The 288,358-nt window shown below is 40.9% G+C and overlaps 3 protein-coding genes and 1 non-coding gene across 11 annotated transcripts; 1 reads left to right on the plus strand and 3 right to left on the minus strand.

Annotated features, from left to right (window-relative positions):
- Positions 1 to 8,090: 8,090 nt before the first annotated feature.
- Positions 8,091 to 111,366, minus strand: ankmy1 (ankyrin repeat and MYND domain containing 1). Of its 2 annotated transcripts, XM_041263088.1 has the most exons (20): positions 111,238 to 111,366; positions 110,749 to 110,976; positions 103,605 to 103,751; positions 101,913 to 102,382; positions 96,812 to 97,028; positions 95,862 to 96,026; positions 93,593 to 94,008; positions 75,777 to 75,948; positions 74,738 to 74,878; positions 71,083 to 71,235; positions 68,143 to 68,250; positions 65,540 to 65,671; positions 59,477 to 59,590; positions 59,081 to 59,246; positions 50,906 to 50,978; positions 41,020 to 41,058; positions 40,459 to 40,613; positions 10,490 to 10,540; positions 9,072 to 9,122; positions 8,091 to 8,260 (listed from the first exon to the last, which is right to left on the minus strand). In XM_041263088.1, exons 1-20 carry the CDS (start codon positions 111,262 to 111,264, stop codon positions 8,190 to 8,192), a joined length of 3,096 nt encoding a protein of 1,031 aa, XP_041119022.1. In that variant the 5' UTR covers positions 111,265 to 111,366; the 3' UTR covers positions 8,091 to 8,189. The 2 variants fall into 2 exon arrangements, 1 of the variants encoding a protein (XP_041119022.1); XR_005951093.1 differs by lacking the exons at positions 40,459 to 40,613; positions 41,020 to 41,058 and having other exon boundaries at positions 8,222 to 8,260.
- Positions 111,367 to 117,521: 6,155 nt separating this feature from the next.
- Positions 117,522 to 236,879, plus strand: gigyf2 (GRB10 interacting GYF protein 2). Of its 7 annotated transcripts, none has more exons than XM_041263860.1 (31): positions 117,522 to 117,625; positions 119,548 to 119,610; positions 139,023 to 139,087; positions 139,445 to 139,574; positions 142,915 to 143,010; positions 152,950 to 153,058; positions 153,804 to 153,912; positions 155,089 to 155,129; positions 158,170 to 158,202; positions 176,184 to 176,303; positions 177,392 to 177,648; positions 181,744 to 181,894; positions 182,008 to 182,193; positions 182,589 to 182,758; positions 188,823 to 188,982; positions 190,134 to 190,300; positions 190,872 to 190,966; positions 204,563 to 204,673; positions 208,787 to 208,887; positions 209,448 to 209,548; positions 209,738 to 209,887; positions 212,444 to 212,617; positions 212,738 to 212,980; positions 213,080 to 213,205; positions 213,874 to 214,098; positions 215,266 to 215,322; positions 215,648 to 215,841; positions 231,208 to 231,362; positions 231,602 to 231,780; positions 235,933 to 236,080; positions 236,164 to 236,879. In XM_041263860.1, exons 3-31 carry the CDS (start codon positions 139,047 to 139,049, stop codon positions 236,229 to 236,231), a joined length of 3,897 nt encoding a protein of 1,298 aa, XP_041119794.1. In that variant the 5' UTR covers positions 117,522 to 117,625; positions 119,548 to 119,610; positions 139,023 to 139,046; the 3' UTR covers positions 236,232 to 236,879. The 7 variants fall into 7 exon arrangements, with proteins under 7 accessions (XP_041119794.1, XP_041119796.1, XP_041119797.1 ...); XM_041263862.1 differs by having other exon boundaries at positions 212,741 to 212,980; XM_041263863.1 differs by having other exon boundaries at positions 177,392 to 177,609.
- On the minus strand, positions 166,874 to 171,999 carry kcnj13 (potassium inwardly rectifying channel subfamily J member 13). Its single transcript, XM_041263867.1, has 3 exons — positions 170,265 to 171,999; positions 169,141 to 169,638; positions 166,874 to 168,619 (listed from the first exon to the last, which is right to left on the minus strand). The coding sequence occupies exons 1-3, from the start codon at positions 170,284 to 170,286 to the stop codon at positions 168,021 to 168,023; spliced, it is 1,119 nt and encodes a 372-aa protein (XP_041119801.1). The 5' UTR covers positions 170,287 to 171,999; the 3' UTR covers positions 166,874 to 168,020.
- A 22,709-nt stretch (positions 236,880 to 259,588) lies between the features above and the next one.
- On the minus strand, positions 259,589 to 259,673 carry trnal-uaa. The gene has a single exon. It is a non-coding gene; the product is annotated as a tRNA-Leu (tRNA).
- Positions 259,674 to 288,358: the final 28,685 nt, after the last annotated feature.

Raw genomic sequence — 288,358 nt, forward strand, 5'->3', positions numbered from 1 at the left:
TCTGTCAATGTTCCAATCTGGCTCATACAACTGATATCGTGTAGCTTTCGAAACTGGGCTTACAAGAAGTTTGTGTTGAAGAACTGCAAGTACAGTCTGCTTCATTTGGCCACCAAAAATATATAATAAAAAAACCCAGACAAGCTTTAAACAAAAATATATATATAATGCTTTTCTTTTTTCCCCTAATATCAAACAGAAAAAAAGTGGATTGGTTTTACATCAGGGTGCACTGTTGACATATTGACACATCAGACCAGTTCAGAAATGAAATGGAATATTAACTATCATGAGGTTTCCATGCGGGTCAATTTAAATATGAAATGGCGACGAGCGTGCACATTTACGAGAATTACTTGTGTTAATCAGGTTTGTGGCCGAAAAAAACGGCCAACGCGAGGGCATAAATTATAAAACACACGGGAAAATCCCCGGCCAGTTTTACATGGAATCCCGCATTTCATGTGTAAATGTTAATGAGCATGTTGTTCTTAACTATAAATATTGCAAGGGAGCAGGTGTTACTGTGGATTCCAAGACGCCAGAAAGTAGTGGCTGATGGGTGATTTTATGGTTAGCAGTGGTGCAGTTCACCTTAATGATAACGCAGGCGGCTTTTTTTTTTTATTATTGTTTTTGCTGTGTCTGGTCTGTCTTGTGGGTTTGCAATTCTGTAGAAAACAACTTACCACGAACTGCGTTATGCCAGTGTTATAGTATTAAAGCAGCTGTTTGAGAATACCCTTGCTGCAAATGAACGTATTAACTGTGTTTTATTTGTTTGCATCATTAATATTAACACAACTTAAAAGACAGCACGAGACTCCTCAGATCGCTGCTGTCCAATTGAAACTGGCGGCTGAGGTAACCGTCGCCGTTGTTAGTTTTTTGAGAGTCGCTGGTTGGAACTTGCATAAACACTGATTCTCCAACATGGGTTTGCTTGTTTTGAAAGGCTTTTTCACTTTTTTTTGTCTCTCATGAGACTTGGCAACACTGATAACCTTCCCTGTCTGTCTCACAGGCAGCTACTGATTCCTGAACATATTTTGCTCTTGACAAGAGTTTGTGCAAAATACAGCTGTCAGTGGCAATTTTGGCAAAAAACTAATGCAGCACTTGTCTGTTTCATCAGTATCCGCCACCTCCCTTTCAAGTGCCCACTACCTGTATTTGCCCAAGCATGGTATTGGATGCTTCCTCAGCAGCGGTCAGCCGTCCGGATGGTAGGGTTTCAAAATCAAAGCCTGGGTAGGCCAAGTAGCATCACCAGTTCCTCTGCTGTATTGCCATTTTTAGCTATGGTGATCAGTTTCATTTCATACCACCAAGTTCATTTTTAATTTATGAGTTGTAAGATAAATTTGTTGAAACAGTATTCACTACTAACGACATGACACCTCACTAATGACATTTGAAAAACAACAGCAGTAAAACATATTATTAGCCAACCAGGTACGAGGTATTTTGCTTTATTACAGCAGCTTAGATTCACTTGTGTGCCAGTTCTCTGTGCATGGAAACCACATTTTCACAAAATTTCACAGTAATCTTCAAAATCAGCATGAATACTTTACGCATAGCTAATTCAACCCCCACCTTTCCCATTCATTTGCATGACGTCGGGTGAAAAGCACGGTTTATCGAGTAAAATAAACTGAGCAAATGGAAACCCAAAAAAGCATTTTACACAAGCCCTTTCTCATGTAAATGTCTCGACTTTAAAAAAAGAAAGAACTTGCATGGAAACTCCACGAATGCAACACATCAGACCAGTTCAGTAATGAAATGATGAATACTGACACACAACCCTATTGCAAAGCTTTCTTTCTTGTTTTCAAGCTCATCAGTGTTGTCTAATATGTACATACACCAATGCACGAGGTATGCATTTTACCTACATCATAAAAGAATAATGAGAAACTTAACTGCAATTACAAATTACATAATAGTCATTCAAATAAAATACATTATTGTATTAAAAATGAATGAAAATGATCATGAAAACATTTGAAATATATTTGTGTGTGTGTGTGTGTGTATATATATATATATATATATATATATATATATATATATATAAACACACACACAGTGCCTATAGAAAGTCTACACCCCCTTGAATTTTGTTGTATCAGTGTCTCAGAGTTTCATAAATTTAAATGAGGATTTTTTCCACTTATCTACACACCATACTCCACACTGTTAAAGGGAAAAATGGTTTTATTGAGAAAAAAATTATATATTAAAAACTGAAAGATCACAATGGGAGCCTCCACTCCCCTGAGTTAATACTTGGTGGAAGCACCTTAGGCAGCAATTACAGCTGTGAGTCTGTTGGGATAGGTCTCTACCAACTTTGCACACCTAGATTTGGCAATACTTGACCATTCTTTACAAAACTGTTCAAGCTCTGTCAAGTTCCTCGGGGAGCGTTGATGGACAGCAATCTTCAAGCATTCAAGGACATTTACCTTTTTGTTCCTTAGCCACTCCAGTGTAGCTTTGGCTGTGTGCTTTGGGTCGTCGTCATGCTGAAAGGTGAACTTCCATCCCAGTTTCAGCTTTCTTGCAGAGGGCAGCAGATTTTCCTCAAGGACTTCTCTGTACTTTGCTCCATTCATTTTCCCTTCTATCCTGATAAGTGCCCCAGTCCCTGCCGATGAGAAACATCCCCATACATGATGCTGTCACCACTATGCTTCAAAGTAAGGATGGTGTTCTTTGAGTGATGTGCTGTGTTGGATTTGCGCCAAACATAACGCTTTGCATTTAGGCCAAAAGTTCAATTTTAGTTTCGTCAGACCACCAAACTTTTTGCCACATGGCTGCAGAATCTTCCAAGTGTTTTTTTTGCATACTTTAGACGGGATTCAAGGTGGAAGTAATGGCTTCCTTCTTGCCACCCTACCATATAGGCCAGATTTGTGGAGTGCTTGGGGATATTGTTGTCACGTGCACACTTTGACCAGTCTTGGCCATAAAAGCTTGTAGCTCTTGGAAAGTTGCCTTTGGCCTCTTGGTAGCCTCTCTGATCAGAGTCCTTCTTGCTCGGTCATCCAGTTTGGAGGGACGGCCTGATCTAGGCAGGGTCTTCGTGGTGCTGTACACCTTCCACTTCATAATAATAGTGTTGACCATGCTCCAAGGGATATTCAAGGCCTTTGATATTTTTTATACCCATCCCCTGATCTGTGCCTTTCAACAACTTTGTCCCGGAGTTCTTTTGAAAGTGCCTTGGTGCTCATGGTTGAATCGTTAATTTGAAATGCACTACCCAGCAGAGGGAACCTACAGGAATTGCTGAATTTATCCTGAAATCATGTGAATCACTACAATTTAACACAGGTGGAGGATACTTAACTTGGTGTGTGATTTTGAAGGTGATTGGTTACACCTGAGCTACTTTAGGATTGCTATTACAAGGGGGTTGGACACTTATCCAACCAAGCTATTTCAGTTTTCATTTTTAATTAATTTTCTGCAAATTTCTAGAATATTTTTTCACTTGGAAGTTGTTGGGTAGGATGTGTAGATAAATGAAAAAAAAAAACTATTTTAATGCATTTTAATTTCAGGCTATAAGGCAACCAAAGGTGAAAATTTTGAAAGGGGGATGTAGACTTTCTATAAGCAATGTATATATAATTAGTCAAAAGTTTACATACCCCAATGGAAATGTATAATTTCTAGATTTTTTTTTTTTTGACAAACTCCAAAAATGTAATTCAAAAGTATTTATATCCTGACAAGGAAAATGAAATTAATAACTAGCTGATAACCTCTTTTAAACGATGATAGTTGTCAATGAGCTTTTAGCATGATTCTTTAGGTGATTTTTGATCATTCTTAAATGCATAATTGTTCCAATTCATTCAAATTCCGAGGACTTCTTTGTACACATGCTTCGTCAACTCATACCAAAGATTCTCAATCGGATTTAGATCAGGACTTTGACTAGGTTATTTCAGAACCTTGATTTTATTCTTTTTAACCATTCTGAAGTAGATTTTGATGTATGCTTTGGATCGTTGTTGTGTTAAAACATAGAACTTAAGAAAGTTTACAAACGAGAGGAGGCCATTCAGCCCATCTTGCTCGTTTTGTTGTTAGTAGCTTATTGATTCAAGAAGCTTCTTGAGGGATCCCAGGGTGTCAGCTTCAAACAACATTACTGGGGAGTTGGTTCCAGTGCTGGAACATTCAGTTGCGCTTTAAATCAAGTTTTGTAGCGAAGGGTTTCAGGTGCCACTATCTTTTGGTATGCTATTGAATTTGTATTGGAACTAGATTTCCTGTGCCATTAGAGGAAAAACAGCCACATAGAAGGATATTACCACCTCCATGCTAGACAGTAGGAATGGTGTTCTTTTCTTTATATGCCCCACCAGACTTTCTCTAACTATCAGCTGGATTTTGGTTTCATCACTCCAAAAAACCTTTGACCAGAACTCATACCCATCATTCAAGTGTCGTTTTGCACACTTTAAGAGACTGTCTTTGTGAAGTATTCCTAAGAGTGGCTTTTTTCTTGGAATGCAATCATTGAGACCTTCACCATGCAATAAGAACATAAGAACATAAGAAAGTTTACAAACGAGAGGAGGCCATTTGGCCCATCTTGCTCGTTTGGTTGTTAGTAGCTTATTGATCCCAAAATCTCATCAAGCAGCTTCTGAAGGATCCCAGGGTGTCAGCTTCAACAACATTACTGGGGAGTTGATTCCAGACCCTCACAATTCTCTGTGTAAAAAAGTGCCTCCTATTTTCTGTTCTGAATGCCCCTTTGTCTAAGCTCCATTTCTGACCCCTGGTCCTTGTTTCTTTTTTCAGGCTGAAAAAGTCCCTTGGATCGACACTGTCAATACCTTTTAGAATTTTGAATGCTTGAATTAGGTCGCCACGTAGTCTTCTTTGTTCAAGACTGAACAGATTCAATTCTTTTAGCCTGTCTGCATATGACATGCCTTTTAAGCCCGGAATAATTCTGGTCGCTCTTCTTTGCACTCTTTCTAGAGCAGCAATATCTTTTTTATAGCGAGGTGACCAGAACTGAACACAATATTCAAGATGAGGTCTTACTAGTGCATTGTACAGTTTTAACATTACTTCCCTTGATTTAAATTCAACACTTTTCACAATGTATCCGAGCATCTTGTTAGCCTTTTTTATAGCTTCCCCACATTGTCTAGATGAAGACATTTCTGAGTCAACAAAAACTCCTAGGTCTTTTTCATAGATTCCTTCTCCAATTTCAGTATCTCCCATATGATATTTATAATGTACATTTTTATTTCCTGCGTGCAGTACCTTACACTTTTCTCTATTAAATGTCATTTGCCATGTGTCTGCCCAGTTCTGAATCTTGTCTAGATCATTTTGAATGACCTTTGCTGCTGCAACAGTGTTTGCCACTCCTCCTACTTTTGTGTCGTCTGCAAATTTAACAAGTTTGCTTACTATACCAGAATCTAAATCATTAATGTAGATTAGGAATAGCAGAGGACCTAATACTGATCCCTGTGGTACACCACTGGTTACCACATTCCATTCTGAGGTTTTTCTTCTAATCAGTACTTTCTGTTTTCTACATGTTAACCACTCCCTAATCCATGTACATGTGTTTCCTTGAATCCCAACTGCGTTCAGTTTGAGAATTAATCTTTTGTGCGGGACTTTGTCAAAAGCTTTCTGGAAATCTAAATAAACCATGTCATATGCTTTGCAATTATCCATTATCGATGTTGCATCCTCAAAAAAATCAAGCAAGTTAGTTAGACACGATCTCCCTTTCCTAAAACCATGTTGACTGTCTCCCAGGACCCTGTTACCATATAGGTAATTTTCCATTTTGGATCTTATTATAGTTCCATAAGTTTGCATATAATAGAAGTCAGGCTTACTGGTCTGTAGTTACCTGGTTCAGTTTTGTTTCCCTTTTTGTGGATCGGTATTACGTTTGCAATTTTCCAGTCTGTCGGTAACACCCCTGTGTCCAGAGACTGCTGCATGATCTTGGTTAGCGGTTTGTAAATTACTTCTTTCATTTCTTTGAGTACTACTGGGAAGATCTCATCCGGCCCAGGGGATTTGTTTATTTTAAGAGCTCCTAGTCCCTTTAACACTTCTGCCTCAGTTATGCTAAAGTTATTTAAAACTGGACAGGAACTGGATGACTCAGCCTGTGGTTGAAATGGAAACCCCAATCCACTTGCAGCCAATTCACTTTGAATATCTTTGGCAGTCAAATCTCGGATTTTCCACGAATCTTCCTCACATTCTTCTACTTGTTCTCGATGAAAGAACCTTCTTTCTTCCAGACCAAAGGAGCGTTGTGACAGTACCTATTCCTGATAATAGAAACAATAGTTGAAATTGGGATAATCAAATGCCTTTAAATCTTCTTGTTTCCTTCTCCAGCCTTATGACAATAAATCTTTTTTTGCCAAAGGTCTTTAGATAGCTCTTTACTTGTTCCCATATTGACGTATTGGTAATGCAGCAATCATCCTATGTCTAACCTTTTTATACTCTCTAAGAATGTTCACCAATAATCCAGCATTCTCTAGACTTCTCTAGAATTTAGCTTCTCTAGAATATTGAAATTTCTTGCACCTTGTGGGTAATACTATCATAGCATCAAGGGTATGAATATTTTTTAATTAGCATTTTTGGAGTCTTGCAAAAAAATTGCTGAAATAAACCGTAGACATCTATTTTGCTACAAAAGATTTTTCCAAAAATTCTTTTTTTCAAGACATTTCTAGAAATTATAAATTTATATATAATATATAATGTAACCTTTTGACAACAACTCTGTGTGTGTGAGTGTGTGTGTGTGTATATAAATATATATACAGTGCCGTGAAAAAGTATTTGCCCCCTGTCTGATTTTCTGCATTTTTGCACATTGAATTTGGTCAGATCTTTTTGTTGGTTGTAGTAGTATGTAGAGGGAGTCTGAGAGAAAAAATGACACCAAAGTTTGGTGCTTCTTTCATTTGTTTGGTGTGCAAGGTAATCAAACATGCAATATTCAGGAGTGGAAAAAGTTATTACCCCCCTAGTTAACTCTAACCAATAAAGAGATAATTAGGGTCAGCTGTTTGAATACTTTGATTAACAATCAGGCCTGATTTGGGCCAGCCCTGCCCAATATAAATCTGACTAACTTTGGCCCTTACCATCAGAGTGAAGTTGTCAGCACACAGGTTCTAGAGGCACACCATACCATGAACAAAAGAAATTCCTGAAGACCTCTGGAAAAAAGTTGTTGATACCTATCAGTATCAAAAGCCATTTTGGTTACAAAGCCATTTCTAAGGCTCTGGGGCTCCACCAAACCACAGACAGAACCATATTGTCCAAATAGAGAAAGTTTGGGACAATAGTGAATCTTCCAAGGAGTGTCCATCCTGCCAAAATCTCTCCAAGAACAAGGCATAAAATCGTCCAGAATGTCACAAAGAACGCTAGAACAACATCCAAGGATCTGCAGGCCTCTCTCACCTCAGCTATGGCCAGTGTTCATGACTCCACCATCAGAAAGACCTCTCTCCAGACCCGTTTTTTACCCAAGTAGCAAGGCAGAAAACCTTTGCCCACCTGGAGCCCAGCCTGGAAACCTTTATTTTTGTAAGTTTTGCTTTTGTGTTTTGTTATTTGTGTTTAAATATCTTTGTTTTTGCCCTTGTGCCCTTTTATTTTGTGTTTATTTATAATTAAAAGTGTATTTTTTTGAACTGCAGTCTGTTTCTGGGCCTCTATCCACTCGCCAGCCTGTCACAGGGGGCAATTACTTTTTCACACTGGGGCATTGGGTGTTGCATAACTTTAATAAATAAATGAAATCAAAATGTTATGTTGTTTGTTCACTCAGGGTCCTTTTTATCTAATATTAGATTTTGGTTGAAGATCTGATAACATTTAATGTCAAAAATATGCAAAAATGCAGAAAATCAGACAGGGGCAAATACTTTTTCAGGGGTACTATATATATATATATATATATATATATATATATATATCTATGGCAATATACATGTCCATATATTTAACATGTTATACTAAATATATTTGTTCAAAACACAAATTGAAATACAATTTAACTGTGTGTTCTCATGTTTTTAGGCCATGTGTATTCTTGCCTATGATTATTTTAACCTCCCTGTTGAAAGTGCATCGTTGGTTCAGTTGAAGCTGTAATTCTCAGAGATCTCTGCAGCCTCCATCTCGGCATGCCTGCCTCCCTGTGCCTTCCCTACAAACACAAACAAGGAGATACTGCTGACTCACACAGCCAAACAAAATGGAAAGCTCTCTGAAGTTTCAGACAGGAACCCTGAATCCCTCGCAAGTACCAGCATTACATTGACAGGACAATCTCTGAAAACATGAAGTCAAGCAGACATTGGATGAGAAGGTGACTCCCCCATTTATAGCAACCTTCAATCAGTGCCAGCTACCAATAGTAATAAAGCCAGGTCTATGTAACCCCACGTCCCTTTACAGTCTATTATTACTGCTTCTGCCCTGCTGGATGTCTGGCATGTAATAAAGTCACTGGCATGTTTATCAAATTCTTAATTTTTGATGTGACACTGCCCAAGTACGCTTACAACGTTGTTACAAATTAATGCTTATCACACACAGTATCCAGAGCAAAAGAATACCTTATTTTACCTGTTTTGAAAACTGTAAAAAAGTTTTTGGAACAAGCTATGAGGAATATTCTCAGGATGTAAACTGGAGCAGAGACATAGGGAACCGTGGATGTCTCATATTCTACCATTGCAGAATCTCTGAGACTCATATATAAAAAATGCTGTTGTGACTAAGTCAAGCTGTCAAATAACCATGGCATAATAAATATATATACAAATGTATATCTGATGCACATTTCAGAGGATCTTTACTGGCTAAATGGCAAAGCTGTCTGGAATGCAATTTCAATTACGATGTGCAGTTGATTCTATTAACCAGTGATTCTATGCATTGATCATTCCCTATCCATACAGTATGTAACACATCAAGTCTAAGGGGTACAACATGAATTGAAGTCTTGTTCTTACCCTCTTCTTGTCTCTGTTCATTTCCTTTAATACGAGTTGTCCCAGTCTTCCCTAAAGATAATACAAGAATATAAGAACATAAGAAAGTTTAAAATCAACAGGTCATTTGCTCATCAGTGCTCGTCTGATTCCCAGTAGATGGTTGATCTCAAAAGATCTCTTGATCTTTGTCAAGTCGGGTCTAAAGGATCCCAATGATTCAGCATCAACAATGTGGCTTGGTAGTGCATTCCATATCCTCACCACTTGCTATGTAAAGAAGCATCTCCAGAGGTCACGTGATATCCAGCTAAGGAGAAGCAGCATTGAAGAGGAGTTCCTGCTCTCAACACAGCTTTTAACAGTTTTTACACAATTCTTCGACAAAAAAATAATAAGCAGACTGAATCCTTATCTAAAGTCCCAACAAAGGGCTAAAAGCAAAAGTAGAAAATAAATAGTTTCCTCTACAACACGTGAACCTGGATCAGCATCCTCTACAACACGTGAACCTGAATCAGCATCCTCTACAACACGTGAACCCGGATCAGCATCCTCTACAACACGTGAACCCGGATCAGCATCCTCTACAACACGTGAACCTGAATCAGCATCTTCTACAACATGTGAACCTGAATCAGCATCCTTTACAACACGTGAACCTGAATCAGCATTCTCTTCAACATGTGAACCTGGATCAGAATTCTCTACAACATGTGAACCCGGATTAGCATTCTCTACAAGTGAACCCAGATCAGCATTCTCTACAATACGTGAACCCGGATCAACTTCCTCTACAACATGTGAATGCAGATCAGCTTCCTCCACAATACATGAACCGGATCAGCTTTCTCTACAACAAGTGAACTGGATCAGCTTCCTCTACAACACATGAACCCAGATCAACTTCCTCTACAACACATGAACCAGGATCAGCTTCCTCTACAGCAAGTGAACCCAGATCAGCTTCCTCTACAACACATAAACCCGGTTCAGTTTCCTCTACAACTTGTGAACTGGATCAGCTTCCTCTACAACACGTGAACCGTATCAGCTTTCTCTACAACAAGTGAACCCGGATCAGCTTCCTCTACAACACATAAACCCGGATCAGCTTCCTCTACAACAAGTGAACTGGATCAGCTTCCTCTACAACACGTGAACTCGGATCAGCTTCCTCTACAACATGTGAACCCAAATCAGCTTCCTCTACAACATGTGAACCTGGATCAGCTTCCTCTACAACACATGAACCTGGATAACTGGACACTTAAGTGTATCAACAACTGGGTTTTGTACTGGTTAAATGGTAAAGCTGTCTGGAATGCAAATTCAATTACAATGTGCAGTTGATTGTATGCATTGATTATTCCCTATCCATACAGTATATAACACCTCAAGTCTAAGGGGTACAACATGAATTGAAGTCTTGTTCTTACCCGTTTCCCGTCTCTGTTCATTTCCTTTAGTATGAGTTGTCCCAGTCTTCCCTAAAGATAATACAAGAATATCAGAACATAAGAAAGTTTACGATCAACAGGGGGTCATTTGCTCATCAGTGCTCGTCTGATTCCTAGTAGATGGTTGATCTCAAAAGATCTCTTGATCTTTGTCAAGTCAGGTCTAAAGGATCCCAGTGATTCAGCATCAACAATGTGGCTTGGTAGTGCATTCCATATCCTCAACACTTGCTGTGTAAAGAAGCATCTCCATGAGGTCACATGATATCCAGCTAAAGAGAAACAGCATTGAAGAGGAGTTCCTGCTCACAACACAGCTTTTAACAGTTTTTACACAATTCTTCGACAAAAAATAATAAGCAGACTGAATCCTTATCTAATGTCCCAACAAAGGGCTAAAAGCAAAAGTAGAAAAGCAATAGTTTCCTCTACAACACGTGAACCCGAATCAGCATCCTCTACAACACGTGAACCCGGATCAGCATTCTATACAACACGTGAACCCGGATCAGCATCCTCTACAACACGTGAACTGGATCAGCTTCCTCTACAACACGTGAACCCGGATCAGCTTCCTCTACAACACGTGAACCCGGATCAGCATCCTCTACAACACGTGAACTGGATCAGCTTCCTCTGCAACACGTGAACCCGGATCAGCTTCCTCTACAACAAGTGAACCGTATCAGCATTCTCTGCAACATGTGAACCGGATTAGCATTCTCTACAACACGTGAACCAGATCAGCTTCCTGTACAACACATGAACCCGGATCAGCTTCCTCTACAACATGTAAACCCGGACCAGCATTCTCTACAACACATGAACCAGATCAGCTTTCTCTACAACACGTGAACCCGGATCAGCTTCCTCTGTAACACATGAACCCAGATCAGCTTCCTCTACAACACGTGAACCCGGATCAGCTTCCTCTGCAACACGTGAACCCGGATCAGCTTCCTCTACAACACGTGAACCCGGATCAGCATCCTCTACAACACGTGAACCCGGATCAGCATCCTCTACAACACGTGAACCCGGATCAGCATCCTCTACAACACGTGAACCAGATCAGCTTCCTGTACAACACGTGAACCCGGATCAGCTTCCTCTACAACAAGTGAACCGTATCAGCATTCTCTGCAACATGTGAACCGGATTAGCATTCTCTACAACACGTGAACCAGATCAGCTTCCTGTACAACACATGAACCCGGATCAGCTTCTTCTACAACATGTAAACCCGGATCAGCTTCCTCTACAACACGTGAACCCAAATCAGCATCCTCTACAACACATGAACCCGGATCAGCATCCTCTACAACACGTGAACCCAGATCAGCTTCCTCTACAACACGTGAACCCGGATCAGCTTCCTCTACAACAAGTGAACCCGGATCAGCTTCCTCTACAAGTGTGCGTAAAGTGCCGCGCGATCCAGGATTTGCATAAACTAGTAAGTATGCTAGAAATGGAGCTGGAAGAAGTGAGACAGCAACAGGATCTTGAGGAAATGGCACACCCACAATTCATGGAAGTCTGCATCACCCCTAACAGACTGAAAGCCACCAGGGAGATAGAAGGTCAGAACAGCTGGGTTCAGGTAGGCAGAAGCAGGGAAAAAAAGAAACTTCCTCAAACACAACCACCAGAAATCGAAACAACCAACAGATTTGAGTCACTTCAGAATTTTGATGAGCAGAACCAACAACAAGAGAATGAAAGGAACAACATCCAGGATCCCATTGACAGTGGTGACCAGACAGCAAAAAGAAGGGAGGTCATGATTGTTGGGGACTCCATATTGAGAAATACAGCAAGTTCAATTCGAAGTTTGGACCCCCTTACTACAACAGTGTGCTGCCTTCTGGGAGCCTCGGTTAAGCACATCACTGAGAACGTTGACAGGCTCCTAGAACGAACAGGAGACGACCCAGTAGTAGTCGTCCACATCGGTACAAACAACACTGGAAGAGACAGACCAAAATCCCTGCAAAACAAATTCAGAGAGCTAGGAAGGAAATTAAAAGAGAAAACCAAAACTGTGGTATTTTCTGGTATACTACCCGCACCTTGCAAAGGACCATATGGACAGCTGGAAATAATTAATCAAAACGCATGGCTGAAGACGTGGTGCACACAGGAAGGCTTCACCTATCTTGATCATTGGACCACATTCTACAACGAGGACTATCTGTATAGACGGGATGGACTGCATTTAAACAACAAGGGAACTAGTCTACTTGGAGAAAAGATCCTCAAGCAGGTTCAGAAGCATTTAAACTAGAAAGGAAGGGGGAAGAAATCAACAAAAAAACAGAAGGGAGACCACATCAAAACAAGGACAACAACTCAGGTAAGACAACCATTAAATGTATTTATCTAAATGCTAGAAGTATCAGAAACAAAATTCTAGAACTTGAAGCTACTGCACTAACAGGTAACTATTCCTGATCTACATTAATGATTTAGATTCTGGTATAGTAAGCAAACTTGTTAAATTTGCAGACAACACAAAAGTAGGAGGAGTGGCAAACACTGTTGCAGCAGCAAAGGTCATTCAAAATGATCTAGACAAGATTCAGAACTGGGCAGACACATGGCAAATGACATTTAATAGAAAAAAGTGTAAGGTGCTGCACGCAGGAAATAAAAATGTACATTATAAATATCAAATGGGAGATACTGAAATTGGAGAAGGAATCTATGAAAAAGACCTAAGAGTTTTTGTTGACTCAGAAATGTCTTCATCTAGACAATGTGGGGAAGCTATAAAAAAGGCTAACAAGATGCTCGGATACATTGTGAAAAGTGTTGAATTTAAATCAAGGGAAGTAATGTTAAAACTGTACAATGCACTAGTAAGACCTCATCTTGAATATTGTGTGCAGTTCTGGTCATCTCGCTATAAAAAAGATATTGCTGCTCTAGAAAGAGTGCAAAGAAGAGCGACCAGAATTATTCCGGGCTTAAAAGGCATGTCATATACAGACAGGCTAAAAGAATTGAATCTGTTCAGTCTTGAACAAAGAAGACTACGTGGCGACCTAATTCAAACATTCAAAATTCTAAAAGGTATTGACAGTGTCGACCCAAGGGACTTTTTCAGCCTGAAAAAAGAAACAAGGACCAGGGGTCACAAATGGAGTTTAAACAAAGGGGCATTCAGAACAGAAAATAGGAGACACTTTTTTACACAGAGAATTGTGAGGGTCTGGAATCAACTCCCCAGTAATGTTGTTGAAGTTGACACCCTGGGATCCTTCAAGAAGCTGCTTGATGAGATTTTGGGATCAATAAGCTACTAACAACCAAACGAGCAAGATGGGCCGAATGGCCTCCTCTCGTTTGTAAACTTCCTTATGTTCTTATGTTCTTACAACAAGTGAACCCGGATCAGCTTCCTCTACAACAAGTGAACCCGGATCAGCTTCCTCTACAACAAGTGAACCATATCAGCATTCTCTGCAACACGTGAACCGGATCAGCTTCCTCTACAACACGTGAACCTGGATCAGCTTCCTCTACAACATGTAAACCCGGATCAGCTTTCTCTACAACACGTGAACACGGATCAGCTTCCTCTAGAACAAATTAACCAGATCAGCTTCCTCTGCAACAAGTGAACTGGATCAGCTTCCTCTACAACACGTGAACCGGATCAGCTTCCTCTACAACACGTGAACCCGGATCTGCTTCCTCTACAATACGTGAACCGGATCAATGTTCTTCTACAAGAAGTTAACCTGGCAACACTTTTAACTGCGCTCCAGAACCAGTGCAAGTACGTAAAAAATGGTCGATCAGGCAGGGAAAGGATTCAGTACAGCAGAATTAATGGAAGCAATAAATAACGGTTATTTTATTGAGTTATTCTCCTGACATTTCTGTTGCGCTACAGGAAAAACAAAGGCTTTCTGAAGAAAAAAAAATCTGTGAAGCAAAAACATCAGATATGCAATGCTCTATCCCGCTCGTCTCTGGATCAGCCATGTTCTATGTTATACAAACCAGGTAAATATTTGCTAATGGTATATATTAATCCTCACAGCCTAAAATGGGCAGATATAGATTATGCACAGTATTATTTCCTAACACTACCCATTGAGTTACCCAGCGCTTTGAACCCCTTTTACAGGTCTATTGATATAGTCACATATATATGGCCTTGTAAGTTTAAATCATGAGTACGCCTATCTGATACTTATCTTGGAATGTAAATTGACTAAATCATCCAATTAAGAGGAAGAAGGTTCACGCCGTCGAAATCCCATCTCTTTGTCGCCTCCTCCACATTGTTCTCCACCACCCTCCTCGACCTTTTACTCACTTTCTTGATAAGTTTATTTCCTCCTCTCCTCCCTCCCTCCTCTCTGCCTCCACCCCTGTTGTTCTATTAGGTGGCTTTAACATCCACCCCTCCAACCTCACTCACTCTGCTGGATTTCTTCCCCTTCTTCACTCCTTTACCACTTTATGTCCTGGCATGGCTCACTCTTGCTCTCTTTCTACAGGCATTCCTTAAGTCTCAGTCTTGCGACCCCTCCTGTTTTTTCTGTACACCTACTCCCTGGGTCCCCTCATCTCCTCCCATTCTCATATCATCTCTATGCTGATGATGCCCAGATCTTCCTCCTCTTTTACCCCTCTGACTCCTACGCCTCCTCCCGTATCTTTATCCTGTCTCTTGGCCACCTCCTCCTGGATGCACTTTCATCATCTTAAACTCAACCTCTCCAATCAGACCTCCTTTTCTTCCCCCACTACTGATCCCTCTATCTTTGATCTTCAATCCATCACCCTCTCCATCCTCATCCACAAAGAACGGTGTCACCCTCAACCACTCACTCTCCAACTCTCAGCACATCTCTGCTCTGACGTGCTCCTGTCGCCTCTTCCTCCGCAACATACACAAAATTCATCCATTTCTCACCAACTACTCAAAGCAGCTCCTAGTTCAAGCCCTGGTACTGTCCCACCTTGACTACTGCAACTCCCTCCTGGCCAGCCTCCCTGCTTCTGCTATCCGTCCGGTTCAGCTCATCCAAAACTCTGCTGCTCGCCTTGTCTTTTCACAATCTCATTTCAGGTACTGTGTGAAACCTTTTGTGTGTTGTGAAAAATAGTGTTTTGAAACAGCTTAGCCGTCCGATTTAGTTAGAACATGTAGTTTAGTACTCCAAGTGGGAGTTAGGTTTTTGTTTTGTTTACTTTGTTTTGTGTAAATAAAAGTGCTCGCAACTGCTAAAGGGCAGTTGTGTCTGGGTCGGATGTGTTTTAAGGGAGAAAAAGTACCTCAGCCGTAAGGCTGTTACACAAGTTATACAATTCAACAGGGGGAGATACAACTGATAAGATTGATAATTTTCTTAACTCTCTGAAGTTCCCTGTGCTATCATCTGAGAACAAAGAGATACTGGAACAACCTATAACCAAGGGGGAATGTTAGCCATCCTAATGACATTATAGTCTAGTAAAGCAGCCTGCTTAGATGGATATACAAGTACATTTTTAAAAAACTTTCTATGAAGAGCTTGGTGACCCCCTATTAAATTGTATGAATATGTTCTAGATAATGGTATCTTACCCACAATGCTTCAAGAAGCATTAATTTCTGTAATATGTAAGCCAGATAAGGACCCCTCTACATATGAATCATACACCTCTAAATCGCTAATTAATGTAGATCTAAAAATTCTAGCCAAAACAAAAGCTCTCATATTTGAAAAAAATCTGCCTTCTTTGAATAACACAGACCAAACTGACTTTGTTAGGGATTCATTAGGGGTAGAATGGCAAGTACTAATTTAAGGTGTTTTTTGGTCTTTTAGGGGTTTTTTTTGCCTTCTTTGATTGACACAGATCAAATTGGCTTTGTTAGGGATAGAATGGCGAGTACTAATTCAACCCTTTGCGGTTGTTGAACCAGGTCCTACATTACAATTTTCCCTTTCCTGTCTAATGTCGGACCCTGTCTGACATCATCAAAAAGACGTAAAGCACATGTCTCTAGTCGTTTTTTCACCGGAAAAAGAGTCGAATGAAGCTGAAAGAATGGTTGAATCTGATAGCCCCATACACAGAGATAACACGGACATAAACAATTGAGATAGCTGCTTCTGCATGCAGCTCTCAAAGAATATCATGGACATGTGCAGAGCTTTTTGAGATGTTATAGTAATAAAATAATGACTTGGACCACATTATTGAGGAGTTTGGTGATAAAACGAGTGATCAGGAGAGGATTTATGGAGATTATAATAATAATAATAATAATAATAATAATAATAGTTAAAATATCAGTTCACCGTGTTTGTCTGTGCAGTCCGTTTTGTTTGTCTCTTTATCTTGGCGAAAGTGCCGAGTCCTGTGTTTGTTGTTTGTTACAACCTTTTTATTTACTGTTCTGTTCATTCAATAAATGTTGAGCAAAACCAATCGCTCAGCTCCACCCAACTCTACCTCTCTGTTGTTTATTTCTTGGTTCCTGTTTCTGGTCTGACGTCACCCACTACAACCATCTTTGTGACAACACTATAAAGAGGTATGTGAAAAATACAGCGAACAAGGGGTGGGGCTTGGCTGGAGATGCAGTACTGAGTGTCCTTTTGTGATTCAGTGCCTTTTAAACCTGTTTTACTCTGAAAAAAAAAAATTTAAACAGCGCATGTAAAATAAACAGTGTGCCTGTGTGATACGTGATTTATATACTGGAGGATGCAGCACCATGGTGTTATTAACAGCGTGCCTGTGTGATACGTGATCTATATACTGGAGGATGCAGAACCATGGTGTTATTAACAGTGTGCCTGTGTGATATGTGATTTATATACTGGAGGATGCAGAACCATGGTGTTATTAACAGCGTGCCTGTGTGATACGTGATCTATATACTGGAGGATGCAGCACCATGGTGTTATGAACAGCGTGCCTGTGTGATACGTGATCTATATACTGGAGGATGCAGCACCATGGTGTTATGAACAGCGTGGCTGTGTGATACGTGATCTATATCAAGCCAGTAATCTGTGACACCTGCTTGATGTGGGAAATCCGAGAAAACCCAGCGGAGCTAAACCAAGTGTGCGTAAAGTGCCGCGCGATCCAGGATTTGCATAAACTAGTAGGTATGCTAGAAATGGAGCTGGAAGAAGTGAGACAGCAACAGGATCTTGAGGAACTGGCACACCCACAATTCATGGAAGTCTGCATCACCCCTAACAGACTGAAAGCCACCAGGGAGATAGAAGGTCAGAACAGCTGGGTTCAGGTAGGCAGAAGCAGGGAAAAAAAGAAATCTACATTAATGATTTAGATTCTGGTATAGTAAGCAAACTTGTTAAATTTGCAGACGACACAAAAGTAGGAGGAGTGGCAAACACTGTTGCAGCAGCAAAGGGCATTCAAAATGATCTAGACAAGATTCAGAACTGGGCAGACACATGGCAAATGACATTTAATAGAGAAAAGTGTAAGGTACTGCACGCAGGAAATAAAAATGTACATTATAAATATCATATGGGAGATATTGAAATTGGAGAAGGAATCTATGAAAAAGACCTAGGAGTTTTTGTTGACTCAGAAATGTCTTCATCTAGACAATGTGGGGAAGCTATAAAAAAGGCTAACAAGATGCTCGGATACATTGTGAAAAGTGTTGAATTTAAATCAAGGGAAGTAATGTTAAAACTGTACAATGCACTTGTAAGACCTCATCTTGAATATTGTGTGCAGTTCTGGTCACCTCGCTATAAAAAAGATATTGCTGCTCTAGAAAGAGTGCAAAGAAGAGCGACCAGAATTATTCCGGGCTTAAAAGGCATGTCATATGCAGACAGGCTAAAAGAATTGAATCTGTTCAGTCTTGAACAAAGAAGACTACGTGGCGACCTAATTCAAGCATTCACAATTCTAAAAGGTATTGACAGTGTCGACCCAAGGGACTTTTTCAGCCTGAAAAAAGAAACAAGGACCAGGGGTCACAAATGGAGTTTAGAAAAAGGGGCATTCAGAACAGAAAATAGGAGACACTTTTTTACACAGAGAATTGTGAGGGTCTGGAATCAACTCCCCAGTAATGTTGTTGAAGCTGACACCCTGGGATCCTTCAAGAAGCTGCTTGATGAGATTTGGGGATCAATAAGCTACTAACAACCAAACGAGCAAGATGGGCCGAATGGCCTCCTCTCGTTTGTAAACTTTCTTATGTTCTTATATACTGGAGGATGCAGCACCATGGTGTTATGAACAGCGTGCCTGTGTGATACGTGATCTATATACTGGAGGATGCAGCACCATGGTGTTATGAACAGCGTGCCTGTGTGATACGTGAATTATATACTGGAGGATGCGATCATGTTCAGGATATTTAAATTACCTTAACAATTGTTAACGTTCCTTTCCTCTGCAGGACATACACAATTGATGAAAATGAAAAATACCTTTAAATCAATTATTTCAATTATTATTTCAGCTAACACACATACAGCATTACTATTAAATATTAGACAGCGTTAATCACGGGGGCATCAACTTTTATACGAACACAGTTTAATAAAAAAAAAAGCTGTAGCAATTTTTGTCTTTTTTATTGTTTCACTATTTACTAATTAATTAATTGGGGGGGTTGTTAAATACGGTCAGATAACTTTTTATAACAATGTCATTTTGATGTTAGGTTAGACTCCAGTAACTCCTGGTTATCGGCAGCATTTTGCTGTCGTTCACTCTTATGAATAGCAGCATGAGGCTCAGGACTGATGAAAACTTTATGCTAATGAGGCAATCATTAAGCTTTATCTCAATTCATTTAAAACACGCCTTCATAGACGAAAATCGCTGGGACTTTAACGACGCATCTCACTTATCTTTTATGAATAGCAATTGCTGTTAAATAGGCGGCTATGGACGAAATCCGATCACGTACTCATGTTTTATTATTTCAACAGGTGTTAACCCTTTATGAACAGACCCCCTAGTGAGACAGTCAACTTACCTCCCTCATTGACAGGTAGACTCAATGTGATAAAATCATACTACCTTGAATTCATTGTTATTTGAGTCTATTCCTATGCCAATCCCCAAAATATTACTTAAAAATTATAATACTGAAACTGGAAATTTTTTGTGCAACAATAAGACTCCAGGAATCTAAAAATGACTACCCTAATCCTAGAATCCGGGGACAAACCACCCCTGAGCTACAACTCATTTCTCAGAACTATACGTCAACAGGCTTGATGGGAACAGCCCCCTGTATGGACACATTGAAAAACCACTCTTAATTACCAAACCACCCCTGCTAACTCATTCAGAACTATACAACCGACTTCTGAAACTCACCACCACTAATACAAACCACCCCTGCTAACTCATTCAGAACTATACAACCGACTTCTGAAACTCACCACCACTAATACAAACCACCCCTGCTAACTCATTCAGAACTATACAACCGACTTCTGAAACTCACCACTCACAGAACTATACAACCGACAAACCACCCCAAACCACCCCTGCTAACTCATTCAGAACTATACAACCGACTTCTGAAACTCACCACCACTAATACAAACCACCCCTGCTAAATCATTCAGAACTATACAACCGACTTCTGAAACTCACCACCATTAATACAAACCACCCCTGCTAACTCATTCAGAACTATACAACCGACTTCTGAAACTCACCACCACCAATACAAACCACCCCTGCTAACTCATTCAGAACTATACAACCGACTTCTGAAACTCACCACCACTAATACAAACCACCCCTGCTAACTCATTCAGAACTATACAACCGACTTCTGAAACTCACCACCACTAATACAAACCACCCCTGCTAACTCATTCAGAACTATACAACCGACTTCTGAAACTCACCACCTCCAATACAAACCACCCCTGCTAACTCATTCAGAACTATACAACCGACTTCTGAAACTCACCACCACTAATACAAACCACCCCTGCTAACTCATTCAGAACTATACAACCGACTTCTGAAACTCACCACCACCAATACAAACCACCCCTGCTAACTCATTCAGAACTATACAACCGACTTCTGAAACTCACCACCACTAATACAAACCAACCCCTGCTAACTCATTCAGAACTATACAACCGACTTCTGAAACTCACCACCACCAATACAAACCACCCCTGCTAACTCATTCAGAACTATACAACCGACTTCTGAAACTCACCACCACTAATACAAACCACCCCTGCTAACTCATTCAGAACTATACAACCGACTTCTGAAACTCACCACCACTAATACAAACCACCCCTGCTAACTCATTCAGAACTATACAACCGACTTCTGAAACTCACCACCACTAATACAAACCACCCCTGCTAACTCATTCAGAACTATACAACCGACTTCTGAAACTCACCACCACTAATACAAACCACCCCTGCTAACTCATTCAGAACTATACAACCGACTTCTGAAACTCACCACCACTAATACAAACCACCCCTGCTAACTCATTCAGAACTATACAACCGACTTCTGAAACTCACCACCACCAATACAAACCACCCCTGCTAACTCATTCAGAACTATACAACCGACTTCTGAAACTCACCACCACCAATACAAACCACCCCTGCTAACTCATTCAGAACTATACAACCGACTTCTGAAACTCACCACCACCTAATACAAACCACCCCTGCTAACTCATTCAGAACTATACAACCGACTTCTGAAACTCACCACCACTAATACAAACCACCCCTGCTAACTCATTCAGAACTATACAACCGACTTCTGAAACTCACCACCACCAATACAAACCACCCCTGCTAACTCATTCAGAACTATACAACCGACTTCTGAAACTCACCACCACTAATACAAACCACCCCTGCTAACTCATTCAGAACTATACAACCGACTTCTGAAACTCACCACCACTAATACAAACCACCCCTGCTAATTCATTCAGAACTATACAAACAACTTCTGCAACTCACCATCTCTAATACAAACCACCCCTGCTTCTGAAACTCACCACCACTAATACAAACCACCCCTAACTCATTCAGAACTATACAACCGACTTCTGAAACTCACCACCACTAATACAAACCACCCCTGCTAACTCATTCAGAACTATACAACCGACTTCTGAAACTCACCACCACTAATACAAACCACCCCTGCTAACTCATTCAGAACTATACAACCGACTTCTGAAACTCACCACCACTAATACAAACCACCCCTGCTAACTCATTCAGAACTATACAACCGACTTCTGAAACTCACCACCTCCAATACAAACCACCCCTGCTAACTCATTCAGAACTATACAACCGACTTCTGAAACTCACCACCACTAATACAAACCACCCCTGCTAACTCATTCAGAACTATACAACCGACTTCTGAAACTCACCACCACTAATACAAACCACCCCTGCTAACTCATTCAGAACTATACAACCGACTTCTGAAACTCACCACCTCTAATACAAACCACCCCTGCTAACTCATTCAGAACTATACAACCGACTTCTGAAACTCACCACCACTAATACAAACCACCCCTGCTAACTCATTCAGAACTATACAACCGACTTCTGAAACTCACCATCACTAATACAAACCACCCCTGCTAACTCATTCAGAAACTATACAACCGACTTCTGAAACTCACCACCACTAATACAAACCACCCCTGCTAACTCATTCAGAACTATACAACCGACTTCTGAAACTCACCACCACTAATACAAACCACCCCTGCTAACTCATTCAGAACTATACAACCGACTTCTGAAACTCACCACCACTAATACAAACCACCCCTGCTAACTCATTCAGAACTATACAACCGACTTCTGAAACTCACCACCACCAATACAAACCACCCCTGCTAACTCATTCAGAACTATACAACCGACTTCTGAAACTCACCACCACTAATACAAACCACCCCTGCTAACTCATTCAGAACTATACAACCGACTTCTGAAACTCACCACCACTAATACAAACCACCCCTGCTAACTCATTCAGAACTATACAACCGACTTCTGAAACTCACCACCACTAATACAAACCACCCCTGCTAACTCATTCAGAACTATACAACCGACTTCTGAAACTCACCACCACCAATACAAACCACCCCTGCTAACTCATTCAGAACTATACAACCGACTTCTGAAACTCACCACTCATTCAGAACTATACAACCGACTTCTGAAACTCACCTAATACAAACCACCCCTGCTAACTCATTCAGAACTATCACTTCTGAACTAATACAAACCCTGCTAACTCATTCAGAACTATACAACCGACTTCTGAAACTCACCACCACTAATACAAACCACCCCTGCTAAATCATTCAGAACTATACAACCGACTTCTGAAACTCACCACCACCAATACAAACCACCCCTGCTAACTCATTCAGAACTATACAACCGACTTCTGAAACTCACCACCACTAATACAAACCACCCCTGCTAACTCATTCAGAACTATACAACCGACTTCTGAAACTCACCACCACTAATACAAACCACCCCTGCTAACTCATTCAGAACTATACAACCGACTTCTGAAACTCACCACCACCAATACAAACCACCCCTGCTAACTCATTCAGAACTATACAACCGACTTCTGAAACTCACCACCACTAATACAAACCACCCCTGCTAACTCATTCAGAACTATACAACCGACTTCTGAAACTCACCACCACCAATACAAACCACCCCTGCTAACTCATTCAGAACTATACAACCGACTTCTGAAACTCACCACCACTAATACAAACCACCCCTGCTAACTCATTCAGAACTATACAACCGACTTCTGAAACTCACCACCACTAATACAAACCACCCCTGCTAACTCATTCAGAACTATACAACCGACTTCTGAAACTCACCACCACCAATACAAACCACCCCTGCTAACTCATTCAGAACTATACAACCGACTTCTGAAACTCACCACCTCTAATACAAACCACCCCTGCTAACTCATTCAGAACTATACAACCGACTTCTGAAACTCACCACCACCAATACAAACCACCCCTGCTAACTCATTCAGAACTATACAACCGACTTCTGAAACTCACCACCACTAATACAAACCACCCCTGCTAACTCTCATTCAGAACTATACAACCGACTTCTGAAACTCACCACCACTAATACAAACCACCCCTGCTAACTCATTCAGAACTATACAACCGACTTCTGAAACTCACCACCACTAATACAAACCACCCCTGCTAACTCATTCAGAACTATACAACCGACTTCTGAAACTCACCACCACTAATACAAACCACCCCTGCTAACTCATTCAGAACTATACAACCGACTTCTGAAACTCACCACCACTAATACAAACCACCCCTGCTAACTCATTCAGAACTATACAACCGACTTCTGAAACTCACCACCACTAATACAAACCACCCCTGCTAACTCATTCAGAACTATACAACCGACTTCTGAAACTCACCACCTCTAATACAAACCACCCCTGCTAACTCATTCAGAACTATACAACCGACTTCTGAAACTCACCACCACTAATACAAACCACCCCTGCTAACTCATTCAGAACTATACAACCGACTTCTGAAACTCACCACCACTAATACAAACCGCCCCTGCTAACTCATTCAGAACTATACAACCGACTTCTGAAACTCACCACCACCATCACAAACCACCCCTGCTAACTCATTCAGAACTATACAACCGACTTCTGAAACTCACCACCACTAATACAAACCACCCCTGCTAACTCATTCAGAACTATACAACCGACTTCTGAAACTTCTGAAACTCACCACCTCCAATACAAACCACCTGCTAACTCATTCAGAACTATACAACCGACTTCTGAAATATACAAACCACCCCTGCTAACTCATTCAGAACTATACAACCGACTTCTGAAACTCACCACCACTAATACAAACCGCCCCTGCTAACTCATTCAGAACTATACAACCGACTTCTGAAACTCACCACCACCAATACAAACCACCCCTGCTAACTCATTCAGAACTATACAACCGACTTCTGAAACTCACCACCACTAATACAAACCACCCCTGCTAACTCATTCAGAACTATACAACCGACTTCTGAAACTCACCACCACTAATACAAACCACCCCTGCTAACTCATTCAGAACTATACAACCGACTTCTGAAACTCACCACCACTAATACAAACCACCCCTGCTAACTCATTCAGAACTATACAACCGACTTCTGAAACTCACCACCACCAATACAAACCACCCCTGCTAACTCATTCAGAACTATACAACCGACTTCTGAAACTCACCACCACTAATACAAACCACCCCTGCTAACTCATTCAGAACTATACAACCGACTTCTGAAACTCACCACCACTAATACAAACCACCCCTGCTAACTCATTCAGAACTATACAACCGACTTCTGAAACTCACCACCACTAATACAAACCACCCCTGCTAACTCATTCAGAACTATACAACCGACTTCTGAAACTCACCACCACTAATACAAACCACCCCTGCTAACTCATTCAGAACTATACAACCGACTTCTGAAACTCACCACCACTAATACAAACCACCCCTGCTAACTCATTCAGAACTATACAACCGACTTCTGAAACTCACCACCAGAACTATACAATACAAACCACCCCTGCTAACTCATTCAGAACTATACAACCGACTTCTGAAACTCACCACCACTAATACAAACCACCCCTGCTAACTCATTCAGAACTATACAACCGACTTCTGAAACTCACCACCACCAATACAAACCACCCCTGCTAACTCATTCAGAACTATACAACCGACTTCTGAAACTCACCACCACTAATACAAACCACCCCTGCTAACTCATTCAGAACTATACAACCGACTTCTGAAACTCACCACCACTAATACAAACCACCCCTGCTAACTCATTCAGAACTATACAACTTCTGACTTCTCAGAAACTCACCACCACTAATACAAACCACCCCTGCTAACTCATTCAGAACTATACAACCGACTTCTGAAACTCACCACCAGAACCAACCGACATTCAGAACTAACAACCACCTTCTGAAACTCACCACCACCAATACAAACCACCCCTGCTAACTCATTCAGAACTATACAACCGACTTCTGAAACTCACCACCACTAATACAAACCACCCCTGCTAACTCATTCAGAACTATACAACCGACTTCTGAAACTCACCACCACCAATACAAACCACCCCTGCTAACTCATTCAGAACTATACAACCGACTTCTGAAACTCACCACCACCAATACAAACCACCCCTGCTAACTCATTCAGAACTATACAACCGACTTCTGAAACTCACCACCACTAATACAAACCACCCCTGCTAACTCATTCAGAACTATACAACCGACTTCTGAAACTCACCACCACTAATACAAACCACCCCTGCTAACTCATTCAGAACTATACAACCGACTTCTGAAACTCACCACCACTAATACAAACCACCCCTGCTAACTCATTCAGAACTATACAACCGACTTCTGAAACTCACCACCACCAATACAAACCACCCCTGCTAACTCATTCAGAACTATACAACCGACTTCTGAAACTCACCACCACCAATACAAACCACCCCTGCTAACTCATTCAGAACTATACAACCGACTTCTGAAACTCACCACCACTAATACAAACCACCCCTGCTAACTCATTCAGAACTATACAACCGACTTCTGAAACTCACCACCACTAATACAAACCACCCCTGCTAACTCATTCAGAACTATACAACCGACTTCTGAAACTCACCACCACCAATACAAACCACCCCTGCTAACTCATTCAGAACTATACAACCGACTTCTGAAACTCACCACCACTAATACAAACCACCCCTGCTAACTCATTCAGAACTATACAACCGACTTCTGAAACTCACCACCACTAATACAAACCACCCCTGCTAACTCATTCAGAACTATACAACCGACTTCTGAAACTCACCACCACCAATACAAACCTCACTGCTAACTCATTCAGAACTATACAATACTTCTGAAACTCAACAATACAAACCACCCCTGCTAACTCATTCAGAACTATACAACCGACTTCTGAAACTCACCACCACCAATACAAACCACCCCTGCTAACTCATTCAGAACTATACAACCGACTTCTGAAACTCACCACCACTAATACAAACCACCCCTGCTAACTCATTCAGAACTATACAACCGACTTCTTAAACTCACCACCACTAATACAAACCGCCCCTGCTAACTCAATCAGAACTATACTAACCGACTTCTGAAACTCACCACCACCAATACAAACCACCCCTGCTAACTCATTCAGAACTATACAACCGACTTCTGAAACTCACCACCACCAATACAAACCACCCCTGCTAACTCATTCAGAACTATACAACCGACTTCTGAAACTCACCACCACTAATACAAACCACCCCTGCTAACTCATTCAGAACTATACAACCGACTTCTGAAACTCACCACCACCAATACAAACCACCCCTGCTAACTCATTCAGAACTATACAACCGACTTCTGAAACTCACCACCAACCGACTTCTGAAACTCACCAATACAAACCACCCCTGCTAACTCATTCAGAACTATACAACCGACTTCTGAAACTCACCACCTCTAATACAAACCACCCCTGCTAACTCTAACTCAGAACTATACAACCGACTTCTGAAACTCACCACCACTAATACAAACCACCCCTGCTAACTCATTCAGAACTATACAACCGACTTCTGAAACTCACCACCACTAATACAAACCACCCCTGCTAACTCATTCAGAACTATACAACCGACTTCTGAAACTCACCACCACCAATACAAACCACCCCTGCTAACTCATTCAGAACTATACAACCGACTTCTGAAACTCACCACCACTAATACAAACCACCCCTGCTAACTCATTCAGAACTATACAACCGACTTCTGAAACTCACCACCACTAATACAAACCACCCCTGCTAACTCATTCAGAACTATACAACCGACTTCTGAAACTCACCACCACCAACACAAACCACCCCTGCTAACTCATTCAGAACTATACAACCGACTTCTGAAACTCACCACCACTAATACAAACCACCCCTGCTAACTCATTCAGAACTATACAACCGACTTCTGAAACTTCACCACCACCAATACAAAACCCCTGCTAACTCATTCAGAACTATACAACCGACTTCTGAAACTCACCACCACTAATACAAACCACCCCTGCTAACTCATTCAGAACTATACAACCGACTTCTGAAACTCACCACCACTAATACAAACCACCCCTGCTAACTCATTCAGAACTATACAACCGACTTCTGAAACTCACCACCACTTCCAATACAAACCACCCCTGCTAACTCATTCAGAACTATACAACCGACTTCTGAAACTCACCACCGACCAATACAAACCAAACCACCCTGCTAACTCATTCAGAACTATACAACCGACTTCTGAAACTCACCACCACTAATACAAACCACCCCTGCTAACTCATTCAGAACTATACAACCGACTTCTGAAACTCACCACCACTAATACAAACCACCCCTGCTAACTCATTCAGAACTATACAACCGACTTCTGAAACTCACCACCACTAATACAAACCACCCCTGCTAACTCATTCAGAACTATACAACCGACTTCTGAAACTCACCACCACTAATACAAACCACCCCTGCTAACTCATTCAGAACTATACAACCGACTTCTGAAACTCACCACCACTAATACAAACCACCCCTGCTAACTCATTCAGAACTATACAACCGACTTCTGAAACTCACCACCACTAATACAAACCACCCCTGCTAACTCATTCAGAACTATACAACCGACTTCTGAAACTCACCACCACTAATACAAACCACCCCTGCTAACTCATTCAGAACTATACAACCGACTTCTGAAACTCACCACCACTAATACAAACCACCCCTGCTAACTCATTCAGAACTATACAACCGACTTCTGAAACTCACCACCACTAATACAAACCACCCCTGCTAACTCATTCAGAACTATACAACCGACTTCTGAAACTCACCACCACCAATACAAACCACCCCTGCTAACTCATTCAGAACTATACAACCGACTTCTGAAACTCACCACCACTAATACAAACCACCCCTGCTAACTCATTCAGAACTATACAACCGACTTCTGAAACTCACCACCACTAATACAAACCACCCCTGCTAACTCATTCAGAACTATACAACCGACTTCTGAAACTCACCACCACCAATACAAACCACCCCTGCTAACTCATTCAGAACTATACAACCGACTTCTGAAACTCACCACCACTAATACAAACCACCCCTGCTAACTCATTCAGAACTATACAACCGACTTCTGAAACTCACCACCACCAATACAAACCACCCCTGCTAACTCATTCAGAACTATACAACCGACTTCTGAAACTCACCACCACTAATACAAACCACCCCTGCTAACTCATTCAGAACTATACAACCGACTTCTGAAACTCACCACCACCAATACAAACCACCCCTGCTAACTCATTCAGAACTATACAACCGACTTCTGAAACTCACCACCACTAATACAAACCACCCCTGCTAACTCATTCAGAACTATACAACCGACTTCTGAAACTCACCACCACCAATACAAACCACCCCTGCTAACTCATTCAGAACTATACAACCGACTTCTGAAACTCACCACCACTAATACAAACCACCCCTGCTAACTCATTCAGAACTATACAACCGACTTCTGAAACTCACCACCACCAATACAAACCACCCCTGCTAACTCATTCAGAACTATACAACCGACTTCTGAAACTCACCACCACTAATACAAACCACCCCTGCTAACTCATTCAGAACTATACAACCGACTTCTGAAACTCACCACCACCAATACAAACCACCCCTGCTAACTCATTCAGAACTATACAACCGACTTCTGAAACTCACCACCACTAATACAAACCACCCCTGCTAACTCATTCAGAACTATACAACCGACTTCTGAAACTCACCACCACTAATACAAACCACCCCTGCTAACTCATTCAGAACTATACAACCGACTTCTGAAACTCACCACCACCAATACAAACCACCCCTGCTAACTCATTCAGAACTATACAACCGACTTCTGAAACTCACCACCACCAATACAAACCACCCCTGCTAACTCATTCAGAACTATACAACCGACTTCTGAAACTCACCACCACTAATACAAACCACCCCTGCTAACTCATTCAGAACTATACAACCGACTTCTGAAACTCACCACCACTAATACAAACCACCCCTGCTAACTCATTCAGAACTATACAACCGACTTCTGAAACTCACCACCACTAATACAAACCACCCCTGCTAACTCATTCAGAACTATACAACCGACTTCTGAAACTCACCACCACTAATACAAACCACCCCTGCTAACTCATTCAGAACTATACAACCGACTTCTGAAACTCACCACCACCAATACAAACCACTAATACAAACCAACCGACCCTGCTAACTCATTCAGAACTATACAACCGACTTCTGAAACTCACCACCACCAATACAAACCACCCCTGCTAACTCATTCAGAACTATACAACCGACTTCTGAAACTCACCACCACTAATACAAACCACCCCTGCTAACTCATTCAGAACTATACAACCGACTTCTGAAACTCACCACCACTAATACAAACCACCCCTGCTAACTCATTCAGAACTATACAACCGACTTCTGAAACTCACCACCACCAATACAAACCACCCCTGCTAACTCATTCAGAACTATACAACCGACTTCTGAAACTCACCACCACCAATACAAACCACCCCTGCTAACTCATTCAGAACTATACAACCGACTTCTGAAACTCACCACCACCTAATACAAACCACCCCTGCTAACTCATTCAGAACTATACAACCGACTTCTGAAACTCACCACCACTAATACAAACCACCCCTGCTAACTCATTCAGAACTATACAACCGACTTCTGAAACTCACCACCACTAATACAAACCACCCCTGCTAACTCATTCAGAACTATACAACCGACTTCTGAAACTCACCACCACTAATACAAACCACCCCTGCTAACTCATTCAGAACTATACAACCGACTTCTGAAACTCACCACCACCAATACAAACCACCCCTGCTAACTCATTCAGAACTATACAACCGACTTCTGAAACTCACCACCACTAATACAAACCACCCCTGCTAACTCATTCAGAACTATACAACCGACTTCTGAAACTCACCACCACTAATACAAACCACCCCTGCTAACTCATTCAGAACTATACAACCGACTTCTGAAACTCACCACCACTAATACAAACCACCCCTGCTAACTCATTCAGAACTATACAACCGACTTCTGAAACTCACCACCACTAATACAAACCACCCCTGCTAACTCATTCAGAACTATACAACCGACTTCTGAAACTCACCACCACTAATACAAACCACCCCTGCTAACTCATTCAGAACTATACAACCGACTTCTGAAACTCACCACCACTAATACAAACCACCCCTGCTAACTCATTCAGAACTATACAACCGACTTCTGAAACTCACCACCACTAATACAAACCACCCCTGCTAACTCATTCAGAACTATACAACCGACTTCTGAAACTCACCACCACTAATACAAACCGCCCCTGCTAACTCATTCAGAACTATACAACCGACTTCTGAAACTCACCACCACTAATACAAACCACCCCTGCTAACTCATTCAGAACTATACAACCGACTTCTGAAACTCACCACCACTAATACAAACCACCCCTGCTAACTCATTCAGAACTATACAACCGACTTCTGAAACTCACCACCACTAATACAAACCACCCCTGCTAACTCATTCAGAACTATACAACCGACTTCTGAAACTCACCACCACTAATACAAACCACCCCTGCTAACTCATTCAGAACTATACAACCGACTTCTGAAACTCACCACCACTAATACAAACCACCCCTGCTAACTCATTCAGAACTATACAACCGACTTCTGAAACTCACCACCACTAATACAAACCACCCCTGCTAACTCATTCAGAACTATACAACCGACTTCTGAAACTCACCACCACTAATACAAACCACCCCTGCTAACTCATTCAGAACTATACAACCGACTTCTGAAACTCACCACCACCAATACAAACCACCCCTGCTAACTCATTCAGAACTATACAACCGACTTCTGAAACTCACCACCACCAATACAAACCACCCCTGCTAACTCATTCAGAACTATACAACCGACTTCTGAAACTCACCACCACCAATACAAACCACCCCTGCTAACTCATTCAGAACTATACAACCGACTTCTGAAACTCACCACCACTAATACAAACCACCCCTGCTAACTCATTCAGAACTATACAACCGACTTCTGAAACTCACCACCACTAATACAAACCACCCCTGCTAACTCATTCAGAACTATACAACCGACTTCTGAAACTCACCACCACTAATACAAACCACCCCTGCTAACTCATTCAGAACTATACAACCGACTTCTGAAACTCACCACCACTAATACAAACCACCCCTGCTAACTCATTCAGAACTATACAACCGACTTCTGAAACTCACCACCACTAATACAAACCACCCCTGCTAACTCATTCAGAACTATACATCCGACTTCAGAAACTCACCACCTCCAACACAAACCACCCCTGCTAACTCATTCAGAACTATACAACCGACTTCTGAAACTCACCACCACCAATACAAACCACCCCTGCTAACTCATTCAGAACTATACAACCGACTTCTGAAACTCACCACCACTAATACAAACCACCCCTGCTAACTCATTCAGAACTATACAACCGACTTCTGAAACTCACCACCACTAATACAAACCACCCCTGCTAACTCATTCAGAACTATACAACCGACTTCTGAAACTCACCACCACTAATACAAACCACCCCTGCTAACTCATTCAGAACTATACAACCGACTTCTGAAACTCACCACCACTAATACAAACCACCCCTGCTAACTCATTCAGAACTATACAACCGACTTCTGAAACTCACCACCTCCAATACAAACCACCCCTGCTAACTCATTCAGAACTATACAACCGACTTCTGAAACTCACCACCACCAATACAAACCACCCCCCCTAACTCTAACTCATTCTAAGAAACTATACAACTGTCAGAACTATACAACTTCTGAAACTCACCACCACTAATACAAACCCAAGCTTCCTACCTTCCCTGCTAAATCTTCAGAAGCTGATACAAACAGGCTTTCCGAACTCACACATCTCCGTAGGAGCCTGATAAGAAATGGCCCTTCCTCTCATACTATTGTATTCACCCTTGGAATAACCAGGCACCCTGCATCCTGAGATCTAAGATTCCTCTTAGGAATGTATGGAATCAGCAGCTCTTGTAAATAACTGGGTGCTAATCCATTACGGGCTTTATAAGTTAAAAATAAAGCCTTAAAATCAATTCAAAACTGCACAGGAAGCCAGTATGAGGAGGCCAAGACAGGAGTGATATGTTCACCATTTCTGGTTTTAGTTAGAATTCTTGCAGCAGCATTCTGAATAAGCTTCAAGCGAGACACCAAATACTTTGGAATCCCAGAAAAGCAGTGCATTACAATAGCCGACTCTCGATGAAACAAAGGCATGCATTAACCTCTCAGCTTCAGACACAGAAATAATAGATCGAAGTTTAGCTCTATTTCTCAATGATGAAAAGATGCTTTGGTAATTTTCCTAATATGGGACTTGAATGATAGAACAGGATTTAGTTCTGAGGAATGGCTGCTAAGTTCTATTTTATATAAATCAATATTTTTTAATTGGTGCTGTTTTTAACTGGGGGCTGATGTGGCCACAGTGAACATGCCTAGTCTTGTTTTGCTTGTTCTCACATTCTACTGCATCTATTCCTTCCTGGTACCAAATCCTTTCCTGAGCTGTAGATCTACTTCACTCTAATGGAAGGCTTCCCAAAGGTTTGTTCAATGAGGGCCACTTAACAGGTGGAACACTGGACACCTATATTAAACACCAATTTGTGCACCAAGTAAGTGTTGGTGCAGCATAAAGAAACAACCACAAACCAATTAAAGGGGAAAATAAATACTTCTTGGCCAAGAAAAAAATGTCACCCCTTTATGAATTTATAGTTCTTTTACTAACAGTCATCTGTTCTGTGCTTTGCTGGTTCCATGGTGACTGATTGTAATGTTTCTGAACCTGTTTTTTTCTGTTTTTCTTCTGTTAAAAAGCCTAAAGCCAGTGGAGTAGCGACCTAGCTTGAAACCGGTTTAAAATAGGCTTAAAATAAAGAATCCTTTGAAGGATTAGTCAAGGAAGCATTAATCTATAACCACATATAGCTTTTTTTTCTGGACTGCTGTGTTTTTTATTGTAACAAAGGATTGTTTTCTGGATTTTAAAAGGACGTTTTTCTACCATTTTCTCTTTTGGAATATTTTTTTTCATTGGACTTCTGCTTTTGGCCCACTAACTGGATTTTTGCTGGTTGATCTTGGCAAGATTCCCTTAAATTTTTCTAACTCATTGCAACTTGACTATATGTTGGTAGATTTGGAAACATTCTATATTCATTGAGTGTTGTTCCCTTACAAAAATGCAGTTTTAAACTGTTTGTTTTCATGTATTTCTGTAATAAGGGATAGGCCATTTATTTGTATCACGCTTGTGTGTTATTTAACTTCTTTATTGTACACGTTTAATTTAGTTTTATTATTAATGTAATAATTGATGTACAGCATTATCAACAGATTAAAGCAAGGCAAACTGCCCAATAATGCCATTATCGTGCTGAATAAATCAGTATTTTTGGTATTTAGGAGGTTGTGTGGTCCAGTGGTTAAAGAAACAGCTTATAACCAGGAAGTCTCTAGTTCAAATCCCAGCTCACCCACTAACTCAATGTGTGACACTGAGCAAGTCACTTGACCTCCTTGTGTTGCTGTTTTGGTGAGACATTGTTGTAAGTGACTCTGCAGCTGATGCACAGTTCACACACCCTAGTCTTGTAAAGCACTTTGTGATGGTAGTCCACTACGAAAGGTGCCATATAAAACATTTTATGAAAGCTAATTTTATTTTTGCAAGGGACTGTGAATTGTTGCAAATCACTTTTGTGAAATGGGCCCCAGGATAGGGGTCTGGCCCAATGTGTTACTTGCAGGAACGAGGGGCTCAGGATACAGAAAGCTGAAGTTTAAGCGCAGGTGCACACATTTATTAAACAAAGAAAAGTAAAACAAGGGCACGGGGGCCAAAATAAAAGGGTCAAACAAAATAACACTGAACATAAAGACTGTTGTCAGGCTGGGCATTCCCTTTCACTGAACAGAAAAAAGGTTTTCTCCCAGTTAGAACTCAATTACCTAACTGGGGAATAACCACATCTGTGATTGTTGGCAGGGGCAGACTCATCCATGCCAACCTTACATTCCCCCACACACTATAAGTTTTCATTCAAAATCCACCCGCAAGTGCAGTGGTACCACAAATAATATAACTGTGCTTCCATTGAAGAATGGCCATGTGGACAATTACTCTTCACTGCACCCTGCACAGTCCTTCAGCAGTAATTAAGTCATATTTGGGTACCACTGTACCTGTTTTTTATTAGGAATTCATGAATAAATGTGTACTTAAATATGTTGTTACAGAATATGTACTACATTTCAATTATATTTGAAAATTATATCACAATGCATACTTAAATCTATTTTTCCAGGGGATGTAATATATGTATATGTGTACTATACTACACAATGTATACTTAAATATGTTGTTATAAAACTAAATGATAAATAAAGTGCCTATAGAAAGGCTACACCCCCTTTCAAAATATTCACCTTTGGTTGCATTATAGCCTGGAAATAAAATGCATTAAAATAGTTTTTATTTCATTTATCACACATCCTATCCCACAACTTGCAAGTGAAAAAAATATTCTAGAAATTTGTAGAACATTAATTAAAAATAAAAACTGAAATAGCTTGGTTGGATAAGTGTCCACCCCCCTTGTAATAGCAATCCTAAATTAACTCAGGTGTAACCAATCACCTTCAAAATCACAAACATTGCAAGAGCTACAGGCTTTTATGGCCAAGAATGGTCAAAGTGGGCATGTGACAACAATATCCCAAGCACTCCACAACTCTGGCCTGTATGAAGGGTGGCAAGATGGAAGCCATTACTCAAGAAAGCCCACCTTGAATCCCGTCTAAAGTATACAAAAAAAACACTCAGGAGATTCTGTAGTCATGTGGCGAAAAGTTTTCTGGTCTGATGAAACTAAAATGGAACTCCTGGCCTAAATGCAAAGCGTTATGTTTGGCGCAAACCCAACACAGCGCACCACCCAAAGAACACCATCTCTGCTTCCCAGCGACAGCGAGTGGGAGAAGTACAGGTGTGGAAAAGTACAGAGCGGTTTAGAAGCAGTTTGAAAGCAGGTAGACAGCTGCAGAAGAAACTAAACTTCAAAAAAAAAAAACCCTCAACATGGTCTTCAAGCCAGTAATCTGTGACACCTGCTTGATGTGGGAAATCCGAGAAAACCCAGCGGAGCTAAACCAAGTGTGCGTAAAGTGCAGCGCGATCCAGGACTTGCATAAACTAGTAAGTATGCTAGAAATGGAGCTGGAAGAAGTGCGACAGCAACAGGATCTTGAGGAACTGGCACACCCACAATTCATGGAAGTCTGCATCACCCCTAACAGACTGAAAGCCACCAGGGAGATAGAAGGTCAGAACAGCTGGGTTCAGGTAGGCAGAAGCAGGGAAAAAAAGAAACTTCCTCAAACACAACCACCAGAAATCAAAACAACCAACAGATTTGAGTCACTTCAGAATTTTGATGAGCAGAACCAACAACAAGAGAATGAAAGGAACAACATCCAGGACCCTATTGACAGTGGTGACCAGACAGCAAAAAGAAGGGAGGTCATGATTGTTGGGGACTCCATATTGAGAAACACAGCAAGTTCAATTCGCAGTTTGGACCCCCTTACTACAACAGTGTGCTGCCATCCGGGAGCCTCGGTCAAGCACATCACTGAGAACATGGACAGGCTCCCAGAACGAACAGGAGACGACCCAGTAGTAGTCGTCCAGATCAATACAAACAACATTTGCAAAACAAATTCAGAGAGCTAGGAAGGAAATTAAAAGAGAAAACCAAAACTGTGGTATTTTCTGGTATACTACCGGCACCTTGCAAAGGACCATATGGACAGCTGGAAATAATTAATCAAAACGCATGGCTGAAGACGTGGTGCACACGGGAAGGCTTCACCTATCTTGATCATTGGACCACATTCTACAACGAGGGCTATCTGTATAGACGGGACGGACTGCATTTAAACAACAAGGGAACCAGTCTACTTGGAGAAAAGATCCTCGAGCAGGTTCAGAAGCATTTAAACAAGAAAGGAAGGGGGGAGAAATCAACAAAAAAACAGAAGGGAGACCGCATCAAAACAAGAACAACAACTCAGGTAAGACAACCATTAAATGTATTTATCTAAATGCTAGAAGTATCAGAAACAAAATTCTAGAACTTGAAGCTACTGCACTAACAAGTAACTATGATGCGACAGGTGTTACAGAAACTTGGTTGTCTGAGAGTGATGGGGACGAATATAATATTTGTGGGTATACACTGTATAGGAAAGACAGGCAGGACAGAAGAGGAGGAGGGGTAGCGCTATACATAAAAACAGTCTTGAAGCCCAGGTGTTAAACCTGGACAAAGAAAATAAAGCCGAATCAATATGGGTCAGAATAACGGACAAAAATTCAAAGGGCATAATAATAGGAGCATGCTATAGACCGCCAGATTCAGACAGTGAGCAAAATAATCTGTTATACAATGACATTAGAAATGCGTGTAGCAAAGGAGAAGCCATACTAATGGGGGATTTCAACTTCCCCCATATAAAATGGGAAAACCCGGTGGGTAGCACGAAGGATGAAATTGAAATGGTGGAAATGACAAATGACTGCTTCCTAATACAATTTGTCAAGGCACCGACTAGAGGGGAGGCATGCCTTGATTTAGTCTTTTCAAATAACGAAGACAGAATAACTAAAACAGAGGTCAGAGAACCACTGGCAAACTCAGACCACAACATGGTCTCATTTGAAGTGTTTTTTAAAACCCCAAAAGTAATGACTAAAGCTAAGGTTTACAATTTTAGAAAAGCAAACTATGAAGGTATGAAACAGAGACTAACAGAAGTAGATTGGAGTAAAATAGAGAAAACACCCACAGAAGAAGGATGGTTGTTCTTCAAAAATGTAGTACTAGAGGCGCAAAACAATTACATCCCTAAAGTAGACAAATCTAAATGTAAAACTAAATTGCCAAAATGGTTTAATAGAGCAATTAAAAAAAATATTCAGCGAAAAAAGGCACTTTACAGAGCACTAAAAAAGGACCAAAAAGAAAGTACGCAGAAAGAGTACACGGAACTGCAAACGCAAGTCAAAAAGGAAGTTAGAAAGGCCAAGAGAGAAATAGAAATGAACATTGCTAAGGGAGCTAAAACCAATTCCAAAATGTCTTTCCAATATTACAACAGCAAAAGAACATTCAAACAAGAGATTACATGTTTAAGAGATACAAATGGCAAAATCGTAGATGAAGAAAAAAAAATAGCAAATATATTAAATGATTACTTTTCACAAGTTTTTACAAAGGAAGATACTGACAACATGCCCCACATGTCATCCAGTTCCTATCCAGTTTTAAATAACTTTAGCATAACTGAGGCAGAGGTGTTAAAGGGACTAGGAGCTCTTAAAATAAACAAATCCCCTGGGCCGGATGAGATCCTCCCAGTAGTACTCAAAGAAATGAAAGAAGTAATTTACAAACCGCTAACCAAGATCATGCAGCAGTCTCTTGACACAGGGGTGGTACCGACAGACTGGAAAATTGCAAACGTAATACCGATCCACAAAAAGGGAAACAAAACTGAACCAGGTAACTACAGACCAGTAAGCCTGACTTCTATTATATGCAAACTTATGGAAACTATAATAAGAGCCAAAATGGAAAATTACCTATATGGTAACAGAGTACTGGGAGACAGTCAACATGGTTTTAGGAAAGGGAGATCGTGTCTAACTAACTTGCTTGATTTTTTTGAGGATGCAACATCGATAATGCATAATTGCAAAGCATATGACATGGTTTATTTAGATTTCCAGAAAGCTTTTGACAAAGTCCCGCACAAAAGATTAATTCTCAAACTGAACGCAGTTGGGATTCAAGGAAACACATGTACATGGATTAGGGAGTGGTTAACATGTAGAAAACAGAAAGTACTGATTAGAGGAAAAACCTCAGAATGGAGTGTGGTAACCAGCGGTGTACCACAGGGATCAGTATTAGGTCCTCTGCTATTCCTAATCTACATTAATGATTTAGATTCTGGTATAGTAAGCAAACTTGTTAAATTTGCAGACAACACAAAAGTAGGAGGAGTGGCAAACACTGTTGCAGCAGCAAAGGTCATTCAAAATGATCTAGACAAGATTCAGAACTGGGCTGACACATGGCAAATGACATTTAATAGAGAAAAGTGTAAGGTACTGCAAGCAGGAAATAAAAATGTACATTATAAATATCATATGGGAGATACTGAAATTGGAGAAGGAATCTATGAAAGAGAATAAAAAAGTGCAAAGAAGAGCGACCAGAATTATTCCGGGCTTAAAAGGCATGTCATATGCAGACAGGCTAAAGAATTGAATCTGTTCAGTCTTGAACAAAGAAGACTACGTGGCGACCTAATTCAAGCATTCACAATTCTAAAAGGTATTGACAGTGTCGACCCAAGGGACTTTTTCAGCCTGAAAAAAGAAACAAGGACCAGGGGTCACAAATGGAGATTAGACAAAGGGGCATTCAGAACAGAAAATAGGAGGCACTTTTTTACACAGAGAATCGTGAGGGTCTGGAATCAACTCTCCAGTAATGTTGTTGAAGCTGACGCCCTGGGATCCTTCAAGTAGCTGCTTGATGAGATTCTGGGATCAAAAAGCTACTAACAACCAAACGAGCAAGATGGGCCGAATGGCCTCCTCTCGTTTGTAAACTTTCTTATGTTCTTATGTCTTACTGTGAAGCATGCTGGTGGCAGCATCATGTTATGGGGATGTTTCTCATCAGCAGGGACTGGGGCACTTATCAGGATAGAAAGGAAAATGAATGGAGCAAAGTACAGAGAAGTCCTTGAGGAAAACTACTGCCCTCTGCAAGAAAGCTGAAACTGGGACGGAAGTTCACCTTTCAGCATGACAACGACCCAAAGCACACAGCCAAAGCTACACTGGAGTGGCTAAGGAACTAAAAGGTAAATGGGCTTGAGTGGCCCAGTCAGAGCACTGACCTAAATCCAATCAAAAATCTGTGGCATGACTTGAATGCTCCCCAAGGAGCTTGACAGAGCTTGAACAGTTTTGTAAAGAAGAATGGTCAAATGTTGCTAAATCTAGTTGTGCAAAATTGGTAGAGGCCGATCCCAGCAGGCTCACAGCTGCAATTGCTGCTAACTGCGATGTGGGAAAAGGTTTTGTGGTCAGATGAAACCAAGATAGAGCTTTTTGGCCAAAACTCAAAGCACTATGTGTGGCGCAAACCATATTTGTAGTCATTAAAGTATATAAATTATGTATTAAAATAAAAATGCATATGAGGCAAGCTCAGAATGTATTTCAAATATATTCGAATGTGTGAGTGATACATTTTTTTTGGCAATGAGTTAAGGTAACATTACCTCCGACGTGGATACACTCTTCCTTGTGCCAGCCGTTCCAGGCCTTGAGCTTGCAGGACTTGCTGCAGTAATACACCTCTCGGCAGCGGCTGCATGGCACCAGATGCACCCCCACTGAGCGCCCACACAGGTAACAGTACCTGAAGAGAGGCCTCCTGAGGAGAAGCAGATGGAGTCAGGGACAGGCGCTCTGCGCAGTACCATAGAGTGCAGGAGAGGCACACAGAGTCAGCGACAGCACCTTTGCACAGTACCATAGAGTGCAGGAGAGTCACACAGAGTCACTGGTGAAGCATCTCTGCACTGTATCATAGAGTGCAGGAGAAGCACATAGAGTCAGAGACAGCAGCTCTGCATAGTGCCAAAGAGTGCAGGTGAGGCACACGGAGCCACTGATCAAGCAGCTCTGCACAGTACCTGCATGGGAGGAAAGGGGTAATATTTGGGGTCTACTGCACTTCACACAAATTGCTCATCAAAACCTTTTGCATGTCTTTACACTTATGAAAGTCTAGTTAACTGTGTTGACTTTGCATTCAGTTCTATTGGATATCGCCTCACCTTATCAATGGAGCCCTGGCCCTGGTTTGACCTTGGATGCTGGTGGGGAAAATAAAATGTCAGTCAGTACCATATATGTGTCTGTTGTGAAAGAGTACAAACACCCTGACCTCACCCCACAAAAAAAATTAAATATCGACTTTAATTTGTACATATATCTAGAACCCCGATTCCTCCGTATACACGACTCTAATACTCTCAAAACCTTCTCACTAGAGCCCAGATTCCTCTGTATATCCGACTCTAATACTCTCAACAACTTGTCTCAACAGGAATGTCCTGAAAGTTTCAACACAACTGGATAAGTGGTGGATTTCGATTAGTAATTGTTTATGTTATGCAAAAAGACCTCAGTCTGTCTAATTTGTTTGTTACTAGTTTTATATCCTGAACCGTTTTTAAAAAGGATTCTGATACTCTCAAAAGCATTTTGTAAATATTGAATAATAATAATACAAAAATGAATAATTATGTATCTTTAAGGGTTTCAAAATGGTTATGTTTTATTGGACCACAACAATAAATCAAACAAGCAGAGAGAATCATAGAATGCAGCTGTGTACCAAATCTGAAGACCTCAAAGGGGTTAAAACCATCGACACCTGGAATTAAACATGATAGATATAATCAAAGAAACTGTCACATGACCCTAAAACCCTTCCTCCCTTGTACAAGGTGCAAGCACCTTTTTGAGTGAAAGGTGTATGTGGCAGAGATGCGTGGCTCTGATACAACCAGCTTAGTGTCTTTGAGGTTTCCACACTGATGATGGGAATGAGAATGTAGAGGTGGGAGCCCAGCTAACAAGGGTTACGTTTTTTGCAGGTATCACACCCTAAGACTGTCAAACACACACACACACAGACACACACACACACACACACACACACACACCTGTGATGTGCAGAATGGATAAAATATCCTGTGACCCAGTGAGAGCAAAGCCTGACCAAGACTGTCACTCCTGCTGGAAGCATGACAATTTTTGGGATACAAATTGAACATTTGTGAAACTGCATTAATGTTAAAATATTATAATAACTGTACTGTGTTTTAAAGGCTATAGAGTCAGCAGAAAAATGAATGCAGAAATAGGAAAGCAGGCAATTATTTAGTGTTCGAGGAAAGCATGTCTGTGTGCCTTTGTTATATGCGGCTTTGCTTATTAGTTCTTGAAAACTGGCCAGACTTAAGACATGGGCCTCCCTTACCTAAGAGCTACTAGTGCAGACGCCTGCATTAAGCTTGGGAGGAGAGAACTAATATGTTTGGTTAAATTGAAATAGAACATTTGAACTAACATAACATAAACACTTACTTTTTTAAGGTTCTGATTCAGGCTAAGGTTTAAGGTTTTGATGTAGGTTATGACTTCATTTAACAACCTGGAGCTGGTGCATGGACCTGTGAGCCCTTCTTGGTAGATTTACTGAGACGGGCCCCTTGTCTCTGCCAGTCTAAAGCAAAGCAGCACTATGATTTCCATTACAAGAGAGTAGGTGTTAAAAACTTCATGCTGATATTGGCCTCAGTTCTCGCCAAAATAAGCGCCAACTAAGACATAGTTTCTTTTACTGTAAACTAATGTGATCAATCCGAGTTTCCTTTCATCCAATGATGTAGATATCCTTCTGCCTGTGTTGATGGCTGAAGTCTAATGCTGGCTCCAGTGATCAGCCTGTTTTGCCTCCCTGGTGCATCAGCACACACAATGGCTGCAATGCTGGCTCCAGGGATCAACCACAGTGCGGCCTCCTTAGCGCATCAGCATGACAACCGTCTGGACTGAGCTGAGTAGGGTACTTCTCTCCGGGGTCTTCAAGTGGGCACCTTCCATACTTGGTGTTTTGCTGACTGCACCTTAAGAGGGCTTGGCAGTGATTCTGGCATCTTAGGATCACCCCCCTCTGTCCCCCACTCAGCTAAGCCGAGCTTACTTACCTTCTTAAATCAAGGTTGCTTTCTTTCTACAATGCTTTAGCTCCCCAACCAGAATATTTTCGTCTAAACCAGAGCCAGTTGCTGCTCCTCTCTGCTGCTTCAGATAAGTTCTTCACTCTTGTAATGGAAATCACAATGCTGCTTTGCTTTAGACTGACAGAGACAAGGGACCCATCTCAATAAATCTACTAAGAAGGGCTCGCAGGTCCATGCACCAGCTCCAGGTTGTTAAATGAAGTCATAACCTACATCAACTCTCGACCACTGAATCCAATACCTCTGAGAAACCGGGTTGTGGAGTGTGCCACAAATCCTGGACAACCCACCTCCACTGGGTAAACCTGGACTCTCCATCCGCACTGTTCCACTTCAGCAGTCAGTTGAGCGTACTAAAGTTTCTTCCTTTCAGACACCTCATCCACAGCATTCTCTCTTGGCACTGTTAACTCTACCAGGTGAACAAGGTGTGCTGATCCAGACCACACGGCAATATCAGGTCGAAGGTTAGTGGTGGCAATCTCAGGTGGGAAAACAAGCCGTTGTCCAACATCTGCCCTCATTTCCCAGTCTCTAGCAGCTTCCAGTCTCTAGCAGCTTCCAGTTGTCTTAGACAAGTTTTGTTTTTAATACATTTTCTTGGTGGTTGCTTCTCTGGGCGGAGGAATGTTGTTCTTCGTGTGTCATATATTGCTGCAATTGGTGGCAACACACTGGTCTTCAAAATGCTAAGGCCAAACATTGCAGCACATGGTCATGATGTGGAGTTGGTTCCAGACCCTCACAATTCTCTGTGTAAAAAAGTGCCTCCTATTTTCTGTTTGAATGCCCCTTTGTCTAATCTCCATTTGTGACCCCTGGTCCTTGTTTCTTTTTTCAGGTCGGAAAAGTCCCTTGGGTCGACATTGTCAATACCTTTTAGAATTTTAAATGCTTCAATCAGGTCACTGCGTAGTCTTCTTTGTTCAAGACTGAATAGATTCTTTTAGCCTGTCTGCATATGACATGCCTTTCAAACCAGGAATAATTCTGGTGCCTCTTCTTTGTACTCTTTATAGAGCAGCAATATCCTTAGGCCCAGGAGATGACGCCTTTTTCACAGCTTGCTCTACTTCTTTCCACTTAGGTGTGCAGTCCTCCATTTGGTATTTTGGTGCATTAATAGGTGGGATGTCTGAAGGAATCGACATAGGCTCCTGCCTTTTTGAATCTGTGTGCATTTCCTCGAGATATCTCTCCAGCTCAGACCTAGTTGCTTTAGGTGTGCCATTTTCTCCCTCGTGAATAACTTCTTTGCAAATTTGAAAGGTCTTTATAAAAGTTAGTTCTCGCACGCTCTTTCTTTTTGCAGTGTTTCTGTAGGCGCTCAGCTCTGTGCAATGTTGCAAGCTCGCTTCCATATGGGTAAATGGTATCCCCAAATTTATCCAGCTTCTTTTCAACTTTTCCACCTAACCTTTCAATGCAAAACAAAGATCTGTGTTCACTGTGTCCCACACTGTTTTCTCACAAGCTCTTGGCCATTTAACTCCAGCCTTCTGCCCATTGAGGTTCTTTTCTCTCTTACGCTGGTTCATCTGACCGGGATCACAAGGATCATTAGGTTCATCACTAGTTGTTTTTATGCAAGCCCCCCTCTCATCTATGACAGGGGTGCTAATGTCCTGCGAACTGTGGTTTGCTTCCTGTCACTGGATTTCATTCAACTGACTTGACTGACTTTGTAAAAGGTACTGATCAATGCGAGGCCCTTGTCCCTTCTCCCTCAAGCATTTCATTCTCCCTTGATGATTCTTCAAACCCCTAGCAGTTGTCACTTTTCTCCAGCCGCAGACACAAACCTGGAGCTCCATGTCTTTGCTAACTGCACATCTCGAGCTAGTCCTTTGCAAATTACCCTCCGTTCTCATATCCATTTCCTTTCCTAAGTCGTTAACCATGTTGTCAAACCTTGAATCATCTTCCACCCCAGCTCTCGCAGAGTATTTTTCTCTTTAATTTCTTAGAAGCCTTGGTTGTATGTCTCCAGCATCCTGTTTCATTTGCAGATAAATTAATCTTGGCATCCAAAGCTGGATTTACTAGTCAGCTGCTGTCTTCAATTCAAAGTTGTTACTCTGTATAATCCTGTATATTCAGGAACGAAAGGTACCTTATGGTACAAGAAAAACAGAGTTAATGGTCTGATGTCCATTACCTCATAATGTTAGCTATAAAATTAATAAGAGCTTGGTAGTGAGAATTAGGATGCAGGCTTCTCCTTATCAGTAGAGATAGCGTTCTGAGTAGTCTCTTGAATCTAGCGATGGTATGACTTTATGCACTGAATTTGGAAAAGTGCTTACGGTCGAGTGTCTTATTATTGTAATGCACTTTTTTCTGGTGTCCCAAACCGTGTGTTATTCTGCTTGCAGCTTTTTCAGAATCCTGCCACTAGAATTCTGACTAAAACCAGGAAAAGTTATCATATTACCCTTGTTTGGCCTCTTTACACTGGCTCCCTGTGCAGTATAGAATTGATTTTAAGATTTTGCTGTTAATTTACAAGGCTAATGGATTAGCACCTAATTATTTGCAGGGGTTACTGACCCTGTATTTTCTAAACCACAGTAATGCGATCCAAGTCATCTCAAAAAGCTCTGCAAATGTCCGTGATATTCTCTGAGCGCTGGATGCAGAAGCAGCTATCTTCTTTGTTTATGTCCGTGTTATCTCTGTGGTGCATGGAGCTTTCAGATACACCCTTTTTTCGGCTTCATTCGGCTCCTATAGGTTTTATTCCACCATTGACAGGTTATCTCAACTTTTTCCAGATAAAAAACCACTAGAGACCTGTGCTTTATGTCTTTTTGATGATGTCAGACAGGGTCCGACATTGGACTGGAAAGGGAAAATTGCCCTGGTCTGACATAGGACCACAAAAGGTTAAAATACCTTGTGTGAATGCGTGACTGTCAGTTAGTAATTGCTGAATTAGTTGGCAGTCACGCATAATAAATGGCACCGCAGCTTCTTTTGCCCTGCAGTGCTGTCTCTGTGTTGGTTTTCCTTCCTGTATTCTGGCTTGATGTCACCACTCAGCTACCTTGTCACAAGAACACACTGAACAGTACGTTTTTACTGTTATATTTTAGACCAAGGCTGGAACAATTAGAGAGAGATGGAGTTATCTATTAAAACATCTCTCTATACTTCTATCTCAATAAGTGAACATTGCTAAGGGAGCTAAAACCAATTCCAAAATGTTTTTCCAATATTACAACAGCAAGAGAACATTCAAAGAGGAGATTAAATGTTTAAGAGATACAAATGGCAAAATCGTAGAGGAAGAAAAAAAAATAGCAAATATGTTAAATGATTACTTTTCACAAGTTTTTACAAAGGAAGATACTGACAACATGCCCCACATGTCATCCAGTTCCTATCCAGTTTTAAATAACTTTAGCATAACTGAGGCAGAAGTGTTAAAGGGACTAGGAGCTCTTAAAATAAACAAATCCCCTGGGCCGGATGAGATCCTCCCAGTAGTACTCAAAGAAATGAAAGAAGTAATTTACAAACCGCTAACCAAGATCATGCAGCAGTCTCTTGACACAGGGGTGGTACCGACAGACTGGAAAATTGCAAACGTAATACCGATCCACAAAAAGGGAAACAAAACTGAACCAGGTAACTACAGACCAGTAAGCCTGACTTCTATTATATGCAAACTTATGGAAACTATAATAAGATCCAAAATGGAAAATTACCTATATGGTAACAGGGTACTGGGAGACAGTCAACATGGTTTTAGGAAAGGGAGATCGTGCCTAACTAACTTGCTTGATTTTTTTGAGGATGCAACATCGATAATGGATAATTGCAAAGCATATGACATGGTTTATTTAGATTTCCAGAAAGCTTTTGACAAAGTCCCGCACAAAAGATTAATTCTCAAACTGAACGCAGTTGGGATTCAAGGAAACGCATGTACATGGATTAGGGAGTGGTTAACATGTAGAAAACAGAAAGTACTGATTAGAGGAAAAACCTCAGAATGTTGTGTGGTAACCAGCGGTGTACCACAGGGATCCTCGATGCTCGGATACATTGTGAAAAGTGTTGAATTTAAATCAAGGGAAGTAATGTTAAAACTGTACAATGCACTTGTAAGACCTCATCTTGAATATTGTGTGCAGTTCTGGTCACCTTGCTATAAAAAAGATATTGCTGCTCTAGAAAGAGTGCAAAGAAGAGCGACCAGAATTATTCCGGGCTTAAAAGGCATGTCATATGCAGACAGGCTAAAAGAATTGAATCTGTTCAGTCTTGAACAAAGAAGACTACGTGGCGACCTAATTCAAGCATTCAAAATTCTAAAAGGTATTGACAGTGTCGACCCAAGGGACTTTTTCAGCCTGAAAAAAGAAACAAGGACCAGGGGTCACAAATGGAGTTTAGAAAAAGGGGCATTCAGAACAGAAAATAGGAGACACTTTTTTACACAGAGAATTGTGAGGGTCTGGAATCAACTCCCCAGTAATGTTGTTGAAGCTGACACCCTGGGATCCTTCAAGAAGCTGCTTGATGAGATTTTGGGATCAATAAGCTACTAACAACCAAACGAGCAAGATGGGCCGAATGGCCTCCTCTCGTTTGTAAACTTTCTTATGTTCTTAAGTAATAAGAACTCTGTGGTACCGGAAAATATGTTATCAGTTTGAGGATTATCTCACATATATTTTAGAGATTAGAAAGGTAGAGGACATGAGATAATAATTTTAAATATGATTTCCATTACATGAGAGTAGATGTTAAAACTTCATGCTGATTTGAGCTCGGCTCTCGCCAAGATAAGCACCAACTAAGACGTAGCTTTACAGTAAACTAATGTGATCCATCTGACTCCATCCATCTGGGTTTCCTTCCATCTGATGATGTAGATATCCTTCTGTCAGGTGTTGATGGCTGAAGTGTAATGCTGACTCCAGGGATCAGATTATTATGCCCCCTCAGCGCATCAGCACACGCAACGGCTGCGATGCTGGCTCCCGTGATCAACCACAGTGCGGTCTCCCCAGCGCATCAGCATGACAACCATCTGGATTGAGTTAAATAGGATACATCTCTGGGGTCTTCAAGTGGGCACCTTCCAACCTCAGTGTTTCGTCGACTAGTCCACACCACGTCAAAAAGGCTTTACGGTGATTCTTGCGTCCCAGCATCACCCCCCTCCTCCCCCATTTAACTCAACCCTGCTTACTTACCCGTACATCAGCGTTTCTTTCTTTCTATTGTGCTTTAGATCCCCAACCAGAATCTTTCTGTCTCAACCACAGCCAGTTGTTGTGCCTCTCTCCGGAGGAAAAATTCTATAAAAGTCAAGGCAAGACCAGTAAATCATCATTCAGCTTGGTAACACAAGCTGTTTGGTCCATTCTCTGAATATCCAGGAAAAAGTTGGTTGCTGTTGGGTCGTATTCAGAAGCCTCTGCCTTTGAACTCTTGTCTTTACTTATATTCTACACAATGCTTCCATATATTGGGAGGTAAGCATAATCTTGATTTTATATCTCACTTATATTGAAGCGTGGCTATAGGGTTATATTTTAGCTTTAGAGAGTGACATATTGGGTACTTTAGGATTTAGTGGTGGGCATTTATTAGCATTTCAAATGTCTAGCCCAAGGGCAAATTAAGTTATAACCATAACTGTTTGAAGTATTAATGCTGCTAAGTTTGTACAGGGTACTGGATTGCCCAGATTGCCTATTAGCTGGGATCAAACGTGGTGTAATCACTCAATCAATTTTTAAACATTTACTAAACCAAAGGAGTACTAATACTGCTCTAATTCCTTAAAGCTTCTGTGACAGGCTGGTGAGAGGTGACGTCAGGCCAGATGCAAAACACATAGGCAGTACTACAGTTCAAAGATGCGGCGCGTGTCGTTTATTAAAAGACAAAAAAAAAACCTAAATATTTAAACAGAAACTCTGCTCACAGAGCAAAACAAAAAGATGAACAAACAAATCACGAACACAAAATAAACTACACACACAGGTCAGGCTGGGCAGATTGCTGTCACTGATCCTGTATTATCTGATATTTCTCTCTCCTCTCGCGCCGCCTCTCGATCACCCCACCCAGAGTGCAGAAAGCTGCAGGTTTATTTAGCAACAAATTAATCAATTAATTCGGGAGATGGCCACCTTCAGCACAAGGTTTTTAATCATTCCTGGCAGAGGACGAGTTTTCTGGATATAATAATGTCTGTAAGTCAATGCACAAACCATCCACTTACAGGAGTCCTTAAATGTCTCCCCTGACTTTAACATTACAATTGCTGGGTTTATGTTACTACCTAGAACCACTGGCAATAGTCATTTTGATGGGTACATTTTAAATAGCTTCGACATGAAAATGAAATGCAAATCTCAAAAGTTTTATTTACGAACATCATATATAACATTTGCATAGCTGAAACATCGTATTTAAATGAAAAAATAAACATAAAAGGTTTTATTTTTCAAATTAGCGCATATAATACATGATCTAAAAAAATGAAAAACGAAATATTTCAAAATAAAATATTGTGTAACCAGCTGTAAGCTGGTTATATGTAGGACTACATACAGAACTGTAAAATCCAAATAATTATTTATAAAAAAGAACATAAAAGAAAACAACTCAGTTTCGGGAATGCGCATTCAGGGAAACATACTTCAAAGTTGCTCCCATATTAGCACAATCCACACAACATCCGCACAGATATCAGACGTTTCATTTTGATTGCATTTAGTTACTTGTCATTGTTTTCTGTTGCGTGTGTCACTTGATGCGCACTGTATCCAGGTTGAGATGCGTTTCTCTGCAGCTTTGCAGCTTTCTGATCGAAATGTTTCTGCCAAAGCTCCGTGGCTAGCATCATAAGAGATCTCTCCTACTGATGTTTTCCCAGTGCATTCCTTGTACAAAACGAAGGAATTGGTGGCTGTCATGTCCAGTGATTGCTTTCACTGAGCACTACGTTTTGCACAGATGGTGGAAACTCTCTTCTTGCTCTACTGTTCCAACCAGGGTGTTTTTTTTTTTTTCAACTGTTTTGCTAATTACAGTGAAATAAAAAAAAAAATTGTCATTGGTAACATTAATCCCTTTTCTTAAGCACGGTTACATCAGCCTAAGTACTACATTGTCACGTAGTCTCTGAACAGCTGAACGAGTTTCATCTTTGCACAGATAGGGGTAGGGTCCGCTGCCAGCCAAAACTTGATCCCATATGTATTGTGTGCAGCAACACCATGCTTTTGTCGGAAACAGCTGCTTGTCGTTCCAAATTTCTGTAAATATATCTGTAGTCGCTCTCAAATCAAAACTCAAAAATCTCAAGATTTCTCAAAAAATTCTTGTAATGGTAATATTATAAGAGAGCAAACTATATATGCTCACATAGCCAGCCAGACGGCAGCTCTCCAAGGAATTGATAGGATTACAATAAAGATTTGGATAACACATATCTAGACTTCAAGAGCAACATTCTATTAAAATACACACTGCTGTAAACTCAGCGGAGGCAGAGATAACAAACTGGCCTGTACACATATAAAAAATAACGTATTGTAGGTTATATTGACAATTAAAGCATGTATTGTAACAAGTTGTCAAAATGACTACTTTTGGCAGTTCTAGGTAGAAGTGCTTATAACTTTTATTTTCACGATTCTGACTTTCAAATGGTGTTAGGGTATTTAATATATGTAGTTAGGAAAAGTCAAGCACAGACAACCGCAGATCGTTAACATCATTTTTATATTTTTTTACATAATTTAAATTTAAAAAATGAAAACAGTCAAAATGACTACAGTGGCGGTTCTAGTGTTAAGAGTGTGCTCAGAGCATAAAAGAAGTTCATGGAATCTGACAAAACTGTGGATTAAATGTGAAGAAATGTTCAAAGAGCACAAACCTGTTGGAGTGTTCAGGTGAGAGAGCAGAGGCTCCAGCCCCCGTGTACACAAACTTAGTGCTAGGACTGCGACCTGCCAGGACAAACAAGACTCCTTATGACCCACAGATACCCTCACCAAACAGTACAATACTGCAGCAACAACACACAGAGACACTCAGCACACAGTACAACACTGCAGCAACGACACACAGAGACCCTCACTACACAGTACAACACTGCAGCAACAACACACAGAGACCCTCAGCACACTGTACAACACTGCAGCAACAACACAAAGAGACATTCTCACAGTATAACACTGCAGCAAGAGCACACAGAGACCCTCACCACACAGTACAACCCTGCAGCAACAACACACAGAGACCCTCAGCACACAGTACAACACTGCAGGAAGAGCAAACAGAGACACTCAGCCCACTGTACAACACTGCAGCAATGACACACAGAGACACTCACCACACTGTACAACACTGCAACAACGACACACAGAGACACTCAGCCCACTGTACAACACTGCAGCAATGACACACAGAGACACTCACCACACTGTACAACACTGCAACAACGACATACAGAGACACTCAGCACACCGTACAACACTGCAGCAAGAACACACAGAGACATTCTCACAGTATAACACTGCAGCAAGAGCACACAGAGACCCTCACCACACAGTACAACCCTGCAGCAACAACACACAGAGACACTCACCACACAGTACAACACTGCAGCAACGACACACAGAGACACTCAGCACACAGTACAACACTGCAACAACGACACACAGAGACACTCAGCCCACTGTACAACACTGCAGCAATGACACACAGAGACACTCACCACACTGTACAACACTGCAACAACGACACACAGAGACACTCAGCCCACTGTACAACACTGCAGCAATGACACACAGAGACACTCACCACACTGTACAACACTGCAACAACGACACACAGAGACACTCACCACACTGTACAACACTGCAGCAATGACACACAGAGACCCTCACCACACAGTACAACACTGCAGCAATGACATACAGAGACACTCAGCACACCGTACAACACTGCAGCAACAACACACAGAGACACTCAGCACACAGTACAACACTGCAGCAACGACACACATATACTCTCACCACATTGTACAACACTGCAGCAACAACACACAGAGACATTCACCACACTGTACAACACTGCAGCAAGAGCACAGAGACATTCACACAGTATAACACTGCAGCAAGAGCACACAGAGACCCTCACCACACAGTACAACACTGCAGCAACAACACACAGAGACACTCACCACACAGTACAACACTGCAGCAACGACACACAGAGACACTCACCACACAGTACAACACTGCAGCAACAACACACAGAGACACTCAGCACACAGTACAACACTGCAGCAACGACACACAGAGACCCTCACCACACAGTACAACACTGCAGGAAGAGCAAACAGAGACACTCACCACACAGTACAACACTGCAACAACGACACACAGAGACACTTCACACAGTACAACACTGCAGCAACGACACACAGAGACACTCACCACACAGTACAACACTGCAACAACGACACACAGAGACACTCACCACACAGTACAACACTGCAACAACGACACACAGAGACACTCACCACACAGTACAACACTGCAGCAACGACACACAGAGACACTCACCACACTGTACAACACTGCAACAACGACACACAGAGACACTCAGCCCACTGTACAACACTGCAGCAATGACACACAGAGACACTCACCACACTGTACAACACTGCAACAACGACACACAGAGACACTCAGCACACTGTACAACACTGCAGCAATGACACACAGAGACACTCACCACACCGTACAACACTGCAGCAACGACACACAGAGACACTCAGCACACAGTACAACACTGCAGCAATGACACACAGAGACACTCACCACACTGTACAACACTGCAACAACGACACACAGAGACACTCACCACACTGTACAACACTGCAACAACGACACACAGAGACACTCAGCACACTGTACAACACTGCAGCAATGACACACAGAGACCCTCACCACACAGTACAAAACTGCAGCAATGACATACAGAGACACTCAGCACACAGTACAACACTGCAGCGAATACACACAGAGACCTTCACCACAGAGTACGTTAGGTTACTATCATAACCCTGGTTCCTTATAATAGAAATGTAGCTATTACCTCATGGTTATTAATCATAGGTATTAATCCTTTAATACCATCTAACCTGAATAAATATATCAAACCTGCATGCAGTATCAGTGATGCAGTCGCGCCCGCCCCTGAGGATATAAACGACTGCTGACACAAACATCGTCCTCATTTTCCCTTCAAGACTGCTGCAATCATGGAGGCAACAACCTTGAAGGTTAATGGTTACATTTGTATTCCAGGGACCAAGGTTATGACAATAACCTAACGTTCTCTATCAAGTACGAAATGTAACCATTACCTCATAGGTATGAATACCAAAGCTGTCGCAAGGCAATACTGCAGACAAAATGGAATCCCAGAAGGCAAAGCCAAGGCCACCTTGTGCGTTAGCATGAGGAACGCCAGTACAAGTAGCTAGAGCTAAAAAACTAAGGGAGAACTCAGATCTGTTAATGATATGAGGCACGACCCCGAGGTCACCCTTAACACTCTCTTTCCAAAACCATGGTTTTGTGGCTCGAGGACACTGTCAATAGAACCGTGTAAAAGTATAAGGAGTAGCCTGTACCCCTGCATCGCAAATGCCCCTGACAGATGCGCCCTAGAACAAAGAGCACCAGGTTGCCATCCCCATAGAATTCTGTATCGCCTTATATTTGACACCTGCATATATCAAGATCGCTATACGTGAACGCTTGATTTTTCTGAACAGTATTTACATGTAATAAAATGAAAATGTGTGTTTAATCAAGGGTTATGTGTATTGAGCAATGCAGGAGGCTGAGCGTACTGTAGAAAATCAGTGGTGTTAAATGTGCTGTTTTATTTAGTTACAGAATTTGTTTGGTCTTGTTTTCAATATTTCTTGAAAACTGCAGCAGAACTCAATGGCAGTGCTTGAGAACACAGCGGGACTAGGGCACAGGAATATTGCGCATCCACACTTTGAAAAACTGCATCTACATAGGCATGAAATCATGCAGGGATACAGAATTCTGCGTAACACCGGGAATGTCTTGCTTTGAGGCGGTCAAAGCGGTGAAACAGAAACTAATTAACTGAAAACAAATATGTGCTTGTTCACCTTTATCCCCTCTGGTTCATTTTGAAGGTACTCCTGTACTGAAACATTGGCTCAATATAAATGTGTTTCTTTTAAAGGGATTGCAAGTGTGTGGTTTCTTTCTTTTTTTTTTCTTTTAAGAAACTTTAACCTTCCAGCTGCTTATCCAGTGATTTCGACGTGCTGCACAGGCTAGTCACAATTTGTGCAGTACGCACTGTTGTCTTTTCCATGACAAAAATGCTAATGTTTTCAGGCCCAAAATAATTCACTGTAATTCATGTGTTAAAAGAGCACAACTGTCTCCGTTTCGGCAGTACAACGTCATAATGAAAAAATACAGTACATCATGGGGTTTTATACAGCACTCTCTATTCCTACAAGGCACCTTGATTGAGAAAGCAACAAGTTTGGAATCGGAATAAAGAAATGATTATGTAACACAGTTCACGTGCAGTCATCTTTTGGTGAGTTGCATTTTCTGAATCATATCATTATGTACAGTATTACAACACCGTATGTTAAAATATTGCCCTTAATCCACAAATCCAATGAAATACATCCTATGTAGCCTATATTTTGCATTTTATTTGTAGAGTTCTGCAGAATCGTTTATCCTGGAAAAAATTTAATGAAGTTCCTCCGTCGCGGTATTAGGAGAGAGAATTTGAATACATTTCCATGGATTACCATTATTAATTGTATGTAAATGACTCGCATGCGATATAGTTTTTCACGCTATTCATTTTGTGTGCAAAGTTATTTGCCGCTGGTTAGTGAATATAGCAGGTGTACAAAGTACGCAGTAACAGGCTTACTGCATGATAAACTGGTTACTGCTGTTTAGTGCATGAGGCCTTAAGCCTCCAGCGAGGGACAATGTCTTTCCATAGGCGGCCAGAGCTGCCAAGCTCCTTGTTCAAATTCCCCCCGCTAGGAAATGTGCTCCTGGACAGACTGAATCAATCTTAATATGACAAGCCAAAATGGCTGCCAAGTAGACCTTTAATGTAGAGAGGGATTTCCCCTCATCAAAAAGGTCTTGTAAAAATGACAGTGTAACTGCCATGGGACAGGTTGTGGGGTCAAAACCACGTTTGAACCACACCCCACTTGTACCCATAGTGGGAATGCATGGACGCCACTCTGGCAGTCTGTAAGGTGTCGTTCAGGGGCCACACTCAGAGCTGAAGGCTCAATGGGTTGGGATGCCACAATGTCCCCCTGCACCTGACTGAGCAGTTCGCAGTGTTTTGGCAAGCTTCAGCCACTCGAGCTGTATTACCACAGTCTCCTGGGCCAATAAGGGGCTACTAATAGCACCCTGGCCTGGTCCTGCCTGATATTTTCTAAGCATAGAGGAAGCATGGCAAGTGGCGGAAAGGCACACAGAAGCTGCCTCGGCCACTGGTGTACCAAGGCAGCTATTGCTAATGGGTCCCCGGCTCCTGTTATGGAGAACCAGAGGGGACAATGGGTTGATTCTAGGGAGGCAAAAAGGTCCACCTGTGCTCTCCTGAATCATTGCCAAGCAAGGCCAAGAGAAGATCACATGTGCAGAAGACCTAAAGGAAGGGTCTGGGAGGCTGCTGGCATCAAGCCCACAAGCCTCTGAAACGTCACTATTGTGAGCTTTTTGTTGATCCTCCAACAGAGTGGACAGCATGGACCTGGAATTGGACAGCATGGACCTGGAATTGGACAGCATGGACCTGGAATTGGACAGCATGGACCTGGGAGCATCCAGCAATGGCACCTTGTCCCCATCTGCTATATGCGCTTGGGACAGCCCACTTCTTGCCAGTTAAACTTTGATATAGGTTGAATAGGTTCTTATTTACTAACTGCAGTTACTCGAGCTGCTGTGGTGTGGGTCTGTGGTTCTATGAAAGAGACTTTAACAAACAGCTCTGGTAAGCTACCAAGACACTGTTGTAGTTGCCCAGCACTGCGGCAAACGTACCGGCTGAGTAAGCCTTCTTGAGAATAGTCTCCGAAACCCTGCATTATTTATTCGGGCAGGTAGTGTCTTTGTTCAAAAACTCTAACTTTGGACTTGAAAAAGATAGCCCAGGTGTAGTGCAGGAGACACCTGTGAAGGAGCGGGATCATCCTCAAAAATAGAGTGCTTCTGTTTGTCATCTACAGACCATGGAACCCGTCAGCCTCTTAATCAGCAGCATAAGCTCTGCTGACAAAGATATATGTGCTACAGAGGTTGCACTATCTGAGTCTCCCTCCTCAGAGGGGAACTCTGGATCAGCCATCTCCTCTGAGTAAACAATATAGCAGGTCTTCTTGCTGCCATATTATGTTGCTCTATACATGTTGCTCTACTGGCACAGAGAGGAGGGAGAGCAGTGCGCTCACGTAATAGCTCAGCCAACACGTTGCCCTGTTAGGAGACAGAGCTTATCCAGCTGCTCAGAGCTCTTCAATCCATGAGACCGGTGACACTTTCTCCTCCTCTTCTTAGGAGGATAAGCCAGAGGAGGTGAGGGGGAAGTTCTCCTGCTCTCCGTAGACACAGAGCTCTCAGGGGAGGATAAAACCCTCCCTTTCTGAGTTGAAGATGGAGAGGAGTCTTGTCCAGGTGGAATGGACAAGGATCGCTCTATAGAGTTGCAAGGCACTCATTCTTCAGTGTGTGCTTTGTAAAAGACGCACAAAACTCACAGGAGTTGGCAAGTGCCTCCACAGCATGCTACGGACCCAAACAGGCAGTGCATCTGCCGTGCCTATCCTCCACATATTTATTTATTTTATTTTTTTCTCAATAATTTTTTTTTCCCCTTAACAGTGTGGAGTATGGTGTGTAGAGAAGTGGAAAAAAATCCTCATTTAAATGCATGAAACTCTGAGGCACTAACACAACAAAATGTGAAAAAAAAGCTCAAGGGGGTGTAGACTTTCTATAGGCACTGTATCTAACCAAGACATTTTTTTTCATTAACTGTTGTTTCATAATAAAATTCTCTTGCCTCTTCAAGTGTTGAGTAGGTGGTGTAAATCAAAGGAAAAAAAATCCCATTTAAATGCATCAAGATTTCAGGTTGTAACACAACAAACTGTGAAAACATCCAAGGGGGGTGAATACTTCCTATAGGCACTATATGTAATTTTTTATTTTGGATCTTATTATAGTTTACATATTAAGGCTTACTTAATGGTACAGTATGGTGTACAATGTACGTTACACAGTACTGTGTAATAGTATGGTATGATGCAAATGGTATGGTACTGTGCAGAGCACAGGCCACTACCGTTACAGTAACCTTGTTCACTAAGAACGGTAGTAGATTAGTGACCTACAGTTACCGAAGAAGCAATATGCGGGGATGCACACCTGTATAGCTTCTGTATAGACTGGAGGAAGCCTGCTGTCACCATGACAGCCCTCGCAATGGTACTGCAAGAAGAAACCACAGTGGCAGTGAAACACAATGAGGAGGACTGCATGCAGCCAGACACGAAGCAGAGCTGAGCTCAGCAACTGCTTAGTGAATCGGCAGGGTAACCTCGTTTGTTGTACAATGTGGAACAGATCTGAGACCTACAGTTACCACGGCAGCGGAATAGGGATGCCCACCTATAACACTCTTGGCTAACTAACAGCTTGAAAAACTGAAGAAAGCCTACTGCTAGAGCGTGAACAGTCTTCAGACTAATTCTGCAAGCAGATATTAATGTGGCAACAAGACACTGTGGAAAACACTGCAAGCAGTTTGACCCAAGCGTGCCTTGGTCTAACGCTGAACAACTGAGCCCGGCAGCCGAGTTAGTTTCTGAAAAAAAAAAAACTGAACACACACACAGATTCTAAAAAAGAACAAAATGCTCACACAATACAGTAATGAAACAATTACAATTATTTGAATATAGATTTTATAACAAAAACAAATGTTTTATTTTTACGCTTCAACCGAAGCTAGAAGCTTAAGAGAGAGCACAAGTAGCTGAATTAAGGTGTTCGATCCCGGGGAAGGGGCGGCAGAGCTGGTGGCTTCGTATGGAGACTAAACGAAAACCCACAGCTGAGTGCACAATACGTGTAAGTGGTAAATTAATTAATGTAATTAATCGCACTAAGTGATTTAAAACACAAGCAATAAAGTCAGATATAACTATGATACTTATCTGTTTGTAGATCTCTCTAAGGTCAGTGAAAGGAAGAATTATGATGTTTGTGTCAGCAGTTTTTTGCCCTTGGGAGCGGACGCGACTACGTCACAGACAGTGCTATATCTATTCAGGTTAGACGGTATCAAAGGATTAATACCCATGAGGTAATGGTTACATTTCGTACTTGATAAGACACAGAGTGACCCTCACAACACTACAACAATGCAGCAGCAACACACAGAGAGACCCTCACAACACAGTACAACACTGCAGCAACAGATTGAAAAGCCTTCTAAACAGGGGCAGTGAATGTTGTTTGTGCTAATTAGAGATATGTGAAGCACTGTAAAGCCTTGGCTGAGGGTTCTACTGCTGGAATAGGGTTCTAATGCTGGTATGGGGTTCTCGTACTGAAATGGCGCTCTAGTGCTAAAGGGGTTATTGTGCTTGAATGGGGTTCTCGTGCTGGAATGGGGTTCTAGTGCTGGTATGGGGTTCTAGTGATATAGGGATTCTAGTGCTGGAATGGGGTTCTCGTGCTGGATTGGGGTTGTAGTGCTATAGGGGTTCTAGTGCTGGAATGGGGTTCTCGTGCTGGATTGGGGTTGTAGTGCTATAGGGGTTCTAGTGCTGGAATGGGGTTCTCGTGCTGGATTGGGGTTGTAGTGCTATAGGGGTTCTAGTGCTGGAATGGGGTTCTCGTGCTGGAATGGGGTTGTAGTGTTATAAGGGTAATTGTGCTGGCATGGGGTTCTCGTGCTGGAATGGGGAGGTATTGTTGCTCACTGTGGATGCACTGCTGCTTCTCCTTATCTAGACGCTCCCTCTCCTTTTGCACGGCAGCACTGCGCAGTAGCCCCCCCATGAGGTTCAGCATATTCCTGCGTGAGTTGTACACCTCCCTCTCCCGGGAGGTCAGGGCATGGTAGGGAGTGTGAGCGATACGCCAGTCCTGAAACAGACAAGAGAAATAGAGGCAGTCAAGATTCAGACAGAGGCTCAACGAGGATTCACACCCTGTACTGAGACTCAAATGCTGAGCAATGTTGTTCCAGTTACTGACAATTTCTACTTATTTCAGAGACTTCCTTGGAGGCACATTCTTACTGTGGGCAGGATTCTACACATTATAAAGATACAGCAGCCTTTGCCATGCTTTCACTGTAGTACACTGTTACATACCTGAGAAAACACATAGTATCCATAGTCCACTGCGGTGCCCACAGCTGTTCTGAACTCGTCCCCTAATGTAATGGGCATCAAGATGTTGGCACCAGCACTGACCAGCCTCTCCAGCTAAAGACACAAAGGACACAATAGGATTTTGAATGAACGCAGAAGAGTGAGAAAAACAAGCCTGTAGCGCTGAATATGAAACAATTTCATTTTCTTTAGATAATAAGCTTTGTTGCCTATTACCAACCAAACTTTCTAAAAAAAATGACATGTTCCTGGGTTATCTAGTTTTCCCACCACACAGTTTTTTAACAGTAATATTAAGCAAAATGAAACGTTGGGAAGTTTTGCCAGGACACACCTCCTTTATTCAACACTACAGGGTTACCAGCCCACTAGTGCCTGTGTCTGGGTTATATCAACACCTGTAACACGTACACATTCACATGTACTTGCAGCAATGCTCCATCATACAGACACACTTTGTATTACATTTAAAAAAGGACTATTGTTTAGGGTTGTGGCAGGAAATGGCTGAGCAGTGACGTCAGACCAGAGAAGGAAGCACACAACAAAGGTACCTGCAGTTCAAAAAGATGCGCTTTGGTGCAGTATATCACAGAACACAAAAATAAACACTTGCTCACAGAGCACAGAAAATAAATTATGTGTTTAACTGTTTCTCCTGCCGCGAAAGTGCGGCTGAGGGAGCTGGTGTCCTGACCCCCCCCCCCCCCCCCCCCCTCATGGTCGGCGGCTCCCCTTTGTGGGGCTCCGACTACCGTGAAAACAAAATGCTTGAATATATAGTCAAAAGTGTTGAATTTAAATCAAGGGAAGTGAACAGAATACTGTGTTCAGTTCTGGTCATCTCACTACAAGAAGGATATTGCTGCTCTAAAAAGAGTGCAAAGAAGAGCAACCAGAATGCATGTCATTTGCTGTGGCAATGCAATTGCCATGCACAGGTGGGGAATTAGTGTTAGTATAATTTGGATGTGGAAATGGGTTTATTGCATGTCTTTTTGGAGTTGATTTGTGTGATTAAATTACTATTTACAGACAGGCGCTCAATTAAGACTTTCTGCCTGCTAGGTTAAGGGGAAGGGCAGTAAGTGATTGGCTGTGCTGGTCCTCAATCAGCAGGTGGGCGGGTCTTGACCGAGTGTTCGTCAGTTTAAAAACATCCGGTGGAGATGGCTCTGGGCGACTGCAACGCCATGGTACAGAGGAGAGCTGTGTATAGTCAGGAGGAGAACGTCCGCTCTGCAGGAATGACAGCTACACAAACCCTGAAACTGCAAGCGGTGCTTGTGAAGGCAATGCCCAGCCGAGGTCGTGTGAAGCAGCAGTCTTTGTATGAATACCAGCTCATCAGTAGGTTAGTTTAGGGTATAGTGATCCCATGTAATGTATATCGAGGGTTACGTAGTGTAGCTGGTTCCCGGAGCGGGACGCCTCGTTTATAAGGCTAGCGCTCTCCCTGTGTGGAACCTTTTATTTGCAGTTTTTGTACTGTGTTTTATTTTGCCTTTTGTACAGCTTGCTGTATGTGTCATCTGTGTGATACCATCACAATAAAGTCACATGACCCCTTTTGTTATTAATAAACACTGCACTTTCAACTCCACCTCCACTGTCTCTCTGTATTGTTTAAACAGCCATTACCCACACACGTGACACAAGCACCCTGTCACATAAGCAGATAGGCTAAAAGAATTGAATCTATTCAGTCTTGAACAAAGAAGACTATGCAGCGATCTGATTCAAGCATTCAACATTATAAAAGGTACTGACAATGTCGACCTGAAAAAAGGCATAAGGACCAGGTGTCAAAAATAGAGATTAGATAAAGGGGCATTCAGAACAGAAAATAGGAGGCACTTTTTTACACAGAGAATTGCGAGGGTTTGGAACGAACTCCCCAGTAATGTTGTTGAAGCTGACACCCTGGGATTCTTCAAGAAGCTGCTTGATGAGATTCTGGGATCAATAAGCTACTAACAACCAAACGAGCAAGATGGGCCAAATGGCCTCCTCTCGTTTGTAACCTTTCTTATATTGTATTTTTTCTTATAATGTATTCAAATGAAGAAAAGGGCATGGAATTGGGCGGCTATCTGGAATACTAAGCGGTCGCAAACATTATAATGAGATGTCAGGATTTTGCCCTTAGACAATTTCTGACCTCCAACAATTTAGCACCTCCTCTTACAAGGTGCAAACCATTGTAAAATTGAGTAATTAAGAGCTGTATAAAAGCACACACCTGCAGAGACCTGTCATCGGCCTTAGGATGGCTGCTGTGATACACTTCCTGATGCGGCGACGCTTGGCTCTTGTTTAGGAGAGGACACGTTCGGAGGAGAACGGCAAGACTGAGAAGACACTGCCACCATCGAAGACCATATGGCATATAATTGATGTTGGCTGAGGCTTTTACAAATAACTTAAATTCATGCTAGACCTCAGCCGTAAGGACTCTCAGCTCCTCCTCAATACACTTTTCTTTTCTGTGTGCCAAGAGGACTTTGCTGCTCTTTCTCTGAGATATTTTTTTGTTTGGTTTGATTTTCATGCTCCACGAATCTCGTACAGCGCCGACTGCTCTCTGTACTCCCAACTCGCCTCACCTTTGGGCTGTAAGTGGGGCTGCTAAATAGCCTGATGCACAGACAGCCCTCATTGAAACCCTTATTATCATGATTGTAGCTCATTATTTGTGAGTGTTGAGTAGTTTGCATTGCTCTTAAGCTTACATAGGCAAAATAATTGCCTGGCCGCTGGCTATTTGGATTTTGCAGCTGCAATTGTTTACATTGCACATATCCTTACATCAGCCCCAATTGCCTCTTTTTCTGGCTATTAACTATATAATGCAGCTTAATTACTGTGTAATGGTTTTCAATCAATGAATAGATTTTAAAATTAGTTCTATTAACCTTTTACAGACTTTTATTGTAAAGGTGCCAATACTTTTGTCATGAACAAATATTTGAAATTCCTTAAGTGTGTTTGTTTTTTTATGAAGATTGTTTACTGAACTATTAGAAATTGTGTATTTATCAGTGGCTAATGTTCATTAAATGCTTGTATTTAAAATGTTTTCTTGAATTACCTTGTATTAGGTCAGTGGTCCTCAAAGTGGTGCCCGCGGGCAAATTTGTGCCCGCGAAGCCAGGCCATCGTGCCTGCGTCAGCTGTTCTTAAATTATGTGTCCTGAATACATTTCTGGTGGGTGGTAGAGTGGGGAAAATAAATAAATCTTTAAACAAGTTTTCCAACAAAAGCGTCACAGCAGTCTGTTGACAGTGCTGTTCACTTATGCTGTGCTTGTACGTACTCTGCAATACGATCAACCAATTGAATATCTGCATTATCTCTGCAGTAGCCCAGTAATAACTTAGCTGGGTGGGACATAAACTGTTTCAGTTGCAGGTACTGACAGTAAGTTTAACCAATAGGAGAGTCAAATATCTGCCAAGTTAGGAAAGTGAAAGAATTGACAGCTGTTCAATCATTCGTGAGCGGAGGCGGGCTGACTTATTATGAAAAATAATACATTTCAGTAGTTAGAATATAATTTTCTCTATATATATTTTTTAATTTCACCAGACAGGGGAAACACCATAGTCGATTTAATTATGAATTCACTTTCTCTGAATAATTTTACTACAAATGAGCAATCTTTAAAACAGATTAGTGGTGACAAATTTGCTAAATTGAAACAAAGTGAGATGCTAGCTATCCTCTTATTTTAGTTTATTCATGGTTATCTGTGTAAACATGCTATTTCAAAAATATTTGCATTGCGTATTTTATATAAATTATTTTAATAATAAGTGCACCACGCACAATTACTACTGCCTGAGACTTGGCCTTATCAGAGTAAGCTAAGAATAACTGCCACTAAAACGCTTAATAAAATATATATTATATATATATATATATATATATATATATTATATATATATATATATATATATATATATATATATATATATATATATATTGTAAACGATCCTCGCACTCACGGAGTTCGTTGCCCCTTTAAGATAGACCCAGGACACAAAAATTGATCTTTTACGGCGCTGACGCGCACTTTTTAATAAACACAGAAATGAAAACAAAACAAATGCCTAGCTCCCTCTTGGAGCTCTGACTAAACATAGACTGGTTCCTCACTAAACCACAGGACGGCTAAGCCGTTTACCTGACAAACACCAAAACGGGCTTCTCTCAGCACTCTCTTCAATACGACTGGACACACACGCAGTCGGGCTCTTCACTCAGCAGCCCCGATCAGTCTGGCTGCCTCTTTTAAATACCCTGCACCTGTCTCTAATTTATAATTACGATCAGGTGCCGAGGAATAACTAAACAATTAAAACAATTACAATTAAACCCCATAACACCCAAATGTGCATTCTCACAAGGTTTTTAGCAGGGAAGGATTTTACCCCCCTCCCTGGTACCTTACACATCCTCCCCCTCAAGTGTGAAACACTGATCGGCCATACCAAGGCCACCCCCTCCCCTAAAACACAACCACCCACACTCAAGTCCCGAAATGTCCATTTCCGCCCTCTTCCACGGGCGGACTTGAGGGTGGGTCGAACCTTCCGGCACTTCCGGGAAGGGACCATGAACCGGCGACAAGGGACCCCACCGGGATGACAGGGCCGACCGAAGTGACGACCGGGGAACAGGAGGATGCAGCAGTGGACAGAGATCTTCCACTGGGGACCGGCGCAGCGATGTCCGATCACCCAGGGGGAGCGAAGCAGCGAACAGGGGGAGCAACAGCGACGTCTGGCAGCAGCCCAGCGACGTCTGGGTGCTCGGGAAGAGCGGAGCAGGGAACCAGGGGAAAAGCTGTGGCCAATGTTGCAGACTCCTGGGCTCCAGGTCCAGCGCAGGAAGGTCTAGGAAGACCGGCAGGGTGTCCAGGAGCAAGGGGCAAGGGACCGCAACTGGCAGTGCCGGACTGGTTCGCTGGGGTGATGGAGGTGGGCACCTCACCTCCTCCTCTTTGTTCATCGCTTCTCCCTCTCTGGGCTCTGGGAGCGGTGGCTCCTCTTCTCTGGGCTCTGGGAGCGGCGGCTCCTCTTCTCTGGGCTCTGGGAGCGGCGGCTCCTCTTCTCTGGGCTCTGGGAGCGGCGGCTGGGCTTGTCTTGCCTGCTCCCATTTTTGGAGCAGCAGATCTAGCTCCGTCGGCTCTGGCTCTGGCAATCCAAGTTCCAATCTCCATCTCTTATTCTGCTCAATCTGAGCAGCAGTGTTTCTCTTCATCAAAGCGACCAAATCCTCTAGGGTTTCCATTTTACTGGGTCATAGGGGCGCCCACACACACTTCTGGTACCATATGTAAACGATCCTCGCACTCACGGAGTTCGTTGCCCCTTTAAGATAGACCCAGGACACAAAAATTGATCTTTTACGGCGCTGACGCGCACTTTTTAATAAACACAGAAATGAAAACAAAACAAATGCCTAGCTCCCTCTTGGAGCTCTGACTAAACATAGACTGGTTCCTCACTAAACCACAGGACGGCTAAGCCGTTTACCTGACAAACACCAAAACGGGCTTCTCTCAGCACTCTCTTCAATACGACTGGACACACACGCAGTCGGGCTCTTCACTCAGCAGCCCCGATCAGTCTGGCTGCCTCTTTTAAATACCCTGCACCTGTCTCTAATTTATAATTACGATCAGGTGCCGAGGAATAACTAAATCATTAAAACAATTACAATTAAACCCCATAACACCCAAATATGCATTCTCACAAGGTTTTTAGCAGGGAAGGATTTTACCCCCCTCCCTGGTACCTTACAATATATATATATATACACACATATACATACACACACACACACACTGTATATGTCGCGGGAAGGCAGTGTTTAAGTCAGCCAAGTAAGATCAATTTATGTCCGTGCCCAAATTACTTTGAGGACCAATGTATTAGGTATTAAATATACTCTTGTATGCGATTGTATAATTTTGCAGAAATTGTTTTAAACTGCTGCAGTCCTGGCCTGGTGCAGTAGGTGGCAGTGTTGTTTACCAGAGTGGTTTTCTGTTGCGAGTTTCTTTTGCCATCGTAGGTGATGTTGACAGCAGCACAGAGCACACTCCCCACTCGGCTGGACAGCGGCAGGTTTGGGTCAGCGCCTCCTGCCAGGAGCTCCTCTATAGCCTGCAGACACAAAAGAGACACAATGAATTAAAGAGACACTGACCTTCACTGACCCAATGAGACACTGACCCTCACTGACCCTCACTGATCCAATGAGATACTGACCCTCACTGATCCAATGAGATACTGACCCTCACTGACCCAATGAGATACTGACCTTCACTGACCCAATGAGATACTGACCCTCACTGACCCAATGAGACACTGACCCACACTGACCCAATGAGACACTGACCCAATGAGACACTGACCCTCACTGACCCAATGAGACATTGACCCTCACTGACCCAATGAGACACTGACCCTCACTGACCCAATGAGACACTGAGCCTCACTGACCCAATGAGATAATGACCTTCACTCACCCAATGAGATACTGACCCTCACTGCACAGAGCAGTTTTTTTTTTTACAACGCACTAAAATCACATGACAAATCAACCAATCACCATTAAGAATCCAGCACTCTGTGTATAGATGTTATCCTGAGCAGTGAACACTTTAGTACGTTGTGTCTATTTTTGTTATAAGAAATGTTAAACTGCACAACCATAATATAACAGTTAGACACACCCTACACCAGTTGTTTTCAACCTTTTCATCTCGAGTACCAGTGTTTCTAGCAGGGACCACCAGGTGTACCAGTAACTTTGTGCAATCTTAAACAGCTGTTGTAAAACTGAGACCTACCCAATTACAACCAGGTTTGTTGTGTCTGTACTGATGACTGCAATGAACTCTGCATGTTTGTTTTAAATGTTTGTATGGAATTGGTGACCACACCTTTACTTGTGTCCAGTTGTAATATGGAAGTAGCATGCTGCAGCTCCCGTGCTCGGTGTTAGTGAAGTCCTGATCTGACAGCATGTTCCACACTCAGAGCTTATGATTTCATGTTACCATTTATTTTTTCAGTAAAAACATTTAAATTGCAGTGAGTTTGTTCTGCTATATTTATTATACTAAATGCCACAGCAAGTACATTGTCCAATGTTTTAGATATTTTTATTAGCACAATCTGAGAGCTAAATTTAGTGAAAGGCATTTTATTTAAAATTTTTACTGCAATCAAGTAAGCTGCAGTATATTTAATTTTTAATCCCATTCATTTTTTTTCTCAGCAGTACACTTCCTTTACAGTACTAAGTCTGTGCGTTCTGCTTTCACATTTCTTAAAATGGTCAGATTGACAGCTGACAGCTGACCCTGCTTTAGTATACAGCTCCCATTCATCTTTCACTGGGGACTATGCTGTGCAATTAAACTATGAGATACAAGATGCAACAAATGAAAAAAAAATCAATTTGTGTTGACTCAAAACTTTGACTGGCGAAAGATAACATTGCTTTATTGGAGTTCACAAATAAAAAATATTTTTCAGCTTGGTATGATAACTTTTCACTTCATTGTTTGTTCAATTACTGAGCTTTTTGCCACATTGCAGCCCTTCATTAATTAGTTTCATTAGTTTAAGTTTCCATGGCATTTTGTTAATGGCACGTGCAACACACAAACCTTAAGTGTAGTTAAATTTTTGTTTTTCGCTGTTCTTGTTCTACATTTCTTAAATGCAACTGTTCATTTTAAGCTACATTTTTAAACAACAGTACTCACACAGGTTTGATCACCATCACAACTGTTGCAAAAAGCTGGGGTTCCCATATTCTGCTGTGTTAATACAGCACCTCTCTGCACTTACAAGCAATTGTATTTGATCAAATTGTTACATGCTTTTAGAGGGAGAGGTAGCATTTTTGTGTCTAACCCCGATAAAACAGCTGTCAATACTTTTTTGATGTTGTATTTACAACCATTTTAGTCGCAGTCAGGAGCCCAGCATCATAATTTCTCATTCTCTGTGATTCAGTGGTACAAACAGATTGATATATTACGATGGTGCGACTGGGGGAGTATTGTGGTTGAGAAATCATCTCATTATAAAGGTCAACTGCTGGTGCATACCATTGCAAGCCTGTCACACACCAGTACTGGTACTCATACCACAGGCTGAAAACCACTGCACTACACGACACAATGCTCAAAATTAAACACTGCTAGCAGATTGATCTAAGGGATTCTCCAAATTCACCTCTTCAAATTTAGGTTGAAACATACTTTCTTTTCTGTACATTCAACTTATGGGGGCTCATCCAGGTTATTCAGCCTCATCCTCATTTGTGACATAACAAAAGTACTCTTTGAATGTTCATGGTGTATCTTCTATTAATCCTGTTACAAACTTCATTAACTATGTATGTACTGTGAAAGCCACCATTACAGCTGCACTGAGGGGTCTGGGGGTGGAACAGTAATGCACTCAAACCCCCTTGATTACTAAATATCTTGATACCCCTGAATATACAATCTTCTCCTCTTCAAAGAAATATTTTAATAAGAAATACTTCCCTGAAGTGGTATCCTAAAATGTCATATGTTATCTGTTGTAAATGAATTACAGATATGAATGCTTACCAAATCATTGCCGCTGGCGACAGCTAATGAGAGTGGGGAGTGGCCGCTCCACAGTGTGTTGGGGTTGGCCTTGTGCTTCAGCAACAGTGCGACTACGTCCCGGGCATTCTAGAATGAGAAGCTCATTATATAGCAGCTGAGAGTGGGCTCTGTCAACTCTCTCTCAAACTGAGCCCCCAGCCTGCTAACAACATGCCCTGCATCTCTATACAGGCAGAGTGAGGAGGTGAAGTGGAGAGAAGCACAGTCTGATCAAGTGGTGAGGTGGTGAGTGCAGTAGAGTGCAGTGAATGGAGGTGGTGAGTGCAGTAGAGTGCAGTGAATGGAGGTGGTGAGCACAGTGAATGGAGGTGGCGAGTGCAGTAGAGTGCAGTGAATGGAGGTGGTGAGTGCAGTAGAGTGCAGTGAATGGAGGTGGTGAGTGCAGTGAATGGAGGTGGTGAGTGCAGTAGAGTGCAGTGAATGGAGGTGGTGAGCGCAGCAAATGGAGGTGGCAAGTGCAGTAGAGTGCAGTGAATGGAGGTGGTGAGTGCAGTAGAGTGCAGTGAATGGAGGTGGTGAGTGCAGTGAATGGAGGTGGTGAGTGCAGTAGAGTGCAGTGAATGGAGGCGGTGAGTGCAGTACAGTGCAGTGAATGGAGGCGGTGCGCGCAGTAGAGAGCAGTGAATGGAGGTGGTGAGTGCAGTGAATGGAGGTGGTGAGTGCAGTAGAGTGCAGTGAATGGAGGTGGTGAATGCAGTGAATGGAGGTGGTGAGTGCAGTAGAGTGCAGTGAATGGAGGCGGTGAGTGCAGTACAGTGCAGTGAATGGAGGCAGTGAGCGCAGTAGAGAGCAGTGAATGGAGGTGGTGAGTGCAGTAGAGTGCAGTGAATGGAGGTGGTGGGTGCAGTAGAGTGCAGTGAATGGAGGTGGTGGGTGCAGTAGAGTGCAGTGAATGGAGGTGGTGAGTGCAGCAGAGTGCAGTGAATGGAGGTGGTGGGTGCAGTAGAGTGCAGTGAATGGAGGTGGTGAGTGCAGCAGAGTGCAGTGAATAGAGGTGGTGAGTGCAGTAGAGAGCAGTGAATGGAGGTCGTGAGCGCAGTGAATGGAGGTGGTGAGTGCAGCAGAGTGCAGTGAATGGAGGTGGTGAGTGCAGTGAATGGAGCTGGCGAGTGCAGTAAAGTGCAGTGAATGGAGGTGGTCAGTGCAGTAGAGTGCAGTGAATGGAGGTGGCGAGTGCAGCAGAGTGCAATGAATGGAGGTGGTGAGTGCAGTGAATGGAGGTGGTGAGTGCAGTAGAGTGCAGTGAATGGAGGTGGTGAGCGCAGTGAATGGAGGTGGTGAGCGCAGTAGAGTGCAGTGAATGGAGGTGGTGAGTGCAGTAGAGTGCAGTGAATGGAGGTGGTGAGTGCAGTAGAGCGCAGTGAATGGAGGTGGTGAGTGCAGTAGAGCGCAGTGAATGGAGGTGGTGAGCGCAGTAGAGTGCAGTGAATGGAGGTGGTGGGTGCAGTAGAGTGCAGTGAATGGAGATGGTGAGTGCAGTAGAGTGCAGTGAATGGAGGTGGTGAGTGCAGTAGAGCGCAGTGAATGGAGGTGGTGAGTGCAGTAGAGCGCAGTGAATGGCGGTGGTCAGTGCAGTAGAGTGCAGTGAATGGAGGTGGCGAGTGCAGCAGAGTGCAGTGAATGGAGGTGGTGAGTGCAGTGAATGGAGGTGGTGAGTGCAGTAGAGTGCAGTGAATGGAGGTGGTGATGAAAGAAAGAATGCACTAGTAAGACCTCATCTTGAATATTGTGTTCAGTTCTGGTCACCTCGCTATAAAAAAGATATTGCTGCTCTAGAAAGAGTGCAAAGAAGAGCGACCAGAATTATTCCGGGCTTAAAAGGCATGTCATATGCAGACAGGCTAAAAGAATTGAATCTGTTCAGTCTTGAACAAAGAAGACTACGTGGCGACCTAATTCAAACATTCAAAATTCTAAAAGGTATTGACAGTGTCGACCCAAGGGACTTTTTCAGCCTGAAAAAAGAAACAAGGACCAGGGGTCACAAATGGAGTTTAGAAAAAGGGGCATTCAGAACAGAAAATAGGAGACACTTTTTTACACAGAGAATTGTGAGGGTCTGGAATCAACTCCCCAGTAATGTTGTTGAAGCTGACACCCTGGGATCCTTCAAGAAGCTGCTTGATGAGATTTTGGGATCAATAAGCTACTAACAACCAAACGAGCAAGATGGGCCGAATAGCCTCCTCTCGTTTGTAAACTTTCTTATGTTCTTCTTATGTTCTAATGGAGGTGGTGAGCGCAGTAGAGTGCAGTGAATGGAGGTGGTGAGTGCAGTAGAGTGCAGTGAATGGAGGTGGTGAGTGCAGTAGAGCGCAGTGAATGGAGGTGGTGAGTGCAGTAGAGCGCAGTGAATGGAGGTGGTGAGCGCAGTAGAGTGCAGTAAATGGAGGTGGTGGGTGCAGTAGAGTGCAGTGAATGGAGATGGTGAGTGCAGTAGAGTGCAGTGAATGGAGGTGGTGAGTGCAGTAGAGTGCAGTGAATGGAGATGGTGAGTGCAGCAGAGTGCAGTGAATGGAGGCGGTGAGTGCAGTGAATGGAGGTGGTGAGTGCAGTAGAGTGCAGTGAATGGAGGTGGTGAGTGCAGTAGAGCGCAGTGAATGGAGGTGGTGAGTGCAGTAGAGTGCAGTGAATGGAGGTGGTGAGTGCAGTAGAGTACAGTAAATGGAGGCAGCGAGTGCAGTGAATGGAGGTGGCGAGTGCAGTAGAGTGCAGTGAATGGAGGTGGTGAGTGCAGTGAATGGAGGTGGTGAGTGCAGTGGAGTGCAGTGAATGGAGGTGGTGAGTGCAGTAGCGTGCAGTGAATGGAGGCGGTGAGTGCAGCAGAGTGCAGTGAATGGAGGTGGTGAGTGCAGTGAATGGAGGTGGTGAGTGTAGTGCAGTGGAAGGCTCTGTCACCTGGTAGTCACTGTCCCTCATGCAGGCCACGTGAAGTGGTGTCCTCCCTCCTTCCTCTGGCAGGCCGGCAGGGGCTTGGTAGTACTGTGGCGGTGGGCCACTGGGGCTGGAGGACTTCAAACTGAACCCTGGAGGGGGTTCCGTGCTGGCTTTCTGAGAGAGACAGAGACGCTGTTACACAAGGACACAGGCAGCGGAGAGAGCGTTCTAACTCCTAACCGGATCTCTATTAGCAAACATGCAAGTATGATTGTAGCTGGGGGAGATCTGTGCTGACTCTTCTGGTGCATTCATAGTGCTGCAGGAAGAGGGCAGCAGCTTTACAATATCCGCCTGCCGGTCATGGCAGTGACACGGAGAGGTGGGAGAGAGGGTGTGTGGGTTCTGTCTGAGAGGCGAGCCTTGGGGGGATTGCTGGCCCTATAGAATAACGCCCTGCGGTTCCCTCAGCTCTGCCCCTGAAAGACAAAACCACGAGCTAGTGGAAGCTCTGCTCCAGGACCGAGAACAGTCGGAAAAGAAAGAAACCATAATAAAATATAGAATAAAATATTACTAGCAGGGAAACCTTGGGCAGACCCCACATAGCAGGCTGCGGGAGTGAGCATAGGACAGAGATCCAGGCCGTGCGGATAGCGATGGTCGGGGTAACGCTGCCGAGTGCAGCACCTTTATTTTGTAGTTTTATTACTGTGTTTTATTTTCCCTTTTTCCTTCACCTTTTGTCTTTGATTATTCTTTTGAGCATCTGCGAGTGCGTCTGCACTTTGTTTACCAGCATTGGTATTCCCATGATCCTGCGCCCTCTGCGGGTTAAAATAAATCATTGAACAGAGAAACAAAAGAAAGTGCATTAATAAAACTGGGCACCTGTGCGGTGTTTCAAGTACACCTTTCTGTCTCCCATGTGTCAGTGAACTACCCACCACCCTTCCACAACAATATACAGATGGACGGATATACCGACAACCCCCTATATCACAAGAGTCTGATTCACTCAATAACTTCTGCTAAATAATGTTCAATCCAAGTTTTATGACAAGTAGATAGACACATTAAACACAACGTACTAACAAAGGGATGAGATGTTACGGCACTGCTGCTAACAGGTGCTGTTAAAATATACACTTTGCTTGTTCGGTTTGAGAAAGCCCTCCAGAGGGCCAGCGTATACTGGAATGTGAGCTTGTGTGACAGGGTAGCATCACAGCCAAGGCTGGTAACAGGCAGGAAGGAGAGCCAGAGACAATAGAGCTGCAGTTAGAGCACTATCATGCACATTTATTTACAACACTACACAGTACAGACAAAAACACATTAACAAAACAAATGGCACAAGGGCCTAAACAAAAGGTCTATATAAAACTCACAGAAAATACAGGACAGCACACCAACACACCTTTACCTTTTAACAACAGCATTAACTCTAATATTAACACCCGTGATCACCCTTTTTATACACCTGTGACTGGAGCCTAATTAATCATCATATATTCCATTCACAGCTCCAGCCACATTACCACGTGGTTAGTGGCAGGGAGGAATGAACTCCCTCCCTGCTAACCCAATATTCCGGCATTCCGGGGTTGTCTATTGATAGACGAGGAAAGACATGGAAGAGTAGTTGAAACTCCACACCAGCGCACATTTCCAATGACAGAAAACCATGTGATGGTGTCACAGGAAATAAGTTAGCATGAAATAAGTTAGCCTTTGCCTTTTTGAGCCTTTCTGCACATGTGCAAATTTTAGAAGTTAAAGGCAAGGTTCTGTGGAGATTTATCCAAGATTTTACAGATGCTATTTGTATTTTTTTAAGAAACAAAAACAGGTATTGCACACCGTATTTTTTTTGTTTAAAAATGTGACGTTTGGCATTTTTATCGAAGTGTATTGCAGACATTATTTTTCTGTTTAAAAAAATGTGTCGTCTTATTTATCAAAGTGTAAATGTACATTTAAGTTTTTCGATAAACATTTTATTTAAAGTACAGCGCTCGCTGTGTTTGGATGTGCAGTTGTGGTTTTTAGCAAAAATAAATATTTTAAAAAACATTATTTTGTCAGTATAATTTATGTTTATGCAGAGTTAAAATCACTACTTGCCAAATGTTTATTTCCTTTCAAAAATGTTGTGTCATCATACTGTGGCGTAAACAAATATAAGCGTTTAATCTGTGTAGGCTCGAGTTTAACCAAGTTATTATTTTCACAGTAAAATGCCTGGTTGTTTTGTATTTGTTTTAATAAATGTTATGGGGAAGTGGGTACAAACACATATTGATACAGAGAATACTGTTTTTGAAGTTTTAATCAAGTCTACATTTTAATATATACAGAAAACATACGTCTTTAGTGAAAGATGGTGTTTTAAGAGATATATAGATAGATCGTTTGAGAAACACACAAAACAATTGGCTTCCGATACATACTTTCATACGATCATACGAAGAAACACACGCAGACTTCATATATATGGACGTGTATATACACACACCTGTATTATGAATGATAAATCAGAGTGCAGTGCTTACAGATCGATGCTTGTGCTGCGGGCTGGTTTTGTTTTTTGTATATTTTTATAAAAAATAAATTGTTTTAGATTTTGCGCTTTTTTGGGGGTGGGCCTGGGCAGTATACATTATAGAGGGGCGGGGTTTGTGACTTGACAGCTGTAATAATCTAATTGCACATAAAAATAAATCTTAATGCTTAATTGTTTCTGATATGTCGTAACCAATATATAGAATGTCGTATTTATTTCTCTTTCGGTAATATTTGTACAAAGAAAACCTATATCCGGTGATTACAAACTTAAAATGACAACTCTGATGATGTTTAAACTGGGAATGTTAAATACTAGATACTGTCATATTATTTAAAAAGTGTTGTTATAACGATTTAACACAAATCTAATTGCACATAAAAATAAATCGTCTTTGTAGCTTAATGTTAACCACTATTATTAAATAAAATACAACATGATACAATAGAACGTGTTATTAATATTATAACAATGTGTTTTCGATTTTAACCACATATAATGTAGCTTTAATAAAGATCCTGACAACATTTTTAAAAGTAAAACAATTTTCTAAATTAAAGTTTACTGACAGAAAATAGAGACGGCTTAACTTTGCCTTTAAATTCTCCAATTAGCGAGTGCGTAGAAAGGCTCAAAAAGGCAAACGCTAACTTATTTCACGGCTAACTTATTTCCCATGACACTGGTACCAGCAATGGTAGCATACGGGGGACAAGCTGCAAATGTACAAAAAAGGCAAAATAAAACACAATTAGAAAACAAAAGGTGCCGTGACTATATCACTATCACAGGTTCCACTCACACACCTTGTTATACTTTGTGTGATTTATAATCCCTAAACGAATCCCTACTCCATGTAGGTTTAAAACCCCCAGCCCAGTTCCACACATGGTGGTCACAGTGTTGGTTTCTTTCATAAAAGACAAGTTTGTTGTCTGGAGTATTGTGGATGGTCCTGGATCTTTTATCATGAGACGTTCCTCTGGGACACACTTACTAGCCAGTCAAAGAACTGCAGCCGTCCAATCAACTGCTGCCCTTGTCTGTAAATTAACTCAGCAGGTAAACAGAAAAACCCACATGGGTGTGCAGGGCCTGAGCTTCACTCACCTTGTCAGGCTCGTAGATTTCTTCGGCATCCTGAGCTCGCACGTCTGGGTCTGCCAGAGCGTTCAGCAGCAGCTCTGTGATCCTGACCCCTTCCTTCCCAGACAGGCCAGCCGCCATGTGCAGGGGGTACAGACCTTTTTGCTGAGAGAAGAGGGGAATAAAATGATCAATAAGAGGGTAAAATGAAGGGGAGATCATGACAAACAAGCTACAGGCATCCTGTTTAATGCATTTCAAAGAAGATAATCACTTATTTAGCTACAAGACAAAAATGCTGAAAAATGTTTCCATTAAATTGTCCCTGAAAACTGAACCAAGTGTCATTTTCAATTTGTTTTTCAATTAAATTTTTTAAACAAAATAGAGAGAGGGACTGTGGCAGAGCTAAGCTCTGCCCTTTTTAAATTGGCAGGGATGGGTTTAATTTCTCCTACCTGCCTGGGTTTATTATGTTCAGGTGAGTGGGGTTGATTAGTTGATTAGGTTAATTAACGATTAATCAGCGCCCAGCCACCTGACATAAAAGGAGGCCTCTGCTTCTCATTTGGAGGAGGGAGCTGAGGAAGCAGGTTGGTGTTGGTGTTGGTGTTGGTGTTGGTGTTGGTGTTGGTGTTGGTGTTGGTGTTGGTGTTGGTGTTGGTGTTGGTGTTGGTGTTGGTGTTGGTGTTGGTGTTGGTGTTGGTGTTGGTGTTGGTGTTGGTGTTGGTGTTGGTGTTGGTGTTGGTGTTGGTGAATCCAGTGAAGGCATTGCCCAGCCTGGAAACCTTGTTTTTGGAAGTTTGTTTTTGTATTGTTGTTGTTGTGTTTAAATCCTTTTATTTTGCCATTGTGCACTTTTATTTTGTGTTATTTATAATAAAATCAGTATTTTTCTTGAACTGCAGACTGTCTCTGGGCCTCTATCCACTCACCAGCCTGCCACAGGGACAGAGAGAGGTAAGGGTGAAGGGGAGGGTGGGAGTGGGAGAGTTAAGAAAAGGAGGGGGAGAGCACTGGACAGAGAAGGAAGGGGAAGGGGAGGACAGGAGGGTGGATGTACCTTTTTGGGCAGTGGCATGTCTGTTCTGGCCTGACACTCAAGTAGGTGACGCACTGCTTTTGTGTCTTTGGCTTGGATTGCCAGGAAGAGCACTGGCATGGGCACCTGTGACGCGCTGGGGTCTGCCCCCCTGCACAACAGCAGCTGGATGGTACCCCACCTCCTCCTGTGCCTGTAAACACAATGCAACATTGTCACAAAGACAGCTGGAATGGGGCACGTCAGACCAGAAACAGGAACCCAGAAATAAACAGAGAGAAAGGTGGAGTTTGGTGAGCTGAGTGAATGGTTTCGCTCAGTATTTAATGAATGAACAGACAGTAAATAAAAGGTTTATAACAGAACAAAAACACAGGACACGGCACTTATCACCAAAACAAAAAAGACAAACAAAATGGACTATACAGACAAAACACGGTGAGCAGATATTTATCTGCTATTATTATTATCATTATTACAATTATTAAGAACATAAGAACATAAGAAAGTTTACAAACGAGAGGAGGCCATTCGGCCCATCTTGCTCATTTGGTTGTTAGTAGCTTATTGATCCCAAAATCTCATCAAGCAGCTTCTTGAAGGATCCCAGGGTGTCAGCTTCAACAACATTACTGGGGAGTTGATTCCAGACCCTCACAATTCTCTGTGTAAAAAAGTGTCTCCTATTTTCTGTTCTGAATGCCCCTTTTTCTAAACTCCATTTGTGACCCCTGGTCCTTGTTTCTTTTTTCAGGCTGAAAAAGTCCCTTGGGTCGACACTGTCAATACCTTTTAGAATTTTGAATGCTTGAATTAGGTCGCCACGTAGTCTTCTTTGTTCAAGACTGAACAGATTCAATTCTTTTAGCCTGTCTGCATATGACATGCCTTTTAAGCCTGGAATAATTCTGGTCGCTCTTCTTTGCACTCTTTCTAGAGCAGCAATATCTTTTTTATAGCGAGGTGACCAGAACTGCACACAATATTCAAGATGAGGTCTTACAAGTGCATTGTACAGTTTTAACATTACTTCCCTTGATTTAAATTCAACACTTTTCACAATGTATCCGAGCATCTTGTTAGCCTTTTTTATAGCTTCCCCACATTGCCTAGATGAAGACATTTCTGAGTCAACAAAAACTCCTAGGTCTTTTTCATAGATTCCTTCTCCAATTTCAATATCTCCCATATGATATTTATAATGTACATTTTTATTTCCTGCGTGCAGTACCTTACACTTTTCTCTATTAAATGTCATTTGCCATGTGTCTGCCCAGTTCTGAATCTTGTCTAGATCATTTTGAATGACCTTTGCTGCTGCAACAGTGTTTGCCACTCCTCCTACTTTTGTGTCGTCTGCAAATTTAACAAGTTTGCTTACTATACCAGAATCTAAATCATTAATGTAGATTAGGAATAGCAGAGGACCTAATACTGATCCCTGTGGTACACCGCTGGTTACCACACTCCATTCTGAGGTTTTTCCTCTAATCAGTACTTTCTGTTTTCTACATGTTAACCACTCCCTAATCCATGTACATGTGTTTCCTTGAATCCCAACTGCGTTCAGTTTGAGAATTAATCTTTTGTGCGGGACTTTGTCAAAAGCTTTCTGGAAATCTAAATAAACCATGTCATATGCTTTGCAATTATCCATTATCGATGTTGCATCCTCAAAAAAATCAAGCAAGTTAGTTAGGCACGATCTCCCTTTCCTAAAACCATGTTGACTGTCTCCCAGGACCCTGTTACCATATAGGTAATTTTCCATTTTGGATCTTATTATAGTTTCCATAAGTTTGCATATAATAGAAGTCAGGCTTACTGGTCTGTAGTTACCTGGTTCAGTTTTGTTTCCCTTTTTGTGGATCGGTATTACGTTTGCAATTTTCCAGTCTGTTGGTACCACCCCTGTGTCAAGAGACTGCTGCATGATCTTGGTTAGCGGTTTGTAAATTACTTCTTTCATTTCTTTGAGTACTACTGGGAGGATCTCATCCGGCCCAGGGGATTTGTTTATTTTAAGAGCTCCTAGTCCCTTTAACACTTCTGCCTCAGTTATGCTAAAGTTATTTAAAACTGGATAGGAACTGGATGACATGTGGGGCATGTTGTCAGTATCTTCCTTTGTAAAAACTTGTGAAAAGTAATCATTTAACATATTTGCTATTTTTTTTTCTTCCTCTACGATTTTGCCATTTGTATCTCTTAAACATTTAATCTCCTCTTTGAATGTTCTCTTGCTGTTGTAATATTGGAAAAACATTTTGGAATTGGTTTTAGCTCCCTTAGCAATGTTCATTTCTATTTCTCTCTTGGCCTTTCTAACTTCCTTTTTGACTTGCATTTGCAGTTCCGTGTACTCTTTCTGCGTACTTTCTTTTTGGTCCTTTTTTAATGCTCTGTAAAGTGCCTTTTTTCGCTGAATATTTTTTTTAATTGATCTATTAAACCATTTTGGCAATTTAGTTTTACATTTAGATTTGTCTACTTTAGGGATGTAATTGTTTTGCGCCTCTAGTACTACATTTTTGAAGAACAACCATCCTTCTTCTGTGGGTGTTTTCTCTATTTTACTCCAATCTACTTCTGTTAGTCTCTGTTTCATGCCTTCATAGTTTGTTTTTCTAAAATTGTAAACCTTAACTTTAGTTTTTACTTTTGGGGATTTAAAAAACACTTCAAATGAGACCATGTTATGGTCTGAGTTTGCCAGTGGTTCTCTGACCTCTGTTTTAGTTATTCTATCTTCGTTATTTGAAAAGACTAAATCAAGGCATGCCTCCCCTCTAGTGGGTGCCTTCACAAATTGTGTTAGGAAGCAGTCATTTGTCATTTCCACCATTTCTATTTCATCCTTCGCGCTACCCACCGGGTTTTCCCATTTTATTTGGGGGAAGTTGAAATCCCCCATTAGTATGGCTTCTCCTTTGCTACACACATTTCTAATGTCATTGTATAATGACATTAGAATTATACAATAATATTACCTCCGTCTCCAATCCCGTTCACAACTCACTGAACACAGTGAGTGAAAACATGCTGCTTTTATGCAGCTGTACCGATTGATTGCTAATCAACCATTCAATTGGAATCTCAGTACAACTGCACGTGAATTAATAAAGTGCAATTCCCTGTGCTCACATATTATTACTTTTTACTTGCACGTGAAGTGCTGTGCAATCCTTGTGCCTAAATAAATATACATTTCAAACACTCGTGTTACACAGACCTGTTTTATATCCCATGTCCCAATGACTACACACCAACATTAACACACAACATATAACACAAAATACACACAGGGGTGGGCACTTTACCACAAACATACATTCACATCACATGACACTGCACAGCACAGAGCATTCACATCGCAGGACACTGCACAGCACAGAGCATTCACATCACAGGACACTGCACAGCACACAGCATTCACATCACAGGACACTGCACAGCACACAGCATTCACATCACAGGACACTACACAGCACAGAGCATTCACATCACAGGACACTACACAGCACAGAGCATTCACATCACAGGACACTACACAGCACAGAGCATTCACATCACAGGACACTGCACAGCACACAGCATTCACATCGCAGGACACTGCACAGCACAGAGCATTCACATCACAGGACACTGCACAGCACACAGCATTCACATCACAGGACACTGCACAGCACACAGCATTCACATCACAGGACACTGCACAGCACACAGCATTCACATCACAGAACACTACACAGCATATAAATCCGCTATATATCGAGGGCCGTGATATAGCGAGAGACCCATAGAAACAGGCTAACAAATAAATACTGTACAACCACTCTCTTGTTTTATCGGGTGTGTCACGGTCCAATATAAATCCTCTACACAAATGTTTTTTTTCTAAATTTCCTATAAAAAGCATTACAGCATTTTAATTTGTAAAGCAGAAGGAAATTGCTTCTCATCAACTCCAGTCTCCAATTCATTTCATGAGTCTTCCTCTCCTTTCTCAAATGCACAACCCCGCTGCAATGAAATAATCCATTCCCAACAATAACAGAGGAGGCTTGGTGCGAGTGCATTGCTGCCACAGGTGAACACCTCATTGGCTAAAATAAAAACTCCTTCAGCAAGTAGACATTTCATTTGCTTTGTGTTATTGTGCAATACGTGTGTATATGATAACAGTACAATATTAATGCTTTCTATTTAATTGTTTTGTATATTGTTTGTGATGTGCAGTACGAAATAAAACAAACAGTAATTCTAAGTGCCTGTATATTGCAGTTGAGGCATACGCAGAGACAGTAAAATGAGGAGCCAACTGCAGGACTGCAATATATCAGAATCCGTAGAACAGCGAGGGGCGATATAAAGAGGGGTGGGTGTAAATATATACAGTATATCTACAGTGTGTGTATATATATATATAATATATATATATATATATATATATATATATACAGTGCCTTGAAAAAGTATTCAGACCCCTGACCAATTCTCTCATATTATCAAATTACAAATGGTACATTGAAATTTCGTTCTGTTTGATATTTTATTTTTAAACACTGAAACTCAGAATCAATTATTGTAAGGTGACATTGGTTTTATGTTGGGAAATATTTTTAAGAAAAATAAAAAACTGAAATATCTTGCTTGCATAAGTATCCAACCCGTGTGCTGTGGAAGCTCCCAGTTTGCACCGCTAAAAGAAATTGCCCTAACGAGGACACAATTACCTTACCATTGGCCTCCACCTGATGAACCACTGAAGTTGCTGTCACATTTTCTGGATAAAAACCCCACTGTTGAAGGATCATTGGTAAGGCTGTGAATCTGAAGGAAAATGAAGACCAAAGAGCATTCTACAGAAGTTAGCAATAAAGTAATACAAATGCATAGATTAGGGAAAGGGCACAGTATAATATCCAGGTGTTTGGATATCCCAGTGAGCACAGTTGAATCAGTAAACAGGAAGTGGAAGCTGCATCACACCACAACAGGCACTATCAAGATATAAAACGCCGTCCCTCAAAACTCAGTGCTCAAACAAGAAGGAGACTTGTGAGAGAAGCCACAGAGAGGCCAACAATCACTTTGAAGGAGTTACGGAGTTCAGTGGCTGGGAGTGGAGTAATGGTGCACCAGTCAACCATATCAAGAGCTCTGCATAACACTGGCTTGTATGGGAGGGTGGCAAGAAAGAAGCCGTTACTCAAAAAGTACCATCTGAAAGCACGTCTGGAGTTTGCCAGAAAGCATGAGAGTGACCCAGCTGCGATGTGGGAAAAGGTTTTGTGGTCAGATGAGACCAAGATAGAGCTTTTTGGCCAAAACTCAAAGCGCTATGTGTGGCGCAAACCTAACACTTCCCATGCCTCAAGACACACCATCCCTATAGTGAAGTATGGTGGTGGCAGCATCATGCTGTGGGGATGCTTCTCATCAGCAGGGACTGGGCATCTTGTTACAATTGATGGAAGAATGGATGGAGCAAAATACAGGAAAATACTGCAAGAGAATCTGCTTCAGTCCGCTAAAAAGCTGAAGCTTGGAAGGAAATTCACCTTTCGGCAGGACAATGATCCCAAGCACAAGGCCAAAGCAACATTGGAGTGGCTCAATCCCATTGAGAATCTGCGGCACTATTTGAAAATTGCAGTCCACAAGCGTCGTCCAACGTCCAACCAACCTGAACAACCTGGAGCAAATCTGCCAAGAAGAATGGGCCAACATCACTCCGACACTGTGTGCAGAGCTGGCACATACTTACACCAAAAGACTTAAAGCTGTTATTGCAGTGAAAGGTGTCTCTACCAAATATTAATGTGTGGGGGTTGAATACTTATGCAAGCGAGATATTTCAGTTTTTTATTTTTCTTAAAAATATTTCCCAACATAAAACCAATGTCACCTTACAATAATTGATTTTGAGTTTAAGTGTTTAAAAATAAAATATCAAACAGAACGAAATTTCAATGTACCATTTGTAATTCGGTAATATGAGAGAATTGGTCAGGGGTCTGAAATTTGCAAGGGACTGATTATATATATATATATGTGTGTGTGTGTATGTATGTATGTATGTGTGTGTATATATATATATATATATATATATATATATATATATATATATATATATATATATATATATATATATATACAGTGCCTATAGTAAGTATTCACCCCCCTTGGACGTTTTCACAGTTTGTTGCGTTACAACCTGAAATCTTGATGCACTTAAATGGGATTTTTTTCCCCTTTGATTTACACAACCTACTCAACACTTAAAAATAAATCAATTACAAATAAAACCACAAAAAGTCTTCATTAGATAAGTGTTCACCCCCTTTGCTATGACACTCCTAAATAAGCTCAGATGCAATCAAATGCCTTCAGAATTCACACAATGAGTTAAATGGAGTCCATCTGTGTGCAATAAAAGTGATTCACATGATTTCAGATTAAATACACCTGTCTCTGTAAGCTCCCACAGTTGGGTAGTCAATTCAAAGCAAAGATAGAACCATGAAGACCAAAGAGCTTTCAAAACAACTCTGGGATAAAGTTGTGGAAGGGCACAGATCAGGGGAGGGGTATAAAAAGATTTCAAAGGCACTGACTATCTTTTGGAGCACAGTCAAGTCGATCATTAAAAAGTGGAAGGTATACGGCACCACCCAGAATCTGCTTAGAGCAGGCCGTCCTCCCAAACTGAGCTGCCGCGTAAGAAGGGCTTTGGTCAGAGAAGCCACCAAGAGGCCAATGACAACTCTGAAAGACCTACAGCGTTCTATGGCTGAGATGGGAGAAACTGTCCATGTGTCAACAATAGCTCAGGTACTCCACAAATCTGGCTTTTATGGAAGAGTGGCAAGAAGGAAGCCATTTTTGAAAAACCCATGTAAAATCCTGCTTGGCATTTCCAAAAAGGCATGTGGGAGATGTGGCAAAAGATTTGTGGTCCGATGAAACAAAAATGGAACTATCTGGCCTAAATGCAAAGCATTATGGCTGGCGCAAACCCAACACAGCACATCCCCCAGGTAACACCATCCCTACTGTGAAGCATGGTGGTGGCAGCATGCTATGGGATGCTTTTCATCGGCAGAGACTGGGAAGCTTGTCAGGATAGAGGGCAAAATGGATGGAGCTAAATACAGGAAAATCCTTGAGGAAAACCTGCCTTTCAGAAGGACAATGACCCCAAGCACACAGCCAAAACGACACTGGAGTGGCTTAAAAACAAGAAAGTGAATGTCCTAGAGTGCCCCAGTCAAAGTCCGGACTTGAATCAGATTGAGAATCTGTGACCAGACTTGAAGATTGTTGTCCACCAACAATCCCCATTAAACTTGACAGAGCTTGAACAATATTGCCAAGAAGAATGCGTAAATATTGCACGATCCAGACAAGCAAACCTGGTAGAGACTTACCCCAAAAGACTCTCAGCTGTAATTGCTGCCAAATGTGGTTCTATCAAGTATTGACTCAAGGGGGTAAATACTTATCTAACCAATAAGTTTTTTTTTATTTTTCATTAACTGTTGTTTCACAATAAAAATTCTCCTGCCTCTATAAAAGTGTTGAGTAGGTTGTGTAAATCAATGGGGAAAAAAATCACATTAAATGCATTAAGATTTCAGGTTGTAGCACAACAAACTGTGAAAACACCCAAGGGGGGTGAATACTTACTATAGGCACTATATATATATATATATATATATATATATATATATATATATATATATTAGTGCCTTGAAAAAGTATTCAGCCCCCATCCCTTTTTTCACATTTAAGAGTCTCAGATTCAGAATTTGAAATAGATTAAATTAAGATTTTTTTTCCCACTGATCTACAAAGCCTTGAGCACCATGTCAAATCAAAAGAAAAATTCCAAAAGCTTTCAACAATTTACTAAAATATTAAAAAAATATATTAGCTCAACAAGTCACACAATTTGTTGATGGACTCCACCTGTGTAAGAAATGAGTGGATCACCTGCTTTAAATGAATCTGTGTGGATAAATACCGCTCTCTCTGTAAGGTCCCACAGTATGGTAGAGACTTTCAAAAGAAAGAATCAAAATGAAGACGAAAAAGCATTCTAAGCAAGTCAGGGATGTGATTATGGAAAAGCACAAATCTGGAGAAGGGTACAAAACTATTTCAAAGGCACTGAACATTCCTCAAAGTTCCTTGCAGTCCATCGTACAGAAGTGGGAAAAATAAGAAACTACCACCACACTGTCTAGATCAGGCTGCTCCTCTAAACTTAGTTGCCGGACAAGAAGTGCACTTCTTAGGGAAGCTACTGTGAGGCCAACTGTGACTCTGAATGAGTTACAGAAGTCAGTGGCTGCGACGGGCAATGATGTTCATGTATCAACAATCTCCAAGACATTCCACAAAAAGGGCCTTTATAGGAGAGTGGCAAGGAAGAAGCCCTGGCTGAAAAAAACCCATATCCTTGCCCACAAAGAGTTTGCAAAACGTCACCTAGAAGATACTACAGTTATGTGGCAGAATGTCTTGTGGTCTGATGAGACTAAAGTGGAACTTTTTGGCCTGAACGCTAAGCGGTATGTGTGTCACAAATCAAACACTGCACAGCAGCCAGGTAACATCGTCCCCACTGTAAAGAATGGCAGTGGTAGTATCATGCTATGGGGATGCTTTTCAGCAGCAGGGACTGGCAATATTGTCAGAATTGATGGGAGGATGAAAGGTGCACATAACAGAGAAATCCTGGATAAAAACCTGTGCCCCTCTGCCAAAAAACTCAAACTGCGGAAGAAGTTTGTCTTTCAACAGGACAATGATTCAAAGCACACTGCCAGAGCAACACTGAAGTGGCTTAAAATGAAGAAAATAGATCAAAATAGATAGTCCTTGAGTGGCCCAGTCAGAGTCCTGACCATAATCCCATCGCAAATCTGTGGCAAGACCTCAAAGTTGCTGTCTATCACCGTTCCCCAACTAACCTGACACAGCTTGAGCAATTTTGCAAGGACAAATGGGCAAATATTGCTCCATCACGGTGTGCAAAGTTAATAGAGACTTATCCGAAAAGACTACTGGCTGTAATAGCTGCCAGAGGTGGTTCAACCAAGTATTGACCCAGAGGGGATGAATACTTAAAAAATGATGACATTTCAGTTTTTTTTAATTTTTATGATTTTATTGCTTACTATTTTCTTTCTTTTTGAGGGGGAAGAAGAAGAAGAATGTGTGACTCACAAATAACAATTCCCAATGTAATGCAGCAAAATCCCAGGCTGTGAGACTAATAATAATAATTTTTCAAGGCATTGTGTGTGTGTGTGTGTGTGTGTGTGTGTGTGTGTGTATATATATATATAGCCTATAGAAAGTCTACACCCTCTCGAACTTTTACACATCATACTCCACACTGTTAATGGGAAAAAAGTTTTTCTTGAGAAAAAAATTATATATTAAAAATACAAACGGAAAGATCATAATTGGATAAGTCTCCACTCCCTTGAGTTAACACTTTAGTTTCATCAGACCACCAAACTTTTTGCCACATGTCTACAGAATCTCCTGAGTGTTTTTTTGCATACTTCAAACGGGATTTAAGGTGGGCTTTCTTGAGTAATGGCTTCCTTCTTGCCACGCTACCATACAGGCCAGATTTGTAGAGTGTTGGGATATTGTTGTCTCCTTCTTGCTTGGTCATCTAGTTTGGAAGGACGGCCTGATCTAGGCAGGGTCTTGGTGGTGCCATACACCTTCCACTTCTTAATAATCATCTTGACCGTGCTCCAAGGGATATTCAAGACCTTTGATATTTTTTATACCCCTCCCCTGATCTCTGCCTTTCAATAACTTTATCCGGAGTTCTTTTGAAAGTGCCTTTGTGCTCATGGTTGAGTCTTTGATATGAAATGCACTACCCAGCAGAGGGAACCTACAGGAACTCCTGAATTTATCCTGAAACCATGTGAATCGCTACAATTTAACACAGGTGGAGGCCACTTAACTTGATGTGTGATTTTGAAGGCAACTGGTTACACCTGAGCTAATTTAGGATTGCTATTAAAGGGGGGTGGACACTTATCCAAACAAGCTATTTCAGTTTTTATTTTTAATTCTTTTTTAACACATTTCTAGAATACTTTTTTCACTTGGAAGATGTGGGGTAGGATGTGTAGATAAATGAAAAAATAAAAAAAATTAATGCATTTAAATCCCAGGCTATAAGGCAACAAAAGGTGAACATTTTGAAAGGGGGTGTAGACTTTCTATAGGCACTGTGTGTGTGTGTGTGTGTGTCTATATATATATATATATATATATATATATATATATATATATATATATATATAAGATGTGTAGCATTATAATACAATAATGTAGACTCAGAGTCTCCATGATAAACTCCTATCTGCTATGAACCACAGGAGAGTAGTCTCCAGCTAGGAGTAAACCCCCAGGAAGCAAGCAAAGCAAAGTTTTCTAATAGCCGAATTGTTCTTTAAGACAGTTAGCCATTGGACGCAATATGAATCAATACAGTGACAGGGTATCGTGTCACGACAGACATGGGATTTGGAGTTGAAACGCCACTCAGGAGCACACAGGATTTATTCACACACAACAGAAAGTAAACAAACTAGTCATGTGACGCTACCAGCAATGGTAATGCACAAAGGACACATACAGTAGACTGTACAAAAGGCAAAATAAAACATAGTACAAAAACTACAAATAAAAGGTGCCACATACGGTGAGCGCTAGCCTTATAAATGAGGTGTCCTGCTCCAGGAACCGGCTACACTACGTAACCCTCGCTGTACATTACATGGGATCACTATACCCTAAACTAACCTACTTATGAACCGGTATTCACACGACGACTGCTGCTGCTTCATACGGCCTCGGCTGGACATTGCCTTCACAAGTACAGTGTTGCAGTTTAAGTGTTGTGTAGCTGTAGTTCCTGCAGAGCGCCCCTCTGTGTAGCATGGCGGTGCAGTAATCCAGAACGATCCCCACTGGATGTTTTTATGCCAACGGACACTCAGTCGAGACCCGCCCATCTCTTGATTGAGGACCGGCACAGCCAATTACTTGCTGACCTTCCTCTCAACCAAACCTAGAAGGCAGCAAGTCTCAATCGAGCGCACGTCTGTAAGCAATCATTTAATCAAACATAACTCCAAAAAGCAACTAAACAAACCAATTTCCACATATACGTTACACCAACACTAATGTTTCCATGTGCAGGGCAATCGCCCTGCTACAGAGCCCAGAGAGTTTTTCTCATCAGAGGAGGCAAGCCTCTTACAAACGCTTATCGTCTACAACACCGTGTAACAATTTTTTTTTTTTTTTGTTCCTGGGTAGTAAGTGTTATTTCCTAATTGCTTATGCCTCAAAAGTATAGAAAATGGCTATTATTCCCCACAAACTTTGCTTTTGTGACCAAAACGGTGATATTTTGAAATGTACTATTTCCAACGAGAAAACGGGCAAATGTGTGTCCGTTCACATAAAGTCAGAAAAAAACAACATATGAATCCAAATTAACATGTATTTATACAAAAATAATACAAAAATGACTACAAAAGATTTAGAAGTGAGTAGTTTTTCGAGATTTACGATTATACTGTAAATACGAAAAGATACAAATTTGCCCGTTTTCTCATTGGAAATAGGTAAATTTCAAAATATCACTGTCCTGGTCACAAAAGCAAAGTTTGTGGGGAATAATAGCCATTTTCTATACTTTTGAGGCATAAGAAATTTGGAAATAACACTTACTACCCAGGAACAAAAATTGTGTTACATAGTGTAATCACACACAGTACTAGCAATGGTAGATGATGTAGTCTGATCCCTACTTTTAATTGGAGGAACAACTCAAATGCTGAATCATTGTTTTACTGAGGATGTAAAGTGAGTGGTGGAAAGAGATTTTGACTTGAAGAAGAAATCCATTATAAACGGTAGGAACATTTTAAAAACATATGATACAGTGGACAAAAAATAAACTGCGTTAGCGATGGAAAATCCTATGACGGTTTAGTCCCCTTTAAACCAGCATGTTGTTGACTTCATTACTTCTGATTAGAAACACCTTTCAGTGTGTACCAGATAAGCTACTATTCCCAAAAGACACTGCGTGCCTCTATGTTCGTTGCATTGTGCAACGCTAGCGTCAAGAAAGTGAGATACATTTCCAAAGTTTTATATTATGATACCACTTACTTTCTCTGGGAACAAATCTAGTTGTTGGTTTTGTTTGTTCTCTGTTAGTGTTTGTTTGAAGTTGTATTTATATTATTTTAGCTCTTCCCAGCAGTATTTGTTCACTATCTTTTCGCCTGTACGGTATATCATTATTTCTCTCAAAAACAAGCCTAATTCTGCTATAAGCGGACTTGGCATCTATGAAGGTTACCTCAGCCGCCAGTTTCAATTGGACAGGAGTCATCTGAGGAGTCTAATCTAATGCTGCCTTTCTTTTAAGTTGTGTTGGATTTACTGTTGTGTCAAATATTAATGATGCAAACAAATAAAACACAATCAATACGTTTATTTGCAGTTTTATTTGGTCAGTTCTGAGGTGAGGGCATCAACAACTTGTTGGATGTTGTTGTGCTGTTTTGGGTGATCGAGCTGGCTCATGACATCCAGTTCACAAACTATATTTACTAACTTGGAGGGCAGACACACGTTATCTTTGGACATAGCTGGGATAAAAAAAAAAAAGGATGGGAATTAATAAAATAGACATTTAAGCAGCAAGAGTATTCTCAAGCAGCTGCATTAATATTATAACACGGGCATAACGCAGTGGTTTTATACAGAACTGTAAACACACAAGAGATATACAATATGACAGACCAGACACAGCAAAAAACAGTAATAAAAAGAAAGCTGCCTGCATTATTATTAAGGTGAACTACACCACTGCTAACCATAAACTCGCCCTTCAGCCACTACTTTCTGCCACCTTGAAACCCACAGTAACAACTGACCTGCTCACTTGCAATATTTATAGTTAAGAATAAACACACTCATTCACAATTACCTGTGAAATGTGGGTTTCCATGTGAAACTGGGCTTTCCTGTGTGTTTACACGAGTAAATGAAATTTACCCTATCCCTCTCTTTGGCCTTTTTTTTTGGCCACAAACCTGGTTTACCCGAGTATTTCTCTCAAACATGTACACGCATCGCCATTTCATGTAGTAAATTGACCCGCATGGAAACCCCATGATTGTAGATATAACTTGTTGCATCCTAGCTCATATTCTATTTTAATAGTATTAGTTGCACTAATTGTAAACTATACTGTATTTAAATATTAATCATGTGTTTTAACCCTGTGCAGTACTGCCCTGTAACACCTGTAAGTCACCTTGGATAAGGGCGCCTGCCAAATTTAATTAATTAATTAATAATAATAATAATAATAATAGCTGCAAGCAGCAATGACCGGGCACCAAGTGTCAGACCATGTGACCTATGACTGTATTTCCCCTGTGGCATAGCACCCCATTGCCCTCTACTAGTCTTTCAGCTTTGAAGACTGTACTATATTCTCTATAGCTTAATAGTACAATATATGCTGAAATTTGATCTGTTCATGGCCTGCATGTTTTTTGATGCAGCAAATTTAATTTTAACAAACTTTACAGGTCAAAGGTCAAGGTTAAGGTAATTTCTGGATAGAGCCCATATGGTTTCCTATATGTGTTCCAGAGTAACCAATTATTAGCCAGTTTTGCATTTGACCTTAAGATGAGGTAAAAGGTCACGGTCAAGGATCTTTTTGGATAAATATATGGGTTACTACCTGTGTTCCATTTTAAACATGACCCTATTTAAACTCTGTAAGGAGTTATAAACTAGTTTTACATTTGATCTTAAGGAGAGCTCAAAGGTCACAGGGAAGGTCATTGTTTAATAGAGCATATATGGGTTCATATATGTTCTCTATGGTAACTATGACACTGTCTGCACTCTTAAAAGAGTTATAAGCAAGTTTTCCATTTGACCTTTAGCAACGTAGTATGTGCAAATTGACCATAGCTCAAATTTGATTGGTTTGCACCAGCCATGTTTTTTATATGTAGCAACTTGCTTTAACCCTTTGCAGTCATATGTCTGACCAGGTCTGACATTACAATTTTCCGTTTCCAGTCTAATGTCAGACAATGTCCGACATCATCAAAAAGACGTAAAGCACAGGTCTCTAGTCTTTTCTCCGGAAAAATTAGAGAAAACCTTTTAATGACAGAGTGAGACCGATAGGAGCCGAATGAAGCTGGAAAAAGGGTGTATCTGATAGCCCCATGCACCACAGAGATAACACGGACATATACAAAGGAGAGAGCTGCTTCTGCATCCAGCGCTCAAAGAATATCATGGACAGCTTTTTGAGATATTATAGTAATGAAATAATGACTTGGATCGCATTATTGAGGAGTCGGGTGATAAAACGAGTGATCAGGAGTAGTATGCACTATACAGAGGTATGTGAAAAATACAGCAAACAAGGGGTGGGGCTTGGCTGGAGATGCAGTACTGAGTGTACTTTTGTGATTCAGTGCCTTTTAAACCTGTTTTACTATGAATATTTTAAACAGCACGTGTAAAATAAACAGCACGTGTGAAAATAAATTGGACCTGACATGCCAGACAAGCGCTGAATAAATGAACCGCTAAGTGTTAAACAAACTTGATAGAAAACCTTGCCAAAGCTATGTGTGCAAAGTTTTGCTTCAATCAGCATAACGGTTTCAGAGAAGAAGACGTCTGAATATTGCCGCCAAACCATGTGACCAATCGACTTCTCTTGAACAAATCTAAATATAGGGCAAGGGTAGCCTGTGCCCCAAGTGTCACATCTCTACCATAAGCGATTTCGGAAAAGATTTTTTTAAACTGTCCAAAATTCTTGAAAAATCCAATATGGCTACCAAACCATGTGGCCAATCAATCTCATTCTCTCGTTGACATTAATTCCCATAAGCCTCACTACCCAATCAATTTCTCTTGAACAAATCTAAATATAGGGCATAAGGGTAGTCTGTACCTCAAGTTTCACATTTCTACCATAAGTGGTTTCTGAGAAGATTTTTTTAAATTGGCCAAAATCTGCGAAAAATCCACCATGACCCCACCTGCATTCTCTAAGCAAGTAGACAAATCTAAATTAAAAAGCAAAATTGCCAAAATGGTCAGATCAATTAAAAAAAAAAAAACAGCGAAAAAAGGCACTTTACAGAGAGTTTAAAAGGGACCAACAACAAAATACACAGAAGGAGTAGTCAAAACTACAAATGCAAGTCAAAAAGGAAGTTAGAAAGGCAAGATAGAGAGATAGAATTGAACATTGCTAAGGGGACCAAAACCAACTCCAAAAAGTTTTTCCAATATTATAACAGTAAGAGAACATTCAAAGAGGAGGTTAAATGTTTAAGAGATACAAATGGCAAAATCATAGATGAAGAGAAAAAAATAGAATATATGAAATTATTACTTTACACAAGTTTTTACAAAGAAAAACACGGACAACATGCCCCACATGTCAAGCTGTTCCTATCCTGTTTTAAATAAACAAATCCCCTGGGACGGATGAGATCCTTCCAATAGCACTCAAAGAAATGAAAGAAGTTATTTACAATCCGCTAACCAAGATCATACAACAGTCTCTTGACATGTAATACTGATCCACAAAAAGGGAAACAAAACTGAACCAGGTAACTACAGACCAATAAGTCTGATTTCTATTATATGTAAACTTATGCAAACTATAAAAAGATTCAAAATGGAAAATTATCTATATGTTAACAGTATCATGGGAGACAGTCAGCATGGTTTTAGGAAAGGGAGATCATGTCTAACTAACCTGCTTGATTTTTTTGAGAATGCAACATCAACAATGGATAATTGCAAAGCAGATGACACGGATTTAGATTTACAGAAAGCTTTTGACAAAGTCCCGCATAAAAGATTAATTCTCAAACTGAACGCAGTTGGGATTCAAGGAAATGCATCCATATGTATTAGGCATTGGTTAACATGTAGAAAACAGAAAGTACTGATTAGAGGAGAAACCTCAAAATGGAGCGAAGTAACAAGTGGTGTACCACAGGGATCAGTATTAGGTCCTCTGCTATTCCTAATCTACATTAGTGACTTAGATTCTGGCATAGTAAGCAAACTTGTTAAATTTGCAGATGATACAAAAATAGGAGGAGTGGCAAACACTGATGTAGCAGCAAAGGTCATTCAAAATGATCTAGACAAGATTCAGAACTGGGCAGACACATGGCAAATGACATTTAATAGAGAAAAGTGTAAGGTACTGCATGCAGGCAATAAAAATGCACATTATAAATACCATATGGGAGATACTGAAATTGAAGAAGGAACCTATGAAAAAGACCTAGAAGCTTATGTTGACTCAAAAATGTCTTCATCTAGATATGTGGGGAAGCTATGAAAAAGGCCAGCAAAGGCTGAATATATAGTGAAAATTGTTCAATTTAAATCAAGGGAAGTAATGTTAAAACTGTACAATGCATTAGTAAGACCTCATCTAGAATACTGTGTTCAGTTCTGGTCACCTCACTACAAAAAGGATATTCCTGCTCTAGAAAGAGTGCAAAGAAGAGCGACCACAATTATTCCGGGTTTAAAAGGCATGCCATATGCAGACAGGATAAAAGAATTTAATCTATTCAGTCTTGAACAAAGAAGACTACACAGCGATCTGATTCAAGCATTTAAAATCCTAAAAGGTATTGAAAATGTCGACCCAACAGACTTTTTAGACATGAAAAAAGAAACAAGGACCACGGGTCACAAATGGAGATTAGATAAAGGGGCATTCAGAACAGAAAATAGAAGGCACTTTTCTACACAGAGAATCGTGAGGGTCTGGAACCAACTTCCCAATAATGTTGTTGAAGCCGACACCCTGGGATCCTTCAAGAAGCTGCTTGATGAGATTCTGAGATCAATAAGCTACTAACAACTAAATGAGCAAGATGGGCTGAATGGCCTTCTTTCGTTTGTAAACTTTCTTATGTTCTTATAAGCTAGTTCTTTATTTGACCTTTACAAAAGGTCAGAGGTCACGGGCAAGGACATTTCTTGATAGAGCACATATGGGTTCATATATGTTTTCTATAGTACCCATTACCCTATCTACACTCTGGAAGGAGTTAAAAGCTAGTTCTCATTTGACCTTAATGAGAGGTCAGAGGTCAAGATCAAGGTAGTTTTTTAAATAGAGCATACATTAATTCCCATAGGCTTCCATTACTGTGTGAAGATTCATGAGTCTACAACATTGTACCTTAGATAAATACTACAATATATGGCCACGTTTTTCTTAAGGGGACCCCAAGCCCACTGCCTTTTTTCTGCCTCCCCACTAGCCGCCGCCACTGGTGTACATTATACATTTGTAAAAATACATATTCTGGGGTACCTTGAACTTGTGAGATGGCTTGATCATTAACTGGGATACAAAGTTATTTAGGAAGTAAGGGATCTTATTGGGATAAAAGGAGAAAAAAATGTCCCACCTCCCAGTCGTTCTGTTTTGTATACACTCAAAAGTCACACTGTTACATGATATTATTGGAATGAGAACGTTTGTTGAGTGCTGTCAGTTGAGATTCTCCAGACCAGCTCAAGGCCAGGTAAGAACAGATTAAATAAAATCAAAATCATCAAAAAATAGAGCAAGAACCCTAAACCAATCACTGCAAACTTTCGAAAACTTGAACAAAACCTTTCACAAATGAAAAATGAATGCAATACAATTGGAAGGTATGAGTGTGTGGACTCACTCTGCCTTGAGCTGGGCTATCCTGTGCACAGTCTCCTGGGATGAGCTGGGTCGGAGCTGTGTGTTGTTACTCAGTGTTTCTCCGGTGCTTTGCAGGGCTCTCTCAGAAGCTTCCACAGTGTAGGAGTGCATACTGCAGGCTGAGTCAAACTCCTCTCTGTCTCTCTTCACCTGCTCCTGCCCCTGCTCCCCTACCAGCCCTCCTGTCTGCAGCTCCCTCTTTGTCTCCTTCAGCCAATCCTTCTCCTCACTCTCGCTGTCCTCATCGGCCCAGCGGGGGGAGTCTTGCAACATGATGTTGCCGAGCTTGACACGCCCGTCCCGCACAATGATGCTACGCTGGGTGCTCCCTCCTGACTGTCTCTCAGATGGTGCTGGCTCAGCCACCTCTTCTGCTTTGGTTATGGACTGCAACATCTTAAAAATGGGAGATAATAAAAAAAAAATAATATTTTTTACTCCAAAGATTTCAGATGCTTTTGTAACAGGTTGCGTTTGCAGATACAATCCAAATCAAAAGTGCACTACATATTATACACCTCGCCAAGTTCGTCAGTTTGGAAATAGTTATGCAGTTACTTTCTGCCAAACATACTTCATGGTGCAATTTAGCTTTTTCTGGGGGGAACATGATAAATTTATCAAACATGGGATCGCAAAAACTTCAGTATCAGTATTACTGTTTATACAACAAGTGCTGTTGAGTGATTTTTATTTACTGGATCTAATTTTGGAATCTTGCATTCGTTCAAATCCAACGACAATCGCACTATTCCTAAGCCTGGTTGTTAAGCATCATCTGATGAAGTTAATTCAGACTTTCTTTCCTAAGCCTGGTTTTTAAGCTTGATCTGATGAAGTTAATTCAGACTTTCTTTCCTAAGCCTGGTTTTTAAGCTTGATCTGATGAAGTTAATTCAGACTTTCTTTCATAAGCCTGGTTTTTAAGCTTGATCTGATGAAGTTAATTCAGACTTTCTTTTCCATGCTTTATACTTGTTATGAGCTTTCATAGAGCCCTGTGGTCATTTCACTTGCTACAGCCTTTTTTTGTTCAATCTGGAGAAATGTTATCATGAAAAACATGTCTTGTTGGTTTTAATAATGCAGTTTTGTCAACACATGTATTAGGTGTTGTAACAGGGAGAGATCTGTGCTGACTCTGCTGGCGTGTTCACGGGCTGCAGGAAGAGGGCGGCAGTCGCCCAACAACCGCCTGTGAGTCATGGCAGTGACACGGGGAGGTGGGAAAGTGTGAGTGTGGACTTTCCCCCTCTCTGAATGGCCGAGAGGCGGGTCTTGGGTGATTGTTGGTCCTATAAAATAACGCTCTGTTGTTTCCTCAGGTCTGCCCACTTAGACGCGCTAAGGGTGCGGACACTTTGATTCGGGACCGGGAATCAGCGAGACAGAGAGAGAGAGCGGGGAACCCTTGGGCAGACCCCGGCGTATTGTGAAAGAGCAGACGAGATAGCCGAGAGAGTAGGACGGTGATCCGGGTCGTGCGGGTAGCGGCGACCGGGATAACGCTGCCGAGTGCAGCACCTTTTATTTGTAGTTTTATTACTGTTTTATTTTCCCTTGTTCTTTTCGCCTTCTGTTTTCATTATTATTTCTTTGAGCACCTGCGAGTGCATTTGCAGTTCGTGTACCAGCTGTGGTATTTCCGTGGTGCTGTCTATCATCGTTGATAGGCAGCCCACGGTCAACAGTGCCCTCTACCGGAGAGAAAAATACAAAAAAAAAAAAAAAGAGCCGGTCTAAAATAAAACTGGGCACCTGTGTGGTGTTTCCCAAATACACCTGTCTGTCTCCTGGTCAGTGAATTACCCACACCCTTTCCACAGGTGTCAATATCAATAGCAATGTGCACATGCATGCTTTCAGCTGGATTTGAATGCTTTCCTGAAGTTGTTTTGCCTCTTGAATAATAGAAAGTGTTCTCAAAGTGTGTTAATCTATTTAAATGTCCAGTCCAGTGTTACGCGTTAAGAATTTTGATCTCCCGATATAGTAGTTAGCCTTAGGGTCTGCCTAGCAGTAAGGGTACAGTGGAGCCTGGTTGTTTTTCATACTCTGTGTCGTTATCTATTCAATTAAATGCTTTACACGGTCAGCCTTGCAGACAGACAGGAAGTGCTTCACGTGATGTGTTTTCTGATTGGTTCCAAGCATTCCCCCGTTCATGAAGGCAAGCAGAAATAAACCCATCCTCTCACTCCTAAATGAAGGCCCTGCTGTGTTTGGATAGACTGGCCTGCCCGACTCACTTGTGCTGTGCCCTGGGTCCCTTTGACCATGTTGCCATGAAAACTCTGCGGCGTGTAGTATAGGACGAAGCAGGCAGACAGCGCAGACATGCCCTCGTCGTTCAGCTTATCCACATCAGCACCATTGTCTAGAAGGATGTTAATCACATCATTATGGCCATGGACCTGGAAGAGACACGGCGCTGTGAGTGGAACAGGCTTCCTACAGAACCACAAGAACCACACTGCTCCACACAATGTAGGGACATACATTAGAGTCAATCCCAAATCCTGTATTGAAACAACGTCCCTCTAGAGTCAGTATAAAGTAAGTACAGCTAACAAGCAATTCCACTTTTTTACACAGAGAACTGTGAGGGTCTGGAATCAACTCCCCAGTAATGTTGTTGAAGCTGACACCCTGGGATCCTTCAAGAAGCTGCTTGATGAGATTCTGGGATCAATAAGCTGCTAACAACCAAACGAACAAGAAGGGCTGAATGGCCTCCTCTCATTTGTAAACTTTCTTTTGTTCTTATAAATCTCAGCAATGTTGCATTTCATTGGCTACACAGGTCTCAAATATGCAGTTTTTAAAGAAATACGTGTTTCATTTTAAAACAGACTTCTAGTGCTACACTGAGTTCTCACATTGCTTCCTTCTCTTTCCTCCTGTGGTGTGTGGGTGTGTGTGTGTGTGTGTGTGTGTGTGTGTGTGTGTGTGTGTGTGTTCCTCCTCTCTTGGCTCCCTCTTTTACCATGGCAGTGATGACGATCGTGTCCTGATCTGTTGGTGTGGTCTGTTGTGTGTGTGTGTGTGTGTGTGTGTGTGTGTGTGTGTTCCTCCTCTCTTGGCTCCCTCTTTTACCATGGCAGTGATGACAATCGTGTCCTGATCTGTTGGTGTGGTCGGTTGTGTGTGTGTGTGTGTGTGCGTATGTCTGTGCTCCTCTCTTGGCTCCCTCTCTTACCGCAGCGGTGATGAGAGTAGAGTTCCCTGATGCGTCTGAGAGGTCGGGATGTACCAGCCCATCCCGCAGGCTCCTGTAGATGCTCTGGTAGTTCCCCTGCCTCGCATCTTCAATCATCTGCTGAGCGTGGAGCTCCAGGGGGCCGGGGGGTCCAAACACAGAGCGATCTGCTGACAGAATAGAGTCCACATCCCAGCCCAGCCCCTCCGCCCCCTTTCTGGAGAGAAGAACACAGCACAGGCAGTCTGTCAGTGACATGCACCCTGCTACCAATGCAAAAGAAAACCAGAGCCACAGTAGCAGGTAACAGGCAAACACACAGCCTCCATATACTCCCACTTCCTGGTACACTTGATAACTTGTGTTAAAGCATGTCCTTAGCAAGGTTCATCACACTTGTAAATCCTATGACAAACCTTTTGACTAGAAGTCTTCTTACAGCATTTTAAAGACAGCCTGCTTTGAATACTTTATCATCAGCAAGCTGTGATGATTTTATGAATCATTTTAACAAGAAAATCATTGTTAGAAGAAATCAGACATCAAACAATACATTCAGTTTCAATATGCCATCTAATAACATTGACAAAACTCCCACCTTGGGTCTTGCTACAGCAAAACAAACCTTTGGATCTTTTTCCTTGATTAATCAGCTAGCTATAACTAATATAGTTATGAAGATGAAATCCACTACATGTGCTTTAGACCCTATTCCTACTAAACTGTTAATAGACTTATTCTCTAGGATTCATGTTAAAGTTTTAAGTATTAGCAATAGTACCCTTCCATCTAGTATTTTTCCCGACTCCTTTAAGGTTGCTGTAGTAAAACCATTGCTTGGACCATTACTATGGATCCAAAAGTTCTTAACAATTTTAGGCCCATTTTTAATCTCCCCTTTTTATCTAAAGTTTTAGACAGAATAGTCGCTAATCAACTTAATACATTGCTGGCCGTACATAATATATAGGAGAAATCTGAGTCAGGCTCCTGCCCTGATCATAGTACTAATTTACGTGCTGTTATCTTCCGATATGGATCCACCCTCAGTTCTTATACTTGTAGATCTCATTGCAGCATTCAACTCTATTGATCATCCTATTGTGATTCACCGTCTTGGAAATCAAGTGGGGTTGTCAGGTTGTGTCCTGTCTTGGTTTGAATCCTATCTGTCAAATAGGTTTCAATTTGCTACAGTTGAATAAGAACCCTCTTTTTTATCTGAAGTTACATGTGGTGTCCCACAGGGTTCCGTTCTTGGGCCAATTTTGTTTTCTTTGTTTACGCTACCCTTGGGCGATATTGTCCGTAGACATGGGGTAATATTTAATGGTTATGCTAATGATATTAAATGATATACCCTTCAAAAAAAGAAACACATAGCAGATATTTTTTCTAAAATCTTAAAAATTGCAACAATACTTGATCAAAAGAATTGTATTTTATTTAAACATGTTTTGCTGAGTGTCACATTGTCAGGATCGAAAACGCATGACGTACGACAAAATAACAACAAGTGAATATTCCCAAAATGAACACCATTTGCTTCAGATTTGCAATATTCCTGTGCATTCACTGCTTGTGCAACATGCCGACATGTGGCTATAAAAGTGGAGGGTTCTCAGCTTGCATGTCTTATTGGTATTCGCTATAGACATATTTGAAGTTATGCCTTACCGATGCTCAACGGAATAATGCTATTGGATATTAGGAAGCCGGTGAATCTCAGTCTGCCATGGCACAGCATCTGAATGTTTCCCAGAGCACTATAGGACAACTGTGGCACCAATACCACCAACGTGAAACAACACTTGACCGCCCAAGATCCAGTAGACCACGTGTGGCGACGGCAGCCCAGGACAGATTTCTACGCCTACGTCATTTACGTGACAGGTTCACCACTGCAACCTCTACAACACCTGCAGTACCAGGAATGCATACAATTTCCAACCAGACTGCCAGAAACCGCCTACGGGAGGCAGATATCCAAGCAAGAAAGCCAGTTAGAGGAGTGATTCTTAAGCCGCAACATCGACAACTACGACTTCAGTAGTGCCATACAAAGATGGAGAAACGTGGTGTTCAGCGATGAATCTAGATTTCTGCTTCAACATGCTGATGGAACAGCCCGGGTACCCAGGCGACATCATGAATATTTTGTGGCCAACTGTGTGCAACAGGTTGACAGATTTGGTGGTGTGGTGTCATGGTGTGGGCGGCAATCTCAGACAGTAGCAGAACCAGCCTTGTGCACGTTCAAGGCAACCTGACAGCTCAGTGCTATTGTCATGAGGTCATACGGCCTCATGTGATCCCATTCATGAACCATAGTAACGTGATTTTCCAGCATGATAATGCATGACTGCACACAGCCCGAGCCACCACAGCTTCCTCACTCAGAACAATGTTCAAGTGCTTCCCTGGCCATCTCGATCACAAGATCTGAACCCCACTGAGCATTTGTGCGACAAGCTTGACCAACGTGTGCGACGACATCACCCTGAGCCACAGACATTACAAGGACTTATCCAGGCTCTTGCAATCCCCTGGCATGTTATCAAGGCTCTGATTCGATCACGGACAGGAGATGTCAGACCATCATCGATGCCAATTCTGGACATACCTGTTACTGATTTCTGTTGATCTTGAACTTTGTTTGACCTTTGAAAGTGACTTTATTGAATGTCTTAATGATTTCTGTACAGGTTAAGGTTCTTTGGCGCTGTCTATTTTACTATGCAAACTGCCTTACTAATGCTATAAAAAGTACATTCAAAACACCTATGGGCTGCTTTTTTTGAAGAGCATATTTATCTCTAAAACCAGGTGACACCTCAGCTGAAAATATTCTGACTACATGTCTTGCTGCCATTAAGCAATGGATGTAAAAAAAAAAAATGTTAAACTCAGAATAAACAGAGATGAGGCTTTTGGGATCATAGAATCAACTCAATAATATAAATTAGGGGTGCATACCGCATGTGTACATGAGTACTTTAATTATTGTAGGTAGTAGGGGTGCACCGATAAAGACTTTCTTGGCCGATGCAGATAACCGATAGTTAACTACCCATATCGGCTGATACTGATAAGATACCGATAATAAATAAACAGTGCAGGTAAACTACCAGAACAGGTAGTCAGAATAAATGTTGATTTATATAAAATAGATCTTAGCAGCCTTTCCTAAGAACTAAATAAAACTTGAAGCAAGAAATTTGGGGGTCATTTTTGATACTATGATTACTAAAGCATCTTTTTATCATTTGAGAAACAGAGCTAAACTTAGATCTATTACTTCTGTATCTGATGTTGAGAGGCTAATGCATACCTTTGTTTCATCGTAAATCGACTATTGTAATGCACTGAGATTCTGAGATTCCGCTGCAAGAATTCTAACTAAAACCAGAAATGGTGAACACATCACTCCTGTCTTGGCCTCCTTACACTGGCTTCCTGTGCAGTTTCAAATTGATTTTAACATTTTATTTTTGACTTATAAAGCCCTTAATGGATTAGCACCCAGTTATTTACAAGAGCTGCTGATCCCATACATTCCTAAGAGGAATCTTAGGTCTCAGAATGCAGGTCTCTTTGTTATTTCAATGGTAAATACTAATAGTATGGGAGGAAGGGCCTTTTCTTATAAGGCTCCTACATTATGGAACACTCTGCCTTTTTTTGTCAGAGAAGCTAGGAGTCTTGCTGTTTTTTAAGTCAAGATTGAAGACTTATTTATATACATAAGCCTTTCTATTATTGATATCCATTTTTTACTATTTTATTATTCAATATACATTATTGGAAATGTATTTACTTATTTAAAATAGTCTTATGCTATTATAATTATTTTTAATGTTTTATTATGCTGTGTATATTATGTTTTTGATGTTTTTTGTTTTTTTAGTTTCTCTAAAGCATCTTGGGGTCTATGACATAAGGTGGTGTATAAATTAAAGAAATAATATAAATAAATAAATAAAAATATGACATAGGGCCTTGTCACAGGTTGGCTTGAGCGGTGATGTCAGACCCGGCAGAAACACACAGCACTGTGGGTGAAATGGTGAAGGCGCGCTTGCACCGGTTTATTGCAAATAAAAGGTTTCAACAAAAATCTGAACCAAAAAACTAAAGCTAACAGACAGACAAACAAACGGTGGAAGAACACTACACAGACAAGTATTGTGCTGGCCCTGCAGCACAACAGCAATTGTTATTTGTAATTAATTATTATTCTCTCTCTCCCCCGTTCCCCACCCTTGAACACACAACCCTGAGTGAACTGTGCACCTATATATAGTTTTGCCAGGATTCAACGACTAATTCATTATTCACTTGAATCTCAGCACGTGAACTAATTTGTGCATTCCCCGTGCTCACATACTAATACACATTTTATCAGCACGTTAAGTGACTGTGCAATCCCTGTGCCTAAGTATATATTACAAATATACATTTTAAATCACCCATGCACCACTATATCCACGTATAACTGACAACACAGAACACACCACATACAACAGAAAACACAAAATAGACACAGGGGCGGGGCATACTGCCACAGGCTTATGTTTAAACTGCATTATAATTATAAATGTCAAACCATTAATATAATTTTAAAAATTGAAATGTACATTATATAATGTGACATTAACTTTTATAGCAACTTAATGTTAAACATTGCGTATTATAACTTCGACCTATACTGTACAGTACAACATTATTTTTGCCTGTGCAATGTCAACTACAACAACCTTTGTTAAATTCTTATTTTAAGCATACACTGCTTAAAAATGCAGCCCAACTTAAATTGTTCAATTAATCAAAAACAAAAAGGTGTCATGAAAATATCCAGTTACAAAATATAACAAAATATTTGTTACACTGCTTTTTAAAGTAAGAATTAAAATGGCCTTTTTATTATTTTAATGTATATAATGTAAATGCATTACATCATCTTATCTTTCACTATTTCTATAAATTGTTTTGTATATTATACTTTTATGTTATTTTTACCTGTAAAGCATTTTTAGGCGATTTATCACAAAAGGCTCTAAATAAGAAAAACAGATTGTTTGATTGATGGACTAATCCCCACCTGTGTTTGTGGATGTGTGCCTGTATCCTGGCCATCAGAGTGCAGGAGCCAGTCCTGGGCAGCCCCTGCTGATCCGCCTGGCCAGCACCCCCGCTCCCCCTCCCCCTCTCCTCCCCCCCGGAGAAGCGGGAGTCCAGCTGGGTCCTGAGTGAGGGGGTCTGGGGAAGGTGGTCTGCATCTGTGGAGTACATTGCGATACCAGGGGGCAGGACAAAGTGGTCGTGTTCCTGGAGCAGCTGCTTGTAGCGGTAGTAGAAGGGGTCCTCGTCTTGCTCTGCTGGTGCAGTAGCCTCCTCTCTCTCCTCTCCTAGGCCCAGGCAGTGCTCAGGGTAGTCTCTCAGGGTGAAAGCTCCAGGGAAATGGGTGCACAGCTTTACAAGCAGCTCCCTGTGCCACAGCCCCACATCCTGCCGCCCGTCTGGGTATCTCATCATGCCAGGGCCAAAGCGCTCGTCAGCTCTGTACAGCCCCTGCAGGTCACAGACACACAGTTACTAGACTGCCATTAACTGTTTTTAACATTCAAAAAGCACTTCAACAACAACTGGGTCTGCTGTCATTGCTATGATGTAAATCTTTACCTTGTAATTCACTGCAACCCACTGATTATTCTTAGTGTTCCGCGTTTTCGGTTTTTATCTTTTATCCCTGGCATGTATGCTGAATCAAAATCTGTGTAAAATCGAAGCCACATTTTCTCAAGTTAGCTGGTACTTTGCGAACGTTTGGGCAATCGCTGTGCTGACAGAAATAGTATCTACAGATGGAATGAACATGATATCGGCACAAAACAAGACAGGTTTATTCGCCTTGAAATCATAAAAAGAAAAGAAAATTGACAGAACTGGGTGGTGCAAGCCATCGGGAGACAGGTCGAAAATCACACTGGACATTTTCATCAATGCATACAAGTTTACCAACTAAAGCATCACCATTTTCTGTGAAATATTTACAATTAAGATTGGCGGCTTAGGCGGTGTTTAACTGATGGACAGACAGTACTGTCGCACAGTCACCAATACATACCTCTCCGCAATAAACAGTGGCTGTCCAGCAAAGACCTACTTCTGCTATTTTTTATTTTTGTATACTTTTCTTTTGAATATTCATAAACTGATTAGTTATTACTATGTCCAGCAATTGCCACAATAATCCGACTTTGATTGACCAACATAATCAGGTGATAATGTGTCTGTGAAGTGACAGGGAACCACATTTGAACATTATTTAATCCTCTGACACCTGAATGTCTGCTGTTTCCTAGGATACAGTGTAGGGCTACTTACACTTACACTAGTCAAAATAAAACAGCATTTTTTTCAAAATATTGTCAACGTCATAGAAAATAGTACTGCAAAAATATTGAATAATAGACAAAAAAACAATTAAAAAAAAAAAAAAATCCTGCAATTTTTCAGTGAAATTCAGAATAAACTAGAAACGCGGAACACTAATTATTCTAGAGTGTACATGTACAATGTATTGTAGAATAATGTGCAATATCAGATTTCATATAGGTTAAGTAAGTGGAGAAAAACTTATTGTGAATTCTCGTCCCCTAATATTATCCTGTTAGTGTAGCCAAGCCTATAACCAGTACACACACACAGAAAATTATCTGTATACAAGTGCAAGTCTGACACAGCATGCCCAGGGGGTGTGGATCCTGCAGAGGGTGAGAAGATGACTTGCCAGGAAAGTGGTTCTATCTGGCAGCTGCAGGGTCCCATAGCCCTCCTTGCGGTTCAAGTAAAACTTCCCTGTGAACTGAGTGCCCCCTGGCCAGCTGTAAGTGCCTTTCCCATGGCGATAGTCTTTGAAAAACTCTCCTCTGTACTCCTGGAAAATGCACATTTTATTCATTTCAGATTAAAAACAATTCAAAGATATTTTCAAACAATATGGTTAAATGGGTGACACTTTACTACATTCTTCTGCAGCCATCCTCAATACAACAAAAAACAAGACCTTGATGAGTTTCCAGTTTGTTTGCTGTTTTACTCAGGCATGCTCATACTAAAATACAGAGTACCTGTAGCTCTGATGTAGCTAGTGTTGTCATACTGACAATGTTTATTTAAGTTATACTTTCCACACACACATTTTATAGACACACAAACAGCCAACTTCCCAACACTTTGGTATGTTTAACATACCTTTGTCAAGGGAAAATGTGTTTGAAAACAAACATTGGAGGTATTTATAGGCTTTTTGATGCCACGGTAACCACACACTTATTTCTCTTAAAGCTAATGTCTTTGTGATGTCATAGCTAATGATATAACAATCTACTGTTCCTTTCTATTTAAACCTGGTATCTAGTTTATTTATCAATTTTTTTTTCTTTGTACATTATCTAATGTAATTTGTTCTAAACCTACAAACTTTAGGTCATCCATGGTGTGTCTGTTTCTTGTAAAGTCCTGAACTATTGGCTAATTTACTCTTTTATTTCTTATATTTGATAGGTGGTTCTGTATTCTTTTATATAATGATGTTCCTGTCTCTCTTACAGATTTTATTTGATTACATTTTATACTAAATATATCATATACAAGGTTGCTATCCTTCCATGACAGACTTTTTTAAAAACTGAATATTTATTTTCTTTATTTGCGATTTCACTTTCATCTTTACCAATATATTTGCACACTTTACATGTGCTTTAACAGGTTTAAATGTCCCTTAACATATGTAGGATCCCTTTATGTTTACGGTGGACTAAAATGTCAGTAAATTTGCATCCCTTCTAAAAGCTACGATCGACAATGTCGGAAATATTTTTTTTTTTCATTTTTTCTGAATTATGAAATATATGTAAATGCTTCCAAACAATTTTTGAAATATTTGGTAATATTTTAGAATATGTAATTCTTAATGGTACTCTCTTAACCCTCTCTTCCCTTTTCTGATAATCATGTATTTAATTCCTACTGAGTGTCAGCAGTGTCTCAATTCTCTCTCAATAATGTGTTCTTTATATCCTCTTTTCTAAGATTTATTTTTAATTCCTTTCTCGGTTTTTTTGTAGTCATTTTCTTCAGAACAGATTCTTTTTACCCTATGCCCAGTCCTTTAGTAATTGCTCTTTTAGTACAGATAGGATGTGGAGATGACATACAATATGCAGGTACTGATGCATATCAGTAGGTTTCGAGTAAAGATCTCTTTTAATATATCCTTGATCAAGTTTAACCGTGGTGTCTAAGAATTCAATGTCAGATTTTGTCTATCTTAGCGTGTGTGTCAAAGTTCATAACTGTAATTGAAAATGACCCCCGTCTAGTGGTCAGTTATTTTTGAGCTTCACAGTCAAACATTACGATGATGCTGGCGCTTGCAATTTTGAGACAATTCTGCTTTCAGACTGGGCAGACAACTGGAACTCTAGAGCAGATTCTGAACTCAAGTAAAAGCTCCTTAACAAGGATTCCCTTTCAATTCGAATGACAACCATTACCGAATGGGAAGAGCCCCTCTGACCGTCAATCTCAGCAAATACACAAAAGCTGTCCTATCAGGAAGTCCCGCTCACCTCTTGCTGAAGAGGGACTTCCTCACAGTAGCACATCACCATTTTCTCTCTCATCTCTCTGAGACAGGTCATACATTGCTTTTGCTTTTACGTACCAAATTTGGCTAATTTGTTGGATTTATCTGCAAATTAAAGATTAATTCACGGTAAAAATTGTGCTCAAGCATGTCTAAAGGGTGCCCTTGCTTTATTCTTGCGTCACTTTTCTGGCTAGAGCTGGTTTCGACCCCTCTGAAGAGATTAGCGAGTGGCCATTGCTCTTTTCACTACACAAGGCCTTGTGAGAGCTGTTGTGGTGCTGTAAGGAGACCCCGCGGGCACACGACATCATCCTCTATGCTGATTTCATCGGCCACAGCAACCAAAAAAAAAAAAAACAGCTCGGGACTAGCCCCTCTCAATCTTCGAGCTTTCCTAGCGCGGCTGCGCTTGCCCTCGCCGACTACGCCGATTGAATCGGCTGCATACCCCGGCATCGACCGTGGTTTTTCCCGCCGATCGCGAGGTTGAGAAAACAGCACCTACCCAGTCCCAATTGACTCGGCACCGGTGTAAACATCTTTGGCGCCACCTACAGCTCGGCCCCGACAGTGCCTACCATCGGCACCAACCTTGGAACAGGTCCACTCGGCACCAACTGTCTCGGCATCGACAGTGCTTTTCTCTGCGCCGTTTCCGGCTCCGATTGATACGGCACCTGGGAATAGCTTCGAGGCCGTCTACAGCCCGGCTCCAACCGCGCTACATGTCAACATCCACCTCGGTGCTGATCGACTCGGCTCCGACAGCGCGCGTCTCGATGCCGATCTAGGCAACGACCGATCGTTTAAAAAAAAAAAAAAAAAAAAAAAAACCCGCATCTGCAGGCTGCTCATTGAGAACATCAGTTTAAAACAAACAAAAAAAAAAAACAACTGCAAACATGTCAGTGCAGTCGACTGGATCTTCAACTGGCTTCCGCCAGTGTGACCGGACGAACATCGATCCTGCGCCAGGTGCCTACTGCAAGAACACGCGGCCAAGGAACTGGCAGGTGAGCTGGACTGCTCTCCATGTCGGAAGTTCTCGAGGAGAACTAAGCAACGGAGAGCAGCCCTATCCCCAGCAGAGGGGAGAATGAGATCAGCAGTCCAAGAGCCTCCGCAGAGGTCATCCAGGACCCCCTGCTACAGAGACCAGGGAGCTCTCACGCTCATCTGGGTGACCCTCCCCTACCACACCACTGGTACAGAAGCGCAGGCACCTCTCAAAGGAGGCGAGATGGTCACCGCCGAGGTGGTACCACTCGAGGAGATGCTCACCAGGGGACAGGCAGTCGCCGTGCAGACACGGCTCCCCTTCTCCAATGGACAGATGGTCGCGGCTCTGACACTGCTCCCGTTCTCCACGCAGACGCAGACATGCGCTGTCACAGTCGCCTCCGAGGCGCCCAACTCGGCCATGCGGCACTTCGTGGAGCTGGCAGAAACTGTACGGGCTCAGCAGACTATGCTGGAGACCCTATTGAAATCTCAGGGCAGGCTGCCCCCTACCACCGGGCAGCTCCAGCCCCAACAGTCCCGTTCCCCATCCCCTCTGCCTAGACCCCCTAGCCCAGGCAAGCTATCCTTGTCCACATCCAGATGTCTCGGGCTGGCCATGGTGGGAGGCTCCGTAACACCCTTGCCACAGGTGTTACAGAGGGAAGAGTTCCAGGCCCTAGTGCAGCGTGCAGCTGCAGCCATGGACATTCCCTGGCCGGCAGAACAAGAGGGAAAGGGGAACCACTTCTGCCAGCAGAAAGAGCACACACAGCAGGCACTCCCCCTACGCCAGGACTTCCAGGAGCTGGTGCACTCCTCCTGGAGCAACCCAGCGTCTGCACCCTCAGCCTCCAGAACAGCAGAGTCTCTGCTTCTTACTGCAGGAGCCCAAGAAGCGGGCCTAGGCAAATTCCCTACTATCAGGGACACGGTCACGGTTTTGGTGCAAGGTTCCACCTTCACCAAGGGGGATAAAGACCCAATCTGTCCGTCCAAGTTTTGCAGATCGACAGATGCGATGCTCAAAAAAGCTTATGCATCGGCAGCGCTGTCAGTCCGAGCAGCAAATGCCATGGCCATACTGGTGCTCTACCAGAATCAGTTGGCAGAGAGGCTGCAGGTGAGGGCTACATAGGCAGACACGGGGGTGCTCCCGGCGTTGGCTAAGGCCAGGCATCAGGGAGGTCGCTGGCTGCTCTGGTGGCCGCCCGCCGGCATGTGTGGCTGACACAAGCCAAGGTCATAGAGACCAAGAAGGTGCCGCTACTGGATGCCCCCATTACACCGGGGCAGACTTTTGGGGCGGCCATTGATGTAAGCCTTGAGAGGTCTCACAAGGCCACGGAGGTCGCATCCAAGTTTTCGTGCCTTCCGTCTTACCGTCAGCGCCCAAGGTGGCATGGGCTGCCTGCCAGGGTGAAAGGGTCTGAACATCGCCCTCCACCCCAGAATAGACAAGCAGGCAGAGGCAGAGGCAGGACCAGCGGCAGGGGACCACCGCAGGCTAGGGGTAACCGGTTCGCCGGCTGGAGACCGAGACCAGGGCCTAAGAAAGACCCACCCCCTCTCAAGCCCAAGAGAGTCCACCCCAGAGGGGCCCCGGCTGCCACCAAACCGCCCCACAACCAGACTGACCAACGGCAACGACCCATGGCAAGGCTGCACCCAGGAATCTTAGGTGCTATCGACTATGAGTCACGGATACGCTTTACAATTCTGCATAGGTCCGTCACCCTTCAAGGGTGTGCTCCTCACCGTTGTCAAACCAGCGAGGGCGATACTCCTTCAACAAGAGATCGTCAATCTTTGAGAGAAGAACGCTGTATGCTTGGTAAGTCCCTCAGCGGCTTTTACTCCAGGTACTTCCTGGTGCCCAAAATGGACAGCGGTTTCAGACCAATTATGGACCTCAAGGTCCTCAACTTGTTCCTCAAACAGAGAAGGTTCAACGTGTTGACAGCACAGCGTATCCTCCACTTCGCCAACCGGGCAACTGGTTCACATCGATCGACCTGAAAGAAGCCATCTTTCACGTCCTAATCTGTCCCGCACACAGAAAATATCTGCGCTTCGTCTTTCAAGGCAACGTGTATGAATTCTGCGTGCTGACATTTGCCTTCTCGCTAGCGCCGCACACATTTTCAAAGTGCATAGATGCAGCACTGGCTCCACTCAGGCTGTGGAGTATTCGGAACCTAAACTATCCGGACGATTGGTTGTTTTGCGCGCAGTCAAAAGCACGCGCAGAGGCGCACACAAAACAGGTCATAGATCATGAACATCAACAGATGAGCAACTTTGTACCGTCTCAGTCCACAGTGTTCCTGAGGATCAAACTGAACTCTGTGAGCATGCTTGCCTCACTGTCAGAAGACAGGATTTGGTCATTGGAGACCACCCTCTCCCTATTCAGAGATGACGCTCTCCTACAGGTCAATCTATATCAAAGGTTGTTGGGGCTGATGGCAGCCGCCACGAGAATCCTTCCACTAGGGCTGCTGAGAATGCGCATTTCAAGCCTGGGTGAATACGCTCAAGGTGCACCCGGTCCGAGATCGGTACCGGCTGGTGCGAGTGCCCAGACAATGCCGGAAGACACTGGAGTGGTTGCTCCGTCCCAGCAATCTGCGCCTCGGATCTCCCCTCTGATCCCCTCACAGAAGGGAACTGATCACTACAGACGCCTCCAGTCTGGGCTGGGGAGCAGTCTGGAACGGGAGAGGAATAAGAGGTCAGTGGAAGGGACATTGGCAGCAAGCGCACATAAATGCGCAACAGCTGCAAGCAGTGAGTCTGGCATGATTACATTTTCACCAGCAGTTAGTGCACAAACATGTGCTGGTCCGGATGGACAACACCTCAGTGGTAGCCTACATAAACCACCAAGGTGGCCTGCGCTCAATGGGCCTTCACCACTCAGCGCACAGTCTCCTGTCCTAGACGCACAGAAACTTGCATGCTATCAGGGCAGTGACTTGCCCGATTCAGACAATATTAACCTTCTTACAACACCTGTTTGACGCAGGAAATCAGCGTCCACTTTGAAGGTATACCTGGCAGTAATATCACTGTGCATGACAAAATTGACTCGGTGTCCCCAGGGACACATTTCATGGCAGTGCAATTTCTTAAAGGGGCTTGGAGGCTTCGTCCTCCCATGAAAAGTATGGTCCCCAAGTGGGATCTAGAACTGGTATTGCGGGCCCTTATGGGTCCCCCATTTGAACCCATGGCATCAGCAGAACTGAGCCCTGTTTCATTGAAAGTGACATTTTTAATAGCCACTACGTCTGCCAGACGAGTAAGTGAGCTTCATGCGTTGTCCATCGATGACACATGTATGGCTTTCACTGGAAGTGACTCGCGGGTAACATTAAGAACAAATCCATCCTTTTTGCCAAAGGTGGTATCCTCATTCCATATTAACCAATCGCTGGTTTTGGAACCTTTCAGACCCCCCCCGCATGGGTCAGAGGAGGACCGTAGACAACACATGCTATGCCCAGTTCAGTTTGTCTGCTATGGGTCCCGCTCTAGAGGTCAGGCTCTATCGAAGCAACGTCTAGCGCACTGGGCGACAGATGCGATATGCTTGGCGTATGAACTGGGGGACATTATGGCCCATTCTACCAGGGGTCAGGCAACTTCGTGGGCTTTCCTTCATGGCGCATCCTTAGATGAGTTATGCAATGCTGCCACATGGCCAGGTAGACATTTATGCGTTTTTACTGCCTTAATGTGACAAACCGAACGAGATCCTCTCTGGGCTCTAGAGTTTTGCAGAAGGCATGCCCTTAGGCGTCATGTGGGCTCTGTTGCTATCGCCGTGGGGCTGTACTGTCAGTAATCTGGAGCCACGACAGCTTTGATACAGCTTTCCCATTTGGTAATAGCTGTCATTCGAATTGAAAGGGAACGTTAGGTTATTACCATAACCCTGGTTCCCTGAAAGAGAATGACAACAATTACCCTTCGGGGTCGTGTCCCCAGCTGACCTCTGATTTCAGAAGAAAATGGCCATGTGCTACTGTGAGGACGTCCCTCTTCAGCAGGAGGCGGGCGGGACTTCCCCCTCACAGCAGGGCCCTCATAGGGCAGCTTTTGTATATTTGATCAGAGATTGACGGTCAGAAAGGCTCTTCCCATTCGGTAATGGTTGTCATTCTCTTTCAGGGAACCAGGATTATATAACCTAACGTTATGTATATATATAATGCTGAAAACTGTACTGCACCTGTAACACAATATTATTAAAACAAACAAACAAACAAACAAGCACCTCCCCGTTAGCCCAGGTGAACACCCCGAAATCGTGCTTCAGGTCGTCCACAAATTCTCCCTCGTATCTGCATCCGTCTGCCCAAGCCTGGACACCAGAGCCGTGCTTCTTGTGGGCTGCCCTGTCTCCCATGTACATGCACTTTGCCCGCTCGGAACAGGGGGACTGAGCGGCGGGGAATCGCGGAATCTTTGCAACTGCGGCAGAGCCTGTAGGCGCAGGCATTGCCTAAGTAAATAAAGAAAAACAATAACAATGATCAGGGGACGCTCAGAACATTTTCTAATAGCTCTGTAGGGATCGTCATACTCTGTTTGTATTATTTTATATACAGCTAGACTTTTTTTTCTTAACCAAACACTGTTAACGTACAATGCAGTTGATGTTTTTGATTTGTTTGTACTAGTGTGTATCCTATTCTTTGCCGCATGTTTGGTTTCAACAGCGAGTTCTGATGTAAATTACATTAAGATTAAACCATGAACTCACTGTGAAAGAGTCGCTCCTCAGTGTCATGCGCTTGAGAGGTCCAATTAAACAGACACCGGCCAGAACCACAGCGATTTCAGAGCTAATGTTTCTCAATCACTGCTGGGCTGCACACGAACAGTGTTTGTTGTAAAGATTCTCCCGATGTGTTTCCAAGACAGCGAGTTCAAAACAGAATGCCACAGCCACTGATGACAACAGCCCTACTTACAGCCAATCAGTGTACTTGCTGCATATATCTGTGGTCGTGTTATTCAATGTGTTGCTTTCCAAATGCTCGCACCGAGTTTGCAAACTACTTTGAAATCCACAAAGGTTATGTGAATCCTACTACCACACATGAAGTTATAAAAGTACAGGTCTGGAGTATACCAATTTGTCCGAGGGGAGATTTAATACTGGATTGTTAATTATATGTGAAATGTAATACTTTAATACTTTAAAAACTTACTTTTTTAAACCACATTTGAGTGGAATAAAAAATACAGGGTGTATCTGTTACTTGAAATGTATAATAACCTGTTTTAACGTGTGCCCTCAGTAAAATGTATGGATCTGCCCGCAGCGTCTGGCTAGTTGCTATGGTTACCGAAAGCGCTCGGCTTCCTCTAGTCGCCTTTTCGATGTTGCATAGTGGCATTGTTGTGTGGATTTATTGCAGGGGCGACCGCGGACACTTCCTTATATTTATATTTATATTGTTATATTTAAATTGATTTAAAACCGAGTCATATATATTGTTTAAAATATCCCCCCAAAAAGGTAATAATGATAGGAGAAAGGCAAGCACTCGTGAAACACCTGCCCCTGCCATCGTCAAAGACGGGTCTCAGAGGCAACCGCAAGCCTGTGTCTACATTTCTTGTATTGCTGGTATGAGCATGAAACGTAAAGGAATATCCGCTAGAAAGTGTCCCCAGGGCATCAGATGATTCTCGGGCATTTGTCATTTACTCCCACCTTTGACTTCCAGAGCTTGGCAACTGTCCCAAATCAATCCATCCTGTCCCTAACTCAACCCCTACCTACCTTAACAACTGCCCTAAAACCTAACCTCAAACCCAATACCTAACCATTAAGAATCATCTGATACCCTCAGGACACTGTCTATGGGATATTCCTGTGCGCTGCTGAGCACAGCTGCCTGCAGGGAACAGGTGTCCTAACCAGTAGTCCCTGCACGTATGAGTGTGTTTGCTAACTTCGCAAGCACAGAATGACATGCGCACAGCGGGAGATTAGAGAGGCAGTATTGTGGTTTCTCGGGGTGGGGGGGAGATAGATTTAGATATGTGCTGATTTTGCATCTTTTAAAAATGTACATTAAGTTGGAAGGGTATTTTTACTTTTAAAAATAAATAAATAAATAAAAACGGAATATCTCCAGTTTTGTCCGAGAGACCATTTCCCTGCCCTCTGAAACCAAAACACATTAAACAGTGCTCAGAGTACTTTTAACTAGTTAAACACGACGAAAACACAGAAAACCAGACGCCCTCAATATATATTATTCAGTGCTAACTAGCAATTTGAAGCCTGTTCAGATTACATTTTGAAATGAAAACAACAGATTTTGAAGCGTTTTGCTAGTTAAGACTAAGAAAGTAGCTATTTTAGAACTAGAAAACTAACGTAGCATCATGAAGGTGGGTTTATAGTGCAAATATATATTTAACGGCGGCACTATATACGGGGAGGCAGTATCGGTGGGTTTATTATTGTTTTTACTCGGTTTCTTTATTTTTCTTATTTCATGTTTCTGACCCATTTTTGGAACCTATCTCCTCTTACAGCGTTGAACTGATCAACTCGAAACTTGGCACAACTATTGCACTCTGTCTGATTTGAGTTGCTGCTACTTTTGGTGCCGATCAGACTTTCGGATTTGGGGGTCACAAGTCATGACCCTCAAAAATTAAACAGCTTATAAGTCCTTACGGAGACAAGATAGGGTCATAGTTACCATTGAACATGTATAGGAACCATTTTCTTCTCTAGAAGACTAATGTTTTTGCCGTTGACCTATGACCTTCCTAGACCAAGATAATGGACATTTGGCTAATTAAAAAGTGATCGCTAAAACTGGACAGCTCATAACTCCCGAAAGAGGGCAGATAAGTCCAAAATGTATATTGAACACATATAGGAACCATTGTATGCTCTAGAAAAATATGACCGTGACCTATGACCTTTGACCTCTATTTCATGGTCAAACTGGACAATAGACCGTTTTAAGAGCTTCTATCTCCATAAATACTGCAGATAGGCTGATATGTACTGTTGGGCACTTATAGGAAACCAAAAAAAGCAATCTAAAATGTCTTGCATGTTGACCTTTGACCTCTTGTTCACGGTCAAACTTGACAATAGTTTGTTTAAGAGCTCATATCACCTTACAGATTGCAGATACTCATATTTACTATTGAATTGATTTCCACATGGCGTGCAAGTGTGTCCAAATTTGTCACTCCCATCCGAATAGCAAGCAGGCGCTTATGTATGCATCTACAAAGTTTAACAAGTCTTTAACACGCTTCAGTTAATAAGTTGACAGAGTAAAGTTGCCTGCAAGTCTCATTTTGACTGTGAGATGGCAGCATTTCCCAAGAAACATGCTAGCCGGTCCAAGTCAATACATAAATTTATGACATGAATTTGTCAACACATCTCCTCCTACACTTTATAACCAATCAATGTGAAACTTTGAACAGCTATTGTCCTATATCTGTATTTAGTTGTTATTACGTTTGGTGGCGATTGAATTTATGGATTTGGGGGTCTCAGGTTGCGACTGTAATGAGAGACAAAACTGTATGGCTATAACTCAGGAACCATGTTGTGTAGTATGTAATGGGTGTGCTATGTGATTTATTTATTTATTTGGTGTAATTTTTGTTATTTATGTATGTTTAACTGATAATGTGGTACGTCCCCTTTAAATATCCCGATAACTTGTTGGTCTCCATAGTAATTTCAGTGCTAATTCCTTATTGGGACAGGTGTATAAAAACACGTCAGGTCAACCAAACAAGAGCGCTACAGGTGAGACGCTGGTTTTTGTACCCCGTGGAATTCTGTATCCCTTGTGATTTTACGCCTGCGCAGATGCGTTTTTTCTCTTGTTTGCGAAAGATGGCTGAATTGGAATGTCAAATATATCTGTGTGTACGCGCCACACTGTTAGTTACCGTGACGTACGCAGGGTTAGTATTTTACGTAGTTTGAGGCACGAAAGCGTCACATTATATTTATTTTTAGCAATTCTATATATTGTTTTTGACGTGAAATTCTGTATCTGAAATGTAAATTAATTAATGAGGCATCATTGCCCAGAAAGACTTCGATAATATTTAATAAACAATTAATAGAAGTCAGACCAAGCAAAACATACACAAATACTGGGCAGCGTGTCTTTTTTTTTTTTAAGTATCTACCTACGTGTTCGTTTTCATAACTCTGCGACAATCTTTTGGCGGAATAATAATAATAATAATAATAAAATAATAATAATAATAATAATAATAATAATAAACAGAGCAATAACAATAGGCTTCCCCAGCCTTTGGCTTGGAAGCCTAATTAAGCATCAACAGTAATTATCAAGCATGGAAATCAACTTCATTATAATTTTAGGTTGTACACTCAATATGTTCTCATGGGTTTTACTTGATTAAAGAAAATGAATTATTGATCGTATCAGCGTTATTCCGCAATTAAAATAAAAAAGGCTAAAATTGAGTGCCCCCACGTCATCTATAAGATACGCAAACAGTACTATTGAATAACAGATAGTGTTTTTTTTTTTTTTTTTTTTTTTTTTTTTTTACAGAAGCATGAATTGGTACACTTTCAAATTCTAAGGATGTTCCACAAACTCACCAGAGTGCCATCAATCAATAATAAACAAACGTAGACCTACCGTTTTACTTTACACGTAATAATTACGCCTGAGTACTAATAATAAAAAGCAAACAATAGTATTTACATTAGTTTATCTCGAATTAGTCTTTATCACCTGGATGTATATTAACAAACTCACTGACCCGATATTTCTATAGTTTTCGGCATCTTTAAACAGCTTGCTGAGTAGTAATAACGCACTGGAGCATGACTGTGGCACTGACAGTGTGCCCCGTTCACCAGAAGCAGTTTTATTGAACAGGTCTGCTTATTAAATTTAAAGCAAAATTGCCTATGTCGATTACTATATGCAAGTGTATTGATTTAGTAACCAACAAGCAAAAAAAGCTTTACATTGTTTTTGCAAGTGGAAAAAATAAAAAATTATCCGACAGCATAGAAAATCCGTGTTTTTTCCTCGTTATTCCGCAGCAAATGGATTCCTAGGATCCGTGGTAATTAAGCACATAAAACACAAAAAGTTGCAATTGAAAATAGTGTGGTTGATTTGATACAATGGGGAACATCAGATGTGATTGAGTGTCACAATTTACGCTGCTGATTGGGCGGGCTTTTGTAAAAACCCTGGTCACGTTCTTCGTGCAGCTTTGGAATACCGGCTGCGTTCATGTACGCATCTCTTCCTAGCGCTGCGGAGATTCTGCGCAGTTTCTTCGCAGATTTTGTGCAAAACCTGTCGAAGTTCGCCATCTGCGTGGACTCATCCGGAAAAGACGTCCCCAGGTCACGCATCTTCCGAGCCCAGATCGCGCATCTCCTGACAGGTACTGCGCTGTATCTGCCACGGCTTAACGAAAGAGCAGCGGTAGCTGACAAAAAAGTGTGTGCAAGCAAACCCGATCCTTACTACTGCCGGTGCTACTGCCACCTAGGTAGGAGGTGTGAATAACACAGAAAAAGAAGCTTGTTAAGTTACCACTATTATATAACTCAGTGGTTTTGAACCCTGGTCTTGGAGTACCCAATATACCCCGTGCCTCTGCTGGGTTTTGTTCTAACCGAGCTGCTCTCAATTACTTCATTCAACACTTAACTAATAATCTTCCTAATCAGAGCCTTGAAATCATTTTAAACAGTTGGGATTTCAAGTTAAGTATAACATTGTATAAGGAACTTGAATCCTCCAACATTGTATAAGCTCAACTATTCAAAAAGTCAAATTAAGCAAATTATTAGTTAACTTAAGGGTTCAATTAAGCAACTGAGAGGTCGGTTGGAACGAAAACCAGCAAGGAACAGAAAATGATATACCACTGATACAACTTATACTGTCATTAAACAGCTTTTGTGGAAATAGAAACACCTGATACCATGTGATAGTTGTGATGTAAATGTTATGTAATGAAAGCAGAAATGTAAAGTTATGATTTTCTAAAAGTGGAAAGTCTAAGGAGTGTATGTTAGAATGCTCTACAAGTGTTTATAACATGCTCTTGTCCCTTGGGAACTGGTGTTCCTGTTGTGAATTCACTTAGTGCAATACAATACTTCTGCAATACAAATCACAACTAAATCGCTTTGCAGCTAACCTCAAAATCGTGTCCAACCTCCTGCTACACAGAGCGTGACGTCAGAAGCAGACTCTCGTCTGCAATCTAGTCGTCAAAAAAGTATCGTGAACGCAGCCACAGATTCAGGTTAGACGGTAATAATAATAATAATAATAATAATAATAATGTATTTATATATCGCAATTCACGTGCAATACAGCTCAAAGAACTTTACAAGCAGAATAAAACACAGAAACAAAAAAGTACGATTATTAAAAGCAGAAATAACACATGTTAATATTAAGAAAAAGCAATATTATAAAAAAAGTTTTTAATCGAGATTTAAAAATAACAATTGAGGGTGCATCTCTAATAAAAGATGGTATAGAGTTCCCGAGTGTGGGAGCACACAGGAGGCCGCCATCAGCAGCTCATCAACAGGTATCAGGGATTAATACCCATTAGGTAATGGTTACATTTTGTACTTGAAAGGGGGCCAGTTTGGTTCTGCTCCTGTTCTACTGGTGCACACAACAGCACAATACACAGCTGGCATTGTATAATCGAAAGTTTTGTTAAATTGTCTTTGCCCGCCATTGCTTTGTGACCGCCAGTATGGCCGCGCCGTGGTGTGATGACGTCACATGAAACCCCTCAGAGCAATAAACAAATTAACATATTGTTCCAACGATAGCTTTAATATTGTACATTGTTTGCGGTGGATGTGGGGGTAAATTATGTTTTCCTACGCAGTTGGCGTTCAGATGGGAGGGGTGGTAAAACACTACTAGTAATAAGAAGAGCAGTATAGTAAACACGCTAACGCTCGGGTCTCCGGTGCGGATTATCCACGGGCTTCCGGTCTGCGCCCCGGTGGCTTATATGCGGTCATGTGACCTGGACTCAGCCATCTTGTTGTGGATACGAAGAGAGACCGAGAGCTCGCGTAGCAATCTTGCCCTGTCAGAAACGCAGAGGTAAGACAGCGGGTGGAAATTGTTGCTTTTGATGTGAAATAAGCCTAAGTGCGTGCAGTGTCCATTCCCCGTGGTGTGTGCGCTTCCTCTTCGTGGAGGAGACGCGCACAGCTCCGGCTTTTGGACCCGCGTGGTCGAGTGGCCGTGCAGCGGCGGGCTCGAGTAGAGAGACAGCCCCGTGTCGATGATTCGTTAAGCTGGAACAGAAACATAAACCTGGCTCGGCATGGAGGCAGCGCAGGCCGCTGAAGTGCTCAAGAGGGGAGGGCTTGCCAGACTCGGGGACTCGTGCTGAAACATTGTGTGTTTGGCACTTTTTGTATTTTGTTAAAAGTAGTTTCTTGGATTGTTTCAGTAAAAGAAAAAAAAAGACTTTAAGGTCTTCTGATTGAGGGATGCTGTTCAGCAAGGGCAGTGTTTTGGAATGGACTGGACTCCGTGTTGGTTTTTGTATATGCTAAAAGTATTTTCAGTTTATCTCGTAGTTCAGCCATTTTTTTTTTTTTAAACGTTTCGTGCCTTTCCCAAAACACACGTATCGGAGCTTTTGGTCTGACGAGTCGAATGCGTTAATAACTAGTTTTTCCACACCAATACCGATACCGTATTCACTTATTTAAATATAAAAGTTTTATACTTCAGGTAAGCGACAGAGTATGTAGTTTTCCCATGTGGATACAGAGTGCTGAATAGCTGGCTAGCTCTGTCATGTCTTGTTGTTTTCAGCTGGTTTACGTGGATTAAATTGTGACGGTGTTTTAACAGTGGTTCCCTACACGGGTCTTTGGGACCCTTGTGTCTGCTGGTTTTCATTCCAACAGGACCTTAATTGAACTGAATTTGCTTGGACCTTTTTAATTAAATTCATCTTAAACAGTTGCAGACTTTAAGTTACTTACGTTACAGCTAACTTGAAGTATGCAACTGTTAAGTGCTGAAAACAATAAAAAGGTCTAGCAAATTCAGTTCAATTAAGGGTCTAGTTATATAATTGAGAGCGCAGCTGGAATGAAAACCAGCAGTCACAGGGGGTCTTCGGGACCGATTTGGGAACCACTGTGTTAGTACATTTCAGATATTTGTATGGTTACCAATTTATGAACTTTTTAAAGGTTGTTATTACTTGCATATCTGCAAGGGCAAGCAGTTTGATCTATTTAAGTAACTTATATGAGCTGTACAGTCAAGGGCCAGTATGGTGAATGCTGACCTTTCTTGTGCTTATAAAAACAGGAAACACGTTGTACTCCTAGAGTAATTGTGGAGAGCACCAAGGCATATCCTGTGCTACAGTGTCACTAAAAACTGCTGCATTGGAATTTGTTGGTCAGGCCTCTACTAGTCAAGAGATGAGGTTGAAATGTGCTGGCGTGTACAAATTCATGCAAAACTAATTTGAATGTGTTTCTTTCACCCCGTTAGGTGTGTCTTGTATTGAAAAATACGCGCTATATGGCAAAAACTGCAGTAGCTTACATACACTTAACTTGCTGTCAAATATGGTAGACCGCCTAATTAAATTGCTGTGCTGGACACCGTGACATGAGATGAAGTGTGTATCCACCAGTTTGTTTTTATACAGTGTTTACTGTAGGAGGGGCACACAAATTGCACCCTTCCACATTCACTGACTAAAATAGAATGCCATTTCTACCATTTCAATTGAATAACAAATATAATTGCAAGTAATAAATGTGACTTGGGATTCCATAGTTACCACCAGCTTTTTGAAGTCTGAGTAGCTCAGCAGAGAGCTTGCCATCAGTCAGTCCTTTGCTAATTTTCTCTTATTTATTCCACTGCCCTAAAAGCAGCTGTTGTTTGACTCTGACTCCGTTTCCACTTGCTCTTGTCACAAATGTACCAATTTTAAACTCTTTGCTATCGCTAACTAAAACCTTCCCTTCCCAATTTCTCTGCAGTGTCACACAAATTCAGCTGACTAACAACAACCATCTCCTAGCAACGCGGCAGTCATAATCACGGTGAGACTATTAAACTTGCACAGATTTAAAGATAATCAATGTTTTTCTAAAAATACAGTATCACTAAGGTTTTAACCTTCTTAGTCATTGCTTTTTAGTTTAATTAACAAGTAATAAATATTTACAAAATACAGTGAAAATGTTTGTGATAGTTAGAAATGCCTGGTAAGGGAGTGGGTAAAGGAAAGACCCTGCTTTGTATGATGCTATTATTTAATCTGACTGGGATTTGCACTGATTGATGATAAAGCACAATATCGTCACTTAATCTGCTGCATACATTCTACTGGGACATGGGCAGAAACACCTGAATGGGAAAATCTTTGATCCACTGAAAGATTAGTGTTTTAGGGATGTGTTTTTGGTAAATTTCTATGAACATTTGAAACTCTTTGCAGTGTCGGTGTTTAAACTGTATCTACGTGCATACACAAGTGCATACATACACACACACACACACACACACACACACACACACACACATACATGCATACACACTCTTTATATTACATCCTGATACTGACAGCCCTGGTTAGTATTTTCTATGCAAACAAACCCTAAATAATCAACTAACGTTTTTGCATCACAAAGACTTAACTACAAAGTTTAAAAAAAAACAAACAAAAAAATAACAAACAAAAAAGGGTCAGGGTTCTCCCTAGGCCTTTTCAGCCGGACGGGGCGCCAGGCAAAGTGGCTGTTGTTGCCCAGCTGAAAAAACCTGATCCGCCCGTATTGCTGATGCTGCTGTGCCTTTAACAATAACCGTTGATTGCGCCTCGAGCAGACTAGATCAGTTGCGCGTTGCTGGGTGGAGGGAAAAAAAAAATCTTGGAACCACATGACAGCTGTCTTATGTTGTGACACAACATTTAACCAATCAGAGTGGAAGGGACGGGTTTTCTGTTTAAGCACTTATAGAGGTGAAAACGTTAAATGACTGCTAAAAAAAATCAATTATTTTCAAAGTAAAAAGTGACAATGAATGCAGGGGGTCAAAATAAGGCGAAGATCGGCGCAGTCCACCACCTAATACTAGATTTGTGCCGGCTACTTTATTAAAAACATATTGACTATTTTTGGGTATTGTCCATTTTTTGTTGTAATATTGTACTGTAAGGTGATATAATGTTTATTTACGGTTGTAATTAAAGTTGCTAGTTTGATAGTAAAATGTTTTTAGAATAGTGTTTTCTTAAAGGTTCTTAACAACAACAAAACAGAAACGTATATTGGGTCAATTGCAATGAACTGAAAGCAGCGTACTAACTGGTGATGATCCCGCGGTTAGTACGCAGCTCCGTACTATACTAGTACTCAAGTTAAATACCAATTACAATGAACTCGGCGGATGAAGTTAGACCCCAGCTGTGTACTAAAAAAAGGTCTCAATTGCAACGAAGCCAAAAATAACTGCTGCTGCTCTCTAGAGCAGGGGTGGCCAACCTTTCACAGACCAATAGCCAAGGAAATAAAATGCACAGTGACAAAGAGCCACAAACTTTAAAAAGAGCTTAATTTAGCATTTCACTAATTTTTTTTTTACAATTACGCACACACACTTTTAAATGAAGCTGAACTTTTATTTTTTCCAGTACGTATGTAATATTGATATCCAAAGAAATACCTTTTCACTATATATATAAAAGCATAGTTTTGTTTCTTATTTTGGCGAGTAGTTAACTATCGTATATTTTCTTATACCACATACAGGCAGGATTTGTACTCTGTGGCTTTTGGCATGCTTTACTACACACATTGTTCTGAATGCAGCTGTAGTTCAGTGGCACTATTTAGATCTGAGATGGATACGTTCTATTGTGTGATGTGAGAGCTGCAGGTCTGAAATTTGCTTTTGCATTTTGATTGTTTGAACATAGGATAGCAATAACATCCCTAAGGCAAGTTTTCACAAACTTGGGGTTTTTTTGCGCGGGCAATGTTCCAGGCCACTTGTTAGGAGTAGGCTAGAGTCGCGGTCTCAGATTGTTTGGCAAATTTGGTCAACATTTGCGTCTGTTTATCCATTTGCTTTTTACCGACCCAGCAGTCATTTTGACAGGTATATTTGAATCAGCTCCAATATGAAAATGAAATACAAACTTTCAGATACAACTCAAAAGATGTATTCATGAACATAATATCTAACATTTGCATAGCAGACGCACCATATTTAAATGGAAATTAGCACATATAACGCATGACTAGCATGGCGGTTCTAGTGTTAACGTTTAAAAACAGAAGTTCAGAATCTTTTGGAAATTCTTTGACAATGCGGGCATAGTTTGTTGTGAAGATTTGAACTGCGACCTAAAGGCAAGTGTCCGGCTGCATAACGGCTTAAGTGAAATCCCCCCTCAGTTTTCCCAAATCTTCTACTCAAGTAGTATTTGTATTTAAATATTGCCCTTAAGTTAGTTAACCGTTGCACAAAATGTCTTTAGGGGATAACTAAGTGAAAATGGTTAAATGTCCTATTGAGGCCCCTTAAACCTAAAAAACGGTATGGCAGCATTTTTGGAAATTGAAGAGGACAGAGCCACACTTAGCAGAAGGGTTTGCAGACAGAAAATCCTTTGGATATAATGGATGACGAGCAATTAATAACAAACTTGATTTGACCGGAATCCTGTCTTTTAAATGTCTGTAATGCTGGAAGCAGATTAACAAACCCAAACAAGAACTCGCGCATTGCTCCCTGTTCTTCAAATACAGCGGCAGCGCTTCACTTTTCACAACTGGTGGCTTTTTATTACTATAAAAATGTTTGCTTAAACACATTTGCTGGTTTCATAACATCTTAAGTGAGATTAATAGTTAATTCTGCTAAATACAAGATACTGCACTCGCTTGTGCAAACACAGCCATACAAATTGTTTAAACAAATACCATATTACTTCGATTTGGCCTGCAGCGTTCATTTGAAATTAATCAAAACGACTGCGGCCCTTAAACGAGGGCGGCCTTTATTAATACTGTGCTTTATTTTATTACATTTTATTACATTCGATTACATGATTAGAAGCGGCGGCATGTCCGAGGCTCCGATCTGCAGTGCGTGTTTGGGGATTGAATGTAGTGCGTTTACTGACAGTTACCGAGAGCCTATTAAGTGGGAGTTAGGAGGTCAGGGAGTACTGAACCAGCAAATCAGGAGTGTGTATTGGTTGTTAAGGGGCGGGACAATGCTGGTGTGGCAGTTCAGTCCAAGAATGTGACGTAGTTGTTTTTCTGCAGTAAAAATTACCTCCGAATATCAGCTTGATTTCTGTAAACTCAACATATCCTACTCGGTAATTTTTTTCTCACTGTAACTTGCTTGTTTGTAATTTCTCTGCAAGAGAAATTGAAATTTAATCTTATCATAGATAGTAAGCACATTGTTTTTATTTGTAGGGGTTTGACTACAGGAATTACAGTTTAACTGAAAACAAAACAACAAGGACAATGTAAACATCTTAACTTAAAGGACAGCTGTTCTGTATGAAGTTTGTCTTTGCTTTTCTTTCAGAACTGTACCATAAAATAAAATGTGAAACCAAAAAAACCTCAAACTTATTGTAAAAATAATACACGTAATAAATAACTTATTCATTGTGTAATGAAATATATGGGAAGTTCGAAGAGCCGCATTTTGACCACAAAAGAGCCACATGCAGTTCGAGAGATGCCAGTTGGCCACCCCTGCTCTAGAGGATACCAAGTACGAGACTAAGTTAGTCTAACCCTTTTTATAGACTAACGATTTATAGTACCATACTAAGTGGAACAAATGTGAATACCCTCAATGTACTGACAAGTTCTGTAACTGAACAATTCATAATCACAAATCCATGTACCTATTTTACATGAGACATATTTACTTGTGTACATTTTTATATATAACAGATGTCATTGCTGGAATTGCAATATATTCGTGCAACGTTGGAATGAGTTTTGTGACATTATAACAATACGGAAAATAGCCCCACACTGATCAACTCTCTTCTGCAACGAAAAAAATGATCTAACGGCAAAATATTACAATTACGGTTGAAAGGATTTATTACAAGTATTTAAATAATTGAATATATTTAAAGCCGTACAGTAATTATGTATTACCTACATGGAACATAATTGCAATATTTTATGAGTGATATTTAAATTATATATAACAGGCTATATTTAGACTTGTGTCAAAGTATACATTTAGTAGCCAATGCTACATATTAGTAGGCTGTAGCATGCATGGGGTAGGGGTCAGGACTGGTAGGTGTCGCGGCTCTCTTGTATAGTGGATCGGCACTGTGCTGGAGGTGCCGGGTTCAATCTCTGTCTGTGCAACGCATATACATTTTTTTTCTTTAAAAAAAAAGTGTAAAGTGTATATATATATATATATATATATATATATATATATATATATATATATATATATATATATATATATATATATATATATATATATATATATATATATATATATATATATATATATATATATATATATATATATATATATAGTTACAAATCTAATGTATTTTGTTTTCAATGTTTAGACTACATAAAACAAAAAAAACGCAGGGGGCGATTCCGTCTTTGTGCGTAAATATACCCTTTCAAGTTTAAAACTTAATTTTATTTATTTATGTTTAAGATGTTTAGGTTTCGGTAAAACAAAAAAAAATAAATGCATAAAAAAATGAAAAACCACCTTTTTAAAATATTTGTACCAATCGCTCAGATTTTGAGCCCTGGCTCTCTTCAGTTCCTGTTTGGAAGCACACCAAAACAAACCACAATCCTTAGTACCGCACTAAAGCTGGGGATCAGCTAGTCCCCAACTTCGTTCCACTTCTTTTTTTTCTGTTGCAATTGGTATGAAGTTAGTACGCAGCTGGGGATGATCCTGAGATAGTACTGTACCAGCTGGTATGCAAATTATTACGCAGCTCTGTACTAACACTGCAAGTTTGTTGCAATTTCAACAATAATTTGCCTCGTTAATACTATTTTCTTACGAATAATAAATACACCTATATTTATTAGTTTTGTCAGCCTGAAACCAACTACTAAGCATTACTTATGGTGTATGTTATTCTGGTAACTGTATAGGCTACATGTAATCCTAAACTAAGACTAACAACAATTAAAACTTTCAGTGTTTTTTAGGATTCAGTCCATTTTATTTATTAAGCATCAAAATAATAATCTACTTGCAGTTAATTGTTGGATTTAATGTAGCATCAAGTCTGTTCTGCACATATGCCATTTTCATTGATTTCAATAACCAGGGCATCATTCATACTGTGTTAAACAGGGCGTGTATTTCAGGCAAACCCAGCTGTTTGGATCTTGTTATGTGTCATTGTGACAAAGCTTGCAGTGGTGACGTGAGACCCGGAAGAGAATACACACAGGCAGTACTGGTGGGTCAAAACTGAAACGCTACAGCGTTCAGCTTTTTCTATTAAATATTAAAAGAAAAAAGTGCATGTTGGCCAAGCAAACAATAAAACACTAACGAGTATCGTACTGGTTTAATACACCAGCTCGTCTCGCAGTTGTTATTTCTGTGTTTTAGACTCGCGTCTCGCCTCTGACGCTCCCCTCCCATGCAGCCCAAACTGCAGGCTCTTATAGTGTGACCGAGGGATTAACTGTCTAACAATGATCTTCTCATCCCTTGGTCACATTCTGCACGAGTTTAATAAGGATGCGTGACTGTCCGCTACTTAAACAATCAGTAGCTGATCAGTCACACATCCTCGCAAGGTTTTTAAAATTAAACGATAACAAATGTTGGATTTTGCCATCTATACATATAAATCATAATATAAAATAATTAATAAACAAAGGGACGGGACATTCCGGGAAATTTGGGAATGTGCTACCGCTCAGTAGTGTGGGGGGGGTTTAAATATTCAGAACGAATCAGTGATAGATACTAGGGATGGGAATTTTAAACTTGTAAACTCTAAAGAAGTTGAATAATATGCTAACTGTATAATTGGTTACGTGATAAATTTCACCAAACACACATTTATGTATTCATCTTAGTAATTTATGATATGCAGCCAGTCTGTGGCGTATCCACCTGCTGTATTGCTACAATAAGGGTGATTATTATAAAAAGTAAGGGGTTTGACAATTACCTGAGTAGCTTTTCTAATTGGTGTAAAACGCGATTTTAAAAGGATGTGTGTTTTTTTTTTTTCCTGGGACTCGCATCTGTATGTATGTTTGTCTGCATCCTCGGGACTCGCAGCTGTATGTACGTTTGTCTGCGTCCCTGGGACTCATTTGTCTGACACGGGCATCCCCACCGTGGATTATTATTTTATTCCTTTTAAACACAGCTGCGTTGTGTGAGGTGCAAGCTTCACAATGTTAGCGGGCTCTACGTTGGAGTTGCAGGGAACTTCTTGGAGAGGACTGAACACTGTACTGAGTTGCATCCCTTTCACGTGACCGACTGTGTACGGTTGTTTGTTTTGTCCATTTCGAGCTTTCTCGCTGACTGCTTCCTAAGCATAAGCAACTGTTTGAAAGACTTTGGCAGCTGAAAAATGTTTTTTTTCTGTATTTGGCTACACTGCAGAAATAGTGGAAGTTCTGATGTTGTATCGGTGTAGTGTCAGAGGTGGTAGTTGTACAAGAACATGATCTGTGTAATGTCAGAAAATGGTACACTCAGATTTTGGTACAAGTGCAGTCATCAGGTTTGTAGAAAACTAAAAGCAAATGCTAAAAGTTAATTGTATTTTTTTTTTTTTTGTCAAACTTAAACTAAACAGGCAACTAGTGTCTTGTTAATAGTAAAATAATTTTTATGACAAGACAAAATGAGTTTAAAAAAACAAAAAAATTACAAAACCCCAGAATTGCATACGATAAATATTTGAATACTATTTGCTTAATAATGGGAAAATATGCTAAATTATATAAATGATGTAAAAGACCTAAAGCTTTCTAGCAGTGCGCTGTGACCACTTTAGCATTTAACACCAAATTACCGTAGCTATATTGAGAAAGAAATGCTGCCATTTAAATCTCTGTACTACTAGCCGTATGAGACAGTATTAAATGTTAAAATAAAAAAAAAAACTCTTTGTTAACTTTGGTATTAAGTGTGTTGAATACAGTCTTAAAAGTAACGAAAGCAGGACTTCGGTTTTCTGGCACGAAGAGCAGAGCATGCATAGTCTGCAGTATTGAATAAGCAAGTTGGTTAGTTGGGTGAACTTGGTAGAAAAATATTGGCAGTCTTAATTGAGACCAAAAAATACATTGTTTTTTTCATTATTCATAAAATCATAAAATCTTGAGCAAACTGTTCTGGAGCATTTTGTCTCTTATTCCATGTCTGACAGGGCTCTACATTTATGTTTTACTACTGGCCCCTTGGGCCACCGAGGTAGTGTTTTTACTGGCCCAGATACAATTTTACAAAACTCTGTCACCCTGCTCGGCAAGTTAGCAGCAGAGTAATGCATTCGATTATGTGTTAGCATCATTCAGTAATAAAATGAACAGTCTTATGGATTATTTGTTTAACCATTCTGATTATATGTATACCATATGTTTAAATGGTAATAGCTGATCTGTTTTTTTTTTGTTTTACATTTAATGTTTTGACTAGATGACACTATAAAAATAGTGAGTTATCTGCAGTATGTTTCATTTTTAAACTAGTGTTATTTTATATACTGTTTTTGGATTCTAAGTTGCTACGGTGTCAGTAAATTAAAGGAAAAAAAAAAAGAAACCTCTGTGAAGATCTCTGGTAGAGATTTTGTCCAGGCACCAAAATCTTGACGAACTTGACAAAAACTCACAAAATAGTGAAATATATTCACTCTTTTCTCAAATTACTTTTTTTAATGCCGACATTAGGCGAGCCGTGCAGAACTGTGTAAACTGCATTATCCTGCTCCTGTAGGCATTCAAGAAATGTATTGATTAAATTAGCGAAGTGCTCCCCAGTGCTTTCTTCCACAGCAGTGTGTAAGAATGTAAGACATGCTATCTTAAAAACTGGAACAATACATCAGTAGCTGCCGTAAACATCCGGTTCACTCACTATATAAACGAGCAGAGTGCACTTGCAAACTGCATTGTGAACACAAACTGACTCAGTCCTGAAGGACAAAAAAAACCAAAAACTTTAGCTTGCATGCATATTCTTTCATGATTGTTTTTAATTTCTGTGTTTTTGGTAATGTGTGTGGTGAGAGCCCACGTCTCAAGTAAAAAGATGGCTAAGCCTTTCAATATACAGTGCCGTGAAAGTATTTGCCCCCTGTCTGATTTTCTGCATTTTTTTTGCGTGTTTGACACTGAATGTTAACAGATCTTCAACCAAAATATAATATTAGGTAAAAGGGACCCTGAGTGAACAAATAACACAAGATTTTGATACTTATTTCATTTATTTATTAAGGAAGGTTATGTAACACCCAATGCCCCCATGTGAAAAAGTATTCACCCCCAGCACCGTGGAGGAATTTTGGCCCACTCCATGCAGAACTGCATCAACTTCGTGACAGTTGTGGGCTTTCAAGTATAAACTGCTGGTTTCAGGTCCTGCCACAACATCTCAATGGGGTTTAGGTCTGGACATTGACTAGGCCATTCCAAAACTTTCAATTTCTTGTTCTTCAACCATTCTGGTGTAGACTTGCTTGTGTGTTTCGGATCATTGTCTTGCTACATGACCCAGCTGCGCTTCAGCTTCAGCTCAAGGACGGATGGCCTGACGTTCCTCTGTAGAATTCTCTGATACAGAGCAGAATTCATGGTTCCTTCAATGATGGCAAGTTGTCCAGGTCCTGATGCAGCAAAGCATCCCCAAATCATGACACTACCACCATCATGCTTGACCATTGGTATGAGGTTCTTACTGTGGAACGCAGTGTTTGGTTTTCACCAGCCATGTTCGCCAAAAAGTTCCACTTTTGACTTGTCTCTCCATAGAATATTGTTCCTGAACTCTTGAGGATCATCCCAGGGGCTTTTTGTCCAAACTTTCTCCATTTGGACAATATATGGCTCTGACTGTGCGTTTCTGGAGCCCCAGAGCCTGAAAAATGGCTTTGTCACCCTTTCCAGACTGATGGGCAGAAACAACATTTTTCCAGAGGTCTTCAGGAATTTCTTTTGATCGTGGCGTGATGTGTGATTTAACATGCACACATTGGGGTTCTTTTCAGAAAATATAAATGCTGTATTCAAGATTTGAAAATGTATGTGTACAAATGACTTTTTTTTAACAAGCAAATCCGCAAACAAACTTTTACCATGGTAACAGCAACTCTAAAAGCTCAACGGATTTACACTAATCCTAGTAATAAACACTACTGAAACAATAATCATAATACAAATAATCGTTCTCGGATCGTTGTCGCTTGTCGCCTCTCCCAAGTCTGCACCAATCTTCCTGCTGATACGAACTTGTCCTGTAAAGATTGTGAATGGCATTTCTGCCCTGAACACATTGTACCCCAAATCAAAACATTAGACAATTCGACCCCGTTGTGCAGCTTCCATGTGGCATATGTGGGTATTCATTGGTGCATCTTTTTTCGCTGCAGTCACCGCAGCAGAAAAACACCTGCTATCTTGCAAACTATTATATCCAGTCTCGCAGTGAGGGCAACTAAATGTTGTTTTATTTGCAATTTGTTTCACGGTCATCATGAAACTAGATTAAAGGTTTGTTCATACTGGGCATACGATTCAGATGGACTCAACGAACGCACCAACTTGTGTTCAAATCATAGACACTGCGGGAGAATTGGTAGATTTCGGCTTCCCAGTGTCAAGTTGGTGACGTCACTCTCGTTCAAGCAATCGCTTGCCTTTCTCTTTCCTTTAGAATTTTACAAGCAAAATAATCTACTGTTTTATTTGAAATGAATTATACTTCTATAGATGTAGCGGAACATGTCCTAATAATAATTAAGCACGTACGGTACCATAAATAAACAGATAATCAGAAGGAAAACTAACAACTCAGAAATTTGAAACAGTGTTTGTGTCTCTCAGCAGCCTATGTACAGTGTTAACTCTAAGCGGGGTGGTTAAACTGAGCGGGTCACCTCAACAAAGTCTAATAGAATGTCAGTGATTTTACCATGAAAATGAATGGTGGCATTTGCTGTCAATCACACTATACAGTATTATACAGTATAAAAAGTTAAATGCAGCTGTGTGCGCCACTCCCCTGAGCCTCCAGAAGTGTTGTCTTTTTTTAAACTAATCAGAATGAACTAACGCAGGGAGAAGATCGCTGTGTGAACTACAGCCTGTGTCCGTCTGAATTGTATGCCTGAGTGTGAACCAGCCTTAACACTTTCGTCCACACTGTTTTCGTCTTGTTTTTTTTTATAATTTCTTATCATTATTGACACTTTACTTTTGGCTTATTGTTACAATTGGTTGCTTAGTTGTAAAAAACAAAACAAAAAAAAAACAGAAAAAAAAACATTTGTAAAAAAAATGGCCTTGTCCAGGTAAGTATTTAGAACTGCACTTCAGTACATAGTCTCAGATGCTGACTGTACAACACAGAAGACGTGTGTGGCAGGAAAGTTCAGACAATTTAAATTACGCTGTTATTGGGGGGTGGGAGGTTTTAAAAATGGGTTTGTATTTTTTTTTTAAGCTTTTTTGCTCACTGACCACTTTTCCTGCATTCATGAAAAGGAAGCCATGTTTGCTATATACATTATACAGTTAATGTTGCCGGTCCAGTTCGGCCTGTGGTGCTTCATAACTACCGGCCAAACTGCGCTCTATAGCGGCCATGGTTAATGTTGAACCCTGCTGCTTGAATAGAATTGTTCGCTGTTCTTTTGGTCTTTATGGAATTTAATTTTTGTGGATTCTATTCTTACCCTTTTTATTCTTGTTGTAGATAGAAAAAAAACAATCTTTGTGGCTTTTTTTCTCAAAAGTCCTGGACCCTCAATGGGGGAAGGTTTTGGAGAGCCCTGATTCTGCACAATTTCCAAGTTCTTGTATTTTGAGTTATTATTTTAGCACATATGTCCTTTTAAAGTCGCTGCTAGTAAGGATCTGTTTGGTATGACTAAACTTGTGCCTTGGCTTGGGATCTCTCTTGATAACATGTTGGTCATCATTTTTCTAGGTAGTTAAGCTGACACTGGTGTGATGAACACTGAATAACTCAATTTCAGTAATGTTAGATCTTTAGTGAAAGGTGGGGGAGGATTCCATTCTGTTTGTTCTTTTACAGAGAGTCGGACTGGAGACTTTATATACACTGTACATGGGTCCATAGTGGAGCAATGTGTGAAACTCCTAATTGTACAAAGAATGCCCACACGGGAAGGTTAGGCGAGAGCTTGACTGGGGAACACCCCCTCAATCTGAATTAATTCCGGGGTACTGTTGAGATTGATCACGTGCTGGGTCTGCATTCCTTCCTCATTGCATCAGAATTCTGAAGTTATGAATGACTCTGACGTTTAATACCTCTTGATACCACACTTTTTTTTAGGTAGTTTCGAAGGGTGTGGGTCAGATATAATTTGACATCCTCTTGCTGGCCTTCCAAGGATATGCCAGCAGTTGGTCGAAAACAAAGAATATGTTGACGTATCAAAGCCCCTGCCACCTCCTGCACAATGAACATGCTTCATGGTGTTTCAGTGAAATACCCAAGTTGGTGCAACACAATGTAGGCCTGCCTCAGAAAGACGAGTGGGTCGAACAAACATAAAAACATAGAAATTGGAAAATCCAAGGTATTTTCTTTTATTGGTGTTTGGTCATTTACTAACACGAAAAAAATCAATGCAAGAAAATGAGGGCTTTCTCCTTACTGGCCACCACCATTTGTTCCAGGGCATTGACAGTCTGCTTCCTTTATTGTTCCCTCTAGTCTTAATGTTGCTCTATTTAGTATGTTTAAACCAGAAGGGTCCACTTGATGTGTCTAACTAATGGATTAAGCAGGTCTAGTACACTTGATTGGACTAAAATTAGTACACCTTCTAATCCCGATTGCAGCGTGCCAGAAGTGAATCATCACAGGTAGATCATTTACTAAATCGGACTAAACAACATTCCGATTCCAGCAGTGTACCAAATCAGATTCGGGATGATCCTGTTCAAGTGGATTAACTTAGTACTGTGAAGAATAAGATTAGCTTGGTACACTTGCTTGTACTAAGTATTTACTTTTTTTTTTTGAAGGGGGAGGTGTATTTTTCCTCGGAAATGACGAGTACATCTGAAAACTGTATTCGTACATTCATTGTCCATTACATTCGAGCAGTCAGATCCATGAAATAAAGTCTCGCGCAATGTATATAGGCCTTATATTTAATAAACTCTTTAATCCTGTACCTTTTGATATTTTCAGTTTAATGCAATACAATTTCAGTTAATATGCTTTAACTATAAACAATTAATGGTCCATTTATAATAATAAACAACTATTTATATAGCACTATTCATGTACAATACAATTCAAAGTGCTTTACAAACAAATACAAAAACACAATAAACAGTAAGAGAACAGTTATTAAAAACAGAAGTAACAGTAAAACTTAGAATAAAACATAAATGTTATGGAAAAGCAATGAAATTTGAAATTGAATTTGAGGCTGTATTGAAATGATCTGATAATGCAGGGTCGATAGTTGGAAACATGATGATTTCTAGTCCTCGAGATATGACTAAATCTAAAGTATGACTGTGGTTTTGTGTAGGCCCTGTTACACGCTGAGTAAACTCATAAGAATTGAATAGACTTAAAGTCCATAGCTGTCAAATCAGATATAATATCAGTGTGCAAATTAAAATCTCCAAGTATAAGAATCCTATCGTATTTAGTGAATTTATAGACTGGAATTCTTAAAATTCTGATAAGAAAGATTGTCTTGGTTTAAGGTGGGCAATAGATATTTACTGTAAGTACAGGGAGTTGACTATCAAGTATGAAGGATAAAGATTCAAAGGATAAAAAGTCAGCCAAACTATTCTGTTTACATTTGTAGATAACAAGGAAAATGCTGGCTAGTCCACCTCCCTGCTAGCTAGTATAGCTGGAGGGTGAGGCTGCAATTAAAGTAGTATTATCATCCACACTATGCCAGGTCTCAGTCAGAAATAAAAATCCAAGTTTATAGCAAGTGATGAGATCACTAATTAAAGAGCTTGTTAGATAGGGGCCACACGGAGCTGCATGTATTTTATTGCACAGAGATAAAGGAGTGGCTGTATTTAAAGAAACTTTAATAAGATTATTGGAAATCAGACCCTGAGTGCGGATAGATCTACCAGAACAGCCCTACAACTTGCAATAAGGATTTCAATATTGTTATTACCCTCATCAACAGCTACCTCACTATGATCAGGGTGCTGAAATAAAGGGTTTTGTGTAATACTCTTCAGTGTACTCCCTGCTTGTGTTTCAATACTAATTGCATTTTCAGTACATGCACCCCGGGTAAAAGAGAACACATTTTATAACTGGGGACAGATACTGTTTTTATAGGGTACACTGATTGTTTAATCTGCTGTGGTAACTGAGACCCAGACAATGGTCCACTAAGTCACAGATTGGTACAGTAATGGCCTGTTTTCTGTTAATCTTAGTAGTCCTTTCCAATTTGGGTGGAGACCATCTTTTTTTGAAGAACCCCGGCCTCTGTTTGAACTACTGTACTTGTATGACAATGCGCTAGGCTACTCAAGGAGTGAAGTATACATTGCTTTGTGAAAAATCAATACAGTATTGAATTGGTCATGGAGGAAGATAGTTTCTGAAGACAAAAGTTTAAATGACCAGTACAGTAAACATATTGAAATCATCATACGCTTTTTTGTATTTAAAAGACATTTGTTCGGTTGATTTGACACTAAATTAGTGTTTGTTGCTTGTTAGACTACTGTACTAGTACTACCACTGTAAAAATATTTCTGTACTACAGCAGTTTTGAAAAAAAAATGTATTAAGGTTGGAATTTATTGCAAACAATGCATCGTTTTTTTTTTACCCTCGCTATAATGCCACCCTCGCTTATTGCCCCGTTTTGCAAATTGTTTTTACCTGGCAGTATAAAAAAGGTTGACATGTAATTTACAAACCAATCCCCCACCATCTCCGATAACTAACTACGTAGTTGAACTAATACAAATTTTCCCGCTGCACGTCATGTTTGTACCGTCAGAATCCGAGACTACTTACCAAGTGCTGTGTTGGTAAGAATCGCTCCCGCTACAGACAATCTTTACAAATCTGGTTTTCAACAACCAATAAGCCAAAAGGGAAAAGGAAAGGTCTGAAATCAATAAATCATAAAGTAATTATGAAAAAAAATAAAATTAACATTGAGTGGAGACTTCGTCTGGTTTCATTATGACAGTTAAAAAAAAAAAAAAAAAATTCTGCTTTGTTTGCCAGACTTGCAGATGCTTGCAGCTTTATTTGTTGTTGTGAGGCATTTCAGAATGACTTGATTGCTTTTATCTGTCCCATAACATTCTGGCTTTCTCTAAAGCAGCACAACGTGTTTTTGTACCAGATGGCATTCTTTAGAAATCACTATGCGTGCGTGTGCATATTCCAATGTGTGATATATATATATATATATATATATATATATATATATATATATATATATATATATATATATATATACACACACACATATACACACACACACACCCACCCACAGTACCAGTCAAAAGTTTGAGTACACCTGCTTGAAACCAGGTTTTTCATGGTTATCTATGCTTTAGCTGTATAGACTTGTCTATAAACTCTTAATATTTAATTGTGATACATGTACTTATATAAGCTGATAATAAGTGAATTGGATTCAAAAATTTAATTTTCAAATGAAAATGTAAATCTTGTCAATTTCAATGAAATGGTCACCCAAAGCAAGGGGATTATAGTCTGAAGCCCAAATCGGTTAAAGGTCTGAAATGTGTATAACATGGTGTTAGAACACTGGCCTAAGTATAAAAGTGTCTTTGTTAGATGTTCCCTGAGTTAACTAGCATGTTACCTAATTAACCTTTTGTCACCAATTATTGTTAACAGGTGAGGGTCCATGATTACTATAAATATAGGTAGCATAGGCACAAGTTTGTCATTCCTGAATGTAAGGGAACAGAAATGGCAAAATACGCTCAGTTAAGCAAAGAGAAAAGACAGTCTAATTACTTCAAGAAATGAAGGTCAATCTTTAAGAAAAATGGCAAGAACTTTGCAAGTGTCTGTAACTGCTGTGGCCAAGACCATCAAACTATTTGAAGAAACTGGCACTCATGAGGACCGAACAAGGGCAGGCAGGTCAAGGGTGACCTCAGAATCAGAGAACAAGTTCATTCGAGTCACAAGTCTGCGAAATCGGCGATTTAACTGCCACGAGCTCAGTTAAATGCTACTAGAAGTATAGATGTTTCAGCATCAACTGTTCAGAGGAGATTGTGTGAAGCTGGCCTAACTGGAAAAATTGCTGCAAAAAAAGTTGTTAAGATTGCAGAATAAGAGAAAGAGACTTGCCTGTGCCAAAAAACACAAACTGGACATTTGAGGAGTGGAAGTCGGTCTTATGGACCGAGGAGGCAAAATGTGAAATATTTTGGTCCGACCGCCGAGTATTTGTAAGACACAGAGAGGGCACATGAGTTCTGCATGTGTGGTTCCCACTGTCAAGTATGGAGGAGGCAGTGTCATGGTCTGGGGTTGCTTTGCTGGTGACAGAGTTGGTGATCTTTACCAAGTCATGGCATAGCTCAATCAGCATGGCTATTGTAGCATACTTCAGAGGCATGCCATTTCATCAGGGTTCCGGCTAGTTGGGCAGTCTTTCATTCTTCAGCAAGCTAAGGAAAGTGAAGGAGAACTCAATCTAATGACCTGGCCTGCCCAGTCTCCAGACCTCGATCCCACAGAACTCGTATGGGACGAAGTGTCAAAGCAAAGCTACACACAAGTGCCCTCCTTCTCTAGGAATTGCTGCAGAAGAGCTGGGAAGACATGTCGGGTGATTTCCTGCTGAAACTTGTTAACTGAATGCCTCATGTTTGTGAATCCAAGATTTAGAGACAATTTTCAATTTTCTTGAACATCGCTTTGATACTCCTTACACACTGAACAAAAATAAATGCAACATGCAACAATTTCAAAGCTTTTACTGAGTTACAGTTCAAGGAAATAAATTGAAATAAATTCATTAGGCCCTAATCTATGGACTTCACATGACTGAGAATACAGCTATGCATCTATTGGTCACAGAACTGGTTGTTGTAGCTTCTTGAGAACCAGAATCTCAAAGCGGCTTCTTGAAGGACCCCAGGGTGTCCGCTTCAATCACATTACTGGGGAGTTGGTTCCAGACCCTCAAAATTCTCTGTGTAATGTGTCTCCTGTATTCTGTTCTGAATGCCCCTTTGTCAAATCTCCATTTGTGACCCCTGGTCCTTGTTTCTTTTTTCAGGTTGAAAAAGTCCCTTGGGTCGACATCGTCAGTACCTTGTAGAATTTTGAATACTTTAATCGGATCGCATCATGGTCGTCTGTTCAAGACTGAATATAATTCTTTTAGCCTGTCTGCATATGACTTTTAAACCCAGAATTATTCTGGTTGCTCTTCTTTGCACTCTTTCTAGAGCAGCAATATTCATTTTGTAGGGAGGTGACCAGAACTGAACACAGTATTCAAAATGAGGTCTTTCTAATGCATTGTACAGTTTTAAAATTACTTACCTTGATTTGAAATTCAACACTTGAATCCCAACTGCGTTCAGTTTGAGAATTAATCTTTTGTGCGGGACTTTGTCAAAAGCTTTCTGGAAATCTAAATAAACCATGTCATATGCTTTGCAATTATCCATTATGGATGTTGCATCCTCAAAAAAATCAAGCAAGTTAGTTAGGCACGATCTCCCTTTCCTAAAACCATGTTGACTGTCTCCCAGTACCCTGTTACCATGTAGGTAATTTTCCATTTTGGATCTTATTATAGTTTCCATAAGTTTGCATATAATAGAAGTCAGGCTTACTGGTCTGTAGTTACCTGGTTCAGTTTTGTTTCCCTTTTTGTGGATCGGTATTACGTTTGCAATTTTCCAGTCTGTCGGTACCACCCCTGTGTCAAGAGACTGCTGCATGATCTTGGTTAGCGGTTTGTAAATTACTTCTTTCATTTCTTTGAGTACTACTGGGAGGATCTCATCCGGCCCAGGGGATTTGTTTATTTTAAGAGCTCCTAGTCCCTTTAACACTTCTGCCTCAGTTATGCTAAAGTTATTTAAAACTGGACAGGAACTGGATGACATGTGGGGCATGTTGTCAGTATCTTCCTTTGTAAAAACTTGTGAAAAGTAATCATTTAATATATTTGCTATTTTTTTTTCTTCATCTACGATTTTGCCATTTGTATCTCTTAAACATTTAATCTCCTCTTTGAATGTTCTCTTGCTGTTGTAATATTGGAAAAACATTTTGGAATTGGTTTTAGCTCCCTTAGCAATGTATTTCTATTTCTCTCTTGGCCTTTCTAACTTCCTTTTTGACTTGCGTTTGCAGTTCTGTGTACTCTTTCTGCGTACTTTCTTTTTGGTCCTTTTTTAATGCTCTGTAAAGTGCCTTTTTTCGCTGAATATTTTTTGCCTTGGTTGCATGCTGCACATCTTTGTTCCACCAATAGGTCTGTTTGTCGTTAAAGCGCCGGTTTGGTTTTGTGGTTCCCAGGGTGGTTGCGGCGCATGTCTTGACGCGTTCTGCCAGGTCATTCCAATCTTCGCCAACTGTTGATCTTGGGTTGGGCACCAATGGTCCTAGTGCTGCCTTCACGACAGCTCGATGTTCTGGTAATCTCCACCATTTGATGCGTTCAATCTTGGTGGTTGGTCGCGCCGGGGTTCGGACTAGGCGGACTTTGGCGTCGAACAGCAGTAGCCGATGTTGTGGGGCGATGCTGTTGTACGGGATCCACTTTGGTGTCGGTGACCATCCAATAGTCGATCTGAGATGTTCGACCGCCGCTATAGTAGGTGATGAGGTGTGATTCTCACTTCTTGAAAAAGGTGTTGGTGATGGCCAGATCCCAGGATTCTGTGTGCTGTAGGATCCGGTTGCTGCCTTCATTACGGTTGCCGTGTCCTTGTCCACCATGGTTACAATCAGAATTCTCCTTTGCTCGGCCAACATGCCCATTGAGGTCTCCGCCAGTGAAAAGAATTTCGCTGTCATTGATGGCTTGGACGTGCGTTTCAAGGTCGTGCCAAAATTTCTCTTTCTCCTCATCTGGGCAGCCAGCCTGCGGTGCATAGCATGACACAACACGCAGTTTGCTGGTTCCCTTGCTGATTTTGGTGGACATGAGGTGGTCGGTGATTCGGGCTACTTCGGTGACACTGTCGCGGATCCACTGGCTTAGACCACACCGACACCATTTTGTGCTGTCTTCTTGCCGTGGTAGATCAGCTTATAGCCTTCTCCGATTTCTCTTGATTTTGCGCCGGCCCATTTGGTCTCTTGAACGCAGGCAATGTCCGCTTCTCGCTCCTTCAGGGAATTAGCCAGTTCTCGGCTTCGGCCCGTCATTGTTCCAATGTTGATGGTCGCTAGTTGGATCCTTTTTGGCTGTTGTTGTTGATGATTATGGTGACGGACTAGCTTCTTTAACAGTCTCTGTCCTTGATAGATATATATATATATATCTCGCACAGCACTCGGTCTGACTACAACAAAGATGACGTGCGGCAGGAAAGTTAGGAGTAGTTTGTTTGGGGGGAAAAAAAAGGTTTTTGAATTAATTTTTAGCTTTTTGGCACACTGCCCCATTTTCCTCGATTCCATGTGCTCTATATATATTATACCGTTTAAATGTAACCAGCCCAGTTGGATCTGTGGTGTTTGTGTTGAGGTGAGCAGCTCGGGAGCTTGCAGAGCCTGTTTTTCTAAAGCAAACCTGAAAACTTCACATGTGCAATAATTAATTTGTATGCATCTGGACCTGCAGAATGGTAGAGGCACCACTGCTGTCACATGATGGGAGGTTGCCTTTCAGGCAATCGTAGCCCCGGTGTCTGATGTGAGATGAGAGGTTTACCTTCATGCGATCGTAGCCCCGGTGTTAGATACAATAGTTCCTAGCCTACAAAAATCCCAGTATTTGCCAGCTTTCGTTTTTACTTCTGATGGAAAAAGGAAGCGATGGAACTGGAAGCCACATTTGAACTATTGTATTTCACACCAGCTAGGAGTACCGCTTGCAAACAGGGAATATGTCCTTGGAAAGCTTCAGGTCTGTACTTTTAAACAAGAACCTGAACCACACGCCTGAGTAATATGCATGTAAACGAATGGGCCTGGGTTTGTAGGAAAAAATGAAATGCTTTAAGTTGTATGACCGCCAATTCTTTTTTTATTTCACTTTCAGATATTCAAGAAATAAAGAAAAAAAATGGCAGCAGAAACACAGACACTTAACTTCGGCCCTGAATGGTGAGTATATTTGTGTTTGATTCAGTTTAGCTTGTTAGTTTTACTGGCGGCGTGCAGCATTCTAGCACGTTTTGATTTTCCTTTTTGCCCCTAGTTCAACAGGTTTGTATGTCATTGGACAATTTTAGTCAAGCATCATCAATATCCAGTTCTCCCTACTAGTGTATTGAGACCACCTGTAGTTTAATTATGATGAGAACTAGGGTGTAAAGCATTTACATTTCTTTTATTGTCTGCTTAATTTAAAAAAAAAAAAGAAGAAAAAAAGGCAGTGTAATGGAGCTGTTCAGATGATGGGGGGGTATATTGATCTCAGCAGCCTGTCTTGTGTTGCTCACAGAGTTATCTCACTTGCAGGCTCCGGGCTCTGTCTAGTGGAGGCAGTGTCACCTCCCCTCCGCTCTCGCCAGCATTGCCAAAGTATAAGTTAGCAGATTACCGCTATGGGAGAGAAGAAATGTTAGCACTTTACATAAAGGATAATAAGGTAAGTCTCTGTTTTGCCTTATATCCCTTGCTCCCACACTTTAGATTTTGAGAGTATCAGAATCTCAGCAGGAACCTATTTGTCTTGAGGTATGTCACACTGTAATTTTACATGTACATGTGGTGGATGTACAGTAATTTACAAATTGTTTCTGTAATAAACTGTACTGCAAACGCCTCCATCTTGTAGGACTGGCCAGAGTAACAGTTCTAATTGTAGTCCATCGTTAAGATGTAACATACAGACGTGGATGCAAATATTAGCACCCTGCACTACTTATACCAGAATTCAAAGTAAGATTAAGGATTTAGTAAACTTTAATAAAAGCAAAATACACAATTGAGTAATTTACAAGTAATCTGTATCAATAAACAAACCATTTCATTTAACCTTTTGCAGTCCATTTATTTTCACTTGCTCTGTTTAAAATATTTGAGTAAACCAGATTTAAAAGGCATTGAATCGCAAAAGGACACTCAGTACTATATCTCCAGCCAAGCCCCACCCCTTGTTTTTGCTGTATTTCACATACCTCTTTATAGACATGCATACTGATAAATCCTCTCCTGATCTCTCTCTATCATCAAACTCCTCAATAATGTGATCCAAGTCATTATTTTATTACTATAACATTGCAAAAAGCTCTGCAAATGTCCATGATATTTTTTGAGCGCTGGATGCGGAAGCAGCTATTTCCTTTGTCCGTGCTACCTCTGTAGTGCAGGGGGCTCTTGGATACGGATGCTTTTTTTTTTTCTTTGGTTTATTCGGCTCCTATCGGTCTCACTTGGCCGTTGAAAGGTTTTCTCAGCTTTTTCCGGACAAAAAAGACTTACGTCTTTTTCGGACAGGGTCCGACATCGGACTGGAAAGGGAGAATTGTAATGTCGGACCTGGTCTGATATAGGACCGCAAAGGGTTAAAGTATCCATTCGTGGATACAGCTTTTTTCAGATCAGTCTAAAGCATTTCTATAGGATTGAGATCTGGTGATTTGCGAAGGCCATTTCGTAACTTTTGAATTGTTGAAAACAAAATATAAGAGTTGACCCAGCCATATGCTTTGGGTTGTTGTTGGAAGATAAAGATTGATGTACTTTGTATAATGTTTTGATACATGGCTGCAGTCACTCGATCTTCAAGCACATAAATGTGTCCAGTCCAGTGCTTGATTTATGGGAAATAAGTAATGGTGTGTGACAGAGTATGTGTTACCAAGGAGACAATCTGTCATGCGCATTTATTTTTATTATTCACACACATCAAAACAACACTACAGAATAACAAACCACGCAGGCTTCAGTCACAACACTGCCTTATTCCAACACCTGTGATTACCCTATTTATACACATGTGGCTGGAGCCTTAATCATTTATTCATGTATTCAATTCATGGCTCCTGTGACCAGAATGACTGTAGTGGTGACATCAGACCCGGAACAACCAGAAACCAAAACGCGTAATGGGAGTGAACCTGAGACGCTACGGCGTCCAGCGTTTTATTAAATAACAAACAAAAAAATGATTTAAACAAAACACACAACACTGAAAATAAAGATAGACAAAACGGACGTGGACAAACCCAACAAACAAGTACCGTGCTGGCACTTCCAGCACGCTGTAGCAATTATTTTAACAACTCTCTCCTCTCACCTTTTCTCCACTTCCGAACACACAACCCCGAGTGAGTGAAAATGTGCTGCTTTATGCAGCTGTACCGAGACTCAATTGCTAATCAACCATTCAGTTGGAGTTTGAATTAAGTGCGATTTCCTGTTCTCACAGATTATTACATTTTATCTGCATGTGAAGTGCTGTGCAATCCTCGTGCCTAAATACAAATATACATTTTAAACACTCGTGCTTGTAACCCATATTTATATCCTGTGTATTTTATACATAAGCACCAACATTAGCACACTACATAAAACACTAATAAACATAAAGGGGCGGGACACTCAACCACACTCCTGCCACATCCCCACATCTGTCTGTCTGTAGGGAGGAATTTAACCCCCTCCCTGCCACCCAATACTCTCACACACACACACACACACACACACACCCGGAGCACCGTCAGGGCCCTCACCCTGAGATGCTGCCACAGGGTGCCATAAAATCTGTGGTTTAGGCCGGCCCAGGGCTGCCTTATCTCATGTGTGAACGCTTGAAAAATGAAAAGGTGGCCCTGGGCCGGGTGAAATTTAGACCAGCTTTTTGATGCAGCCTAAAGTATCAGTGCTGCCTCAGGGTCGGCCTGTCTGCATGTGTGAACCCAACGCAGGCCCTGGGCCGGCCTTAACGCGTCAGTGCGGTGAAGTAGCTCAAACCGCTCCCCTACTGCGTCGAGTGCGGTAGATCAGAAAATGTCATTTTTAAGGGGTAGCAGCTGGGATGATGCAGAAATGAACCCTTAGTGGTCCATTTATTCAGCACAGTACGTACAGCTTTCATTAAAACGATAAAACTTGCGCTCTCTATACATACACGCACATTTCAGATTGTAGCTAAGATTGTAAAGCTCAATATTGATAATGCATACAACGCTGCATAGTCAGTCACCATTAATATAATAATCTGTATTGTGATTAATGTATATACACGTCCTTGTTTGCTGCATTTACGCATGATCTAACACAATCGCTTCTTTCACAGTAACCAACTGCACTGTCAACACACGCCTTTATCATATCTTATGCAATAAGTACAGTATCAACAGTGTTGCCAAAAATAAGATTGCCATATTTACGTTTGCAAATTTCCCTGCTCAGTCTCTTATGTTGATTTCTGGGAATGCTGTGTTTATGTTCCCGACAAGCACTTCGCTGCAATTTAGGCTTTCTTGTCAGCCACACATGTGAACGCAAGGCCGACTCAGTAAGTGTGAACGGGGTGCAAGTATGTCATTTGAGTTTGTTCATATTAATAATTACATCCTTAGAAATCTGCAGAATGCGAAGAATTGCTTCATAAATGCTTTAAATATCTAGAATGTATATTTCTGTTGATGTGATCTGTTGACAGTTTGTCATTAAAAGTACTATACTGCTTAAGTTGCTTTCCTTGGCAATATAAATGTTTGATATGATACAATATGAATGTAGCGTTAGTGGGAGGAAATGTGCAGAAGTTGTGTGAAAGCACAGCGAAGCTAGTGAGAGCTGCAGGAAAGCATCATGGTGGTGGTGTGAGCTGGCATGAATCCTGCTACTTTCAGATTGCATATACTGTAGCTGCTGGGTGACCTAAAGTCTCTTGGCTGCTGTGGGCGCACCTGATACCCCTAATCTATAAATCAATTACGTTAACCTTCACGATTCTGTGAATTGTGTCTCTGCAGATTCCCTTAGACCTACAAGACAAGGAGTTTCTGTCTATTTTACAAGAGGAGCCCCTGCCACCACTGGCACTTGTACCTTTTACAGAAGAAGAACAGGTGAGTTTTGACAAAGCACATGTTTCTGCTAAAACCGTACCAAGCAACTACCTGCAATGGAGAGCTGTCTTCTACATTGGCACTTGACAGTCACAGTGGTGCCATTGCTGTTGAAAGACTCCACAGACTTGCTCTTCATTTAAGGTTGATTTAACCAACTGAATCTCTCTTTTCATTGGTCACTGCCTGGGTTCATACATGTCACAGTGACCAAAATATTACTCAGATAAAGTATTCATTAACATATCAGAAGACTTGGTTATTGCTTAATTCTGTTTACAGTTGGACCCACAGTAGCTCAAAACTTTGTCAGAATTTGCAGCAGAATTGAAGTTGGCGCGATGTGCAAATTATTTAACCAGCCATTGTATGGTTTACACACTAGAGGGCACCATGTAGCTAAAAACTGGGGTTTATGAATTATAACTGAAATACATATGTTCACCAGTAGGTGTCACACGCTCTAGTTGTGAGATTGGTTTTAAATAAATACAGTACATCCTCGCTATAACGCCATTCATTATAATGAACCTGGCCCCCAAATAAAAGACTGTCAACATCCTCCTCTGTACGCACGGGACGCCACCTCCTCAGTGAAGTCAACTCTTCTTAATAAAAAGCGCACGCTGTATAACTGGACCTCCGAATAAAAACATTTTGTTGCACAAAGCTGGAAACTATATTAATCGTATGAAAAAAAGGAGTAACGCAGGCATGTCTATGTCATGAATATAGGTTGTCAACCATGTGGCAAAGCAAAATTAAAAAAAAACTTGAGGCTATGAACTTTTCACGACGGGATGATTTCGAATAAAAGACCAGTTTGGGATTCTTGCATATTGGAGTAAGATTTGGTGCACTTCTGAAACTATTCGTGTTAGATTGATTTTGAATAAATGTTCAGATTCAATTTGGGATTTGTGCTTTCTGTACTGTGTTTTAATTAATGAATAGGATAAAGCAAAGGCAGAATACTGCATACACGAGACGAGCGGGTACATGTAATTCTGCTAGTATGCACAATCTCATTAACTTACTCCCAACATTTTATTGTTCATTTTGATTGTCCTTTTGCTTTAACGAACCACTCAATATTACAAACAAAAGGCTTGGACCCCAACAGGTTCGTTATAGCGAGGGTGTACTGTACTTCAACATTGCTACTTCTATTTAGTGAATATTAGTGACCTAGATCAAAGTCAGTGTGTTGCTACAGCTGCTAATATTGATTACAATAGTAGTATCAATTATACCCTTACAAATTATAATGTAATTTAAATAATTTAGAACTAGACATTTAAATTGCTATAAAATACAGACATTTGTTTGTCCATGAAAAAAAAAAAAAGTAGTAGTTAATCTTAATATCTTAGCAAATCAAAGTTGGACAAATTGTCTTAACTCTGGTCTGAGAGTTTATCATGTCTTTGTAAACTATGTGGTAAGGTAAAGTTAACTGCTTAGATTAAATAACTAAATTTTATGAAAAATGTGTATTCCTTTAATTATAATTATGAACTTAACGGTACGTCATATTACAAAGTGGTATTAATGATTTTTTTTCACTTAATGTAGCTTTTAAAAATACTGTCAGAGCATTTATTAAGTGTAAAGGGTCGCCTCATTTGGAACTGCAGGCAGTGTACCTGTCCTTTTTTAAGAGGAATTTTTGGAGCAGGTTTGGGGGAGACACGTGCACATCTGTACGGACAATGCGTCTGGTGTCCTACATCAACCCAGGGTGTTTTGCGGTCACCCAGTCTCTACCGTGTGGCCCACAAGCTTCTGCTGTGGGTACCAATGAACCTCCGCTCACTTCGGGCAGTTCACCTGCTGGGAGTGACCAAGTGGGCTGCGGACCTCTTTTTGAGGGGGTCCCCAGCAGCATGGAGTGTAGACTCCATCCTGCACATTGTCCCCTGTGGAGAAGGAGAATGGGAAGGGGAACCTCTAGGGATAGGTGCACTGGCACATTGATGGCCAGCGTGTCTACTGTATATTTCTGCCTTGTGCTTCTCCAGCTGTGTTTGGAGAAGGTAAGACAAGACCAGGCCAGGGTGCTCTTAAAAGCCCCATACTGGCCCAGGAGAGTTTGGTTCTCACCTCTGATACAGCTCCTGAGAGTCTAGCAATGGGTGTTGCCGATGCACCACCCACCTGCACAGTCAGACGCAGGGTACCCTTTGGCACCCCAACCCATTGAGTCTGCAGCTCTTGGTGTGGACCCTGAATGGCTGCATTTGAGCCTCTGGGGTTGTCAAACAGAGTAATTGATGCCCTGCAAAACGCCAGGCTGCCTCTACTCTGTTCAAACTCACGACAATTTTTACAGGATCTTTTTGATGAGAGGAAATACCCCTCTACTCAAAGGTCTATTTGGTAGCCATTTTGGTGTGCCATGTAAGAATAGATTGTCCCCCCAAGAGCTAATTTTTCTGGTGGGTCCATTTTTCTAAGGCACCTGGGGGCTTAGGCCACTGGTGAAGTAATACTTAAACTGACAAAACCTCCATTTGAGCCCATGCATTCAGCTGGGCTGAAACATTTGTACTTAAAGACATCTTTTTTGTTTGCAGTCACGTCCGCTAAGTGGGGTAGTGAAGTGCAGGCATTCGCCATATCACAAGCCTGTCTAATTTTTTCAGAGGCCAGAACAAAGGTTACACTTTGTTTTTGGCAGAAAAGCCGGGTTAGTACAATCTCGACTTTCTACATTAACCAGTTGGTGTAATTGGAGGCTTTCCATCTTCCTCCTTTTCAATCGGACAGGGAGCGCCAGCTCCAAGTTCTTTGCCCAGTGCAGGCATTCACGTATTATGTGGACAGAACTAAAAGCTGAAGGCAGTTGGAACAATTGTTTGTTAGTTACAGAGCCAAGTCACAGGAACAGGCTGTGTCTAAACAGCATCTATCCAGATGGTTAACAGGCACAATACAGACTGCATATGAACTGGCCAATCTGCCCCTGCCCAAGAAGCTCACCGTCATTCCACCAGGGGTCAGGCAACTTCATGGGCTTTGTTTCATGGTGCACTGATATGCAGTGCAGCAGTCTGGGCTGCTGCTTCATACATTTGCCAGGTTCTATCGACTGAATGTCGTGTACCCACAGAATCCTGGATTTGGCATTAGAGTACTGAGGGCGGCGTCCCTGTCCACCCTCACGACAGAACATAAGAACATAAAGTTTACAAACGAGAGGAGGCCATTCAGCCCATCTTGCTCGTTTGGTTGTTAGTAGCTTATTGATCCCAGAATCTCATCAAGCAGCTTCTTGAAGGACCCCAGGGTGTCAGCTTCAACAACATTACTGGGGAGTTGATTCCAGACCCTCACGATTCTCTGTGTAAAAAAGTGCCTCCTATTTTCTGTTCTGAATGCCCCTTTGTCTAATCTCCATTTGCGACCCCTGGTCCTTGTTTCTTTTTTCAGGCTGAAAAAGTCCCTTGGGTCGACACTGTCAATACCTTTTAGAATTTTTAATGCTTGAATTGGGTCGAACATATTCAATTCTTTTAGCCTGTCTGCATATGACATTCTTTTTAAGCCCGGAATAATTCTGTTCGCTCTTCTTTGCACTCTTTCTAGAGCAGCAATATCTTTTTTATAGCGAGGTGACCAGAACTGCACACAATATTCAAGATGAGGTCTTACTAGTGCATTGTACAGTTTTAACATTACTTCCCTTGATTTAAATTCAACACTTTTCACAATGTATCCGAGCATCTTGTTAGCTTTTTTTATAGCTTCCCCACATTGCCTAGATGAAGACATTTCTGAGTCAACAAAAACTCCTAGGTCTTTTTCATAGATTCCTTCTCCAATTTCAGTATCTCCCATATGATATTTATAATGTACATTTTTATTTCCTGCGTGCAGTACCTTACACTTTTCTCTATTAAATGTCATTTGCCATGTGTCTGCCCAGTTCTGAATCTTGTCTAGATCATTTTAAGAACATAAGAACATAAGAAAGTTTACAAACGAGAGGAGGCCATTCGGCCCATCTTGCTCGTTTGGTTGTTAGTAGCTTATTGATCCCAAAATCTCATCAAGCAGCTTCTTGAAGGATCCCAGGGTGTCAGCTTCAACAACATTACTGGGGAGTTGATTCCAGACCCTCACAATTCTCTGTGTAAAAAAGTGTCTCCTATTTTCTGTTCTGAATGCCCCTTTTTCTAAACTCCATTTGTGACCCCTGGTCCTTGTTTCTTTTTTCAGGCTGAAAAAGTCCCTTGGGTCGACACTGTCAATACCTTTTAGAATTTTGAATGCTTGAATTAGGTCGCCACGTAGTCTTCTTTGTTCAAGACTGAACAGATTCAATTCTTTTAGCCTGTCTGCATATGACATGCCTTTTAAGCCCGGAATAATTCTGGTCGCTCTTCTTTGCACTCTTTCTAGAGCAGCAATATCTTTTTTTATAGCGAGGTGACCAGAACTGCACACAATATTCAAGATGAGGTCTTACAAGTGCATTGTACAGTTTTAACATTACTTCCCTTGATTTAAATTCAACACTTTTCACAATGTATCCGAGCATCTTGTTAGCCTTTTTTATAGCTTCCCCACATTGCCTAGATGAAGACATTTCTGAGTCAACAAAAACTCCTAGGTCTTTTTCATAGATTCCTTCTCCAATTTCAATATCTCCCATATGATATTTATAATGTACATTCTTATTTCCTGCGTGCAGTACGTTACACTTTTCTCTATTAAATGTCATTTGCCATGTGTCTGCCCAGTTCTGAATCTTGTCTAGATCATTTTGAATGACCTTTGCTGCTGCAACAGTGTTTGCCACTCCTCCTATTTTTGTGTCGTCTGCAAATTTAACAAGTTTGCTTACTATACCAGAATCTAAATCATTAATGTAGATTAGGAATAGCAGAGGACCTAATACTGATCCCTGTGGTACACCACTGGTTACCACACTCCATTCTGAGGTTTCTCCTCTAATCAGTACTTTCTGTTTTCTACATGTTAACCACTCCCTAATCCATGTACATGTGTTTCCTTGAATCCCAACTGCGTTCAGTTTGAGAATTAATCTTTTGTGCAGGACTTTGTCAAAAGCTTTCTGGAAATCTAAATAAACCATGTCATATGCTTTGCAATTATCCATTATCGATGTTGCATCCTCAAAAAAATCAAGCAAGTTAGACAGACATGATCTCCCTTTCCTAAAACCATGTTGACTGTCTCCCAGGACCCTGTTACCATATAGGTAATTTTCCATTTTGGATCTTATTATAGTTTCCATAAGTTTGCATATAATAGAAGTCAGGCTTACTGGTCTGTAGTTACCTGGTTCAGTTTTGTTTCCCTTTTTGTGGATCGGTATTACGTTTGCAATTTTCCAATCTGTCGGTACCACCCCTGTGTCAAGAGACTGCTGCATGATCTTGGTTAGCGGTTTGTAAATTACTTCTTTCATTTCTTTGAGTACTACTGGGAGGATCTCATCCGGCCCAGGGGATTTGTTTATTTTAAGAGCTCCTAGTCCCTTTAACACCTCTGCCTCAGTTATGCTAAAGTTATTTAAAACTGGATAGGAACTGGATGACATGTGGGGCATGTTGTCAGTATCTTCCTTTGTAAAAACTTGTGAAAAGTAATCATTTAATATATTTGCTATTTTTTTTTCTTCATCTACGATTTTGCCATTTGTATCTCTTAAACATTTAATCTCGTCTTTGAATGTTCTCTTGCTGTTGTAATATTGGAAAAACATTTTGGAATTGGTTTTAGCTCCCTTAGCAATGTTCATTTCTATTTCTTTCTTGGCCTTTTTGACTTGCGTTTGCAGTTCTGTGTACTCTTTCTGCGTACTTTCTTTTTGGTCCTGTTTTAATGCTCTGTAAAGTGCCTTTTTTCGCTGACTATCTTTTTTAATTGATCTATTAAACCATTTTGGCAATTTAGTTTTACATTTAGATTTGTCTACTTTAGGGATGTAATTGTTTTGCGCCTCTAGTACTACATTTTTGAAGAACAACCATCCTTCTTCTGTGGGTGTTTTCTCTATTTTACTCCAATCTACTTCTGTTAGTCATTGTTTCATACCTTCATAGTTTGCTTTTCTAAAATTGTAAACCTTAGCTTTAGTCATTACTTTTGGGGTTTTAAAAAACACTTCAAATGAGACCATGTTGTGGTCTGAGTTTGCCAGTGGTTCTCTGACCTCTGTTTTAGTTATTCTATCTTTGTTATTTGAAAAGACTAAATCAAGGCATGCCTCCCCTCTAGTCGGTGCCTTGACAAATTGCGTTAGGAAGCAGTCATTTGTCATTTCCACCATTTCAATTTCATCCTTCGTGCTACCCACCGGGTTTTCCCATTTTATATGGGGGAAGTTGAAATCCCCCATTAGTATGGCTTCTCCTTTGCTACACGCATTTCTAATGTCATTGTATAACAGATTATTTTGCTCACCGTCTGAATCTGGCGGTCTATAGCATGCTCCTATTATGCCCTTTGAATTTTTGTCCGTTATTCTGACCCATATTGATTCGGTTTTATTTTCTTTGTCCAGGTTTAACACCTGGGCTTCAAGACCTGTTTATGTATAGCGCTACCCCTCCTCCTCTTCTGTCCTGCCTGTCTTTCCTATACAGTGTATACCCACACATATTATATTCGGCCCCATCACTCTCAGACAACCAAGTTTCTGTAACACCTATCACATCATAGTTACTTGTTAGTGCAGTAGCTTCAAGTTCTAGAATTTTGTTTCTGATACTTCTAGCATTTAGATAAATACATTTAATGGTTGTCTTACCTGAGTTGTTGTTCTTGTTTTGATGTGGTCTCCCTTCTGTTTTTTTGTTGATTTCTTCCCCCTTCCTTTCTAGTTTAAATGCTTCTGAACCTGCTCGAGGATCTTTTCTCCAAGTAGACTGGTTCCCTTGTTATTTAAATGCAGTCCATCCCGTCTATACAGATAGTCCTCGTTGTAGAATGTGGGCCAATGATCAAGATAGGTGAAGCCTTCCCGTGTGCACCACGTCTTCAGCCATGCGTTTTGATTAATTATTTCCAGCTGTCCATATGGTCCTTTGCAAGGTGCCGGTAGTATACCAGAAAATACCACAGTTTTGGTTTTCTCTTTTAATTTCCTTCCTAGCTCTCTGAATTTGTTTTGCAAATGTTGTTTGTATTGATGTGGACGACTACTACTGGGTCGTCTCCTGTTCGTTCTAGGAGCCTGTCCACGTTCTCAGTGATGTGCTTGATCGAGGCTCCCGGATGGCAGCACACTGTTGTAGTAAGGGGGTCCAAACTGCAAATTGAACTTGCTGTGTTTCTCAATATGGAGTCCCCAACAATCATGACCTCCCTTCTTTTTGCTGTCTGGTCACCACTGTCAATGGGATCCTGGATGTTGTTCCTTTCATTCTCTTGTTGTTGGTTCTGCTCATCAAAATTCTGAAGTGACTCAAATCTGTTGGTTGTTTTGATTTTCTGGTGGTTGTTCTGCTTACCTGAACCCAGCTGTTCTGACCGTCTATCTCCCTGGTGGCTTTCAGTCTGTTAGGGGTGATGCAGACTTCCATGAATTGTGGGGGTGCCAGCTCCTCAAGATCCCATTGCTGTCTCACTTCTTCCAGCTCCATTTCTAGCATACTTACTAGTTTATGTAAATCCTGGATCGCGCTGCACTTTACGCACACTTGGTTTAGCTCCGCTGGGTTTTCTCGGATTTCCCACATCAAGCAGGTGTCACAGATTACTGGCTTGAAGACCATTTTGAGGTTTTTTTTTTTTTTTTTTTTTTTAAGTTTAGTTTCTTCTGCAGCTTTCAACCTGCTTTCAAACTGCTTCTAAACTGCTCTGTACTTTTCCACGCCTGTACTTCTCCCACTCGCTGTTGCTGGGAAGACATTAGAGGCAAGTAAATCCTAATGCTTTTCAGTTTACTAGAGTACTGTTTGTAGCACAAGCGGTTTTGCTTAGCTGTGTTGTATACCATGTCCTTGCGGTTGGGTATTCTCACAAAACATTAGCGGTGAGTCCATACTAATGTTTTTATTCCAGCTATGCTGGTATTTTGATTCAGGCACAAGGTGAGTTCAGCTTGTCCTTTTGTAGCTTATTGATGTATGCTCCATGTCCTTGTAATGGTTAATATTCCCTACTTGAAAGGGAAAGTTCGGTTATTATCATAACCCTGGTTCCCTAAAATTGCGGTCCTGTGTTGGACCAGGTACGACCATTATAATTTTCCCTTTCCAGTCTGATGTCTAACTTGCAAACTTGCAGACAGGAATACTCTTTGTCTTGGCTGACTTTCCAGTTTGCTTTCTGAAAGCTGTTAATTTTACGTTCTGTTCAGCAGCCTCTGTAGTAGCCTTTTGTTTAATGTGTGATTCTGAAGCTAAATAGTGATCAACCGTATTTTCTCCAGACAAAATAAGATATGCAAAACAATGACCTCAATCTACATGTAGTTTCTTGAAACGATCATTGGCCGAAATATGTGGTGTTTTTTTTTTTGTTGTCCATTTCTAATATTTTACAATTTATAATATTTATATGTGCAAAATATAGGTCCTACAGTACATACTCGTGTGCCAGTGTTGTGTGTGTATGTATGTATATATATATATATATATATATATATATATATATATATATATATATATATATATATTATACTATATATATATGTATATACATATATATATCGCGCTCTTTTTTATACAAGGTATTAGGTTGTCGTGGAAGAAAACTTGCTTCCTTCTGCTCTGATAATGTTCCCCAACTCCTGAGGATTGGATTTTCCAGCAGGTCATTGCTCCATGCCACACAGCCAGGTCAATCAAGGTGTGGATGGAGGACCCTGTCATGGCCAGCCCAATCTCCAGACCTGAACCCCATTGAAAACCTCTGGAATGTGATTAAGAGGAACATGGATGGTCACAAGCCATCAAACAAAGCAGAGCTGCTTGAATTTTTGTACCAGGAGTGGCATAAAGTCACCCAACATCAATGTGAAAGACTGGTGGAGAGCATGCCAAGACGCATGAAAGCTGTGATTGAAAATTAGGGTTATTCCACCAAATATTGATTTCTGAACTCTTCCTAAGTTAAAAACATTAGTATTGTGGTGTTTAAAAATGAATCTGAACTTATTTTCTTTGCATTGAGGTCTGACAACACTGCATCTTTGTTATTTTGACCAATTGTCATTTTCTGCAAATAAATGCTCTAAATGACAATATTTTTATTTGGAATTTGGGAGAAATGTTGTCAGTAGTTTATAGAATAAAACAAAAATGTTCATTTTACCCAAACACATACCTATAAATAGTAAAACCAGAGAAACTGATAATTTTGCAGTGGTCTCAATTTTTTCCGGGGGGGGGTGTGTGTGTGTGTGTGTGTATATATATATATATATATATATATATACACACACACACACACACACACACACACGTATATATATATATATATATATATATATATATATATATATATACACACACACACATTATAAAAACTACTTTTTTTTATAGAATTGATTTCCTTTTCCCTACTGGTTTTAAATGTTGAAGAGGCAAACCTTATTGGTGCATTATTACCATAGACATTGAAAAAAATGCTTGCTACCAACCAGCTCATCTTTGTCTCACAGGTTAATTAGGTGTGTGAGGATCGAACTTCTCCCTCACAGAACAGCAATTGCTGAACTCTCCGTGTGTGTTCACTTTGGCTGCCCTTGCTAGCAAACTGCAGAAGTCCCATGGAATTCATTGGTGGGGACAGTGTGGTCTAGTGTCCCTAAGCCTGCATCCATTGCAGGATAGCAATCTCATTGCCAGGTGCTTTTATATATCAAACCTGAGTCCTGGAGAGACTGGGGTGATGAGTGCTGTTACTGACTTTTGCTCACAGACTACTAATTTAGGTCCATCTGTGTGTTTCTGTCCACAGAGAAATTTCTCAATGTCTGTAAACAGTGCAGCTGTCCTGCGATTAACAGGAAGAGCCGGAGGAACAGTGGCAGGGGCGCCAAGAGGTCGAAGTTCCTCAAGGGGTCGAGGTGAGTTCAAGAGAGCAAGGGAGCTGGAAGGTGTGTTGTAGTGCTTGGTCTGGAGTCTGCTTGCAGCAGCTCCCCATAGGGGATTGTGACATGCAGTTGAGCTTTAAAGCTGGACTTGCTTGCTATATACATTCGTTCATGTTTGTTTGTCTGCCTGGCTACCTATAATTGGAGCCGTAATGGATGTGCTCCTACATTACTTGACATTTTATTGGACTGCCTTCAACAAATGTGATATCGCCAAGATGCTGAAGAAAAAAAATATTATGAATGACTTGTGTGTGGGGAATTAAAGCAGAGTCCAGTTGCCAAGCCATTCCCACTCAACTGGAGGAATTGCACTGGTTCACTAAGTCAGGATGTGCTCCCAATGTCCACGTGATGATCCTGTACTCTCAGTACCACGTTGGGCTTATATAATGTTGGCTACACTGTTTCTGGAAATGTTGTTTTTATTCTACTTTTCAAGCTTTTGGCTGCATGCTCATTTTGAAAGTATTTTTCCAGTGTACAGATTTTTATGATTAACATAAAAATAGTTTTGATTTGATCAACTTGTTAAGGCTACTACCTAAATGTAATGTTCAACTAGTTGCCTGAAAGTTTTCTTGTTTCATGGTTTTAGAGCATCAAGAAGCAAAGAATGAACCTTGTGCAAAAGTAATCAGTCAAGCACAGGCACACATGCCAGTGTTTTGTTTGTGTCGCATTGTATTTGAAAGCCCTGGTATGTCTGTGTCCACAGGTCGAGGGCGGGGGGAAGGTGGGTTTTACCAAAGAAGTTTTGACGAGGTGGAAGGTGGATTTGGCCGTGGCGGGAGAGAGATGCACAGATCTCAGAGCTGGGAAGAAAGGTAAGCATGTTGGGCATAATGGCATCACTGACACTGGTTATTGCAGTAGATGTGGTGTTGGTTGGATTAGAAATATTACCAGATTTGTAATAAATTAAATAATTGTTTGGACAAGAACAATTTAAAAAATGTTTGTTATTGAAAGTTTTGTTTCTTTTAGTCTTTTTTTTTATCTCCTAATTTAGCACTGTTGAGTGTTTAGTTATGGAAGTTGGTGGTTTAGTTGGCAAATGGTTACCTATAGTGGTGCAGTCGGCACCCTAATTTTGTATTCAATTTATCGTATAGGCATTTATCAACAATAATCGATGCATTGATTTTTATTTTTCAAAATAGACGTTCGTTTTTAACAGAAGATCCAATAACTGAAAACATTGTTGTGCATAAGTTAAACAAAGGCACGACTTGAATACATGTTAGAACACTACCGATTTTTGTATGTGTGTGTGTGTGTGTGTGTGTGTGTGTGTGTATATATATATATATATTATATATATATATATAATATATATAATACATATATATATGATATATATTCTTTGTGTATTTTTCCTAACAAAATTCTAAGAAGTATGTGTCTGCATCAGATATCCCTTTAACATTGTAATAATAGTAAAATAGTTTCTATCTGAATTATGATTATTCATTACTGTAAACATTTTGTCCAAAAGCAAAACATTTTAATCTCACAAATCCTCACTGATTTAACTAAATACTGAATTCAGCTTCTTTTCTTATAATGTAATCCAAGTCATCAGTAGATTTTAATAGATTAAACAAACAACAAAAAAAAAAACAATGCCTTAATTTAAGTCAAGAAAACATGAATACAATAGGACTACTTCTGGTTTGGCTTCTACTTTGATGCATCGATTCACCAATATGTAATCAAAGCTTGGGAAATTTAAGGACAGATCAGTATTCGATTTAATTGATTAATTGTTGCACCCCTAGTTATCTATGAAAGGCATATTTCCCAAGAATCTGAGTATATGGGCTGGTGTGAAGAGGCTCTGTCTCCCTCTTATGGTGTCTATAGGTAGTGTCTGGCTCAGGTAGATATTCAGGGGAGTTATTATTTCTGGGGTTTGTAGGGGTTGTCACTTTCGCCTCAAGTTTTAGCCAAGCTGGATTGCATTACGTAAAATGAAGCATCTCATTTCTATTTTTTACCAGGGGAGACAGGCGGTTTGAAAAGCCCGGCCGGAAAGATCCAGGTGAGTTTATTTCAGTACAGTGCTATTTCCAAAGAACTTCCAGCTTTGACCTAGTCTTTAAAGTTGAGTGGGTGCACACAGACAGCATGTGTTTCAGATGTAAAGCTAATGCTGCTGCAACTGCACAACTGGTTGAGGGGAACAGGGGGCAGCAGCTGTCAATTTAAAGTCTGGAGCTGCAGTATCAGATGTGGGCAGGGTGTGGCAGCATAAGATTAGGAAAAATAGCATGCTTTACTGCGCTACCAAAAGCAAAGTGTTTTTGCCACTGTTTTTAAATATGCAGTGAATTTTTAGAAAGTAGGGTTACCACCTCCAATGATATGGTGTGTTGATGTTGTAAACTTACTTTCTAATCGCCCTGTAACTGAAACTTGCACGTGCCAGTATAGTTTTCATAAAGTCAACCAGTTGCCAAACGAAAAGCTTTTTCTAACGTCAGTGCGAAATCGTTTTTTTTTGGCAAAAAAAAAAACGACCCGAAGGACAGAGTGGTGGGTGGGGGGGGGGGGGGGGGGGGGGTGAGGGAATAGCTTTTGTGAAATAGATTCAAACTGCAATTCCACATAAATATCAAACTGGATCTGCCTACCCCAGAAGAAATTCAAATTTTTTGTTGTTTTCTCGGTTTCTTTATTTCTGACCAATTTTGTGGAACCTGTCTCCTCCTGCAGTTTTGAACTGATCAACTTGAAACTTGGCACAACTATTGCACTCTATCTGACTTGCTATTACTTTTGGTGTTGATCGGACGTATGGATTTGGAGGTCACAGGTCATGACCCCCAAAAATTAAACAGCTTATATAAGTCCTTACGGGGACAAGATAGGGTCATAGTTACTATTGAACAGGTATAGGAATCCATTGGTTCTCTATTAGACCAACTTTTTTTCCTGTTGACCTATGACCTTCCTAGACCAAGATAATGGACATTTGATTAATTAAAAAATAACCACTAAAACTGGACAGCTCATAACACCTGAAAGAGGGCAGATAGGCCCATAGTTATTATGGAACACGTTATAGGAACCATTGTATGCTCTATAGAAATGTGTTCTTGCTTGTGACCTATGACCTTTCTAGAGCCAGATATAGAATTTTTGCATTTTGCCAAAAAAAGTAAATACATTTTTGAAAGCTCATAACTCCTTAGTGCTTTTTGGGTACTGGTTATTATTGAACACTAATGGGAATCTGCCAATGGTCTGTCTAAAAATGCTGTTTAATTTGACCTTTGACCTTTTGTTACTGGTCAGACTGCACAATTAACTGCTATTATAGCTTAAATCTCCTTAAACTGCAGATACACTCACATTTACTATTGAAAACCTATAGGAAACCAACTAAGCTTTCTAAATGTATTGGACTTTGACCTCTCATGGTCAAACTGGTCAGCAGACTTCTTTAACAGCTTATCTCCTTAGACAGCAGATAGGCGCATATGTACTATTGAACATATATAGGAAACAAACCAAGAGCTTTTTAAATGTCATAGATGTTGACCTTTGACCTCTTGTTATTGGTCAAACTGGACAATGACTGTTTTAACAGCTTAAATCACTTTACCTACTGCAGGTAGACTCATGTTTACTATTGCATATGTATGAGAAACTAACTGGCTACTGAAACAACTACTATTACCATTCTTTTCTGGAATTTTACTAGTGTCACTGGGGAACAACAATTATTTTTTTTTTTAATAATAATTGATCTCGAAAGTGGGTCAGCAGCTCTAGCGGCAACTGTCAGGGCAATTTACTAGTAGCAACTATATTTCTTGCAACCAATTCCCGCGAGGATTGCCCTGTGTAACACCACTGACCAATGTCCTGACAACTCAAGCAATCCTATCCAGTCAGCACACTGACAGCCAAAATATATACATTTATATTGAAGACTATGATGTTTTTTGTTTTTTTTTAAAACCTTACACACTGGAATTACAAGCTACAGTGCTCTGCTCACCAAGATTCACATTTTGTAATCTTGTTAGTTATTTCCCAACCAAGGAAAAGTCGAATACGATCATTATCATCACATCCTTGCTAGATGGCCTTCATTGTACGATTTAAATACTGATTTAATAAATAAATAAAAAAAAACTGCTGCTGATGTTGGCTCGTACAGCTCTAAATAAGGAACCAAGATTAAATTAACATTGGCAATTGAAACTTTCTGTGATCACTTAAAAAAAAGTTGAGGGGGCCCTTTTAAATTGTATTCTTTTTTTAAAACAATCTATTTCAATAATTATTTTGGCGTGCTAACTAATATATTGGAAAGAAAATATACATATTTCTGTTTTTACAGACCCTGAATAGCACTAACCTTGCACAGTCTTCTAAAGTAAGGTAGTCCAAGCTGAGTGCTGATCAGGGGTCTCCTGACCAGCCCACACAGCTGAATTCCCATTACAGTTTTGCAGTACAAAAATGGAGTAGCAAAGTGAAGGTTGCCCATATTCACAATACAGATTTTGTTCTCATTGATACCAGTGTCACATTATTTCATTTTTAGGTGTTTACTGTGTCGACATAATTGTGTGACTCTTTATGTATAGCAAAAATGGAATTGTGTAATGCCTTAAATACAAAAAATATCTTAATGTGAATTATAATAAAGTGGAATAAAATGAATCTCCCATAAATGTGTTAACCAAGGTTTTAACTAAAATGGTCTTACCTCTGCAATAACAGCATTTAGCACTGTAGATTTAAAAAAAAAAAAAAAAAAAAAAAAAAATTAGTTATCTTAACTGGCTAGTGCTAATGCCAAGAAGAGGCAAGAGATTGGATTTTAAATCATTGGCAATCACGCTTTTATCAAGATGAGGTATCAAGTCAGTGATACATTCTCACTGTCATCAGCAAATAGAGGTAAAGGGCATTCTGCGATTTCCGTAGGCCTGTCTTTGTAACCAAGCTTTTGATTTATTTAAGACCTTTTTGAATTGGTGTCAGCAGTTCAGTGATTATCTGGCAGACATGCATCTTCAACAGATACTGTGTTTTGTGTTTTTGTTTTTCATGTGGACCCTTAGATGTCGCACCAGCGCACTTTCAACTCAATCCCGGTAAGTCTGCTCTCTCTGTCTTCATTTTTCTGTTGCTACTATCATTCCTTAAATCTTTAGCACCTCAGAAGCCCCCCTCTTGCTTTCAGGATTACAAACTTGAAGGGAAACTGCTTGGCGAGAATAGTGCTGGTGGTCTTGATTGGCCTGCCATGTACACTCTCTCTCTCAACGCTTTAAAAACTGGCTTTAAAAAACTCGCTTTAAAACTGCCTACGAAGCTGCAAGCAAAATTGAGATGGATTTTACAGCGGTTGGTGATACATTGTAAAAAGCAGGCAACAGATTTTTTTTGTTTGCTTTTTGGAAGGACAATGCTAGTACAGTAATTGTGTAGTACTATTTTTTTAACACTTAACATTTAACGTATATTTCAGTGTCATATTTGTACAACAACAGTATATTGTTGTTCCATATAAATACTTAAATTGGGGCTTTTCACTTATTGACAACTTTTGGTTAATGACAACTTTTTGCTGGGAACCAAGAGGTTGTTAATAAGCAGAATCTATATAGTCAAGTTTTTATACCAGCGCTAAAAATATATATTTATCTGCTTGTTTCCAATCTGGGGTGCCTTATCCCAGAATTAAACAGACAAAATACCTGACTGTAGGAAACCACAGACAGAGGGGGGAAAAAAGCCACTCCCTTGGATTAATCCAGAGCCGTAGTCAATTATTAAATTAAAGTATCTTCTTGCATATTTGTTTCAAATGTCAGCGAGCAACAGTGTGTACGTGTTCCAAGAGTTTGTCTTCATCAGAACATTACAGAACAACTATTATTGTTCCATATAAATACACTTATGGGGCTTTTAGATTATTAGCAGCTTTCAGTTAATAACTTTTTTTTCTGGAAATGAGAGGTTGTTAATATATAATACTTTTGGAATTTTGCGAAAACAATTGCTGCAATAAAGAATTGTAGACATCTATTTCTTTAACTTTTTTCCTCATCCAAAAAAAAACTAACTTTGCTACAAAAGATTTTCCTAAAATAAATTTCCTTGGGGTATGTAAACTTTTGACTAGAACTGTGTAATTACATAGTGCCTATGGAAAGTCTACACCCCCTTTCAAAATCTTGTGTTACACCCAATTTCAAAATTAACCTTAATTTTTAGCCTGGAATATATATATATTATAAAAATCTCTCCCTACCCAAAACAAAGTAAAAAAAAAAAAAAAAAAAAAAAAAAATTCTTTCTCTAGAGATTTGTACAAAATGTGTAACTAAGTTAGCTCCGGTATAACCATGAGCACCAAGGCGCTTTCAAAAGAACTCCAGGACAAAGTTGTTTGAAAGGCACAGATCGGAATGGGTATTAAAAAAAAAAAAAAAAAAAAAAAAAAAAAAAAAAGTCAAATGCCTTGAATATCCTTTGGAGCACAGTCAAGGCAACTATTAAGAAGTGGAAGGTGTGTGGCACCACCAAGACCCTGCCTAGGTCAGGCTGTCCCTCCAAACTGGATTACTGAGCAAGGAGGAGACTGATCAGAGAGGCTACCAAGAGGCCAACGGCAACTTTGTAAGAGCTACAGGTTTTTATGGCCAAGACTGCTCAAAGTGTACATGTGACAACAATGTCTCAAGCAAAAATCTGGCCTGTATGGTAGGGTGGTAAGAAGGAAGCCAGTACTCAAGAAAGGCCACCTTGAATCCCGTTTTGAAGTACGCAAAAAAACACTTGAGATTCTGTAGCCATGTGGCAAAAAGTTTTGTGGTCTGACGAAACAAAAATGGAACTTTCTGCCTGAAATGCAAAGCGTTATGTTTTGACAAAAACCCAACACAGCGCATCACTCAAAGAACGCCATCCCTACTGTGAAGCAAGGTGGAGGCAGCGTCATGTTATGGGGATGTTTCTCATCGGCAGGGACTGGGGCACTTGTCACGATAGAAAGGCAAATGAATGGAGCAAAGTACAGAGAAGTCATTGAGGAAAACCTGCTGCCCTATGCAAGAAAGCTGAAACTGGAACGGAAGTTCACCTTTCAGCATGACAACGACCCAAAGCTACACTAAAGTGGCTAAAGAACAAAAAGGTAAATATCCTTGAGTGGCCCAGTCAGAGCACCAACCTAAGTCAAATTGAAAATTTGTGGCATGACTTGGAGATTGCTGTCCGTCAACGCTCCCCAAGGAACTTTACAGAGCATGAACAGTTTTGTAAAGAAGATATTGTCAAATATTGTCAAATCTAGGTGTGCAAATTTGGTAGAGACCTATCCCAACAGACTCGCAGCTGTAATTGCTGCCAAAGGTGCTTCCACCAAATATTAACTCAGGGGGGGTGGAGACTTATCCAATTATGATCTTTCAGTTTTGTATTTTAACTTAAGTTTGGAGTATGATAAGGGGGGGAGGGACTCATTTAAATGTATGAAACTCTGAGGCCCTGACAAGAAAATGTGAAGACAGTTAAAGGGGGTGTAGACTATATATAAATAAAATCAAACATAAGGAGTATCAAAGAAATGTTCATGAAAATCAAAAATTGTCTCTAAATCTTGGATTCCTCAAAATAGCCACCCTTTGCCTTAACAGCCTCACAAACATGAGGCATTCGGTTAACAGGTTTCAGCAGGAAATCACCAGACATTCCCAGCTCTTCTGCAGCAATTCCCAGAGATGTAGGGCACTTATGGGTAGCTTAAGAACATAAGAAAGTTTCGGCCCATCTTGCTCGTTTGGTTGTTAGTAGCTTATTGATCCCAAAATCTCATCAAGCAGCTTCTTGAAGGATCCCAGGGTGTCAGCTTCAACAACATTACTGGGGAGTTGATTCCAGACCCTCACAATTCTCTGTGTAAAAAAGTGTCTCCTATTTTCTGTTCTGAATGCCCCTTTTTCTAAACTCCATTTGTGACCCCTGGTCCTTGTTTCTTTTTTCAGGCTGAAAAAGTCCCTTGGGTCGACACTGTCAATACCTTTTAGAATTTTGAATGCTTGAATTAGGTCGCCACGTAGTCTTCTTTGTTCAAGACTGAACAGATTCAATTCTTTTAGCCTGTCTGCATATGACATGCCTTTTAAGCCCGGAATAATTCTGATCGCTCTTCTTTGCACTCTTTCTAGAGCAGCAATATCTTTTTTTATAGCGAGGTGACCAGAACTGCACACAATATTCAAGATGAGGTCTTACAAGTGCATTGTACAATTTTAACATTACTTCCCTTGATTTAAATTCAACACTTTTCACAATGTATCCGAGCATCTTGTTAGCCTTTTTTATAGCTTCCCCACATTGTCTAGATGAAGACATTTCTGAGTCAACAAAAACTCTAGGTCTTTTTCATAGATTCCTTCTCCAATTTCAATATCTCCCATATGATATTTATAATGTACATTTTTATTTCCTGCGTGCAGTACCTTACACTTTTCCCTATTAAATGTCATTTGCCATGTGTCTGCCCAGTTCTGAATCTTGTCTAGATCATTTTGAATGACCTTTGCTGCTGCAACAGTGTTTGCCACTCCTCCTACTTTTGTGTCATCTGCAAATTTAACAAGTTTGCTTACTATACCAGAATCTAAATCATTAATGTAGATTAGGAATAGCAGAGGACCTAATACTGACCCCTATGGTACACCGCTGGTTACCACACTCCATTCTGAGGTTTTTCCTCTAATCAGTACTTTCTGTTTTCTACATGTTAACCACTCCCTAATCCATGTACATGTGTTTCCTTGAATCCCAACTGCGTTCAGTTTGAGAATTAATCTTTTGTGCTTTGCTTTGACTCTTCTAGTCCAGTTAGTCCCATACAAGTTCTATGGGATTGAGGTCTGGAGACTGGGCAGGCCAGGTCATTAGATTGAGTTGTTAACTTTCCTTCTTCGCCAGATAGTTCTTGCACAACTTTGAGGTGTGTTTCGGGTCATTATCTTGCTGAAGAATGAAGGACTGCCCAACTAGCCGTAATCCTGATGGAATGACATGCCTCTGAAGTATGCTATGATAGCCATGCTGGTTGAGCTTGCCATGGACATGGTAAATATCACCAACTCTGTCACCAGCAAAGCAACCCCAGACCATGACACTGCCTCCTCCATGCTTGACAGTGGGAACCACACATGCAGAACTCATGCGCTCCCCCTCTCTGTGTCTTAAGAATACTCTGTGGTTAGACCCAAATATTTCAAATTTTGACTCATCGGTCCATAAGACCGACTTCCACTCCTCAAACGTCCAGTTTGTGTTTTTTGGCCCAGGCAAGTCTCTTCCTCTTATTCTGCAATCTTAACAATGGTTTCTTTGCAGCAGTTCTTCCAGTTAGGCCAGCTTCAAGCAATCTCCTCTGAACAGTTGATGTTGAAACATCTGTACTTCTAGTAGCTTTTAGCTGAGCTTGTATTTCAGGGGCAGTTAATCGCCGGTTTCACAGACTTGTGACTCAGATGAACTTGTTCTCTGATTCTGTGGTCACCCTTGGCCTGGCTGCCCTTGTTCGGTCCTCATGAGTGCCAGTTTCTTCAAATCGTTTGGTCTTGGCCACAGCAGTTACAGACACTTGCAAAGTTCTTGCCATTTTTCTTAAAGATTGACCTTCATTTCTTAAAGTAATTACAGACTGTCTTTTTTCTTTGCTTAACTGAGCGTATTTTGCCATTTTCTGCTCCCTTACATTCAGGAATGACAAACTTGTGCCTATGCTACCTATATTTATAGTAATCATGGACCCTCACCTGTTAACAATAATTGGTGACAAAAGGTTAATTAGGTAACATGCTAGTTAACTCAGGGAACATCTAACAAAGACACTTTTATACTTAGGCCAGTGTTCTAACACCATGTTATACACATTTCAGACCTTTAACAGACTTAAGAACATAAGAACATAAGAAAGTTTACAAACGAGAGGAGGCCATTCGGCCCATCTTGCTCGTTTGGTTGTTAGTAGCTTATTGATCCCAAAATCTCATCAAGCAGCTTCTTGAAGGATCCCAGGGTGTCAGCTTCAACAACATTACTGGGGAGTTGATTCCAGACCCTCACAATTCTCTGTGTAAAAAAGTGTCTCCTATTTTCTGTTCTGAATGCCCCTTTTTCTAATCTCCATTTGTGACCCCTGGTCCTTGTTTCTTTTTTCAGGCTGAAAAAGTCCCTTGGGTCGACACTGTCAATACCTTTTAGAATTTTGAATGCTTGAATTAGGTCGCCACGTAGTCTTCTTTGTTCAAGACTGAACAGATTCAATTCTTTTAGCCTGTCTGCATATGACATGCCTTTTAAGCCCGGAATAATTCTGGTCGCTCTTCTTTGCACTCTTTCTAGAGCAGCAATATCTTTTTTATAGCGAGGTGACCAGAACTGCACACAATATTCAAGATGAGGTCTTACAAGTGCATTGTACAGTTTTAACATTACTTCCCTTGATTTAAATTCAACACTTTTCACAATGTATCCGAGCATCTTGTTAGCCTTTTTTATAGCTTCCCCACATTGCCTAGATGAAGACATTTCTGAGTCAACAAAAACTCCTAGGTCTTTTTCATAGATTCCTTCTCCAATTTCAATATCTCCCATATGATATTTATAATGTACATTTTTATTTCCTGCGTGCAGTACCTTACACTTTTCTCTATTAAATGTCATTTGCCATGTGTCTGCCCAGTTCTGAATCTTGTCTAGATCATTTTGAATGACCTTTGCTGCTGCAACAGTGTTTGCCACTCCTCCTACTTTTGTGTCGTCTGCAAATTTAACAAGTTTGCTTACTATACCAGAATCTAAATCATTAATGTAGATTAGGAATAGCAGAGGACCTAATACTGATCCCTGTGGTACACCGCTGGTTACCACACTCCATTCTGAGGTTTTTCCTCTAATCAGTACTTTCTGTTTTCTACATGTTAACCACTCCCTAATCCATGTACATGTGTTTCCTTGAATCCCAACTGCGTTCAGTTTGAGAATTAATCTTTTGTGCGGGACTTTGTCAAAAGCTTTCTGGAAATCTAAATAAACCATGTCATATGCTTTGCAATTATCCATTATGGATGTTGCATCCTCAAAAAAATCAAGCAAGTTAGTTAGGCACGATCTCCCTTTCCTAAAACCATGTTGACTGTCTCCCAGTACCCTGTTACCATATAGGTAATTTTCCATTTTGGATCTTATTATAGTTTCCATAAGTTTGCATATAATAGAAGTCAGGCTTACTGGTCTGTAGTTACCTGGTTCAGTTTTGTTTCCCTTTTTGTGGATCGGTATTACGTTTGCAATTTTCCAGTCTGTCGGTACCACCCCTGTGTCAAGAGACTGCTGCATGATCTTGGTTAGCGGTTTGTAAGTTACTTCTTTCATTTACAAACTCACTTCAAATTCACTTCTATCAGTGTTAGAAAACATAACGTTATAGTAAATACTAATGAAGTTGTAAAAACACTAACTATAAATAAAGCAGAGTTATGAAAGAAAATTAAGAGAATATTAAATATAAAACAAATAAAAAGCACTTAAACAGCAGATAGCAGAAGCAACTAACAACTGCTACACACACAAGAACAGTACAAAGGCAGCTCACAGCACATGCTGGGGTGGTGGTGAATGCTGTGATGTCCGCCTTGCGCAGACACAATACGATCAGACACTTTATAAGCTCCCTTCTCGTAAGAGCAAAAATATGCTTGTTTAGTGGTGGGGGGTGGGGGGTTAACAACTTACATATGTTCTGCAGCAGTGGAAGTAAATTAAGCCTTGAAAGTTGATGCTAACAGTTCCTACAGGTGTCCCAACTTTTGTTGATTGCTTACAAACCCTCTGTCTATATAAAAGCAGTGTTGGAACAGACTTACTACACCCTCTTAAGCATTATTTCGAGAGTATTGTACTGCAGGAAGTAGTATATTGCTATCATAATGGTGAGAAAGGCAATTAAAGGAAGACAGACAGACCATTATAACCCTTAAAAGTGTAGCTCTTTCCTTTAGAAAAACTGCAAAGAAAGCCAAGGTGTCAGTGAGTACAGTTTCCTACACCATCACAAGGCACTTGGAAACGGGAGGAAAGTCTGACAGTAAGAGGTCTGGCAGACCCAAAGCCACAACAGAATCAGAAGACAAGTTTCTGAGCGTCAACAGCTTGCGTGATAGGCGGCTCACACGACAACAGTTTCAAGCACAGCTTAACACTGGTCGAAGTAAGTCTCAGTTTCAACTGTGAAGAGAAGACTTCGAGCTGCAGTTCTGACAGGTCGAGTGGCAGTAAGAAAGCCATTTCTAGATGGCAAAATAAGAAAGAGAGGCTTTCCTGGGCCATGAAGCACCGCCAGTGGACTACTGAAGACTGGAGAAAGGTCTTCTGGACCGATTAATCAAAATTTGAAATCTTCGGTTCATCACGCAGGGTTTTTGTACGCTGTCGAGTAGGCGGAAGGATGGTTCCTCGGTGTGTGACACCAACTGTCAAACATGGAGGGGGAAGTGTGATGGTCTGGGACTCTCTTGCTGGATCCAGAATAGACAACTTGCACAGAGCGAGTGGCACACTGAACCAAAACGGCTACCACAGCATTTTGCAGCGCCATGCAATACCCTCTGGTATACGCCTAGTTGGTCAGGGGTTCATCCTACAGCAAGAGATAATGACTCAAAACATACCTCCAGGCTATGTCAGAACTACCTTCCTTTGCATAGAGTTGATTAGGCTGTTGATTTTAGAGCAATTTGTAGATTTTATTTTTCACTTTGACATTATGGACTTTTTTGTGTTGATCAGTGGCAAAAACTGCTAATTAAATCCATTTTGATTCCATGTTGTAACAATAAAATGTGGTAAAGTCCAAGGGCAATGAATACTTTTGAGAGCCACTGTATATGTAATATGTGTGTGTTATCCCTGATACATGCCCTTATGTTGCCTGAAAACATTTGTCAGTAGTGTTATAAATTAGACTGACACTTAAATGTTAGCAGCAGAAAACCAATGTCTTTTGGAGATGGTTTGCAGGATGAAACCACCCCATTATACGTGCACTATTTCAACTATAAACTAGAGCTGCCAGGCAGTTTTACGGCTCCCAAGCCCCAGTATCAGTACCTGTCTAAGCGTGTTTAGTTCTCAATGTGCCAAGTTTAAAATCAGCAACTTCAACAGTTCTACAGAAGATTTTGAAAGTTTTTTTTTTTTTTCCAGAAATGTCAGGCAGCCATCTTGTTTAACTCGGGTTTCTTAAGTCAGTTGTATTGCTACAGTGTCAAGGATGATGCTTGTGAAGTTTTGAGTTAGTCAATTAAACAGTTTGTCAATTGAGGCGGTTTTAAATTTCAGATGTAAACATACACCTGGCAGCCATCTTGTTTTATAAAACATCACCATTTCGACATTTTGTATTCCGTTGTTGCTGGGACGATAACTACCAAGTTTGGCGTTTGTTGGACAAACTGTTTTCAAACAGCAGCAGTTTGGTATGCGTTTCGATAAGATTTGTGGCAGTCATTTTGACATCTAAAATTTATTGCAGAAACTTCTGCTTAGCAAACTTGATGCGGGGTTTGGATGCTGATTTATATATACCAAGTCAATCAATCAATCACTTCACCTGTTCCCTAGAAGAAGATTTCAAAAATTTGGGGGCATCTGACAGCCAATGTATCCAGATTTGTTACCTGCCAAGTCAGAACCTGATCAGTCACACAGCTTCTAAGCAGCAGTTTAAAGTTTTGGGAAGAAAAATATATATTTTTTTTTTTTAATCTGTAATAATAGCTTCCCAGCCTTTGGCTTGGAAGCCTGTTAACTATATAAAGTCTGCCCTTAGCGTTTTGGTTTTTAAGTAGTTTGCGCATATAGTTAAAAATAAATAAAGTCCATACAATCATCTTTTGTTCACATAAATTTCAACAATATTCACGCTGTAGCAGCATGACTCCCAATCTGAATTCAGATTTGTCAGAAGTCGAGTACAGAATCAAGCCTGTTTAGTAAAAGCACTTTCTACAAGTGAATGTGCAGAACAGTGTTTTATTAGTAGATTTGATATTAGAAAATGGATCAGATTTAATTTAACATGATTGGTCAGTACAGTGTCTCTATTACTAGTAAAGGACCTTGAATGTTATCCTCAAATCCTGTAGAAAATATTGAAATATTAATTTTTGTAATTTACTTTTTTCTGCTTGAAGAAAATCTCTCCATACACACCCACAAAATGTAGACTAAAGGTTACTTCCTCAGGGTTCTATATATGTTCAATCTGTCTTAAATTGAGTTTAGCAAATAAAGTAGAAAAGGTGTGGTTTGAATCGGCGCCGATACGGTTACCACAATAGCAAGTAGTCTCCAGTTTAGATGACATGTTAGTTGAAATGAAACAACTGGATGCAAGCTGATTCCTTTCAGCAACTTTATTACAGCACATTGTAATAAGCAGATGCTGGGCTTTTTTTCTCTAACAAGCTAGACAGGAGGCTTTGAATAAACTTAATGAAGAAACACAATTGTCATTAGCATGTGTAGGCTACAAGATTCCTTTGTCTTACGCAAAAAAATTGTATTAGGACCTAACAGAAGCTTTTAAATGCTCAAACTAAAAAGTTGAGGGAGATAAAAAAAAAAAAACAAAAAAAACAAACAGCTTGAAAACTGTTTTGTCCTTTTGTGTGACCTGAAAAAAAGTTGCTATTATACATGACATGATGATGGTTTTTTCTTTTTCTACAAATGACAACTGAAAATGAAAACAACCTCCATTTCTCCCAAGAAGTTTAATACAGGTTTATTTAATTTTTTTTATAAATCCCATAGGGCTGGGCTATCAGAAACAAAGCTATTTTTAAGGCTGATCCCACTTTCTCTCCTCTTCCCACAGTCAGTCATTACCTGCAGATGTCTCTGCATGATCTCTGTTGTTTTGAACAATAAAGTCGTTCTCCCCATCTCCCTTTGAAAGTGATCCGTCTGGAAGTACTGTGTCGAAGTTGCCCATGTTCACGGTGTAGCAGCTCGGCGCACCCAGCTCCAGAAAGGGTGCAAAGCGGTGATGCATCTTGATCTCGGCTTGCGTGTAGGAAGTCCTCTTCTGACAAGACTCGCCCGTGCCCTCCTGGGCTGCAGACAGGAAGACCACCAACTCAAAGTGTGCCAGGCTGCCCTCCTGCAGGGCTGAGTAGAGGGGGCTGTAGCGATTGAGGGGGTGGTAGAAGGTGAGAGGGAAGATGAAGAAGGGGCACTCGCTCCCCCCCAGCCGGTCCAGGTGGAACTCCACCCTGGTCTGGTGCAGCGTCTGCTTGTCGCGCTCCTGGTATAGCACGGCACTTGCTCGCACGTCGGTCAGCGGACTCGCACGCATGTTGGCTGCACGGAACATGAGGCAGATCTCTCCCTCATGGTGCCCCACCACAGCAAAGGAGCTGAACTTGATGGTGCTCGCGCGCTGTTTTGGTCTGGCGATCTTAGCTACAAAAGCACCTGGAAGTTAAGAATGAAAGCAAATTGTTACTATTCACCATATAAAAAAATACCTTATTGGTAGCCAGTTTTGAAAACAGTTTGCTTTTTGACTGACTAATGTCATGAAACTAGTAGGAATAGAAAAAAAACAAAAAAAACCCAACAATTTTAAAAGTGGACAGGTTTTGAGGAAGAACCTGTCTGTCTTTCGTGTTTTTTTTTTTTTTTTTTTTTTTTTTTTGTTCTAACAAGTCTGTACTTGCTAACTTTTGCTTTCATAGCTTTAAGTACTGTGTAGCAAAGTGACTGTTTGTTTTAATAAGTTTGTTTCATAGGTCGTCTTGACGACCTGAGGAGGCAAGTCAGGTTATGGTTTCCTGTCTTGATATAGTCTCTGAGTAATTACCTGGATATAATTAATTTTTAAACTAAAGCTTAGTAGAAAGGTACAACTTCAATGGTTAATAATCATTTAGCAGAAAACTAGAAATGCGACAAAGTATATAGGACAGAACTGAACCCTGATGCTGGCTGTGTACCTGTAATGAAAGCCTCCAGCATGAGTCCCAGGAGCATCTGCACAGCCAGCAGGGCGATGGCGCTGGGGCAGTCCCCGCTGGGAAACATGGTGCCGTAGCCGATGGTGAGCTGGGTCTCCAGGGAGAAGGAGAAGGCGGCTGTGAAGCTGGTGATGTACTTGACGCACACTGTGTGGTTTTGTGGGGGGTGGTCGTGGTCCACCCCTAGGTCTCCGTTCACGTGGGCCAGCAGGTACCATAGACAGGCGAACAGGAGCCAATGGGCCAGGAAGGAGGTGCAGAAGGCCAGCAGAACCCAGCGCCAGCGCAGGTCCACCAGGGTGCTCCAGATATCACGCAGGTAGAGCAGCCCTTTGGCAGGGGAGCCACGCTGGCTGCCGCTGCGCAGGGTGCAGTGCCCGTCTTTGGTGAACAGCCGCTGGCGCATTGGAGTTATCAGAAGGGAAGAAACTCTCCTGTCCATCTCGGCTCGGGTGCCTGTGGCTGGCAGCTTGTGATCTGAAACCAGAGTGAATAAATCAACTTTAAATGTGATAACCACACTCTATCAAGACAAAAATACACTTGCTGGAACATTTTTCTATTAAAATACTATGTATCTGATGTTTTACAGTTTATAGTGGTAGGTGGATTTTCATTGGGGAGGAAATTTGTGATAGTTTTACCATTAGTTCTCTATTAGCCGAGTTTATTTATTCCCCCATTATACAAGAAAAAAAGTTTACTGTGCCACCATAAAAAAACATACCCATTGCTGAGTTCAGGAACTGATTACACAATGGTGTGATCAGTTGTTATGATCCATGGGAGCCTTGGATGTCGTGAGAAGTGCAGTGCATTGCACGCTCAAGGCACGCATGTCAGGACATCATATAAAATGAGGACACCCCAATATGATGAAATACACAGATAGCTTGTCATATAGTAATGCAATCGGATAGATTGCTTGTTTTATTCAAAATTTGTTACACTGTTACTGTAGTGAACTTTATTTACTAAACGAGCTGTTGGCCTACTTTCTTTGTGATGCTCACCGATCTTCCTCTAACCTATTTCTGATCGGTGATAGTAAAGATCGTTCATATTTTGATAGCAGTTGTTAAGCTGTTCTGCCACTCCCTTACCTCCTGCTGCTGTCCTTAGCATTAGTGTTGTGGTGGTTCACTTCTGGCACTAGTGTGAATTTCAGCAAGACAGTCTGCAGCTGCTCCAAAGTCCCAATAGCTTCCGACCTGCAAGGGGAAGAGAAGTCAGCTTATAAATGTGTGGTTGGTGATGTGATTGCTGTTAAGTCATTCATTTACTGTGAGCCTCCGAGGGATGAAGCACAACAGAGCTCTGTTTCAGTTCCTGTGGAGCACCAGTAAGACCACTGCTACCATTGCATTTAAAGAAATTTGGGGGGAGGGGACAACTCTTCCAATACCACGTGAAGATGTCTGCTGTTTTGTGCTATGCTATGTCAAATTAATTTGTCTCTATCTTCATGGGCTGCTTAATTTTTTTATATATATATTTTTTTTAAACTGGACTAAATGGATGAGTGCATGTGTCACATTCTCTTGAACTATTCTTTGTGGAACTTTGTGGTTCAGTCCATGCGATTCAGTTTGACAGTTCAGCTGACAGTACCTTCTCAGTGGAAAAGCATTTCTTTCATTTGAGTACTCTGCTGTCTTGTAGGTATATGCGATACATTTCACCTTCTATTTGATTTGTGCTTTTAGTAGTATATTCAGATAACTTATTTGGCATGAGGTAAGACCGTGGGTCTCGTTTTCAATATTTTACTATTATTATTATTATTACACTTCACGAGAATCAATCTTCAGATGATGTCTGCATTCTTTTTTTTTTTTATCCTAGTTGTTGAACTGCCTAAAACAAATTGGAATGAAGCCTGAATCCCATGAGAAAAAAACTGCAGTTTACCTTAATAACAAAACCAAACTAATACTGCTATTTTGGGGAGATTAATCATTAAAAGGATAAAGGGCTTTTTTGTGCTATTTGTAAGCAAATAATGACCTAGCTTTCAGAATTATCCATAAAAACTATTTGTTTGAGATCACAGGCTTCATCACATGAAGTGCATGTGCTGGTTCTTGAGGGAACAGGCCTCCAAGGGGAATGGAAGTCTTTGTGCAAGCGGTCATGAAGCAGTGAATGCAGACAGCATGGGCTTTTTCTTTCTCAGGATTGTTCACTGTAACCTCACAATCCAGACAGAAACTGCTTTAGCACTAGTACTGTATGTTTAGTTTTGTTTCTTGCCACTCACAAATCCAGCCTCTGCTCTACATCAAGGCAGTGCAGTAAAATGGTTATGTCTTATGAGCCCAGTTCATGTTCAATCCCAGAGGTTTTCCAGCTTAGGAAACCCAGTCACTTCTCCCAGTTGAGTGTGGGACTTGTGTTTTGAGAATGTGTTCTGCAATTGCAGTACCACACAACAGGCTTCGTTCACTGTATCTTGCAAACACAGAAAGCTACAAGATCGAATCAAAACTGGGCACACTGTAGAGTTTTGTTGAAGTTCTGTTCTTTTTGATAGGATTGTGTAATAGTCTATCTTCTGAACAACTCAATTTAATTAAACTACATACGGCCAAATGCTCGAACTACACCGTGGTCACCTGATCTGGAGATAACGTTTGCTTCTCTTGTTTTCCTGAAACTGCTTGGTCATGTCTATGGTGTACTATTCTATACAAACTGCACATGTGGATCATGACATTGACAGCAGAGCAGATACCTAAAAATAGTGAACTATGATGTTAAAATCACAAGTAAAATTGGATCTGGCTTCAAAAAGCGCTCTCCTTCATACCAGAGAAAACGTTAAACAGCAGGAGCCTAATTTAGAATTGAGTATTTTAATACAGATTTTTCTACAGTTTTTATTTAAGGAAAACACTTTTGAAAGTACAGATGTTTCTGGCAGTGTAGATTGAATAGACTGATTTGGCATAGAAGTCCATCCAAAGAAGTCGAGTGTTTCACAGAACTCAGACTGTTTGCCTTGTCTTAAGGTCCTCAATTTGACAGACTGCAGCTTAGAGGTGCAGTCTATTAATTGATGCATGTGAATATACCTGGTTTAAGGGTTAACGCATTGCATTCTCTCAATCTCTTCTGTAGTGCATGACAAGATAAATTAATACTTTGAGTTTCAATGGTTACATTGTACATTTCCTGTAAGACTTTACATCTGTTTAATATATTAAGACAAATGTTTACTGTTTTACACAGATACTTTTTCAGTATAACATTGTATTCAGTAGTTCAATCAGGCTGAACATTTTGACGGTGTCTATCAATACCTTACTCATGACCCTAGTTTCTTTCTAGCCCATAACTATAAAATAAATAAAAACACAACAGGACCTTCCAGTAATGGTTACCTTGTTTGATTTCCTTCTTAGGTAAGTGTAATCTTTGGAAAGTATAAACTACAACTTTTGATATAAACAACAATAATGATGGGTACGGTAAACTACAACTTACTGAAGAAATGGTCTGTTAAGCAGATGATCCCCTTGGCTGTCAATGCCTCCACTTCATACAACAGGCTGCACATACACTTACTTGCCCATCCGGATTGTTCTGTTGGTAACTTACCAGCTGTTGGGGTTTGGGGGAGGGAGGGGGTTTCTTCTGATTTTAAATAGTGCTGGTTCACCCAACTGATGACGTGTCCAGAGGGAAAGTGAGCCTGATGTTTCATCGAGGGTGCATACAGAGCGTCCTCTGATTCTGCTGCTGCGTCTGTCTGCTAGTTTGAGCTCGCCGCTGGCCTCTTTCAAACTGCAGCATCTCTCCGAGGCTGATTGGATTGGTCACTTTTCCCTGCAGGTGGCCAATTACAGCTGCTGTACTAAGAGTCCTGTCAGATTTCCCTTGGAAAACATTAACTGCTGCTTCATTACCAGTGTTCTTGAAAACAACTACAAAACTCTAAAGTGTATGAACCCTTCACCTTAACACTGAAGAAGCTGTGCGCTCGAGCACAAAGCCACCAGGAGCTGTGCTTATGGCCTCTCATTGGCCATCGTAAGTGGATGCTTGTTGAAAGCTATTTCAGGGCTGCTCTGTGGTAGTGTGAGGACTTGTCAAGAAGGTTTTTTGTTTTGCGGTCTGTAGATATATTTTTGGTTCTGCATTTTTTAGTTTTAATATTTGCAGTGTCCTCTTGCTATTGCTCCTTGGTTTTCTGCCTCGGCAGGGTTCTCTAGTTGTTTTACAACACATGGACTGTGCATTGAGTTTTTGGATAAATCGATTGAGATGGTGGGAGCCAGTTTATCCCATGTTGTCTTGGTGCTTTTCATACTCTGTTTTTGAAGACCTTGTAACATAAAATGGAATGACAGTCAATCTTTTTGTCATTTAATTATTTTTCTAAATTAGAATCATTGATATTTTCATCTTTTGTATCAGTGCACTATTTCTAAGAAGTTTAACGCCTCATATAAACCTGCTTCTCTATAATGACTGAAACACTGCTAGTGTTTTGCAGAACAGCCAGTCCTTGACAATCTTGCTCAAAAGTAAGCCACATTGGGAGCATGCCGCTGCAGTTCTCATTACCCTTATAACACTAGTATATAATCGATATATAGCATCTGAGACAGGGGGTTAGTGTGTGTAAGTGGTGGCTATGAGGGACTAATAGATTGTTGTTGCACTGCTGTTTGATTGCACTCCAATCTTTGCAGTCAGTGTAGTCCACTCACACATTCTGATTCTGTATTTAAGCGATGGTGCCAGTCGAAGGCTATTCCATGTGGTAATTGACCATGATTGGAGTTATGCGTAATGAGCCGAAGGCGATCATGAAAGTGGTCCGTATGGTAGAGCCTTCATCAAGAGGACATTGTCGCTATTGTCTAACCCTTTGCAGTCTATTAATTTGTTTTCGCACGTGCTGTTTATTTTACACGCAGTTTAAATTCTTAGTGTTGTGTCTCCAGCCAAGCCACACTCCTTGTTCGATGTTGAAGTAACTTACAAAAATAGATGGTGAGTAAGTAGATTCAAGAAAATGCACAGAGTCCTTTTCTTAAATCAGTTGCCAGGTTTATTGAAATATGCAGGGAGTCTGGTCCCAGGTACAGGACAAAACACTCAACATTACAATGTTTGCATGACATTAAATACCCTTCTGTATAGATGGTCCACCTCCCCTTTCTCTGACACTTAACCAATGGTCAAGGTACAACACATTATTCTGTTAATTTAGTGTGTGTGTAGTCTTGTGTGACAACCTCTGAACTCGGTGCATTCTTCACACTCCTGGAGAAAAAAGGTCCATAAATCTGCCCCTTTGATCCCAGTGGCATTATCTCTTTCGATCTCTCTGAGAACCTCTGGGTCCAATGCCAGTCCCTGGGAGCCTTTTAGCCCCTTTATGCTTTGCATTCCAAAGTCTTACAGCCTGGCCCCTTCTGGTCCACAGCATTGTTATCTCGTTAGCTTGCAGTCATTGTTGGGCAAGAGTTTGTAGACGCATCGTCTCTATCAATTGTAAGCAGTACATGCAATTTGAACCAAACAGTCTGCTATCTGCAATATTAGTCTCTTTTCAGAAAAAAACACCAGTATAGCTCTGCCAGTCCACATGCGTAGCAAACTGCTAATCAATTCTCAATCCATGTTTTCCAACAGATGTACATACCTCTTTATAGACATGCATACTGATAAATCCTCTGATCCTCGTTTTATCACCAAACTCCTCAGTAATGCGATCCAAGTCATTCTCTTATTGCTGTAACATCTCTGAAAATGTCCGCGATACTCTGAGTGCTAGATGCGGAAGCAGCGATCTCCTTTGTGTCTGTGTTATCTCAGTGGTACAGGGGCTATCTGTATTGCTCAGATGTCCCCCCCCCCCCGAAGCTTCATTCGGCGCTTATCGGTTTCACTCAACCATTGAAAGTTTCTCAGCTTTTTCTGGAGAAAAAACTAGTAGAAACCTGTGCTTTTTGTCTTTTTACGTCTTTCGGACTGGAAAAGGAAAATTGTAATGTCAGTTCTGGTCCGACAGGACCACAAAGGGTTAAAACCTAGATTTACCTTGAACCTGTAATGTACCCTTCTGCTGAGTACAGTTTTTGGAAAATAGTCCCTAAAAGGATCACATACATAGTTAGAGAAAAAAAAAATTAAACATACCACTTTTTTACTTGCAGAGCTGTTTAGTTTATCTGAATTGAGCAATATTGAATTATCTGTGTCTCGCAAGAGCGCCACTCGAGCTGAAGGCACTTTTTTACACAGAGAATTGTGAGGGTCTGGAATCAACTCCCCAGTAATGTTGTTGAAGCTGACACCCTGGGATCCTTCTAGAAGCTGCTTGATGAGATTTTGGGATCAATAAGCTACTAACAACCAAACGAGCAAGATGGGCCGAATGGCCTCCTCTCGTTTGTAAACTTTCTTATGTTCTTATGAGAGGCTGTGATTGGCAGTTACGGATACAGATTGGTTGCTTTCATCAGTGCAAAGTATTAATTAGCTGGGTTTGGTAGATAATAAATTTGCACCAATTGTCTTATTTAGTATTTGCTCCAAGTCAAAATGAAAAAGCCGGCACTTGTGCAGATTGATTTTAAATTTGATTCACGGGTGATGCCGCGACATTCCAGCGGGCATCTACTGTCCATTTAGTCATCGCTAGAGCTAGAAGCTGATTGGCTGATTAATTCAAATACATTCTAAAGCATTTTTATTTTAACATTGAATGTATCTATTACTGATTCATTGCATAAAACTGTTTCACTTAACCATACTTAATTATAGATTTATGGTACAAAAAAGCCAGTTCAGAATTTAAAAACTCAAGAACTTGTTTGAACAAAGTGGAAAAGCACATTGAGTGGGATTTTTAGAAACCACCACTTGTCTTGAAGACAGTAAGAGACCTGTAGTTTGTCATTGAATTTAAGTTTATTTTAGTATTTCTAATCTTAACACTATTAAATATGTATTGGTAGTAGTTTAATACAAAGTTTAAATGAATTTATTTTTTGTTTGTCTTTCAGTTAGATCAAATTACGAAGAGGGTGGCGCGACGGTGGTGGTGGCAGCGGCGGCGGCCCGCAAGCACGAGTTCACGCGATCGGAGAGTGAGAACTGGAGAACGTCTCGGGAGGAGCAGAGCAGTGAGTGCGAGGAGGCCTGCTGCTACCAAATTTTAATTTATCAGTGTATACATCTTTTGGTAATATATTTAGGGATCTTGGTTTTCGGTTTTTATTTTTGATCATGTGATGTCCCTTAAGTTGTTCTGAGCTGACTCCATTTCTTAATTGTAAACTCTTACAAAAGTGTTGATTGTGGAACAAGATACTTTAGTTTTTTTCTTCTGAAACTTGAATGAAATTCTGTTTCATTGATAAAGGCAGCTCCTTATTTCATTCAAACCGAACTGAAAGAGAAGTTAAATGGATTTAACTAAATCGTTATTAAGAGAACTATTTACAAAACAGGTTATAACATTTTTGCAACAACCCGTTATGATTTTAAATCTCGGGGTGGGGGGGGTGTCAATTTTTACTTTACTTGCCTTTTTGTGTTTGATTTGAATTAAAAAACAGAATCGTCTCATTGAAGTTACAGTAACACTTTCCCCAAGGGTTTAAGAAAGACGGTTCAAAATAACTTTTTAAAGGGAATCACATGTTGAATTAAAACTGAAAATGAAGAGCCCTAAATATATTGAACAATGGGTATTAAAGCAAAACTTAACTGTCCTAAATAGTTTCAAAGCCACTGCTTTAATTTAGATGAAATCCATCAAACTGGATCCTTACAGTTCCAGCAGACCTGTAAAAGAGAAAATCCAGCTATGAGATTTAGTATTGCTGTGAGATTATGCCCCCAAAGCAAGTTAGCTGTTTAGAAACCCAATAATGAAGCCTCACCCAGGTTGTGACAGCATTGAAAAAAGAACAATTTTCTCCTATACCTTTCACAAAAACAAAGCTTCAGTTACTCAAAAAAGAATGGTTATTTAAAAAACAAGTCTTAACTTGGAATACTATGATATGAACATAACCAAAAAAATTAGCACTTAACACATTTGGGTACAGATTTTACATTTTCAGTTTAAGTTAGAGCCTTATTGTAATGCACACAGGACAGTGCTCGCTTGACCAAAGTGTATGAAGTTTGTGGATGGTCCTTGTGGATTTGCTCTTGCAGTCCAGCAGCCCCTCCTCTCCTCTAACCCCTGACTCCCTTTCCCCAGACGGGCCGCGGTCAGCTGGCTGGAGAGAGCTCCCGGAGCAGCGGCGGCGCTTTGGCTTGGAGCCGCGAGGGGAGGAGGAGCAGCGCGGTTATCGCCGGGCACACTCCACCAGCGGCAGTCTGGAGGACGAGAAGGACAGCCTGCCCGAGTGGTGCCTGGAGGATGCTGATGAGGAGATGGGGACCTTCGACTCGTCCGGGGCCTTCCTGTCTCTCAAGGTGAGGGGCTATGAGCTCTCAACCTTCCCCTCGCTCAAGGTAAGAGAGCTGTTGGCTTCCGATCTTCCCATCTCTGAGGGTCAAGGGGTGCCACCTGTACTGACCAACAAACAAATTATTGAAGAAGTCGTCCGTTAATCTTTACACGCAGGGCGATTGTGGACATGGCTTCATGTTGACAGTGGGAACCAATACTTATGTGCCCCTTTCCAGATCCATTTTCCCCACATACCGTTGCTTTGAGCTTAGAGGTCCAAAGTAGCCCTAGAAACTAGCAACAGCTTCTTTGTCCTCCTGCAGCAGTGCAATATTAAACACCTCTGAAATACTGTACTATTCAAATGTAATAGTTGAAAAATGTACTTCGCTTGCAACTACATGTTCAAGAAGTGGATGCCACTGTTTGGTTTTAATATGGGTTGTTTTAACTTTAGGTGGTTCAAGTGTCTTTTTAGCAAAACGTACTTGCATGTCCCATGAGGAGGCCAAGTTGCTTTTTTGCAGCAATCTATGATTTTTTTTATTCTTGTATATATCAATAAAATAATAATATTCATTTGCCCCGAAATACCTCCTAGTATTTTCTGCAAAATGTGGTCAAATATCTTCATAAACTCTGTATATGTATTACCAGAATTAATATAAGCAAACAGTAATAACAGCACCTATACTTATAATACTGTAATTCCATTTCCATATGCTTAGGATGCACCGAGACCTGTCTATGATGTACGTTGCATTATTATTGTGGTAATGTGAATGTATTATACATCCGTAACTTCAAACACACATTAAATTTTCAGTAATACTAAAGAAACTAAGTTAAGTTTAACATACATTTAGACAAAGCTGAAGGAGACTTCTGTATTACTGTTTTGGTTCCCCGGCTGCTTTTGTGTGCGTTTCCTATTGTAGTCACACATTACCAAGATCATCTTTTTTTTTTTTTTTTTTTTTTTTTTGTGAGTTGTTTTTAGAGGGTTACCGCTTATGTTTTTGTACTGCTCAATATTAATTGTGCACCGTGGTGTTCAAACAGAGCACCTGGAGCAAGTAAGGCTGGTTTATGAGCTCAGTAACTGGTTAGCTCATGTAGCTGTGTGTGTCTGGATAAATATCTGTATCAGGTAAACCTCTGTTACCCTATAATTAGGGCCCTACCCCTTTCAAGCTATGAAAAAGTGACACAGACCGTGAAATTCATTCAATTTCAAAAAGAAAGCTCATCATGAACTGGGCAGGATTTATTGATTGACACTTGACAACATCCAGTAACTGGACTCTACTGCCTAACTGGTAGACACAGGCATTCGGGACAGGAAGCCAAATATATAGCAAGTAGTCGTATAAGCAGAAAAATACATAAAGCACTACAGGACAAAACTAAATAAATAAATAAATGTCTAATTTCTAGAGACTTAACGTTTTATAGTTTTTAGCCTGGATGTATTATCCCGCTACAAGCCCATCTCTAGCTCAGAGCTGTGTCTAAATATGGACAGGTATTCACACCGGAAAGACAGGCAATAAAGAACAACAGCATTTCAGAACAGTTTGAGTTACTGTTGCATACAATGATGAGGTTTAAAACCAGAACCGTTTTTTTTTTTTTTCAATAACAATAAGAAATGCAAGAATCACAGAGTGATCCTCTGGGTTTCAGTTTCATTCTCTTTTAGCGTTTCTACTTTGTTAGTCACGTCCTTTTGCTAACTTCAGGGCTTTAATTTTGTTAATGTTTTGTTACACCACTGTGAAATTTAAGATTTAAATGGCTAAAACTGAAATTAATATTTTTAAAATGTTCTGACTGAAATTTTATGAAAATGTGTTTGGTAGGGCCCTGCATATAGTACATTCTTAACCCAGCTGGTGACGTAATTGAGGTTTTATGGAATACAGTTTGAGAATAATGTGACTAAAACTACTAATTTTAAGTAGGGTCCATGGACAGAGTGAGAGAATAGTTATTTTAACTTTGTTTTTTGGGCTGTGTAATTTGTAGGGTTGTGTGTGTTATCATATGGTACCTCAGACCATGTTACTGTGTTGAACCGCTTGTATAGACATGCTTGGGGTGCTCTGAATCGAGTGCATTGTGACTTTTTTTTCTGAGCATGACATCAGATTATCAAGAGCGCATTGTTGAATCTGTCTCATTTGAAGTTTAAACATAGCAGACATTAGTTAAGTTGGTAAGAGCTAGGGACTGTGTCTTTTTTCCTTTTTTTTTTTTTTTTTTTTAGGTTTTTTCAAAAAAGTGTATGAAAATGTAATTCTTTAATTTGGGTGGGGGGTTGAAGTGGTAATTTGTTTTTTAGATGGTATGTTTCTATAGCCCCTTTCACACTGGCGCTCCTACCCGGGTCACAGACCTATCTAGTGTTGCTGGACAAGCTTTGACCCGGATTGAGCGAGACACAATGCACGATGGGGTTCGTAAGCAGGCGATGTAACAAACCACGCTGCAGTTAACAATTGGGTGGAAGCATCTATCAATCTGCTTCCGGGGCGTGGCGCACTTGCTTCTGTCACCCAGGTCGACCGTGGTTCTTCAGAAAGCAGTGTGGAAAAATAATAATAATAATGATAATAAGCAGTGTGGAATCATGTAGCCGACCCACACGACACCGGGTCATGATGAAAAAAATAAATAAAATAATAATGATAATAAGCAGTCATGTTTTACTAAACATTTTAAAACTATTAAACAATTGCCATAATGAACATTATCAGAATTGTTCTTACCTATAAACAGTAACACGTTTTAAAGTTTGGGACTCGCTGTCTGTAGCTTGGTGTTTACATTATTAAGTTATTGGAAGCTAAAATTATTTAAAACACCCTTTTCTTATACCTATATTAATATCATTTTAATTACAAAACTGTATCTCTTGCGTACCAGTATTTAAATTATGGGGAAAAAATAATCATTTCCAGATATATATACCGGAAGGCAATCCTTGCATATTCAAATCCATTTATATAAAGTCTCCCAGCTTTCTTAAAGATCAGTGCTTCCCTTGTTTCTTTTGTATTTGTTATGCTCTCATTAGTAGATTCAGCGTCCGTCAGTTCTGGCAGATTCTACTGTACTTTCTGAAGAGGTTTTCTCCCACTGCTAAATTGAAACGCAGTTTTTTTAAATTGGAGCTTTAGTGAAGACCTTTTGCTCTGAGTGCATTAGTTATTGTAGAGTAATTCATAGTTATTTAATCTATCACATGCTGTAACCCCCAACTCCACAAACCAGCCAGCATTTCTGTAAATAGCAACACATGTAATGAACAATGAAACAAGCCTTTTATTTGTGCCATCGGTGTCAATTTCAGATGGAGCTTCATGGTCGACAAGGTGAATTTTTTTTCCTCTGTCAGTTTCTCTGCACACAGTACGCTCAGTAACGAGGTGAAAGATCAGTAGGAGCGTTTGTTTAAGATGCCTTAGGAAATAAATTAATAATAAAAATAATCCATTTATTTTTTTTTTTGGGAAAATAAAATTAAGCCTAATATTTTTATGGACCCCAACTGTTGATGCCAATTCATGAACTTCACATAAGGACTCGTACGTTAACATCAGGACTAGCACCTTTCAAAAGCTGTTAGTCCTTTGGACTAGTACCACAGTTTTGTTCATTTCTGACCTTGTGTCATCAGTGTTTGTTGAGGCTCTGACTCTCTGAATATATGGGGTTCAGTCACTCCACGGATCAGTTCATAACCAAAGATGGAATGTGGCCTTTGTGTGTTATTACGATAGATATGAAATCTCTTGTTAAGTCACAGCTTAGCCGCAGCTAGGGCATGTGTGTGTGGGTAGGTATTTCTATCAGTGTGCGGACAAAATTTGTGTCCCCACATAGATTGTAACTCCTGAAAAAACAACGTGTGGGGGTGTCCCTACTTTTATAAAATATATTTAAGAACTAAATATGCCTAAAAAAAAAAACTGCCTGAATATTTGTTTGTTGTTGACATTCAGCCTGTGTGGAGTTTTGTCTGACTGGAGTTAGAGATAGTAAATAAAAATATAGTGAGTCAATGAGCAGTCCCCACAAATATAGAAATGCAAATGTGTGTATGTGTAGCGTTAGTTTCCTGCACCCACTGTAGATGCTCTCTGTTTCCTCAGAAAGCTTCCAAGGAGCCAATCCCAGAGGAGCAGGAACTAGACTTCAGGCCGTCCGAGGAGGGTGAGGATCAATCGGAGCAGGAAGAGAGCGACCCAGAAGAGAACAAGGAGCCTGCCCAGACTGCCAGGAAGGAGACTGAGAGAAAGGAAGGTGAGTTACTGAGCAGGGGAGTGACCCTGCTTTCTAGCCCCTGATCACACAACCCTTTGACTTCTGATTAATATGGGTATATGTTTGTGTGTCTGTATAATGTGGTCTGGCAGATGCAGAGAAGTCTGACAACGCTGATGTGTCTGCCCCCTCCCTCCCCGTCGAGCCCAAGGCTCGTGAACCATCACCCCCCCCCCTGCCAGAGCGACCAACACAGAGCCTCCCCGAGAGAGTGGAGAGACTGCCTGGCCCTGAGCTCAATCCAGCACGCACCACTCCTGTCTCCAACATCAGCCAAGGTACAGAATGGGGAGCTGTGTGCTGTCTGCTTTGGGCTGTGGGAGTGTGAGCACTGGGGCCCAAAATGGGGGGGGGGGGGACGACTTTTTAGAAGCTGTGTTAAATGTAGAGAGAACTTTTTCTTTGTGTCCTGTATTTAAGGATGTATATCCCTGGCAGGGGTGTAATAATGTCCTACAAAAACCCACCAAAACAGTTATACAGTTGTGATTCATTAAAATGTGTAAGGACATTCTTTAGCACCAGATTTGGGAAGTATCAAGCAGGACATAAAGAAGCATTCTGTCGGTATGTTACACTTGCATTTTTACAAGCGCATGGTAAGGATGAGTTCTAATTTTATTACCAACATACTTTTATTTTCTCCTCCTTCCTTTATTGGATTTGTTTACAGTGACAAAGATTCATCCAGAAATGTTGCCCCCTGTCCTGACAGCTCAACAGAAACAACTAGCTCCTGCTTTCACACCAATCCCATTCCCTGCAGGGATGGCCCTGCCCCACACAAACATGGGGCTGCTCCCTGACATTGATGACGACGAAGGGATGAAGCACCTGGAGCAGGTAAGGCTGGTTTAGGAGCTTGTTAACTAGTTGACTTGTTTAGCTGTGTGTGTGTGTGTGTGTGTTTGGATGAATACACAACACTTCCTCGCTGTTCTTCAGCCCTTACAGTTGAACTTGTTGAAGGAAGTTCTGTATCATCATTCTGGGTTTTGTTGTTTTGATGCTGATGGTGGAATAAAAAATGTATCCATATCTGGTATTTATTGTGTGTGTTTCCAGTGATTTTTCCTCTGCTTTGTAATCTGTCGTGCTCCTGCTGAAGTAGCTCTATTACACCATAACCCAAGCATGTGTTGCGTAGCCTGAGAACGTATTCATTTCTGCGCATGCTCTGAAGCTAATTGGTTTTAATGTGTCATAAGCATGCAGGGAAAATAACATACTCTCTGGTTTATTTTTGGCAAACCCCTTGAAACTTCCTCAAAGCCCCCTAGGGGGCCGCGGACCCTCTGGTTGAGAACCCCTGCCCGATAATTAGGGAGTCAATTTCACCGGAAAAATTATTTCCAAATTTGGGTGAATGCTTTTTAAAAATTGGTGAAATTGGGCGGATTTTTCAAATATGTAATCAAGAAAAAATAAATATTCAGGTGGAAGTCAGGGTTTTATTTACAAAGAAATAAACAAATGCTTAAGCACAAAGTTTTGTTGTCAACAGTTTAAATCCCCAACGTATTTATATTTTCACACATTGGGGTATGCAAACTTTTGACGACATCTATCTCTCTCCCCTCTTTCTTTCTCTTACTCACCCACTCACTCGCACACATACTGTATATGGAGGCATCAAGTTCCAATCAAGTTTTATTTTGTAGTGCAGTTGCAAGTATAATTGCGCACACAACATACAGGAAAACTAAACATATTTACTCTGTGCTGTTTTACAAAGAGAAACGATCGACTGTTACATCTAAATGCTCTTTTCATAAACACACACTCATAAACAAAAAACTGGGAAGTGTGCAAAAAAAGCAAAAACATTAGCTGTATTACTATAATTTTGAAATGTATATATAAAAAATTAATTTATTTTACACTGTCTCATTTTTCTAAAAGGTAAATCAGCTTGCCGTCATTGGCGCCAGTTCTGCTCTGTTGCATTTGAACCACGGACAACCGCGTGTTTATTCATATACAGTATGTGCCTGTTTAGGGAGTGTTTGGGTTTTGAATGCAGAAAAAAAGTATTCAGGGGGGAGAGAGTGTGAAAGCGGGTAAAACCTGAAAATCAGACTAAATTAATACATTCTTTATCTAAAGACTCATTCATCCAGCTGTGGTGAAGCTTGGTAAATACATTTTTAGCTGTTCGTTATTGAGAGTATTAACATATATGGAGGCACCTGTATCCCTCTGTGTGTTACTACATCTTTACATACATCTGTTGTAGGGACTACGTTCCTGCTAGCTGCTCGCCACGTCACACAAGAGATCTTTACCTGTGTGGCTCGATTCATTTTCACTAAATTCGCCATGGTGGCGAAGGCTTTGAAAAATGTACTTCTGTAAGACCATGCCAGCATGATTACTTTGAATGTGTGCTGGTAGATTAATCGATACAGACTTTTTTTTTTTACTTCATTTCATTTTTTGTTTCATGTTTGATGGGACAGAGGTTCTAATTAGAAACAAAAATATGGCTGTGATTGTCACAGTCGCTGTTTGCTATCTTTTTAAAATATATTGAAATACAGTATTAATAACAGTTAATAAAATAATACATAGATTATTTTAAAGAGAAGGATTCGTCTTGCTGTGATTTGAGTTTTATTGTCTGAATCGATCCAATATTACCATAGGTAGTCCCAGATAAAAAAAAAAAAAAAAAAAAAAACTAAAAGAAACCTGTTTTTTTTTAAACAGTCATAGCTGTACAATCCTGCTTAATAGTACAAGAACATAAGGAAGTTTACAAATGAGAGGAGGCCATTCGGCCCATCTTGCTCGTTTAGTTGTTAGTAGCTTATTGATCCCAGATTCTCATCAAGCAGCTTCTTGAAGGATCCCAGGGTGTCTGCTTCAACAAAACTGCAGCTCTAGTTACACAAGCTGCGGCTGGTCAGGAAGGCATTTATATTGACATATACTTCTAGCACTGTCTACCGGCAGTTTCACTTTATCATTTGTTGTTACTGCATCTTGTAAAGTGTTTCGTGATGGTAGTCCACTATGAAAGGCACTATATAGAAGATTGATTCTGCAGTGGAAAGAAAACCATGACACTGCCAAAATGATCTAAAGGTGCAGCATATACGTGTACTTATATAAGTTGATAATCATAAATGAATTGCAAAAAAAATTAAATTTTAAATGAAAATGTAAATCTTGTCAATTTCAATGAAATGGTCACCTAAAGCAAGGGGATTTCTGTCTGAAGCCCAAGTCAGTTAAAAGTCTGAAATGTGTATAACACAGTGATAGAACACTGCCCTAAGTATAAGTGTCTTTGTTAGATGTTCTCTGAGTTAGCTAGCATGTTACCTAATTAACCTTTTGTCACCAGTTATTGTTAAAAGGTGAGAGTCCATGATTACTATAAATATAGGTAGCATAGGCACAAGTTTGTTGTTCCTGAATGTAAGGGAGCAGAAAATGGCAAAATACGCTCGGTTAAGCAAAGATAATGTAATTATAGATGTAAATCTTTAAGACAAATGGCAAGAACTTTGCAAGTGTCTGTAACTGCTGTGGCCAAGACCATCAAACGATTTGAGGAAACTGGCACTCATGAGGACTGAACAAGGTCACGTAGGCCAAGGGTGACCTCAGAATCAAAGAACAAGCTCATTCGAGTCACAAGTCTGCGAAACCGGCGATTTAACTGCCCCCTGAAATACAAGCTCAGCTAAATGCTACTAGAAGTACAGATGTTTCAACATCAACTGTTCAGAGGAGATTGCGTGAAGCTGGCCTGCTGGAACAATTGCTGCAAAGAAACCATTAAGATTGCAGAATAAGAGGAAGAGACTTGCCTGGGCCAGATATTTCAAAATGTGAAATATTTGGGTCCAACCGCCGAGTATTTGTAAGACACAGAGAGGGAGCACATGAGTTCTGCGTGTGTGGTTCCTACTGTCAAGCATGGAGGAGGCAGTGTCATGGTCTGGGGTTGCTTTGCTGGTGACAGAGTTGGTGATCTTTACTAAGTCCATGACAAGCTCAACCAGCATGGCTACGAAGCATACTTCAGAGGCATGCCATTCCATCAGGATTACGGCTAGTTGGGCAGTCCTTCATTCTTCAGCAAGATAATGACCCGAAACACACCTCAAAGTTGTGCAACAACTATCTGGCGAAGGAAGAAAGTGAAGGACAACTCAATCTAATGACCTGGCCTGCCCATTCTCAAGACCTCAATCCCATAGAACTTGTATGGGATGAACTGGACAGAAGTCAAAACAAAGCTACCCACAAGTGCCCTACATCTCTGGGAATTGCTGCAGAGGAGCTGGGAAGACATGTCGGTTGAAACTTGTTAACCTAATGCCTTGAGTTTGTGAGGCTGTTAAGGCAAAGGATGGCTATTTTGAGAAATCCAAGATTTAGAGACAATTTTTTCAATTTTCTTGAACATTGCTTTGATACGCCTTATGTTTTGTTTTGTATGTTTTCATTTTCAAGTATTTACAGAAATGTATACAACGTAAAACATTGTCAATTATGAAAAAAATGGAAAAACGGTTTCCAGCAAGTGTGCTCAAACTTTTGACTGGTACTGTGTGTGTCTGGACCTACCTGCGTTTTATCACAGGTTTCAGTAAAACTACATCCTGATTAGTAAACAATGCAGCCCATACACAAGGGTATGTTCTGTATTTTTAAATGAATGAATAGGACTTAGTTATAAAAATTAAGCATGTCATTAAAAAAATAAAATAAACAAGCCTCGATGTGCTGGCTCAGAAGGAGGAGGTGCTAGAGCTCAGCCAATTACTGTTAAATTAATTTAAATAAAATAACAAAAAATGATATGCAAAATTTTCTAAATCCAGACCAATAAGTAGGGCCCAAGAGTCCAAAAACAGGTTATGCTTTTGTAAAACAAAACTAAGGTTCTAGTTTCTTCCAACAAATGTAGAAGTGTAGCGAGAATAGAGCGTAGCGTTTTGCATAAAAACAATTTAAAATTTGCAAATACAGGCATTAAAAAAAAAAATATCAGGTAACATGCGGAACAGTGTTAAAATGAAAAAAAAAAACATTCAATGTTATTCAATAAATTCGAATGATATCAGTTAACACTTGAGCTGGACATTTTAAAATGCTGTGCGCGTCTTGTGCAGTATCAACTTTTAGCAAAATGCTTACATGTTAGTGTTTAGTGCAGTCGTCTGTTCATGTTAATCAGCTGCCAGACAGCTTGTTGATGGGCTCTCGGTATATGATACGAACACACTCAACAGGTCTGGAGTAGGGAATCCAATTCCAGACACTTCCCAATCCCAGGAGTTAGGGATTTATTTGTTTGTTTCTATTTATTTATTCCTGCAATTCCATTTTTGTTATCCTAATAATACCATGCTTTTGCTTTATTAGCCTAATAAGCGGTGTACATGCGTAGGCTAATGCAATTACTCAGCAAAGGAGTTCTTCAACTAATTAGTCTGTGAAAAAACACAAAGCATTGCAAGCTCCAGCGCAGTGATTTCACTCTCTTAAGTAGGGCAGCACAGCTGCCTGCTCAACTCAGTAATGCTATTATTTAAAAACATAAACTTTGGATAAAACACACTGAACTGATTAAACTACAAACACTGAACATTTAAACTCCAGAAATTAAATGTGCCTAGTAAGTACTTCACATTTTTAATAGAAGCAACATCATACAATGATTTCTTGTTAGCCTACAGACTGCAGAACCACTATTGCTATTTAAGTATGTAATTGAGCCCTGTGTGCGCGAAGCGCTCCCTCACTGTCAGCAGCCAGTTGGGTGTTTATAGTGAACATCGCCCAACAGAAAGGAAGTGTTGGTTTTATTTGAAAGGAGATTCAACATAGCAGGGTTCGACATTAATTATGGCCCGTTGGCCCAGGGCCGGTAGAGAGCGCAGTTTGGCCGGTAGTTATGATGAACCACAGGCCCGACTGGGACGGTTACATTTAACTAGTATAATAATACATAGTGCACATTTCTTCCGTTTTCATGAATCCAGAAAAATGGGCCAGTGTGCCAAAAAGCTCAAAGTTAATTAACAAACCATTTTTTAAAAACATAACTATGAATTAATCCTAACTTTCCCGCTGCTTGTCATATTTGTTGTACAGTCAGAATCTGAGACGGCGTACCGAAGTGCTGTGCTGGTGGTAATGATTCTTCCGACATAGCAAGTCTTTTACAAATAGTTTTTTCTACAACTAAGTAACTAATAAGCCAATAGAGACCTGTGCTTAACATCTTTTTGATTTTGGACAGGGTCCAATATCGGACTGGAAAGGGAAAATTGTAAGGACCGCGAAGGGTTTTTAAAAAAAAAAAAAAAAAAAAAAAAAAGTGCCGCCTATTTTCTTTTCTAAATGCCTATTTATTTAATCTCCACTTGTGACCCCTGGTTCTTGTTTTGTTTTTCAGGTCGTAAAAGTACCTTAGCTTGACCGCTGTCGAACCTTTTTGGTGTTTAGCAGCAGTCACCAGCTAGTCGCATGTCTATTGTTATGGCCACCAATGATAGTTCATATCACATGCACTGGGGTTGTCACTCCGTTTTTATGTTACTGCAGTAAGTTGAGGTACATTTCAGAGATGGAAATAAGTCTTCCGTTGCATAGCATTTTAATGTGTTCCTGAGTTTAATAAAACATACCTAAGCTTATTATCTATGCACTGTGGCTAATTGTAGTAAAACCTGGAGTAGGTAAGATAGTTGGATAGAACCAAGGTCTGGAACACTATTGAAAATCAGCTCGAAGTAGGTCAAAAACATAGTAGCCATCATTTATAGAGCTGATGGATTTATTCAGTATTTACAGGCATGGTTGTGTTATGTGTACTAATGACCATAAAATCTGCTCTTGTGTTTTTGACTGCTGCTAAATAGTTTTCCTTTGCATGTATGCTCAGGAAGCTGAGAAGATGGTGGCGTACCTGCAGGATAATGCTCTTGACGACAACAGGCTATCGGCCAAGAGTCTGGAGCAACGAGGAAAGAGTGTGGCTCTGCCCGGAACTCACGAGGCTGCGCTCAAGTGGTTTTACAAGGACCCCCAGGGGGAGATACAGGGTATGACATTGCAACCTGCAGGCCAGCATGGAAGAGCAGATGGTTCAGATCAGGCCACAGTCGGTCATATGTTTCAGAGTGTGGAGCTGCAATGTCTAACAATATGTAATTCACTTTGCATGTTGCTGTTCTAAACAGAAAAGTACCATAAAGTGATTGTATGTAGTTTTAGTCAATCATTGGAGAGAAGAGTTGTTATAAACTATGTAGCGGGAAATATAATGAAAATTGTGCAGCAGGACGTTTTACCTCATGCAGAGTATTTCTAATTCTAGTCTGGTCATGTGCCCATTATAAATGCTAATTGCAGCTACCCCTCCCAGCGCTCCAGCTAAAGTTTGGGGTTATTTGAATAATTTACTCTACAGTTTACACAATTTACTTAACATTTGTTGAGTAAAATGCAACATTACCTTGCGATGTAATTTAGCTACTGTGTTTGAGTCTCCTACCAGTAGTACTGGGAGTAACTGTAAGTCTTCCTTTCTCAGTCTTTGTGCTCTCCCTTTCCAAATTGACAAAAAATACTGATTTATTGCACAATGCTAATAAAGCAACAATAATATTGTATTCCTTGTTGATCACTTTGCTATAGCAATGTAAAGCATCTGGACTTCAAATGCAGAATGTTACATTTTATTATATAGATTTACCTCGCAGAAATGCAGTTGAGAGAGAGGTAAATTGGTAGGATAAGTTGAGGGGGTCCAACATGGCATGGGGAAATCCTAAGGCTCAAGAATCCATTTGCCTCTTCACCATGGCCTTACTGGTCGTGTGTTTCGGGCATTCCCAGGCAGGCTACAATTAGCTCTCCCGACATTTCTGTGATCCGTTCTCTAGCTACCGCATGTAGTATATTCACAATTGGCCATTGAGAAGCCAGAACCAACAAAGTACAAGAAGCTTGATAACATGCAAACTCAAGCTGTGCAGTAAAACTGCTATGTGTATTCTTTATGCATTACATTTTAAATATTGTGCGTAATTCACATTCTGTGAATGCGTTAAACACCAGGAGCACTGACCCACCCCTTATCCACAAACTTCAGGTGAACAATATTTTCTTTTGCTGCTGTGTAAGTGTATCTTGCTAACCTAGCTGTGCCAGCTCCAGCAGATTGATGATGAGGGTGCTGTCTTTGTTGTAGGTCCCTTCACCAACCAGGAGATGGCAGAGTGGTTTCAGGCAGGGTACTTCACGATGACTCTGCTGGTGAAGCGGGGCTGTGACGAGGTATTCCAGCCTCTCGGGGAGATCATCAAGATGTGGGGGCGGGTCCCTTTCGCACCCGGGCCCTCCCCACCCCCCTTACTGGTGAGGACTGTGGTACTTGGGTCACGCTTCTATTTTTACATCTACATTCTGTGGCTGTAGGGTTCTGAGGTGAAACATTTTAAAGTCTACGCCTCTGAAGGCATCCAGTGTTGTGATCGCTGTCCGATCTTTACACACCTTCAAGGAGTTGTAGTAATAATGTGTAATCGGAACAAAAGTGAACCAAGACTTGCATTTGTTTGTAGTACTTTCCAAATAAAATGAATACAATTTATAAGACAAGAAAGCAGTCAAGATCATAAACCCTCAAAAACAAATGAGGGTAATGTGAAAGATGGGTTGTGTGTTCTTCACAATTCCGTATTTGAACCCATCTTGTAGATAAACTACAAGATTACATTAATCCGTACCTCTTACGTGCATCTGCACGTGGTGACAGTCAGCAGCAGTGCCCTCACTCCCTTATATAAAAGTTGACCATGGTAAAAGCATAGCAAAGTGTAATAAAGCATGTGAAAGCATGGTAAAGCCCAGGGAGATATAGTAAAGTTTATTAAGAAACACATGAAACCAGGGTAAGCGATGGTAAATGCATTGTGTGTGTTTTCAGGGTGACCTGGATCAGGAGCGCTTGAAGAGGCAGCAGGAGCTCACAGCCCTCAACCTGTACCAAATGCAGCAGCTGCAGTACCAGTACCTGCTGAGGTAGAGGCCGTTCCGTTCACAGGCATCTGAGGCTACAGGGTCTCTTAATCCTCGAAATAGCCACAGATCTTAATACCGTCGCCCTGCAATCTCTTTTTCTGGGGAGCAAATTTAGCTGTTTTATGTAGTAATGTTAACACATGGGTCAGTAAATAATACTGAATTAATACAGGGTTAAAGGGTGGCAGAGTTTAGATTAGCCACTGTTTTAGATCATTAAGATAGACCCCTTGGACTACATTAAAACTTTGTTGTCTCAGTGTTAATTTGGTTTGATTTGTTTCCCTCTGGTACAATATATAAGTACTGCCATGACCTGTGCTGGGAGTCCTTATGTATTCTTGCTCTGTTGTGGGACAGAGAATCTGTAAACCCCCCCCTATTCCCCTGCACTGTGAGACTTGCCCACCCCTATGCACTTTAAATTTTAGATCTTTCAACAAAGATGTCAGAAACCCAGGTACCCAAATTCTCAGAACTTTCCGAGGTGTTTTGTTGGTTTGTCAGTCCCCACCTTATTGTGCAAACATACAGTGGTAGCCACAGCCAGCTGTACACATTTTTAAATGTGGTGTGGTAAAACTGTCAATGTGATATGCCTGCTTGTTTACAGTAATTGTTATGTATTTATTTTAATTTAGTCGTTGCCAGTGGTTTTTTACCCTGGTATTCTCCCCTATTTGGAATGCCCACTATTTCATCCTGGTTCACTGCTGCAATCCCTCGGACAACGTGTTCTAGTCAATCCATTTTTCGCACTGCGGTCCACAGCAAAGCCACCAGACGTATAGTGCCAGAGGACAGCACAGATCTGAATGGCTCCACTGCAGACCCGCAGGCACCCTATCAGCCACAGGGGTCGCTGGTGCGCGGTGAACCATGGATTGCCCTGCTGACCTAAGCCCTCCCTACCCGTGCGGCGCTCAGACAATTGTACGCCCCCCCTAGGAACCCCCTGTTACGGTCAGCAGTGACATAGCCTGCATTCAAACCTGTGATCTTCAGGCTGTAGGGCGCATTCTACACGCCACGGGAAGCGCCTTTACTGGATGCACCACTTGGGAGTCCCTTATGTATTTTTTAATGTAACCCTCAGAAAAGGGCTTGCAAATTCAGTTTAGCATTTCATATTGTTTGCTAAAAGTTATTTAATTACACAATGTTAAAACGTTTTCATAATTACAAATTGTGGCAAAGCTTCTTTGTTTTACAATATGATTTTGAACACAGTTCTGGTTTCCTACAAGGTCTTTGGTGTGGGCGCCGTTCTCTACTGTATGGTGGGGGGGGGGGTGAAACGTGTAGCAATTTAGGAAAGCAAAGCGTGACATCACGACAAATTCTTCTAAACACAGATGGCGAGTATTAACGGTAGCGATAAATGTTCCTAATGTTAAATGACAACTACAGTATATATTAGTTTAATTTGTCATTCCTTTGCACAGAAAAAGCACAGTACTGTACTCCCTTAATTGACTCCTCACAGTGTAACCAGGGATAACGTGTGAAACCGGTTGGCTTAAACACTTTTATTGCTAAAAATTGGTATAATGCTTGTAAATGGCGTAGGCTGTTTTGGGGTTTTGCATCAAAACGATGCTTAAATTCCCTTTGCTACCAACTAATTCATTACTTGCAGCAGCAGGTTTCTAAGTAGTCAATATAATTGACCCAGTATTAAAATAAATACATCTACTCTGTCCTCCTGCTTTACACAGTTCTTAATTAAACAGTTTATCACCACTATCTATGCATAGGTTTCATCTGTGTTGTAGCTAGCTAGATAACACTGTGTAACAAATATTTTTTTTTTTTTTGTTCCTGGGTAGTAAGTGTTATTTCCTAATTGCTTATGCCTCAAAAGTATAGAACACGGCTATTATTCCCCACAAACTTTGCTTTTGTGACCAGAACAGTGATATTTCAAAATATCACTATTTCCAATGGGAAAATGTGTGTCTCTTCGTTCACAGTCAGAAAAAAACAACATATGAATCCAAATTAACATGTATTTAAACTAAAGTAATAAAGATGACTACAAAAGATTTAGAAGTGAGTAGTTTTTTGAGATTTACAGTTATACTGTATTTACAGTATAATTGTAAATCTCAAAACTACTCACTTCTAAATCTTTTGTAGTCATCTTTGTATTACTTTACTATAAATACATGTTAATTTGGATTCATATGTTGTTTTTTTCTGACTATGTGAACGAAGACACACATTTGCCCATTTTCCCATTGGAAATTGTGATATTTTGAAATATCACTGTCCTGGTCACAAAAGCAAAGTTTGTGGGGAATAATAGCTATTTTCTATACTTTTGAGGCATAAGCAATTAGGAAATAACACTTACTACCCAGGAACAAAAATTGTGTTACATAGTGTAATACAAGGTGGAAACAAGTTGTCAGGTTGAAATTACATTAGTCTCTGCGATTACCATCGCAAAACGATAAGCTAAATTTCATCAAAACGTTTTTGTCTCAATTTTGTTTTCACTTTTTTCAGGTACCTTCCTAAAACAAAACCAAATTTCCATTTCTAAAATCAAAAACATTATTGTAGCATCAGCTTCATCAGTGGCACATGTGCAAGCAGTGAGGCGTGTCAGGTTCACAGGCTCAGACTGGATAATTGTGTAAAATAAGGAGGGGTGGAGAATCTGGTGCGTTCCAGTCCCAACAAAAGAAGTTAACCATTCTGAATGACAACTGTTTAAAAAATATTGTTAAAGGGTCATAAGTGTATGGTGGGGGGACAAATACATGTACTACTGTGTCGCCCCCCCCCCCCCCCCCCCCCCCCCCCACTACAGAGTGGGTAGGATTTGACCCCCTCATCCCCCTGTGATCTGCCCCTATGGTCTTTGGATATAGCACTGCTGACAACAAAGGATGGGTTTTAACAGGACTTGCTGTTTGTTTTGTTCCGAGTTGTCCCTTTTCCAGTAGGATAGCTTTGATAGCTATAGCTGAACAACTGCTTCACAGCAACTGCTGGAAACATTGTCCACACCTTGAGAAAGTTTCCCTAAATTCACAGTTCTTTCCGATGAATATTAGTAAAGCACATGTCTTCAACGAGACACGCCAGGTCAGAAATATTTATTTTAAGTATTGCTCTGTCTAGTACAAGGAGGCTTTTCATGTGTTGTTCTGCTTGCAGTCTCTCTGTTTCTAGTTGCTGCACTAGTTCTGCTTGCAGTCTGTCTCGTTGCTGCACTAGTTCTGCTTGCAGAAACATTGCTACGGCTGTTAAGATTCTAACAGCAGGCTTTCGTCAGCTTTTGGATGTTTGATTAGCCAGGAGCACTGTAGATGGGCATCCCTATAGACTGCTTCCGCAGTAACTAATTGCAGACTTGCTTCTGTTCCCGCAGTACATGTACTGTACAACAAGCACGGTTACCATTGCGATTCACTAGCAGTTCCTGGGCTTGCAGGCCCTCTCACAGTACTCGTGTGACGCACATGTCATTATCATTTTGGCCCGTTCCAATCCTTGTCTGTTTTTTTAGGGAACACGGATACAATGTCAAAAATACATACAGTGCCTGTAGAAAGTCTACACGCCCTTGAACTTTTTTTCACATTTTGTTGTGTCAGTGCCTCAGTTTCATGCATTTAAATGAGGAATTTCCAGTTTTCTGCACACCAGATATACACATTATATATTGAATACAAAACAAAGATCATAATTGGATATGTCTTCACCCCCCTGGCCCAGGAGACCTGTTTGGTTTTCAACTGTGATGCAGCTCCTGAGCGACCAGCCATGGAGCTTGACCTACCGCTATGACCTGTTCAGTCAGGCGGAAGACGTTGTGGCATTCCAACCCATTGGAATGCCACAACTCTGGTTCTGGCCTGTGAACGGCAACATTTGAGCTGTCTAGGGCTTTTTATAGGGTCATTGACACCCTGCAGAATGCCAGAGCAGCATCCACAGTTCCCAGTATGGGTACAAGTGGGGCATCTTTCAGATATGGTGCCTGTCTTGGTTTTGATCTCACCACCTGTCCCGTGGCATTTATACAGACATTTTTACAGGAACTATTTGATGAAGAGAATTCCCTGTCTACATTTAAAGGTCCATCTGGCAGTGATTTCGGCTTCCCATGTCAAAATTGATTGTCCCCCAGGAGCTCACCTTTGAGCCTTACATTCAACTGAGTTGACATTTTTATCTCTTAAAGCACTTTCTTGCTTGTAATCGCCTCCACAAAGTATATTGAAATCGGTTTTGGTCGGGGATAGAAATTCAATGTAACCATAACGGTTTAATGATAAAGGGTTCACAGAGATTGTATTTTTGTATTTGTAATTTTTCATATTTAAATAAACGGATCAGGGAAACTAATGAGGACGTGGATTAATAATAATGCACATAGTAGTAGGTCATAATTAAATAAAAATAATTGTTGTTACTGTAGTAGGGTTATGTGTTCTTATATGCAAAAACATAGCGTGGCCCTCAATCACAGCTAGCCGGTCTCAAGCCTGGATAAATGGGGAGAGAAGATACTGGGCAGCAGCGGTATCAGTTGGCCAAAACATCTGGCAAACCAACATTGTTGGACTGCACTGAAGAAGAAAATGGCGACCCACTTCAGTATTTCCGCCAAGAAAATAATGGATAGACGACCAAAATGATTTCAAGAAATGGAGCTGGAAGATGAGGCCCCCGGTTCGGAAGTTGCCCAAAATACCGAGAGTTACTACTACTGGGTGTTGTGACGCGTCTGGACCAAAACCGAAAGGACATTCAGATGCTGGTTTACCCAGATACGAAAGGAACATTCAAAGCTTAAGAAGCATACAGTTGGAACGTGGAATGTTAGAAGCATGAAGCAAGGAAAGCATTTCATCGTGAAAGCGGAAATGGCTCGTATGAAGATCAGTATACTTGGAATAAGTGAGCTGAAATTGACAGGAATGGGTCATTCAATCAGGTGATTACAAAGTTTTTTATGCCTGACATAATGCAAACCGAAGAAACGGAGTAGCCATAATTATGGAGAAAAATCACGAATGCAGTCATGGGATACAATCCGAAGAATGACCGAATATTATCCATTCGAATTCAAGGCCACCCGATTAAACATAACTATTATTCAAGTGTATGTGCCTACGACTGATGCAAATGAAGACACTCACGAAACATTCTACTCAGACCTGCAACAGCTGATTGATTCAACGCCAAAGAGGGATGCCATTCTCATCATTGGAGATTGTATTGCCAAAGTTGGAGAAAAAGAAGAACCTGGAATAGCTAGAAAAGGAGGACTGGGTGACCGAAATGAAGCAGGAGACAGACTGATAGAATTCTGCCAAGAAAACTCTGTGCGTCATGAACACATGGTTCAAGCAGCCCAAAAGAAGACTTTACACGTGGACCGCACCGAAACCAAATCGATTACATACTTTGTAGCAGACGATGGAAAAGCTCAGTACTGTCAGCAAAGACACGTCCAGGAGCAGACTGTGGCATGGATCATGAACTACTGCTAGCAAAGCTGAAGATCCGGCTGAAGAAAACCAAGCAGATCTAGATACCATGAAGATACGACCTGGTTAATATACCAAATGCATATTCCATTGCCGTTGAAAATAGTTTTAATGCTCTCAACTTGGACGAAAGACAGACTGACGAACTCTGGGGAGAAATACGCGATATAGTACTCCAAGAAGAACATTCCACAAGCGAGACGCAAAAAGGCGGCGAATTGGCTCTCCAATGAAGCGCTGACAATAGCCGATCAAAGAAGAAAGGCGAAGGCTATTGGAGACAGAAATACATTCGCCAGACTAAATGCCGAATTCCAGCGCAAGGCGAAGAAGGATAAAGAAATATCTACAGCAAGAATGCCAAGAGATCGAGGATAACAACCGGATAGGCAGAACAAGAGATGACTTTAAGAAGATCAAGCAGATAAAAGGAAATTTCTGCCCACGGATTGGAATATTGATGGACAAACAAGGAAAGGATCTCATGGATGGGGAAGATATTAAAAGAAGATGGAAAGAATATACAGAAGATTTGTACAAGCGAGAAGAAAACATGACAGAGGTTTGAAGATGAAATCTTTGAGTTAGAGCCTGATATTCTGGAAAGTGAAGTAAGATGGGCATTGAAAAACATGGCAAAACGAAAAGCAGCTGGAACCGATGGAATACCAGTTGAATTACTCAGAACACCAGACGATGCCACAGTTAAAGTACTGACGGCTGTTTGTCAGCAGATCTGGAAGATGCAATGGCCTGGAAGACTGGAGATCCATATTTGTACCTATCCCAAAGAAGGGGGATGCAAAGGATTGCTCAAACTACCACACAATAGCCTTGATATCACATGCCAGCAAGATCATGCTGAAGATCATACAAGGAAGAATACAACCGTACATGGAATGAGAATTGCCGGATGTGCAAGCTGGAGTTAGAAAGGGAAGAGGAACACGTGATCAGATTTCCAACATCAGGTGGATAATTGGAAAGGCCAGAGAATTCCAGAAGGACGTTTATTTCTGTTTTATAGACTACACCAAGGCCTTCGACTGTTGACCATGGAAAACTGTGGAATATGCTCAAAGACATGGGGGTGCCAAGCCATCTGATCAATATCATGAAGAACCTGTACACTGATCAAAAAGCGACGGTGAGAACTGATTATGGAGAAACGGACTGGTTCAGGGTTGCAAAGGGCGTCCGACAAGGCTGTATGCTGTCGCCATATTTGTTCAACCTTTTATGCTGAACATATTGCATGAAAATCCTGACTCGATGATGCTCAAAGTGGAACCAAAATTGGAGGAAGAAAAATCAACAACCTGCGGTATGCTGAAGACACAACCCTAATTGTGGAAAGTGCAGAAGATCTCAAAGCAATGATTGTCAAGATCAAAGAAGTTGGCGCAGCAGCTGTACTAAAGCTGAATGTGAAAAAGACAAACTCATGTCGACAGGAATCTTACAAAGCCTCAGGATTGGTGATGAAGAACTAGCGATAGTTAAAGACTTCATTTTCCTGGGATCACAGGTAAGTCAAGATGGCAATTGCAGCCCTGAAATCAGAAGACGGCTACTCCTGGGAAGAAAAGCAATGATGAACCTTGACAAGTTGATGAAGTCCAAGGACACCTCTTTGACAACAAAAGTACGAATCGTCAAGGCAGTGGTCTTTCCTGTAGCGATGTATGGATGCGAAAGTTGGACAGTCAAGAAAAATGATAATCGAAAAATTGACTCCTTCGCACTCTGGTGTTGGCGGCGGCCTTTGCGCATTCCCTGGATTGCCAGAAGAACAAATCAATCAATTCTAGACCAAATCAAGCCAGAACGGTCACTGGAATCATTTATGACCAAATTGAAGCTCGCATATTTCGGACACATAGCGAGGAGAGGACTCCCTGGAAAAAACCTTATGCTTGGAATGATGGAAGGAAAACGGAAAAGAGGAAGACCAAGATCAAGGTGGTTGGATGCTGTCAAGAACGATACGAACATGAGTTTCCAAGACCTAAAGAATGCCATCAATGACCGAGGCCATTGGAGGAACTTTATCCATCGGATCACCAAGAGTCTGATACGGCTGAATGGATAAAACAAAAAACAAAGCGTGTCCCTCCAGCAGGGGTTTTCAACCTTTTTTTGAAACCGTACCCTTTCTGTCAGGGGCCTTCAGCTAAACTACCTTTTACAATTTCTGCCCTACTAAATGGTGCCACAGTTGCAATAGAAGGCAGGATAATCTACCTTTTACACTTCAGAAACGCTAACCGACACACATGACAACAACATTTCTAAACAGTTTGGATTTAACTAAAATTTACAATGGCAGATAGTCCTCTTTTGGATACCCCAATTACATTGGAAGAGTTAAAGGCTTTACAGAAAGGAAAACCCCCAGGTCTTGATGGTCTTCCCCCGCAGTTGTTATTGGTAATTTGGGACATTGTTGGACCATTGATTTTTAGATTCTGTTAATCACACTATTTAGTGTGGTACCTTTTCATAGAGATCAGAAAACTGCATTATTTTCTTGCGTTAAAGGGAAGGATCCTCTTGAGTGTTCTAGTTTTCATCCTGTCTCCCTCATTAATAGTGATTTGAAACTATGCCAGGTTACTAGTTGCTAGACTAGAGCCTTTTATAGGGAATGTAATCAATTTTGTTCATACAGGATTCATTAGTGTGCGATTAGTGTCAGATAATATGCACAGATTATTACACAATTAATTCTGCGGACATTCTTCCTGAAGCCTATGCAGTTTTTTCACTTGACGCCAAAAAGGCTTTTGATAGGTTGGAATGGGGTTATGTATGGGTAGTACTTGAACATTTGGGTTTAGCCCCAAATGTGTTTCTATGGTGCAAACCCTTTAATGCTCCTCTGGCAGCTGTCGGTCTTCCTCTCTCCAGCTGGAATGAAGAACTCGACAAGGATGCCCACTCTCACCCCGGCTACTAGGTAAAGTACACTTACCACTCCAATTGAAGTAAATAGTTACAAACTTCACATATCTTTTGTATGCTGATGATATTCTCTTGTACTTATCTAATATCTCTGTCTCTATTTCAAGTGTGTTGAAACTGTTTGATTTTGCAAAGCTAGCAGGCTATACAATTTGCTGTCTTATTAATGCCCCTTAATGAGGCAGCAAAAATCACTAGGTTACCTACCATTCTAGCTGACAACTAATTTACATACGTGGGTATTAGGATTCACTCCTCATTTCAGAAGATTGTCAAGGATGATTTCAGTGCTGTCATGTAGAACATTAAGATTAAGAACATGCAGATTAGCAACAGTAAAAATTAATGTTTTACCTTGTTTTAACTTATTTTTTGTACCTGTGTCCCCTCCTCCAAAATACTTTTGAGCAAGCACATTCCATGATTTCTAAATGTATTCTGGGGAGGCAGGAGCTCTAGAATCTGATTGACTTGCCTGCAACTACCAAATCCGCTGGAGGATTAGCTCTTCCGAATTTGAAATTCTGTTATTGGGCATTCCGACTCAGGGCTCTGAGGAAATGGATCGACCAGGATTTAAGAGTCCCCTAGTGCTCCATAGAAGCAGCTTTGTTTCAGCCTCATAGACTTCAAGATCAATTATTTACCCAACCCGACCAGATGTAGAGTTTTTGTTATACCTGGCTCCGACCTGTCCCGAAAAAAGTGGCACGCTTTTCCTTTCCCCAGCTTGGTGTATGCACTGACTAGATACAGTATAAAGCAGTGCTTTTATCCAGTCAACCTAGAAATCTGGCTCAACTACAGACAGTGATTATTCCATCATGAACCTACAGTCTAGAGGACTGTAAAATTAAATATATAATGTTTGATACAAAGAAATACATTATCTGAATCAAATGAACTGAAGCACGATCTTGAAAACGTGTGGTTTTTATTACAAACTTAACACAAGAACAAATGGAATTGATGTAAAATTTGTGTTTTGCAAAACTTATTTTCCTCTTTTGTCCACAATAGCAACAAATGATTCCCACACAGCATTTTTCTGTGAGCTTTTGTTCATGGAATTTAACAAATCCATTACTCCGACTTTTAAGAATGATCTAAAAGAAATACCTTCAAATGGGTCACGTGTCTGTGCTGCACTCTGCAAGCTGTGTTAATTCCACGCAAGAGGAATTATAAATGGTGATTTTTAGTACCAAAGAGAGCCTCTTTATTAGTAATCAACAGTTTGTGTATTACTGAGTAAACAAAATTGTTCGTTACATGTCTCGGGTCCGGGTAGACCTGTGAAGACCGCTAATAAGTACTCTCTACCGGGTTCGTCCTCCTTTGTATGTATCTGAAACTTAGATTAGCCATGCAGACATATGGTGTACCCTGGAATCCACTTCTACCATGTTATCCGATGGCAGATCTGGGAGGCATGGTTTCTCATATTTATAATTTATAGAACCAAACATGCAACTGACAGCCAGTCACAACACTTGGGACAGAGAGCTGAGATGGATTGGACTTACTCCTGATTGATTAATACATTTTAAGCATATACACCATGCCGGTGCCACTCCTTACAGGTGTTTTAAGTTAAATTATTCCAATTCCTGTCTGCAACATCTGCCAACTTATAAAATGGGAAAACCCGGTGGGTAGCACGAAGGATGAAATTGAAATGGTGGAAATGGCAAATGACTGCTTCCTAACACAATTTGTCAAGGCACCGACTAGAGGGGAGGCATGCCTTGATTTAGTCTTTTCAAATAACGAAGACAGAATAACTAAAACAGAGGTCAGAGAACCACTGGCAAACTCAGACCACAACATGGTCTCATTTGAAGTGTTTTTTAAAACCCCAAAAGTAAAGACTAAAGCTAAGGTTTACAATTTTAGAAAAGAAAACCATGAAGGTATGAAACAGAGACTAACAGAAGCAGAAAAATTAGAGTAAAATAGAGAAAACACCCACAGAAGAAGGATGGTTGTTCTTCAAAAATGTACTAGAGGTGCAAAACAATTACATCCCTAAAGTAGACAAATCTAAATGTAAAACTAAATTGCCAAAATGGTTTAATAGATCAATTAAAAAAAATATTCAGCGAAAAAAGGCACTTCATAGAGCATTAAAAAATGACCAAAAAGAAAGTACGCAGAAAGAGTACACGGAACTGCAAACGCAAGTCAAAAAGGAAGTTAGAAAGGCCAAGAGAGAAATAGAAATGAACATTGCTAAGGGAGCTAAAACCAGTTTCAAAATGTTTTTCCAATATTACAACAACAAGAGAACATTCAAAGAGGAGATTAAATGTTTAAGAGATACAAATGGCAAAATCATAGAGGAAGAAAAAAAAATAGCAAATATATTAAATGATTACTTTTCACAAGTTTTTACAAAGGAAGATACGGACAACGTGCCCCACATGTCATCCAGTTCCTGTCCAGTTTTAAATAACTTTAGCATAACTGAGGCAGAAGTGTTAAAAGGACTAGGAGCTCTTAAAATAAACAAAAAACCCTGGGCCGGATGAGATCCTCCCAGTAGTACTCAAAGAAATGAAAGAAGTAATTTACAAACCGCTAACCAAGATCATGCAGCAGTCTCTTGACACAGGGGTGGTACCGACAGACTGGAAAATTGCAAACGTAATACCGATCCACAAAAAGGGAAACAAAACTGAACCAGGTAACTACAGACCAGTAAGCCTGACTTCTATTATATGCAAACTTATGGAAACTATAATAAGATCCAAAATGGAAAATTACCTATATGGTAACAGGGTACTGGGAGACAGTCAACATGGTTTTAGAAAAGGGAGATCGTGCCTAACTAACTTGCTTGATTTTTTTGAGGATGCAACATCGATAATGGATAATTGCAAAGCATATGACATGGTTTATTTAGATTTCCAGAAAGCTTTTGACAAAGTCCCGCACAAAAGATTAATTCTCAAACTGAACGCAGTTGGGATTCAAGGAAACACATGTACATGGATTAGGGAGTGGTTAACATGTAGAAAACAGAAAGTACTTATTAGAGGAAAAACCTCAGAATGGAGTGTGGTAACCAGTGGTGTACCACAGGGATCAGTATTAGGTCCTCTGCTACATTAATGATTTAGATTCTGGTATAGTAAGCAAACTTGTTAAATTTGCAGACAACACAAAAGTAGGAGGAGTGGCAAACACTGTTGTAGCAGCAAAGGTCATTCAAAATGATCTAGACAAGATTCAGAACTGGGCAGACACATGGCAAATGACATTTAATAGGGAAAAGTGTAAGGTACTGCACGCAGGAAAAAAAATGTACATTATAAATATCATATTGGAGATACTGAAATTGGAGAAGGAATCTATGAAAAAGACCTATAAAAGCTATAAAAAAGGCTAACAAGATGCTCGGATACATTGTGAAAAGTGTTGAATTCAAATCGAGGGAAGTAATGTTAAAACTGTACAATGCACTAGTAAGACCTCATCTTGAATATTGTGTGCAGTTCTGGTCACCTCGCTATAAAAAAGATATTGCTGCTCTAGAAAGAGTGCAAAGAAGAGCGACCAGAATTATTCCGGGCTTAAAAGGCATGTCATATGCAGACAGGCTAAAAGAATTGAATCTGTTCAGTCTTGAACAAAGAAGACTACGTGGCGACCTAATTCAAGCATTCAAAATTCTAAAAGGTATTGACAGTGTCGACCCAAAGGACTTTTTCAGCCTGAAAAAAGAAACAAGGACCAGGGGTCACAAATGGAGTTTAGACAAAGGGGCATTCAGAACAGAAAATAGGAGACACTTTTTTACACAGAGAATCGTGAGGGTCTGGAATCAACTCCCCAGTAATGTTGTTGAAGCTGACATCCTGGGATCCTTCAAGAAGCTGCTTGATGAGATTTTGGGATCAATAAGCTACTAACAACCAAACGAGCAAGATGGGCCGAATGGCCTCCTCGTTTGTAAACTTTCTTATGTTCTAACTTGGCACTCCAGACACCTCCATGCACTTGTTCTGGGATTGCCCTGCCATTGCTAGTTTTTGATGTCATGTGAGCTGTGTGCTATCTAATGTCATAGGGGTTCATTTTGGATCTGCTTCCTGTTTGTTTGTTAAATTAAATTAACTCAATTTTATTAACGGGTAATTTCGGCGAAAAAATAAATCCTGCAGCTAGCTCTGGATTACTCCAGATCTGCCTCTGTCTCGATATTGGATCACTGCTTTGAGATAGTGCACCTAGAACGCATTACAGCTAGATTGAATAGGGCTCGGCCAGGCATCATGGCATGTGGTTTCTGCAACCATTGCTGATTGTCTTGGCATGAAAGGTTTTATTTATTGTATAACTGAGTTTTTTTTGTGGGTGTGTGTCTATATATATATATATATAATATATATATATATATTATTTTTTTATTTGTATCTGTTTCCTGGTAAGGACCATTTCAGTTATTACAATATATATAGTATATATACTTCCTTTTTTTTCCCCGTTTTTCTTTTGCAAGTTACAGATGTGTCCACCGAAACCAAATTCAACCAGACGCTGTTGCTAAATGCAGCCGCAGCTAATAAATAAAACATAAACAGTCGAGTGTTGATTTATTAGTAAACATTTATACTTTTTAAAAAATGCAGATACCACAAGTTGAAAACAGCAAAGATTATAAGCAGCACAGTGCGCACTCCCTAGGCACAATCGGCAGAAGCCTGCTTCACCCACCAATAATAATATCAGAGTGGAATCTGCTCAATCATGCATGTTTACTATTTTTTTTGAACAAGCGTGAACAATCAATTGAAGTAGGAGAAGAACTCCAAACCATGTGCCTTTTTAGCACCGCCCTGGAAACACACACGTTTGGCACTTCCTGCTGGTTTGTTTAATGCATTTTCTGCTCCCATGTTCCACTTACACAGAAAAACAGGATTGCAAAGCTGTGATGTTTTTGCATGTGGTTACCACTGCAGGTTTATTTCCAACCCCTTGAGTAAACTCGGGGGGCTTTTCTAAGATATGTCATGATGGATTTGAATGCAAAGTTGTGCAAAAGTGCGGAGTATGCTGTTTTTTTGAAGGGGTGGATGAATGAGAAGCAGATGATCAGTTTGTGCCCTCTTTTCAGACAACAGTATGCCCAGGCTCTGGCGCAGCAGCAGAAGGCAGCCCTGAGCACTCCCCAGCAGCAGCCCCAACTCCGCCTCCTCCTGCAGCAGTACCAGGCCCTGAAGATGAGGTGAGTGTAGGAGGGAGAGAGCGTTGAGACCCACGCACTTCATATTCATCCATGGTTAATTTCAGAGGTTTAATCTGTGAAGTAGACAAACGTTTAATCTGTATTCAGCTTTTCAGTAGTTTGGGAAAGGTGCTACTGTTCCCTTTCAAGTAGGGGAATATTAACCCTTACAAAATGGGTGTTTCTCCAACTGAAAAACTGTATAGCAAAGATTCTCGCTAGAGCAGCGTGGCGCAGCTGAGGCTCCGCCACACAACCATAAAACAGCAGCGACCCCTACAATCGTTGCCGTTTTCCTTTTTCAGCTGTGCTGATTACTCCTGAAACAGATAAGTGTATCTTTCTTCTCCATATACCTGTTGGCGCTTTTTAGATTGCTTTTAAATTCATATATAATGACTGAATGACACACACGCACAGAATACCTGAAATAAAATATTATTTCGAGCTGTTTTCCTGTTAGTCTGTGTTGGTTGCATCCCACCGTGGTCTTGTGTGCCATGGGAAACCTACTGCTCGATTTTAGGCGTTCCTTTCCGAGATCCTAGTACATTAGACTGACTCACTCTAGTTGGAGTATATCATTGTTTTAATGTAAATTTTATTGTGTATTTTACATGTAAGTAAATAAGAATAAATTTGTGGACTATGTAGTTTCGCTTTCGTTTCCACCGGTGTGTTTGTTTTTTTGTTTTTTCATTCTTAGGGGTAAGTATTGAAAAATTGCGAGTAACTATTGTAGATGTGCCTACTAGCATCACAATGCTGTTTTAGTACTGCTTCTTCAGTACTATTACAAAGGCTTTTCGAAGCAGGCTTTGTCTATTTTTGGGTGCGAATATAGAATTAGCCAGTGGCTGACTCGCAGGTGGGCTTCCCTGTTGATTCACCACATGTAGTAACTGCGACTTGTCTCCCCCAATCCTTGGGGACCGAGGTTACTGTTTTGGTGAAGGCTGCTGCTTATTTGGTGTTCGCACTGACTATGCAGTTTAGCCAGTGGCTGACTTGCATGTGGGCATCCCTGCTAACTTGCCACTTACAGTAACTGCGATTTATCGCCCCCGATCTCGCTTGCGAATTTGAGGTTACTGCTTCGGTACCGAGTGCGAGTAGGTGCTGAGAGAGTACTGTGTCGGCACTGAGTACACGTAGGCACTGAGTGCCTAGTGAACCAAGTGTAGTGTGCAGGTACTTTGACAGACATCACTAATTGATATCTCTGCATCGTTCAAGAAACGTACTTCGAGAACAGAGACGTCACTCTAGGGAACGATCCCTTACACCTGCGCTGTGCTCGGCATTGCTGTGCTCGGCATTGCTGTGCTCCACCAGTGAAGTTGGCACCCCTTCTTGTGGTCCTGTCCAGAGAGAGGGTAGGAGTCGAGCTAGAAAGACCCCTATAGCCCTACAGTCCTGTGTCGTCGTCGTCATCCCCCCCAAAGTGGAGGAGGAAGAAAGGTTTTGAGCTAGCAAGCATTCCTTGCAGAACTGCTGAGAGTGCGGTCAGCTCTACAGTCACTGCCAGTAGTGCCACTGACTGCGCAGACTGTACCATTCCAGAAAGTGACTGATGAGATAGATGACATGCTCACCATCACTGCCTCAGAAGAGATGGATGATCAGCTGGTCCTCCCATCAGGTGATGCAGAGTCTGACATGCCAGTGGCACAGCTCTCGTTTTCGGCCGAGCTTATTCCTTTTAATGCAGTGAGTGACTGCAGTGTTACAGGTGCCTTGGCCTGCTAACTTGTCCTTGCTTTCCAAGGACGCAGCATTTCCAAACAAGCAATGCAGAGTGACTGAGGTCATTCTCAAGAAAGCATATGCAGCTAGTGTTTTCTCTGCTAGGCTGGGAAGGTACAACAGCATCATTGTAGTTTACAAGACTCACCTTATCCGGTCAATTTGACACCCTCAAGCCCTCATCTGTCCAGTTAGATGAGAATCTGGAATCTGCTCAGTTTGTCCAAGCTTAGTGGACCAGCGATAGTTAGGAACCTGGCAGCGTTGGTGGCTCTCTCGAGCACGACTGCTGGATGGGGATAAAACGGCAGACGCTCCCGTCACCCCAGGCCACACATTTGGTCCGGCGGTAGACAAAATGCTACAGCAGTCGCAGTGTGCAAAGGAGTTCACCAGGGAGTTGGTGCGCCTTCTCCCAACGCTCCCACCCCATCAAGCAAGCCTGCAGCACAATGGCACCCTAGGCCAGCGCCACAGGCTGCTGCTGTTTTGGCTGGCCCCATCCGGAGACAGCCTGCTACCGCTTTCCACTGGGGCAGGTGTGCTTTTAAGCACTCTGTGCCTAAACAGGCTGTGCCCTGGCAGCGCTAGGATATTGCTGCCACAGGCCCAGGGCTCTTTCTTCAGAAGCCACTTAGACTACTCTAAACAATACACCACGGACCCCTGGCTGCTTAACTGCAAACTGGTTACTCGCTCCAGTTCCAATAAGGTTGTGACAATAACAACTGTCATGGACCCGCAAGCCGTCGCCAGGTGGCTCAGGAGGTAGCAGTGGGCACACAAACGCAGAGCTCGTCGCCAACCATCTACATTAGTTGTATATTATAATTTATTTATATATATTTTTTTATTTTGTAGCTGGTTCTGTGCATCTGTCTGGATTTGTTTAAAAATTGTACTTCCATTGTGTTATGCTAGATTTGAGTAAGAAATTATTACAGAAGCTAGCAAGAAAAATACATATGCACTTTAGGGTTCTCCCCAGGAATTCTGTACAGCCAGGCGGCAGAACATTATAGCCGGGAGCACTTAACGGAAACGAACCTGCCTTACCTTAAACAATGATGTGTTGCCTTTCATTGACTATCTGGTTGCGCTTTGTTCTACATTTTCTTCTTCTTTGCTGTGTTTTTATGATGGTAAATTACCGTGCTTATTTAGGCACTACGATTCGACTTGGGAAAGATAACTTAGAGTTCACCAAAAAACTGTAACCTTTTCACTTCCTTTTTAGCATAATTATTGAGCTGCTGGTTCATTTAAATAGTTTTCTTTAAGTTTTCTGGGCATTTTGTTAATGTAGGTCTTTTGTTTTTTGCTGTTCTACATTTTTTTTGAATGCAACTGTTCATCGTAACCATTTTTTTTAACACAGCAGTACTCTCGCAGGTCTCCATCATAACGCTTGCATGAAACCGTAGTGTAATAATCCAGCACCTCTGCACTTAAGCATTTGTATGTCAGCTGACAGCAGTTGATATTCCATTGCGCCTTTTCTTCTTAAAGGCTTACAGCCTCTATAAATTAACCCCCAATATCTCTCACCTGGGTACATATTCTTACAATGGCTATTATGTACTATATATATCACCTTATCATACAATAGTACGACAAAAAATGGATTAAATGATAATACCTGAAAATTATATATGTTTTTAACAAAGCAGCCGGTGCAAAGCTAGTATTAGGCGGAGGATTGCTCTGATAGTTGACTTATTTGGGCCCCTGCATTCATTCACTATTGTTTTTTTTAGCTGTCATTTGTAACGTCTTGGCCTCTCAAAGTGCTTAATACAGAAAAACCGCCACTTCAACTCTGATTGGTTAAATGTTGTGTCAAGATGTAAGCTATTATATGATTCCAAGATTTTTATTTATTTTTTCTCACCCAGCAACGCGCAGCTGATCTAGTCTGCTAGAAGCACAATCAATCCTTGTTAAAGGCACAGTAGTATCTGCAAGATGGGCAGATCGGGTTTTATTCAGCTATGTGGCCCGCCTGGCTGAAAAGGCCTAGGGAGGACCCTGCACTTCTAGACTGTTTGAGGTTAAAGGTTTTGCCACACCCATGCAGATGTTCCTACACTGTATAGTAAATGATGCATTTCTTCTTTAGGTGTTTTTCACTTTGAAAAGCAGGGGACGGTAGAAGCATGACCTATAATTGGGTAAAGAGAAGTTTGAGAAAAAAAAGAACCTGCTTCAAGCATTGTCTCATACCCTGATCCAATTTCATTCATCTGTTTGAAACTCTCTTTATAATGCATACAGGTGTAGATAACTCTGCTGTAGTCTGTCCAGTGCTAGGGGCATGTTTGTCAGTGCTGTGGATTGTAATCTTGAGTTTCACTTGTTGTCTTGCAGAGCATCGGACCAGAACCTGGTTCCTCCTGTAACCAGGTCCATGTCTGTACCCGATACAGGTTCAGTATGGGAACTGCAGACTCCATGCTCTCAGCCTTCAGGTAATGTTGGTCACATCGACCATGCAAGTATAAAATCTTTGTGTGTACCATACAAAATCCTGTATTTTCCATGAAACCGTCCAGCCAGCACAAAATCAGAACCTACAGTTAAAAAGCAAGTGGGTCTTCACAGCTTCATTAGTTGCACAGTTTACTTTTGCTGAGATTTGGGTGAGGAAAAAAAATGCAGGAGACAACTTGAGTCTTAGTTTACAAAATGTAGTCAGGACATTAAACTCTGACTAACTCGAGACTTTAGCCCTGAATTGCAAACCAGGTTTTGAAAACGGATGGATGGTGTGTAATAAATACAGACTCTAGAAACCCAAAAGGTAGGTGGGTGTGTGTGTGTTATGCGCCCGAATGAATGTCGCAATGCGTTGGAATCTCTTGATTCACGCAGGGGCCTGTTATAAGGTTTGTTACCTTGTGGTTCTGTTATGAGGTTTGTTACCTAGTGTTTCTGTTTATTTCCTTGTGTTCTTGTTATGAGGTTTGTTACCCGTGTTTGTTTGTTACCTTGTTTTTCTGTTATGAGGTTTATTTTCTTGTTTTTCTAGCCTGGGAAGGCAGCAGCGTCTGGGATTTACCAGTTGATTCAACGACACAGGCGTCGGCTCCAGAGCAACTACAACAACTGGAAAAAGTGAAGGCAGCTAAGGTAAAACCTTTCACTCACACACACTATTAGTACCACCAGATTTTGAGTGTAGTCCTGTTAAACTTTCAGGTCTTGTACTTAAGAACATGCAAGCAGAAATTCTTGGACCATGAAGATGCGAATGGGTGTTAGTCCCTTGACTCTGAATCTGTGGTGTAACGCACAGTTATGTGTTACCCGTTGTTCTAGCTGGAGCAGGAGAGGAGAGAAGTTGAGCTGAGAGTAAAAAGGGAGGAAGAGGAGAGGAAGAGACAGCAGCAGCAGGAGGAGGTGCTGCGGAGACAGCAGCAGGAGGAGGAGAGAAGGCACAGAGAAGAGGAGCTCACACGGAGAAAACAAGTAAGCAGCTCACAGGGAAAGAGAGCACACAAGGGTCCTTTATCTTTTAATCATTTGCCAGGGATTATGCCAGTCATACCTTGTACACTGAAAAAACAGAAGTTCATTGAAACTCCTACTTGCATTGCCATGTTCGCAGCAACCTTCATAGAGCAGCTGATATTCAATCTTGTTTTCAATGGTGTCCCAGCATTAACAGAAGTCTTGTAAAATCCTGTTTACTGTCAAATTTCCGGTGTACTGCTATTTTAATACACATTCTTCTCTTTCATATATGCATGCATGCAACATTTTGCAAACATAACCTTGATCCATTCCTAATTAGTGATAGTGTGACGATCGGTAACTGTGCCCAGTATGTTTTTGTCCCTTTTTTAAATTAATATTGGTTTGCCTTTTAAATATGAGCAGCAGTGGGCGAGCAAGAGACACACAGACAGATGTATTCGCAGAGAGAGCAAGACCCACACACAGACGTAGTCACAGAGCGCGCAGGAAAACTTAGTCATGGCGGCGTGCATAGAAAGACAAGCAGAGTTTGGATTATACTAATTTGACTTAAGAGGTTCAGTGAAGAACTTTGATCTGTTTCTTTTAAAAAGAAACAATCATTGAATGGCTTTCCGACTGGTTGGAGAACACATGCAGGGATTAATTAAGTTACTGAATCGTCCAAGACTGCTGTGATTTATAAAGACTGACCTTAATTTCTTACCTTATCAAAGTGTATTTGTATGTTTAATGCAAACACTGCTAGGTTCATATTACATGTAAACTGTGTTTAATAATCTGTGGCTTTCTTACTGATACTAGTCTGAAACTACTAATACTGCTATTGACTGTGTGAAAACATACTGTACTAAATGCACTTTATTAATACAAGTTTCTACATTCTAGTCTGGTTTTAAAGTAATAAAATGTTAACTTAATTGTTGAATAGAGTAATAGGATGGTTGTTAAATTGTTTGGGCATTATTATCCTCTTTTTATGCAATGCATTGCAACTGATCGTGTTATGATATACTATTTCTGGAAATGCAATAATAAATGATTGGCGTTTTGTTATTTGAAAACTTAGGTATATATTTGTGACAAAAGTTATAACTAGTTCTCTTTGTAAAATTACTGTACAGTAGTGCAGAGAAAGAAAGGTATCATTTAGCGGTCAGGATCCCCCAAAGTATGGTATGTGCAGATACTTTGTTTATCCATAGGTCTAGTGAACTTTATTATTGCTGGAAAGAATGTTTTTCTATAAACTGTAAATGTATTTATACTTACCTGTGGTGTAAAGGTTAATTAGTATACAGTTGTTAAGTGTGTGGGGCCATTTAAGTGCAATAAATGTAAGAGTGCAATATCAAGCTTGCTTTCTTTTAGTTGTTTTATGGGGGCCAACTTGCTCTATGTTATGAAAAGTGTTGAATTTAAATCAAGGAAGTAATGTTAAAACTGTACAATGCATTAGTAAGACATCATCTTGAATATTGTGTGCAGTTCTGGTCACCTTGCTACAAAAAGGATATTGCTGCTGTAGAAAGAGTGCAAAGAAGAGCAACCAGAATTATTCTGGGATTAAAAGGCATGTCATATGCAGACAGGCTAAAAATTGAATCTATTCAGTCTTGAACAAAGAAGACTACGCGGCAAACTATTTCAAGCATTCAAAATTCTAAAAGGTATTGACAATGTTGACCCAAGGGACTTTTTCGACCTGAAAAAAGAAACAAGGGCCAGGGGTCACAAATGGAGATTAGACAAAGGGGCATTCAGAATAGAAAATAGTAGGCACTTTTTTACACACAGAATCGTGAGGGTCTGGAATCAACTCCCCAGTAATGTTATTGAAGATGACACCCTGGGATCCTTCAAGAAGCTGCTTGATGAGATTTTGGGATCAATAAGCTACTAACAAGATGGGCCGAATGGCCTCCTCTCGTTTGTAAACTTTATGTTCAAATTTGTAGTTGTGAAAGTTCCTTAGTTTTGTGTTCTTTGGTTTAGGATAGGGTGTAATAGGAATAACTTGTTCTATGTGGGTTTACTGCTATGTCCTAGAGACGGCTTTGGTGAAAGTGAACAAAAATTGGTAGATTAAATGTTTACCTGGCATCTCAGATAGCCAACAGTTACAATAGGGTTTGAGGACTTTTTAAATTCTTTAAGTTCATCAGATGTCTTGCTGATTTTGTTGGAGGAAGAAAAAAAGTTGATCTTAGTTCTGCTGGCGTTTTCCGGTTGTTTGTAGATTTCCCCATTAGAAGCTCCTGGAACCCCCGTAACCGTTACAAGAATGGAAAGAAGACTCCTATTGTAAAGCAGTTTCACCCATTCAGAGTTTTAATACAAGCTTGACTAGTGATATTGTGTATATGTCAAGCTCAGGTATGTTCTGATTTAAACTCTTAGTAAGACTTGGAATGGATCACACTGCTGTGCAAGGGGAGTCTCATTCTCATCCTTGCCGCTAACTAGAGGGCCAGTAGTATAAGGGGTGTGCAGTGAGAAATGGCACGGTTCCTGGTTCCCCAGCTAAAACATACGGTCTCTTCACAGGAGGCGGCACGCCAGAGGCAGAGGGAGCAGGAGGCGGCCCTGCAGAGGCAGCGTGAAGAAGAGGCAGCCCTGAAGAGACAGAGGGAAGAGGAGGAGGAGAGGCAGCAAGAGGAGGCCCGGAGGAGGCTGGAGGAGGAGGAGAGGAGGCAGAGGGAAGAGCAGCTACGGAAACAGGTGGGACATCAATATGTATCCCTGCTTACTGCATCGGGGTTTGGCCCTGCGCCTGGTGGTAGAGCGGGTGGAGGTGTGTGGAACGGTGAGCTTGGTGATGGTGTGTACTTCTCTGTGTAGCAGGAGGAACAGCGGAGGCAGCAGGAGGAAGCTGCCCGCTGGCAGAGGGAGGAGATGGAGGCTCTGCAGCGAATGGAAGAGGAGAAGCAGCGGCTGGAGGAGCAGGAGCACAAACGCAAAGAGCTGGAGCTGCAGAAGGAAGCCCAGAGACAGCAGGAGCTTGCGCGTCAGAGGCAGCAGCAGCAAGAGGCTCTGCGCAGACTCCAGCAACACCAGCAGCAGCAGCAGCTGGCACAGATGAAGGTACCTGCAACAGACAGCACAGGAGTCTTAGTACATTTAGTCCTGATGGTTGTGAGAACAGGTCCTGATCACAAAACACTTTTCTTTGCTTCCCTTTAGCTGCCGTCGTCTTCAAAATGGGGCCAGCAGTCCAGTGCTGCAGCTCTGCCACAGTCTCAGAACACTCTGTCACTGGCTGAGATCCAAAAACTGGAGGAGGAGAGGGAGCGGGAGTCCCGGGAGGAGGTGAGAGGATGGCTGCCACAGAGCGAATACTTAAGTTATTCAAACCTGAGAACTTTCTTTAACCAGTCGTGTGTAATACTAGATATCATGTTTTTAAACATTAAAAAACATGTTTGCTGTAAAACTGCACGTTTTGAGACCCATATAGGAAAAGGAAGTGCACAGCAGATAGCGTTTATGAAATTGTGTAGGCTACAACTAGGGCATATTAGCAACAGTTTTAAATAAATAAATAAAATGAAGCCCTCCATTAGTATGCTGTTACTTTTTTAGGCTACACAGCTGCAGGTGTATAACATTGATGTGTGTGGAAAATACTGAATAGATCACACTGCACACATACTACTGCATGAACACTACAGCTAACCTCTACATATTGACATGCATATCTTTTGACAATGGTTAAACATTTAGGGAATATAACAGTAGCTGGTTTCATAGACCCTGACTAGCACTAGTCCTTGGACATCATCTGTACTTATTAACTTGAGGTTATCCAAGATTAAGACTAATGCTATCCCTGGTCTGTGAAACCAGCAATATATGTTTAACACTTGTGAAAATGTGTAAGCTATAAACTGTTGATAGCTCTACTTTATCCTGTGTGCCTGTGTATGACTCTGAAGAGCTTGTTCAGTTCGGGGCTCCTCTCTCTCTGTGCCATGCAGCAGCGGCGGCAGCAGCAGGAGTTGATGAAGGCTCTCCAGCAGCAGTCTCAGCAGCAGCAGGCTGCAAAGCTGTTAGGCTGGGGAGGCGTCGCCAAGCAGCCAGCCACCACTAAATCCCTGCTGGAGATCCAGCAAGAGGAGGCACGCCAGGTACAGAAGCAGCACAAACAGAAACCGGAGCAGCAGCAGCAGAACCCACCACAGAACCGGGCCCAGAACAAAGCTGTGAGTACATACTAGTGCTGCTCAAATCCATTATTTGGATTCAACTCTCCAGAAAGCAGGTGTTGACAATCAGGTGAGGGTCAATGGGTTTGATTGGGCTAATTTACCATTGCAAGTGAAACCAGTGAGCAGCTGCTTGTATTTTATTTTAAAAAATAAAAGTATTGGTGCACAGCAAGTCACACAAATCCAAGCAGCAGTTTCTTCATGTGTTTCACTTGGAATGGTAAATAATCAGAAAATGGGTTCATGCAGCTCGAGTATACACACAACCAGACAGGCATGCAGCTTGAGTACACACTCAACCAGACGGCCATTACAGTGCAGTGTGAGTCCAACACACTCCTCGTATTTCTGTTTTACTCATCTTTTCAGGAAAAACTATTGGAAGTAATAAAGAATAATTTCCTTGAAGACGTACATTACGGATGCCCACAGATTTGCCACTACCACCACACACGCCCTACTAGAATTGTTTGTATCGGGAACCAAACTAATTGGTACAAAATAAGTAAATACAGTAATCGGCTTGCAATAGACAATACAATTTAGATATTAACCTGACATTTCCCTTCAATCTATTAGGTGGCCAGGATACTTTCTGAAAGTTCCTTGAACAGGATCCTTATTGTAATTTACAAGTAAAAAGAGTTCCTTATTTAACCCTTTCAGCACCAAGCATTTTTCAGTGTGATGCTGTTCAAATTCTCTAACATACTTTAAAACAAAGACTACAAGCATGCAAGTGAATAAAAACAACCCCCATGCTTCAATATCACTCGTCCGAACTCAGTCACCTGTCTGAGCAATCACAAAGGCACTAGCTCTACGTCTAGAGGCCCCACAGCCCTCTGTCTTTGTGAGGCCTTGTGTGCTCGATAATGATTTTCTTCATGTTTTAACAAACATCCAGTTTCTCCAGAAGGGGGTTAATGCAGTGTGTGTGTTTGAGAGGAGTTCAGGTTGACCTTGCTGTGCTGAGTGAGTTTGGCCTCATTCTCTCCAATTAAGGCTGAAGAGGGACTTGAAAGTTGTTCCTGTTCCTGCTGTTCTCAAGCAGCAGGACAGCCTGGGCTAGAGATTGGGGTGCGGGAGGGAGGGGGGAAATACAACATAATGGACCATAAAAATAACACACTTCTGTTTTCCTGACTTGTTTGTCCTCAGTTGGAGGGCCAGCTGTCTAACCTGAATTCCTCCAGTGGAGCCAGTGCAGTTCTGCAGGTCAGATATGCCCATCTTGCTTTGTGTTGCAATGTCAGTGTTCACAGTACCTGCTTTACACACTAGTCTCCCAAGTGCTGTCGAAGTCAATTTTGTCCCACTCCCAAACCAAAGCACTTCTGAAACATGTGTATTTGGACGTCTCTTGGAAGTCACAAAAAAAATGAAAATCTAGAGATGTATATAGAGCTGCTCAGTGCTTGGAGCCAGTTTGGTGGCTTTGTATTGTAATGCCACTCCTGAGCCCTGTCTTCTCCCTCTTTGTACACTGCACTGTGCAGAACCATTTTGTGATTCCCTTACCCTCTAGCCTTCTTCCTTACAGAGCAGCATCAGTAACTCTGTGTGGGGCTCCGTCAGCCACAGCAGCCCCCAGTGGAGTGTTGATGTGGGCAGCAACAGCATCTGGGGTAGCGCACCCAACAGCAAGAACTCCAACATGGGCTTCTGGGACGAGGCTGCCAAGGAAGTGGTGCCGCCTGCGCGCAACTCCACTGCCAAGAGCAACACTAACCTGAGGTACAGACTGCGCGCTGCCGCTTCAGACAGGCCTGGCAGTGTCCTAAAATACTGCAACTGAAACCCGCTGGCAAAAAAGAGAATGCATTCCCAGACTGACTAAAATTTGTTTCAAATGTGACACATTTTTTGGCAACTGCCTATTTGTGGTTAGGCGCCATTGGTGCCCATCACTGAAAAAAAAAGTTGCCTCGCCCTATAAAAACGTGCGTCAATATTTATGATTGCATTATGATATTCGTCTGCAAATAAACAGTTTCAAACTGAAGTATGAGAAGGACGGTGACACACTGATCGAATTCAAATGTCTGTAAAACCAGCAGAAAATTAAATACAGTAATACCAGTTACATGCAACAGGACGTGCAAAAAAGGGTTATGTTGCACACGGCCATTAACACAATTCCCCGAAAACTTAGTTATAACGAATTGCTGAAATGCCTATAGAAAGTCTACACTCCCTTGAACTTTTTTCACGCATTTTAAATGAGGATATTCCACTTATGTACACATCATACTGCACACTTAATGGGAAAAGTTTTTATTGAGAAAAAAAATTATATATTAAATACAAAACTGAAAAATCATAATTGGATAAGTCTCCACCCTCGAGTTAATACTTGGTGGAAGCACCTTTGGCAGCAATTACAGCTGTGAGTCTGTTGGGATAGGCCTCTACCAACTTTGCACACCTAGATTTGGCAATATTTGACCATTCTTCACAAAATTGTTCAAACTCTCAAGTTCCTTCAAGCATTGCCACTGAGTTTCGATTGGATTTAGGTCGGGGCTCTGACTGGGCCGCTCAAGGACATTTACCTTTTTATTCCTTAGCTACTCAGTGTAGCTTTGTGCTTTGGGTCGTTGTCGTGCTGAAAGGTGAACTTCCGTCCCAGTTTCAGCTTTCTTGCAGAGGGTAGCAGGTTTTCCTCAAAGACTTCTGTACTTTCCTCCATTCATTTTTTCCCTTCTGTCCCAGTCCCTGCCAATAAGAAATAGCCTCATAACATGATGCTGCCACCACCTTGCTTCACAGTAGGAATGGTGTTCTTTGGGTGATGCTCTGTGTTGGGTTTGCGCCAAAACATAACGCTTTGCATTTAGGCATACCAGCTGTGAGTCTGGGATAGGGCCACAAAACTTTTTGCCACATAGCTACAGAGTGCTTTTTTGCATACTTCAAATGGGATTCAAGGTGGGCTTTCTGGAATAATGGCTTCCTTCTTACCACCCTACCATACAGGCCAGATTTGTGGAGTGCTTGGGGATATTGTTGTGACGTGCACACTTTGACCAGTCTTGGCCATAAAAGCCTGTAGCTCTTGCAAAGTTGCCATTGGCCTCTTGGTAGTCTCTGTGATCAGTCTCCTTCTTGCTCTGTCATCCAGTTTGGAGGGATGGCCTCATCTAGGGTCTTGTCTTCAGGGTCTTGGTGATGCCATACACCTTCCACTACTTGATGATCGTCTTGACCGTGCTCCAAGGGATATTCAAGACCTTTGATATTTTTTATACCCATCCCCTGATCTGTGCCTTTCAATAACTTTGTCCCGGAGTTCTTTTGCAAGCGCCTTGGTGCTCATGATTGAGGCTTTGCTTTGAAATGCACTACCCAGCAGAAGGAACCTACAGGAACTGCTGAATGTATCCTGAAATCATATGAATCACTACAATTTAACACAGGTGGAGGCCACTTAACTTGGTGTGGCGCTTTTTTTTTTTTTTTTTTTTTTTTTTTTTTTTTAATTTAGTTGTTGCCAATTATTTTTTATTTTCTCCCAATTTTAAAATGGCCAATTATTATTTAGGCTCTACTCACCACTACCACCCCTATGCTGGAGTGGCGAAGACGAACACACGCTGTCCTCCAAAACGTGTGCTGTCAGCCGACACTTCTTTACACACTGTGGATTCACCATGCAGATACAGCATGGGAGGACAACGAAGCTAACAGTCAAGCCCACAGATGCCCGGCCAGACTACAGGGGTTGTTGGTGCGCGGTGAGCGGAGGACACCCTGGCCGGCCTGAAACCCCCCGGTGACACTCAGCCAATTGAGCGCCGCCTCCTGGAAACTCCCGTCCACGGTCGGTTGTAGGTGTGTAGGTGATTGGTTACACCTGAGCTAATTTAGGATTGCTGTTACAAGGGGGGTGGACACTTAACCAATCAAGCTATTTCAGTTTTTATTTTTAATTAATTTTCTACAAATTTCTAGAATACTGTTTTCACTGGGAGTTGTGGGGTAGGATGTATAGATAGATGAATAAAAAAAAAAAAAAAAATTTAATTCCAGGCTATAAGGCAACAAAAGGTGAATTTTTAAAGGGGGTGTAGACTTTCTTTAGGCATGTGTGAAGGCGTACCTCTTCCGAGTACTCGGACAAATGGAAGGTTTAAGGTGGATGTAGATATTTATATAGAAGGGACATTTTAAGTTTTGAGCGGTCTTTCACTATGCACCAAAAAATGCACGGTGTTAACTGCCTTACTACAATCTTATTTTCAACTCTGTCTTAAACAGGATTAAGATAGCATAGATATGTCTAGAATCATTATGAAAATAAATGTCTGAACTCATGTGTGGCTCAGTTTTAAAACAGCTTCAATATGAAAAATAAACAATCGGATGCAACTTAATATTTTTATTTATGAACATCATACATTTTCATAGCAGGCACTTGTATTTACATTGAAAATAATTTTTTCAAAACGAGCACGCATACATAAACATTAAAAACTGTAATAAAATAAACTTTACGTAATAAACTTGTGTAAACAAGTGTAGAAAGCTGATGCACATGTAAAATTTATAAGTTATAAAACTAGTTATAAAAATAGCATTAAAAGCGATTTGAGTGAAACAGAGTTCAAAGGCTCGCTCAGAGTTCTGTTACAGCTTTCTCAGTACAATATACATAGAAAACACGCTTTTCTACTGTACCAGTGCATTTGTCACAGACTGCCTTTTCACAACGGGCACAGACATCAAGTTTTTTTTAATTTTTTTTTTTATTGCATTTAGCAACCTGGCATTGTCTTTTATTCCGCTAGCTGAAGGTTGAAGGGCATTTGCCAGCCGGCTTTTGTGTCTCTTATCAAAATGTTTCTAACGTAGCTCCAGGGCTAGCTGCAAAATTAAGTCCCTCCGAGCCTGAGGAGTGTTGTGGAGTGCAGTGGGGCTCGCATAGCTTGAGCTGTTGGTAGTAACTAGGACAGAGGACAGGCAGATGAGAAAGAAGTAGTGTAGCAATATCACACTATTGTGATTCAATGTGTATTTTGTTTCAACTGCTAATAATTATTATTATTATAATATGATGTGTAGAATGACTTGCATTAGTGTTTCAGCACTCGATAGAAGTGTATAATACCTTTTTTCACAATGACTTTGATTTTATTACAAAGCCCAGACTAAATTGTTGGCTATATTGTATTGATATTGAAGAAGCAAGTGCTTATAATTTATTTTTATGATTCTGCAGCTGAAACACTATGGATATTTAATTCACACACAGTGATTTGCAGAAGTATTCACCCCCCTGCAAAGTTTTCACATTTTGTTGGTACCTGAGCGAACTCCACGACGCTTTCAAATTAGGCTTTACATGTAGAATCTAGACAAACTACTCGACATCATTGATAAAATTAAAAAAATGCTTAAAATATAAATAAGTAAGATTTACAGAGAAAAACAGATTAATCTCAGTTGCTTAAGTATTCAACCCCTTTGCTACTGCAACCCTAAATCAGCTCAGGTGCAAATTATTTTTTGAAAGGTCACAAAATTAGTGAAATTGTTTCAGTCTGTGTGTACTCAAAGTGGTTTAACTTGTAGATAATTTCCCTCAGTTCTATAAAGACTTTCAAGCTGCAACTCCACATAGTGATCCAACAAAGCAACCATGAAGACCAAGGAGCTTTCAAAACAAGTCAGGGATAAAGTGGTAGAGAGGCACAGAGCAGGAGAAGGGTAAAAGAAAATTTCAAAGGCGCTGTGAAGTCCATCATTAAGAAGTGCAAGATGCATCATACTACCCAGATCAGGTCTCCCTCCCAAACTGAGCAGCTGGGCAAGCAGGAAACTGGTTTAGGATGTCACGCTGAAGCGAACAGTGACCTTGAGCGGTCTGTAAAGTTCTGTGTCTGAGATGGGAGTCAGTGTTCACACATCAACAATAAGCCTGTCCCTACACAAAGCTGGCTTGTATGGACAGGTGTAAGAAAGAAGCCATTACTCAAAAAGCCTCATCTTAAAGCACGTATGGAGTTTGCAAAAAAGCAATGTAGATGATACTGCAGACAAAAGAACATAAGAACATAAGAAAGTTTACAAACGAGAGGAGGCCATTCGGCCCATCTTGCTCGTTTGGTTGTTAGTAGCTTATTGATCCCAAAATCTCATCAAGCAGCTTCTTGAAGGATCCCAGGGTGTCGGCTTCAACAACATTACTGGGGAGTTGATTCCAGACCCTCACAATTCTCTGTGTAAAAAAAGTGTCTTCTATTTTCTGTTCTGAATGCCCCTTTTTCTAAACTCCATTTGTGACCCCTGGTCCTTGTTTCTTTTTTCAGGCTGAAAAAGTCCCTTGGGTCGACACTGTCAATACCTTTTAGAATTTTGAATGCTTGAATTAGGTCGCCACGTAGTCGTCTTTGTTCAAGACTGAACAGATTCAATTTTTTTAGCATATGACATGCCTTTTAAGCCCGGAATAATTCTGGTCGCTCTTCTTTGCACTCTTTCTAGAGCAGCAATATCTTTTTTATAGCGAGGTGACCAGAACTGAACACAATATTCAAGATGAGGTCTTACAAGTGCATTGTACAGTTTTAACATTACTTCCCTTGATTTAAATTCAACACTTTTCACAATGTATCCGAGCATCTTGTTAGCCTTTTTTATAGCTTCCCCACATTGCCTAGATGAAGACATTTCTGAGTCAACAAAAACTCCTAGGTCTTTTTCATAGATTCCTTCTCCAATTTCAATATCTCCCATATGATATTTATAATGTACATTTTTATTTCCTGCGTGCAGTACCTTACACTTTTCTCTATTAAATGTCATTTGCCATGTGTCTGCCCAGTTCTGAATCTTGTCTAGATCATTTTGAATGACCTTTGCTGCTGCAACAGTGTTTGCCACTCCTCCTACTTTTGTGTCGTCTGCAAATTTAACAAGTTTGCTTACTATACCAGAATCTAAATCATTAATGTAGATTAGGAATAGCAGAGGACCTAATACTGATCCCTGTGGTACACCGCTGGTTACCACACTCCATTCTGAGGTTTTTCCTCTAATCAGTACTTTCTGTTTTCTACATGTTAACCACTCCCTAATCCATGTACATGTGTTTCCTTGAATCCCAACTGCGTTCAGTTTGAGAATTAATCTTTTGTGCGGGACTTTGTCAAAAGCTTTCTGGAAATCTAAATAAACCATGTCATATGCTTTGCAATTATCCATTATCGATGTTGCATCCTCAAAAAAGTCTTGTATAATAACTTTTTCAAATAATTTTTATATCATAATTCTTGCAGAATTATTTCTCTCTTGTTGAATTTAAATTTTGTTATCTGGAATCTTTCTCAAATGTAAATTATTGTAGTTCATTTCAGTTTGACATTGCCTCCATTATCAACTAGAGGGCATAATTACTACACATTAGACAGTTAAGAAAATTATGCTGGTGATGATTAGTCTAGTCTGAAGCAATATTTAATTGCTTCAGTATTTTTTGATTTAATATTGTTGCAAGTGTTTAGAATGCTCTTTTGAAGCTGACTCTGAGCTGATAAAAAATCTACATTTTCTTTGGAATCAGCCCAGTCGGCCACTGTCACAGCAGTGTTTCAGAATGTTCCTTAATATATTCTGGTATTGCCCAATTCACACCACAATCATTCTAGCGCTTCATCTGGATTTACTCCATTGTTTACTCTTTGTTTACGCTGGTTGTCACTTTGTCATAATAAATTAGAATGTCACCAAGAGGAAAACCTGTCTTACCCTCTACAACTGGCATCTAATTTCAGTACAATGTTTCTTTTTATACTCCTTGGATCTCAGATTTGCTAAAATAGTTTTTCCACAAGTTATGCTCCAACATTTCTACTTAGTCTTCCATATTGTAAAAGGTAGTGTACTATAACAAATTAACAGTACTTACGCTTTTCAAATCTATTAGTTACTATAACATCTCAAAAAGCTCTGCACATGTCTGATTCTTTGAGCGCTAGATCGGAAGCAGCTATCTCCATTGTTTGTGTCCATTGTGTCTCTGCTGCAGATGCTAGCTCTTACTCACACGCCCCTTTTTTTTCGGTTTTTCATTCAACCACTGAATGGTGCTTTACGTCTTTTTGAGTCTTTTTCCAGACTGGAAAGGGAAAATCGGAATGTCAGACATGGTCTGACATAGGACCACAAAGGGTTAATCCTTTATTTTGTCAGTTTCAAGTCTTTGAATTTAACGTAACCCCACTTTTTTTTGTATTTTTTTATTTTCAAATCAAAACAAAAAGATGCTGATACACCCACCAAGCGCGGGAGACTTCCAGGGAGTTGGCATGCCACCTCCCAAACAAAGCACCCAGCCCATATGCTAGCAAAGCAATGGTGAAACAGGCACCCTCAGCCCCAGATACAGGCCCTGCTAGGGCTAATGCGTAGAACCGCTTTCAAGGTTTTACTCCAGGTATTTCCTGGTGCCGAAACAGGACGTTGGTCTCAGACCGCTTCTCAACCTGAGACATCGCAACCTGTACTGGAGAGTATGAAGGTTCAAGATGCTGACAGTGCAGCAGCTGTTGCAGTCAGGTCAAGTGACTGGTTCACTACAGTGGACCTCAGGACACCTACTTTCACATCCCTGTAATACCCGACCACGGGATATTTGCAGTTCTCTTTTCAAGGGACTATGTACGAGTCCTGTGCACTGCAGTTTGACAGCTTTCTAGCTCCTCGCACATTTTCAAAGTGCATGGACTCTTTACTGGCACCTCTGAGACTCAATCACCTGGACGACTGGCTGATATGTACCAAGTCACCAGCACAGGCATTGTTGCACATAGGACTGGTCACCAGCCTCCGCCAACTGCTAGGATTCACGGTGAACCATTCAAAAGCTGGCCAATGCCCTCTCGAAGGGTTGTCTATCTCAGCGTAAGCCTCGATAACGTAAACATGCCACTTTGTCGGACGACTGGTTCCAGAGGCTAACTGCTTGGAGCTTTTTCAGCCCATTGTGAGGGTGAGGACCTTCATGAGACTTTTGGGCCTGATGGCAGCAGCATCTCAGGACTCCTCCACATGCGAGCGCTCTCCAAGCCTGGTTCAACCACAAGGTCCTTCACCCTGTCTTGGACCGGCATCACCTGCTCACAGTGTTTCATTACTGTTTGGAAACTTTCTTGTAGTGGAAACAACCAGCTCATCTGTGCTTTGGCAGTGTTGAAGAGAGATGTGGTGACCATGCCAACCTAGTTTGGGGTGCTGTCTGGAACGGCATTGGTGTGTTGAAACCCCCATGGGAGTTTTGGAGCTGTGGGCAGTTCATTTGATGCTTTAGCAGTTTCCCCAGGAAATAAAAGGGAGATGTGTTGTCTGCACAGATCGACATGCCACAGTGATCAACCACCAGGGCTGTCTCCGGTCTCAGTCATTCTGCTCGGAATCTTTTGCTTTGGGCTCACGAACACCTGCTTTTTGCAAAGAGCAGTTTCACTGCCATGGCTGAGAAACTGGGCAGCGGACATTTCAAGAGGAGGCCCCTACAGTTCGGAATGGCGACTTTTATCTGGAGTTTGTAAGCTCATATGGGGAAAAATTCAGGTGCATTGAGATGGATCTCTTTGTGACCAAGGAGTCCACTCTGTTTCCGCTAGCCACGTTACCACACACAAAATGTTTTTTTATGTGGCTCAATTCATTTTCACCAAGTTCGCCATGGTGACGTAGACGTTAATGTATTTGTGTAAGACTATGCTAACATGATTACTTTGAACGTGTGCTGGTAGGTGAATCAATACAGACTCTTGTTTCATTTCATTTTGCCCAATGAAAAACCATTTAGCTTGATTATGTAACATACGCACCATTGTTGTATTTGCTAGCTCTTTAAAATATGCTGAAATATAGTTTGGAAATAGTAGCAGAATGGTTCCAAGAAGATTCAGGAGGAACAGTTAATAAAAGAATAAATACATTTATTTTAAAGAGAAGGATTCATCTCACTATAATTTGAGTTTTAATGTCGGAATCGGTGCAATATTACTGTCAGTAGTCCCAGATGAAAAAATACGGTAAAATAAACCGTTTTTTAAACCGTTGTGGCTATACAATCCTACTTAATTACAAGCTTGTGAACTAGAGCTGCAGCTGGTCAGGGAGGCATTTATATTAATATACACTAATAGCACTGTCTACTTGGCAGTTTTGCTTTGTTCTGCAGTGGCAAATTGCAACACCGTCAAAATGATCTAAAGGTGCAGCACATGAAAATCAGCAAACCAATTAAGAATTTAGGAAATCTGCAATCCCTGGGTGTCAGCTTCAACAATGTGGGACTAAGTTTGGCATTGATTTAAATGGGAATCAGTTAGTATGCACTTTAAATATACTGTTTGTGCAAGTAAAGGGTAGGGTCTGACACATCTACGTGTTTTCAAATAAAGTACACTTTTTTGCTTGCTGAAACACTGTTTTATAACCAGTTTAAACAAATGTCCGCAAATCATCATGCAGTAAAAAAATTTATTTTTTAGTCTTGTGAAGTTGTAAAAGGCAGACAGTACCTATATTATGAATTCTACCAGTGACACTGTGGTGTTTGTATGTCATTCAAGCTTGCATTGGAAGCTAAAAAGCTCTCTTACTGGTATATCTGTGTTTAGCAAAACCTGTGGTGGTGTTTAGGGGAGAGAGTTGTTGGACACAGTTGTAGTGGATGTGTTTATTGTATTTTGTGTACAATAAAACAGTTTTATGGTTTTCTTTAATATTATTTGGTGTGGCTAAAATGCTGTTATTTAGCCACAGTGGCTAACTAAATGAAAATCTTAAAGGGAATGTAACCACTCATTGTCCTCACTGGTATTCCCTAATTGAGGGTGGTCACCCACTCTGCATTGACTCACTGGCCCACAGATGGCCCAGGAGTTTCCACTGTTGCAATTGCTTCCACTGTGCTTGGAGAAGATCAGGCAAGACCGGGCTCGGGTGCTCGGGAAATTCCTGACCTTAAAGACAAGTTTACTGCTTGCTATTACCTCCACCAAGCAGAAAAGTAAAACGCAATCATTCCCAATGCTGGTTTTGCTAAGGCCAGAACTAAGTGACTCTCCACCCCAATCCTGCTTTTCTCCCTAAAAGCATTTCTGCTTTCCAGATCAACCAGTCAGTAGAATTGGATCTTCCATCCACTTCCTTTCCAGTGACACGGAGAGAAAGCTCCATACGCTCTGTCTGGGAGGGGACTGGCGTATTAGGTTGACAACACCCGGAGTTGGCGGCAATCAGAGTAATTGTTTGTTTCCTCGCATTGATCAGTACTACTTACGAAGTCAGTCGAATGAAGTCAAGCGATAGGAAGAAAACCACAGTTCGCAGGATATCAGCACCCCTGTCATAGACTTGAGGAAGACATGCGTTCATACAACTAGTGATGAACCTAATGATCCTTGCGAACCTCAGTGGGCACAAGCCTGGAGTTAAATGGCCAAGAGCTTGTGCGAGAACTGTGTGGGACACAGTAAACACGGATCTCTGCTTTAGTTTGGAAAGGTTAAATGGATAAATTAGCTGGACACATTTGGGGACATCTATGCATATGGAAGTGAGAGGTTTGGAATTGAAAAAAGGAAGGAAAAAGTACAAACTATTCCTGGAAAGTCTAGACTCAATCTATTACAAAGGGTCATAAAAGATAAGCTTGCAACATTGCGCAGAGCCGAGCGCCTACAGAAACACTATGAAAAGAACGTGCGAGAACTAACTTTTATAAAGATCCATTAAAATTTGCAAAGGATATTCGCCAGTGAGAGAAATGGCACACTAAAATCATCTAAGGTTGAGCTGGAGAGATTTGGAGGAAACACAGATTCAAAAAGGCAGGAGCCTATGTCAATTTCTTCAGACATCCCACCTATCAATCCACCCGAATGCCAAATGGAGGACTGTACACCTAAGTGGAAAGAAGTAAAAAAGCTGTGAAAAAACCACAGGCATGATCATCTCCAGGGCCTAATGGAGTTCCATATAGAGTGTACAAGTGTGCTTCTGGAGTTCTACGTATCCTGTGGAAATTGAAAGTGGCATGGGAAAAACAGGTTGTACCAAGAGTATGACGCTGAGCAGGTGGAGTCTTTATACCAAAAGAAAGATTCTACAAGCATCAGTCAATTTCATCCTATTTCCTTATTAAGTGTATAAGGCAAGATTTTCTTCAGCATTATTGCTCAGAGATTGTCAATCTACCTATTTAAATAACTGCTCCGTTGACACTTCAATACAAAAAGCAGGCATTCCAGGTTTCCCAGGATGCTTAGAACACATCAGCGTAATCTGGCAACAAATTCAGTCATCAAAAAAGGAGAGGAAGGAGCTCCATGTGACATTCCTGGATTTGGCTAATACATATGGTTCAGTGCCACATGAACTACTTTGGGCAGCATTTGATTTTTTCAGCATACTGATGACAATAACACATTTAGTGAAAGCCTACTTTAGAGACTTGCAATTTAGTTTTTCAACTTCAGAATTCAGCACTACATGGCAATGCCTAGAAGTTGGAATAATGGCAGGGTGTACCATTTCTCCACTGGCTTTTACCATGGAAATGGAAAAAGGGCATCAAATGGGTAGTGGGAGGAGAGCACTTGGCTTTTGGAATGTGACTACCACCAATTCGAGCATACATGGATGACATGACAACAATGACTACAACAGTAACCTGCACTAATCGGTTATTGGGCAAATTAACCAATAACATTGAATGGGCATGAATGCAATTCAAGCCCACTAAATCAAGGAGCATCTCTACAATTAAAGGTAAAGTAGTATATAAAAGGTTCTACATCAGTGGTGAGGCAATACCTACAGTGTCCGAGAAGCCAGTGAAAAGTCTAGGGAGATGGTATGACGGGGATATGAAGGACACAGTTCGTGTGGGAGAAGTTAGACAACAAGCAGTGGAAGGGCTGAAGAGCATAAACAGCAGCACTTATAGAAGGGCAAACAAACTCTGGTGCTTTCAGTTTGGTCTACTGCCAAGACTGCTGTGGCCACTGACTGTGTATGAGGTTCCTTGACAACAGTTGAGACGCTGGAAGCTTTAATCAGTTCATATGTCAGGAAATGGTTGGGAGTTCCACGCTGCCTCAGATGAGATGAGAGTGTGTGGAACAACGTGTGATTGGCTGGCAAGACCTATGGACGATGGAACAGAGCAGGATCAGTTTCCTCATCAGATCAACATATGATGTTCTCCCATTGCCACAGAACCTAAACCTCTGAGTGGCTGAGGATCCCTCATGTCCTTTGTGTTCATCACCTGCAACATTTAAGGCACATTGACAGGATGTAAGGTGGGTCTTAGCCAAGGATGGTTTACTTGGCATCAGCGTAACCTGACCAAAAATTTGCCACCAGTTCCATCAAAGCATTACACACAAGACAACATTCTTCCATCCAGTAAAGCAACCACCAAGAAAAGGTTTTAAAACCAAGCCTCGCCCAGGACAACTGGAAGCTGCTAGAGACTGGAAGATGCTGGCAGGTGTTGGTCAACGGCTTATTTTTCCACCTGAGATTGCCACCACTAATCTTCGACCAGACATTGTCTTGTGGTCTGGATCAGCACGCCTTGTTCATCTGATAGTTAAGTGCCATGGGAGGATGCTGTGGATGAGACGTATGCGAGGAAGAAACTTCGGTATGCTTAACTAACTGCTGAAGCGGAACAGCAAGGATGGAGAGTCCGAGTTTACCCAGTGGAGGTGGGTTGCAAGGATTTGTGGCACACTGTACAACCTGGTTTCTCAGAGATGTCGGGTTCAGTGGCCAAGAGTTGCGTCGCACAATGAAGAACTTACCTGAAGCAGCAGAAAGGAGCAGCAACTGGCTGTGGTTGAGACGGAAAGATTCTGGATGGGGATCTCAAGCACAATAGAAATAAAGCAACGCTGATGTACAGGTAAGTAAGCTGGGCTGAGCTGAGTGGGGGATGGAGGGGGGTGATGCTGGGACGCCAGAATCCCTGTTGAGCCCTCTTGAGGTGTCGTGCGCTAGTTGACGAAACACTGAAGACGGAAGGTGCCCACTTGAAGACCCCAGAGATGTACCCTACTTAGCTCAATCCAGACGGTTGTCATGCTGATGCGCTGGGGAGACCGCACTGGCTTGATCCCTGGAGCCAACATTGCAACGTTTGAGCTGATGCACTGGGGAGGCAAAATGAGTTGATCCCTGGAGCAACTGAAGGATATCTACATCAGGTGGAAAACAACACAAACGGATGGAGATGCAGATGGATCACTTTAGTTTACTGTAAAGCTACATCTTAGTTGGTGCTTATCATGGCGAGAGCCGAGTTCAAATCAGCATGAAGTTTAACATCTACTCATGTAATGGAAATCTTGCTTTGGGTCCAAGTTCCATGGACAAGCCCTGTCTAAACAGTGGCTGTCGAGGTGGATTGTGGACGTGGTCAGGATTGCATACGATCTAGCCAACCTGATCCCAACAGAGAAGGTCACAGTGAATCAGTGGCTGAGCTGGATTTGAACCGGGGACCTCCTGATTATAAGCCTGTTCCCTTAACCACTGGACCACATAGCCTTCTATACCCTTCAGGGGCACAGTGTTCACTCTAACACAGCTGGCCTGAAGAGAAAATGTGTCTGGCATCTTTATCTCATGGGCGGAGGCGACACCCTACACAATAAGATGCTTTGATATAAGTGCTCGGGTAAATCTGGTTAGAAGAGATGCCATTCAGTAATGGTTACATTTCAAAGTTCAGGGAACCAGGGTTATGATAATAACCTAATGTTCTAACTAGGACTGTCCAATTAATCGCACTTCTGCGATTAGCGTGTTCATTTCTTTGGAGATTAACTTTAACGCGCGTTAATCGTGTGTGTGTCATTTCTTGACGTTTACTTTTTTAACTTATTTTTGTATTACCCCACCATGCTTTTTATCAACATCTGTTATTTGTGCTCTGCGCTGATAGCTTCCAGATCATGACTTCCCCTGTTAACGGAGAGGCAAGGGCTCAGGAAATGTGTTTACGAAAAACCTCCCTTTTTAGAGGGGGTCACTGTGGCACAGCTGATGTGAGGCAGGGATATGTGACGTAACAAAAGAATCATTCCGAACTTAGCATAGTCTGTTTTTCACAGAATATTCTTACTGCAGATATTTTTTTTTTTTTTTTAAATACTTATATATTTACATATCAATGAATAAAAACATTTTTGCTATACTAATGGTGACAGTCTGTACATACAGGTGTAGTATGCTCAAAACAATCTGGCAACAAAATCCACAAAAATAACCAACATAACAATTTACTAATCGAAACTGCAACTGTATAACAAAGTACTGAGAAAAAAATACCAGAATTAACTATATGCATGTTAGTACTTGTTCCAGAAACACACACGATCAGTACATTGGAATCAGTGGCTAACGGATTACCTTTTCAAGCATACTGGTTTAAGTTATTTTGCTCCAAAAACAACTATCATTCTTGAGCGATTAGAAATGTTTTCGCTATACAACATGTTTTGAATAGGTTTATCTTGTTTTAATAACTATTTTAATGAACACCAGAGCTGTTTTATATAACACGTACTACAGTACTTGTTTATGACATACTAAAGCATAACTCCTGTATGTAATGATAGAACATATCTATTATGGTTCACCTTTATCGGTTTTTATGTGTACTTTGTGCATTAGTTGGCCATCTGTAATGATAAAATGCTGGCATTGTCTCCGAATATTAGCCTTTCCTCCACTGTTCCCTTCACATTGACAAAGTAAAACTAATAGGCTAAATGTATTAAATGTAGCTGCCTTATTTAAGCAGTTAGTAGAAATATGGTGTGTACATATTATTATTAAACTATTGCTATGGTTGTGTTTGAGGGGAGTGTTTTCGGCAGACGTAGCTATAGGGTTTTGGTCTTGAAAGGGAGTGTTTTTGAACGTGAATTCAAAATGCAGCACTTATATGAACTTACACTCTATCAACTTACATATAAAACACTCCTAGAGTATTTTATTCTGTGGCGTGTTTTGGGAGCCCTGCACCGGGACCTGAAAACAGATCAGTTCATCTCAACCTGACAAATACTGTGTCGCCATAATAAATAAGATAGTCATGTATAAATTATACATTATAAAACCATAATGTAATATGGTTTAAATTACATTAAAACACTGAATGTTCATACCTGCAGATTAACTACAGATTGATATAAAACATTTATGGATTTGTCTGTTCTATAATATGCCAGCAAGCCAGCACAACAAAATGAAATGGAGAGCAATGCCTGTGATCCTGTAATTATTAGATATTTTTTATAAAATTATTATATAAATCAAAGGAGCTGAAAATGTACAGTATAATTTGAAATGCATTAAGGTAAGTAATAAACTCCATTGTAATTTAGTAGTTGGTTCAAACAATTTAACAGCAAATGCTGCAATGTTTCTGTATAATTCTGTGTAAATATAAAACTATAAAAGGGCAACACTATTAATCCAGAGGTAGGACAACAGGGTTTTTTATGCTGGGTTGTTTTGTAGATAATAGAATACAAATTTCATTTATATAGTGCTCTTCATGCAAGCATTCCAGGGTGCTTTAGAAAATCTTGTCTAATATATAATCCAGCTACAAATAAACAGACCTAAAAAATATGCTTTTAAACTGGGTTTAAATGGTGCAATTGTGCTAGCAATCCTGATATGAATTGGGAGCAAGTTCCAAAGACGAAGGGCATTACAACCAAGTGCCCTGGTTCCAACAGAGTTCCAACGGATTTTAGGGACTGTCAGAAGATTAGATTACCATCTTAGGGAACAGCCACAGGTCAGCAGATCTTGAAGATAAGGTCCATGACCATGTAAGGCCTTATAGGTAATAAGAAAAACATTTTAAAATAAACCAATGAAAGGAATGGATGCAGTAATTTTATCAATTTAAATGAGATTAAAGCCAAGATTGACAGCTTGACAGCCCTAGTTCTAAACTTTAAATATTTTAATTGAAGATAAAAAGCAGTTTAGTTTGAAAATATGTTTTCCTTTGTAAATGTTTGTTTGTCTGCTGACCCCTCCTGTTCTCTGCAGCAACTCTATGGGAGTGAGTGCCCGAGCCAGTAAGAAGGAGGAGGAGGAGGAGAAGCTGGTGAAGCTGTTCCAGGGGCTGAACAAGACCCAGGATGGCTTCACACAGTGGTGTGAGCAGAGTCTGCACACACTCAACACAGCCAATAACCTAGACGGTGAGGGCTATCTTGTATACTGAACTATATCTAACACAAAGGTATCTTGCTCATAGATTACCTACCTTTACTTAGTAATAGCAGCTAAATAATGCATTGTTAATAAATTCTGTGTACAATTAAATGACCTAAGGCTATAGGAAATGAAAGAAAACTTATAGTTGAAGACAGTGGACGAAGGAACGAGGGCTCTATCTTTAATCCCAGTTGTAATTACTTCCACCTTCTCCCTTCTGCAGTTCCTACATTTGTTTCTTTCCTGAAAGAGGTGGAATCTTCCTACGAGGTCCATGATTACATGAGAGCCTACCTGGGAGACACGCCTGAGGCCAAGGAGTTTGCCAAGCACTTCCTGGAGCGCCGTGCCAAACAGAGAGTCAACCAGCAGCAGAAACAGCAGCAGCAGAAACAGCAGCAGGTGAGTCCCAGACGGGCCCAGACCCTTCATTTCAGAGAATGGAGAAGTATGTTAGAAACACTTCCATTACGTGCTTTTTCTACAGTGAATGGTTAAAATTTGTGCTTAAATATGTAGACAAACATGCTTATGACCACTACATAGGAATTAATGTAATGGGAGTCGATGGGGGACAAACTTCTGATAGTATCAATTTGGTTATCATTTGGATATTTCAGTCATATGACCTGATTTTCACACCACATACAGTACCAGTCAAAAGTTTGAGTACACCTGCTTGAAACCAGGTTTTTCATGCTTTTATCTGTATAAACTTATAAACTTAATATTTAATTATATGATACGTGTACTTATATAAGCTGGTAATCATAAGTGAATTGCATTCAAAAATTTAATTTTTAAATGATAATGTAGATCTTGTTAATTTCAATGAAATGGTCACCCAAAGCAAGGGGATTTCAGTCTGAAGCCCAAATCAGTTAAAAGTCTGAAATGTATATAACACAGTGTAAGAACACTGACCTTAGTGTCTTTGTTAGATGTTCTCTGAGTTAGCTAGCATGTTACCTAATTAACCTTTTGTCACCAATTATTGTTAACAGGTGAGGGTCCATGATTACTATAAATATAGGTAGCATAGGCACAAGTTTGTCATTCCTGAATGTAAGGGAGCAGAAAATGGCAAAATACTCCTAAGCAAAGAAAAAAGATAATGTAATTATAGATGTAATTACTTTAAGAAACGGCAATCTAGGACAAATCGCAAGAACTTTGCAAGTGTCTAACTTCTGTGGCCAAGACCATCAAACGATTTGAAGAAACTGGCACTCATGAGGACCGAACAAGGTCAGGCAGGCCAAGGGTTACCTCAGAATCAGAGAACAAGTTCATTTGAGTCACAAGTCTGCGAAACAGACGATTTAACTGCCCCTGAATTACAACTCGGCTAAATGTTGCTAGAAGTACAGATGTTTCAACATCAACTGCCTAACTGGAAGAATTGCTGCAAAGAAACCATTGTTAAGATTGCAGAATAAGAGGAAGAGACTTGCCTGGGCCAAAAAACACAAACTGGACGTTTGAGGAGTGGAAGTCGGTCTTATGGACCGAGGAGTCAAAATTTGAAATATTTGGGTCAAACCGCCAAGTATTTAAGATGCTGAGAGGGTGAGCTCATGAGTTCTGCATGTGTGGTTCCTACTGTCAAGCATGGAGGGGGCAGTGTCATGGTCTGGGGTTGCTTTGTTGGTGATCTTTACCAAGTCCATGGTAAGCTCAACCAGCATGGCTATCATAGCATACTTCAGAGGCATGCCATTCCATCAGGATTACGGCTAGTTGGGCAATCCTTCATTCTTCAGCAAGATAATGACCCGAAACACACCTCAAAGTCATGCAAGAACTATCTGGTGTAGAAGGAAAGTGAAGGACAACTCAATCTAATGACCTGGCCTGCCCAGTCTCCAGAGAACTTGTATGGGACGAACTGCACAGAAGAGTCAAAGCAAAGCTACCCACAAGTGCCCTACATCTCTGGGAATTGCTGCAGAAGAGCTGGGAAGACATGTAGGTTGAAACTAACCTAATGCCTCGTGTTTGTGAGGCAGTTAAGGCAAAGGGTGGCTATTTTGAGGAATCCAAGATTGAGACAATTTTTTTTTTCAATTTTCTTGAACATTGCTTTGATACTCCATATGTTCTGTTTTGTATATTGTATCATGTGTTTTCATTTTCAAGTATTTACAGAAACGTATACGACGTAAAACATTGTCAGTTATGAAAAAACCCAGTTTCCAGCAAGTGAACTCAAACTTTTGACTGGTACTGTATATCATTTTAGGAAATTGAAGAGTAGGATTTTTACAGGTTTGCTGTATTTTATTATTTTCCAGTCCTCTAAAATCTTTCCTTGGCTAGAGCATCCACCCACACACTAGTTAAAAGGGCAATTTTTTGAAAGTTTAAGTATGCTTAGAAAAACAAGGAAGTGACATGGGCTTCCCTGGCCAGTTAGACTCATCTAAAGCAAGTCTGGCGAGCTGTTCCATTCTACAAATAGGTGATGTCCATTAGCTACATGTTTCCCTCACTGATCACTAGAAAGTCTAAAAAAGACGACAATTTATATATTCTGTAGGAGAGAGACTTGCAAGCGTGCAGTAATGTAGTCTAGTGTGGATTCGTGAACATTGAGTTGTTGTTTTTTGCATAAAAATACTGGGTTTTTTTTGAGGCGGTAGGAAAGAGAAATGCCTGAAGTGTAAAATGATTTGCAACAAAAGATTGGCTGTATAAAGTTGACTGTAAAGTTATCAATGTTTTATTTGCACAACAGTTGACTTCCATCAGTGGGTGTGCGAGTGCTAGTAGCAGCGTATTAGGGTTCATTTCATTTATACACATAGTGCTGAAGGGGGTGTAGAAAGTCTACACCCCCTTGAACTTTTTCACATTTTGTGTCAGTGCCTCAGTTTCATGCATTTAAATGATTATTTTTTTTCCCACTTATCTACACACCGTACTCTGTTAAGTCTCTCTCCACACTGTTAAGGGGGGAAAAAGTATTTATTGGGAAAAAAAATTCTGTATTCAATAAAAAACTGAGTTAATACTTGGTGGAAGCACCTTGGCAGCAGTTACAGCTGTGAGTCTGGGATAGGTCTCTACCAACTTTGCACACCTAGATTTAGCAATATTCTTCTTTACAAAACTGTTCAAGCTCTGTCAAGTTCCTTGGGGAGCACTGATGGACAGCAATCTTCAAGTCATGCCACATATTTTCAATTGGATTTCTATTGGCCACTCAGACATTTAACTTTTTGTTCCTTAGCCACTCCAATGTAGCTTTGGCTGTGTGCTTCGGGTCGTCATGCTGAAAGGTGAACTTCTGTCCGTTTTCAGCTTTCTTGTAGAGGGCAGCAGGTTTTCCTCAAGGACTTCTCTGTCCTTTGCTCCATTCATTTTCTCTTCTATCCTGACAAGTGCCCCAGTCCCTGCCGATGAGAAACATCCCCAAGCTGCCACCACCATGCTTCACAGTAGGGATGGTGTTCTTTGGGTGATGCGCTGTGTTGGGTTTGCGTTTATGCCAAAATGTTCCATTTGTTTAGTCAGACCACAAAACTTTTTGCCACATGGCTACAGAATCTCCCGAGTGGCTTTTTTTCATATCTCAAACAGGATTCAAGGTGGGCTTTCTTGAGTAATGGCTAGGCAGGGTCTTGGTGGTGCCATACATCTTCCACTTAATATCATCTTGACTGTCCTCCAAGGGATATTCAAGGCCTTTTGATTTTTTTTTTTTTTTTTTTTTTTTTTATACCCATCCCCTGATCTGTGCCTTTCAACAACTTTGTCCTGGAGTTCTTTTGAAAGCACCTTGGTGCTCATGGTTGAGTCTTTGCTTTGGAACCAACAGAAACTGCTGAATTTATCCTGAAATCATGTGAATCACTACAACTTAACACATATGGAGGCCACTTGGCGTGTGGTTTTTGCAGGTGATTGGTTACACCTGAGCTAATTTAGGATTGCTGTTATGGGAGGGGGGACAACCAAACTATTTGTTTTTATTTTTAATTTTGTACAAATTTCTAGAATATTTTTCCCTTGGAAGTTGTGGGATAGGATGTGTAGATAAATGTTTTTGTTTGTTTGTTTGTTTTAATGCATTTTAATTCCAGGCTATAAGACAACAAAAGGTGAAAATTGGCAGGGGGTGTAGACTTCCTATAGGCACTGTAGGTCATGTATGTAATTATCTTCAAAAATATTTATCCACATATTTAAACATGGGTAAAACTGTTGGCTGCAATGCTTGCATTATGTCTACTAAAAGGCTGAAATAATGGACATGTTTACAAACCTAATTTAGATTGAGCAAAATCAGTCTGAAATATCCAGAAAGGAATCCTGTAGCCTAATTGTTTGAGAGAATAATTGTGTGGGGAAATTGATGGCCTCAATCAGCTACCTGAGACTTGGTAACTTAGGCTGATTAGACATGCAGACTACACTTAAACAGCAGTAGACGAACAGTGTGGTAAAACAAAAGGTTTTAAACCAAAGCACTTGCCGAACCCTCAGTTATCAGGTGACCTAAATAGTTGTGCTGTTTTGTTGTTGCCAATTAATTTGTGCCTTCTATTTTAGGATTCGATTTGGGGAGTGAACCGAAGTGAGATGCAAACTATCTTACAATCGAATCACAGCTCCATACAGCAGTCCAGCTTTGAGACGGTGCACTCTGGGAAGAAAAAGAAAAAACAGAAGATGGTACGAGCAGACCCCAGCCTGCTAGGTAAGGGATCACCTTGAGCAGAATTGATGTCATCTTCTGTCTTGCTCAGTCTTTGACCATTTCCCCCACCTTTCTTCATCCAGGATTTTCTGTAAATGCTTCGTCGGATCGATTGAATATGGGCGAGATTGAAACAGTGGAGGATTGTTGAGGAACCACAGGCTGCTGCCAACTCGCCAACTATTTCTCTTCTGAACAGCTGCCATTTCAAAAGCATCCTTGTAAAGCGGCAACACGTTTTTGTTTAGTTTTCCTTAGTGTATTTTAGTTCTTCAAAAACCTTGTTTCCTAATCTCCACAGTCATCCACCACAACTAAGTGGCCACAGTACAAAACCGTGCTGTAAGCACAGTGGGGCCTGGTGGTGGTGGTTAGAGCTGAGGACTGGGAGCCAGAAGTTGCTGGTTTTGATTTCCAGCTCAGTCCCTGCATCCCCTGTGAGACTGCTACTGCTGTCCCAGCAGTTTCATGAATTGGGTCCCAGCTGGAAACCACTGGGGGGAAAAGGGAACATTTCCTGAAACTACATCCGGAATTACCCTTGCATTATATTTATTGAAATCTTCCTGTCTGGCCTGTATTATTATTATGATTATTTTGTTGTTTTTTTCTGTTTTTTATTCCGTGTGTTGCCTCCCTGTTCCACCAGTTGTTCGTAGGATACAAGGATCTTGACTGTTAACGTGACAGAAGATGTCCTGTTTTAAGGGCTTGTTCAACAGTTCCAAGTAGCTGTTCGTTTCTTGTAAAATACTAGTTGGTTAAAGAATAAACTGAATTCTGCAACTGTAATATAAAATTACAACAAAATGATGGACTGATTTTGAGTCATGTATTTTTTTCTTGGACTATTCAGACTTCTTTTTCTCACTTTTCTGTTTAACAGCAGCTCTCTCATTGTGTACATGATACACCCCAGTGGAGGAATGGTGTGTGCAATTGGATCAGTTATTGTTCATTTTCTATCAGCAAATAGATTGATTTTCAAAAATTGAATAAAAAAGATTTAATTTGTGAGGACACTGGGGAAATGTTGTCAGTTGGCCTGGTAAGCATCTCTTGAGTCTTGGTAAATGTATTTTCTCCACAAAGATTGAGGCTGGTGTAATGGAGGTGGTGCAATAGATGTTCGCAGTGTCCCAAAAACATAAAGGAATGGAAATAGCGGAGTTTACTTTATCTTATCAGTATGTTGTGAAGATCTTGGTTGTATGATAGAAAGAAGCAGTTACTTTTTAGATTGTTTTGAAATGCAAAGTACCATTACCACACAATAATAAATGGAGCTGCAAGCAGCAATGACTGGGCGCCAAGTGCCAGACCGTGTGACCCATGTCTGTATTTCCCCTGTGGCATAGCACCCCATTGCCCTCTACTAGTCTTTCAGCTTTGAAGACTACTATATTCTACAATAGATTAATATACTGAAATTTTATTTGCTCCTGGCCTCTGTTTTTTGACACAGGAACTTTACTTTTACAAACTTCATAGATCAAAGGCCAATGTTTAGGTAATTTTTGGATAGAGCCAATATGGTTTCCTATATTTTATTTATTATATTTATATAGCACTTCTATACAAAAGAATCGCAAAGCACTATACAGTACACAGCAGAAAAAAAGAACAAACCGCAATGCATTTGTATAGCATGTCACACATACAACTGCCACAATCAGACCATTTAAAGAATAGATTTAAATAACGGTACACAATACAAAAGCAGCAATTTTAAAGTTACATTAAAACCCACTAAGAAAACCATTTTATAAAAGTATGTTTTTAGTCTTGACTTGAACTGTTACGGTGCCAGCTTTGCTGACAAACGAAAGCAGAGCATTCCATAATTTAGGAGCTCTAAAAGAAAAAGCCCTACCTCACATGTTGCTTTTGTTGACCCTAGGAATAGCCAACAGCCCTACATCCTGTGATCTCGGAGTGCGTTTTGGAAGATAAAGGTTCAGTAACTCTTGCAAATAAGCAGGTGCTAATCCATTCAGGGCCTGTAAATTAACAGCAAAGTCTTAAAATCAATTTTATAGTGCTCAGGGATTATGGTTCTGGATGAAATACCTTTCAATCCTTGTTTTATTATGAACAAAAAGTAGCATGTTAATTCCCTGAAATTTCTCTGCTCAGCTCTGCAGTAGCAGTTCAACCAGGCTATCCCGGACCATGCGTGCAGTGGAAACGTGGTATCAGCGATACACATTTGAGGCTAGGATTGTACAACAGGCATACCTATAGTTACTGTAGAGACTACTCGCAAGTGCTTTGTTCTGTTCCCTGCCCCTCACTCATTCTTCTCCTAGAGTCTGTTAATGATTGTCTAACATCTCACACTGAAAACCAAAGGGGAGCGCTGGAAATAGCCTCATTTCAAAGTTTTTGAGCGAATCTACACCTTTTGTAAAGTCCACGTGGGCCCTGAGCTTGTGCCGTTCTTGGAGAAGTGCAACAGCGGAGATGTGCAGCCATGGCAGCAGTCTAGTAATTCTGTGACATGTCTTTTATAGGGTGCTGTGCAATAGGAGGCTGTGTGGTCCAGTGGTTAAAGAAAAGGGGCTTGCAACTCAGAGGCCCCCAGTTCAAATCCGCCACTGACTTATTGTGTGACCCTGAGCAAGTCACTTAACCACCTTGTGCTCCATCTTTCAGGTGAGACGTTGTAAGTGATGATGCATAGTTCACACACCCTAGTCTCTGTAAGTCGTCTTGGATAAAGGTGTCTGCTAAATAAACAATAATATGAATATCATTTATTTGTATTCTATTTTCAAGTTCTAAGTCCTTAGAGAAGAGACAAATATAAAGCTAATGTATCAGGATACTCAAAATAAACATTTAAGAACTTGAAAATAGAATATTATAATAGAATAAATATTTTTGTTTAATTGTATTAGGTTTGTAGTCACTTAAAAGATTCACCTGACACTCTGCATTCAATTCTGTGCTGTGCCTCCACTAACGGCAGCAGGAAATGTAGATAAGGATCTAGGTTAGAATCTAGCAACACTAACACTGAGGTTATATAATTTGACCTGACATAAATTTTGATAGTATGAATATATAGTCCTATTTGAGAGCTTTAAAACTACACCAACACCAGCTTTCTATTTCAATTATGGAGGAAGTTCTGGCCATCTAAAGTAGGGTGAGTGTCTAAATCAGGTCAAGCTTTGATGACCTGTATCTCATGAATGGGAGGTCACTCAGGCCTACAATTCACAGTGTAACCATTTCTTCAAAGACAATATGTGCAAAAGTTTATCAATCAGGAAGTCAAGTGAAAAATGGCTGTTTTTTTTTTTATTGATTTCCTATGGAATGGCACCTTAGTCAATAACCACCTGCTTCAGTTATCAAAGTACAATGGGGGCACTGGTGGCTGCAAGAAGGAAGTTCTGGCTTGCTCAGGCTCGAGTACCTGACAACGACAAGGCAGGTCCTTGATTGATGCTCCTATAATACTGGGGCAGTGGATGAGATGCTAAAAGGGTCACCAAGCATGATCGCCTCACTGTAGGACAACAAAATCCAGAGGCTAACTGTGCTTGGAGCTTTTTTCAGTCCAGTGCAGTGGGGAAGGTACTGACCTTCCAGAGACTTCTGAGCCTGATGGCAGCATCTCAAATCCTTCCCTTAGGGCTCCTACAATTGCTATGGTCTCATGAACTCCTTTTTTTCAGTAAATAGTTAACCTGCCAGGGGTGAGGAACTGGGCAGCGGCCCCCACAGTTTGGAATGGCAATTTCACCTGGAGGTTGTAAACCTCTTCTGGGAGAAGTTTGGATGTGTGGAGACCCAGGAGTCCACCCATTTCCCCCACTGGTATTCCCTAGTGGAGAGTGGTCATCCACTCGGCATAGACGTGCTGGCCCACAGACGGCCCAAGACTGCTCAGCTTTTCCCACGGCTTGGAGAAGATCAGACAAGACCTGGCTCGGGTGCTCTTAATAGCCCCGAAGTGGCCCAGGAAGACCTGGTTCTCAGCACTGGCACAGCTCTTTTTCGGTCAGAGCGCTGGAAAGAGCACTTGCAGTACCATGCCGTGCCTGCATACATTAAGGTTTGCCGTCTATTCTTTTTTTTTTTTTTTTCAATCTGACCTCTTTGTATACATGCCTAAGACTGTTAGTAATGTGATGCATTTTGAAGATAAGGAGAAGAGATCGAAATCATCAGGTGACTTTATTATCCAATTCCATGCAAAAATCAGTTCTGCTTATTTAACATTATTTTTTAATTGTTTTTGTTTGCAAAACAAATATGGCAACATACATTGACTGAGATAATGGGCATGTTGAAGAGTTTCAACCGTGTTCAGAGGATTACAAAAGCAGTGAGTAATGCTGAGTTATCATTTAGTGATGAGGAATGAAGAGCAGCAGGGTGTAACCCAATTACCACAATGACTGCATACTTGTCACAAAACATTTTGATGCAAGGACCCAGTCTTCTTTAAAGAAGCAATGAGCAGGAACCACTTTCTCAGTATTATGAAGCTTTTGAGATTCTCTGACTCAGATAAAGATCAAAGGGACTATCCACTTTCTTTGTATTATAAGAGAGACGTCAATGGAGTTGCTCAACCCGGAGAAGCCCATCACCGTTGATGCGCTTGTACTAAGGAAAGGATGAATTCATTTAGGCAATACATAAAAGCTAAAAGATTTTCATGTGGAATTAAACTGTTCTGCATGTGTCCCATTGATCAAAAGCTGAAGGGTTAAACCTGGAATTTCCAAATATTTATCGGGAAGGATAAATTAGACATCTCGCATTATCCACAAGCAAGTGAACTCAGCATATCTGAAAGGATTGTTGTGTATTTGGCAGATCATGTACCAACTCAAGGGCAACATATTGTTGACAATTGGTACATGTCTATGAGGCTTGCGACATTCTTACTGACTCAATATATGAACATCACTGAGACTATTCGATATATCAGAGGGGTACCAAAGGAGGTTGTACAATAACAGCTGAACAAAGGACAGGCATGTTTTGTTAGAAACAGTGATTTGTTGGTTAGGTGGCAGGGTATAGCAGATGTAAATGTACTGACATTTACGTATGGATCAAGATTTGTACAAAAGAGGAACTTTGTAGTTACTGGAGGACCAAAGATATTGTATAACAAGCCATTTCACACTGAAAAGTACAATTAACTGATGGGAGCAGTGGAGGCCTGGGATAAGAATTTATTGCCATATGACCCCTGCAGGAAAACTCATGTCTGGTTCAAAACACTAGGCATCCACTGCTTTGCACGAATGATGTCGTGCTGGACCAGCTTCCTGTGGGTAAGTGTAAGATGCCCTACTTGGAGTATCTTTTTCAGTGCTGTGACAAAATACTTACAAAGTACAGCACTGGATATAAGTCTGTGAAGCTACTTTCTAAGGTAAGCAGATCACTTGCAGTGCCTGTATAACTGTTAGGAACTTGAACTGTTCTAGGAGTGCTGCTTTTAACAGTCAAAGAGACTCCTGAATGCCTTCCTAACTAGGCTGTTAACTTCTTATCTCTTTGCAGTAAACAGTCACGAAGAGCCCGCTCTAACTCTTCTAAAGATAATTGAACAGTCTGCTCTAACTGAATCTTTGCGACGAAAAACCATATATCTCCAGTTTTAGAAAAATGAGTTGGAGATATATTCTAATTGTCAGAGAGTCTCTTTACCCATATGTGTCATCTTGTGGTTTTCATACGCTACTGCAGCTTCCTAAGTGGCAACAAAATATATGTGCAAGAATGAAGATGGAGGACGGACACATTCATTTTACTGTCATCGATGAAAAGAGACTTAATATTGTTAAAATAAATAAATAAATAAATAAAACAAATGCTCAATCAATGGAAAGATAAACAACAAAAAACTCAGGGATGTAAGGAAGTCACATATTAACAGAAAGGGGAGAAGAAAACAGGCAAACATTTTCCAAAACAGGTACGTGTTTTGTTTTATGGAAAAAAAAAAAGTATGTGTGTACATATTTACTGAAAATCACGTTTGTTTGTTTTCCTAGAAAATACTTTCATTGGGCCCTGTAAAAAATGTATTATTTGGTAGGTTTCATTAGGCAAATTTATAACAAGGACAGATTACAGGCAGGTTTTTTTGCCTATAATGTAACGTATACAAGCAGCTTTGTTTAGATTATTACTGTAATCTGCACAGGTTTATTTTTTTGACATTCACATTTTTATGTTTGTATATATAAATAAATCGATTACGACATTGGTTTTGGTCGACAATATTTTTGTTTTTAATGGAAAGGTATGCCATGACACCTCCAGTAGAGATTGCGAAAAAATTACCTAAACTAATCGCTAACACTGTTCATGGTGGCCCATCTTCCGTCTGACAGTGGATTCATTTTGTTTTACTGTAAATTATTTTGTAAAACTGTACATAATGTCCTAATGAATTAATTGAATTTAATTAATTGTAATGTATTTTATGAAAAATATTAAACTTTATACTTAATTATATATACTTTTCTTCCACAAAATCACAAATAGCTGGAGATATACGGTTCCCTTTCAATTCGAATGACAACCATTACCGAATGGGAAGAGCTCCTCTGACCGTCAATCACTGAGCATATATAAAAAAAAAGATGCCCCATCAGGGCCCTGCTGTGAGAGGGAAGTCCCGCCCGCCTCCTGTTGAAGAGGGATGTCCTCACAGTAGCACATTGTCATTTTCTCTCTCATCTCACTGAGACAGGTCAGATTGCATTTTGCTTTCTTGAACTGAAATTGGCTGATTTGTTGGATTTTATCCGCAAATTGATAAAAATTCCACGGTAAAATTGCGCTTTCGCCTTATTCTCATGTCAGTTTACTAACTAGAGCTGGTTTCGACCCCTCTTCAGAGATTGGCGGCGGCCGTTACTCTTTAACTGCTTGAGGCCTTGTGTAGTTGATATACCGTGTGAGGAGCTGTTGTGGTGCTGTAAGGAATCTCCGCGGTGTCGCCATCTATGCCGATTTCATCGGTCACAGCGACAAGAAAAAAAAACAGCTTGGGCCTAGCGCCCCTCTCAATCCTCGGGCTTTCCTAGCGTGGCTGCGCTTGCCGTTTGACCACACCGACTGAATCGGCTGCATATCCCGGCATCGACGCGGTTTTTCCCGCCGACCGCGAGGTTGATAAAACAGTGCCTACCCGGTCCCGATTGACTCGGCACCGGTGTAAACATCTTCGGCGCCGCCTACAGCTCGGCCCCGACCGTGTCTACCATCGGCACCGACCTTGGAACAGGTCCACTCGGCACCGACTGTCTCGGCATCGACAGTGCTTTTCTCTGCACCGTTCCCGGCACCGATTGATTCAGCACGGTGAACCTCTTTGGAGCCGTCTACAGCCCGGCCCCGACCACATTACACGTCGGCACAGATTACCTCTGCACCGACCGCGTTCTTTTTCGATGCCGATCCCGGTACCAATTGATTCGGGACTGGTGAATCGCTCTAAAGCGTCTACAGCCTGGCACAGACCGCATTACACATCGGCACTGAGCGCAGCAGTTCACCTGTAGGTCCAATCAATTGGGTCATCCGCTGGGTTCCATCAATGCGACCAGTGCACGGCAAAGCTACCAAGGCAGGATGAGCACCGGTCCTGCACCAAGGGCCAGAACACATGGCCAAAGCACTGGCAGGTGAGCTGGACTGCTCTCCCTGTACGAAGTTCTCAAGGAGAACTAAGTGATGGAGAGCAGCCCTATCCCCAGCAGAGTCTCCTCCAGCCAGGGGAGAATGAAATCAGTGATCCAAGAGTGTCCGCAGAGGTCATCCAGGACACCCCCTGCTACAGTGACCAGGGAGCTCTCGCACCACTGGTACAGAGGTGCAGACACCTCTCAGGGGAGGCGAGATGGTCACCGCTGAGGAGGTACCACTTGAGGGGACGCTCACCAGGGGACAGGCGGTCGCCGTGCAGGCACCGCTCCCATTCCCCAAGGGACAGGTGGGGTTGCCACTCAGGCACCGCTCCCCTTCTCCATGCAGGCGCAGATGATCCCCGTCACAGTTGCCTTGAAGGTGCCCAAGCTCAGCCGAGCGGTGCTTCGTGGAACTGGCAGAGACTGTAAGGGCTCAACAGACTATGCTGGAGACCTTATTAAAGTCAAAGGGCAGGCTGCCCCCTACCACCGGGCAGCCCCAGCCCCTACAGTCTTGTTCCCCCTCCCCTCTGCCTAGAGACCCTAGCCCAGACGAGCTGTCTTTCACAGCGTACAGGTTGGACGTATTGGACCCAGCCACCTCCATCGGGCAAGCCACAGTGGGAGGCTCCTTACCGCCCTTGCCACACGTGTTGCAGAGGGAAGAGTTCCGGGCCCTAATCCAGCGTGCAGCTGCAGCCATGGATATTCCCTAGCCGGCAGAACAAGAGGGAAAGGGGAACTGCTTCCACCAGCAGAAAGGGCACCCACAGCATGTCCTCCCTTTGTGCCAGGACTTCCTGGAATTGGTGCGCTCCTCCTGGAGAACCCAGTGTCTGCACCCTCAGCCTCCAGAAAAGCAGAGTCTCTGCTTCTTACTGCAGGAGCCCAAGAAGCAGGCCTAGGCACATTCGTCACTATCGGGGACACAGTCACAGTTTTGATGCAAGGTTCCACCTTCACAGGACAGCCTTGCAGGACAATGGATGCGATGCTCAAAAAAACTTATGCATCAGCAGCGCTGTCAGTCCGAGTAGCAAATGCCATGGCCATACTGGTGCTCTACCAGAATCAGTTGGCAGAGAGGCTGCAGGAAAGAGCTACAGAAGCGGACACGGGAGAGCTCCAGGCTGTAGTTAATGACTGACCTAATAGGGGAGTTAGGTCAGGCATCAGGGAGGTCGCTTGTGCCGATGGTGGCCGCCCGCCAGTATTTGTGGCTGACACAAGCCAAGGTTGTGGAGACCGAGAAGGTGACACTACTGGACACCCCCGTTACACTGAGGCAGACTTTCAGAGCGACCATTGATGTGAGCCTTGAGAGAAACCACAAGGCCTTGGAGGTCGCCTCAAAGTTTTCGTGCCTTCCGGCTTACCGTCAGCACCCAAGGTGGCATGGTCAGCCTGCCAGGGTAAAAGGGTCTGAACATCGCCCTCCACCCCAGAGTAAACAATCAGGCATAGACAGAGGCAGCGCAAGTGGCAGGGGACCACAGCCATTACCTCTGCCAGACGAGTAAGTGAGTTTCATTTGCTGTCCATCGATGACACATGTATACCTTTCACTGGAAGTGACTCCTGGGTAACAGTAAGAAAAAAATCCATCCTTTTTGTCAAACGTGGTATCCTCATTCCATATTAACCAATCACTGGTTTTGGAAACTTTCAGACCACCCCCACACGAGTCAGAGGAGGACGGTAGGCAACACACGCTATGCCCAGTTTGGGCTCTGCACTGTTATTTCGATAGGACTGCGTCCTGGAGACAGTTCAACCAGCTGTTGGTCTGCCATGGGTCTCGCTCTAGAGGTCAGGTCCTATCGAAGCAACGTATAGCGCACTGGGTGACAGATGTGGAAGCGACAGCGAGTGGGAGAAGTACAGCGTGGAAAAGTACAGAGCAGTTTCGAAGCAGTTGGAAAGCAGGCTGACAGCTGCAGAAGAAACTAAACTTCAAAAAAAAAAAAAATCCTCAACATGGTCTTCAAGCCAGTAATCTGTGACACCTGCTTGATGTGGGAAATCCGAGAAAACCCAGCGGAGCTAAACCAAGTGTGCGTAAAGTGCCGCGCGATCCAGGATTTGCATAAACTAGTAAGCATGCTAGAAATGGAGCTGGAAGAAGTGAGACAGCAACAGGATCTTGAGGAACTGGCACACCCACAATTCATGGAAGTCTGCATCACCCCTAACAGACTGAAAGCCACCAGGGAGATAGAAGGTCAGAACAGCTGGGTTCAGGTAGGCAGAAGCAGGGAAAAAAAGAAACTTCATCAAACACAACCACCAGAAATCAAAACAACCAACAGATTTGAGTCACTTCAGAATTGTGATGAGCAGAACCAACAACAAGAGAATGAAAGGAACAACATCCAGGACCCTATTGACAGTGGTGACAAGACAGTAAAAAGAAGGGAGGTCATGATTGTTGGGGACTCCATATTGAGAAACACAGCAAGTTCAGTTCGCAGTTTGGACCCCCTTACTACAACAGTGTGCTGCCTTCCGGGAGCCTCGGTCAAGCACATCACTGAAAACGTGGACAGGCTCCTAGAACGAACAGGAGACGACCCGGTAGTAGTCGTCCACATCGGTACAAACAACATTGGAAGAGACAGACCAAAATCCCTGCAAAACAAATTCAGAGAGCTAGGAAGGAAATTAAAAGAGAAAACCAAAACTGTGGTATTTTCTGGTATACTACCCGCACCTTGCAAAGGACCATATGGACAGCTGGAAATAATTAATCAAAACGAATGGTTGAAGACGTGGTGCACACGGGAAGGCTTCACCTATCTTGATCATTGGACCACTTTCTACAACGAGGACTATCTGTATAGACGGGATGGACTGCATTTAAATAACAAGGGAACTAGTCTACTTGGAGAAAAGATCCTCGAGCAGGTTCGGAAGCATTTAAACTAGAAAGGAAGGGGGGAGAAATCAACAAAAAAACAGAAGGGAGACCGCATCAAAACAAGAACAACAACTCAGGTAAGACAACCATTAAATGTATTTATCTAAATGCTAGAAGTATCAGAAACAAAATTCTAGAACTTGAAGCTACTGCACTAACAAGTAACTATGATGTGATAGGTGTTACAGAAACTTGGTTATCTGAGAGTGATGGGGACGAATATAATATTTGTGGGTATACACTGTATAGGAAAGACAGGCAGGACAGAAGAGGAGGAGGGGTAGCGCTATACATAAGAAACAGTCTTGAAGCCCAGGTGTTAAACCTGGACAAAGAAAATAAAACCGAATCAATATGGGTCAGAATAACAGACAAAAATTCAAAAGGCATAATAATAGGAGCATGCTATAGACCGCCAGATTCAGACGGTGAGCACAATAATCTGTTATACAATGACATTAGAAATGTGTGTAGCAAAGGAGAAGCCATACTAATGGGGGATTTCAACTTCCCCCAAATAAAATGGGAAAACCCGGTGGGTAGCACGAAGGATGAAATAGAAATGGTGGAAATGACAAATGACTGCTTCCTAACACAATTTGTGAAGGCACCCACTAGAGGGGAGGCATGCCTTGATTTAGTCTTTTCAAATAACGAAGATAGAATAACTAAAACAGAGGTCAGAGAACCACTGGCAAACTCAGACCACAACATGGTCTCATTTGAAGTGTTTTTTAAATCCTCAAAAGTAAAGACTAAAGCTAAGGTTTACAATTTTAGAAAAGCAAACTATGAAGGTATGAAACAGAGACTAACAGAAGTAGATTGGAGTAAAATAGAGAAAACACCCACAGAAGAAGGATGGTTGTTCTTCAAAAATGTAGTACTAGAGGCGCAAAACAATTATATCCCTAAAGTAGACAAATCTAAATGTAAAACTAAATTGCCAAAATGGTTTAATAGATCAATTAAAAAAAATATTCAGCGAAAAAAGGCACTTTACAGAGCATTAAAAAAGGACCAAAAAGAAAGTACACAGAAAGAGTACACAGAACTGCAAATGCAAGTCAAAAAGGAAGTTAGAAAGGCCAAGAGAGAAATAGAAATGAACATTGCTAAGGGAGCTAAAACCAATTCCAAAATGTTTTTCCAATATTACAACAGCAAGAGAACATTCAAAGAGGAGATTAAATGTTTAAGAGATACAAATGGCAAAATCATAGAGGAAGAAAAAAAAATAGCAAATATGTTAAATGATTACTTTTCACAAGTTTTTACAAAGGAAGATACTGACAACATGCCCCACATGTCATCCAGTTCCTATCCAGTTTTAAATAACTTTAGCATAACTGAGGCAGAAGTGTTAAAGGGACTAGGAGCTCTTAAAATAAACAAATCCCCTGGGCCGGATGAGATCCTCCCAGTAGTACTCAAAGAAATGAAAGAAGTAATTTACAAACCGCTAACCAAGATCATGCAGCAGTCTCTTGACACAGGGGTGGTACCGACAGACTGGAAAATTGCAAACGTAATACCGATCCACAAAAAGGGAAACAAAACTGAACCAGGTAACTACAGACCAGTAAGCCTGACTTCTATTATATGCAAACTTATGGAAACTATAATAAGATCCAAAATGGAAAATTACCTATATGGTAACAGGGTACTGGGAGACAGTCAACATGGTTTTAGGAAAGGGAGATCGTGCCTAACTAACTTGCTTGATTTTTTTGAGGATGCAACATCGATAATGGATAATTGCAAAGCATATGACATGGTTTATTTAGATTTCCAGAAAGCTTTTGACAAAGTCCCGCACAAAAGATTAATTCTCAAACTGAACGCAGTTGGGATTCAAGGAAACACATGTACATGGATTAGGGAGTGGTTAACATGTAGAAAACAGAAAGTACTGATTAGAGGAAAAACCTCAGAATGGAGTGTGGTAACCAGCGGTGTACCACAGGGATCAGTATTAGGTCCTCTGCTATTCCTAATCTACATTAATGATTTAGATTCTGGTATAGTAAGCAAACTTGTTAAATTTGCAGACGACACAAAAGTAGGAGGAGTGGCAAACACTGTTGCAGCAGCAAAGGTCATTCAAAATGATCTAGACAAGATTCAGAACTGGGCAGATACATGGCAAATGACATTTAATAGAGAAAAGTGTAAGGTACTGCACGCAGGAAATAAAAATGTACATTATAAATATCATATGGGAGATATTGAAATTGGAGAAGGAATCTATGAAAAAGACCTAGGAGTTTTTGTTGACTCAGAAATGTCTTCATCTAGGCATTGTGGGGAAGCTATAAAAAAGGCTAACAAGATACTCGGATACATTGTGAAAAGTGTTGAATTTAAATCAAGGGAAGTAATGTTAAAACTGTACAATGCACTTGTAAGACCTCATCTTGAATATTGTGTGCAGTTCTGGTCACCTCGCTATAAAAAAGATATTGCTGCTCTAGAAAGAGTGCAAAGAAGAGCGACCAGAATTATTCCGGGCTTAAAAGGCATGTCATATGCAGACAGGCTAAAAGAATTGAATCTGTTCAGTCTTGAACAAAGAAGACTACGTGGCGACCTAATTCAAGCATTCAAAATTCTAAAAGGTATTGACAGTGTCGACGCAAGGGACTTTTTCAGCCTGAAAAAAGAAACAAGGACCAGGGGTCACAAATGGAGTTTAGAAAAAGGGGCATTCAGAACAGAAAATAGGAGACACTATTTTACACAGAGAATTGTGAGGGTCTGGAATCAACTCCCCAGTAATGTTGTTGAAGCTGACACCCTGGGATCCTTCAAGAAGCTGCTTGATGAGATTTTGGGATCAATAAGCTACTAACAACCAAACGAGCAAGATGGGCCGAATGGCCTCCTCTCGTTTGTAAACTTTCTTATGTTCTTATGTTCTAGATGCAATACGCTTGGCATATGAACAGACGGACTCCCCGTTACCGGGGGACATTACGGCCCATTCTACCAGGGGCCAGGCAACTCTATGGGATTTCCTTCATTGCGCCTCCTTAGATGAATTATGCAATGCTGCTACATGGACAGGTAGTCAGACATTTGTGCGTTTTTACCGCCTTGATGTTGCAAACCGAGCGAGACCTTCTCTAGGCTCTAGAGTTTTGCAGGCAGCATGCCCTTAAGCGTCATGTGGGCTCTGTTGCTATCACCGTGGGGCTGTACTGTCGGTAATCTGGAGCCACGACAGTTTTTGTACAGCTTTACCATTCAGTAATGGTTGTCATTCAAATTGAAAGGGAACGTTAGGTTATTACCATAACCCTGGTTCACTGAAAAGAGAATGACAACCATTACCCTTTGAGGTTGTGTCTCCAGCTGACTTCTGTTTTTGAAAGAAAATGACACTGTGCTACTGTGAGGACATCCCTCTTCAACAGGAGGTGGGAAGGACTTCTCTCTCACAGCAGGGCCCTGATAGGGCAGCTTTTGTATATATGCTCAGTCACGGATGGTCAGAGAGGCTCTTCCCATTCGGTAATGGTTGTCATTCTCTTTTCAGGGAACTGGGGTTATGGTAATAACCTAACGTTGGCTGTGCTTAAGCCAAGCCTTATCATGGCTGCAGCTTGTGCAGAATTCAGCTTCAAGTGTTCTCACCAGAACACACAAAAGGAGCACATATAACTCCTGTGCTGGCATCTCTGCACTGGCTTCCAGTGAAATATAGAATTGATTTTAAAATTCTATTACTTGCGTTTAAGCACAAATGGAATGGCACCAGATTATTTGTCAGTTATTTTCTCTCTATCAGTCTCCGTGTGCTTTGAGGTCAGCTGATAGTGGCCAACTCTGTACTTCGAGGGTAAGGCTTATGAAGAAAGGAGAGGCTGCTTTTTGTGTTTGAGTGGCGAATTTTGGAACTGTATGCCCGCACGTGTCAGAAGTTCGCCTGCTGTGGCTATTTGTATATCAAGGCTTATGACTCATCTTTATTATTTAGCCTTCTGATTTTATTTTGACGTGGTTATTTTAACTGCTCTATTTAATTCTTTTTTTACATATTTTTTATTTGAGTTTTTTTGTCTTGGTAATTTTATAATATCTGTCTTTGTAATTGTGAACTTGTGATGTGCCTTGAACCCTGCAGTATGAAAGGTGCTATAATAATAATAATAAATAAATATTCAATAACATCATTAAAAGGAAAAAACGATCAGTAATCAGTTAAACACAATTTTAGAGTAATGTCAGCTTGACCTGATCAATTTTTTATTATTATTATTATTATTATTATTATTATTATTATTATTATTATTATTATGTTCTAGGCAGGGACTTCCGCATTATGTGTTTCACAGATAGTGAAGGTTAGGTGGTACAGTACTAACAAGATGCAATGCGTGATGCTGCATCTGTCAGTAAATAAAAAGAAGACGGTTTTCATAAACGTATTTCTTGTTTATATAGATTACATTCCAAAGTACTGTAATCTGTTTGGAATAAATATTTTAGTAACACTCCTGTAGTGTTCTTCTCCTGACGCACCCAAGGCGTAATTGTCCCTCACATTCAATTATTGTGCACAAGCTTTTACTTATAACAGCAATGATATTAAAATCATGTCGGGGGAGAGGAATGGAGTGAAAATGTATGTGGGTGGTACAATCATATTTATTTGAATGATTCAATTATGTGTGGCCAATTAATCTATTGCTATTTGGAGGCTTAACTGACAGGCCTAGCCCTCTATTTCAGAACTCCCCTTGTGTAGCTATGTGTGACAAAGAGAGAATGAGTTCTTGTTTTAGATCTCCCTCCCGACCTTTGAGGACGCTAGGGAGGAGGAGCTGTCACCCCCAGGGGAGGTGGAAGTCGGCCACCTGGAAAGGGGGCGGAGCCGCGGCGCGCAACGTCATTGACCCGGTCGGAAAGCACGGTGGCAATCAGGTATTGGTTAACGGTGGTTGCCCTCGCTGACCAATGGGGACGGAACGGAGCATACAAAAGGGGGCGTGGCCCAGGGTTCTGTTCCTTCTGGCAAGGTACCGAGAAAGACAGAGAGAAACGAGCAGGGAGTTGAAAGACGGCTCGTCTTTGTTGTGGGCTTACCTGCTAACATATCTCCTTTTTTTGTATTTTAGAGCACTAATTGGGGACATTGTTGTGTACCCCGGCTTCCTTATTGTTTATCATTATTATTATTTTGAGTGTGCCTATGTAAAGAAATAAAAAACCAGGCGCATAAACTGGACTGGAGTCTATTGTTTACACCACTACTATGCTCATTCTGCCACACTATGTTATTGAAATGACCAGGTACTCAGGAGATTAAACAATCAGACCCTGTAAACCTGCTCTGAATGCACTGCGCACACTTCTCATCACAGCATGAGTGAGTCTCATCCGTGGGTCTGTAGGGTTACTAATAAAAGTTGCTCATGCAGCTGTAAGAGTAGCAATTGATTTATCACCAGTCTCCTGTCCTAGGACTGGATGCAGGGCTGGTGTGACTTTCAAGTCCTGCATCACGGTTTCCTTTATCTGGACCATGTTAGTATCTTTACAATGTGCTATACCATCCAACACATGTCATATACAAGATTTTGCTCAATATTATTGGAGTTAAAAAAAAAAAAAAAAAAAAAAAAAAAACCCTGTCAGCCTGGGGCATGTATTTATCTGCACCAATAGCATTGGTGGCACAGTACAGAACTGTAAAGAATGGTCTTATTTATTATGTACAGTTTACAAGATGTAAATACAACAGTCTGTTGGAATACTGCTTCAGGCACAAAGCATGAGCTTCCAAAATTTGCTGCTTTAATACATGTGACTGTTCTTGCCAAGGGCTGCTTTAAACAATGAAGTAACATTAGAGGCTTGGTGGCAGAGTGACCAAATTCACCAGTCTCTGATGTCTGGGTCTGAAGGTGATATCATTGTGACAGAAGGAGTAAGGATTGAGACGCACGCTCTTTCAGAGCTAAGGTGGTAAGCTCCCCTGGCGCCTGACTGGAGTCCTCTGTGCATCTGTTGTGTGGCCTCTTGAGATGCATATCAGTATCGGGAGGTGTACGACTTTCATCTGACACGTTCCAGTTTTTATATAGATCTTTAGAACTGCTTGTCCGATTGTGATAATCTGTAGGGTTGGGGTGTATGGAGTCTGTCTGCATGTCAACCCTACATTTTTACAGAACGTGGATGTAGGTCACAGTGATTTACATTTTCATGGTTCTGATGGCTCTTGTAAGTCCTGGCAATGGGGATATAACGGACACAGTCACACACATATGTATGTATGTCACACTTTCCATCTGGAAAACCGCTTATTAAATTGTGATGCAACTAAACAGTATTTAGTATAAGTAACTGAGAGTACCAGACTGTGGAAGTATCTCACTTAGATTTTTATCTTGCGATCACAAGTTAATCCACATGCTGTAAATCAGGCATTTTAATATACATTACCATGAAACATATGCTTTTAGCTTCCATAAAGACATCTCGGGTCAGTACGACTTATCCAGTTTTTATTAAACTATTCATGTTGGATTCTTTACTATTTTGTACTGTGGTACTTTGTAACTGTAAGTCATCCTAGATAAGGGTGCTTGCTAAGAAATAAATATAGTTACTATTATTACAAGATAATCCAAATATGTATGTTAATAATGAAGGTAAGAATACAAAGAAACAGAACAAGTTTTTTTTAAACTATTTTTCACTTAAAAAATGAACATACTTTTATCAAATAAATCTTAGGATTAAAATACAAGCACACATTTTACTTTGCCACACTTGTATACTAAAGCACAATTACATCCACTTAGGTTGGCATAAACAGGTTTCTTTAACATAAATTATTTAGAGAATCACACAAGTTTGATTGATACATAGCAGTCGCCCTCACTTCCAATGAGGGCCTGAATGATTTATAAGAAAGTTGATTCGTTAATTTACAATTAGGTTTAAACAAAAACCTGGACTGGAAGGACCGAAAACAAGGAGCATTGTAATACTGCTTAGAAAATTGGATTTATATCAGTTTCAGCTGCAGTTTAAAAACTGACATTTACACTTTTTCAGTTGACTGGTGGGAGCAAATGTCTTTGTACTGTGATTCGGCTTCTCACCAGTGTGAATTTGTGTTTTTAGGGTTCCTAACTGACTGAAGCTCTTCTTACATTCAGAACAGTGATGCGGCTTCTCTCCATTGTGAATTTGCCGGTGTATGTTTAGGTTTGCTGACACACTGAAACTCTCCCCACATTCAGAACAGTGATATGGCTTCTCTCCAGAGTGTATTCGCTGGTATAATTTTAGGCTTCCTAGCTGACAGACCCAGGCTAACTTTGGCCCCATATGTGCCCGATGACATCATATTAACCTCCCCTTGTGTGAAGACATTTCCCCTCCCAAAACGCAGAGGCAGAAGTGTTTAAATCAACAACAAGCCTGTCATTTGTGTCACTTGTGTGTTTCTCCTTCAAGGTGGTCGTTCCGTGCCAATTAAGATTTCATTCTGTCAGCAGAAATGGAGCGGATCATTGAAAACGTGCATATCGGACATTTCAAGAAACAGGTGTTATTGTTGTCTACATTTACACATCAGGCTGAGAACTCTTCTTATATGGAAATGTAAACAATAACTGTCATTTATTTTCTTACCCATGACAAGTATTACATAGACACACAGAGAAAGAACGCAGGTGGTAGTAATACTGATCAGAATATTGACTTGTATCAGTTTCAACTGCATTTTAAAAACTAGCATTTACACTTTTTCAGTTGACTGGTAAAGCAAATGCAACAATTTGTACAGTAATACGGCTTCTCTCCAGTGTGAATTTGCTGGTGTATGTTAGGTTTGCTGACACACTGAAATGCTCCCCCCACATTCACAACAGTGATGCGACTTCTCTCCAGTATGAATTTGCTGGTGTCTTTTTAGGTGTCCTAACCGACTTAAGCTTTTCCCACATTCAGTACACTGATATAGCATCTTTGGCCAGGATATGCTTAAGGATTCAGAATGTAACAAGTCAATAGACACCCCTTCTTTAATGTGAACAGGCTCCAGTTCAGTCTCTTCTTTAATGTGGAAAGGATCCACTTCCAGAACCTCCTCCTGTTTAATGTAAACAGAATCCATCTTTGTTCTTTGGCTTTCACTAAGATAAGGCAGTCCTGAAAACAGAAAATGAAATGAAGTATTACGAGCTGTTCTCTATTGGTGTGTTTAGGCTTACAAGTCAGACTTGAACTGGCTTAGGTTAGATCAGATTCAATAATTCTTATCATTTGAGCCCCCATGTTGGAAAACATGGATCGAGAATTGATTAGCAGTTTGCTACACATGTGGACTGGCAGAGCTACACTGGTGTTCTTTTCTGAAAAGAGACTAATATTGCAGATAGCAGACTATTTATTTGGTTCACATTGCATGTACTGTTAACAATTGATAGAGCCCTTGCGTCTACAAGCTTCTTGCCCAGCATTGACTGCAAGCTAACAAGATAACAATGCTGTGCACCAGAAGGCACCAGGCTCTAAGACTTTTGGAATGCAAAGCATAAAGGGGCTAAAAGGCTCCCAGGGACTGGCGTTGGACCCAAAGGTTCTCAGGGAGAATAAGAGATAACACCACTGGACTCAAAGGGTCTCAAGCAAAACAGAGAAATATGAACAAGGAAGATGACAAAAACTAGATGCATGGACCTTTTGGGGCGCCAGGGGTTTGAAGAATGCACTGAGTTCAGAGGTCGTCACACTAGACTACACACACACACACACACAAAATTAAATTAAATATAGTATATGGTAACAGAATAATGTGTTGTACCTTTGCTATTGGTTAAATGTCAGAGAAAGAGGTGGACCACTTATACAGAAGGGTATTTAATGTCATGCAAAAATTGTAAGAACGAGTAATCTGTTTGTCCTGTACCTGGGACCAGACTCCCTGCATATTTCAATAAACCTAACAACTGATTGAAGAAAAGGTCTCTGTGCATTTTCTTGAATCTACTTACTCACCATCCTTTTGTTTTTAAGTTACATCATTGGCGAGCCACCTGCGGACTGTTTCCTGATGCTTTTTTTCCCCAAATACCGGGGTGGTTGATACTTGACTACAGAGAAACATGTTTGCCCAGCCTGTATCCCCTGCAGAGGACCAGGACAAAGCAGACAGAAGGAGACTGTTTCTACTCTCGGCTCAGACTGTGTATCTTTGAATCAGGACTTCAGCTCGAATATAACCACATACATTGGTGAGTAGTTACTGGTTTATTGTTTTATATGCAGTTTTTAGAATGTAGTGGGAATCAAGGGTTAAGTATGAAAGTGGACTTTTGACTTCTTGATAATTCATGTACATTGGGGACACAATTAGTTAAGACTGCTTAACTAAAAGAGTATTGACTATTAGAACTTTGTATGAAAGAAGACCTCTGGATTCCTAAAAAAAAGTCACGAGTAAATCGTGTAGTGTTATGACGTGCCAGTAAAGTCTATTGGACTAGTTAACGTCATGCAAAAATTGTAAGAACGAGTAATCTGTTTGTCCTGTACCCGAGACCAGACTCCCTGCATATTTCAATAAACCTAACAACTGTTTGAAGAAAAGTTCTCTGTGCATTTTCTTGTATCTACTTACTCACCATCCTTTTTTTTTTAAGGTTACATCACCCCAGTTTACACTTGAGCACAGACCTAAGCTGGCTTTGGCCTTGTATGTGTGCGCATAGCCCCTGAACTGTAGTGTGTGCCCAATGACATATCAACCATCCCAAAACACAGAGGCAGAAAGGTTTAAATCAACAAGCCTGTCACTTGTGTGTTTCTACTTCAAGGTGGTCATTCTGTGCCAATTAAGATTTCACTTTGTCATCAGAAATGGAGCGGATCATTGAAAATGTGCATATCGGACATTTCAAGAAACAAGTGTTACTGTCTACATTTACACATCAGGCTGACAACTATTCTTATATAGAAATGTAAACAATAACTCCCATTTATTTTTTTAAACATGACAAGTATTCCATGGACTCAGAGAAAGAAGGCAGGTGGCAGAGTGTTCAGCTTTAGAGCCCCACAGTTGTGGAATGATCTGCCACTTGGAAGGGAGGGACAATCTCTTGCCGATTTTAAATTCAGGATTAAGAACATAAAGTTTACAAAATGAGAGGAAGCCAGTCGGCCCATCTTGCTCGTTTGGATGTTAGTAGCTTATTGATCCAAGAATCTCATCAAGCAGCTTCTTGAAGGATCCCAGGGTGTCAGCTTCAACAACATTACTGGGGAATTGCTTCCAGACCCTCACAATTCTCTGTGTACAAAAGTGCCTCCTATTTTCTCTTCCAAATGCCCCTTTGTCTAATCTCCATTTATGACCCCTTTACTTTTTTTCAATTCGAAAAAGTCTTGTCGACATTGTCAAAACCTTTTAGAATTTTGAATGCTTGAATCAGGTCGCCGCGTAGTCTTCTTTGTTCAAGACTGAACAGATTCAATTCTTTTAGCCTGTCTGCATGTCATGCCTTTTAAACCTAGAATAATTTTGGTTGCTCGTCTTTGCACTCTTTCTAGAGCAGCAATTTCCTTTTTGTAGCAAGGTGACCAGAGCTGAACACAATATTTTAGATGAGGTCTTACTAATGTTGACATTGAACAGTTTTTTAACATTACTTCCCTTGATTTAGAGATTTTTTAAAGAACAAGGACACTTTTTAAAATAAATTTAGCGTATGTATTTTAAAAGGGAACATTTTAGCATCCTATATCAGTGCTCAAAGTTAATGTATATTTGGTAGCATTTTGTTACCCAAAACTCTTAATTTACTAGTAGTTTTTTTAAGCCACCTTCCACTGCAGTGTATCTGACCGACCCTAAAAACACATGCATAAAATTACCGGCATTTATTTATAATTTTTTTAAATACATACTGTGGCAGGCTGGCGAGTGGAGAGAGGCCCAGAGACAGTCTGTCTATTTTTTTATATTATAAATTATTATAAAAATTATTTTATTATAAACACACAAAAATAAAAGTGCACAATGGCAAAATTAAGGGATTTAAACAACAAAAAAAACAGTACAAAAAAACAAACTTACAAAAATAAAGGTTTCCAGGCTGGGCAATGCCTTCACTGGATGTAGAAAAACGAAAACCCCAACCCCAACCTGCTTCCTCAGCTCCCTCCTCTCAAATGAGAAGCAGAGGCCGCCTGTCAGGTGGCTGGGCGTTGATTGATCGTTAATTAAGTTAATCATTTAATCAACTAATCAACCCCAGCCACCTGAACATAATAAACCCAGGCAGGTCGGGGAAATTAACCCCATCCCTGCCAATTTAAAAAGGGCAGAGCTTTACTCTGCCACACATACATTATTAGTATCTTTCATAAAGTGAGAAACTGTTGATAATAGAGCTTCTAGACGATTGAGGTTTGTGCCGCCCCATGTAGATATGCACGAGGCCTACAATGCAAATCGTATTGGACAGTGAAGTACAAATACCTACAGTACAGAACAACGGGGATACAATTTGAAGGTATGAAGTTTATTTTATAGACCAAAAGTAAAATTAAATAACTGTTAAAAACTTTACGATTTTTATAAGATAACAGGCAAGGACCTAACAGTTTATTCAGTGTCTATAAAATGCTAATTTAAATTGTCATGGAGAATGTGGCTCCAGTTTTGTATAATGTTAAGGTTGGTTTCACCCACGCTAAAAATAAACACAATAGGCAGATAATTATTACTGCTTTTTAAACATTCTGGACAAAAAAAAAAAAACCAAACACAAACAAACCAGGAGCAAATAGCTAGCTATAACATTCCCAAATATAAATAATGGCTTCCTTGTTTTATTAGTTTGAATAATAGACAAAATACAATCTTGGAGGTGCATTAATTTATCTGTTTTCTTTTTATAACAGATTACTTACTGTGTGTACTTCTCCTGTTTAATGAAACCTGTGTTTTAACAAAATACGGTATATACTGTATATTGCACCGTCAAACTATAACTTACACACATAGTTAGCTATATCACCATTTAATAAAACAAACTCAGGGTGTGTTTTTTAAGTCTTGGTTAATATCCCTTTGTGGCAGAGGACAGCTCTGCCCTTTAGAAATTGGCAGGGATGGGGTTAAATTCCCCTACCTGCCTGGGTTCATTGTGTTCAGGTAGCTGGGGTTGATTAGTTGATTAGATGATTAGCTTAATTAATGATCAATCAGCGCCCAGCCACCTGACATAAAAGGAGGCCTCTGCTTCCCATTAGGAGGAGGGAGCTGAGGAAGCAGGTTGGTGGATTTTGTTTGTGATTTTGAATCCAGTGAAGGCATTGTCCAGCCTGGAAACCTTAATTTTGTAAGTTTGGCTTTTTGTCTTTCTTTTTATGTTTAAATCCCTTTGTTTTGGCCTTTGTTCCCTTTTATTTTTGTGTTTATTTACAATAAAAGTATATTTTTTTGAACTGCAGTCTGTCTCTGGGCCTCTATCCACTCACCAGCCTGTCACACCCTTATTCTGTTATTATTACTTAATTGTAATTATAAATGCAGTCAAAAATGCAGGAATGTGAGCATACATATTTATGAACAAACCTGTTAGACCAACATGTTGCATGAATCTTTTACATGTAGTGGTACTAGTGTTCTGCAAAAGTAGTAGTATTATTACCATAGCTTATGTCAAAAAGTTTGAAGGATGACCTTTTGACCATGATTATAAATATTTAAGAATATATAATGAGGGGGTGTGAATATATGATGAGGGGTTATGAATATATAATGAAGGGAATGTGGATTTTATATAGGAGTATGGAATATATATATTATATAATAGTCCCTTTGTGTTTAACAAGTGCTTATAAAACATTGAATATTTATAAATATAAAGAGTTTGAAATAAAAATAATTACTGTTGGTAGGATTTGAACCCACGGTGACAATTGAGTCAAATAGATCTTAAGTCCATTGCCTTAACCACTCGGCCACAACAGTTTATTCTTAATACGATACTAAATAGAAAGAATTTAGCTTACCGGGGTTCTGAGAATCATGGCGGTGAGGTGTTTGAGCAAAATTTCAGTTTTTTTAAATTTTTATTTTTTTTTAAAAGGGGCAAGTCTGAGCATGTTTTTTCAGACCTCATAAATGGAGGAAAATATTTGTGCCGATTATTAGAGTGTTACACAAGATGTCTCATACCATTGTTAATTCCTACTCTGAGAAAGTGGATCTTGAGGATCAGCAGATGTCTGAACTTATAAATGCTTTAAAAAAAATGCACATTAGCCCTTCCTCGGAGGCTGAAGAAACCACGGAATGTAAGAGAGTCTGAGCAAAGGCCTTTAAGCATCTGTTCCAAAGATCCTCTGTGTATGGAACATACTCCTCTGGGGACTGAAGTGAAAATAGACCCAAAAGAGAGGGGGGGGGGCGGCTACTTTAGGGTAACTCTGAAAATGCCCCTAGGGGCAGTGCCTCAAGGAACGCCCATTCATGGATCTCTGATAGGTTGTCTCAAAGGACCTCCCAGGCGTCATCACACCTCATAGGCCGACACCTAAGGGGTCCCCACGGGCCCTTTTGATTGAAGGAGTCTGACGCCATGTCTTCTGCAAACTTTAGATACTTCTCTGAAAATGCCATTCTTGAACCTTGCGATCTCGAGATGGATTGGAGCAGTGAAGAAATGACCCAGCTTATAAAAGAATTTGAAAATGTCCCCCTCCTCAACCCTGCGGGGTCGACGATCCTTTAGGCATCTCTTTTGAAAAAGTATTAAAGATCTCTGCGGGTCTCATAGCTTCTCTATTGGAAGTGATCATTGACCGTGATATGGTGAAAAATTGCTGCGGTTGCGAAATTGATCACCCGAGTCAGCTGAGACACAGCTGCCTTTTTGAATCGGACCTAAATTATTTTGATCAACATTTTGAAGAAATACTAGAAAAAGTACACGTCCCGTGGCTGAAACTTCTGGTTGCTAAAGCTCTAGCTTGTTTCAATTTCCATCCATCTTTGACAAGACTTCAGAAACTGGTGGAAGATATTTTAGCAGAGCTAAGACCAGAATGCAGCATTAGACATAAACTGCGCCTTCTACAAGAAACCTTGGATGACAAGACCTGAGACATTGTGAACAAAATAACTAAAGCTTTTTACCACCGCAGCTTTACTAACCCCCAAGCTCCTTTAGTTTCTTACGGAGCCTGTGACTTTGAAAATGGGGAACGTCCAGACCTCGGCACAACTGCGGAAAACCATGGAGGAGCTGCTGTTTGAGTTAATAGCTGAGAAAGTGGCAAACGAGACTCTTTCAAAACCTGATCCCCATAAATGTAAAAATATTCAACAATTTAAAAAGTGTAACTGATTTAATCCATAAAGATGCTGATGTTAAAGAATGGCTAGACTTGGTAGATATGCATGTAAAACACTGTAACCCCTTAAATGCGTTTTTAATGAATATAATACCTAAAGTGTTTGATATAGAAGAATGCAAATGTTCACATATCATTGTTTTGTATGCATATGTGACGGATGTCTGTTTTTATAACATGGCAATGTTTTTAAGAGATGAAGATATATCAAATGTTGTACAAAATGTCGTGGATTACTGTGAGGCGTGTGAGTAAAAATGGATTTTCCAGACAATGATTTACGTGTTTAAATTTTATTTAATATTACACGGGAAAAAAAAAGAAAAATAATAAAGAAGGATGTGAAGAAGGGAGTGCTGGAGTAATCAAAAATAAAGGAACGGAAGCCTCTTAGTCCTCTTCGCGCTCTGCTTAAATCCAAAAATAAAACAAAAAGGAATAAAAACAGAAAAGAGCCAAGTTAGTAAGGCCTCCGTTCGTGACACAGTCCAAACTCCCACATACTTCCCTCCAGCCTCTTTTCCACCGCCTCTATTCCTTAGGACCAACCCCGAACACAGTAGCACGTTCCCTTTAGTATGCAAACCCCGCCCCGGTAGTCAGTGGATCACCAATCCCAAACTGACAGGTATCTTTAATTTCACTTGACTCCAGTGGCTGGAATTTACATACTCGTACAAAGCCTGGACTTTTGAAACCAACGGTTTCACTCTACCCTTACCCATTATAAAACCTAAATATTTTGTTTCTTCTTTTCCAATAGCACACTTTGCCATGTTCGCTGTGAGCCCCGCCTTCCTCAGAGATTGTAGGACGGCTTTTAATCTACTCAAATGTTCTTTCCAGGAAGAACTGTATATGACTATATCATCGATATATGCAGCTGCATACTCTCGATGAGGTTGTAATACCCTGTCCATCAGTCTCTGGAAAGTTGCGGGAGCTCCATGAAGTACATAGCATAGTACAAAATTGAAAAAGACCATCTGGGGTTGAGAATGCCGTTTTCTCACGAGAGGCTTTTGCTAATGGAATTTGCCAGTATCCTTTCGTCAGATCCAAAGTAGAAATAAACCGAGCTCACCCCAGCCTGTCTAAGAGTTCATCTACCCGAGGCATGGGATATGCATCAAACTTAGAGATAACATTCACCCTCCTAAAGTCTATACATAACCGTAGTGAGCCATCTGGTTTGTCTATTGGTACAATTGGGCTACACCACTCACTTCGGGAAGGTTCAATTATCCCATGTTTCAACATACACTCCACCTCCCTCCGGACAGAATCTATCCGACTTTCTGGAATGCGATACGGTCTCTGTCTAACTCTCAGACCTGGCAGAGTGATAATAGCATGTTCAATCAAATGCGCTCTTCCGGGCACGTTAGAAAACACATCACCGAACATTTTGATTAAATTGCTTACCTCTTTGCGTTGATCAGGAGTTAATTGTTCCCCCATCGGAACCCCAGCTGCTGATACTGGCTCAGTTGAGGGTCCATAGTCCTCTCCCTCTTGTTCGGGAGATATAAAATGGACCTCCCGTTCTTTCCACAGTTTGAGGAGATTAACATGATAAATTTGATTTTTCTTCCGACGCCCAGGCTGTCGGATCTCATAATTAACTTTTCCAATTGCTCGAATGACCTCAAAGGGACCCTGCCATTTAGCAAACAACTTAGATTCTGATGAGGGCAACAACAACAACACTTTGTCTCCAGGTCGAAAGTTCCTAATTCTTGCATTTTTATTGTAGCTTTGCTGCTGCTTCTGCTGTGCCACTTTGAGATTGTCATGTGCCAATCGACCGACTAATTCTAAGCGATCGCGTAGCTGTAATACATATTTCACTATATTTTTAGAGTCTTTTGACTGTTCTTCCCAGCCTTCTCCTATGAGATCCAAGATACCCCGCGGCTGCCGACCGTACAAGAACTCAAACGGAGAGAACCCCGTTGAGGATTGTGGTACCTCACGAACTGCAAAGAGCAAGTAGGGAAGCAGTTTAGCCCAATTACGTTTCTCCTGATCTACAAAGCGGCGCAACATACTTTTTAAAGTCTGATTAAATCGTTCAACAAGCCCATCCGTTTGAGGATGAAAAACTGAGGTTCTAATTGAACGGATTTTCAATAATTTGTATAATTGCTGAATACAGCCAGACATAAAATTAGTGCCCTGATCAGTGAGAATTTCTTTCGGGATTCCCACCCTAGAAAATATTTTAACCAATTCATTTGCTACTACTTCTGCACTCATAGAGCGTAAGGGAACAGCTTCTGGATATCGTGTTGCGTAGTCCACTACTACTAAAATATACCGATATCCTGACTCTGTTCCCTCCAGAGGGCCTACTAAATCTACACCAATCCTCTCAAACGGTACTCCAATAATTGGCAGTGAGACCAGAGGTGCGGGGCGAACTAACTTAGGGGCAGCTAATTGACATTCCGGACACTCAGATACATACTTCCGCACAAGACCATAAACCCCAGGCCAAAAAAACCGGGCCAGAATTCGTTCCTGAGTCTTTTCAGTTCCTAAATGACCTGAAAATGGAATGTCATGCGCCAATCTCATGACTTCTGACTGAAAAGGCCTAGGAACCAATAACTGTTTTACGAGCTGTCCCGTCCCGGGAGCCCGGGTTATTCTATATAATAAGTGCCCAGATACAGAAAAATGCGGAAATACCACTGGTTGTCCTTCCTGCATATCCTTCCCCTCAACATATCTAACCTGTTTCCAAGCATACTGTAATGTGGGATCATTTTGTTGTTCATAGCCCAGGTCAATATCTCGGTCCCAATGATTAGGTACGCTGAGAGGAGTGTCTTTTATTATGTGACCTTCCACATCAGTAACCTCGCAGCCCCGGTCACACTGAACACCTACTCCTTTACCCTGCCGTTTACAAGATTGGTTTACCTTTGAGTCAGACCCCTCCCCTTGTCGTCTCAGAGTTCCCTCATATTTTTCCACCCTGCGCTCTCTCTTTGTTTTTCTCGGGCGGATTTTAGGGTTAAACAGGTCGGATTGTAACGGGAAAATCTCGCCAATTGTTTTCTCCTGTTGCTTAGATTGTCCCCTGGTAGAAACTAAGACCATTTCCCGACCTAAAATACGATCAAAAAACGGCCATACAGGGTATGGTAAACATTGCGCTACAGCCACTTTAACGTAAGCTGAGTAACCATCAACAGTAAGTCTAACTTTAGTGGTGGGATAAACCCGAGTTTCTCCATGGATACATGAGATAGCCACTTTACCCTGTGGCTCCCAGGTTACCCCCTCCAAAAGAGCTTGTCGAATCAATGTTTGTGCACACCCAGAGTCTGCAAATACATTAGTACTCTTATCCCCGACCTGTACTCTTAATTGATAAGGGCCCTCCCAACATTCCCCAGTGTTCTTACCTGTTACTGCCGACCAGGATCTTCTTGCCAGGTCTACCTCCATCATCGGACAATCCCTGGCTATATGTCCGGGCTCATTGCATCGGTAACAAACTGGGGTAGAAGGCACCAACGGGGTTTGCTTGTCCTGTGAGTCGGTGACTGACAGGTTAGGGGTTTTTTCTCTCGCCCAAGATGGGGCTAACCTCGACCTCCATGGTCTGAAGGTCTGGTTACCTCCTCTGGGCTTCACTGATGGGTTGGTCCTGGTTAGTTTAGGCGCAGGAGTGGGGTCAGAGGCGGCGCCTTCATTCGCATCCTCATATGCCTCCGCCAGGATGATGGCCTTCTCGAGAGTGGTAGGTTGATTCCTTTTAACCCACTTCCGATTTCCTGGCGGTAGTATGGAGGCGAACTGCTCTATAGCGATCTTCTGCACCAGTTCTTGGGGTGTGTGTTCTTCCGGTTGCAGCCACCGGGTGCACTGATCCAGAAGATACTGTCCCGCAGCCCGGGGCCGCACCCCCTTGGACAGCTGGTATTCCCGGAAACGGCGCCGGTATGTTTCTTCCGTGATCCCGAGGCGTGAGAGAATGGCTTCTTTTACTTTTATATAATCCGCGGTCTCCGAGGCCATCAAGGCTCTATACGTTGCTTGTGCTTCTCCTGTCAAACAGGGTGCCAATTTCATGGCCCAGTGTTCCTTGGGCCACCCTGCTGCTTCTGCCACTCTCTTAAAGGTGACCAAGAACCCCTCAGGATCATCTTCCGGAGTCATCTTCTGTAGCTTTGGTTGTGAAGAAAACATCCGGGCAACCGCTGTTTCCGCCGCTGGTGTCGAGATTTTCTCTACCAGCTGACCAAAGAACTGGGCGAGCTGTTCCTGGCGCCGTGCTTCCCTCTCCTCTCGCTTCTCCTCCTACTCCCTAAACATCGCCAAAACTGTAGCTGGATCCATCTCCCACAATGACACCACGTGTGAGGCGTGTGAGTAAAAATGGATTTTCCAGACAGTGATTTGCGTGTAAATTAAAATTTTATTTAATATTACACGGAAAAAAAAAGAAAAATAATAAAGAAGGATGTGAGGGAGGGAGTGCTGGAGTAATCAAAAAAAATCTTCGCACTCTGCTTAAATCCAAAAATAAAACAAAAAGGAATAAAAACAGAAAAGAGCCAAGTTAGTAAGGCCTCCATTCGTGACACAGTCCAAACTCCCACGTACTTCCCTCCAGCCTTTTTTCCCCCACCTCTATTCCTTAGGAAGATGGCACATCGGCGCATGAAAAAAATATACTACAATCCTGGGGGGTTAAGGGGTTTACATACTCTTCAAAGGGCTCTGGGGCCTAAAGTCTCTGAGAGGGCCTTAACAGACTTTTTATCAGAGCAAGACTCATATACGTTGCATAAGCCCTCTAAAATAAACTTTAAAAGAAACACTGTATTTGTATCTAATATCACAGATACACAGTGGCAAGCTGATTTAGTGGCTATGTCTAGCCTGTCAAAAGAAAATGGAGGTTACAAGTATATGCTAACATGTATAGATATCTTTTCTAAATATGTATAGGTAATATCGTTGAAAAATAAGTCATCTAAGACGGTGACAGAGACTTTCAAGAGGATTCTCAGCAAAGTAGGAAACCTAAAAAACTACAAACTGATAAAGGGACAGAGCAAAGCATTTCAACACATGCTAAAAAAACATGATATTCTACACTTTACCATGGGGAATGAACTAAAAGCCTCTATTGTTGAGAGATACAACAGGACTCTGAAAACAAAAATGTGGAAATATTTCACTGCTTTTAACACTCGCAAGTATACGGATAAACTACAAGAAATGGTTCAGGCTTATAACAACTCCTTTCACTGGAGTATTCAAATGAAACCTTCGGAAGTTAATGAAGACAATTCATTTAAAGGGTTTAAAACTTTATACTCTAAGAAGAAAAGCCTAAAAATATAAAGTTTAAGTTTACAGTCGGTGACAACGTTAGAATTTCAAAGTTAAGAGCGCCCTTTATAAAAGGCTATGAACAGACATTTTCGGCAGAGATTTTTACTATAACAGAATGTATACCGAGATTTCCACTGGTGTATAAACTATGAGATTATGATGGAGAGTCTATAGCAGGCACCTTTTATGAACTGGAATTGCAGAAAATAAAGGTCAAGACTGATAGGTTGTTTAGGATAGAGAAGATAGTTGCTGAGAAAAAAGAAAATGGTAAAAAGTCTTATCTCATAAAATGGGCCGGTTGGCCTGAAAAATGTAATGGTTGGGTCGCAGAGCATCAGGTGGTGGATCTAAAGAGTTAACAAGTCCGGGGTGTATTTAATTACACTTAAAACATTATTCAGGATGTCTCAAGACTCTTTTTATGTGACTCTGCCTAGTAAAGCTTCACAAGACGTTTTCCCTAAAAACTCTATTTCCAATTTTACTTCCAAACTGATTAAAACAATGAATCTACTGGGAAAATGGGAAGTATGCTTAGCAAAGATTCAATATCCCCAATCGTGGGATAATATAAACCTTAATGACAGCACTTTTATAACTTATGATATAGAAAAGGCGATAAAACGTGATTATACTATACCAAAAGGATATTATGAAACCCTTCAGGGTGTAATAACGACCATGAATGATATCCTACTCAGAAAAGGACTAGATCAGAAAGGTGACACGGCCCCCGATGAACAATATAAAAATGATTTGAAATTAGTCTATAAACCTACAGAAAGACGTGTTTATATAAAAAGTACTACTCCCTTTATGATTTTTGCCAAAGAACAACTCGGACACATGTTGGGATTTCATGAGACTATAAAGGGGGAAACTACTAGACTATTGGGCTCTATTGAGGCTAAACTGTATAGTGCTTATTTGAGAACCAACTACCCCACCGATATCCGAGCGGGTTTTTATACCATGTATGTCAATACAGACATCATTACACATCAAGCCGTCGGAGATAGTTACGTGCGTCTTCTAAGGTGTGTCCCTATTAAAGGCAAAAACAACGATATAATCACTAACTTATGACAGACCTCATTACGTACCACTCAGCAAGACCAGCTTCGATACGATAACTATACAAATTAACACTGATCAAAACAAGTTGGTGCCATTCCGTTTTGGGAAGGTTATAGTGAAGTTGCATTTCCGACCTGTAAAGCCTCTTTTTTACACCTAATTGAAAAGAAAAATGAGACCTCAGGGATATGTCAATTCTTATATTGATTATTACAAAAATCAAGCCGGTAATGGTTTACCAGGATTTTCTGGAGCTCCTGTAATGTACGCTGCTGGTATAGGGGGTATTTTTTGAAGTCTTTTCAGAAAAGCTTTACCGTTACTTAGAACGGGTTTTGAAATAGTTAAACCTCATTTTAAATCAGCCGCAAAAAATATTGTTAGTGACGTAGTGTCAAATGTCCTAACAAGTCATAGCCCTCCTAACCATGACCAGAGCCAGTCGGGGGAGGGATTAATGGTGATGTCCAGAGGCTACAAGAGAAAACGTAGTAAACCCCCGGGATCTCGTCAGCGTCGTCACAAAAAGGCTAAAGCCTCTACATTCAGGTCATTTAGTAGCGGTAACCGGAGAAGGAACAAGAAACCAAAGACTCCCAGAACAAAGAAAAACAGAAACATCTTTTAAATCATGACTCTGGTACATCATCTGTCTCAAGAATGTGTGAAATCAGAATTGGATCTGTTTACTATCCCCTATACCCAAACGAGTATCGAAAAAAACCTTTATGTGGAAATTCCTCCCCTGTCTGCCTTGTCTGACACGGCTCTGCTCAAATTTTGTGGGGACGATTATCTTGATTTGAATAATACTCTTTTAAGACTTTCATGCAAAATTACTAAGGCTGATGGCTCTGATTTAGTTGCGGCCAGTAAGGCTGGTATTATCAATTACCCTATGTTGGAAAACATGGATCGAGAATTGGTTAGCAGTTTGCTACACATGTGGACTGGCAGAGCTATACTGGTGTTCTTTTCTGAAAAGAGACTAATATTGCAGATAGCAGACTGTTTGGTTCAAATTGCATGTACTGCTAACCATTGATAGAGACGATGCGTCTCCAAACTGCCCAACAATGACTGCAAGCTAATGAGATAACAATGCTGTGGACTAGAAGGGAACAGGCTCTAGACTTCAGAGAGATCAAAAGAGATAATCCCACTGGCATCAAAGGGGGTCGCAAGGAGATAACAAAAGGCAGATGTATGGACCTTTTGTCGCCAGGAGTGTGAAGAATGCACTGAGTTCAGAGGTTGTCACACTAGACTACACACACAGACACACACACACACATTAACACTCACACAATAAATTAAATTACCTTAACCATTGGTTAATGTCAGAGAAAGGGGAGGTGGACCATCTATACAGAAGGGTATTTAATGTCATGCAAACACTGTAATTTTGAGTGTTGTTTGTCCTGTACCTGGGACCAGACTCCCTGCATATTTCAATAAACCTGGCAACTGATTGAAGAAAAGGACTCTGTGCATTTTCTTGAATCTACTTACCCATCATCTATTTTTTAAGTACTTCACCCTGTGGCTACCATGTTTTCACAAGTGGATGTAACTTTAGGAAACCGCTTAATTAGTCAAAGCAGTAATACTTATGCTTACTGTAGCATTATAGAAGCCCTGCTAAACTTTAGTAAGGACACCTTAGGATCTCAATTCACAGGCAGATTGTTTTACAAAGAAAGCCCAGGACACATGGATGAGACTGATCCTGCAGGCGATAATGATGGTTTAGGAAAACAGCACGTTTTTACCAGATTGAGCCACACAGTTTAACTTTTAGGACCCCTGCATTCAGATATATTTTTTCAAGAGAAACTCATGCTCAATGGTATTGACCTGCAAATTAAAATGGTTAGGGCCAGTGACACCTTTTGTTTAATGTCTGATGCCGCAGAAGCGTTCAAACTTAAAATTTTAGAAGCTTCTCTCTATATTAAAAAAGTAAAAGTAGCCCCGGAGGTTAGAATTGGTCATGTCCAGGCATTGATGACCTCTAATGCAAAATATCCTATTGACAGAGTGGCTATGAAAGTTTCTAGTGTTCCTATAGGAAGTAGGGTATGTAATCAGAAGAATTTGTTTCTGGGGCAGTTACCAAAGTTTGTGGTTGTCAGTTTAACAGATAATGACGCCTTTAGCGGATCCTATGCTAAAAACCCATTTAACTTTAAACACTTTGCCAGTAACTTTATAGCTATGTACGTCGATGGCGAGCAAGTCCCCTCAAAACCGTTACTACCCGACTATACAGCAAGACACAGCTCCGTCCGTGAATATTACAGTCTAATACAAGCGACGGGTAGACATCTCAAAGACAAACCGCTGATAATTGATCGATTAGACTTTATTAGAGGCTACGCACTCTATGCTTTTAATCTGATCCCTGACCAAGAATGCAGAGATCATTTCTCCTTAGTAAAAAATTGTAATATGCATCTTGAAATGCGTTTTGCCAATGCTGTGCAGAGACTGTGAATATGATTGTTTATGCTGTTTTTGAGAACATGATTGAGATTTCCCATCAAAGAGCCATTCTCTTTGATTACTGAAAAGTTTGATACAACTTTGACCCTTTTTAAAAATGAATACCACCCAACTTACAGCGCTGCTATCCAACAACCCCCTGACTGAAAAGTATTTTTATATGTGGTCCTAGCTAGCGATCAACTACCCAAAGGAAAAATAAAAAAAAACTTCCGGCCATACTCATTGTCAACACAGACCCCCAAAATTATCCTGGAGAACACTGGCTGGGGATTTATCTAAAAGAAGAGGGTCAGGGAGAGTTTTTTTGATTCTTAAAGGTAACCCTCCAGATTTTATTTATTTCTCAAACTTTTTAGACAACAACGCTAAACAAACAGTGTACAATAATCAGCCTCTACAGGGTCTTATGACCACTACCTGTGGTCATCACTGTGTTTTTTTCTTACATCATAGAGCCAGAGGACTGACTTACCCTGAGGTTATGGCTCTCTACAGCTCTGATTTAAACAAAAATGATCTGATGGTGACTCAATTTATACATTGTATGTCTAACCCCAAAAAACAGAATTGTATCAATATATTTTCATGCGTGCAGTGTCAAGACTCACTGTGATTTTAAAAAATGTTATGAATGCTAGTCTTCAAAAAAAAACTTATGACAATGTACATGCTGAATAAATATTTTTATTGTTGTAAAGACTTATATCAGACATTGTTTATACAGCATACGCATGAATATACAACAAAATGTAAAGATATGTATGAAAAACAATAAAAAACAGTAACATCTTAATAAGTTTCCCATAACTGCTGTCTTTTTTTCTGCTTCTTATTCATGGGGGTATCTATAGGTCGTTTTTTATAGGCATCTATGAGTTGTCGTGTTTGTGAATTTGGTACTGTAGAATAAGGAATATTTATCACAGCCAAACCTTTGAATTCAACCCATCCTACAGGAAGCCTATGTTCAGGGATATTGGTATTCCCTGTAGCAGCCCTGATTAAATCAACCATATGTGACCCTTTAATGTTCTTGCCCCTAAGAATGAATTCCCCTTGATCATTCCATGAGGGAACCAAAGCATTCTGAGAAACTGCATTTAAAATAAAATTAGCATTTTTCTTAGATCTGGAGGGACGCTGCTCATAATATCGGTCACTATTTTAGATTCAGATTCTGCGGCAGGTTGAGGCGTTTCCTCTGAGGGGGGTGTAATCAAAGTCAGGGTATTAAGCTCTTTTTCACTCTGTTTAATCAACGCCAGATTTCTCTGTAAGGAGTTTGTGTATAGCTTAACTTTCTCATGGTCACTGATGTCGGTTCTAAGTAGAATGCTTTTCATTTCAGTGTCGAGTCTGCTTTCAACTGCTTTTTTAATAGGTTCGGGCTGCTGTGGCTCAGGCTGTCGAACTCTATCGAGTTGATGTTGCTGTATTAGAAACATTTTCTGGGAGTGAGTCATTTTTATAAATTATCTTTGAGGTGTTAAGAGTCCTGATTAAAAAAGGCAAAGCAATCCTTATTAAAGCGCCGATAAAACCACCACTCTGATTCAGTTTTTTTCTTCTTTTTAATTGAATGGTTCTTATTACACAGGCTTTTTATAACACACCGCTGCTTTTGAGAGTGTTTAACTGACTTGAAGTTAATGGGATGTGTCCCTTTAAGGCGTTTAAGGCCATTTCCACAATAGATTTGATAAAATCGTCTGAAGCGTCTCGTAAAATCTTTAAGAGATGGAGGTTACGTTTTATTCTAGCCGATATGCTGCGTTGCTGATGACCCTAGATGAATAAAAGTCTTAGCAATATAACAGACCGATTATAAGTGTTTTGTCTTGGTATTTCTCATGATATAAGCAACTGGCCAATCAGGAGTAAATAAACCAGTTCTTAGACGGTATGCTTCGGGGATTGAGCTTTCAAGTCTATAAATTCTCATAGTTTAGGGTAATGCCCTTTACTTTGAGACATGTTTTTCCGCTGTTTGTGCTGTATCCGTACGTTTTAGGCCCACCTGACACAAACTCTGTAATGTATTCCCCCGGTTTCAGTTCGTTAGTTAAATCTCCAAGATAATCGCCCAGTTCAGGATGCCAGGCATCGGGCATACTGACAAAGATCACAGAGTCCGTATCAAGGTACAGACAGCGACCCTGCAGACGATCCATGAGGTTATAGCGCTCTAGCCGGGTGTAAGTGGTTGTAAACGCAGCTACGAACACGTTTACATTACCGGGAGGAGTATAGGTATCAGAAGCGTAATGCCACTGAACCTGTGCCACCGTATCACTTACAAAACAAAAATGCGAAACCTGATATCTTTTTGAAAAGAGATAATGCAAAAACTGGTCTGGATCTTTAACCAAGCTCGCAGAGAGTTGGTCAGTTCTCTGCGCAAGCTTCCCCCAGAGACTGTTTAAACATAACTTGGAGATTTGTCTCTTAGCAGGGTTAACATTAATGTTTTAGAACATAAGAACATAAGAAAGCTTACAAACGAGAGGAGGCCATTCGGCCCATTCTTGCTCGTTTGGTTGTTAGTAGCTTATTGATCCCAAAATCTCATCAAGCAGCTTCTTGAAGGATCCCACGGTGTCAGCTTCAACAACATTACTGGGGAGTTGATTCCAGACCCTCACAATTCTCTGTGTAAAAAAGTGCCTCCTATTTTCTGTTCTGAATGCCCCTTTGTCTAATCTCCATTTGTGACCCCTTGTCCTTGTTTCTTTTTTCAGGCTGAAAAAGTCCCTTGGGTCAACACTGTCAATACCTTTTAGAATTTTGAATGCTTGAATTAGGTCACCACGTAGTCTTCTTTGTTCAAGACTGAACAGATTCAATTCTTTTAACCTGTCTGCATATGACATGCCTTTTAAGCCCGGAATAATTCTTGTCGCTCTTCTTTGCACTCTTTCTAGAGCAGCAATATCTTTTTTATAGCGAGGTGACCAGAACTGCACACAATATTCAAGATGAGGTCTTACTAGTGCATTGTACAGTTTTAACATTACTTCCCTTGATTTAAATTCAACACTTTTCACAATGTATCCGAGCATCTTGTTAGCCTTTTTTATAGCTTCCCCACATTGTCTAGATGAAGACATTTCTGAGTCAACAAAAACTCCTAGGTCTTTTTCATAGATTCCTTCTCCAATTTCAGTATCTCCCATATGATATTTATAATGTACATTTTTATTACCTTACACTTTTCTCTATTAAATGTCATTTGCCATGTGTCTGCCCAATTCTGAATCTTGTCTAGATCATTTTGAATGACCTTTGCTGCTGCAACAGTGTTTGCCACTCCTCCTACTTTTGTGTCGTCTGCAAATTTAACAAGTTTGCTTACTATACCAGAATCTAAATCATTAATGTAGATTAGGAATAGCAGAGGACCTAATACTGATCCCTGTGGTACACCACTGGTTACCACACTCCATTCTGAGGTTTTTCCTCTAATCAGTACTTTCTGTTTTCTACATGTTAACCACTCCCTAATCCATGTACGTGCGTTTCCTTGAAGCCCAACTGCGTTCAGTTTGAGAATTAATCTTTTGTGCGGGACTTTGTCAAAAGCTTTCGAAATTTAAATAAACCATGTCATATGCTTTGCAATTATCCATTATCGATGTTGCACCCTCAAAAAAATCAAGCAAGTTAGTTAGGCACGATCTCCCTTTCCTAAAACCATGTTGACTGTCTCCCAGGACCCTGTTACCATATAGGTAATTTTCCATTTTGGATCTTATTATAGTTTCCATAAGTTTGCATATAATAGAAGTCAGGCTTACTGGTCTGTAGTTACGCAAAGTAAACTATGAAGGTGTGGCAGAGCAAAGCTCTGCCCTTTAAATTGGCAGGGATGGGGTTAACTTCCCCTACCTGCCTGGGTTTATTATGTTCAGGTGGCTGGGGTTGATTAGTTGATTAGGTTGATTAACGATCAATCAGCGCCCAGCCACCTGATATAAAAGGAGGCCTCTGCTTCTCACTTGGGGAGAGGGAGCTGAGGAAGCAGGTTGTTTTTTTTTGGGTTGTTTCGAAAGTTTGAATCCAGTGAAGGCATTGCCCAGCCTGGAAACTGTTATTTTTGTAAGTTTTGCTTTTTATCTTTTTTGTGTTTAAATTGTTTTGTTTTGGCCCTTGTGCCCTTTCATTTTTGTGTTTATTTATAATAAAATAGTTATTTTTTTGAACTGCAGTCTGTCTCTGGGCCTCTATCCACTCGCCAGCCTGCCACAGAAGGTATGAAACAGAGACTTACAGAAGTAGATTGGAGTAAAATAGAGAAAACACCCACAGAAGAAGGATGGTTGTTCTTCAAAAATGTAGTACTACAGGCGCAAAACAATTATATCCCTAAAGTAGACAAATCTAAAACTAAATTGCCAAAATGGTTTAATAGATCAATTAAAAAAAATATTCAGCGAAAAAAGGCACTTTACAGAGCATTAAAAAAGGGCCAAAAAGAAAGTACGCAGAAAGAGTACACAGAACTGCAAACGCAAGTCAAAAAGGAAGTTAGAAAGGCCAAGAGAGAAATAGAAATGAATATTGCTAAGGGAGCTAAAACCAATTCCAAAATGTTTTTCCAATATTACAACAGCAAGCGAACATTCAAAGAGGAGATTAAATGTTTAAGAGATACAAATGGCAAAATCGTAGATGAAGAAAAAAAATAGCAAATATATTAAATGATCACTTTTCACAAGTTTTTACAAAGGAAGATACGGACAACGTGCCCCACATGTCATCCAGTTCCTATCCAGTTTTAAATAACTTTATCATAACTGAGGCAGAAGTGTTAAAGGTCTTAAAGCTCTTAAAATAAACAAATCCCCTGGGCCGGATGAGATCCTCCCAGTAGTACTCAAAGAAATGAAAGAAGTAATTTACAAACCGCTGACCGAGATCACGCAGCAGTCTCTTCACACCGCTGACCGAGATCACGCAGCAGTCTCTTCACACCGCTGACCGAGATCACGCAGCAGTCTCTTCACACCGCTGACCGAGATCACGCGGCAGTCTCTTCACACCGCTGCCCGAGATCCTGCGGCAGTCTCTTCACACCGCTGACCGAGATCCTGCGGCAGTCTCTTCACACCGCTGACCGAGATCACGCGGCAGTCTCTTCACACCGCTGACCGAGATCACGCGGCAGTCTCTTCACACCGCTGACCGAGATCCTGCAGCAGTCTCTTCACACCGCTGAGTGAGATCACGCGGCAGTCTCTTCACACCGCTGACCGAGATCACGCGGCAGTCTTTTCACACCGCTGACCGAGATCCTGCGGCAGTCTCTTCACACCGCTGACCGAGATCACGCAGCAGTCTCTTCACACCGCTGACCGAGATCCTGCAGCAGTCTCTTCACACCGCTGACCGAGATCACGCAGCAGTCTGGTTTGGTGTTTCAGCGCATGAACGGCAGAGGGTAAACATTAATTTACCGCAGATTCGGGCAGGCAGTACAGGGAAAAAAAGACCCCTGGGAGGCAGAACAGTTAATTTGAACAAGCGAAAATAGTGCCTCAAGTCTTGAAAATTATGGTAAATTACGGTAGGATGATCTACAGGGTACACTTGTTTTGTTGACAAAGGGGTACAAGCTCGTGAAATCACAGTATTCCACCTTTTCATTTTCCTGGGCCACATAATGTAATGTAATGGCATTTGTACCCCACCAAACAGCGCCTCACGAGGATTGATACGTTCTGGAAAATCAGAGTGAACCAAAAAATCGTGAACTTGAGGCTGTTTTTTCAGGGCGTTCCACTCATGTTCCCAAATAACTCTGACTTCCAACCCGTAAATCTTTTGCAGTGTTTCAATCTTTTCATCAAAGTGATGATACATCATACCACAGGATACTTTGCATAGAGGGTTTACATTGGCAGAATTGTAGCATTGGGGACAACCATGAAAAAAAGCACCCTGCAAATTCAAAAGCCGTACGCTTACCAGTAATCACAGCATAACCAACCAAGAAAAATGGTCCTATTTTAAGCTCTCCATAGTTTAAAGCATGTTGAACGAAAACATTTTCAGTTTCAGATACATACATTAACCACTGTATCGACGCATTTGAAAATCTTTTTTGCTGGTCACTGTAATTGTCGGGAGGAATGATCGCTATTGTGTGTTTAGGCATGAATTTACTTCTATACATAGCCATGCACAGTGAAGCAATGGTTGTACATTGGAAGGGGTCTATCTGCCCTATTGCATAAACCTCAGTACGGAATTTGATACAGGCCTCTTTCAAAATTTCAACATCATTTTTGCAGTAGAACGCCATTTCTTCTCTGAAATTAAAAACGCCTTTCTTAATCGAATCATAGCATTTGTAAAAGTCATCGCGTTCTTTAGACATCATTTGCTGAACCCCGTAGTAAAGCGGATCAGGATAGGGCCCTACGTAATTCTGGTTTTCAACAGTATTGAAAAAATGAGGAAAATATCCTTTTCTGGCTTCAAATCCCATAGCTGCAGGTAAGGCACTTAACTTCATGGGCATAAAGTTAAAGGAATCAGTGTAGCGCATCTTAAAGCCTCGTTTGTAAAACACATTAACTTGCTACCCTGAGCTATGATATGAGGGTTAACACCGTTGGTAACTAAATAATTCATCAGTAAATAACTGTCATACGATTTAGCATTGTGCACCAAGAAAGCATAGCCAGCGTAACGGGGCCTGCGATACCTTTCAAAAAACTTTTTCACACAATCTTCGCCCTCCCAAAACCATGATTCCCCATCCATATGCATGCAGTACAAATAATTTGGAATGTGCAAGCCATCTTCCTGTCTGCATTCAAAATCATAAAACACATATTTGTCTGTGGCCTCATACGGTTTTAGCACTTGAATGTAGCATTTATGTTCAGTGTGAGGTAACAACACAGCCTTACATATCTTACAGTAGGGACTAGGACATTTATGAATCTGCGATTTATCAGGATTGTATTTATAGAGAGAGTAGCATCTTGTACACAGTTTTAAATTGTCACACGTAGAGACCTGTTTTTCACAATCTGCTTTATCTCTGAGAATCTTATGCTCATCATAACAGAGCTGTGATCGGCAATAATGATTGCAATCGTTACATTTTACCTTTACAGAAGCATCGCTGATACATGCTGGTGATAAACACACAGTACAGTGGCCCTCACAACGATGTCCAGATCTGTTACTGTAGGCGGTGTAACAGTAATTACACAGATAGGCTGCACCCACAAAACCTTTCAAGTTAACAATACCGTAGAAGTTATTCTCATAAAGAAACAGAAATACAGTTTTGTTTTTTGGTCGCGTATCTGTTTGGTGATTCAGGAACACATCCTTTTGAGGACATCTGTACCACACCACAATTTTAACATCTAGGGCCTGTTCAAATGTATCTATGTCAGCAAACGAAACCATCTGATGTTCACTTAACCCCACACGCTGTTGAAGTGTTAAAGCCTCATCCATACACAGATCATAGGCACCCCTGAATTCTGGAAATAACAAGCTCAGAACGCTGTAAGCAAAACATAATTGATTGTCTCTGTTGTAACATATAATCAGATGTTTGGCTTTTTTCCTAATAAGCTCACTTTTCATTAAGGTCTGTAAACATCTCCTTAAACTACCTCCTTCAGGACACCTTATAACCTGGACAATCAACATCAAAGAATCATCAGCCAAAATTTCACTATGATTTTGAAGGAGAGCTTTAGTCTGATTGAGAAAATCATCTAGACTTAAATTGTCTCCAGTCATTTTTACATACACCGGTATATCTAGGGATCCTGCTCTTAATTCAAGTTGCACAATGTCAGCTGGTCTTAACGTTCTAGAAACCTCACTATTCTCCAACATTTCATGCAGCACTGTAAAAACTTCAGCGTAGGAATCCAAATCATACAGGTGTGTAAAGTTAAGAGGTTGCTTCAATTCGATATTGTTAAACATTGGTCTGTGTCTAATTTGTACAGCTTCCCCACTAATTCTATCCCCATCGTTAACCCTAGGGGGGTTCTGTAAACCAGAAGGACCTGCCACTTGATCATCATGTATTACATCAGCCCCCGGGACTTTTATGCCAAAAGAGTCATTGTGACAAGCCCCGCTGTTTAAGCTTCCCCCTATTTGACTTTGTCACAGCATCATTAGCAGAATCATCATCAGTATTAATTTCCAGATGCTTCCTATTACAAGTTTTTTTCCCGAAAGGGCGCCATTATTGCTCTACAATTGCAAAGTTACTGTTTTTAAAAAACCCAGAGTTCTCAACAGTGTAATTAAGGCTTGTATATTTCAGGATCAGTCACCAGGGCCCTTATAGCAGGGTGTCTGTAAATGATCTGATCTATAGTCACGTGTACATGTTTCAAGAGATCCACACTGTGATACCTAATATTCGAAGGTGAGACCAGCGTTGTTTTCGGTATAAGAGGTACTTCAGAGACTGGTGGGTGACTCTCAGTCTCGTGGAATCGCATAACCTTCTGGAAATTCTGTGCGGCCTTTTAGACTTTGAATCCCTGATAACGGATGTTTCGTCCTCAGAAGAATCGCTGACCGATTACAGTCACTGCGATGTTATTTAAAAAGTCCTCTGGTACGATCTGGGATGTTGGTAGCTCAAGCTCGAACTGTATCTGCTCTCTACAGGGCCCATCTGTAATTTAAAGTCTGTGTGAATACTTTGAGAAAAAAAAAAAAAAAAGATTGCGATATTTTGGTCTGACGCGAGTACGTACGTACCTGTCACAGAGACGGCCGAAGTGGGCGGCGTCAGAACCAGGAAGAGGAATGAAATACACAACAGACAGGATGAAATGAAATGATGAAGACGCCTGCTTGCGCCGGTTTATTACAAAATAAAAGGTTTAAACAAACAGAAAACACAGGACACGGCACACGTCGCCAAAACAAAAACACAAACAAAACGGAGGAGACAGACAAACACGGTGAGCAGATACTTTACGTTGTTGTTGTTGTTGTTATTATTATTATTATACTTATTATTTCCTCCATCTCCAATCCCGTTCTCAACTCACCGAACACCCAACCCCGAGTATGTGACAACGTGCATCTATATATACTATTGTGCTGGGATTCAATTACCAATTAATTATTCACTTGAATCCCAGCACGTGAATTAATAAAGTGCAATTCCCCGTGCTCACATATTACCACATTTTACTTGCAAGTGAAGTGCTGTGCAATCCTCGTGCCTAATTACACATATACATTTTTAAACACTTGTGTTACACAGACCAGTTTATATGCCGTGTACCAATGTCTATACACCAACATTTAAACACACCACACGCAACACATAACAGATAATATACACAGGGGCGGGCACTTTGTCACATATACCTCCCCCCCATGCAAAGCACACATGGCCTCAATGGCCACCTCCCCCCTTAAAAGCCCAAAAGTCCCGTCCAAAGTCCTTGGCCAGGACCGGAGGCTTCCAGGGGCCCACAGGTCATAATGCTGTCAGCAGCAATGCTGACAGCGGGGTGGCATTCTCCTGCCAGGGTAGTCCTGGCAGCGGAAAGGCTGCTTGGGGAGTGGTCTCCTGACCTTCCCCCTTCTTCGGCACCGGCAGCTCCCCTTGGTGGGGCTTCAACCACAGTTCTTCCTGCAGGGAAGAAACTGCAGAGGGAGCAGGTCTCTGGACCTCCCCCACGATCTCCGGCAGCGAAACTGCTGCTGGGGTTGGTGGTCTCCAGACCTCCTCTCCCTTCTCCGGCAGCGAAACTGCTGCTGGGGTTGTCGGTCTCCAGACCTCCTCTCCCTTCTCCGGCAGCGAAACTGCTGCTGGGGTTGGTGGTCTCCAGACCTCCTCCCCCTTCTTCGTGGCCGGCAGCTCCCCTTTGTGGGGTTCCGGCCACAGTACTTCCGGCTGTGATGCAGAGCGGCGGGCAACCCCAGGCGATGCTGAGGCGTACTTGGGTGAAGCGAGGCTGGCATCCTTGGGCGAAGCGAGGCTGGCATACTTGGGTGAAGCGAGGCTGGCATCCTTGGGCGAAGCGAGGCTGGCAGTCAGGACAAGCTGGGGTGCGGGTGTTGGCCCTCTTTTCGGCCACTGCGGCCGGCAGGTTCTTCCCCGTGCTTCCCTCAGCAGCCTATGCAAGGGCTGCTGAGGACTGCCAGCATCTAGTCCTGGTCCTTCTGGTGCAGGGAGAGGCAGCTCCTGCTCCTCTCCCCCTGATGGAGGTGGAGGCAGAAGAAGCTCCAGCTCCCCTCCTCATGATGGTGGGGGAAGTGATACCAGCAGGCATTTACCCTCTGCTGGTGGACGGGGACCCAGCAGGCCTTCACCCTCTGCTGGTGGACAGGGACCCAGCAGGCATTCACCCTCTGCTGGTGGAGGAGGCAGAGGCAGCTCCTGCTGCTCTGCTCCTGCCGATGGAGGTGGCTGGGGCGTGTAGTCTCCTGGCGATTGGAGGTGGGAGCAGCATGTAGTCTCCCCTTGTTACAGGGGACTGGTGCGGCTTGCCCTCCCTTGCAGGAGACTGGTGCGGCTCTGGAGACAGCGGTGGGACCTCTGCCTTCCTCTTCCCCTTTCCCCTTCTCTGCCGCCTCCTCACCTTCCTCTCCTGCGTCAGTTCCTCCTCTCCTTCCTGGTAGGGGCATATCCCGTGTACCAATGTCTATACACCAACATTTAAACACACCACACGCAACACATAACAGATAATATACACAGGGGCAGGCACTTTGTCACAGTACCCTCATAGCTTCGAGCTTCGAGGACCCAGGAAGGGGTCCGAGGGATAACACTACGTAACACAATTTTTGTTCCTGGGTAGTAAGTGTTATTTCGTAATTGCTTATGCCTCAAAAGGGTAGAAAATGGCTATTATTCCCCACAAACTTTGCTTTTGTGACCAGGACAGTGATATTTCAAAATATCACTATTTTCAATGGGAAAACGGGCAAATCTTTTCGTTCACATAAAGTCAGAAAAAAACAACATATGAATCCAAATTAACATGTATTTATACTAAAGTAATACAAAAATGACTACAAAAGATTTAGAAGTGAGTAGTTTTTCGAGATTTACGATTATACTGTATTTACCTAATTATGTGAAATTAAATGACCTTCTTCTATAGCTCCTCCATATCTATAAAAAATGAATATATATATAAAATTCCAAATGTTAAGTATGTATTTATATCTCAGAGTTACAGACCCAACGCATCCTAAATCCGCTAGGGTCTTCACAAGTTAAAACACCCTTTTCCATAAAACGTAACGAAATACATTTCTAAACACTGGGGTTTACGCACAGAGTTAAAATGCATTTTCAAACATTTTACAATTCTAAACATAGAGGTACGTACCTTGTAGCAGTTCGTTGTTTGGTTCACCGGCCATTTATAGTGATAGTGCGGATGTATGCTTCTTCTGAAGATTCCAGAGTTTTCTTCCACAGTCCCAAAAATAGCCATTATATATTCTGTAAGGCTGAATGCATGGCGAACGTAACCCCAGGGGCACGGGCAGTAAACATATTCAATTTGAGATAACCACATGTTTTCCAAACAATATCTACCCTTGACTATTGGTAATCTTTTGAAGCCGTCTGTATATTTAAGTTGAATGTACATGTTATTCCGAGATAAATCATTTTCAGTTAACTTTCTATGTAAACATTGTAACCATTTTCCCTGGCCATGGAGGCATGGTGCCCCCTGCTGGATATGAACCAAACAAAACTGAATGCAATTACAGTGAAAGTAAGCATTCCTTCTATCCCGGTATTAACTTTAAACTGTAGCATTTAGCCTGAAGCATATTGGTAAAGCAATAAGAGAATTAGCGAGTTGTTATTCAATTCTGTTGATGATAAAAAAGACTTACACATACGTTTACAAGTAATTTGTGTCTTGCTACGTCGGCAATGAAGACTTAAGTAATATTTTGCTTAGTTAAGCTATAAGATGATTCCGTGTTTAATGTTGTACACTTATTAAAATATCAACACTCCCTGTAGAATAACCGGGTTTTAAAACTATGTTTAGAATACGTGAGATTTGACATTTCAGAGGCATCATTCTTATTAAATAAGGATTGCTTTCAGTGCTCTGTTCATACGTGTAAATTGTCCTGAAAAATATTTCTCCCTCGTTTTTGGAAATATCTAAAAAATATAACTTATAAAGGGGTCATTACATCAGGATGTGTATACATTAGGTCGATCAAATGTAAAAACATAATGCCCCAGTACGTTCTTTTAATCTTTTTTGAGGGTCTCTGTATATATAATTTGAGATAAACACATGTTTTCATACTGCGCAAAAACCATGACTCAGGGTTCCGAAATAAAGCCTTGTCACCAGGCGTACGTGTGTGTGTGTGTGTGTGTGTGTGTGTGTGTGTGTCGTTAATCTTTTTTGAAGGTCTCTGTATATATAATTTGAGATAAACACATGTTTCCAAGCATCACAAAAAAAACATAACTCAGGGTTCCAAAATAAAGTCTTGTCCCCAGGTGTGTTTCGTGCGCTTGTGCGGATAAAGGATCCGCCCCCCCTATTTAAGCCACAGAAAGCATTAAAAATCATTTGCCTGCTAAAACTTAAAGAGAGAGTGAGACAGTGAGAGATTGCAAAGCAGGCCACGGCGCTTATCTAGAGAGCTTTTGAAAGCGGTAAGGGAGCATTTTTCAGAAAATTGTACTCTGTTAGGTGTCTTGTTTCTTTATAAATATTTAATATGTTGCTTTTGTGATTGCTCTGTTTTAAACTTTCTCCGGTTTCAACTAATGGTTTCTGTATGAAAATAAAATGTTAGATTTTGTTTTGTTTCTGAAAACGGTGCGAGCTTTTCAGAAATTGTACTCTGTTTTAAACTTTCTCCTGTTTCAACTATTGGTTTCTGTATGTAAAATATGTATACACCTCCCGTAAGTTTATATAAGCATTTATAAAACTTGGTTACCATATCCCCATGATTACATAAATTATATGTATATCTAGGTCCTGGTAAACATATTTTTTACACAATACATACGTTAACATAAGCATTTATAAATATTCAATGTTTTATAAGCACTTGTTAAATACAAGGGGTCTATATATATATATATATATATATATATTATATAATATATATATATAATATATATATATATATATATATAAGGTATGAGGATATATTTTAGGTGTCCCCCTAGTATATAATTCATATATTCATAGTCATGCCCCCCCTCATTATATATTCATATTCATAATCATAAGGTCAAAATGTCATCCGTCAAACTTTTTGACATAAGCTATGGTAATAATATTACTCGCAGTATATCATGAGACCAAATCCTACAATACCTAATATCGGGGTAAAATACAAATATACAAGTATGATGGTTTTTCGATGTTTTTTTTTTTTTTTTTTTTTTTTTTTTTTGAACTTATAAAACAAAACTCTGTAATCGTGTGCTTTAAAAATAATCTGAACTAAACTGACTCATTTCCGCTTAGCGGACGTGAATACCGGAGAGAGAAGCTTGGTGTGGAACTATTTTGGATTTCAGTCAGATCACAACGGCAATCTGGTTGAACGTGGACAGTCAAAATGTCGAAAGTATTTTAAAAGTAGGAAAAAGCAAAGGAGCAAATCAATTTTTTGAAACATTTTTCGGCTTGCCATCCCGATCTCTTTGCCAAAGTTTGCTGTTTATTCCTGTTTCTCCTGTTCTTTTAGTTTAGGTAAGTGAATCCCAGTGCATATTGCTTTTAAAAAAAGTCACAACAAAGATAACACAAGACAAGAACGTGCTAGAAGCTGACCAAAAGGGAGTTCGTTAATACTTGTTTATGTCGTCATTACAGTGCATTTGCTAGAAAGTGCAAAAATACAATTTGCCGACATGTGTCATTAAAATTCTACTGCATGTAAAAAATGTCAGCAGTGTTTTTGTATTCTTTGGGTTTTGTGTTAAACCGTATTTTATGTGCATATAGTGATAGCTGTGAAAATCCTGTGGTTTGAATTGCATGCATGCGTGATGGAAAGACCAGAATTAATACAGACTTCATTGCCAGCACATCAATTTCCCTAACAGGATCAATGTGACGGCTACAGGTTCTGCATGAAAGCAATAAAAAGTACTTACAGTTTATTATAGTAGCGATAGTGGTAGTCTTTTGTCTAATTTACTTTCTTTGCAAGATTTTTAACAACCAAACGAGCACGATGGGCCGAATGTCCTCCTCTCGCTAGTAAAATGTCTTTTGTTCTTATTTAAGGTGCGCTAGGGCGTTGTTTTGACAGAGACATCTGGCTTGAATACGCTTTAACAGATTTATCTAATAGCACGTAGAGGAAGGCATCTATAGTAGTGGCCTGTTTAACTTGTTTTAGAAATGTAGCATTAAATTTTTATGTTTAACTTAAAATTTTTCAGTATTGAACTGGGTATGTTACCAGCGTTTTCAGTAATGCACTTTACTGAAATACGTATTTTTATCCACTGAACTAAATTTTAGTAAATTTGGAAGTGGTAAATATCTAACACTATGAAATTAACTTCGTGTTTAAAATAAAAGCATACAACGTTTGTGTGTATTCCATAATGTAACACATTGCTTTGTTTGTTTTAAAAGAAATGTTTTACAGTGTACATGAATCAATCAGGCTAGTCTAGAGATGCTGTTTAACTAATAAGAGGTTGTTATTTTTCCAAGCCATAGTATGTCATATATAAGAATTAAGAGATTCCTTATAATTGGAGTATTTGAAGCTGGCCAAAACGCCAGAGTTCTCATTTTAAATGTAAAAAATAAAGACATCGGTGTCTCTAACAGTAAGTGTTGCACTGTCTTACCGGTTTTATTTAAATTGTGTAGTCGGTAGCAATGACTTTTGAATACACTGGAACTTGTTTTCAGCAGAATATATTTTTAACAGCAAGCATTCCATCATGCTGTAGCATTACTAACTGTATATCAGCCTTTTATGCACTTTGTACTTGCAAAAAAAAATAATTTGGCACCCATTTAACATGCCATGAACATACGAGCCAAAGTATAGTGACAGTATCGAATATCATGATACTGTGCATGGTATCGTATCGAATTATTTTGTATTGTATTGTATTGATACTCCCCAGATGATTTATCGCAGAACACCAAGTGGTACTGTGCTGGAAAAAAATTTTAAATCATTTTTAAAACAGCTCGGTTGTGGTTGTACCTTATAATTTATAAGGTCATAAAATGCAGGATTCAATGATAGTGGCACTGTGGTAATGTTGCCCCGACCCTGTGGGTATTTCTGTGTTGTATGTTACATCGAGTGTGTTAATGTTGGTGTGTAGTCATTGGTACACAGGATATAATATGTTACAAGCATGAGTGTGAGCATGAGCACAAATGTATATTTGTATTTAGGCATGAGGACTGCACAGCACTTCACGTGCTAGTAAAAAGTAATAATATCTGAGCACGGGGAATTGCACTTTATTAATTCACGTGCAGTTGTACCGAGACACCAACTGAGTGATTGATTAGCAATCGAGTCTTGGTACAGCTGCATAAAAGCAACATGTTTTCACTCAATCGGGGTTGTTTGGTGAGTGGAGAACGGGATTGGAGATGGAGGTAATAGTAATAGTTATAGTAAGAGCAGCTCACCGTTTTCGTCTGTGTAGTCCGTTTTTGTTTGTCTCTTTGTTTTGGCTACAAGTGCCGTGTCCTGTGTTTTGCTTTGTCTTTCAACCTCTGTTTGTTCATTTATTAAATGCTGAGCACAAGGAAGCGCTCAGCTTCACCAAAACTCCACATCTCTGTCTGTTCTGCGTTGGTCTCTGTTTCTGGTTTGACGCCACCCACTACAGCTGTCTTTGTAACACATGGTGTCATCGTGGATTACCAGCACCTCCTAAACGCAGACCAGAGCGGGAACAGCAGTGTGTTTTCTGAGAAAAAAAAAACAAAACAAAAAAAACACAGGACTGTTTAAACAAAATATATATGGAAAAGCAGCCAGAAGCAGAGACAGCAGCAGAGCAAAGGAGGAAGGGAGGAAGCAGGGATATGGTGTTTTGCCTATGGCAAAACCTGTCACACCACCAGACACGGAGGAGTGGCTCCATGGTACCAGCTGCCATCGCTGTTGTGCCCCCTCTGCGAGGGTAAGCATTACTTTGCCTCCTGTCCCTTCCGCAGCTATGAGGAGGAGGAGGATGAGGAGCCCGAACATCCTACGTCTGAATGGGAGGAGCCTGAATGTCCTACGGCTGAGTGGGAGAAGCCCAAACGTCCTATGGCTGAGTGTGAGGAGCCCAAACGTCCTAAGTTCAAGAGGGGGGAGTCAGTGCGCCCACAGACCAAGAGGGAGGAGTCGTTGTGTCCACAGCCCAAAGAGGGGGGAGTCGGTGCTTCCACAGCCCAAAGAGGGGGGGAGTTGGTGCTTCCACAGCCCGAGAAGGGGAATCCCACGGCCCTAGGACCCAAGCCACCAGCAAAGAGAGAATGCCTGCTGTTTCCACCTCCACCAGTAGAGGGAAAGAGTGCCTGTTTCCACCTCAGCCAGCAGAGGAAGAATGCCTGCTGTCCCCATCTCCACCAGCAGAGGAAGAATGTCTGCTGGCTTCGCCCCCTGCAAGTGAGGGAGAGCCACACCAGTCCCCTGTAACAAGGGTAGACTACACACCGCTCCCACCTCCGTCACCAGGAGACTACACGCCTCCACCATCTCCTTCGCCAGAAGACAATCAGCAGGAGCTGCCTCTGCCTCCACTGTGGCAATGTTGCCCCGCCCCTGGGGGTATTTCTGTGTTGTATGTTGCGTGGGGTGTGTTAATGTTGTGTATAGTCATTGGTACACAGGATGTAATATGGGTTACTTGCAAGTGTTTAAAATGTATATTTATATTTAGGCACAAGGATTGCACAGCACTTCACGTGCAGGTAAAATGTAATATCTGAGCACAGGGAATTGCACATAATTCACGTGCAGTTGTACCGAGACTCCAATTGAATGATTGATTAGCAAACAAGTCTTGGTGTAGCTGCAAAAGCAGCATGTTTCCACTCACTCGGGGTTGTGTGTTCGGCGAGTGGAGAATGGGATTGGAGACAGAGGTAATAATAATAGTTATAGTAATAGCAGCTCACCATGTTTGTCTGTTTTTGTTTGTCTCTTTGTTTTGGCAACAAGTGCCATGTCCTGTGTTTTGTTTGTCTTTCAACCTTTTATTTTCTGTTTGTTCATTTAGTAAATGCGGAGTGCAAGGAAGCACTCAGCTTTACCAAAACTCCACGTTTCTGTCTGTTCTGTGTTGGCCCCTGTTTCTGGTCTGACGTCACCCACTACAGCCGTCTTTGTGACACACACAAATCATTTTTTGTTTTTTTTTATTTAAAATTGCTGTCTTTAAGGCATGTATGATTTTGTAGGTTTCCAAAATCTCAGTCAACAACTGAAGACAGATGCAACAAACTTCCATAATTACTGCATCTTGTAAAGTGCTTTGTGATGATGGTCCACTATGAAAGGTGCTATATAAAATAAAAATTGATTGATTATAAAACATTCAATATTTCGGATGCAACAAGTAATACGTTCCAGCGTTATTAGGAATTTAAAGTGGGCCAGTGGAGTACACTTAAACAGAAACTGTTTATTAGAAGTAATTCTGGAAGGGGAATAGGATATAGGAATCATATCAGCATAGACAAAACATCATTATATCAGACAACATTATCAAAACACTTGCACAGCCAAAGCACACTATGCATAAAGTGGAAGATTAGTTTAACCAGCAATTGACAATAAAGTGTAAGTATGTAAAGTTATACAACACATTATCACAGAATACAAAATCAGTCATATGCCTACATTACTTTCTAGTTCTCCTCACACACAACCCAGTACAATTCGGTTATACATCAAAAAAGTGTGAAGCTTAGCTGCAGCACATCTTCCAATAAGTCCCTTTCACAGAGAACAAAATAAATCCAAAAAGAAAAAAAAAAGTGCCATGAAATAATAAACACAGAATCCAAAGAAAAAACAGAATGGCCATTCAAAAACTTGTGTTCCAATCACAGTTGCAACCAGTGTTCCCTCTCAGGCTAAAATACGTGCATTTTTTACAGTAACTGGCAAAAACCTTTGCACTCTGTTTACTAACTTTTGCAAGTTATTATCATAAATACCAACCTCAGTTGAGACTCTAGCCCCTTGAGGTAAACCTTTAATTTTGAGACTATTAGTGCAAAGCATTAACATAGGCATATTTGTGTCTGTCTTGCAGATGATTCTCTGATTTCCCTGTGTAAAAATGCACATCACATTAGTGCAGAGCTCACTCGGGCACCAGCGAATCTACAGGTA

This window comes from Polyodon spathula, chromosome 11 (genome assembly GCF_017654505.1).
Source record: "Polyodon spathula isolate WHYD16114869_AA chromosome 11, ASM1765450v1, whole genome shotgun sequence".
NCBI classification, from domain to species: Eukaryota; Metazoa; Chordata; class Actinopteri; order Acipenseriformes; family Polyodontidae; genus Polyodon; species Polyodon spathula.

Bases quoted from the DNA above. Each gene is read 5' to 3' on its own strand.
- ankmy1 (XM_041263088.1), bottom strand. From the start codon at position 111,264: ATGACACTGAGGAGCGACTCTTTCACA. The intron at 65,672-68,142 runs GTAAGCATTCAT...TTGTGTCTGCAG, and splicing joins TCGCCAGCGGCAATGATTTG to GCTATAGAGGAGCTCCTGGC. The intron at 10,541-40,458 runs GTAATGTTACCT...TATTATCTTTAG, and splicing joins AGAGTGTATCCACGTCGGAG to GGAAGACTGGGACAACTCAT.
- gigyf2 (XM_041263860.1), top strand. From the start codon at position 139,047: ATGGCAGCAGAAACACAGACACTTAACTTCGGCCCTGAATG. The intron at 139,575-142,914 runs GTAAGTCTCTGT...GTGTCTCTGCAG, and splicing joins TTTACATAAAGGATAATAAG to ATTCCCTTAGACCTACAAGA. The intron at 212,981-213,079 runs GTACCTGCAACA...GCTTCCCTTTAG, and splicing joins AGCAGCTGGCACAGATGAAG to CTGCCGTCGTCTTCAAAATG.
- kcnj13 (XM_041263867.1), bottom strand. From the start codon at position 170,286: ATGCTAAGGACAGCAGCAGGAG. The intron at 169,639-170,264 runs GTAAGGGAGTGG...CTCTGGTTTCAG, and splicing joins GCTAAGGACAGCAGCAGGAG to ATCACAAGCTGCCAGCCACA. The intron at 168,620-169,140 runs GTACACAGCCAG...CTTAACTTCCAG, and splicing joins GCTGGAGGCTTTCATTACAG to GTGCTTTTGTAGCTAAGATC.